The following is a 288,358-nucleotide window of genomic DNA, read 5'->3' on the forward strand; positions in this document are numbered from 1 at the left end:
CATAGAGTGCGGACGCGCTCTCATGGGTTTGAAGGCAGTGTGTGCGCGCAGACAAGAAACGGTGGTGCAACCCCACGATCTGTCCTTCCAAACCAACAGGAAGGCCATTGCTCCTGAAAGAAACGGTCAGCTCTGCAGAGATGAGAGCTAAATGCTATATGTTTGCAACAGATTCTTCTCTATTCGCACGTACAAGGTGCTGAGACTTCAACGTATCTTCTTGGAGGGACACAAATGAACCCATAACATGCCCCCTCCTTGGGGACAGCCTACTTCCTGTGACAGCCAAAATGGGGGTGTAAAGGCCTGGCCCCTTGCTCTGACTTGGGACGACTTTGAAGGGCTGTTCTGGCTGCAGAGCTTCCCCAGGATGAGCTGAACCCACTGTTCCAGCATCATCCCCCAACTTCTCCCCGCACCCAGCCAGGCAGCCTTCTGTCCTCCCACAGTCCCTGGAGCACTGCCCCCACTGAATGTCCCAAACTCTATTCTCTGGCTTGGGGGAGCTTTCTGGGGAACGCACCCTGTGTGGGAGATGGGTCCCCAACACAACACACATGGCAGCCAAGGGAGGGTCTCTCCTCACAGATGTTTAATAAAAGGCCAAGCTTGTTCTAATGCTCTTGCCCAGAACATTCCAGAAACTGCCCCTGGGGTAGCCATTTATGAGCACACGCGGGCCCCCCTCCTGCTGACATGGCCCACCCTGGTTGGGTGACCTGGTGTATAAGTCTCAGTCTTCTGACTTCTAGCAACGTTCAGCTGCTTAGTCATGTCTTCATCTAGAGCCATCTGTGCGGCCTCTGCTATAAGCCAGGCTCCTGCCGTGGGACCAGGACACCTGGAATTCTGGGTGACAGCTCCCTGCCCTCAGGCAGCCCCAGTTCAGGAGGGAGAGACACAAGCAAATGCCTGCAGTACAGAGTGACAACGTGACAGAGGAATTCCCAGCATGCAGTGGGGGAGGGGGTCCAGAGAGGAGGGGACCAACGACTCCTTGGTGACAGTGACAGGATGTGTCCTGAAGCATAGTGCTCGTGCTGGGGGGACAGCTCTGCAGGCACATCCTGGCCTGTCCTGGGAGGGACGAGGGATTTGGTGTGGCTGGAGCGAAGGCAGGGCAGGGGCCCAGCCAAGAAGGGGTGCGAGGGGCGAGGCAGGGAGCAGGCGGCCAGCGCCCGGGGCCAGCGCTACTGCTCCAGTTGGCATCAGGAAGGCTCGCGGGGTCCTGTGTGCGGGTGGGCAAATGCTAGGCAGTGATGAAGACACAGGACAGAAGTCGTGCCGCCCGGCCCGGCCCAGGCTCTGCGGATGGGCCCACGACGCGGCCTCTGGTGTCCGTCGCGGGGAAGGCGCCGTCAGAAACGGCCGGGAGGTGAGCTCCTGCGAGGCCCACGCTGCTCTCTGGGACCCTCTGACGCGCAACGCGGTTCGGTCACGGCCATGCACCCGGGGCCTCAGCAACTCTCGTCCGGGAGCCCACGGGGAGAGTCCCCGTCAGAGGGAGGTCTCTGGGTGCTCCGCCTTCTTTCTGGAATTCGGCCTCAGAGCCTCCAGCAGCTGTCAGCACCCCCGCTGAACACTCAAAGAAGTGGTTTTTGTGTGACAGAACTGCTTGTTGTACTTCTGCCGCCGTGCCCTGGGCTCCCTGGAAGGCGAGGGAAGATGCCCAGAGGAGAGCCTCGCAGGGCCCGCAGAGCACGGCCGACTCCTCAGCCCGACGGCGCTGCACGTCTGCGGCTGCCTCTCGCCTTCACCCCCGTCCCCATCAGATCGCCTTTCCGGCTGAGAGGAAAAAGCGCGCGTGAGCCCGACACGGGGCGAACGGCGCCTGCCTGTCCCCGCCGAGAACCCCCGCCCGCCGCGAGGACAGGTGTCGGACCTCTCGCTGGCTGGGCCCCCTTCGGTCTGGGTCTGGTTCGCCCACATCGCTATCGCCGGACGTGTGACTCGGGCTACCACGGAGTTCAACCCCTCACCTCCTTTCCAGACTAGAAAACTCAACCGAAAGGGGCAGGGACTTTGTGTACAGCAAGCTATAAAAGCACGTCAGATAAGATATTTCTAGAAGATGGAGGAGTGCACGCACAAGTGTCAGTGATACACACCCCCATCCCGCAGGTGGTAAAGCCAGCTGGGGACAGCTCTCCCAGGCCTGCTCAGGCCCCGCCGCAGCATCTGATGCTTCCGGGGGCTGTGGGATTGGTCAATGTGTCTGGCATGTGGCCTGGGGAAGGGAAGGCGTTAAGCAACTATGGGTCCCCTGCCCTTCCCTTTCCTGGTCTGGGGGTGTCCCCTGATCCAATTCATTCCGCATGGGTTGGTTGGTTTGTTTGTTTGTTTTTCAATTAACCCTGTCCTTCACCTTCACCTTCACCAGATACCCTGAGCAATGTACTGGCTGAACCTCAGCTCCAATCCACACATCCAATGCCAGACTTCTCACCTGACAGGAAGCGCCATTTCCAGCCAAGAGAGAGGGGAAGAAGGCTTCCGGTCATGTTAACTAAGTTTACGTTTTTGGAGCCAGGCAGCTTGTGGCCCAGGGAAGTGAGAACCTGTAAGGCCTCAACCCAGCTCAAATGCAAGACGGTGCAAGAAGCCGGGAGGGGAAGAAAGAAGCCAGGGGGCTGCACGGACAAGAAAGTGCCATCTAGTATTCCAGAACGGGGAGAAGGTGAGTTCTAGGAACAGAGTGGCAAGACTGGCCACTTTTGAGGCAAATTCCAGTGTGTAGGAATGTTGAAATAACCGGCAAGAAGGAAGGGGCTCATCACCGGGGACAGGTGGACAGTCTGTAGCACCAAACTCATCGCACTTTGATAAGGTCCAAAAAAGCCTCCTGGGACAAGCATGAGGCCAAATTGTCTTTGTTTTGGCAAGAAAATTGTCCACATCTGTCCATAATTCTTTGTAAAACGAAGAAAGAAAGAAAGAAAGAAAGAAAGAAAGAAAGAAAGAAAGAAAGAAAGAAAGAAAGAAAGAAGCGAAGCAACAGCAGTATCTCAAGGTGAAAGTTGAGAGAGAGGAAATTGTGCCTCAGAGTGACCAGAAGGGAGGCAGAGTGAGGCGCAATAGGAAAGAAAAGTCCAGACACAAGGAATAAGACGAAAAGAGTCAGTATCCATACATCTGGTAGGTTCTGGAAGAGAAAACCCAGAGGAAATGAAGGAGAGCCAGCAGACAAAGGGACTAGCAACCACGGACATGTGGCCTCAAGCAGGATCTCACATCTGGATAACATGACGAAAGACCACAGACAAAGAGAAGGTCTGGAAAGCAACAAGAAGGAAGGGGCAGCTCTCTGCAGGGCACTGGGTGCTCGTGGGCAGTGTCCGTGGGCAGCCAGCACAAACCAGAATACGATGGGAGCTTATTCTCAAAGTGCTAAGAAAACATTTCATGGTCAAAACAAGACTGCATACCTAGTGAAACCGTCATGTAAGAGTGATGGAAAGAATTCGATTTTTATAGACAACTAGAAATGAATGAATTTACCAATAGATCTTCAGTAAGGGAAACAACAAAGGAACTATTTCAAAAAGAAGAAAATTGAACCCAGAAGGAGGACAGAAATGAACAAAGAAGGTAGTAAATATGCCAGAAAAGCAGAACCGGTACTGACTAAATAAAACGTCATAATTAATTTGAGGGGTAATAAAAACAAGGTAGAACTCAAGTACCACACAAAAACGACACGGAAAATTTGGTAAATGATGATAGCGAAAACATTCTAAAATTTGTGTATTTTATACCAAATGCTTGGGTGGAGGATAGAAAAATGGTAAACCTTTATAAACTGCATTAAATAAACATATTAAGGATAACTACTAAAAAAAATAAGCAGTTTTCCAAGAGGTAAAGAAGAGTAGAGTTTATCTCAAAATATTAGAAGTAACAGAAATTTTAAAGAGCAGGGTGAACAGAAAGTAGGAAATAAGATTGTAGGAAAGAATTAAAATATCAATAATTAAAATAAAAATGACTAAACTTGGTTGTTAAAAGGCAGAATCTGTCAGACTGGATTTTTTTCTTTAGAACAGCCTTATGCTGTTTATAGGACACACCTAAAACGTAAGTACTCCCATTTAAAATAAACGGATAGAGAAAGAAATTGCAAGCAAATATTTATCAAAAGAAAATGAGTATAGTTATATTAAAAAGAAGGGAACAGAAAAGAGACCATGTGCTTCCTAAGACAGCAAACGTACATCTAATGATGAAAAGCACACCAGAAAGTTCTAACAGTCTTGAGCGTGACACAGCTAACAACACAGCCTCAAAATAGATAAAAGCCTACCCTTTGGGGGCCCTCTTTCCTCACTCACAGAAACAGAACCAGACATGCTGGAGAAACAGTGTGGTGAGGACTCCGGGAAGTGGCAAAAGGGAGTCATTAGAACGGAAAGGGCTGCCTAGAGTGGGTGGCCATTAGCAAGCAGAAACACACCCACCTTGCGTGCACTGTAGCAGGACAGGGTGGATACAGCAGAGCTTCTGGAAGCTTCTGGACCACTCTGAGGTCGAGGGTCCTTTGAGAAGTTGTTGGAACCTACAGATCACCCTCTGTTCCCCAAAACTGTGCACCTACAGAAAGCATCACTCATAATATCAGGGATACTGAAGGACGCCCCTGAAATTTTCCAGGTCTTTGATATAAAGAGAGGAAAGTGGGGCACCTAGAAACCATGAAAGATGACGGAGAGCTGACAGAGACTGACAGAGCTCATTCTGAGGAGGTCATGAAAGGGATGATTTCTGAGCCAAGGCCGAAGGACAAGAGCAAGTCACGCTCTGATGAGAGTCGTTCCCTGGGTAGAGCATCATGCAGACATCAGGTGGGGCTGGCTTGGTGGCGCGAGGGCACAGGTGGGACACAGGTGCCCTCATGAGGTGGTGGGAGAGTCTTGTCTTGGTGTTGACTGGGGAAGAGCAATCACGTGTTGGCTTGAATGAAACCCAAGTCTTTGTGGGCTGGATCCTCGTGATCTCCAGAGCAGGTGAAAATGAGCCCTGCTGGCAGGCAGCCTGAGATAAACAAGTTTTCCAAGGGGACACAGAGGAGGCCACCAGAACAAAGGAAACAAAGAAAGCCATGCAAGGCCACTTTGCAGCTGCAAAAATGACTAACCCTCCTCCTAGAATCGCCCCGCAGGAGAGGGCCTTGAGCTCCTGGGTGGGCATGTTCCCTTGCTACAGCAAGCCTCAGAAACCCAGTGCAGAGACTGTGGGAATGTTCCGGAATGTTCACAGTGGGTAGCTCTCTCTAGTGGACTGCAACACAATCATAACCATATTGGCCTGCATTATTCTTTCCAGCACCCAAGCAGTTTGCTAAGAACTTTACACGGAGTTTGTGACATTTCACGTTGCCATAACCCTCTGGGATGACTGCTGTCATTACCACCTTCTTCCCAGGGAGTGGGATGAGGCTTGGCTGGGAGAGTATAAAGCAGCCAGAGGGGATTTAGACCCAGCCGGCCCTATGAAGGAGTTGCGTTCCCATAGCTCCACATCAACACAGCTACTCTCGGCATTTGAGTGCTGGTGAGGGCAAGAGCCAGGGCTCCGATCCACATCTGACGCCCAAGTGTTTGCTCATAACCACCATATTTGCCACCTTTCTGCACAGAAAGCCAGAAAGTGAATTTCAGCCTAATGCCAAATGCAAGCAGCATCCCGGTCTAGGGCACTTGAACCCAGGGAATGTACAAGATGCAAATGCAAATACATTCTCATTCCCAGGAGGCACTAACCGCTCTAACAGAGAGGGGCCGGGCATTCAGACATGCCCTTAGTGTTGGGAACGCAGAGCAAACATCTTTCTTCTACTACACAGCTGTGACCCTTTTAGGGGTGTCCCCAGGTCCCGGCTGAGTTTGTGGTCTCCCAAGGACCCGCCCCCACCGATTTAGAGATTCTGCACCAGTTTGTAGAACCAACATGTCTGAGACAGCTGTCGGCCTTTACAAGAATCAAAACAAGGCTAATATGGGCAAAACCATAAGCAAGAAATTGCGAAAGTCCCCATGAGTAGATAAAATAGTCTTCTGCCCACGTTGGTTTTGCAGCTCTAACGCTAACTCTTGGATCCCCCACCAAACATCGCTTCCCCTCCAAAACCACTGTCCAGTGTTCTCCTTCAACAAGGCTTCCGTGCCTCCCGTGTTAGAAGAGAACAGAAGATTTCCTTGGGCGCGGAGTAAAGGACGGCAGGAAGAAGGCGGGCCCTAGGGGGGTTCGATGTGGGAGGGGTTCCGAGATGCTCAGCTCTCCCATCCTGAGACCGTGGGCAAGCCCTCTGAGCCTCGGCCTCTTGATACGCAACGTGCGGTGAGCATGATTGAGGGAACAGCTTGAAGTCACCCGGCTGGGGGTTAACACCAAGGCCCAGAGGGCCACGTCCTTTCACCTGCGGGGCCAGGCCGCATCTGTCCCCGTGCCCCACCCCCACAAGACCTGAGATACGGACATCTGTGCCCCTATCTACTTCCTCCTGCTTTGAAAATGCAGAATGGGGATACCTGGGAGTCCTGTCCCCTTCGCCAGGCCCCAGCCCTGGTCCTGGGAGGTGACGGCTCACCGTGGCCCCTGGGCACCTCCTGCTCGTGCTTTCAAGTCGTAGGATTCAGGCATCTCACTGGGAGGCCACAGAGGCAGACCCAGAACCCGGCCAACAGCCGGAGGACAGTGGCCAACCCCTGGGTCTAGAACCGAGCCGAAAGAGAGCCCATTCGCCCGATGTGCAGCAAACCCACAGACCGGAGCCGGGCTCCTGTGGTGAGGACAGAGGGGCTGCGGATGGTACGGCCCCACCCAGGAGAACGGGAGCTAGTGCTCCCAAGCCAGGAGTCCCCGGATGGCTCGCAAGTGAGGGTTTTTAAGGGCGAAGCTTGGGGCAGGGGCCTCCTGAGAAAGTGGGTGCCACTGACTGCAGGCCCGAGAGGTCATGTGAGAGAACTTGCTGCTGCTCACCTGGGTCCCCAGAGGCGAGCGCATCTCAAGGGGCTTGCAACGTGACAAATGTCTCTGTTCCTTTTTTTAATGCTTTATTTAAATTCAATTTAGTTAACATATACTATATTACTAGTTTCAGGGGTAGAATTTAGTGATTCATTACTTGCATAAAGAGTGCTCTTTCCGTCTCGTGCTTTCCCTAATGCCCATCCCCCAGTGGCCCCAACCCCCAACTCCCCTCCAGCAGCCCTCAGTCTGTTCCTTGTAATTAAGAGTTTCTCGTGGTTTGCCTCCCTCTCTGTTTACATCTTATTTTTCTTTCCCTTCCCCTACTATGTTCATTGGTTTTGCTTCTTCAATTCCACATATGAGTGAGATCATATGATAATTGTCTTTCTCTGACTTATTTCACTTAGCATGATACCCTCTGGTTCCATCCGTGTTGTTGCAAATGGCAAGATTTCATTCCTTTTGATGGCTGAGTAATATTCCAGTGTGTATGTGTGTGTGTGTGTGTGTGTGTGTGTGTGTGTATCACAGTTTCCTTATCCCCTCATCTGTCAATGGACAACCGGGCTCTCTCCGTGGTTTGGCTATTGTGGACATGGCTGCTATAAACATTGGGGCACGTGTCTTTATTCTTCATGTTAGGGATTTCATTAGGTACTTCTGGTGTCGATGTCTTTAGGGTAGAGCTGATTAATTACTTGTCCTACGGGTCCCTGTGAAGAAGAAGCAGATGTCCCTGTCTCTTAAGCCTGGGCCTGCATGTTCCCTGCTGGTCCGGCTGCACCCAGGGAGAATACAATCTGACGAGACAGGTGCCAGCTTCGGAGGGCCAGGCCTGTGCTCATCTGACTCTGAGTTCCCACCCCCTCTAAACTCTCTGGACTTAGTTTCCTCATCTGTAAAACAGAAAACAAGACCCATCTGTATGACTCAGGTTCCCTAAAGAAAAAGAATGTACTGATACAGATACGCAGAGTTGGACAGGCAGGCAGATGGACAGACAGAGACAGACCAGTTACGAGGAGCTGGCCCATGGATCACAGAGGCTGAAAAGTCCCCAGAAGCACAGATGGCAAGACAGAGACCCACCACAGCCGACGGCGTAAGCTCTAGTCTGGCAGGCTCAGACCCAAGAAATGCTGGTCTCCCAGCTTAAGACCAAAGGCAAGAAGAGACCAGTGCACCAGCATGGCAGTCAGGCCGGAAGAACTCTTTCTGCTTGGACTTCGTGTTCTATGCAGGTCTTCCAGTAACCGGACGAGGCGCACGGGAAGGGTGATCTGCTCTACTCAGTCTAGGGATTCCCGTGAACTTGCTCTTGGGAGACAAGTTGCTGGGGGTCACTGGATTTTGCTGGACTTGAATCCTTGGGCACACGCACATTCTAGACCCGACTCTCCCTGGAAGAACCTACCAGAGCGCAAACACGCCCAGCACAGACGTGCACGGAGCTGGAGGGCGCTCGTGACCGCCTTCCCAGCCAGCTCTCACCAGCAGGGCCAGGTCCGGCGCGGGGGATACTGGGGAGGTGGCTCCCCCACGGTCACCCAGGGGTGGGGCTGGAGCTGGGACAGAGGTCTGCCTGACACAAATCTAAGCCCTTTACCTCGCTGGGTGCTCTCCTCCACTCCCCCAGCCGGCCCAGCTGCCCCCCACTCCAGCCCGGCCCCCAGCCTCTCACCTGGGCGACCACCGCCACACAGACGGCTGGAGGAGCTCGGGGGACCCCGGAGCAGGGGTGAGGTCTGCCAGACCAGGCTCCTGGGGTGGGGGCAGACCTGCGGGGGTCAGCAGAGGTGGGCAAACCATGGGGGCTGAGGAAGCCAAGGGCAAGGCAGCCTGATCTGCTATGAGAGGGGACTCTATCGTCTTGGTTTGCGAACAGCTCCTGTTCTCATAATTACCAACCCTATGAACCACTGAAACCCCAGTGCTTGGGCTGGTGGGATCGCCACTGCTTCAGGTCACCACAGACGGCATCCAAGCTAAAAACCACCCTTTAAGTACTGGTTCGGTTTTTAAAGACCCAGATCCTTTCATCGCACCTGGTAAACAGCTGCTCCCCAACCTGCCCCCCACACTTCCCGCCTCTCACTCCTGCACTCCTGAGTGGCAACAGGTGGCCTCCAGTCCCTCTTGGATGGCTGGTGCCTGGGCCCTACCTGTCACTAACCATTTTGGGCGTATCACCCCCACCCAGAGCCACTGCTAACTGAGGGCTCTTTGTCCAACCCCGGTTTCCCCTGGCCCATGGCTGAATTCCTTCATGGACACCTCTGGACGTCACACTCATTTCCAGAAGGCCTCAAACCTTCCGGACGCCCGCCTTCTCTAAGCACCCCTGCCCCATGACATAACAGGAGGGAATCCCAGAGTTTGGAGCTGAGGGAAGATGTATGGCTACAGGCTGCCCCCTGCTGCCCCAGATGTGCATCGCAATCATCGCCCGTTCAACTACTTTCACCTAAAAGGCATTCAGCTGCCCAGTAATAGGAAGTTCCAGAATATAGAAAATAAAGAGGATGGCTCCAGATTATTTTTTCCAGTGCTTAAAATGCCCCCAATTCCCAGGATCCCTGCGTCTTCAGAATATAAACCACTGAGTTTATGTGGGATGCTTTTCCACTGTAAATACTAATTTAGGCAGAGACCAGAAATGGCGGTCAGCAGGGGTTCTGGCCCTGACACCCCATTTCCTACCCACAGAACCAGTGGGAGACATGGTTTTCTGAGCGCCCGGGCTCTGCACCAAACCCAGAGAGGATCAACCGTCCCTCACGAGGCCATCACACTTCAGGGAGAAACGCAAGCCCTGAAGTGCTCTACAATTATTATTTTTAACATAATTATCTATCAGGGAATATTTAAATGATCTCCCAGAGCCTAGATGGGTATCGAAAATGTGGAGCGCCTAGTCGCCGGAAATCTTCAAGGATGCTCGTGGGGGAAACGAGGACTAGGTAAGTGTTAGCAGCGTGATCACACAAGAGCAAAGCAGCCCCTGAGACCACTACCCTCGGCGCAGCCCGCTGGCAGGACCGCCCTTCACGGGGCTCTGGGAACCTATATGTCCGGAGGGTTCCCTCCCTTCCCTGGTAAGAGTGATTCCCTCTGCCTAAACTGTGCTACAATATGGTTCATGTGGAAGATGGGCTTTCCTTCTGGGACTCTGGGATCTGGGGATGTGCTACACAGAGGTGCCTACATGACCGCCCCGCCACCCTGTGAAAGCCCTGGGCACTGAGTCTCTGAAGGGCCTACTTGGTCAAGGCACCTGGGTGGCTCAGGTGGTTGAGCATCGGATGCTCAGTCAGCTCAGGTCATGAGCTCAGGATCCAGGGATCAAGCCCCTCGTGGGGCTCCAGGCTCCTCAAGGAGTCTGCTTGACATTCTCTCTCTCTCTCTCCCCCTGCCCCTCTCTCTGCCCAAGTGCTTGCTTTTGCTCTCTGTCTCTCAAATAAATGAATAAATCTTAATAATAATAATAATAATAATAAAGAACCTACCTAGTCGACAACCTTTTATAGGTGTTGTCAAAACTCAGTGCCAGAGGAGCCCGCGTGCCCTGTGTGAGCCCACGGAAGACAGTTTAGAAGCTTGTGCCTTGGGGCGCCTGGGTGGCTCAGTGGGTTAAGCCTCTGCCTTCAGCTCAGGTCATGATCTCAGAGTCCGGGGATTGAGCCCCGCATCGGGCTCTCTGCTCAGCGGGGAGCCTGCTTCCTCCTCTCTCTCTCTACCCGCCTCTCTGCCTACTTGTGATCTCTGTCTGTCAAATAAGTAAATTTAAAAAAAATCTTAAAGAAAAAAAAAGCTTGTGCCTGGTTTCCTCCGGGCTTCATCTCATATGCCTTTTCTCTTTCCTGATTTTGCGTCGTTTCCTTTGGCCACAATAATCAGGGCGGTGAGCACTACTGTAGGCTGAGTCCTGGGAGTCCTCCTAGCCCATGTCCAAGCTGGGGGTGGTCTCAGCGACCCCGACACACAGCTTCTGGTTCTGGTGGGGACCAGCCCAACTGGCAAACTCGAGTCTGGCCGGAGAGGTGCTCTGTACGCTGCACGTCATGAAAATGTCTGCACCCTCCGATTCGGTCATCCCGTTCTAGGAACACGTCCCGTCCGCAACAGCGCAGCAGACGGAGGCACAGATATCCATTGGAACGAATGCCAAATCCGGGAACAGAGTAAATGCCCAAGAACAGGGAAATGGCTAAGTATATTGTGACACACCAGTTGTAAGAACCCGATTAAAGGGAGGAGTATAAAGATGATGAAGAAAGACATGAAAAGATGTTTCCGATGTTAAATTTTTTAAGGCTGGGTAAATTGACAGCAAAGAACAAAAGGAACTGTTAAAGTGAAAATGGCTGGGATGACAAGGGGGTGTGGATTTCTCCACACCTAAATTACCTTGAATGCTGCTGTTGTCATCATCTCCGAACTTTCTGGGGACTCGGCAGGAGCAGCTGGAAAGGTGTGAGCGGTGGCCCTGAATCCGTCTGCTTTCACCACCTTTCTTGAAGCCTTCAGGGTGTGCACATGGGGGAAACAGAGTTAAGCCAGTTTTCATTTGGGAAAGAGAGATCTAGGGGACAGGAAGGAAGCCTAAACTAAGCAGGCAAAGACTTTCCCCACTGCAGTCCCTGCCCTCCCGGAGCCCCGCCTCTCCCTGCACCTCATCTGGTGACCCCCATTTCTGCTTGCTCCCGTCTCTGCTCAGGGACGTCACTCCCTCCACCGGCTCCCGACGGGAACCTCTTCCCCTTGCCCGAAGTGGGAGCTCCCGCCCAGGCCTAGCCCTCCGCCAGCAACTCGGGAAGGGGCAGGGTCTACAGGTAGTGGGCGTGGCTTCTCGAGCAAGCCCCACCCCACCTGCCCCACAGGGCGGAGCCTCACTCCGCGGTCGAAATCTCTCAGGTTGCTGCCACCTGGCCCAGGGGAGCCAGGCCTGCACAGCAGAGCCCCGGCTGTAGAGTTCTACCAGAACCTACCTTAAGGTCCTTCTGGGATTGAGAGAAATCCATTGAAATACAGCTCCAGCAACCCCCAAATCCAAGGATTTTTGTCCTGTCCTGGAAGGTTGTATAGAAAGTTACATCACAAGGTGTGGGGTGTGGAAGGGGCAATGACTTGCTCAAGGACATCCAGCAGATGTCCTGGCAAAGCTGGCAGAGTTGGGACTGGAACCCAGTGTCCTGATTCCCTTTGGGGGGGTCCCCCAGGCTGGGCTTATGGAGACCCACCCAGAGTGGATCTGGACACTTTTTGGCTCAGTGACTGAAGAAAGAGAATGTGTTCAAGCTGGACTGGCAGGTGAAGTCTTTCTCCCCACAACATTTTATTTTGAAAAATTACAAACATATAGAAACGTTGAAAAAATGGTACAGTGCACAACCATATACCCAGGACCTAGATTGTACAATTAACATTTTGTTGTATTTGCTTTGTCACATTTCTGTTTGTCCCTCTACCATCTGACAGTCTGAAATAGTTTCTGAATTAAAGACCAACCTGAACAGAAATATTCAGCCTCTACATACATCAAGCCCTTAGTCATCCTGGATGTCCCTGCTGGCCTTTTTCGTCCTGTTCCTTGTCTTTGGAGCATGTGGCCAGGTATCTGAGCAAACCGCGTGGCTGTTCCAGGCTGTTCCAGGCTGCTCCAGGCTGCTCCACACCTCAGCCTGCCGCTGAGCTTACAAGAAGCGTCCCATGCAGCAGGCACTGACCGTCTGTACCCACACACTCATGGGACCTCTCCCAGAGTTTCAAGGAGGTCAGAGCTGCCACTCCTCGGCAAGGTGGGGACTGGTCCTGGCTGTGCTGGGGGCCCAGCTGCCGAAGAGTTATTCAACCACCGGGGCAACCTCCTTCTCGGCCCCTGGGCATTCACCCCATCCACCTTTACTGGGAAAACATCAGGATCGTAGAATGCCAGCCTGCCTGTCCCAGCTCCGGAGGAAGAACACCGGAGAGAGGAGAGACAGCCCCGCTGGCCCCACAGCCTCTGCTTTCGGACTGATGTCACTTGGCCCCCCTCAGGTGAATGCTGGCGGCTGTCACCCCGTCTCTGCTCCAGCCCTCTGCCTGAAGCCAACGTGTGCTTCCCCACTGCTCACCTGGGCCGTGGCAGTGGTACTCCCAGGCCTCTTGTCTTTCCTGAGGGTTCTCGTTCTTTCCCTTGTGCACCAGCTGGGAGGAGTGCCTGAGGGCACCAGCTGAGGCCAGCAGGAGGGGCCTGGAGCCACAGAGCAGAGCGACTTGGGCCCCACTGAGTCAGAGCAGAGTCACAGCCAAAGGCTCAGAGCATGAATCCCCACCCTCCGGTTCTCCCTGTTTCCTTCAGAGGATCTAAAGTCAAGGCCAAGCCTCAGGGTAACCTAAGGACCTTGGACAGGCACTTAATTTTACTGGCGAGGGCCTCCGTTCCCTCCTGGGTTGAATGGGGTTGGAAATCTATGTCTCAGAGGACCCGGCGGGTTGAGCCAGATGAACGATGGTGCTTTGTAAACCTTCCAGGTTGATGCGGCTAGAACAGGTATTAATGACAGAGTCACTGATTTCTCCTCGCCCGCCCCTGCTCGGAACCCCTCCAGCAGGGAAGCCGAGCATCGCTCCCCGCATCCCAGCATCCGGCATCTGCTCTAGAGCTCACATAGCGCCTCCCTCGGCCCCTCTCCTGGGAGCCCCGCATCCGCAGGGAGCTGAAAGGATGACTATTGTCAGTTCACCGACCCCAGGAGGGGCAGGGGCTGCTCGAGGTCATGTGGCAGTTGGAGGCCTGGCCCCAAACCCCGCATCCTGTCTGCTGAGGAGCCGGGGCTTTTCTTACGGCCCCAGAAGCCAGGGCTTTGGTATCCCTCACCCCAGTGCTGTTTTGAGGTCTCCAGCCGGGGGCCTGGGGTCAGAGCTGAAGAGCAGCTGAGCCGGGTCTGGCACAGACGCAGAAACTCTCTCCAACTGCCCCCCCACCAGGGTTCAGATGTCACACACACACTGGGAGCTGCTGGTCTCCTCGTCCCCTCGGCAACAGTCAACACAGGCAGACGCTGGAAACACAGCTCGGCTTGAGTGCCCTCCCCAGCCCGCATCAGCCACTCTGGGCTTGGGGTCTAGACAGCTAGTGAGGGGGACCCCTGCACACACTTCCCGGGGGTTGGGGGGCTCCCAGAGAGGTCCAAGCTCAGACCGGAGCTGCCTCTCTCTCTCTCTCCCTCTAACTCTCCAGTCTCTATTTATCTCTGTCTCTGTGTTACACACACACACACACACACACACACCCATGGGGAGCCGCCCCGCCCCAGGGTTCCCGAGAACCACATCAGCTGGGTACCGGCTGCCCTTGACCAGACTGTCAGCCTTGGACTCCTCCACGGCCCGGGGTGGCCCTGCGGTGGACAGGGGTCTCGCCAGCAGTCGCCAAGCCCCCCAGGCCCCAGAAGCAGAGCGGTTGGGCCTGGGGACTAACGGTGTGAGGCAGGATCAGCTGTGGAGGGAGCTCGTGGAGGCCGAGAGGAGGGGCCAACAGCGCTGGTGAGTGCCCTGCCTGACCCCCAGCCTAACTCAGGGTCTAGGAAGCTTCTGGAAGAAGAGAGATCCATGAGAAGGAGTAACCCAGCAAATGGGTGTTGATCGAAAAGTGCCCTGGGCCCAACTGGGGCCTCGAGGGTGGGAGGGAAGGTGGGCAAGGGCCGGATGACCCACCTCCTTCACTCCAGGGTCCCACTGCCCTTTGGAAGAATCCCTCACGGGCGGGCCAGGAAGTCATGGCAGCACTGGCTGGGGGGCAGGGGCGCGAGGGGAGCACCCTGGCCCTCTGACCCGGGTGAGAGACATCCTTCACGCGTTTGTTCAATCCAGACGTTTCTAGGATAGAGCCACCCATCAGGCTGCAGTGAGGGACAAGGCAGGCCCAGACCCGGTTCCTTGGCGCCTCCCTCAGGACAGGGCAGCAGAGAAGCAAGCAGAGAGAGGACGAGTGTCAGGGAGTGAGGGGAGGGTGGGCGCCTTCTTCTTACAGAGGCCCCTCTGAGGAGACAGCATTGAGGCTGAGACCTGAAACCTGAGAAGAGGCCAAGAAGAGTTCCGTGTGTTGAAAAACAAAGCAAAGCAAAGCAAAGACCGTCCATGTGGCGGACGGGAGCCTCAAGATGAGAAGTAGGAGGAGCACCTCATACACTGTAGATGGCCGTATGTGTAAGCGTAGTGAGACCCCAGCAAGGGCTTTGAGGAGCGGCACGATGTGATCTGCCAAAATCTGTGGAAAAATTCAAGCAATGTTTTTGTGGTAGGATTCTGACGACTGCTGATGGGCTGGAGTGAGAATGTGTGCGGTGTGTGCGGTGTGGGGGACATGTGGGGTGTAGGGGGATGGGGTGTGTGTATATGTGTGGTTCGTGTGTGGTGTGTGGGGGTGTGTGCTGGGTGGGGGGTGTGTGTATGTTTGGGGGGCAACCTGAGCAGACTTGGGACTCTGTGAGTGCGCAGGAGAACTGGGCGCAGAGTGGCTGTGGGCGCGGGGACAGGGGTTCGGGGACTGTGCCTCCAGCCTGGGTCATTGGCGGGCAGAGCAGCTCCGGGGTGAAGACGCGAGAGCTGGGTGGGGTGTGAAATGTCGAACCACATCCGGGTGGCCTCCCCGGAGGTGGCGGAGAGGCACCAGTCAGGAGCTGGGCGCTGGCCCCACAGGACAGAACGCGGGGAGGAGGCCAGGCGTTGAGGGGAGCAAGAAAGGAAGTGACTGCTAAGGGACAGGGGGTGTCTCTTTGGGGTGACAAAGAGAGCGGGGACGGTGCATGACTCTGAGTGTACTGGGAACCACTGGACCAGACCCTCTGCGGGGGTGACCCTTACAACATGTGGATCTGCTCTCGATGGAGAAAGCATATGCAGAACGCTGGCGCGGCAGGCGTGACAAGCGCCCCCGGAAGGATGACATGTGTCCCGAGCGATGAGGTCACAGCACTCGGCCGGCAACAGTAACTTGCTGGACATCAAGTAACCAGGAGACCGAGAGAAACTGCCAGAAAAGAAGGGGTCATAGACCCTAAGAAGTGAGAGTTTAGGGAAATCCAGAGCTGTGCTCCCAACAGAAATAAGGCACGAGCCACCTGAGGAATTTTCCATATTCTAGTTGCAGCCTTAAAAAAGGTAACAAGAAACTAGTGAAATCCATATTAAGGATGTATCTTGTCCAAAATATTATCTTTTTGGCATGGAGTCAATATTTTTAAAAGGAGATAATTTGACATTCTTCTTGGCACCAAGTCTTTGAAATCAGGTCTGTATCTTAAGTCTCAGGGCCCAGGAGATGTGCCCCATAAACCCACCTCCTGGGGTTTTTCTAAACAGAGAAACTGAGGGCCCAAGACCACGGTGACCTTGCTCAGGGCCACACAGCCAGCAAAGCAGGCAGCAAGCAGAGCAAGGACAGGGACCCGGCGTTCCTGCCTCCTACCTCACTGGCTCTCGCTAAATCTTCACGTGGCTCTGAGGTTAAGGTCCCTGCTTTCTGTTAGTTCAAAACCAAAGCTCTTGGAACATGGCTATTGCGTGACAAGACAGGAGTGATGGAGAGAGGAAGGGTCAGGACACTTGGGGAGGATGGGGAGAGAGGAAGCCGGGGGAAACGAGGGTCAACTGCAGGGGGGAAGCTGATGAGGGAACAGGAACCCCAGGAAGGGTCAGGTTGGGAGGTTCCCAATGACTCAGGAGGGTAGCTTGAAGACAGGGAACTCAGTTCCAAGTCTGAGTATGGAACAATGAGGCAACTTGGAAAAGAACAAAAAACAACCTCTAGGAAAAAAAAAAAAATCTATAACATTGAAATACAAAACACAACTGAAGTGAGCCTTCATAAACCCAGATTCATCACAATTACTCAGAAAGACAAGAAAGGGGAACACATGGAACCCTGGAACACAGAGCAAGGAGATCCCACATACCTTCCAACAGAGCTCTCCAAGGGGAAGCTGGGAGAGATGGAATATTGGAGGGGAAAGCGTCTGAGAATTTTCTAGAACTGTAGAAATGCACGTATGCATGGATACTGGAGGGTGTCCTCCACAACAGGAAAGTAAACAAGGAAGGAAGGCCCGGGACCCCAAAAGCGGGGAGCCCCGAGGAGAGGTCAGGACGGCAGGAGGGGGTCTTGGGCAGCAGCCCTCGTGGCAGCAGGGCGACCGGGGTTCCCTTACAGCAGCTTCTAGACAACAAACTTGAACAAGACGGTAGATTACCTGTCGCGTTTGCCTGTGTGGGAGATCATAGTGGGAGGGGCTTTACAATATTGTTGGAGAGTTTGAATCAGTGATCTGTACACAGAAAGCTAAGAAAACCAGGGAAAAATGTGATCATAAACTCTAGGAAAAAACTCCAGGTTGTCCAAGGAAGGATTGGAGATCCCATGGTCCCAGATAACCGCTCCGCGAACAGTATCTAGAGAACCCCGAGGGTATGAACAACACACACCAGTCCCGCCAAAATCTATGACACAATCGTTTTGGAAGAAATGAGGGAAGGGAAAAGGGGCAAGGAAGCTAACTCACCATCTCCCATAATCAAAAGTCCACAGATACGCTTACATCTTCAAAAACTCAAGAAATGGCAATCTAGATTTATTATTCCAGAATATGACCATGGCAGACCCAAAGAGATAGCAAATGGGCTGGAAGCATGACCAGAGGCTGTGGGGTTCGGAGGCTGAAAGGATTGGGACAGAGAAGCCTGTTTTTATTATAAGTCTTACACAATTGTTCAGCTCCTTAAAAACAGATTAAAATAAAGATTAAATTAGCAGCCCTGTCCTGGTCTCCAGCCCAGTGCCCACCTTCCTCTGTGGCACACACTGCAAGGCTACCAAAAAAGTGAGGTTTTTTGGGGCACCTGGGTGGCTCAGTGGGTTAAGCCTCTGCCTTCAGCTCAGGTCATGATCTCAGGGTCCTGGGATCGAGTCCCGCAACAGGCTCTCTGCTCAGCACGGAGCCTTGCTCCCTCCTCTCTCTCTGCCTGCCTCTCTGCCTACTTCTGATCTCTGTCTGTCAAATAAATTAAAAATTAGAAAAAAAATTATTTAAAAAAAAGTGAGGCTTTTCTTCACAAAGTACTTAAGGGGTCCCACTGGGCTCTGAAAACGCAGAGGGCTTGAACCCTTGCCTTCCCCATCACGGGCCACCACCACTGCCACCACACCTGCCACTCCGGGAAACGTCACTAGTTACTGAAACATTGGCTCGGTGTAGAGTCAACGTGGTTGGCTTAGGGTGTTTGTTTCACTTGATCCTTTTAGCTCCCGCATGACGTAATAAATGCATCCACGGCACTGACTCATTCACCTGACACAGTGAAAGCCATTTGCAAAAAGTCACAGAAAGATGTGACACTGCCCCCCCACTCTGTGTTTTCCTTTCCAGGGCTCAGCACTGGAGTTTCCTGAAAGACTATGACCCCTTGGTAAGGCCAACGGTGTTCCTGTCACGCAGACGTGCACCGGGGATGTGAGCACATTCATCTAACGTTTATGGGGGACCTACTGTGTGCTGGGTGCTGGAATGGACGGAGACAAAAATGTGTATACTGTCTTGTTTCAAGAAACTCAGGGTCTGGGGGAAAGAAAATGCTTAGTGCGCGTTTAGGTATTAGTTTTCCGCAGTGTTTCTAGATCTTATGACGATGAACCAGCTGGCAATGTTGGGTGTCCGCTTCGGAAATGCTTGTCCCCATGAGGATGTCAGCGAGGCAGTGAGTGGAGTGTGTGTGGTGTGCCGTTTGGGGATCAGCTTGGGTGAACATACGTTGTAAATGAATTCCCCTGCTTCTAAAGTCACCACTTCCAATCCGTCCTCCACGTTGCTACCAAGGTAATTTTCCTAAACCACAAAACTGACCCTCTCTCTCCCCCGCTTAAAATCCTTCAATATATCTGCATTTTTCCGGGCGGCTCACAACGCTTCCCATGATCTAACTGGCCTGCCTCCCCAGGCTGACCTACACATTATTTTACCTGTGCCTTTGTGTGTGCTGTTCCCCTGCCTGAAATGCCCTTCCCGCCTTGTCAGTCAATCTTACTCCTCACTCAAGGGCCTCCCTCCCTCTGGAAATCTGTCCTTCCTGAGCAGCCTCCCTCAGATCCTTCTGTTGGTTACTCGACAGCATATCCAATCCGCTCCTTTGAAAGAGCCTGTCACGTTTTAACGATCGATCGACTTCATCAGGCTGTGGGCTTCCTAAGAGAAAGGAGAAAGCCAGCTTCATCGCTGTCCCCCACCCACCAGCTGTGCCCTACCCCCCAGGACCTAATAGATACTCAGCACTCAGTTGATGCTGGATAAATGACCAAATGTTGGACGAATGTGGCCCTAAGGATGGTCAATGAACCAACCTGGAAAATGAGCAGGGGGCCAAGTGATCCAAGCAGTGGCCACGCCGGCCAGCCTTAGGGGAGGTTTAACTAACTTCTGCCTTTCCAGCCTGCGGGCTCGCTGTCTGCCCTGGGATAGAAGGTGTCGTTCATGAGACCTGAAATCCCACACGGAGCTCCTGGGCTGGGCTTCCAGCCTGCAGTCTCCCTCCCAAGGGCTGGGATTAGCAACCCGATCACTGACAACTGCATCACGCCCACAGGTGTGGGGCCACCGTGGCCCAGAATTTCCCAGGGGAACACCAGGATCCTGTTACTGTACTGGTCCTGTAACCGCTAGGGGACCCAGGGTAGCCCCGAGTGACCCTGACCCGAGGGCTCCCCAGATTATTCTCACTTCAGGCACTGACTCACTCAGGGTCCTTCCGGTCACATGCGTGAACGTTCAGACCCCCAGCCTGGGAACAAACCCAAGTGTCATCCGTGGCGGGATGGGTAAATAACATGGAACGTTCGCGCAAGCCACACGAGGGCGTGCAGTGGAGCAAGGACAACAAGGGAGCTGCGGCCACGCGCAGAAACGTGCACGACCCTCGAACACACGTTCCTGAGAGACAGGAGCCACCGTCTCACAAGATAAATTTCAAAACCGGGAGTCTGAGATGGAGCCCGGGCTGCCTCGGGGGTGGGGACGGCGACTGAGGGGTCTGAGCAGGCAGGTCCAGGTCGCGTGGCACGTCCCGATCTGGGCGGCTGCACAGACTTGCTCACGGCGTGGGGGCTCGTGGAGCCGGACGGTTATGATCTGCGGCCATTTCTGGGTGTGTGTGACTTCAAGGAATTCTGGGTTCCCCGGGGGCCCAACAGGGATGGAGACAGCTGGAGGAAGCCACCGGCTCCCTGCTCCCGGCTCGCTTCCCTTCCCTGCTAAGGGCTGGCCCCGTGCACACCTCTCCCCTGTGACACCCTCTGTCCCCTCTCCTCAGGGCAACAGGAAGGAGCCTGTGCAGCTGCCGGAGCATGTGTCTCTCTTTTCCGACACAGTCCCCAACTCCGCCAACCAGGTGGTGGGCAGCAGGGTGAACACGCCCCTGGGGCAAACCCTCATAGGGATGGACTTCTTCTGTGTGGGCGGAGTCCGGAAGAAGAAGCTGGAAGCCGAGCTGCAGCCCGTGTAGGGGGGAGGAGGTGGGTGCCGGGGTGGGACGGGGTGGGGGTTGTGGGCTGAGCTGCCCCGTGGCCCCGGTCAATGGCCCATGCTTGTCAGCCAGCCTTTCCTCCTCTCCGCGCCCCGAACAACCTCTCCGAGGGCTCTACTGGCCCATTTTCAGTCCTGAGATTAGAAGGACTCCAGGAGCGTGCCCGTGGTCCAGGAGCCGGCAGGGCTGGGGTCTCCCTTGCAGGGCCCCTGAGAGGCAGCCCTGCGTTTGCGGTCACGAGCTGACTACCTGGGTTCAAATCCTGCCCCGGACTCCGAGCAGCTGTGTGATGTTGGGCGGGTTGTTGGAACCCTCTGTGCCTCTATTCCCCACCCAGCAGCCCCCCATAACATGGTGTATTTGCTTCCCATTGCTGCCATCGCAAATGGCCACACACCGAGGGGTTAAAAGAGCACATGCGTTCTATCTTACAGCACCGGAGCTCAGAAATCCAGACTGGGTCTCTCAGGATGGAAATCAAGGTGTGCGAGGCCTGTGTTTCTTTCCGGAGGCTAGAGGCATCTGGTTCCCCACCGTTTCCAGCTTCTAGAGGGAGGCTGCCCACATTCCTTGGCCCACGGTTTCCTCATCTCCAAAAGCAGAATGATAGCATCTCCAGTCTCCAAACCTCTCTCTCTCTCTCTCTGCCTCCCTCTCTCCATCTTTTAGGATATCTAAGATAATCTCTCCATCTCACAGTTCTTAATCTAATCATGTTGGCAAAAATCCCTTTCGCATGTAAAGAAACATATTCATAAGCCCTGGGATTGGGGCGTGGATGACTTTGGCGGCCGCTTTCTGTCTACCACATACGGGACTAATAAAAGTACTGATTCTAGAAGGTTGTCGTGGAGATGAAGTGGGTTAGCGTGTGTGACTGCTCAGAGCAGGGCCTGGGTCATGGTAACGATGGTGTGTTTGCAGAGGACGCCCCTCTCTCGGGAGTGAGACTAGCCTCCTGGTGAGTGACGCAGGGGAGATGTGGGTCCTCACACAGGGGCTGCTGGGAGGTCAGCCCTTGGGTCAGCTTCATGGTCTGGGTGTGATGGTCTGGATGGTCAGGGGTGGGCTGGAGCCAAGCCGGGGGGAGTCCCCCTAATGGAGCCCGAGCTGAGGCCCTGCCGGCCGCCCTGGGAACCCGTGACCCAGGCCCACTCTATGCACTCTGTGCTCTGCGGAGGACATGGAGGTGCCCGGGCCTGGGATCAGCCATAGCAGGAAAGGGGAGCAGGGCTCCTGGGATCCAAATGGGCTCTTATTTCCATTGGAGAGAGAGGGTGGAAGCAAGAGATATTCTGGGAGCTCCCAGGGGGGAGGATAAGTCAAGGTTAAATGCAGATGCGGGGGTCGGAGCCCATGTAGACTGGAGAGAATCATCCAGAGCTTCTCTGCCCGTGCCCAGAGGGAGGGCAGGAGGCCGGGGACAGGTGTGGGTTCTGCCACCTCCAGACAACGCGGTTATCGAGCACAGACCCTGTACTCGGCACACTCGCTGAATGGTCTTTTGGAAGGGTTATTGCCATGATTTGAGAGACTTGGAAACTAAGCCGAAGACGTCGTTCAGTCTGGCCGGGATTCTACAGCCACAGAAGAGCCGGACTCACGCCTGACTTTACCAAACCCAATTCTCCTCTCCGGGCCTCAGTCTTTACCGCTGTAAAATGGGGGCGGAGAGACTGGGTCCCAGGATGGCACCTGCTCAGCGCGCTGTCTTTGGGTGTGCAAGCAGGCCCTGAGGCTCAGCGGGCTGCCGTCACACTGTGTGACACACCACGCCACTTCTTGCTCAAGGGTCTGCATGGACTTGGCTCCAGGCTTCGGGTTGAGGCCAAGTCTGTCCATAGGTCTCCCATTACCTTGGACCAATAGCTTCCTAGGGCACGTTCTCGTGGCACTCACCAGAGCCCAGGAGCCAACGCAAGCCGTGCAGAGCTTCGCAAGCCCTCATCCGCTAGCCTGTTAGCGGCTGAACAGGTCACATGGCCACCCCCAGGCTCACGAAGGCAAGAAAGCACACCTCGCCCCTGCAGGAGCGTTAGGAGGCAAACACCGGCTGTGTCATAACCCCAAGTAAGACACAGAGGCTCTGCCTGATTGCACAAGGAGATTTGGGCAACAGTTTTCTGCAGGTGGCTTAAAGCAACACCCAGCCCGGGGCCCTGGGTCACAGAGCTGCGCGCGTATGGAGCCCTGGATTCTGCAGGTCCCAGACTGGTCCTCTCCACACTTGGCTGAGCCCTGCTAGAGGCAGGCACCTGTCCCTGCTCCAGCTTGTGCCTGACCCCGCCGTGGGGCTGCGGGTCAGGGGCTCTCAGCCGGAGAGACAGAGGGCTCGTCTGTGGGAGCCCCAGCTTGGGGGCTCAGGGAGGAAGTCCTCCTGCAGGAGTCGTCACCGAGCTGGTCCTTGAGGAACAGCCAGGCAGGTTGGGAGGGGAGGGGTTTCTGCTCAAAGGGACAGACACTGCCAGGAAGGGCTCCAAGGCAGGGGAGCACCCAGGAGGCGATTCCTGAGCAGAGAGCCCCCGGGAAGAGCCGCCTTCCGCACTCCGCAGCTCTCCTGCACGTGGTGTCATCACGGGAGACCCCTCCCCACTACCAGCCGGCCATCCCTGCCCTTCCCTGCCGTGTCTGCGGTCCTCTCCAGAGGACGCCTGCTTCTACCGCCCCACATCCTGGCCACGTCACCTGCCGGAGCCAAGGACACCCGGGCTAAGGGGTATCTGTGTCATGCCTCATTAGGACCCAAACAAAGGAGGCCGACTGGGCCAGGAGAAGTGGGTGCCAAGCCTTTGTGTCAGCACCAGCAAAGGCCAGGGGGCCATTAGAAACAAGGAGACAAGACATCTTACTGCCCAAGGCTGGGAAGAGCTGGAAGTAGGGGTTAACCGAGGCATAGAGAGGCTGAAGGATTCTTTCTTTGCCTTTTACAACTGCTTCTCTGACCTCCCCTGCCTCATTCTCCTGTGGCAAAACCAGCATCGCTGCTTTCTCTCTCTCTCTCTCTCTCATACACACACCCACACACACCACTGTCCAGAGAACGTACGAGGTGAGCTCAGAGTTTCTTCCTATGCCCATAAGTGAGAAAGTGTTCCAAACGGGATGAGGGTCCTCAAAGTGATGGAGTCAGAACCAGCTTGAAGGGGTTCCCACTGGCGAAATCTAGGACAAGGAGAGCAGTAAAATGATGCCCATTCCTGACTTCACCTGTGGCAACGCACCCCTGACAGCTTCTGAGCAAAGCCAGTGCCCCTAAATCCCACCAAATAATAATAATAAATAATAATAATGATAATGATAATAATAATGCCATGAGTCCATATCAATAAGTTTTAAAATGTTTAAGTAGAGGAAGAAAAGCTCTTCTCTACTGAAAAATGGAGCATAAATGAAAAAAAAAAACAGAAAATCACCATTTTATCACTATCACTGATTTGGGTAAGAATCAGTAAAAGATACTAAAAGCACTATGGGAAAGATTCTTAGGGAGTGATAAATGATGAAGTCTGAGAGACTCCCCTTAACCACACTATTAAACTTAACCTCGCCAGCCAGAGGACAGCGGACAGCAGGTGTGTCCTGAAGGGACCCGCTGGGGAGGGGCGCCCACCCCGGGAGCGCTCCCGCCCGCCCCACATAACCCGAGCCAGCCGTCGGGCACGCCCCAATGGAGGGGCTGTCTGCCTAACCGCTGGCCTTGACTCTTTGCCACGTCAATATCCTGAGAGACATGGGACACTGCGGTTGGGATCAACATTAAAGGCAGTACAGAAAATATTCAGGACCAGCTCCCACGACAAAGCAAAAGCAGCCCTAAAGGACACTGTGCAGACTAGAGGTCAGACGATAGGCACTAAATAGTAGACAATAGCTCTGTACCAACGTTCAATCTGCACAGTGCGACCATTCTAGCAAGATGATGTAGGAGAATGCCCTTGTTCTTAGGAGAGAGCAGTGGTTGGGGCAAAGTGTCATCACGTCTAAGACTCACTTGCACTGTAGAACCCCCATCCTGGCCAAGTCTCCCCTTCCCATCAAGGTTACAGAGGACCCAAAAGTCAGCTCCCCGGTCAGATGAGCCAACATGCTATGGGATGTCCCAGCTGGGACGTGGGAGCTGGGATTCCCGCATCTTCCTCCGGAGCCCATACCGGACTCCTCCTAGGGTAACCCACTCTCCACAGCTTTAGGAGCAAAGCCAGTACCCACAAACCCCAAAAACAGTTCGCTAGTTTGCACTCAGTAAGGAACCACCATTTATTACGCACCTACTGGGTACCTCTCAGAACATTTATGAGATGGGTATGATTATCCCCATTTTAAAACGAAGAAATTGAGGCCTAGGGAAGTTCAGAGCTTGCCCATCTCATTCAGTCTTTAAGGGCCGTGCTGGGAAGACAGCAGAGGTTTGCAAGACCCTGGAATCCCACACCCACATCAGCCACATCCAGGGCCTCATGCAAAGCAGCCAGTGCAGGGAGAGAGGCTCAGAGTCAGGTAGAAATCCTCCTCCTCCAATCCCACCTCCCCTGGCTGAGGCCCAGAGCAGGCAGCTTCTGTCTCTGGCCTGGTGGTTGTTTGTCCCCAGCCATAGAAGGACAGCTCTGTCTTACAGAGGTCCGGCAGGCAGGGAGCACTCCCAGAAGAGTAGGGACAGGCGGGGCCCGGGGCTGGAGCCTCTCCCTCCTGTCGCTGTTCCTGTGGACCCAGGATGAAGAGAGGGAGAGTAGGGGGGAGGGGGAGGAGGGAATCCCAGCCACTTGGCAGGGCCAGGAACTGCTTCCACCACGGAACCACCGCGAAATGGAAACGGTCTTGCTTCAGCAGGTGAGGGGAACACCGTGATGGGAGCAAAGCACCTGGCACGCGGCAGGCGCTCCCCTTCTAGATGCTTCTACAGTTGTCCCTGCTGCTGTTGACAAGTCTGTGATGTTTATAAGAAACCTCTTTACTTCCCTATTTCACTTCCTACAGGCAGTACCCGCCGGCTGCTGAACAACCCTACCAGCGGCCCGGGGGATTCCCACCGCACGGGCGGAGGCAGGAGCAGCTGGCACGCAAATCGTGTTATCTGACAATTAGCAGACTTTACCGAAACCACGGGGCACATTTAGCCCACCGTGGAGACCCCCTCTGCACATAACACCTAAAATGATGCCTGGACACGCCTGAGACTCACCCCAAACCCAGGAGAGCCGGAGTGCTCCCCCTCAGTGCTCCCGAGGGCCGCCTCCTCTTCTGGGCGCGTCCTGTTCCCTGACCGATGCCCGCCACACTCGGGCCCTCTTCCCTCTCCAGCCTCAGCCGCTCACAGGACAGAACCCAGAACCCAAAACTGCAGGTCCACGGCCAAGTCCAGTGGAGTCCTCGTGTTCAGAGCAGCAGAGGACTTTGGAAGAGTCAGGGAGACAGGACGTGGAGGTCGGAGAGTGCTCCTTGCCCTGAGGCGGTCACAGACACAGCCACGGCCCTACAATCTGTCTGACACAGAACCCTCAGAGCCCTAAGCGTCCTGAGACGGGAAACCCACAGGCTGAGCCGCACAGGCTTCAAACAAAATCTCCCCACTCGCCCTGCGGGGGCCGTCAGCCTCCAGCTCGGGCACCCAGCCACATCAGAGAGCAATAGCTCAGACGAGATTTGCCCTGCAGAATTCCCGCCACCCAGTAAGGCATAATAAACAGAAATCGCGTCTTCTGTCCAGAGCGCCCCAGAGTGTGGGAACATTGTCACGATGCCACATGCTGAGGGTGTGATCACGTGAGGCCCCTTGAGGTGACAGCGGCCCAACAATGAACAATGAAGCTGGGGGTACCAGACGCAGCGACAGTCTGCCTTCTCACGTGACCGGTTCCTGCCAAGCAGGAGCACCCCCAGGAGGCTCAGAGGGCAGAAGGCACCACCCCAGGACGCTTCTAGAAGTACAGAGATGTAGGAAGGCGGGTCCTACTGGGACAGCTGGGTCTTAAAGCCTAGTGGCAGACCCCAGCCTCAAGAGCACTGGGCAGCCACGGGGGCAGCTTCCTGTGGTCGTGGACATGCCCCCTCCCAGGGCGATTCTTCAGTGAGCCTTCTGTTCCTTCCAGACTCTTCCTCGTATCTGCTTCCTCGTCCTTACACTGCTCAACACTGGGCAGTCATAACTAAGCTAACTACAGAAGGCGATTGTGTGGTCTGTCGCTAGACCTTCACTGACACATTCGTCTTGGCGGAGAACTTCCAGACCCCTCAAAGTTCCAGAACATTCTGTTGTCTCCTGGGACCCTGTCTGGGAGGCTCGCCCGGCCTCATTTTGAATTTACCACAGCGAGCAACCTCACAAGCATGCAGATCTGTGACACAAAGGAAAATAATGTCGACCTTTCTGTTCCCAAAGGCTGTGGCAGTAGTGAGTGTGGCCTGCTACCGAGACCCCTTGAATGTGGAAGACGAATCAACAGGATCTTCAGGGCAGGTAACCAAAGAAGACGCTCCCACACTTCCCACTTCGAAGATTAGCTGCATTTTTTTTTTAAGAAAAAGCCCCGAAATCAATACAGCTTCTGTTGCATCTTTAAAATACCACAAATAAGTCTGAAAAAATCACCCGGCATCTTGCTGTTTCTACCGCTGGACAATTTAGTTCTTATTCATCAGGCTGCTGATTCATTCCTTTCTCAGAAACATAGATCCCACCCCCCAAATTTTCTGATATCCTTGTTTTTAACGGTTGTGGCTTGCTGAATCAAAGCAGCTGAGTTTGATACAAGTTCAATGTCATTTCTCTCAAACATTAACTCATCATTCTGGGCTTGAGATACAGAACAAGACACACCTGGCCTCATCCAAACCCTGGTGGTGTATTTTCCCCCAAGAAATTTCGTATTTCGACAAGAGAACCATTCTCCTGGGTAGCGATGTTGATGGGGAAGGGAGCATACACGACCTCACCTTGTAACCGGAAGCCCAGTATAACGCCCTTGACCATGTTTTGTGCACTACACACAGTGAAGACAATAGCCATTCTTTTCTATTTTCCACCATTTGTCAACTCAGAGCCACTTTTTTTCCTTTCCAAGGAGACTGAGTTCTGCACCGATGTGGTTGAAGTCTTTCCAGAAGGTTCCACCCGGGCCCTTCAGAGCCACGTCAACATTTTCCGGAATGTCGACAGTCTGATTGCTGAGAATGGTCTTCGTTCTCTTGGTACATGTAGCAAAGAGCAGATGAGCTGCATTTTAAATTGATGTCAGGGAATGGCACTTTAACCTTGCTGCGGTCCATTATGCACGAAGCGAACGTTTGGCCAAGAGAATTAGTTTTATGAAGGTGTCCCACAGGGAGTGCCCATCCTCTTCAGCTTCTGCAGCCAGTGCCTCTCAAGCTGGTGCGCCTTCAAGTCTGGGGGTTTTGTTAAAAGGAAGATTTTGGGTCAGCATGGTATGTGTGATATATATTACATATGCAATGCATTCGGATAGATACAGAGAAGTATGAATATATATATTATGGACTAAATTATGTCCCCCGGCCCCAAACTGACATGTGGAATTACCAACCCCAATGGGACTGTATTTGGAGATAATTGAGGTCATAAGGGTGGCGCCCTAGTCCGATGGGACCGGTGTCCTTCTAAGGAGAGAGAGAGAGAGAGAGATGCCAAGGGTGTGTACACACAGAGAAAAGACCACGTGAGGACACAGGGAGAAGACAGCTGGGTCTCACCAGGAGCCAAACTCACTAGCACCTTCCTTTGCCGGCTTCCAGAAGTATGGGAAAATAAATTTCTGTTGTTTATGCCCCCCCCCAGTCTGTGGTGTTTTGTTAAAGCAGCCCAAGCAGATTAATACAACACACACGCACGCACACAGGCATGCACCCCAGCTCTGTCTCCTAAGAGGGCAGATGAAACTGACACCGCAAAAGTACTAAGCACATCTCATCCCAGGTCTTTGTTTCTAAACCCCACACTCTGTTTATTAACAGGGCGTCAGGCTCCTTCGAAAAGTGGCTGGTTCGCAGGGGAGCCCAGGAGCCCTAGTAACAGGGCAGGCAGAGAATTGCCTGAGAATTGCCAGAGAATTGCCATCGCTGGTGGTGCCAATCCAGGAGAGCCGACATTCCCATGAGTACCGGGAAGCCTTTGCTCTACCCATTCTGCAGAGGAGAAAACTGAGGCACCAGGAGGTTGGACGAATGACCTAGAGTCATGCAGAGCTACAGCCAAGCCACCCCAGCACCGGGCTCCCAGGGAGCGTGATTGCCCCACATAGCAAGGGCACGGTGCCTGGGGAACAGAGACAGACTCCAGCTGGGCTGGCTGGGGGACAGGAGGCAAGCTGCCTGACCCTTCTGGAGCACAGAATCCTTCCCTTAAAACTAGAGGAACAAGCACCCCGTACCTATCTTCTCTTTGATTTTAAAACTTCATTGTAGAACAGTAATCCCACCACATACCCATCATCAACGCCAAGAACGATCAACTCACAGCTCATCTTGTTCCTTCTACATCCCCACCCTTCCACCCAGGCCCCCAATATTTGGAAACAAATTCCAGACATAATATATCTCATTTCTAAGTATTTCAGAATCTCTAGAAGATGAGGATTAAACATGCACACTCTTCCTTTTCCTCTTGAAAGTTTCCTTCTGGACATCCAGTTCCCCTTTAGGCTTGGGAAGGAGGACCCGATACTTCTGGTTTTTTCCAGAGGAAGGTTTTGATGGCCGGGTCGGGTGGCTGGAGGCGCGGGGAGGCACAGGGGACCAGACGGGAGGAAAGCCTGAAGCCTGGCTGAGGGTCACGGCACAGAACCAGCCACCGCGAATTCTAGCATTGCATTTGTGTGATTTGTTGTGTTGTTTTTTTTTCCTGCTTCAGAACCTGACTGCTCCGTGGATTCTGAGAGCTTGGAGAACACACTCCGCCCGTTTTGTGCCGCGTCTACCTTACCTTCTTGTATCATAGACTCTACTTTACCTCCTCAAGAACAACGTTCCCTCTGAAGTGGTGAGGGGCCCGACTTCCAGGGGATGGGGAGGAGCGCCCCACACCCAGCGGCAGGAAAGGGCAGAAATGAGACGACCCGGGGAGGTTCTGGCCCCGCCCCCGACCGCAAAGCCCGTGTCCCCAAGTACGACGAGGAGGACGCACGTCTACGGAGTTGGATCGTTAACGTCGTCACAAGGTTTCATTTCTGAAATGCTTCCTGAGAAAACAAAGCACAGCGCTTGGGGAGTGAAAAAATCCCACAAAACGGTCCATCCTCCCGCGAGGGGGCGCCCGTTTGCCCTCCCGGGATTCAGCCCGTCCCCACGCAGCCCGTGGGAAAGCGGAACCGTCTGGGGGTCCCCCGGCAGCTCGGCACCGCGCGCCCCCAACACAGAAAAGTGCATCAGCAGCGGGCACCGCCCGAGAACCGCGGGCGGAGGGGCCGCCCCGGGGTAGGGCGGACGCGGGGCGGACGCGGGGCGGACGTGGGGCGGGGCCGGGGGCGGGGCGGACGGATGGGGAGGAGCGCACCGGGACCTGGTGGACCCGGGTGGACCGGACCGGGTGGGCCGGGGCGGGGTCGGGCGCACGGCGGACGGCGGGGGCGCGGTGGTGAGGGGCGTCCCCGGGCGGGACCGGGAGCCGAAAAGCGGGCGGAGGCGCGCTCCCTAGACTGGGTGGCCTCGGGGCGTATCTGGGGAGGGGTCGGGGCCAGACGCGGGGCGGGGCGGACGGTCGCGGGGAGGGGTGAGGACCGGACCCGGGCGGGGCGCGGAGATCGGGGCGGGGGCGCGGTCGCCAACAGGGCGGACCTGGGCGGGGCGGCCCCTGGGCGAGGACGCGGGCGCCCAGGGAAGGCGGAAGGACTCGGCGCGCCCCGCGGCCCAGCGCAGAGCAGTTTCCTTACTACGCGCAGCTGCGCCCCAGCCGAGTCCCCAAGTCCCTCAAGTCCGGGCCGGGAGCCCCCAGCCCCGAGGGCGCCATGCGGGAGCAGCTGCTGTTGATCTGCAACTGGAGCACTCTGGGCGTGTGCGCCGCGCTCAAGCTGCCGCAGATCTCCGCGGTGCTGGCGGCGCGCAGCGCTCGGGGCATCAGCCTCCCGAGTTTACTTCTGGAGCTGGCGGGGTAAGGACGGGGCGGCTGCCCTTCCCCCTCGTCTCTGCGGCCTGGAGGGGCCGGGACCCCGGGAGCGCAGCGGGTCTAACAGAGTAGGGCCAGGAAGCGGATCCGAAAGCGCCCGGGCACTGGGCAGATACTTCCCGGGGCCGCTCACCATCCCTGATCAGTTGCGGCTCACCGCGCCCACGGCGCACGCCCATCTTACAGATGCGGACACCATCTGGCGAAATCACCCGTCCGGCAGCCACAGACCGACCGAGCGGCTTTGAGCGAGCCATTTGCACCTGGAGGCTCTGTCATACACATCCTACCCGCCATCACCCCTTTTCTCGGGTCCCGGCTTCTTTGCGTGTAAATGAGGGGCTGAACTATAAATTCTAAGGATCCCCTGGCTTTTAAAAGGTACACGTGACGGGGGAGGAGGCTTCAGAGAATGGAGAGCTCTTTGGAGGGAGAGGAGAAGGACCTGAATCCGGCCACAGCCAGCCGGAGAGGAGCCCGGGCGCTCCGAGGGCGCTCGTGCGTCAGAAGTTCCGAGCGGCCGCCCTGACTCCGTATTTAAAGATGTAAACGCGAAAAGCAGAGTTGTAAACCTCGGTTGGGAAAATTCGAATTGGTGGGAAAGCAGGTACACGAAGCCCGGCACCCCTGGCAAGGCCAGGCCCACCTCATCTCGCTCCTCGCCCGCTGGGGCCCCCCAGTTACCGCCCCGCGACCGTGCGGGCCGGTCCTCGGCGGAAGCACGCCCTGGAGAGGCAGCAGGCGGGTTGACCCCGGGATTGGGGGCTGGATAGAAGCCGGGGGCAAGGGAGGGAGAAAGAGACCTGGGGTGGGGGTGGGAGAAGTGGGGGGTCCTGCCCCGGGCGCGCTCATGTGGGGAGAGGCTTAGTCCAGAAAGAATCGGGCGCTGGCGCGTGTGTGAACGACCCCACAACACTGGGGCCCCCGGCTGCGTAGCCGGGATCGGAGAGGCCCGCACCGCTGCGTCCGTCCTGGGGCTGGGACGTCGGTTGGGACGTCCTGGGGACGTCCTGGGGCTGGGACGACCCCGGAGAGAGGGCGTCGGTTTCTCTAGGTCCCCGACCGGGGAAGGTGAGGCCGGCGCGGTGCGGGTGAGCCGAAGACCGCCGACGCCTCTCGAATGGGTCGGGAGCGTGCGCGCACCTGCAGCTCGGCAGGCGGCCCACAGCGGGGGGCAGTCGCGCTGTCCCACCGCGCGCGGGGGCAGAACTGTCCCTGGGCTGTGCGGTGCGGCCCGCGTGCGGGGCCTGCGGGGATTGCGGCGCAGGGGGCGGCGCGGGCGGTGGGCTTCGTGGAGGCCGACCCCGCGCACGGACCAATGTAAATGGCCGCGGCTGTGACCAGGCCCCTCTCCTCCAAGCCCAGCTGGAAGTGATCCGGGGCTCCCGCCGCTGGATTCCTGGGTTTTATCGCCGGCTCAGGCCACGCTTCCTCCAGAGCCGGGTCTGCGTGCGGACCCTGTGCTTTAAAGACTTTACGGTATTCAGTCCTTAGGACGGCCAAGGGATTAAGCATTGTTTTCTTCCCCAGCCAGCAGGAACCCGAGGCGGAGACGGTGAAGCCCCGGGCCCAAGTTTCCGGGCAGCGGCAGGACCCTAGGGCTCAGCCGGTCCCTGGCTCTCTCCATGCTGATGCCTACCTTCCCCCGCTCTCCACACTCACTGGGTTTTGCTGCTTTCTGGACTCATCCGCCATGTCGTGGGTGGGGGGAAGGGGTGGCAGCACCTTGCCGACTTCCCCCTTTCCTTCCCCAGCCTTCGCTGGTTGGGGCCGCCTGGGCCTGGGCGCTCGGGGCAGTGCCTGCCTGAGGCCTACTAGGGGGAGGGGAGCCGCCAGAATTCCAGCAGAAAGAACCCCGTAGGCATCAGCATCAGCAGGACCCTTTATCTCCTGGGAAGTAGAAGATATAACAGCCTCTTGGAGGACAGGTACCCTCCTTGGATCCTGATCTCAGCAAATTAACTCTGAAAACCCGTGTCTGAAAGAATGGGGACATAAGCCATATCTTAATGATTCCAGAAAATGACATGAAATGTGGGTTGCTGTGAAGCCTGCTCATCACCCTACTGGTCATCCATCCCGCAGGGTCTGCTCCGAGTCTGCTGTGCCTGCGGCTGGCTGGCTGCCCTTGTGCTCTGCAGAGGTGGGTGGGGTAGAGCCGACCCCAGGTCCCCCTCAGAAAGGTGCTGTTCTAGAGGCCCAACAGGAGGCGAGGCCAGGCAGCCCGGAGGGCCAGGAAGAGCCCCTGCTTTTCCCCTGACGCCCAGACGTGACCAATTGCAAAGCCGGACTGCAGGCAGCCCAGCTGTGGGGTCCGTGGGGCGGGCTGCAGGCTGTGAAGGGGACAACGAGGGAGGCCCAGGCCCAGGGAGACGCACGAACTCACGGTGACGCTGGCGGCCCACCTCCCATCCTGTGACCTTACCCCCAGCTCAGCCAAGAACAGTTCGGTTTGCTAAGTTAGAAACAGGATTGGGGCGGGAGGCACAGGCTCGCCAGTCCCCTTCCTCGCTGAGGTCATGAGAGGTTACATTTGGATGAGGGAAGGAGGGAGGCTCTGGCTCACCCGGACAGACGGCCTGGGTGATGGGGCAGGAGGGTCTGAGGGGACAGCATGGGGATTTAGGTTCTGAGAGAACTGACCGGCGCGGGTGTGTGAGCTGGAAGGGCAGGAAGCCCAGGCCTTTCCTCCTGAGAGGGGTCATCTCCTGGGGTCTCTACCTGGGTCCCACCAAGTCCTGGGCCACTTCGAGCTAGAATATTCTTAAGGAACTGGTGGCTGTTCGTCCTGCCTTTCCCCCCGCTGCTCCTCCTATCCAGGGCAGCAGTCTGGAAGGCCACAGGGATCGTCCAAGGAGTTGGTCCTCCTCAGGACTCCTCTCTCCGCTCAGGGCTGCACCCACACGCGCCCAGCCCCTCACGAGCTCTACCTCCTGCCCCCTGGGATGTCCGTCTGAGCCTTCTGGGGAGGCTGCCTGTGCCCTGGAGCTTTGGAGACAGGCCAGCCCGGGAGCCCCATGCTGGCGCACGGCTTGGCCTCCGTGGAAGGGACTTGGCAGAGACCATGCATGTCATGCCCAGAGCCCCGTCGGCCCTGGGCACGTGCTCAAAGCCGTGGCCATTCCATCCTTTGTGTCCCAAATCACCTCCACTTGATATTTGCAGGCTCCAACCTCCAGTTCCAGGGTTTTGTGAGCAAATCTGGGCTCCCCCCAGGGGGAGGGGGTGGCTGGCCAGGCCTCCCCGCCGGGCACTGGGTCAGTGGAGCTCAGGCATGCCCTCTCTCTCCCCAGTTTCCTGGTGTTTCTCCGGTACCAGTGTTACTATGAGTACCCGCTGTTCACCTACCTGGAGTACCCCATTCTCATCGCACAAGGTAACAGGTCCCTGGGACCCCTCCATCCCCTGGTGTCCCCCTCAATGTCCATTCCCCCCCCCCAACATTCCCCCCCCACCTTCTCCTGCCTCACTGGGGACCTTTGTCTTTCAGATGTCCTCCTCCTGCTGTGTGTCTTCCATTTCAATGGGAACGTGAGAGGGGCAGTGCCCTACCTCGGGGCGTATCCTTCCTTCTGCCTTCAGGAATGGGGGTGGGGGGGAAGGGGGTGTTACCTGCTTCCCGTGTATGTCGTTAAGCCAAGTCCTTTCCCAGATACATGTCCTTTTGGTTAAACTAAAAAAGATCCCAAACGCAAGACCCCCTACGAGTGACGATACCTCCCCAGCCCAGAGATAGTCCCAGTGGTCCCGGCCCTCCGGCTGCTCTTCTGAGGCCGGGGTGCCCACGGCACAGTGAGCCCATATGCTTGTGGACTCCCTCCCTGCTGGAAGCGTCTGCCTGGGGCTGCCTGGTCCACCTTTGTTCTTAGGGGAAGGGAGACGTTCCCTCTTCCCTGGAACCGTCCCGAGTCTCTGAAGTCCGAGTAACGGGAATGGCTGTCATTCACATGATACTAACGCACCGGTTGGCGGGCTGGATCCTGCCTGTCCCTGTGCGAGCGGGGTTCTGGAACGTTTGTTCCAAGTGAAAATGATGCCCCAGACATGAGAAGGGATGTGGTGGGGATCTCTCACGTGGCATCGTCTGTGACCCGGGGCCCGGCTTTCATTTCAACGCTCTGTAGAAATTGCGCGTCCCGTCTGTGAGATGAGTCGTGCCCCCGTTTTGTCGCAAGAGTCACAGTCGTGGGAGCACGGAACAAGCTCCGGTTTACGACCTCCTCCGGCCAGCCGCGATGAGCGGGAGGGAGGGTTGCCGTATTAACAGTGAACTCTTCCTTAGCAAAAGCGTCTCCCCAGTATTGTGTGGGACGTGCTTATACGCAAAGACTATTTTTGTCCATCTGAAATTCACATTGAACAGGGTGCCATGTACATTTATTTTTGAAGTCAGGCCACCTGACCCGAAGGTCATTTTGCGGGAAGTCAGGAGTTGCTGTTCCTGCCGCTACTGGTCAGGTTTTGTAAAATGTTACGTAAGATGGATATTTGGAATGAATAGTATAAAGCTGGGCAAAATTCGTATAAGAAATTGAATTAGAGCGTGTTTTTTACAAAGATTTTTATTTTATTTATTTGACAGAGAGAGATCACAAGTAGGCAGAGGCGGGGGCAGGGGTGGGGGGGAAGCAGGCTCTCCGCTGAGCAGAGAGCCCGGTGCTTTAACCCACTGAGCCACCCAGGCGCCCCTAGAGGGTGTTTTAAAAACAAGATTTCATCTGCCTGGATTCCGGAGGCCCTGCTGGTGTGACCAGGTTGGCAGGAATTACTACTCACCTGGGCACTGTGGAACCCTTCGTTTAAATAATGTTGTTAGTAGTAATCATAGCAACCTGGTGGGGTCCCTCTGATGTGCCACCAGGCATTGAGGACACAGATGGGACAAGGAGTGTTAAGACCATGTTGCAGATAAGCAAACTGAGGTTAAAAGAAGGACAGTGACTTGCCCAAGGTCACACCTGAGGCTCCCGGCCATTACCTCTTGTGTTTGCTTCAGCTCGGTCTGACTTGGCTTGTAGCCTCACCGAGCTTGACCGAAATGTGCGGTCATGTCTCCCGTCTCGCAGCATGGCTAATGGGGACTGACACTGGAGTTAGCCAGGAAGGGGGGAAGTCAATGAAGAGAATTTCATGGGACACCTGCAGAACGCGGCTGCCTTACCGTGTCGATCTTCTTTAAATGCTTAACTTTGACATTGCATTGGAGAGGTCTGATGCTCAGGGATTAAGTGGGCACTTAGAATCGTTTGGACCCTAGCAACTGTCCACCAACGCAGGGGGCTCTGGGCCATTCTCTTCCATAATCTGCTTCTGTTCTTTTGAGCCGTTCTTGTCTTTTCCAAATCAGAGAAGTTCTAGCAGTGCGGTTCCCAGGCCCACTTATGGGCCCACCCTCCGTGGTCTTGGCATGAAGGCTCCGGCGCGGGGTCGGGGGGCGTGGCGGGGCACCAGCTAAACCACTGCTGTCTCCCTTAGCACTGGGTAGGTTTGTGGCCTCGTGGTTCATCCTTCCCCTGCAGAAGTGGACCATAGATCTGGCCATGGTAAGTGTTATCGTGCCATTTGAAGACAGAGCGGGTGAAGTTGTCTGTCCCTCCAAGCCACTGGCCCCGCAAAGAACCATGTAGATCAAATGTTTAACCTGCTTATTTTTCAGCTGTACCAAAGGATAACGAACAAAAGCACAGTCCCATCCAAACGTTAAAAGACCTGATTCTCAGATGTTTGGCCACATTTTTTACTTCCTTTTTTGGGTGGTCCATAGGGAACCGGGCTGGGAGGTAGTTAACAGTGGTAGATGAAGGACCAGACATAAGTTAAAGAGCTTCTGATCAGGTCTATAATTGCATATTGGCCACAAACACATTATTTTTCTAACCTTGCCCTCCCCTGTCCCCTGCAACATTTTTGTCCTCCTTAGAAAAGGGTTAGCTCTGTACTTTTTTCCTTCTCTGGTTAAGGGCCCAAAATTCTCATTGTGTGAGAATAGAGTTCTGAGGGTGGGTCAGGACCCATCTGCCCCCAGATCTTCTCTCCAGAGTGACTGGAGTGTACTTCTCCACCCAAGGGGAAAGGGAGCAGAGTTGGTGGTCACCAGCGTCTGCCTGCCACTCCCAGATCCGTGAACTTCACCCCTACCCCCACGTCTTGTCTGTGACCTTTGCTCAGAAAGCACACTTGACTCCCTATTACATTTCAACCTCTTGACACATGGGAGCAAATAGGTGGGGTTGCTGTATTAATAATGAAGAATTTTTTATATAAATATATCCCAAATATTGCACAAGACATACTCACGCTAAAAATGATTTGCTGTTGATTTGAAATTCAAATTTACCTGGGTGTCCTGTATTTTTATTTGCTAAATCTGTGCGGGCCTTGGCGAAGCTCCCCAAGAGAACTACTTCACGATTCTGGAGATGGTTTTTCTCCTGGAAGACGGAGGAGCGGTGGCATATCCAGCCGACACTGTCAGACTGTCTGTGCAGCGCTGGCCTTGCCCCTGGCATGAGTGAACGGGGCCCTACCTTCCTTCCCGCCAGTGGGCCCTCCATGCTCTCGTCCTGATCCCCACCCCCTCCCCCGCAGCCCCCCGCCGGCCTGCACTGCCCTGTGCCCTGGCCGGCTCTCTCCGACGCAGTCTTCCCACCTGGGGTCCGTCCTCGGAGCCGTCTGTGCCCAGCTCCCTGCAAGACCTCTCTTTGGCTCTGGGCGCAGGCCCTGGCTCTTCTCCGCTAGAGCACTCCATGCCCATCACTTCCCCACAGTCCTCCCGTGTCCTAGGGACCCCCTCGCTCCTCTGCCCTCCCCATCACCTGTGCAGAACCGCGTTGCTGTTGAGGATTTGGTCATTCAGCAAGAGCTCATGGAGTGCCAGCACCATGTTGGGTGCGGGGGGCCGATCAGAAGCCACACGTGTGCTCTGGTCAAGGACACCAGCCACTGTCATTCGTTCCTCCTCTTGGCATCTCTGGGGCGTTTGCTGCCCCCGTCAGCGTTCACTTTGAATCACTTTGCTCACTTGGCTTCAGGGCGACCCTCTGCCTGCTCCTTCTGCCCGCTTCTGCCTGTCCTTCCTCTTCCCTCTGTCTGCATCCCACAGCCCATCAGCAAAGCCCACCAGCCCCACGGTCATGGATCCAGTCAGACCGCTCCTGTCCCTGCTTCTGCCCCCAGTTCCTGCCTCCCTGGTGCAGACAAGGCTGTGGTCATGGCCTGTGGGCCCCGTCCCAGCCTCCGCCTCGCTCCCTCTGGTCTGCACTCCGCCTGGCAGCTGCAGCGGGTCTCTGGGCCAAGGTGAAGGCGGGCAAACCCCAGGGTTGGGCCCTGCTCGCCGTGGAGGGTGCTCTCTGACCTCGCGGGCCAGCAGAGGGTCCCCTGGACTACGTGGACATGAGAGTGGATGTGCTCGGCCTGCTGTTTTGAGTTCATGAGTCCGTTCAAAGCAGCCGGCCTCTAAGACCCCGTGTCTGTGTGTCTGTCTGGCCTCTAATTGCATTGGCAGGTGGCTGGAGAAGCCGCTGTGCCTACGGCCCGTCCGTTGCCCACCGAGCGGTGGAACTGGGCGTGTTATAAACAAGCCTCTGGCTGGGTCTCTTGTTCCCTTCCCCCGGGCTTTGTCCTTGTGCCAACTGGCTGTCGCCTGCCCTGATGATGTGGCTTCAGAAGCCCTTGTGGTATCTGGTGCTCTTGCTTTTTTAACCGAGGACTCTGCCTTTCTCATGTTTGACTTGCAAACAGAATCTGAGTACCCTCATCAGCTCGGCCAGCAAGTTTGCCCAGCTGCAGTACCTGTGGAAGACCGGGGACGCGGGAGCTGTGAGCGCCCTCACCTGGAGCCTCGCTTCCTACACCTGCGCCAGTAAGAGCGGGACGCGGGGGGAGGGGCGGCATCCGGCGGCTGAAGTTTATGACCTTGATGTCCACCTGGCACCGTCCCACAAGCTTTAATCCTTTGCACATAGCTGTTCACACAGAACCTCCAAGTAGACATTGAATGACCCTGATGTCACGCAGACCATCTTCCGTTCTCTGCAAGATCCATATTCCAGCTGCTAAAAAATAAGTAAAAGCCCACCTTTCTCCAAAAATCTGGCCTAGTATCTGCCATCCTCTCTTATTCTTTGAAAAGCATCAAGAGGTTGATTAGGTTGAATCCACTAACTCGTTTTATAAACACGAATCTTTATGACGTAACCGATTACAGAGCTGAAAGCCACACGCTGACTTGAGAAGGAATATAATTTGCCGCGGTGTTTTTCTGGAGCCGTGTCGCTGGGTCTCAGGTTCGGAATTTCCACTGTTCCTGCAGGTTCTTGCAGGAACTACCTAAAACACATATACACTATTTTAGGTAGAAACATATTTTAAATTCAAAGCTATCACATTAACTAGGCTTACTACTTTCAGATCTTTGAATTCTACTTTGTACTCCTGTGTCCTGAAGGACCGATGTCTCCATTAAGGGTTGATGGAAAGGGTCTTCATTTTTAAAATGAAGGCTTCTTGAGTTTTATTTTCCCCTTTAAAATGTTGAAGTGCTTTGACGTGTTGAAGTATATGTATGGTTTCTGGAATTGCTAATTAGGTATATTACTTATTAGCTCCCTAATTTTACCTGGAGGAATTATCTCGAAGTGCAAATTGATACTGCTGAATGTTTTCTTTTACAGCAAGAATAATAACAACTTTAATGACCACCGGTGACCTTACAAGTGAGTATCCACTTTTTTGAACTGTGTGCCCTTTGTGCCTGCTTCATTTGTAAACTGTCTAGGGTTTCACGGATCAGCTTGCTCCCCTGTACGGGGAGAGGCCAGCAAGTTTCCTCCTGGGCGTCAGCCCCCACTTCCGGGACTGAGCGTCTGCGTCCTGTAGGGCCTGGGATAGAACGTGCAGCACAAGGTCGTAGAGTCCTACCCTTGTGGAACCTCCGCCCCAGCAGCGGATGGAGAGGGACAGTGATGCCAACACGACTAATGACCGAAGGATGCTGGGAAATGTGTTGTAGAAGAGTAGGACGGGATGAGCACCTAAAGGGGGAATCTGACCGAGCTGGAGGGGCCTGGAGCGGCAAATTTGGAAGAGTGAGATCGGGAGAAGGGGAGGAGACCGTGACGGAGTGGCCTGCGCGAGGGTGGTGAGCAGGGGACACATGGCTTAGCCACGGAGAGCGAATGGGAGCTCTGGGGTGAGTGTGAAGACAGGGTCTACCGAGCTGACAATCATTTGATCCCTACATCCTTGTTGTTTTTTTAAAGGGGGAAATACTTGGATTGACATTAAAAGAATTTAATGATTCCTTGGTCTGTTTTCCACTCCCAAGTTGAGCATACGTATTTTTGGGAAATGATCAAAACAAACGGTGTCGCCTGTTGTAGGACTAGAAACAGGTCCCTGGCACACAGACCGTTTAAACAAGCATCATCAGTGTTATTTGAGAAATATTGCTGCGGAGCGGTGGGGCATAGGTGTGTCCCTTCGCGGAGGCTGTATCTGCGGCTCAGACACCGTCTGCCAGTTCTGAGAGACACGTTGAAGTATTCTGGCCAAATGATGAACTTGGGTCTGATGGGAGAAGGGAAAGACGGGTCTCCGTCCTCTCCGAGGACCCGAAGCGGTCTCCGTATGCGTAGAAGAGTCAGACTGTAATTAACGAGCAGAACAGACCCACATATTAAGAGTCTGGAAGATGGAGAACGTTCTAGTTGCAGTTTGCTTCATATTTAAAGTGGCGGCTGTTCCTGAATGTGATCAGTGTATCTGGGGATAATCACTGAAAGCCGGTCTAGCTGACATCCCACGGATGTTTACAACCACAAAGACATTAAATCTGATAAATCTTATGCATCAGGAGAGTTTTCATCAAGTCACTTATGGCAAAGGTTTCTGCCCCCCAGAAGTATTTAGAACCGAAGTTGTTCAGTACCTCTCGTGATGTAGTTTCAGATTTCTTTGGACGGGCTGAGCAGCGGCTAAGTTCCCACTTGGAGCAGGAAGTGCTTTTGTTTTAGGACGTGAGAACAGTACTTGTTAATACATACCTTTCTTCCTGGTGGATTTCAGTTCTCGTGCGGTTTGTGATCATGCTTGCTTTGAACCTGTGGGTGACAGCCACGGTGCTCCGCTACAGGACGGCGGCCGTGAAGGCTGAATGATGGATGCGTAGCTCCTACCAAAGTGGATTCCTGACAACTGACCCAAGGGCAGAACCAGCGCACGCCTGATTCAAGGTCTTCTGTAAGTTTAGTCAGTTGTTTCTGAAACTCTGAAGCCAGAGGTGTTTTAGACATGAGCCCTTTAGACACTTGTTTAGAAATGTGGATTCCCGCCTTCTCCTCGGCATCAGGAGCTGGAGGGAGGCAGGGCTCCGACACCTGCAGGCTGAGCAGCGCCACGGTTCAGTTCTCTCCAAAGAGCTAACGACATCGGGTTTTCAGCTTTTGGAATCTTGTAAGGAATAAATCCTCTCCATGGCACACATGATTATGAATGGAGTAGGATTTTTCTCAGTCAGTCATGGAAGTGTTGTACATTACTAAGGTTCACTTTCTGGGACTGTTTAATTATCATATAGATTTAACAGGCTGGCCTTACTGTATCAGAATACATATGTACCTCCTTAGGCTATGGTAAGGGTATCGAGGGAAGCAAAAATTGGCTTGAGTTCCAATACCAAAGTTAGTCCTTTAATTTTCATTTGGTGCCTTTAAGTAATTCCTTAAGGAAAGGTACTGTTAGCTGCAATCTTTGCTTAGGATGAGGCAGTCCCAGTGAACTTTTCTGATTCAAGCGTAATGCTGCCACTTTTAAAAGGGTCACGCCTTTAGAAAAAAAACACATCTTGTCCATTAATACCTACAGTAAAAGGGTATTGCTGGGTTCTGGCAAGTACTTATGGACTTCATTCTGTCATAATCTAAACATGATGTCAAGATTACTGGACATTGCATTTTACTATAAAAGTTTATAAACGTTAAGATTTAAAAACTCTTTCCTTTTATAATGAATGGCATAGTAAGTCGGTGATGCTTAATTAGAAAATGTTTTAGTTTCCTATGTAAAACAAACTTTTATTTTCTGAACTTTGCTGAGGCTTAAAACTGTCAGGTTTTTAATGTGATTAGTTTTAAGTTACATAAAATGCTGTTTTAAAAATATAAACTGTGATGTTTTAGAACTATTGCTTGGAAACAGTAGGAAGAGAAACGTGGTATACAAAGATAAATAATAAATCATTCATTCTGTACCTTTTACAATCATAGTTGTCCTCTTTTTTTTCAGAAGATTTCTTTGAGGGAGAGCAAGCGCGCACATAGGTGGAGGGGCAGAGGGAGAGGGAGAGGAATCCCAGCAGATTCCCTGCTTAGCATGGAGCCTGACTCAGGGCTTGACCTCACGACTCTGAGGTCATGACCTGAGCCAAAATCAGGAGTCAGAGGCTCAACCCACTGAGCCACCCAGTCTCCCCATGTTAAAGTAAGCTGTATTCCAACATGGGGCTCAAACTCATGATTCTGAGATTGAGTCACACGCTCTACTATCTGAGCCAGCCAGGTGCCCCTCACAGTTGTCATTTAAAAAAAAATCCAAGTGAATCTTTTTCTCATATGCAATTACAATCTAACCATAGTATAATACAAATTATATGATTTTTGAGTCCAACAAATACTTAATTTAAATATACTTTTTAGGGGCACCTGGGTGGCTAGTGGGTTAAAGCCTCTGCCTTCGGCTCAGGTCATGATCTTAGGGTCCTGGGATTGAGCCCCGCATCAGGCTCTCTGCTCAGCAGGGAGCCTGCTTCCTCCTCTCTCTCTGCCTGCCTCTCTGCCTACTTGGGATCTCTGTCTGTCAAATAAATAAATCAAATCTTTAAATATATATATATATATATATATTTATATAATATATAAATTTATATTTATATATATTATATAAATGTATATATATTTATTTTTTACACACACACACACACACACACACATATATACTTTTTAATTAGAACTTTCTCATCTCTTAAACCTTCTCCCTTAAGAACATACTATCTTAGGTGAAGAGTTCCCATTTTTCCTTTGCAGAAGAAAAGGGAACAAATATTTGAACTATTCCAGATATCCTACATCATCATACTTAACTCTACAACAATCCTATAATAAAACAGTCTCAATTTTACAAAAGATGAGAACACTGAAGCCCAGGGGGTATAACCTGTCCCAGATCTGGTAGCCAGTAAGTGTTCTAAATAAGAACCCACTGATTACCAAAGAAATGCCTCCTCGAAAAACACCTCTTAGCACACTGGTTCTGACCAAACAGGCACCCTATGTCTTTTCCTTATCCTGGACACTGAAGTAGATGGTTAGATTTGCATGTCCCTTAAAATACCTAAATCAAGTCAGCAACAGACTCCTTGTTGAAATCCTATTTCGTATTTCTCCGTGGGCTAAATGACAGGGTGGAACATTCACAAGTCTGTAACCTTGGTTATGATTTGTTTTGCTATACCCATCAAGTGAGGAAGACAAAATTTTAGGGGATAAATTTTAGGAGGGTGCAGCATTCCGGGACTATTCACAGGAAGAGTATGAAAATGCTTATGTCTTAATTTCTTTTATTTAATTTTTTAATAAAAAAAGCAGGCATAAAATACAATTACATTACTACAAAGATGCAACAAATTTTTTTTTAAAAATCGGGTACGATTTTTGTTCAACGGGGACAGCTGATCAAATAGCTATGATTATCTAAACCATGCAGTTCATAACTTATTACAATTCCAAACAGAACTCATTATTATGGGGAAGGGAATCGAGGACAGGCCCCCAAGCATAAGATCCGGCACTGTCACACAGTGCCTGTTTTCAAAGTGCTTTATGAATCAACTATGGTTATCTTCACGCCAGAGGGAAACTGCAGCCTTCTTCCAGGGGAGAAGTCATGAGTCAGTAGCAGTGTCGACACAGACTGAGAAACTCAGAAGTGACTTGCTCTCATAGAATATTAAACATGTTATTTAAAGCATGTTTCAATAAGGTAATAGAGTGTCTAAGTTTCTCTATTCTACCATGAAAATCCTGTAAGAATAGATTAACAACAGCAGCAAAACTTCTTAAATTGTGGTTTGGCAACCTAGAGTATCTTTTTGAGGATCTACAGTTAAACTGATCCACAAGATATCCTTCTTCAGAGCCAGATTTGTGACTCTAGCCTAGGTTAGTTTTAAAAACACTAACCTTATTTTAGATTTCTTGGTATCCTTTAGTTAGCTAAAGGCATTTAAAAATTTCAGATAGATTTTTTTTTAAATCTTGCTTCTAGATAGCATATTTTAATACTTTTCAAAAATTCACTATACATTAATTTTTAACAGTAATACCGGCACCAGTTTTCCTTCTACTTCTGTTTCGCTATCCCCACTAAACAAAAGTAAAAAAATCCAACTAAAAAAATCCCAGTATTCACTACTTCTTAGTTATCAATCGGAGGTATTTATGGCTCTAGGAGAAATCAGGTGTGAAGAAGCAAGCAAGTGTTGGTCTTTATCTGGGAACCTTTGGAACCTCAAGAAAAAGAGAAGGTGGCACAAAATCAGGTTGTTAAACCAAGTTAATATTATATTTAATGAGTGTTGGGAAGAAAACATTTGGATGGATGTATGCATTCATGTATGTACATGAAACCAGCAACAGGGTAAAAAGCAAATTCTTACCCAAGGTCAGAATTTTTATTAGGCGCATTTCCATTAGCTGGAGAAACAACCTTATAAACCCTTGTGTTAAACCATATAATGTGAAGAATCTCCATGGGAGAGATTTTTTTCACCTCCTAGAATACCTTTTTTTCCCCCAAAAAACTTCACATTAGTTTTCCTTGTAGAGTTGCATCACACCATGATTCTCCATATTCTCTAATATATACAGCATTCAAAATTTAACTTTTGCCATTTTTACTCAAATATTTCAATTACTCATGTGTAAACTTCAAATTATTTCACCTTAATAAAGTTTATTAAAAATATATATATATATATACTCTCCAATTCAGAATAATATGATAGAACCTCCCATAGTGTAACAAAATCTTTATATAAAATATTAATTCAGTCTCCTTTTAACAAGTCTAATGAATGGAAATATTTATTCTATATAAATTTTATATATTTTTCATTTTAAAATCTTACTTAAAAAAAAAAAAAAAGCTGTGCCCCCAAACCAGAACTGCAGAACATCCCTGTGAGGGAAATGGCATGCGTCTCTGGTCTTAGCACAGACAGCATGGAAGAGTGCAGGCAGGATAATGACAGAATAACAAGTTTCAGTTTTAGTACATCAGTAGGCCAAAGGCCACTCTTCAGTTTCCACAACAGTATCTATATTTTGGGGGTCTAACTCTTTAAACATTTCTACACTGATCCCAGAGGGAATCAATGAAAAGTGTCTACTTCCTTCATTGGTTTATTAGATGACATATTTCAGTATCACACCAAACCCTGTGTATGTGTGTGTATATAAAGAGACCGATAAAAGACTACATAATTTTTTTCAGCTTGATGTTTAACATTAATGCATACTGTAGCAGTATAAAACACATTTTTCTGGGATAATGAGAAATCTAGCAGAAATGGTCCTGCATAACCTATCAACTTTAACATCCTTTAAAAAAATAAAAATCAGGAGCCTCTGAGGCTACTTCTTCCCATCACCAGTTTTCTTAACCCAATCCTGAAATATTGCCATTACACAGTTATGTGTTTGAGGGATCACATTTAAATATTTAAAATATATCTACAGTATGTCTTAGTTTTCTTTATATTTGAGATAATCTTAGAATCTTGAGTGTGAAAATGTAAAAACAGTCACAAATGTCTCTACTGGAAATAAAAACACATCTAGGGTAGCCAGCAAATTCAAAGCAAAGAAAACAATTCATAGCCACACACTAATACTGAGGTCTGTATGAAGACTGGGATGAATTAATAGATATACATAAAAGATATATTAGTTCCAAGAGTATCCATTATTGTTTCTACCACCAATACTTTAAAAAAAAATCTGTTATACAATCAAAATAGGCTGACATTGATAACTATTACATGTAAAAATAGTGCACTCTTTTTTCTTTTGCAACACGAATTTGCATCCTAAGAGCTGGTAAACACTTTTTTCAAAATACAGAAAAGGGTGAGACTTAAAAAAAAATTAAATTAAGGCATTCAAAATGGGAAAAGTTGCCTATCATGAAGCATTAGGAAATTGATACAATTAACGTCAAACTGCCTGTTACAGTAACTGCTTAAACATGAACATGCAGCTTCTAAGGGGTATACACAGATAAGTGATACAAACTCCAACATTATGGCTTTATACAAGTGCATAGTTGCAACTGTAGGAAGTTATGATATCTGATTTATGTGTATAAAAAATAAAATGGGGCATTTGAAGAACACTCTTGCAGTATTACAGTACTATGTATATCTGTGTGTGTGTGTACATATACACGTACAGAGACACACACATATATATGCACACACACAGTCTAATGGTCACTTCTTAAAAGATGCAGTCTCTATCACTGTAGCGGAATCCATTCCCAGACTCTTCTGGTAAATGTGCTGGTGAAATCTCTCTGCTGATGCTGAAAAGATGATTTCTTTCAACTTTAACTCTTCTCAATCCTTTTGTGCAATGTAGTGTGAGTGACTGCCAAGAGAGCGTTATGGAACAAGTTTGGAAGAGTTGTATATAATATTCTTATTCTATTAACCAATCATTGTTGGTTCAACTTGCTGCTCCAAAGGAGCCCAGAAAATCTCCAAGATTTATAACTTATATTGTAGGAATAAAGGGAAATATATATGTATATGTATGTATGTATGTGTATATGTGAGTATCAGTCTCTCAGGAAAATATAGCTTTTTAAGAAATTTTGGGCCATCATATGTCAGTCTTGTTTTAACTGGAAGAATATGATCTCCTTGAATAATGACTGCATTCATAGAAGGCAGCTAGCTAGAAAAAAGAAAGGAAAAACAAAGTTAGTTGACACAGTAAAATAATTTAAGAGATTGTTAAATTCTTTGAAAAAGCATTCCATTTATATAATTAAACTATGTAGTCTTCCAACTCCTACATTTTTAACACCTAAATCATGCATAAACCTATTTACTATATTACTTTTCTAATTTTCAGGTACATGCAATTATATTCTTATATTTTCCTATATTTTCTACAAACATGACCACACAAGTTTTAATAAGGTTAACTGGCTCTTAGGGTTAGATAATACATTCCTGAGTAACTCAAGTGCATGTAAGTCTGACTTGGAAATTAACTAGCTGCCTCATGGAGCTCAAAGAACAGTGGACTTATGGACCAGGTTCTACTTGACTATTAGACTCTTAGCCACATTTAAAAAAATCTATAAGATGGAAACAAACACACTGTTGTAGTAAAAATGGTCTATAAATCTTGGTTATAAATACCTCCCAATAATACATGATTTAAGTTTATTTTTGCAATATGCTTACTTAGGTTAAGATAGACATTACTTCTTTTAAATCCATTTTGTATAAAAGGTTTGACCATGAGGTTCGATTTTCCTTCAGATCTCCTTTAGTCACGGTTAACCAGAGTATTTATGTATTTTACAAGCACAAGAACTTTCACAGCACATCAGCAGCATTCTTCAGCAAGAGTAACATCAACTTGTCGGAAAGCAAACATCTCACGGCATCACAAAGAAAAGCCAAATCAAAAACAGTATTTCACAGCACTTATTAGACTTACAAAGTGTTTTTATGGTTTCAATTCTTGCACGTTAGAGAGAAGGAAGGAGGAGGGAAGGAGAGAGGGATAGAGGGAGGAAGGAATCCCATGCTATGTTCACAAACTAATACAGTTGTAGGAACTTGAAAACATTGTAAATTTTACTTCTCTGAATATGCTTCTTTGGAATGAACAAAAAGTACCAGAATTAGCTTCTTTTGTTATTTGTACATGTTTCATTCCTAAGATTAAAAATTGTAATTCCAATTGTATTGAAAATATATAGCCAATAAAGATTCTGAACATAGCATTTCACTTTTACAACTTAAAATGAAAATTTCAGTTAGAAACTTTTCTGAAAACTACTTTTCAAATACATACTATTAAAAACAACTTAACAAAATTTCAAGACTAATCAAAAACAGTGAAAACCCAAGTGTAAATCACATGCACTACTTGGAACTACTAACTCATTTTTCATTTTTTGATTTACCCCATTTATTTCTTCAGAAATCAAAAACATCGTCATCATCATCACCACCACCATCATCAAATGACCAATCCCAGTCTTTAAATGCCAAATCAAGCAATCTGCAATAGGAGGTTTGCAAATTCACATTCTAGCACTCTTTAGAAATGGCAGCTTAATATGATATCTAGAAATCACACTTTGTGCTGTGAAGATTTTAACTCCCCCTTCATCAAAAACAACATAGCCAAAATTAAGATGGTAGCACACAGGAGATCTTCTTTCTCTTTTTATGTGAGTGTATATAACATTAGCCAGGTCTGATTTCCAGTATACCAGAGACCTGAAGACAGGTAATATTTGAGGTAAGATATGAGCTTTTCCCCACTGGGCCCAAATGAAGATGTAACCATCCTGATGCCCACTTTGATTTGTACCAAAGCTCAACATTTGTCAACACTCCCTTTGCAAAAGGACCCAGATGGCCAGCTCACATTTTTCTAGAACAGTACCACAAGTCCCAGTTTAAAGAGGGACTAATACTAAGAATGCAGGTTTCTCAATTCTAACTGGACACCATATGCTCAATGGGTCACCAACAGTGATGCTCTCCATGAAAAACCACAACTGAAGAGAAAAACCACAGGTATATAAGCATTATTAGCAGCTTATCTTGGCTGAATAAAGTGGACTTAGAGCAGGGGTGTATGTGTTTTTTTCTTTCCAATCCAAACATCTAATATTGCTATCATCTTTATTTTAAAAAATAGGTTAACTTTTTAATTGTTTTAACTGCGAGGTTCATGAATCAACTCATGCCAAGGAACTCATTTGGTCCCCCAAATCTCATTTGTGACCTCAACCTTAAAGTCAGTTCTTAGGGCGCCTGGGTAGCTCAGTCAGTTAAACGTCTGCCTTTGTTTGGATTCTTGATCCTGGAGTTCTGGGATTGAGTCCTGCATTGAGCTCCTTGGTCAGCGGGAAGTCTGCTTCTCCTTCTCCCACTGCCCTTCCTCTTTCTCCTTCTCTCTCTCTCTCCCAAATAAAATCTTTAAAAAAATAAGTTGCTTCTTAAACTTTATGTTGTTTACTCAATGCTACTTATAATGTATATCCCAGGCATTATCCCAAGAGATTCTGATATAACTGGACTGAAGAGGCAATGGGAGGCAAGTACCTGCATTTTTTTTTTTAAAGATTTTTATTTATTTATTTGAGAGAGAGAGAGCATAAGCAGGGGAAGAGGCAGAGGGAGAGGGAGAGGGAGAAGCAGGCTCCCAGAAGCCGATGTGGGGCTCGATCCCAGGACCCTGGGATCATGACCTGAGCCAAAGGAAGGCGTTTAACTGACTGAGTCACCCAGGAGCCCCAAGTATCTATATTTTTTAATAAAAAATTGGAAGTGAATTCTAATGCATCTGGTTGACTTTGGTAATCACTGACAGAGTATGTTGATAGTATGTTTTCACCCTAAGTGAAAATAAATAAACCAAATCAAATTACTCTATTTCAAAATGTGCTGAATGTAGAATATTTGAGAAAATGCACAAAGATGTAAATTACTCACTTAAACACACTTCACATTTTTCTAGGCTTACACAGACAGTAAGTTGTAGCGAAGGTACTACCTGGGACATGGAGATCAGTGGGCCATCCTGGGGGTTTAAGCCCCACTTTTGAAAAATCTGCATTTCCTACCCTTCTGAAACCTTTGAAGTGTTTGTGAAGTGCACACCCATGTCACAGTCTTTAAATTCTAGAAGTCTGGTCACTAGGCTGTTAGCACAATGCCTGAGAGTCTTCCTTAAAGCTCCCTCAGCCCTTGCCAGTCAGCCATCTAATTCTCATTCCAACATGAGAAAGCTTTCTCGGACTTGGTTTCAGTACATTAGTGAAGGAGCTCATTGAGGCAACACACACCAATCTCTTGCTGAAAGACTTCTATCCGAAGAAGAAAATAAAAACTCCCACAGCACGGTGTATTGGGTCCTTTTCAATCTGGTTCAATGCTTTCCAGGGACATCTTCTTCCATTCCCTGTCATTACCCTCTCCGCACTCTAACCCAATACAATGTTACAAACACATAACACGGAAGTAATTCTGACAACTCAGTACCTCTGCACATAACATTTTGCCTACCATTGTCTTTTCCCATATTTCTTTGCCTGGAAAATTACTGAACCTCCCTTTTGGGTGAGCTAGCTTGATGCTTTGGAACAGACTAAGGATCTCTCCAAACTATCTTTATCACAAATCAACATTATATTCACAAATTTTCTGCCTTTCCAGCACTGTTTTTTTTTTTTTTAAATTCAAAATACCAAGAAAACATACCTTTGGAATAGGATTTCTACACATATGTTTTATAAGCTGTCAATTAACTCATTTCTACTCCTATCACCCAAAAGGCAGAATTCTCCATGTTTTCCTTTGTTCCCCTGTAACACTCACTCATGCTTCTATTATAAATAACATTTTAAAAAGTACCATAACACTATCTGTTTGATTTTCTATCTCCTCCATTTAATTGATCAGTGGGTACACACTGCAGGCCTGTGAAACTTACTGCCAAAGACTGCTTTGGAAAGGAGCATTAGAACTTTGAGTTCTGCTAAAAGTACATGACACTGCCTGTTTCTTTACATGCTGCCAATACCAGCATTAATCTTACCAGTTTGGCAGGTTTTACATTTTACTTTTATTTTAACATCTTTGCTTAATAATCAAGTTGACCGGGGCGCCTGGGTGGCTCAGTTGTTAAATATCTGCTTTGCGGGAAGCCTGCTTCTCCCTCTCCGACTCCCCCCATTTGTGTTCCCTCTCTCGCTGTATCTCTCTCTGTCAAATAAATCAATAAAATCTTAAAAAAATTATTTAAAAAATTTAAAAAAATAATCAAGTTGACCACTTTTCCCTATTTATAGTAATGCTGGCATGTTCCTCACTGATTTTTATGTTGGGAAGAGGCAATCATATAAATGATTTATATAAGAACTCTATAGAGAGATATAACATACACATTGCAAATATATATATATATATATATATATATATATATATGGTGTTTTTAAAATTTACAAGGTTTTAATTTTAATTTCAAGTAAATTTAATTTAATTTACTCCATCACTGGTTTTCTTTCTTTCCTTTTACTCTTAGGAAGCTTCCCAATCCAAGATCAGATCCATATTCACCTATTTTCTTCTACGACACTTAACGGATTTATTTTTGACACTTCCAGTTGTATACAGCTTTTTCATTTTTATCCAAATAATTAGTCTGTTAGCTTCCTATATTTATAAATGGAAAAGAACAAAACTAAAATAATGATAACATGAGGCACCTGGGTGGCTAGTTGGTTGAGCATCCCACTCTAGATTTCAGCTTAGGTCATGATCTCAGGGTCATGAGATCGAGCCTTGTGTTGGGTGTGAGGCCTGCTTAAGATTCTCTCTCCCTCTCCCCAACCCCCCACCAATAAATAAAATAATGATAACATAAGAGCTCCTCTCACCCTTAAATTTTAACTGTGTTGGCAATGCTTTATTTCTTAAAACTGGCAAATGAGCATTTGTTGCATTTTTGCTTTATACTTTTCTGTGTGGCTTAAATACTGCATTTTAAAGAAGACCTTTAAAAGAAAAATAATTAAAGAGAAATGCCCTCAGCAAAGACAAGCATGCTGTGTCCCACTTTGGAACAGACTAAGGATCTCTCCAAACTATCTTTATCACAAATCAACATTATATTCACAAATTTTCTGCCTTTCCAGCACTGTTTTTTTTTTTTTAAATTCAAAATACCAAGAAAACATACCTTTGGAATAGGATTTCTACACATATGTTTTATAAGCTGTCAATTAACTCATTTCTACTCCTATCACCGTGAGGCAGTGCAGGATTACAGCTGGGGTTGCAGAGACTGGAACTAGAGTATCTAGATCTGAACTCACGGCTTTGCTGCTTATTTGGTGTGTGATCTCAGACACACAGTGCTTCTATGCCTTAGTCTCCACATCTGTTAAATGGAGACATGAATAGCTAAATCACAGGGTGGTTATGAGGATAAATAATTTAGTACACTTAGAGCTCACAGACGAGTGCCTGGCATACATAGTAGCTAACGTTTATTTAACTATCACTTCCCTACAGAAAAAGGGGATTGCTGCAAAGAGTTAAAAAGAGAATCAGAACCAGGAATGTAACAAAAGCGAAAAGAAAAAAAAATGTAATGGTGTAGTCATTAACAAAGACAAACACTGAGGAAAAGTTAAAATAAATCAGATGATTATTTATAGGTATTATGTTTTAGTGCATATACAAACACATTTGATGATTTTGATAATGTCTAACAAAGCCAAACTTAAGAAAGACAGCATATGAGTTAGTTCACTGAAAGCTAGATTATACAAAGAGCTAGAAATTAAATTACGGCTGATATCGACCAGAAATGCTGTTTCCTAGGTGTTCCTGAACAATCCTTTCACAGCTCTACCTGTCTACTGGAATGTTATAAATTAGTGGAACATCAAAGGCCATCAAGTCCAATGCTTGCCTCCCATCCAGAGCTGTGCTGCTCACTGTCAGATGACCTACACATGACAGATTGAGGAGGGGGCTCTTTCCCAGTATCCCCAAGCAGTCACCTGAATCAGGTACTAACACTGTTGGTGACAGGGCATTTACTATTCTAGAGCAAACCAAGTCTTCCAATTTTGGAAATCTCTGACTGCCCGATACTTTTCCCTTGCTGAGTTACAAATGTCTTCTCTGCTTGGTTCTTGTTCTAATACATCATCTACAGAAAAGTCCCCTAAATCTTTATTCCTGTTTACCATCTCCCATCCTTCCCAACAATTTCTTCAGAAGCTAAATATCCTTAATTCCTTCACTTACTCCACATTTAACACTTTGAAATGATCCACTACTCCCTCTGTTATTCTCATCTGTATATCTTCCAATTTGTGCATACTACTCTTAAAATGTGACACCCAAAATGAAATGCAAACTTTAGGGTGATTCATGTAAGACAGAGACAGATACAATTTTGTGAGTTAATGAAGCAATGGAGTCATAGATATTAAAGACAATGGATATAACGCTGCAGACACATAATAAGATACAAAATTGCATCTTAAATGTGTTCATCTTTATGCTTAAAATTTCAGAGTATATTAGACAAAAAATGTTCACAAAAATATCCTATACATTTTATAGTCAGTTTTGGTATTAGTTTTATCTACATGCAAAGTTGTGAGAGAAAGAAATCCCTATTACTTACTGTTGCTATGCAAAATGTATTAAAAAATCAATGAAGAATGATTCGAAGGGCAGGGCCAGAACTAAAAACAAAAAGCAACAAAAATAAAAAGTAAACGTGCCTCTAAATAGACCAAAATGCCAAAGTGGAGAAGAAGGGAATAACCAAGTATTTATAAGTCAGTGAACATGAAAACTGTTATGTAACTGAAAACATGCCTCACTTAGTCTGAAATCTGCTTCATTAATGAATTCTATGTGTTATCACAGGTAGTGAAATCATTAATTTATCAAATAGTAACAAAGAGTAAAAATATATGAAAGGAGTGGAGTTCTTATAGTCCTGAATCTGAAATTATTTGCCCTTCTAGAGTCTCAATCAAAAAGAAAGATAATAATACCTATCTATTCTGCTCTACAGGAATATTTTAAAGACTAAATGACAGAATATGCAGAAGTTGAATGAGAGAACAGATTACAGAAGCACTCTGGAAGCTGTACAGCACCAGACAGTGTAAGCTATTTTAATAGCATAACACCTATGCATTAATAGTTCTACATTATTAAAAACAAAAACTTAATTTTTAGATGTTTTGTGCATGGCACATGGAATGACCTTCAGTGTCTCTGTGTTGAGTTTCTTCAGCTTAATTACTATCATATAATCACTAATTTTATAGTATTTAGTTTTCTCATACCTCACAGAAAAATTCAACATTCTCACTGCTGAAACAGCAATTCTACCTTTGTCATTCTAAATTATTTCCTTGAGATAATAGTTTCAAGAAAAGTTTCATATTAGATGTTTGTGGTTAGAATGAAAAGATTTCTGATAATACAGCCAATGCACATCATTATTCATATACTGAAGGTCCTGTGTTAGGGAACAAAAAGGATATCTGAAATTAGATACCTGATCGTATAGACTTTACCCTTTAGCTAACTAACCAAATCTTCATGGTCATTCAGTGAATAGCAATATTTACAAATGCCGCAGTAGCTAGTAAGCCAAGAAATGTTTATTCTGCATCAAGAATGAAAGGACTGTAATGTAGCCATATGAAAATAGTCCCACCAAAACATTTTGTGCATTCACCATTATCTTGGAATTTACTCCCTCATCCCAACTCTGCCTCAAAGACAAGGAATGTCCACAAGGAATGCAGTTAATATCTGCATTTTTAAGACTGATCTCTGTTGCTCTAAGTCAGAAGCAAGTATTATTCTAAACTTGTAGATGTGAATTAAGACTTAAGATTTCGGTCCTGCGTACCAAGTCATCTAACATAAGAGGTTAACAGGTTTGCAATACTAAGCACAACATGTGCACCTGATGCTTACAGGTCTGTGTGCACACTGTCTACTAAACCATTACATTAGTCAGTGTGCTTCTAAAATCTTAAAATATTATGTTTATATATGTAAAGATGACAAAAATGAACCTTTATATATTTTTGGTTGAATTTAATATATATGTGTGATTTAGTAAACAAATCTATACTACATTCAACTAAATCAATGAATGAGACATACACACTGAAACAGTTTCAAACATTTGGTATTCCATGGATCACTGACATACCGAGCAAAGGAACACTATAATTAGGAAAGTCTGCAGCTGAGCACAAATAGCAAAATACTAAAAAAGACACAAATTTTTAATCACATTTTGATTTATTACCTTGGTTTGTTAGGGGCAAGCTGTCGACTTGGCCGTCTAATAGACTGGTTTTGTTGTATCTTCATCGAAGTTCGAGGAGATGACCGTGCAAAAGGGTCTGGAGCTGGAGGCTTTTTAGGGATCTTTTTCACCAACCGACTAACCCATTTCTGCTGCTCTTCTGTAGAATTTGCTAACAACAACAGGTTCTTTGCCGTTGAGATATCATAATAAACTATAAAGAAATATTTGAAAAAAAATTAGTATGTCTAAATTCATCTGAACAATAATGATGAAGCAAGTAATTTATTATTTACCTTTGCAAGGCGCTATGATCTCCTCCTTTTTGTCCATGTGATCTTTATGACATTTAATATGGCAGCGCCGGCACTCTAAAGCAGGAGGAGGTTTAAACATATGCCACAATGGCTTCATACAAGCCTCACAGTTGGTTGGGAAATGATAGAGAGTAGGAATAAATTCATGTCCTTTATGGCAAATATAGTTTGATTTTTCTCCCACTGGCTCCACTGGAAATTCCTGTTCCTTCTTACTTTCTCCTTCATTGGCATACAGAATCTATAGAAAGCAAAAAAAATAATGAATGATTGACAACAGAAATTATTTTTTAAGTAGTAACAATTCTTACAGTGTCAATAAAATAATATTAGCCTAAAACATTCAATGAGACGAAAATGCATTTGATGTTCAAACATTAGTAGGTTCTGTCTAATCAAGAGTTTCTATGAGAAAAGTCACTGGGACAGTCACTTGGCTCACATATGAGAAAAAAACATGCCTACTTATTTTCTCCACAATAGCTATGGTTTAGCAATTTTTTTAAAAGATTTTATTTATTTATTTGACAGAGAGAGAGAGAGAATGAGAGAGAGAGCATGAGAGGAGAGAGGTCAGCTGGAGAAGCAGACTTCCCACTGAGCAGGGAGCCCGACGAGAGACTCGATCCCAGGACTCCAGGATCGTGACCTGAGTTGAAGGCAGTTGCTTAACCAACTGAGCGACCTAGGCACCCCAAATGACCTTTAAATGGGACTAAAATTGAAAGGTAATCTAATGAAGGCCCAAGAATAAAGAAATTTGATATGTCTTATCACACCAAGAACCTCGGTCTAAAGGTGAAAAAAAAAAAAAACCAAAATAAATTCAACTAACCAAAAACAAAATAAAGTTATTTACCTGAAATATCCTGGGAATTTCTTTAGCGTCTGCTCTATATACATCTGTCTGTGTAACTGGTCGGACATGAAATAATTTGCTATAAAAGATTTTTAATAAAGGAATAAAATATTACCAAAGGATCAAATTACATTGGTTACCCTATACTTAGGTCAGAAGTTAAAAGCAATGACTTTGACCCATGTTAGAAGGTCAGAGGATACACTGGTTCTTTTAATTCAATCACTCCTTGAGATTTTGAGTATTTCCAGGAAATCAGAAATTTTCTAGTTAGTTTCAGAGAACATATTAAAGACCCATAAAATATAGATGTTTTAGCTAACTCTATATCCCAGACTTTCATCTCTATGAAGCAAATACAAGAAAATGTAACAATAGTACAGTACAAGCTATATGAGTGTACCTATCTACATATTACAGTGAGTAATAAATAGCACTAATTTGACAAAAAAAGGTCACATAATTCTCTTATACTTTAAAAGAGAAAGGTTCTAAATATTTTAATAAAAACACTTACTCTATATCTAAAACCATGTAAGGGTTAGATTGTTCTTTATCTTGTTCACTGTCATAGAAAAGAATCTTCTTACTGCTTACAATCACATACTGTTAAAGAGAGGGAGGGAAGGAATTAATGACTAAAGTTAATATATATCTTATTTATTTATTTTCTTTGAAAACAAATTCTACAGCAATAAAAATTATATAAAATACTTAAGTTAAATAACTTAGAAGTTCTCAATATATTTTTAGGAAGTCTTCCTTAAAATAACAAATTTAGTTTGCATACACATTAAATAAGCAAATTGGACAGGAAATGAATTCAAATATATTTTGGACTGACTTATCTTCAATCCAATAACACAGGTAACCTTATTGCTATGGTTTGAAATGTCTGTGTCCCCCAAATTTTAATGTAAAACCCTAATACCTAATGAGATGGTGTTAGCGGGAAGGGCCTTTGGAAGGTGAATGAATAGGCCATGAGAGAAGAGACCTCCTGAATGGGATTAGTGCCCTTATAAAGGGGTTCCAGAGAGATCCCTAGCTCTGTCCCCCATGTGAGAACACGGCAAGAAGTCTGCAATGTGAAAGAGGGCCTTCACCAGAATCCAACCATTTGGCACCCTGATCTTAACTTCCAGGCCCCGAACTGTGAGAAATAAATTTCTATTGTTCATACACTAACCAGTCTGTTTTGTTATAGCAGCCTGAACAGACTAAGACATTTACCAAAAACGAACATCACAATATCAATAAATCATAGTAACAGAGGAAAAGAAATTATTAGGGCTTCCTGTCATACCCAGAGTTGTTTTCCCACTGAAACAGCAGAACACCAAGGCCAACCGACTTTTGTTTTCCTACCACCAAAACCTGTTTTATTATTATGATGATGAAAGGGTGTTTGTTTGTTTGTTTCTTCATAAAGATACAAAATCACATCATTCCAAATCAGGAATACAAAGTTTTATGTGTCTAAAAGTTCTAGTTATATGTATATCTTACAACTACAAATGTGAAATGGCTATGGACAAACCAAAAGCAAAATAAAAGAACCATATTCAAAAGTACCAATTACCTTTTTAACCCATCCAAATTTCTTAGTGTTGTTTCGTACAGGTAATGAAAGCCATCCTTCTAGTCTTGATTCTATAAATAAGCAGAAGATATGAGGATAAATTTAGCAATTCTCCTAAGAAAATGCGCAATTCAATAAAATTTTAATATAAAAGTCACAGAACAAATCAAATATGCCTTTCAGAATTTATCACTATACGTTATCAAGGCTGTAATAATACTGCAGGGTGAGTATAAGCAAGTTATGAAATGCCAAACAAAATCCAGGTTACAGCACATTGAAAATATATGTTCTATAGCTTATAAAGTCAAATGCTCCCTGTGACTAAATCCATGCATCTGCGAAGTTGAGCAGAAAAGGTACAAGAAAGAGAAGCAGTTCTCTATTCTCACTAGTGCACCTGTATTAGAATTCTTTATTTTTTCTTTGGAAGAGGCCTATTTATTGATATAGTGCATATGTATCTTCTTCAAAGAGAAATCATTTTAAGTGAGTAATTACATGATCAGAGAAAGTGGATGTTTTAAATGGCTAAAATAAAATGAAATAAAATTGTGTAAATTACTGATCAAATCTGGTTAGTGAATAGCAATATAACTAAAAACATTTCTAAATTCCAAAATAGCAAAATCAGTAAAATTCTAGTTCAACAAAGGAAACTGCCTGAATCCTCAGAATTTGTTCCAGTGGCATGTGGCCAGTACCATTTAATGGAATAATTAGGGGCAACAAGTATTTCTGGAGGTTATTCTGATAGTCACGTATTGAACTGTGCTGGATGCTTAACATCCATTTTCTTGAATTCTTACAACCCCACAGGAAGGCCACACAGGAATGCACCAGACTCCAGAACCTATACTCTCTCACATCAACAACCTTCCAGACTCTGTGAACAGAAATGCTGTCATTAAAAAGTCTATATAGTGTACCTGTCTGGACATGGTCCTATACCAGCTTAAGGGACCAAATCAGATGATCTGTAACAATGAGTACATATGCCTGGGCAATGTGACAACAAGGTAAATACAGCTATTTCACTTTGCATTCAGTTAGTAAGAGACTACATTTTACCTTCTATTCAACTGCTCATACACTAATTTCCTGTGGCATTTACATTAAACGTGGTTTGTACTTACATGAACTTCGTGTTAAATAGAGATTTTATATGCTTTCCATCTAGTTTCTTCATTTAAAACTCTAAGTCCTTTTAGGGCAGAGACTGGGTCAAAGTGTCTTGAACTCTCTTTTAAGGCCTAACACAATGTAGCTAAAACAATGAAAACCTACATACACCTCTCGGTCTACGTGGTGTTTTTTGTGCTGTCACTCTTAACATGAAACTTCAGAAAGAATTTCTCGTTGGCTAAAAATGGATGACGCAGGCAATAAAACCAAATGCTCTTAAATGATATAAAGTCGACAAAATAAGTCTATCAAACGTAACAGCAACGCCATATGACAATACCTTTAAAACTTCTTTGTTCATGCAGCATTTTCTTTTTAACTGAGACCAGAACAATTTGTTAGAGTTAGTGAACACTAGTTAATGTTACAAAGAAAAAAAGGGACTGAAATTAAGGGTAGCGGGGAAAACCTCAAAGGTAAAAATTTTTCAGGATATCACCTGTACCGTTAGGTTCCGATGAAATAGGTAAATAAGGCAAAGATTCTTCTTCTGAGTCAGAATCAGAGTCAAGAAGCATATGAGAACTGGAAGGCTTAGTGGCAATATTGAGAGAAGTAGAGGAACGTTGGTAGGTGAATGACATGGATTCCATAGTGCGTGATTGAGTGATATGAACTAAACACCCAACATAAAAGGAAAGGAAGTAAGAATGCAGAAAGAAGAAAAAATAAAATGAAAATTTGAAAAAAGAGCTACCTATAATACATAAGGAGCTAATTTAAGTAACTAAATATGTGGAATTTTCTTTTCCATTTTTTTCACAAGAATTTTTGTCAAAAATCAATATATAATGTAAGTTTAAATGGTTGTTTGAAGGCCACCCCAAGGAGTATGCTTTTTTCTTAAAGAAGTGATAAACATTTTTCTCAGGAGCAGTCACTCTCAGGACTTAACACAATCAACTGCTTTATATTTAAGACAAAGTTTTTCAATTAAAAAATAACGTAAGAGGTGAAAATAAACCTGTACCTGGAAATCCATCATCTGCCTCAGCATCCCCTGGTCCACTGCCTATACTGGAACTATCCAGACCAATATGCAATGCTTGGAGCTGTGACCGCAGCTGCTCAATGTCACTATCTTTACTGTCCAGTGTCATCTGCAGTTCAATTCGAATCTGGCTCTCTTCAGCTATTTGCTACAAGAGATTAAATTATGTTAAATCAATTGGATACCATATACCTCCTAATTTTAATTCAGTAACAATTATGAAGTAATAGAAATGTTCTATAACCAATACAATAAAATACTTAAAATACTTCTGCTTCTTAAAAATACTTCTGCTTCTTAAAAAAAGTCTTCAACGTAGAGTTCAAAAAGTATTCTTACAGCCTGCATTTCGTTCAGTTCTTTCTGATACTTGATCATCTGCTGAGTCAGTTTTTCACGTTCAGATTTAAGCTCCATATGTAGCTTTCTGTTCTCTTTCTCTTTTCTCCGCACATCAGTGTCACTACCACGCTTGACGGGTTCTTTTCGATTCATGATCTCAGCCAACTTATTCACAGCCTTAAAAACATAAAAATAAATAGGTAATCAAATAAAATAAATCATACTGATGGTTCTTGGTAATTCACCAACAGCAAGTTATATGACCACTAATAATCTCCTTCCCTATACACACGGAGCAACGGAGAAATACTGTCTTTATTAAATAATATATTGCCTTCGTTATTCTTTATCTTCTTCCAAGTTATGTTAGTTTTTCACTCTCATGTTTTCTGAGAAATGTAATTTAAAATGTTTACAGGTTGGATCTGATGTCACTTTCTACAATTTTAAGTTTTTAGTTTCAAGAGAGACTTCTGCTAGGCAGGTCCACTTCTATTCTGGAGGAAGAAAATTTTGCCTTGGCATCATATTAGTAATATAGAGTATGTCCAACCAGAGAACTGAGCATCTGGGACCCACAAAGATTCATGCTGTATATACACAGCCATAGAACTGGCAGAAGGATGGTTCAAGAGCCGAAGGTGCCTTTTCGGACTAACCCTTTCTTAGGCTGTCAGCAAATGTTCACTCAGTCATTTCTTAAAAGCAAAAAATTTACCAGATGACAATAAAAAATTAGGAGGGAGTGTGATTTCACATGGAAAAATTACGAAACTTGAAGTAAACAATGAACTGAACAATGTTAGCCAAATTTAGCTGCGTGCAACCAGGTGAAAATACCGATACACTCAATGACCACTACAGCTAATCTGTAGAGGGAGATGAACTAGATTTCAAAATCCTCTTTACAGTTTGTCACACCTACTTGAGTTTTGAGTGTTCGCTCTGTGAGCAGCTGCTTCTCAAACTGTGCTTTAATAGCGGCTGCGCTGATCTCCTCATCTTTCAGCCGTGACAGCTCTGAAACACGGGGAAATGTCAAGATTATATTAATAACTACAGCAATGAGAAAACATTAGGCAAATTTAAAATCAACTTTATTCTTTGTTAATACGTACGTTCTTGGGCATCTTTTAATTTGTTATTTAATTCTTCTTTCTCATTTGCAAGATTGGCAACATCACTAGTTAGTGTCCTGTTTGTTTCTTCAAGCTAAAAAATGAAAGTGGAAAAAAAATTATATCCCAATTTTAAAAATCTAAGTTATAAAGCAATCATTCAAAATAAAAGTAGACTAGAATGACGCTAAAACTCTTATTTTTCTAAGTACATCTATCTCTACACTTTGTGGCTTTGTGGAACATTATGGAACTTCACTGATGAGAATTTTGCTAACCATCGGAGTTCGTGAGTACCCCAGGAAGCCAAAACCTGCTCCTTCTCTCAAAAAGCCTTAGCAGCATTTTTAATGAGAAAAACACTTAATAAACTAAAAACAAACATTATAACAAAGCACTGTATTTCATCATCCAGAATAAACATATTTTAGGGTTTTTTTTTTTTATTTTATGTATAGTTATCGGACAGAGAGAGAGAGAGAGAGAGAGCGCGCACAAGCAGGCAGAGCAGCAGGTAGAGGGAGAGGGAGAAGCAGGCTCCCTGCTGAGTAAGGAGCCTGACATGGGGCTCAATCCCAGGACCCTGGGATCATGACCTGAGCCAAAGGCAGAGGCTTAACACACTGAGCCACCCAGGCGCCCCAAACAAATTTTAAAATGGTAGTATTTCTTTCAGAATATTTTATTTTTTTCAGTGTTCCCAGTCAGAATATTTTAAAACAAAATAAAATTTTACTAAAGAAGCTGACATCCTTGTTTATTATTATCACAAATCCTACTCCTACTCTTCTTTCCCACCCAAAAGAAACTGTATTATGAATTATGTATTCATACTTCCCACCCATGACTATACAGTTTTCTTACAAACACATAAAACAATAAAGAGTGTGGTTTTGTGTGATTATAAATTGTCCATAATCACACTGTATCTTTTTCTAACTGCTTTCACTGGACATTATATTAATTAAACTGTTGACTATAAGGATCTTAATTTATTTTAATTGAGCCAGAACTTCCACCTTCTACCTCATTTCATTTATCTATGTATTCGTCTATTGATAAGACATTTGAATTTTGGAGGCACCTGGTTGGCACAGCCACGTAAGCATCTACCTTCAGCTCAGGTTAAGATCTCAGGGTCCTGGGATTGACCCCCAAGTCTGGCTTTGCTTGGCAAGGAGCCTGCTTCTCCCTCTCCCTCTGCCACTCCCGCAGTTTGTGCTCTCTCGCTCTCTTCTCTCTCTCACATAAATACATAAAATCTTTTTTTTTTTTAAGATTTTATTTATTTACTTTTTTGGCAGAGAGAGACACAGTGAGAGAAGGAACACAAGCAGGGGAATTGGTAGAGGGAAAACAGGCTTCCTGCGGAGCAGGGAGCCCGATGCGGGGCTCAATTCCAGGACCCTGGGATCATGACCTGGGTGAAGGCAGATGCTTAATGACTAAGTCACCCAGGCACCCAATGAATAAAATCTTTTAAAAGAAATGAAATAAGAAAATAAACTTCCACATATCCTTAAGAGCAACCCTCTCAGGTCCCCTCCCTGTTTGGGAGCTTTGTACTACTAATGATAAACTAAAGTTTACCATTCAATAAACTTCACTTTGAGGCACCTGGGTGGCTCAAATGGTTATTAAGCGTGTGCCTTTGGCTCAGGTCATGATCCCAGGGTCCTGGAATGGAGCCCTGCACTGGGCTCCCTGCTCAGTGGGGAGCTTGCTTCTCCTCTCTCTCCCTTTGGTGCTCCCCCTGATCTGTCAAATAAATAAATAAAACTTAAAAAAAAAAAAAAGACATTTGAATTTTTGCTATTACAAACATTTATGCTGCTATGAAAACTGTGCCTAAATTTCTCCAGCATATTTATCATAACACAGACTTTCTTTAGATTATGCGAACATTGAAACTTTCATATTTTGAATATTTAAAATACTTTAAATAATAAATATTTAAAATTGCCATACCACTTACTATACTATGCCACCTCCATTTACACTCTCCATAGTTGTAAATAAGAATGTCAGTTCCCACATGTCTTTCAAACACTTGAAATTAGTGAGATACTTAATTTTGCCATTATAATGAGTATGAAGTGGTATTTCAAAGCTATTTTATCCAGCCTTTCCTAAATACTAGTTAGATTAAGCATCTGCTTATGTTTTTAGGGTTTCCTCTTTTGGCCCATTTTTCTTCTGTATTGTTTAACTTTTTCTTCGTGAGCTTGAAGGAGTGCCACATGTGTTCTTGATACTAGCCCTTGTTTAATGAATACATTACAAATATCTTCTCCCTCTAAGTTGTTTGTTGTCTTCTGCTATATAGTAAGTTTTAGATTTCATTCTAATTGTTTAAAATTTTTCTTTTTCACATTTAGATCTTTATGATAGCTAGAATTTGTGCTTACTTCGGCAGCACATATACTATGATAGCTAGAATTTATTTTTGTTATGTTGTAAAAGGTAAGGATCTAACTGTATTCCTTTCCCTTTAAAAAGAAAGTCATCCCAAACCATTTATTACAACTAAATCCTTTCCCAGCAATGTGTCTATTACCACCACAACCATATATCACATTCCTGTATGTGCAAGAATCTGGTTCTGGCCTCCCTACTCATTTCCACTGAACGGGATTAAATATCATTGTTCTAATACCACATTTTTTATCCACTATAGCAATTTAATAACAGATTCAACTACGTGATACTTTACTTCTCTTTGAAATTTTCATTACAATTTTTTTCAACCTGCAAAGGAGTACCTTCATGGTAGTTTCAAGATTCTTTTCAAATAAACTTTGTTTAACAAGAAGAAAAAGGCTTATACTGTTTCTGTGTCTGGTATTTCCCTTTCACTTTAGTTCTTTCACTCTGAATTTACCAACAGGTAGACCCACTGGAAGTAGTTCTTTTTTGAGCCTCTGTCTGCCAAACACTGAGAAGCTAATGTTCACTGGATCCAAAATCCTATAGCTGGCATGTTAAGATTTTTCATTTCCATCTGTAGTATCTTCCCTGTTGCTTTTAAGGAAGACTGATGATAAAGTAATTTAATTAAAATAAAAAAATAACTAGATATTTTACTTACAGATGCAATTGTAGCATCTTTTTCAGTGAGCTCCTGTTTGTGTCTAGCCATCATCTCTTTGATCTCAAGCTCCTTCATGATTTTCTCTTTTTCCAAATCAGAATACTGCTCTTCAGCAATTGAACGAGCCAGCTGCTCAGAATCTGCTTTGGTCAAGGTGATCTCCAGTTGAGCAGCCAAGGAGTCCCTACGTTTTAATGATACATTATTTTAATGTCCAATTTTCATTAGGAAGTCAAAGTTTTTGTCTAATGTATTTCATCAACAAATTCTTACTTGCACTATTGTAGGTAGGCATTGTTCTAGAAGAGAACATGACTATGAACAAAAGATACAAGGATCGTAGCTTTACCTTTCCTCCTGTAAGTCCTGTTTCTTCTGTTGTAATTCTTTACAAAGTTTGGTCTTTTCTTCACATTCTTCTTTAAGTTCCCTCACCTGTGTTTTATAGAGGGTCTAAATAGCAAAACAGAACAGAAACATATCATTGCCACCACCACCACCATCATCTTCATCATCAATTTTATTTCTAAATTCAAAGTCTATCCAGACAAAGTCAAGTTGGACACATACAAATATGTTCCTGAACACTGTGCAATGTTGGGCCCTTGAGCAAATTAATAGTGAATGAGCCTTTCTGGTAAATCAACCAATTAAGTTCCACTAACAATTTAGAAGATAGATTTTCAACTGGATATCAGACTGAGGTTTCTCATTAAATGACACAGACAGGCACAATCAATAAAGAGGCAAAAAAGATATTACTAATCTAGACAAAAAAAAATTTTGTTAGCCTAAATGAAACACAGGGGACATTACTACTTATTTTAAAACCAATCGAAAAAAGTACAAACATTAAAATGATAATTTTTCTTTCACTATGAAAATTCTACCTTAAAAAGCAATCATTTTAAAAAAAAGCAATCGGGACGCCTGGGTGGCTCAGTTGGTTAAGCAGCTGCCTTCGGCTCAGGTCATGATCCCAGCGTCCTGGGATCAAGTCCCGCATAGGGCTCCTTGCTCTGCAGGGAGCCTGCTTCTCCCTCTGCCTCTGCCTGCCATTCTGTCTGCCTGTGCTCGCTCTCTCTCCCTCTCTCTCTGACAAATAAATAAAATCTTTAAAAAAAAAAAAATCAATCATTTTTCCTATTATATGTTAATAAAAAAAGTGACTCAAAAAATCAGCTTGAATAGAAAGAATTATTAGGGGGAAAAAGCAATCATTTTTTAATCAACTATTCATAAAGTATGTACTTTTAGAACTATTTTTCTAGCAATGATAATAGGCTTCTGTTAAGCTATCAATAGTCATTTGCCCACTTGTTCTTTTTATATGAATTGTGTAGAACAAAACAACCTATCCAAATCCCTGTCTGGTGTTTGCTCTAAAAATCTATTCTAAAGACAAGAGTCTTTCTAGTTCTGCAGCAAAAAACTTTTTTAAATTCTACAAAGATGATAATTTTCAAATTAATGTATCTGGAACTTACTGAGAAATACTGCTCTGCTTCAAGCTGATCCTGAAGTTCTTTCATTTGCCCGTCTGCATCTTGACGTTCTCTGTGGGGACATCGAAGAAAAGGTTCAAATAAGCTACACACAAAATAAATAAGCAACTCTTGAAATGTGGCCGAGGGAACAACTGGGCATCCCTGGATCCTTAAAAAAAATCCAAGGAGTCACATTATTTACATAATACTAATCATCATTGCATTGTTGTTTTAATTCTCATTCTCTCAGGAGTGTGTATGGACTTTTGAAGTTATAGAACATATAATGATTCATCACTCCAACAGCTAATGAATGAAATGTGTTTTGTATGCTCTTGTGTTTTGAAATTTTAATTTCTAACACAAAAAATATCATTAGATATAACTGACATAAATAAAAATTTGTATAAAGGCATCCTAAACCAAATAGTGATTAAAGCAGTAATACTAATTTACATAGCCTCAACCATTCACTGTGATCAGACATTTCTGCCAACCAAGTACGAGAATTAAAAGAACACCTGAAAATCGGTTATCTTAGGATGAGTGAAAAAAATGACAGGGAGGGAAGGAGTGCTCATTTTTATGTTTAAATGTGGACGTTAACTACACAGATCTATATGTTTTGTAAAAATTCATTGATCTCTACATATCATTTATGTACTTTTTTCTATATATATATATTAATCTTCAATAAAGCAATAAAGTTAAATAAAAAATAAGTAAAATAAAAAGCAAGCCTAACAACGCATTTAAGAGGTTGGGTTGGAGTAAGTTAAACTCTAGGGTTACTAAAAAAAATAAAAATCACAATTATTCCAAATCAAAGCTAAGAGGGAAAAAAAGCAAGCTGGAGAACAACACAACATATACAACACAATTAAAAAACAACCCCCCCCAAAAAAAACTAAAAAAAACTCATCCCTATATACACTTAAAAGGATGTATATAGTAGAGACAAAGAAGGAGGTATGGAAGGATAACAAACAAACTGTTATAGTATGTTCTCTCTGGAAAGATGAACTGTACTTGCATTCGTAAGGGGGAACATGGGGCACCTGGGTGGCTCAGTTAGTTAGGCATCCAGCTCTTGATTTCTCCTCAGGTCACGATCTCAGGGTTGTGGGACTGAGCCCAGTGTCAGGCTCCATGCTCAGCGGGGAGATTCTGCAGATTCTCTCTCTCTCTCTCCCTTTGCACTCCCCACCCCAACATGTGCTCACTTTCTCTCTCTCTAAAATAAATAAGGGGCGCCTGAGTGGCTCAGTCAAGTGTCTGTCTGCCTTTGATTCAGGTCATGATCTCAGGGTCCTGGGATAGAGCCCTGAATCGTCAAGCTCTCTGCTCAGCAGGGAAGCAGGCTCTCCTTCTGCCACTCCCCCTGCTTGTGTTCTCTAGCCTTCTTTCTCTCTCAAATAAATAAAATCTTTGAATAATTAAACCAATCTTTTAAAAAATTAAAGGGGAGCATATACTGTTTTCTCTTTCTTTTTAAATACAGTTCTGAGTATTTTACAGGGAGAAAACATTTGAATGCCACTTGGATATTCAAAAATATATACAGCAAGAAAGACTCAGATTTAATAATTTAATCATACTCTTTTCAATCCATGTATTACTTAAAGCTTTTATTCTTATTCTCACTTAAGGTAATTTGGTCACTTTCTTTACTTCTTGGTTCTTAAAACATTGATAAAAAGGAAGTAATTACTCAATATCACTTGTCTGTGTTATATCTGTGTTTTATTATTAAGGCATGTACTATTAAACATGATGATTCTTATTTTTCTGAGTCAAAAATGTGAAAGAAGTGTACATATAAAATATAAAAGGTCATTACCAGTTAAGCCCAATTGCAGCAAACCTCAGTAGACTTTTAAATCATGAACTTGACAAGCTGCTATCATTCCTTTATATATAACTTTAAAAAACTAACATTGACCAGGCATTTAAGAAAGTATTTTTTAAAAATATAACCACACAGTATGCACATGGTTACAATTAAGCAGTACAGAATAGCACAGAAAAAATTACAATGAAAAAGCAGCAGTCTCCTTACCCTAATCATCCTCCTTAGCCTACTCCTACCACCCCAAGAGGAATTTCCTTTATTTCATTTCTGTGTTTTGTTCTTTTGACAGTTACCTCCACATCTCAGCTTATTTCTGGACACAAATTTAAAATATTACTTACCAATTCTCTGCTGTCAGGGTACCAAGTGAGCTCTTACCATCCCTAACCTCTCCCCACCCCTATAATATAGTTGTATCATTGGCCTCAGCCACATAACCACGCTTTACTTCATACTGAATCAACCGTAAACCACAACAACCCCCCACCCCCGTGCCAGTTTTTGATGAGAACTGCAACACTCCCATCCTTTCTTTTGTTTTTGAAATTTCATGAGAAAATGTCTAAATGTGGGTCTTTTCTCACTTATTTTCTGAGTCCTTTCAATCCAAAGACTTCTCTTTCAGCCAGGGAAACTGTTTTCTATTTCTTCTTTTTAAAAGATTTTATTTACTTATTAGAGAGAGAGAGTGTGTGTGAGCGCACATGAGCAGGAAGAGGAGAAGGAGAAGCAGACCCCCCCTGCTGAGCAGGAAGCAGGACTTGGAGCTCAATCCCAGGACCCCGAAATCATGACCTGAGCTGAAGGCAGACACTTAACCGACTAAGGCATGCAGGCACCTCTATTATTTAATAACTTCCTTCACTTGGTTTCTCTAGACTTCTTCGTCTGGTGCTAGAACTCCTGGGACCGGTCTCTGTGTCTTATCTATTTCTCTCATAACTTCCATGTCATTCCCTTTTGTTCCATGTTTGATGAAATTTCTTTGAATTTTTCTTTGAACCATCCTAATAAATGCATATGAGTCATTTTTAACATTTGACAGCTCTTCCTATTCTGGCTGCCCTTTTTGCATTATGTCAGGTTCTTGTTTAATGGAAGTAGTATCTCCTAGAAGTTTTGATCAATACTACTTATTACCAATAGGCTTTTTTTTTTTTGGTTTGTGCTTCTTTTGTTAATTTCTCTTCCTCCCTTGATATAATTTTCATCTGGGGATATGTTTCCTATTTCTTTATCATAGTCTTTATCCTTAGTACTGCATACTATCCTCAAATGCTAGTGATACTTGGTTACTCACTTACAAAGGAGGTGGTACTTTAATTTTAATTTTAAATTTTACTCTCCATGCATGTGGAAGCGGTTTTCTAACTGACAAACTTCAGTTTAAGATGAGAGGTTTAAAAAGCCACATAAGCAGGAGGACTCCTAAAAGGCAAAATGAGCACTTAGTCCACATAGCAGTTCTCATTCTCTGCAGAGGATACGCCCAATCTCTGTAGAGGGACTGCTCTGTAGGAACCCAGTAGTGGCAGTGCCTGGCTACAGACATTTCTGCAAGGGTTGGTGGGAAGAGTATGATCAGCAGATTGTTCCACTTATAGCATCAGATCTTACTCTAGCCCTTCAAGGGACTTGATTTGAATAATGAAACATTTTCTTCTTCACTAATATCCCACTTCATCCATACTCCTTGCTGTTGCTTCCCTTGCCCTATACATCATTAGTGAGGTTTCCACTTGCCATAACCTCTTTACTAAAGAAACTTCTAATCTTCCAATCCATTGTAATTCTTGACATGCGTTTATGCATTTTAAAAAATTCCCTTACTAAAGGTTTTACTGGCATCCTGGAAGGAAGAAAAGATACACATGTTAACCATTTTCAAATGCAAGCCTACATAACAATTGATATGTAAATTCCCACTGCATGTATGTATCATTTTATCCTGGTACTGCAATTGCTTATGTACCCATTTTACCTCTCCTGAAGGAGTAACTTCTGACAAAATGCTACTAAGATTCTTAAAGGTAGGAAATGTAGCTGATTCATCTTTGAATCTCCCATAATGACTATAAGTGCCTTACATATTCATACAATGTTGGAGAATGTACTATGTGCAAGACATTAATCAGGGGTTGGAGAGAACAAAACATAAAAAAGAGATAGTTGCCATTCAGGGAACTTATAATGTACTACATGGTTAAGACAACAAATATGAGTTCTTTGGAGATAAGGAGTTAGGAACTGAGGAATTAAGAAACAACAGATCCATGTGTACTTACAAAGAAACAAGGGGCATATATACTAAGTACTATAAATTTGGAATAAACAAAATGTAATTAGAACAACAGAGGAAACACAATCTAGATGTTTAATCAGCTCTTACATTCATGGAATGTAATGGAATGTACTATGGCTGGAATAGATACTATGGATACTACAGACACAATGGAGAATATCTATTTAGTCAAGTTGTTTTAAGGGTCCACAGCTTGCACTCTTGACCAAAACTGGGCCAATGAATCCCATCCTAGAACTTCGGGTACTTTCTGAAATTGGGGTCCAGAAAAGTAGTATCAGAGTCTCTCCAAATAAATGAAGCTATAAGGCATATCTCTAGAGCCTGTCTTTCTTGAAAGACCAAGTTTTCTGTTAAATGGAAAAAGCTAGGTCTAAATGGAAGAAGAATATAGCTAATATATAGGGCAAACAAACAAAGATGAAGATCCCTAAATATTGTTCAAGTTTCTAGTTCTAATTTTCAGAAGTTGAAATCTCATCAAGTTTAAGAGTCCAGGTTTACCCAGGCAACAGATCAGCAAAAAAAAAAAACCTCAAAATCCTTTTAATCATCCTTTCCTAGATCATGTCAATATTGGAATGCTTGACCATCCTTTAATAAGTAGTGTCAATCTTATTGACCGGTCACAGGTATGTAAAAAGCAAGCAATTAGCAATGATGATAAGAAGAGAGGAACAGTAGTAGTAGTATACCAGGTTATATATACATATTTTTAAAGATTTTAATTATTTGTCAGAGAGGGAGAGAAAGAGAGTGCATGCACAAGCAGGGGGAGTGGCAGGCAGAGGGAGAAGCAGGCTCCCCGCTGAGCAGGGAGGCCAATGTGGGACTCCAGCCCAGGACCCTGGGATCATGACAAGAGCCAAAGGCAGATGCTTAACTAGCATCTGCCTCCAAGACATCTCTGCAGTACAGCAGCATTAACAGTAACAGTTGTACTAGTAATGGCCCCTACCGTTTATTGTGTGCTAGATACTGTAAATGTATCCTTGTCATCCTTACAGAATGCCTAACAAGGAAGCTCTTACTGCCACTTTTTGTAGGTTTTACAAAAAAAAGGCTCAAAGAGGGGGCACTTGGATGGTTCAGTCAGTTAAGTGTTCCAACTCATGATTTCAGCTCAGGTTATGATCTCAGGGTCCTGGGATTGAGCTCTGCATTGGGCTCTGCACTTAGCAGGGAATCTGCTTGAGGATTCTCTCCCTCTGTCCCCACCCGCTCACACTTTCTCACTTTCTCTCTAAAATAAATAAATAAATCTTTTAAAAAAAGCCTCAGAGAGGTTAAATATTTTGCCTGATGTTGGTCAGCTAGTAAGTAATGGGACTGGAATGCCTATCTCTCAATCTGTATCCAAAACCTATGTTCTCTCCAAATAACGGAACCAATAGGAACTTTGAGCATGATTCAGAAGTAATTATACTACTAATGACCGAATGGGACAAACTTTAATGGTATATGTTCACCTTGGAAGGATTTTAAGACTGTTTTCTATTTTCTAAGCAAATTAAGTAAAATACTAAAATATATCATAAATGATTTAAAAATTTGTATGTTTGTTTAGTAATCAAACATGTCCAAGTCCCAGAAACTGAAAGAACAAACAGAAAGCACATGGACAATAAGCGTGAAGAGCGGTTCTGAGAAGGAATCTTAAGAGCATGAAGTGAAAATCCCAGACAGTTTCTTCTACTCCAACAGCAACATTCTATCATTATATCATAATAAGGTAGAAGAAGTAAAAAAATCATTGGGGAAGCAAATATAATCTTCTCGAAGGACAACACTGGCACTCAACACATTACTTATAGAGAAAAAAGGAGCAAATGTGATCAAGACTATGACATGATCAAAAGAAAATCCCCAGGTAAATCAAAATTAAAATAATTTACATGTGGATAGTTGTACACATTAATAAAACTCTGTCTCAAACAATTTACTTACTTTCGAAGTTCAGCATTCTGCTTTTCCAAGCTCATTTTCATTTCCATGAGATGATTATTTTCTTGTTTTAACTGCTTTTCTGACATTTTTAGTGTGTTAACTTGCTGTGTTTGCATCTTCAAGTCATTTTGTGTAAGGCAGCGCTTCTGAGTTTCCTGCTCTATTTTTAATGTCAAATTTCTAACCTAAAAAACAAATTGTCTACTTGATAAAAGTAATGATTTGCTTTTTCTCACCAATGAAGCTTGCAGCAAATATGATCATGCAAAACAGACTTTGCCCTTAGGCACTTAATTCATTTCACGGTAAAATAGTTTTTGTTATTTCTCATGTCCTATTTTTTTAAATAAAATATGAACTTTAAGGTAAAAATAACTTAAAAATTTTAAAATTATGATTCACCATTTAGCATACTGGTCAAATTCAGTAAAATTAAAGGTTGCAGAATATTTTATAAGAAAAAATTTTAAATTATGAAACCATCATTATACATCATTACAGATAAACCTAAGTTGACTATGAATTTATTACATAGTTTATTACACTTCTTAGTAAACTTAGTACTCACATCCTCATTTAGCACATCTTTCTGTTTAAGGAGTTCATTTATTTTCTGCTGTGACTGTTTGAGGTCACAGTCAAATATGGAGCATCTCTTCTCAGCTTCCAGCAACAGGTTCTCCACTTTCTGCTTTAACGTCCTTTCCTCCGAGAGCTTTTTCTCCATTTCTATTGCCACAAAAATGGACACAATCATGAATTCACAAACAAAAGAAGCCTATCAAATACATGACACAGTGCTATAGAAATGATAGCAAATGATGATAGCTTAAAAACATTTTTTTAAATTTCCAATTTAATATTTTCATTACTCTTCTTAATGAGTTTCAAATGTCAAGTTTTATGCTTGGAAATCAGGCATTTATTTCGTTTACAGTGTGGAAAAATCTACTACACTGCAATATTATATCCATCCCACTGGAAGTAAAATAATTCTGCCTTCACTGATGGTTCTAAAAGAGCCTTACATCTTTTTAGTGAAGATTTATTTATTTTTCTGTTACTCTATGCCTCTCGGTGTTACTCTTCTTACCCTAAAACATTCCAGGTAGACTTTTTATGTCTATGGCTCTTTCCATATTAGCATATTAATATGCAGAGGATGACAATTATATTTTGGGGAAATGGTAAAGGACAAGACTCTGGGACCAAACTTCCTGAGGTTAAACTCTAACATGTCCTAATTATTTGCCTAGGCAAGTTAATTAACCTCTCTGAGGCTCAATTTCCTCATCTCTAGAATGATGATAACAGCACCTATCCTTCCTCACACGGGTGTTATGAAGAGTCTTGGTTAATATTTGTGTGGCACTTAAATGCTGCCTGGCCCATGACAAGCATTTGGTAAGCGCTTACTATTCAAGGAGAATGTTTAATGACTGGAGGAGAATGTTCACAGTATTATTTTAGAAGAAAAAAAGCAGAACAGTATAAAAAATTCAGAAATGTACAAAATATCCTCTTGATTAGTAAGACTGTGGTTAATCTTTACTTCTTCATACTTTCCTGTATTTTCTAAATGATTTGCAATAAACTTTTAATTGTTTTATTAATCAGAAATGGCTTTTAAAAACCTTTTTTTTCCCCCAAGATTTTATTTATTTGAGAAAAAGAGAGAGAGTATGAGCAGGGGGCAGGGCAGAGGGAGAAATAGATTCCTTGCTGAGCAGGGAGCCAGAGACAGGGCTCCTTCCCAGGACCCTGCGATCATGACCCGAGCTGAAGGCAGACACTTAACCAACTGAGCCGCCCAGACAGTCCTTTTTAAATCTTGAAATGAAAAGCAGGCAAGGTCTATGTCTAAGCAAGTGATTTTGTATTAAATACCAGTAATTACCATTAAAGAAATTACCTTTTGATGTACTGATTAGAAAATCTATTCAAATTCAATTGGGCTCCTCTGCTCTTTCATATCTAATGCTTGATATCTGATTATCATTTATTATAGTAATATAAACCTATGATTTTCAGTTTTGAATGAACTGTCTTCAAAAGTGTGGAAAAGGGAAACCTGGGTGGCTCAGTTGGTTAAGCGGCTGCCTTCGGCTCGGGTCATGATCCCAGCGTCCTGGGATCAAGTCCCACATCGGGCTCCTTGCTCGGCCAGGAGCCTGCTTCTCCCTCTGCCTCTGCCTACCACTCTGTCTGCCTGTGCTTGCGCTCTCTCTCTAACAAGTAAATAAATAAAATCTTAAAAAAAAAAAAAAGTGTGGAAAAAATGAAACTTCTTCACATTCTACTAGTAACAGCTAATATTTCTAAGTACTTTTCCTCTATCATTTACTCGATTTTCACAACAACCTAATACTGTCTCTTTAGAGGAAACAATGCACCAAAAGAAAAAAAAAAGATAAGTAACTATGGACAAGGTCACATAACTAGTAACTCATTAGTAAGCCATATTCTTAATCAAAGGAAGCCAGGACATGCAGTAGAAAGAACAAAGGCTTTTAGACCCGGACATGGACAGATGTACTCATTATTTCTGCAACTCAGAAGCCAACCTTGTCAACAATGAAAAAAAAAAAAAAAAAAGAAACACCCCCGCCCCCCCAACAATTCACCCTAATGTGGGCACAGAGAATAGAAAGGGGCACCAGTGAACTTACTGAGGTGATGAAAACATAGATTCTACAAGTTGTTTTGAATGGTGGTTACATGTGTATATTACAATGTGAAAATAGTGTCTGCATTTTATTGCACCTAAATTATACCTCAAAAGAAAATGAACTCTATCTTCTAAGCCACTGATAGGGAAACATGGCCCACTAACTTCCTCTCTTGTAATTAGATTTTTCTAACTAAAGCACTCAATCAATCTCAACATCCTTAATTAGTACCTTATACTAAACTGATTTTAACCAAAAAAATCTCCAATTTCAATTACATTCAATAATTGAAAACCTATTTTTTTGCTAAGCTATTCATAAATGTTATGCTTCAGTATGAAATAAAATTCCTGCTTAAGAGTTCTATGAATCTGTCACAAGAGTATTTTATTAATTTCCCATGGAACTTCAAATCGATCATAATTATAAGCAGTCAGGAAAACAAGAAATTATCCTAAGACAATTCCAAGATACATACTGGTTTGTGGAAAAGTCAGCTCTGCTATCTTATCCTATATTCCTTAGTAGTGGATAACACTTTGACCAAATCTAGCTGTATCTTCATCATGCCAGAGTTCAAAATATTCAATGAGCTTATATTCTCATTAGGCCAGGTACTATTTTTTGAAACATTAATTTTGCATAAACTGCCAACAGTTTTACTATACAAACTGGTGAAATGTCAAACTAAATATTACAGAAAGAGGAAATCCCCCCAAATCCGGATAGATCTAGAACCTTATGCTCTGTGTGCCTGTTACTATTGGTTCCAGTGAAATATTAATTTCTCTCTGATCCTTAAATTTGGTTGAGTAATTTTGTGTTTGGGCCTTACTATCTTAGAAATGATTGTTGCCATAAAGGAAAAAAGTGATGTAAAGCTTCCCTAATCGTTTTTTCTCTCCAGTTCCCAATATTTGACAATAAAATATAAAAAAATATTTTTCCAAAATCGAAGAGTTGACTACAGAATCAATTCTTAGTACAATGCTGCAGCAAAACCCTTAGAAAAAAGCATACCTTTCATGGCTTCTGATTTTGCTTCTTCAATGGATTCATAAATCTTATTTTTATCTGCCAGCCGTGCTTTTGTAGCCTTATGCTCAGCTTCTTCTTGTTCCAAGCTCTGCTGTATAACTTTTAGTTGGTACGTCATATCTATTTCCATGTTGTTCTTTTCCTATTAAAGATTTAGAATAGCAACTATCAACAAAAAAGACTGGCTCACAATTTCAAAGACTTATAAAGTTGTTTTTTACAGACTAAGAATGTTCAAAACCTTTCCTCCCCTCTTCACTCGAACACTGTATAAAATGATCCATGGAATCCACCTCCCATGGCACCCATATCCCATCTCTCCACTCTACACTGGAGATCTACACTGAGAGCCTTTTATCTCAACAGAGTAACCAACGATATTCTCAACATCAGATTCAACAAACACTTTTCAGTTTTTATCTCATTTAGACTCACTGTTGCCCCTGAAACTATTTCCTTGACATACCTGACACTGAACTCACTCGCTGTTCTCATCTTTTATGTCACTTACGAAGTTCTCCCCCAGCTGCTCCTTGAATGCTGGTGTTCTCTGGAGGTAGTGTTCTTCAGACACAAAGCTTCCCCCTTCCTATATCGTTATTTCTCACTTTTAAAACATATCCATTATATATCTAAAGATAAATTTTCAGGATTCTCTACCATTTACCCTCTTATATTCCACATAAAGAGACTTGCCTTAAGTTGGGAATCTTTAATAACAGATGTCAATTTCTATATATCCTCAGAAAGATTTTCTAATTCTTTGTTCTCTATAGTTTGTATCATAAGTGTAGATATTTCTTTTATTTTTCAAATAAATCTCCAATCCTGAAAATGATTCTTTTAATCCACCAACAGAGTAATCTACTCTGCCCTGAAAAACCACTGCTCAAACCAATCTCTTCCCAGACAGGTTCTTTAATTCACAGGCTTTAGCACTTCTGTACCAAAGACTCTCAAGTATTTCTAGCTTCAACAACCAGTTTACTGATGTTGTAAACATCCCAATTCGGCTGACTCACACACATCTCAAACTTAGGATGAAAATGGATTTGTCATTGTCTCTTCTAAGAGCTGTTTACCTTTATTCATTGTAGTTAGCGGTACCATTATATATCTTGTCACAAAGGAGGAACCTAGAACTCATCCGTACTAAGTACCACACATGCCTCATCTAATCAATCACTAAGTGCTCCCAAATATTCTTCCTCCAAACATTTCTCACCTTATTTCCAATCCTTTTAACTACTGTACTAGTTAATTCTCCATTATCTGAGTTACTGAAAAAGCCTCTGACTAATCTCCCTACTACCTCTTATCATGTCCTCCCCTCAAATTTATCCTCTACATGGTACACAATGATCTATCTTAAATGCACCTCTAGTAAGAACACCCAATTTAAAGTCCTTCAGCGGTTAGTCCGCTACCTAGAGAAACTAAGTTTAAGAGAGTATTCAAAATCTTACATGATCTAGATTATTCTGGTCACTGAATTCCTCACACTAAGCATTAGGACCATACCGCTGTCTTCAGGCCAATTTTGGTCTGATGTCTATTTTTGTAGAATTTCACTGGAATATAGCCACACCCATTCCTTTATGTGCTACAGTAGAGCTGAGTTGCAACAGAGACCATTTGGCCTTCAAGTCCTGAAATATTTATTGTGTCTTCCTTAAAAGATTAAAATTTGTTGACTCCTGCTCTGTACTCCAGAAATATTGGGCAGTTTGCATTAAACAAACCAACTATGCCTTTTCTATTTTCCATCCTCTGTAACTTTTGCTCATGCTGTCTTCCCCAACTCAGAATGTGCCTTTACCCAGCCAACCAATCCTGCTCTGTCAGATGGGGCCTTTTCTTCTGTGCATCCAATATACCCTGTTCATTCTTCTAGCATTCTATGTACCATGCTGCATTAGAATTATCTGTGTACCTTATTACTTTAGAAGATACTCATCAGATTGTGAGACTTTTTAAAATTAATTATTTTCTTTTTTTTAAGTAGGCCCCATGCCCAACATGGGACTTGAACTCATGATCCTGGGATCAAGAGTCACGTGCTCTACCATCTGAGCCAGTCAGGTACCCAACTGTGACACTGTTAAAGGCAAGCAAGGACTATATCCTGTATTTCTACCACAGATGACACATTTAAATACTTAAACAAATGAATAAATAAGTGAACAAAAACACCACATTAACTGCACAGAGTCTGGAAATTATCCCTGGCTTATAGTATTTTTAAGAATAACTTGTAAATGTCAAAGCCATGATAACTTTCTATCATTTTTAAGACATATTCTAAGTCAAAATTTGAGTTTTCCTTGGATCCCTAGGGAGAAACATCCACTGAAAGCATGCTGATTTCTCTTATTTTTCTTTTTTTAAGATTTATTTATTTATTTGAGAGCGAGAAAGCACACAAGCAGGGGCAGAGAGAAAGGGAGAGGGAAAGGGAAAAGCAGACTCCCCTGTTGAGTAGAGAGCCCGATGTGGGGCTCAATCCCAGGACCCCAGGATCATGAACCAAAATGAAGGCAGACACTTAACCAACTGAGCTACCCAGGTGCCCCTGATTTCCCTTATTTTAGAGTAAGTTTTCCAATCTGATACTTTATAGTCATTTCCTTAAAAATATATAAAGCCGAACATGTTTTACCTTTTCCAAATCAGTAAGTTTCTCCTGTAGTTGTCTCTTCTCCATCTCTGCTTTTGCTAATAAGGTTTTGCCATTCTTTAAATCTTCTTCTAGGCCAGATATTCTGCCTAAAATTGCAACATTTTAAAAACAATAAGCCTACAGAGTATGTACATATTAAATTAAGAGTAAAAAATTTTAAAAGTCACCTCATAGTTTGGAGGTATTATTTATGAGTTTTTTTAATTGTTGGTAGAGTGCCTTATAATGAAGTCAACTGAAAATCAAGGGGCTAGTTTGACAACTTAAAATATTTCACACTATTTTAAAGTAAACCTTCTATTCGTAAAAGTTTGTATCGATGCATTTCCAACATCCTAACTTCACATAACAGAGCAGTATATTCAGAAACGTGCTACTCCAAGACATTATCCATCATCAAAAGTTATTGCCAAAATGCAAATCATCAAGATGAATTCAAGTGTAATCTCTACTTTAATACCTTGTAAGTCATTAATTATCTCGGATCCATGGGTTCGGTCCCTCCTTTCAGATTCTAGAACTGACTGAAGATTGATAAATTCCTTTTCGAGTTTTAACTTGGCAGTCTCCAGCAGGCAATTTTTATCTTGAAGATCTCTATTGTTAGATTCCAGCTGCTGAATCTGTTTTGAACTTTCTGCCTGGGTTTTTCTTAATCGGGCTGCAGTATCAGATTCTGTTCTTAGCAAAGCATTGGTTTCATCCAGCTGATATTCCATTCAAAATCAAACAAACAACAACAAACACAGGCATATATAATGAAAATATTTCCATTTAGTACCTCATTACAAACTATTTAAAATAAGAAAAAAAAGTAAAAATATTTTCCTTATGATTTCCCTTTAAAATGAGAGGCAAAGAAGGCCTTTTTGTAACATTGCCAACTAAAAGTCTTATTCAATTATCTTTACTAACAACTGAGATCAACCTACTTGTCTCTGGAGCTGATTCACTTTCTCAGTAGATATTTGAGAGTTCTGATTTCTTTTTTTCAAATCTTCAAGTTGATCCTTTAAACTGTTCACTATGATAAAAAGAATTTCAGTGGCAAGCTTCAATACAACATACACATACACACACAATTTCTTTCTTGGTAAGTATTTAATATTCTACACTACAAACCATCATTTTCCAAATTTCGTTTCTTGTCTGCTTCGTGATCAGCTTTCCGCTGATATTCTGCATTTTTGTGCTGAAGAAGTGCCTTTTCTCTTTCTAATTGTCTTAATGCTGATTCCACACTTTTCCTTAAAGTAATCTGAAATAATGCTTAAAGTTATTACCAAAGGAAAGTATGCATAAAAATAAAACAGTATTTCAAGCAGATAAAAGACACCTTTAAAAATAAGCTGCAACTGCTGTTTTGTTAAAATTCACAATGTTTTCCGTTATTTTCAAAACAGCACACCTCTCTTAACTTATCAAGACCAGTGCTCATTGTTCACTACTGAAAGTCAAACTTTCTGAAACATTCCATTACCACTGAATCATCTTCACTTGATATAAACGTTATGAATAGAAATTTAAAAGAAACAATAGCTACTTTCTGTTGTTAAGGCAAGTAATTAATATAAATGCAATTTTTTTCTTGCATTACCTACACATGCTAAAATTAACTCAAGTTTGCAAAAACATAACAAAATGAAGTCTATCATCATGCTTATCCTGTAATTTTAGTCCTGTTCACCAATGCTAGAGGTAGGTCTTACTATATACCAAGATATGTATTAATACGGTTCTAAGAGAACTCTGCAGCTAAGCCAGGCATCAAAACTCTTAGTGAACAAAAGTGTTAATAAAAGCATAGAGGAACTTTACCTCTTCCTCTAGTTCCTTTGCTACTTTCTCAAGGCGAGTATTAACAGATCTGAAGAATTTCAAAAGAAATAGTAAGTAAACCTCTAATTCATAATAAAAACACCTTACTATAAATTTTAAAATAATCAAATAATTACTTTGTAGCTCTTCCTTTTAGGTAACATGTTTACACTTCAATTTTAACATGCCACACTGAACTAGCCACAAAACATACTTGCACTTTTGCTCTAGCTCCTCTTTGGCTTGCATCTCAGTGCTAAGGTGTTCTTCTAATGTGTATAATTTTTTCTGAATCTGTCAGAAAATAAGATACTATAATTAGGAAGTTTGGTTACACTTAAAATATAAAAGCCTCGAGAAAACAATGACAAGCTGTTTTGTGAGCTGAATATAACCTCATCTATAATGGTACATAAAGTTTCTGTACCTTCTTAAAGATGTGATTTTTACTGACAGAGGAAAAAACCCTCCAACTCCTGCTCTCTATCACACTACACACGTATGGAAACATGTACATGTCCACACCACATAAACATATGAGTGAGAAGCTCTAAACTTGGCAGAATTCTTCTATGACACCAAGTCTCTCGTTCATTATGAATAGAGGATATCCTCCACTGTTCTTCCGCAGATTACTTATATAAAATACTGTCACAATGTGTACTTATAAGATGAAAAGGTCTATATCTGAAACAAAAACTTGGAATATTTGAACTTGCTCAAAAATATATTATTGCTCTTAAAAAGAAGAATTTAAGCTCTTCTTTATATCTTTCTACACCATGCCAGGAACAGTACTATAAAGAGTTATAATCAATAACTCTTGATGAATAATATCTAATTGATTAAAACATTTCCTTGCCGTTCTTTGTGTCTTCTTCTAGGCCAGATATGTTGGTCTTTAAATAAACTAAAATCACAGAAAGTATTAAACAGCCCATTTTTGGAGATTATCTTCTTCATAAAGGATTTAAATTTTTTAGTTCCTTTGTGCCTTAGGTATAGCAGCAGACACTTTACAAATGTTGTCTCATTAATCCTAACAACAACCCTAAGAATACAGTAGTGTTGTATCTACTCAATAAAGAAACTGAAATTTTAAAAAGGTGAATAACTGGGCCAAGATAGCTTAGCTAATAAGTGTCTGTGCCAAAAATCAATCCAAGTCTGTTAGACCCCCAAGGCTAATGTTCTTTCCGTTATCCTTTCTATAGTGATTGGGTTCCCCATGTTTCTTAAATATTTTATAAATCTTATACAAAACTATTATTTTTCCTAGTAAGAATATATAGGCCAATGAACAAGTCAAATTAACTGCTTTTGGCTGCTATTGTATTAGTATAATTTGATCACACTAGTTTTCACATGTTAAACAGTTATATATCCTTGATTAAGAAAGTAACATAATACATATTTAAACAATAGATCCATAAGGGCAATAAGGAAAGGAATACTTGGTAGAAAAAAGTTGGGAACTTCTCTCTCAGGCAGATGTAGTACTCCAAATGTTAGGTGGAAAATGGCTACATCAAAATACTGCTAGAATGAAGCACTTTTTCAGTTTTTCAACATACGTGACATCAACATACCTCTTGGCTTTCCTATTTAAAACAAAACAGAAAACACAAAAATTTACAATACTTGTATGCTTTATAAAATTCCCAAGAGAAATCATACCAGAATTATCTACCCAACTTTCTAATTTTCTATAAATTTTAAGGAGAAAAATGTTTAGCATACTCATAAATGTGTATGTGTGGATATGATTTACTTTTGTTGTTAGAAATTAGAAGCCACAAAATATGTAATAGTTTGATAAAATCACCTTTCATCTGAATTCATTCTTAAACACTCAAAATATTACTTCCTTCACTATTTTTGTACCGTTATACCTTCTTATCTATATATACTCTTTTATAGTACTAAGATTATAAAATTTTCTGATATTATATTTGCTTATAAACCTATTCTACCACTTTTGCTACTAAAACTAAGCCTAAAGCCATATATAATTCATCTTTTTACTAGCCACTGTATCTTATACAATAATACCTGCCAAATAAATTAATCATTTCAATGTTCTTTGAACTATATTACAACAGAGAATGCCATCTACTCATTCAAAAAGTAGCATCAAATGAACTTTTTAAACATATGGATATCACTAAATTAATTGAACATATGATTAAAATAAAGTAGTAAAAACCTATACATACTTCATTTTTCCTTGATTGTACTGAATCATTTTCTCTACAAGGTGAAGAGTCACTTAATAACCTAGAAGGAAAGGCAGGAAATAAATCTTTTGCATGTCATTTTAATCCATTTCCTAATACTGCCAAATTATTATCAGAATTAAATTCCAGCCACAAAGATTTTCTTTCTGACCACTTCAACATAATTTAAATGAAGCAATGTTTTCCCCTCTAGATATTTATCAATCTCAGTAATTTAAAATGTTGCACATTTTTTTTGCCCCCCCACTGGATGTTCTAGTCTTTAATACTATTAAGACTGCAGTCACTAGATGGGCTATGCATTGCCCCTCTTCGTCTCATTTTGAGTTCCTGTAACTATTTTATCAAGAAATCTAGAAAGACATCTCTCCTCCTTCTCAAAGATAACATCTCTTGATTCCCAGGTCTTAATACATAAATCATCACTTCTATTTAATTGTCAATCTCTCTAACTGGGTCCTCCCTCATTGCCTATAAATATGCTTGGGCTTATCAAGGCACTCATATCCTCATTTTAGTGAGCATTACAATAGTTTTTAGAGTACTATCGTTAGCAGGGTGGCCAACTCATCCTGGTTTGCTGGGGATTTTCTGAGTTTCAGCATCAAAGTCCCTTGCCATATCCTAGGAAGCCCCTCAGTTCTGGGCAAACCAAAATGGTTGGTCACCCCTACCATTACATACATGGAAGTACCAAAAGTTTCTCAAATATGTTTCTCAAATGTCTCTAATGCCTCACTCCTCACTGCCTGTCAAAGTTGAAAGTCCCTCAGTATAGCACACAACAATCATCTGCTGCTTTATTCTTCCTCTGACCTTCAACTCCAATATAGTTTTTAATCTTTATACCCAATACTCACCACAGCCAACCAGTATTTATTGGCCTTGTGCCAGACTCTGTGCTACATGGAGGGATTACAGCCAAGAAACCTGAAGTCTCATTAGGTCCTCCAAATGATCGTAATACAGTAATATGCACCTTGTGTTTGGGCCCTACTAGACCACACTACTCTGCCCCCAACGTGTGCCAACATGCCACACTTTTGCTCCCATTGTTCATCTCCCCACGACTCTCACCTAACTTCCCCCACTTGGGCCATCTTGGCCATTCAAAACTTTTTCTTAGCTTTACAAACACACCCCTCCTTCCCTGAGGTCTTACCTGACTCCATACCCCACCCCCACAGATGTGACTTTTATTTTTCTCCCGAACCATCTTAGATATTTTGGTACCTTTCTTAAGGCAAATATCATATTTCTAACCTTTATTATGACTCTATTATTCTCTTATATCCCTTATTACCAACCTTATTAGATGGTAAGCTCCTTCAAACATATTTAGTCTTACTCTCTATTACCCCAAAGAATATAGAAGAGTGCTTTTCATACATTTGTAAATGAATAACATTCAGGAATAATGGAACTAAATGAAAAATAACTTTCAATAGTCCTTTTTTAAAACACTCAAAAGTTTAAAACAAATGAACACTTTATCTTCTGTAATCCAGAGTCTTATTTTAAGGTAACTCTTTACAGCTAAATCCTGAAAGCAATAAAAATCTAACAAATCACATACAAATTTTCTCTATAGTAGGTAAATCCTATAAAAGGCAGCTGGTTTCCCACAAAAGCTTTAGGAATTGGGAAGGTTTCTACATCTCCTTTATCATCTTCAATGTCATCAAAATTGCTGCTGTCTATGTCACTGCTGAGTTCAGGTACTACAGGAGCCGCCGCTGTTAAAAGAAAAGAAATGGATTATTTTCTGCATAATCAAAATATATATTAACCACCCAGATTTAATATATATTAATACCAACACATTATACATCAATAATATATAATTAATCAGTAACATCATGATTTACTATAGAAAATTTGGTAACATGTTTTACATTCTATCATTTCAAAAATAAAATTTTATTAAGTATTTTATTACTACATTGGAGCAGGTTTGAGTATAAATAAATCAAACAAGGAGAGTATTATGATATTATTCTAGGTATTAAAACTGTAAGCAGCAATAATTTGCACAAACATTCTTTAGCCTTTGGCCTTTTACTTCTTTAAGTAAAATATTTTTACTCTTAAAATGAATTAATGTCAAATATACATAAAGTTAAAATGAATTACTATGCTTATTCTAGTATTCATCAAAGTATGGTCTACATAATTACTGATTAATTCAAAGAAGTTAAATTCAAATTAAGGGATATTCCCCCATTCTGAAAATTATCGAGATCCATAAAAAACTTACAAATTAAGATATCTGTTTATTATAAAAGTATTAAGAAATATTGCTAATGAATACATATTAGTTTAAGATACTGAGGAACATTTAGTTATAAATACTACAAGAGAACAAGTTTGAAATAAAACCTCTGAATTAAAAATTAGCATTAAGTGTATCAAACATGATTACTAATTCAAAAGAGGGATCAATTACTGAGATTTAAAATGTGATGGAATAGAAATATTTAAATTTATTGACTTACTCTCTCTTATGTTATCCCAATTCCACTGGTCATTCTTAAAGAAAGGATGCTGTTTGATTTCTTCTACCCCATTTCTCCCAAGTCGTACTTCCCTAAACAATGCAGTTAAAGATTATATTACAAAAAGATTACAAAAAAAAAAATTAATTCTTATCCTGCCTAGGACCAAAATAAGGATCACAAATGACTTTGAGATATCTTTATTAAAAGTTTCAGCTTAAATGTTTTTCCAAAACAAGTATTGCCCATTTTACAATATATGATCTCTCTAGATTAAAAGGACGATAAAGTATAGTAAATGCCATGGAAAGGGAAATGTATTTCCATCTGTAGTTTGTATCAAAGAAAAGTACACATGAGACTTTCAAATAAAAATATTCATCTATGTATGCCAAAACTGCATGACCAACTCCAGGATGTAAAATGGACAGAAGTTTAATTTCAAACAAAGAAAAGTTATTCAAAGCCTCTCCAATAAAAATGTAGCACAGGGGCGCCTGGGTGGCTCAGTGGGTTAAGCCTCTGCCTTCAGCTCAGGTCATGATCCCAAGGTCCTGGGATCGAGCCCCACATCAGGCTCTCTGCTCCTCAGGGAGCCTGCTTCCCCCTCTCTCTCTGCCTCCCCTCTGCCTACTTGTGATCTCCATCTGTCAAATAAATAAATAAAATCTTTAAAAAAAAAAAAAATGTAGCACAGAGTCTGCTCTCTCCCTCTGCCTCTGCCCTTCCTCATGTCCACTCATGTGTTCTAATAAATAAATTTTTTAAAATCTTTTAAAAAGTAAAAATTAAATCAAAATTTTAAAAAATGAAAATCTCTTCTTATAAAGAACTCACATATTATTAGAAACTATCAATCTTCAGTCTGATAAATTATATATTAAAATAATTATACACTTACATTAAAATAATCATTCTGAATACAAGAATAACAATATTAACAATTTAATTCTTTGAACCTCTGAGTTTTCAATGCAGATTTTATGGACATAAAAAACATCAGTTTTTTTATATGCCCCTGGAGTCATGTTTAATATAAACAGAAAAACGTGTAAACTCTAGAGGGAAGTACTGGTAGCCACAATGATGGCATTAAATTCTTTTCCAAATATCTTTTCTCTACCTATAATCATTCCTTGGACTGCACCCCCCCCCAATAAACTGCGAAGGCAAATCTTTCATTAACATGTGCTATGTCTTGTTTCATATTCTACCTTTCAGCACAAATTATGGTCATCCTCAACAACCCATCTAGTCCCAAATCAAACATACAGGATTTGTTCTAAGTTTATCAGCATGGATTGTCTATTAACCAGATAATTAACAAATCTTATAAATGATAAACATATTAAAATGATTAACCTCTCTAATAAGAAAAAATAGCAATAATTTTTCTTGCTTCAGATGAAAAATAAATTCATGATATACAGTTTGATGAGAATGAGCAAAGTAACTATCATCAATGGAAATATACCCTGCTGTGACTACTCCAGGGGTCAATTTTGTAAAACCAACTCAATTTTAAAGTGTGTATCCAAGAATTCTACCTTTAAAACTTTATCCTACAGAATGTACACAAAATATAAATGCTTGAGGATAGTCACTGTGGTACTGCTTGTAACAGCTACTGGCTAACAAACAATATGGTTTTTGCTGAGAAATCAGAACACTTTCGAGCTAGAAATGCCCTGAGTTATCAATCTGATCTGATCCCACTGTTCATGGAGAAGTAAAAATTTCCCCCCAAAGTAAAATTATTTCCCTCAGATCATAATGCTGGTGAATAAGTTTGGACTGTGGGGCATACACACCCAATATAAACTGGTCCTTGGACAGGCTGACTCTCATCACAAATCTAAAAGAACTGAATAGAAAGGCTAAGGAAGAAACTCCGAAGAGTTTTCTATCTTCCCTTCTTGAAGCAGGTTTCATAGCATTGTTCACCTATTTTGTTTTAAGAAATATAGAATTTCCAGAGTATATTCAAATGCATATAAAAAGGCCGGGAAGGAGGTACTCCCAAGTCGAATACAAATAGTTTTTGAGATTATAACCTGTCAAGTACGCATCTGCACAAAACACTCTTCTCTCAAGAGTCATACAGTAAGAGTCAGATGGGCTTATCACTTCAAAGGATAAAATGTGAATAATACAAGCTTTACTCCTCTCAAATGCATTACCTTACTAAGTTCTGTTTTTTTCTTTTTAGACATGAAGGTAAGGTTAGAGTTTGATTACAGTGGGGTTGCACACACATAATGACAAGAGCAACTCAACACCAGGCGTAGCAGTAGGAAAAGGCTAACCCAAGCAATTTGGATAAAGAGAACGAAAGACTTCATATGTAAATAAATGTTATGCTTTCATTTTTACAAATTTAAAAGTTAAGGGCTCTCAGGGTGCCCTGGTGGCTCAGTTAAGCATCTGCCTTCTGCTCAGGTCATGATCCCAAGGTCCTGGGATCAAGCCCCATGTCGCTGTTTCTCCTTCTCCCTTTGTTCCCCACCCCCTGCCCCCAACTTGGGTTCTCTCTCTTGCACACTGTGCTCTCTCATATAAATAAAAAAATCTTTAAAAAGGGGGAAAAAAAAAGCTAAGGGCTCTCTACAAAGAAATTCAATGTACATTACCTATCTGTTAAGAAGGCACAAATGAGATTCTTCGCATGTTTAGAAATTTCTGCGTCTTCAGGGAAACATAGTGAGTTTTTATGATCCATAATTTTGCTGTATGTTCCTACAAGTGAATCTGCATAAAACGGAGTATCCCCTAAAATTCCAAGAAAGAAGACACTGAGTGTAACTAACAGAGAACGAAAATTAAACACTTTCCATCTATTATTTAAACACGTTAAGTTTAAATTTGTCACATGCGTGACAGAACAAGTGACCTATGGGTGAGGAGACTCAGTCGAAACACACCAGCACATACCAAGGATGTATTTAAATTTTAACCACACCAATGTACCATCAACTCTTAAAAGCAAAATAAAATCAATGCTAACTATAGAATTTTTTACCGTTTTTACAATGGAGAAGATTACTTAGTAGGGCCAGATAGATGAGAATCTTCTAATGTTTGAGCTGGATCAGTCCTTCTTGAGATTACTCTCTAGAGCTATGCTGTACAATAGAGTAGCCACTGCCAACATTTAAGTTAAATTTAAAGTTGAATTAAAATTTAAAGTTTAATTAGTTAAAATGAAATAAGATAAAAATTTCAGTTCCCTAGTCACACTAACCACATTTTAAGAGCTCAGTGTGGCCCGGGCTTACCACACTGGAATGCAAACATAAACCATTTTCAACATGACAAACTGGACAGAGTCAGACCAACCCTATTATTTCATATGAGATTTGCCTAAGATGACACATAGCTAGAATTCATAATGGCAGAAATGGTCTCCCAATGCAGTGCTCCTCCAGACTACTGGCTACGCTAAAGAGGCACGGGAGTGTAAAGACAGAAAAGCTGAAGGCACCATTTTGGCCAGTACTCATCTAACACCACAAGAATTAAGGGCCCTGCCAGTACGACTCAACTGTAAGTCACCTTAGCAGAAACCAGACTTCCCCAAATCAGACAATCCAAAATTTCAAAAGGGGTATTCAGGCAATTTTTGTTTTTCAAAGAGGGCAAAAGGGTGCTTTGAATTCAAGATTTTTCTAGCACCATTTTTAATTACAGTAGAGTTCCTTGAATGAAGTCCCATGCTAACCAACCGAGGCAAGCACCAGAGTAAGCTCAGAATATTGTAAATCAGTGTCATTCAAAGTCATTAAATTCAATTCAAGAGTTGGAAACAGTAGCAGGTATTTAAATGGTCCCTTCAAAGGAGCTATGTGACTTTCTCCAAATTATTTTCTAAATCCCTAGGAGAGTCTAGGTAAATGGTAGAATAATTCTACTTTAAAAAGATTACAAGAACACCTAATGCATCATCAGATTGGGCCAAAGGTGGGGAGAATGAACAGCTACCTGGGAACATATCCTGCATGTAAAGAGATGCATTACCAAAAAAAAAAAAAAAAAAGGCCCCAAAAAACATAGGTCATACTATGACATGAGTTTAAAGCACAGCAAGATCAATACCATATACACAAAATAGTCATCAAGAGAAGAAGGCAATTTACGCAACAAAAACATTCCATGATGAAATATTATTTAAATTTGAGATTTGCCAAAATGTTCTGATTTTTTTAAGCAATAATCAAAATAATCATACAAATTTTCTACTACCACTTTTTTTTAGGGTTATCCTCTAGAAAATAAATTATCCAATTTCTAAAGATATACTTTCAACTTTAAAGTTGTTTCATATAATGTTATTAGCCTTAAAATAGATTAGCCCCAGAAAATAGAATAGCCCCAGAAAATAGATTCGCTGTATCCTCAAGCCAGATGATTCAGTTATTGGCTTCCTTAGCCGGAAGATATTTTTGTGACCCCAGTACTTAGGAATAGGGAATCTTAAGAATGAAATCTATGATATAAAGAAAAGTTTTGAAATCCCTGGGACTTCCAAATTTTGATTTGGTCAAAGTGAAAGAAATTATTAAATTTGCCTGAGATTTCTGAGAATGAAATATTATTATAAAATATTTTTATCTATAATCAGTCAATAACTATTTATAATTTATTTTACTAGAATTAAAACCATATGTAAATACAAGTAACAAACACAGTTGACAAATCAATTACATAACTATGTAAACAAAATTGGAACAAATATTAACAGCCTTATACTTAAAATATTTACAACAGATACTTTAATCAAGAAAATCTTAGACTAGAAGCCCACTAGAGCTGTAAACTTGCTTCTTGTTCTAACATTTTTTTCATACAAAAAGGCCACTGAAGAATTATTTCCTAGCAATATACTTCTGAATCCTTTTACATTTCACTAAATCGTTGTGCCAGTACAATTTGGTTTTAATTTTCCAATTAATAATCTGTCATATCTGATACAACTAATTCAAAGTTTTTAAAAATCCTATTTCTTCCACAGGACACAATTTCCTTATATTCCCAAATTCTTGACTTAAAACTAGTGGTAGGAGATGGGTTTTGAAAAAAAGACAAAATATCTACTCACCCACCAGCATCTCAAAAAGGAAAACACCCACAGACCACCAATCACATTCTCGCCCATAGTAACCATCACCCCCTTGTGATTTGAGAACCTCAGGTGAAATATAATCAGGTGTTCCAACTGCTGTATCACAATGCACCATGCCTGTCTGGTAAAGAGAGAGAAAAACAGCTGCATGTAAAAACATACACACATAAATACAACTATTCCATTTATTACTATATATATGTAGTGACTACAAATTGCTACCAACAGAACTTCATTGCTGATACAGCTTTGGAAGGAGAGGAGATAAATGTATTATGAAATGCCTAAAAGCGTCCAGATTACAGGAAATCAAGAATGACTTTTCCACTCTAAAATACAGGAGGCTTCATCAATGGAAGAAGGAAAAAGTGGTAAACTCTAAGGGAATCCCAAGCAAATCAACATCTTTTGTTTCTCTTTCTTACACTACTAAGTAGTTACAAGGGAAGTACAAAACGTGATCTTAAGGCAGTGACCTGGGGAAAAGAATTAGAGAGAAAGGAAACTTTGGTGTTTTCAAAAGAAACTGCAGTAATTAAGATTACAAAGAGCCTAGTTTGGAGCTGGATAAAGAAACAGTTCTTATCATATTAAGAAAAAAATGGAGGAAATAGATAAAATGTTTAAGTTAAAAGATCTTAACAGCTTGAAAGCTATATACCACCAAACTGTGTATTTAGAAATATGGAATTGTGGCATCAAGATATTTGGCAAAATGATAAAAAACACTTTTATCTGTATTTAGTTTTAATGGGTAATATGACAATCCCTAATGTCTTTTTGACAAGAACCATTGTAAATATATGCATCCATGTGCATCTTATAGCGTGTGTGTGTGTGTGCTGTAAAATGAAATCACTCTAGTACTATAATGCTAAATACTATTCGTTCACCTCCAGCTCTGTGCAAACTTGCTAAGTTTATAGACTAATTTAAATGCCCTCCATTTCCCTTACCTCCCCAGTAAAGAGTATGTCATTCACATTCCTCATAAGGAAGCTAATATAAATTCCCAAAATACAAGTGTTATGAACACCTTGGGAAAAGGAAGTTCCATGTATTTTGTAAATATGACTTATGTAAATGTATTTAAGTGCAATAAAAATATATGTTAATCATGGGAAATTAATTCTGAAAACAATCTTTTCATTCTTCAAATTAGCAAAAATAATGCAATGATTTTACTTTCCTATGTATATAGCAAATAGAGAATAGAAGTCATTTTAGTTTGAATGTAAATTAATAAAAGTCCTGAAAATAATTGAGCAAATTAGGAGGGCAATAATTTGTATGGATTGTACTCAGAATAAAAGATGAAAAACAACAGTGCCTAACTTTAAGAGGCAGGGTTGGACTGTCCTATACTTCTGTTAGAGGAAACATTAAGATACTTGTTTGGGTAAATAAAACTCCTTTCAAATATATCTACCGAAACTAGACTTTAAAAAATGAATCCTGTGAGACTCAAGAACTAAAACCTAACTGGACACACACACCAAAAAATGCCATTGGAGGAAAAATTATTTAGCATTCAAAGGTTTAGAGAAAGGAGAGGAAAGGGTAAGATAAAAAAAATAACTGGCATAAAGTTAGGCGGTAAAGGGTGGGACATGTTAGGCTTTACGAGAGAGAGGTAATGACAGCTTAGAAAGAAACAAGAGAAAAATAAAGGAACTAGAATGACTTTTTATAAAGCATATTCAGGAAATGCAGTGAAGAGGTGCCTGGGTGGCTCAGCTGGTTAAGCCAATTACTCTTGATTTTGGCTCAGGTCATGGTCTCCGGTTCATGAGATCAAGCCCTGTGTGGGTTCCACACTCAGTACGGAGTCTGCTTGGGATTCTCTCTCTCTGCCCCTCCCCCTGCTCATGTTGTTTCCCTCCAAATAAATAAATAAAATCTTAAAGAAAAGAAAAGAAGTAAAGTCCAAATCAGCTAAAAGTGAAGTTTCACAATGAAGAAGGTGGGAAAGGTAAGATGGAGATCAGTTTGAACAACCACTTGCAAAATAAATACTTTGGCAGGACTAAAGAATTTTTAGTAGGGAAACTACGTAAAGAGCACTCTGCTTTTGGGAAAATAAATATTCCAACCACAATTTTTGACTAGCGTACTGGAGGATAAGTTTTTTTAAATAAACATTTGTAAAAGACATTTTAAAACTGTCTCATGGATGGGCACCTGGGTGGCTCAGTAGGTGAGGCCTCCACCTTCAGCTCGGGTCAAGATCCCAGGATGTGGGATCGAGCCCCGCATCAGGCTCTCTGCTCAGCAGGGAGCCTGTTTCCTCCTCTCTCTGCCTTCCTCTCTGTCTACTTGTGATCTCTGTCTGTGATCTCTATCGCTATCTCTATCTATCAAATAAATAAAGTCTTTTTAAAAAAAAAAAAACTGTCTCATGGAGAAGTTCTCAAATTATATGAAACAGAATCCACATTTATGACAAGTCTCTTCTACTATCCTAAAGAAATACAGTTGAGTGATGGACAATGGGGAGGGCAGGTGCTATGGTGAGTGCTGTGAAATGTGTAAGCCTGACGATTCACAGACCTGTACCCCTGGGGCAAATAATATATTATATGTTAATAAAAATAATTAATTTAAAAAAAAAAGAAATACAGAAAGGATAAACCAGAAAATAAAACCTGGTTTACCAATGGTGGGTGTGGGTGGGAAAAGGGTGGAGAGAAGTGGGAGTATGGGAATGGGGCAGTAGGAATAAGGAGGATAAGATCCTTCTCTAAGCATATAATTTGTAGTTTTAACTCCTAAAGCCAGAGGAATGTTTCATACATCATAAAGACTATGAATAAGCAATTAAAATCAACTAGGATGTGTGTGTGTGTGGGGGGGGAATACTCAAATGGAATACAAACAGTAAAAACTGAAGCTGTTTTATAAATTAATAACATAACCACACCAAATGGGGTAGGGATGAAAAAACCTAACCTAAGTAACTTTGTATATGTGCTGCCGAAGTGAGCACAAACCTAAGTAACTTCGGAAAACAGTATCTGTAACAGATACTATAAGGCTAAACACAAAAGGAACTGCACAAAAATAACATATTCTAATTAGTAAATCTGTCATAGGGTAGGAATTAGTAATTAATTCTGAAATAATTTTATGTGTCTTCTAGAGTTGAACAAGTAAATAAACTGTAGACAATGACAGCCAGGTTTATTTTTTTTAAGATTTTATTTATTTATCTGACAGAGAGAGAGCACACAAGCAGGGGCAGGGGCAGGGGGAAAGGGAGAGGGAGAAGCAGACTCCCTGCTGAGCCGGGAACCCGATACAGACCTCCATCCCAGGACCCTGGGATCAAGACCTGAGCTGAACGCAGACCCTTAACCAACTGAGCCACCCAGGTGCTCCAAAAGAGCCAGGTTTCTCAGTGACTAAAATAGAAATTACCAAAAAAAAAGGTGGAAGATTACAATAAGCCCTGTGGTGTAGGACAAGAATCAGTATCAGTATGAACTCAGGATTTTAGTAGCCTAGATATAGAGAGATAAATATAGAATTAAATATGAACATGTGTGCGCATATAGATTAGCACATATAGTATATTCAGTATACATGTGTCTGGTGACAAGGCCTAGAAATAACGGCACTCGAGGAGCAATAAGCATATCTAGTGCCCAAATACTGATCTCTAAATACCATTCTTGAATAAAAGAAACCTGAGCTTCCTGGAAAAGTGTCTCATTCCATAGCTACGACGGAGAATATACAAGTCCTTCAACAACTTACAGTGCCAAAAAATAAGAGAAATGCTCCATAAGGGGGGCATGGCCAAGGACATAGGAGCCAACCCAAGGAGCCAAGATAAGCAAACTGTGGACTGAGCTTCAAGGTATGAGTAGGAATCTGCCAAGTAAACTGTATCCAACATCGTATTTGAAGGCCAGGAATCATGAAATCATTGATTTTATGGCACTGAAACAACTACATGTAATTTAAGACCAGTGAACTATAAGGCACAAAAGGTCAAATGATAGAGAATGAGGGTAAAACGTGGAAGGGATCACACCATCAAGAAGCTTCATACAGACAAGCTAAGAAGTTTGAACTTGACTCAGTAGATGACAGGAATCTACAGAAGGGTTTTAAGCAGGACAGCAACATAAACAGGTATGCATTTTCAAAAGCTTCCTCATGAGTAATTTAAATGGGTAAGATTAAATGCTTATTTGCTAAAATATATCTGGTATTTATATTAGATATTATAATATCATAAGTGGAAAAGTTTACGGAAAACACAAAATTGGTCAGTCATAAATCCTGAGGTTGGCCAAGGAAACTATTCTAAGCGGTTCCTGTGAAAGTGGAAAAAATTGCAAATGGAATTCTTAATTATCAGAAAAGCATTAAGAGCCTCGGCTTGACTACTACACAGGCAGGAGCCAACTCAGTCCATTTTAATGATTAAAAATGGTGCATAAACAATGAATTTTTGGAACACTGAAAAGAAATAAAATGGAAAAAAAAATACTGGCTGGCATATAGTAGGTGCTCAATAAATACTTGTTAAATAAATGAACTGTTAAATAACTTTAAAAAAATGAGTACTTGCAGCAGGGACTCCTTTTTCAAACAGGCATATCCCTCACCTTATAAAATTCTCGGCTAGTGCAAAGTCCTGCTTCTTCTTTGTTCTATTTAAAAAATAGCCCAACTGGTTTAGAAGCCCACGTCCATTTGCATTATACAGTGCCCAACGCACAAAAGGCTGCCTGTTATTCTAGTTATCTCCTAGGGATACCAATTATTACTTTTATTAGGGCTCTGGTTACAAAGCTGCATAGCTTTTGAACAGTCTGTCCCTACTGTCCCCATAAACCTATTCTTTTCTATATATAATTTTGCAGAAAATAGGGTTTTTTCAGAAATACGAGTAGAAACACCTTCATTTTAAAAACTGATGTCACTTGTAGAAGGGTTAATAACATTAACAATTTACCAATTAGCTTTTAGAGAAGTACAGCCTCCGTGGCACCTGGGTCACTCAGTGGGTTAAGCCTCTGCCTTCAGCTCAGGTCATGATCTCAGGGTCATGGAATCGAGCCCCACATTGGGCTCTCTGCTCAGCAGGGAGGCCTGCCTTCCCCTCTCTCTCTGCCTGCCTCTCTGCCTACTTGTGATCTCTCTGTCAAATAAATTAAAAAAAAATCTTTAAAGAAGTATAGCCTCAATATAATCAAATAGTACACACTAGAATATTAAGGGATATAATTTCATATTATTTTCAGGTAACTTAAAACACTGATATAAAATGTGCCTTAAAAGGTGGTAAAGGTAGCTATAAAATGCCCAATGACAAGCAAAGAGGGAACTCCATTTACCTAACTAAGCAAGCAATTTTAAATAGCAGCACTACGGGACACCTGGGTGGCTCAGCCCGTTAAGCATCTGCCTTCAGCTCAGGTCATGATCCCGGGGTCCTGAGATGGAGCCCCGCATGGGGCTCCCTGCTCAGAGAGAAGCCCCCTTCTCCCTCTCCCACTCCCACCTGCTTGTGTTCCCTCTCTCGCTGTGTGTCTCCCTGTCAAATAAATAAAATAAAATCTTTTAAAAATAAATAAATAGCAGTACTTCTTGGCTATCAACTGAGACACATCTAGATGTAAATATACTACACTGTGACATTCACTCACATCTATATGTTTTGTTTTGTTTTTTTTTCCAGAGAGATAAAGAGTCATAGTATCCAGGAAACTGTGTAAGCCCACAATTTATTGACAGAACTTTCTGACATATGCCAGTACTCTTAATTGCAATAGTAACAAATTATTTTAGTCTTTCTGGTTATAATATTTAGTCGTGTTTTATTTTCGCATTTATCCATAGCCAGGAGAGCTAAAAAATAATTTGAGGATTTCTGTCTATATTATAGATAAAGGGTTGACAAAAGTTTTCTATAAAAGGCCAATAAATATTTTAGTAATACTTAGTAAATATTTTAGGATTCGTGGGCACATAGGATCTCTACCTCACATCTTTTTTTTTTTTAACATCTTTTAAAAATGTGCAAACCATTTTTAGTACAGGAGCTGTACAAAACCAAGCCACAGGTCAAATCTGGCCTTGAACTCCAGTTTGCCAATCCCTTCCATAGACGTGCAGATGAATGAGAACAAAACTAGGAACATTTCTAATAGCTTTGAGACTATAATGATAATCAAACAGAGGCCAATAAAGTGATGAACCTAAAACGTGCAGCAGCACCATTTACATTAACAGCTAACATAACAAAATTATAAATTCTATGTACTATAGATTTTCATAAAAAAAATCCCTTGTTCTTCAACCTATACGGCTGTTCTCATCATTAGTATTAGTTGAGGAATGGAGTTCTGGGGTAAAACAAACATTTTTAAACTTCAGTATTTAAAGAATATATATTTCACTACATCAAAATTAAGAACTCCTATTCAAACAGAAACAAATGCGTAGCTGACTGGAAGATGATATGAGCAATATCTGTGGAATCACTATTGAGATTATATAAGGAAATCCGGAACATCAACAAGAAGTTGATTTTAAAAAGGTTAAAAGATACACAAGTAATTTATGACATAAATGACTCACAATTACATGAAGAAAAGTTTGGCATCATTAATTATAAAATAAATACCATTTTTAAAAAATACCACCTTACACCAACAGAACTGATAAGATTTAGACAAGTAATAGGAAGGTGGAGTAATAACATAGAGAGACACAAACTCAAATGCACTACTAGCAAGAGGTTATAACATTTACAGCCATTCTGGCGGTCAGGTAATACTTTATTTATGTATCCTCTGAGTCAGCAGCCCCACTTCTTCTAAGTGTATATTTAGAGGAAACCCTTGTCAGAATACACATGGGACATGTCTGAAGATGTTCAACATCAATGTTTAGGTTCAACATAGTACCGCTGGTAGCAGGGAGCTGATGTGGCCTAGGAATCTAACACAAGGGGGAATAAGTACAATCAAATAGATAGATAACATGGAAAATTAAGAAGGACTGAGCTAATTTACATATATCAGATATAGATATAAAATATCAGATAGATATAAAACAAGATTGAGTGAAAAAAGTAAAAAAAAAAAGACATCCATATCATATTATTTATACACATGTACACTATATTAATAGTCTGCAAGAGCTTATAGTAAACACATGACAGTGGCTGTTTATTAGGGACAAAGAGAATAAGACTGAAACGGAAAGGGGGAAGACATCATAAAATAAAAACCAGATGAAGCTTTTCTGTTGACTCCTAATGACAATAAGTGATGAACCAAGGAGTATAATTAGCTCAGCTAAATGTACCTGAATTAAGAAATAGTAAATAAAATTACATAAGCCACATTTTATTTTGTCTTTTAAAGAGACAATGTAAGATATTTAAGTCACTTAATTTAGTATTTACTTACATGCTTGCAAAATTATTCTATAAAAACCATATTCTGTCCTGTTCCTCACACTCTATACCCCTTCTTCCTTAACCATCATTACCTACCCTAAAAACATATGGTATGACTTATTTCTCTAAATCCTCCCAAAAGTTTTTGGTTTAATTAAAATCAGAATACAACCATGGAAGCACAGTACAAAAACATCACTCATTGTGTAAAACAGACATACAAAAATTTAGCATTCTATTAGAAAATTATATTATACTTTATTTTCACTAAAGATAATTTTTAATATTAACCATTTTATACTGTATTATGATAAACACCACAAGAGGGAGCTTTGGGGACAAATGCTCCATCTACTAAAAATTAATGTATACGAAACATGGACACAGTGACTACATAACCAATGAAGAAGACCAAAGAAGAAAGGAATGTTACGTTTTAGTTGAGTAGCCAAGGCATACAAACCTATATATATGAAAAGGTCCTATGAAATACAGCACAAATTCTAAATAAGAACATTAGAAAAGTGATCAGTCAGATTAGGATTATCAGGAAGAACTCTGTAAATGAGGTAAAATCTGAGGTGAACTTAGAAGAATACAGAATGCTGATGAAGACATATAAAAAGATGAAGACTAAAAAAGTGAATGTCACATAGATGGCATAAGAGGTTAAGAGAAAAGAAAATCAGCTTAATTAAAAATAAACATCTTGATAAGATATTTTTGTTAAGAAATATGATTAGCTATATAAGCATACTGGAAGGTTATAAAAACCATACAAAAGATAATATCTAGTTTGCTGTCAACATGCACTAACATTTAAGAAGTCTGATATATGTAGCTCACCCCTTAGATCCAACAGAGAAATACAAATACAAAGCAAACAAACAAACAAACAAACAAAAAAAAACAAACCATGATTCCTCCCCATTAGGAACTACTGCAAGGAATTATATATATAGTATACTTTCAGAGAAAAAGAGAAGAGATATAAATTTTGCAACATAATAAATCAACATCATAATTAGCTATGAGGTTAAAACTACTGAACCTATTAATTATAATGTGAATTGTTCTACAGGTAAAGTACACAACATATGATGTCCCTAAATGTATTCCATATGGTTGATGCAGACAGGGTTGGTAGGAGACAGTAACGTAAACTTCTTAGGTTTGTTTTTTTTTTTTTTTAAAGGAAAAATACAGAAATAATAATGGTGATGGAAATACCCATGTACCTTAATTTGTATTTGTGTTCTATTCTTCGCCTGGATCATTTCGCACATGAACTAGTTTTAAATGATAGCAATTGCTTGTCACCATTCTATGGGGTGATACCCAGGTTTTCTGTATTCTTATTTCTCTTGTATTTACCAAATCTTGTACTATATAAATAAATAATAAAGCGCTCTGTAGCTAGGTGATCAGTTAAAAAAAAGTTTTATTTTGTTTAAGTCATTACATAGTAAAACTAAATTTGTATTTGTTTAAAACTACAAAGATCTGAAGCTTCTTTCATTTTTGTTTTTAAAAAACTAGCACTTTTTTTACTTGCTTATTACTTACTTCATCCATCTTCATACATGTGCCAAAATCCGCCAACTTTAGATGTCCATGTTTATCCAAGAGCATGTTGTCAGGCTTTACATCTCTGTGAATTAAGCCCATGGAGTGTATGGCATCAAGAGCAAGAACAACTTCAGCAGTATAAAATTTGGCCCATTTTTCAGGTACATCATAGTTACTCATAAGGTTTACAAGATCTCCACCAGGCATGTATTCCATTACCATGTACAGATACTTATCATCTTGAAAAGCACAAAAGAGCTGTAAAACAAAATGAGAAAGGAAAAAAAAAATTTTTAAGAAAAAACAAAAACAAAAACAAAAAACAAAAAGCATAAATGAAACAAAACCCAAAAATTTATTACTACTGAAAAAGACAAATTATTTTCCAACCAAAAGAGTTGAATTTTATGAAACCTTTGATTTTTAGATGCGGATATTCCTAATGGAAAAACAGGTATCAGACAAAACTTTTTATATAGTTAACTTCTTTATGCTGAAAAACATATCTAAATGAATAATTTTCCCTCCTAGAGAATACAAGAATTTATTTAAACAAAGATATTTTAAAAGAGAAACTGAATGAGGGACATAAAAGATGAAAAGAATGACAAAAGAATTCATAATTTTTAAAAAACAGCTTTCTGAAAACAAAACAAGCTACTGTACATAATTCACAAAAATGAAAGCTGAGGAGGTAGGCGCAGCTCAGAAAAACCTAAAAGATCCCACATTCAATAGATGTAAGAAGAGGGAGTAAGCACCACACCACCGGAAAGGTGGAAAGGAGTGAGCTCCGGGTAGCCACACTTAGTATAGGGCTTTCTCTCTCCTATTCCCTATCATCTTGCTCATTAGCAGCAAGTGGCTGCCAGACTAGAACAGTGGCACTGGGACCAGAGAAATCACACCAAGCGAGGGCTGCTACTGACTCCCCAGAGGCATGGGAACCACAAATTCAGAAGAAAAGTTATTTGTACATTCCACCCAACATGTCCCAACGCACACCCAGAAGCAAGCAATGCAAACAGAAAAGGTTTCCACAAACAGGGAAAACATAGAACAAAACCAAGAACTCATACTCAAAATAAATAAAAAGAATTCCTACAAATCAATTCCTTTAAAAGAAGAGACAACCTAATAGGAAAATGAAAAAGAAGTAAGCAGGCATTTCACAAAAGAAGATACTCAAAGATGAAAAGGTATGAAATCTTATTAGAGAAAGATGAATTTAAACCACTGTGAGACACCACCTTGCATGCACAAAAATGACCAAAAATGATAAAAAATTTTAAAACTAATAATACCATGTGCTAGCAAGGACAAAGGAAACTTATAAACTAGACTTCTGTAACCACACTGAAAAACAAGCTGTTCCCACCCACTGGGATCGCTTGTAAGGACTCAAAAATGCTACTCCTAGGAATAAACCCAACAGAACAAAAAACATTCACACCACTTGTAACAAATAAAATTTTGAAATAACACCAACAAATAGTGGTATATACATACAGTGGAATAAGACAGCAATAAAACTAATGAACTGTAGCAATGTAGGTAACTCATGTCAACATAACACTGAACAAAAAAGCTAGATACAAAAGAAAAGCTATTCAGTGGTATCACTTATATAAAGTTCAATAAATAGGGAAACTATAGTTCCTGAGTGCTTGTTTAGGTGGCACACTAGAAAGAAAAGCAAGAAACTGATGACTAATAAAGTCAGAGGAGTGGTTATTTTGGGAGGAACACAGGGAGGTAGTGATTGGGAAAGAGCACAAGAGAACTTCTGGAGTCTAGCAATGTTTATTTTTTGAGCTGGGTTGTGAATAGATGGGTGTATGCTTTGGGATACATCTTTTTGCTGCTTGTTTTATGTATTTCTTTGTGTATGTCACGAATAAAATCATTTTTTATAAAAAAGCATGATAAAATTAATGCAGATAACTTCAAATGCATTTGTAGGTATCCCTCCTTCTTTCACTATCCAATATTCAAGCAGATATGTGCATTGGAAAATAAAGACTGACAATAAAAATTAGGCAGATAAAGAAACTAGAAAAGAACAATATAAACCCAAAGAAAACAGGAGCTAGGGAATTTTTTTAAAAGCAGAAAATAACTAAAAAGAAAAGGGGTGCCTGGGTGGCTCAGTGGGTTGAAGCCTCTGCCTTCAGCTCAGGTCATGATCCCAGGGTCCTGGGATCGAGCCCCGCATCAGGCTCTCTGCTCAGCAGGGAGCCTGGTTCCCTTCCTCTCTCTGCCTGCCTCTCTGCCTACTCGTGATCTCTGTCTGTCAAATAAATAAATAAAATCTTAAAAAAAAAAAAAGAAAAAAAAAAGTTATTTTTAAACAAAAAAAAAAAAGTTAACTAAAAAATGTACATATACGCCAGTCAATAGAAAACTAAAAGAAAAGACAGATACAGTCGCAGAAAATATAAACTGACTCAAGAGAGAAATAAAAACCTGAATTAGTAAAAAATCGCCTGAGGAAAAAAAAAGGTTGACAGAAGATCTAATTGGGAAGGAGGAATGGAAGGCTTGAGTACAGAAAAAAACATATATGTAAGTTTTAGGACAGCAGATATCTCTCAGAAGGAGAAAAAGGAGAAAAAAGACTGGGTAGGAGAACAAAAAGTATTTCAAGAATTCTTGCAATGTTTTCAAAATTAAAAGCTAAAAAATTAACGATGGAAAAATGTTAAAATTTGCTAAATGTTTGTAAGACTGAAACCAAAGAGCGTTTCCAGATGGCTTATTTATTAGGCACACAAGAAGAGCCATTCACCAATGGTGAATTAATTAAGTTGTGTTTGATTGCATCAGCCGAAGAAATGCGTCTAGATAAAATCAACGCAAGACTCAGTCTTTCAACGACAGCTGCTCAAAGAGTCGAGGACACTGGTGGCAGTATCAGTAGTCAATTTAAAAACAAGGCAAATGATTTCGGGTGGTTTTCCTCGGCTCTTAATGAGTCCACAGATGTTACTGATATTATGCAGTCATTAGCAGTTATTAGAAGAGTAAGTGCCAAGTTTGAGTGAAAAAACAAGCCTCTATAAACAGTCTGTATAGATGAACTACAGAAAAAAATATTTCCAAAGAAGTTGAGAAAACACTAGGTCAGTACAACCTGAAGTAGAATCCGGTAAGGTGTGTTAACAAAAGATAGTGGTAAAAATATATGTGGAGCAGAAAAAGGCTTTATTGGACAAATTTACAAAGCTTGTAAAAATGTGTGATACTGAAAATCTGTAGTTATTCTCTGTAATACTTATCAGTAAGTACTCTGGAAAACATGTGAATCCTTCGTATAATAAATAAATTAGTATAAACGGATGTTATTTGCTCTTTTGGACTTAACCATCATCACCTGTTCTGTGAATTTTTGTCAGAAAAAAATGCTGAATATTCTCATGCAACCATACAGCAGTTCAATGGCTTAGCACTGGTAAAATTTTATTGCAATTATCTGAGCTTAGAGCCGAGACTAAAATTTGTCTGGTCAAGACCATCCTCAACTACTATCATGGAATACTGACTAGCTTTCTAAATTAGCTCTAGCTACAGACTTTATAATGTTCTTAATTAATACAACCTAAAATGATAAGGTAAAATAGTGCTTATGTGCAAGACTTTAACTTTGCTGAAAGATTTTATTTATTTTAGAGAGAGCTCACACAAGAGAGCATGCACAGGGGAAGGGGCAGAGGGAGAGGGAAAGAGAAGCCCAAGCAGACTCCCTACTGAGCCTGGAGCCAGAGGTGGGGCTCGATCTCACCATCCTGAGATCATGACTCCAGCCAAAATCTACAGTCAGATGCTTAACTGATTGAGCCACCGAGGTGCCCCACAAAACTTAAGCTTTTAATGACAACTAACATCAAGCTACTTTTTATGCTTCCCTTGCTATTAAAATCAAAACAAGAAGTGGGATCTCCCTCCTACACAAATTGGCAATGGATGTATTTTCTGAGCTCAAATGACAGTTCCCACAGTTCCAACAGCATTTTTGGACCTGAATATAAGTGTAAAGCAAATATCCATATTTCAAAATCCAATTAAACTCTGCAGCTGAGGGGGGACCTGGGTGGATCAGTCAGTTAAGTGCCTGCCTTCAGCTCAGGACATGATCCCAGGGTCCTGAGATCGAGTCCCACATCAGGCTCCCTGCTCAGCAGAGAGCCTGCTTCTCTTTCTCCCTCCGCTGCTCCCCCTGCTTTGCTCTCTGGTTCTCAAACAAATGAATAAGATCTTTTAAATAAATAAACAAACTCTGCAATTGAGAAGCTTCTGCCTAACCTTCAGTTGGAAGTGACAAACCTGCAATGGAATGACTTTGCTAAAAGGTAAATATCCAGACAAGAATTTAACGTCAGCATTTGTCTTCCAAATGCTAAATAGGCTCAATCAGAATCATATGCTCAAGGTCAACATCAATAGTTCTAAATAAAGTACTGGTATACACCCTTGATACATGATGAAAATGGCACCTTCCCTCTATAGTCTTTCTCTAAAAACTCATAACCCTAGTCTAAACAATGAGAAAAACATCAAATTCTAATATAAGACTATACACATCATACAATATAACTGACAAGTAATACTTAAAGCTTTAACGGTCATCAAAAACAAGGAAAAAAGTCTGAGAAACTGCCACAGCCAAGAAGAGGCTAAGAAGATATAATTAAATATAACATACTATCCTAGATGGAATCCTACAACAGAAAAAAAGCATTAGGTTAAAAACCAAGAAAATCTGAATAAATTATGGACTTTAGTTAATATAATATATCAATACTGGATCATTCATTATAACAAATGTCCCTTACTAAAGTATGATGTTAATAGAGGAAATTGTCCCGGGTTGAGGGGAGGATATAGGAGGTCTCTACTATCTGCTCAATTTTTCTATAAATGTAAAACTGTTTAATAATAAAGTCTATTAATAAAAAATAAATCATATGCCAGTGGATAATAGTATTTGGCAGTACCTAACCTATTTGAAAAGATATTTTCTAATAAGATGAATATGTCAGAAAATCTTATTACACATTAATATTAACAGAACATCTACAATTTTGATAGGAAACATTGATTGTGAACCTCAATTAAACAAAACGTTACTACCCCAGAAAACAAGTTCATTCTTCTCCTTAACAGAGTGGTATTTTTAAAAATTGTACTTTTTATCACATTTTGAATTGCCTCAATAAGAAATCTGTAGAAATTTGTTTTCTCATTATATAAGTTATCAACATTCTATCTATCTCTTGGGCCACAAAACCTAAAGTAGGTACTATCTGCTCCTTTACAAAAGAAGTTTGCCAATTTCTGGTGGGACTGAAGTAAGATTGGCCATGGCTGGTAATTGTTGAAGCTGACTGAACAGTACATGGGGATTCAAAGCACCTTCTTTCTACTTTGGGATGTTTAGAATCTATCATAATAAATATTAGTGGTAAAAAAATTATCATTAAATATATTGAAAACTTTTCCCTGAAAGGTATGCAAGCAAGTTCAATCCATTCTCAAGGAATGAATAGCTTCTATTTTATATAAACTGTACCAAAGCTCAGAAAAAAGTGTTGTGCTTCCCAACTATGTTTATTAGGGTAGTCTCATCAGAATATGAAAACCAACCCAAAAAAGCCCATGTTAAAAAAAAACTGAATTAAAGCAAAGGTCAAATGTCACACAAACAGATGGACAATTACTTAAAATATTGGTAAATCAAATTCAATACTCTATAAAGAATATAAAATTATAGCAAATAGCATTTACTTTTTATTTTATACTACCTTGAAATTTATTTTTTTAGTGTGCTATAATAACAGATTAAACAAGAAAACCATCATAAAAGCAGCTCAAGAACACATTTCAAATACTTCAACATTATTCCTGATTAAAAAATACTTGGGAAGCTAAACACGAATAGATAGGCCTTCACTGTCTTAATCAGAAAACTGCAGCAAATATCAGATTTAATCATTAAATACTAGAGGACTACCCAATTAAGTTTAACATAATAAAAAAGATAAGGATAAAAAACTTCTACTAACTCAACACTGTACTGAAAAGACTGAACCAATGCTGGTTCTTTTGGGTTTTGTAACATCTACATATTCAAACACTAGTTTTCTTATGCACAAGTTTCTTCCGAACATATCTGATGAGAAAAAGTAACATGACTTTACTGAAAATCAAGCTCTATACACGGATATATACTATATTGTTATGAAAGGACTTCATATTTCAAAATAATCAAAACAACCCCAAAAATCTACGAATTAAAGCAATGCAAGAAAAGATTTTAAACGTATTTTTTAACAGAATGAAAGGCTAATTCTAACTTCACAGAAAAAATGTTAAGAATTTCCACAAAAATACTATAAAAGGAGAACAATGAGAAGATTTGCCCTTCAAAATACATGAAAAACTACAGAAATTAAAACAACATGATTTTTTAGTGCTTAACAAATCAAAGTAATAGAACAGAGTCAAAAGAAATTCACATATATAGGGTAATTTAGTCTATGATATAAAGGGACATTTCATTTACTTCATGGGAAAAAGATGGGCTTTTCTACGAATGGCCCTGGGAAAAGTGGCTGCTCATTTGGGAAAAACAAATCTTACTTCATATAAAAAAATAAATTCCTGGTGACTCTGAAAGAGACTCCTGCCCCTCCCAAAATTAAAATATAAAAAAGCTAAAGTATAAGAGAATATTTTCATTATATTGGGCTGGGGAAACCAGGAAGAATCAAAATATAGAATACATAGATTTGATTACATCTATTTTTAAAAACTCAATAAGCAACAGACAAGTAACAGTTCAAGAGAATATATTTCCAACAGATATAACACAGAATATATTTCCAACATATGTATATTCATGTACAGGATCTATCAGCATGCAAATAAATCAATTTTTAAAAAGTAAAACAACACACAGAAAAGTGGGATACAAATTACTAATAAACATATGAAATATCCTGAACCTCATCATTAACCAAAGAAATGTACTTTAGCACAATAACATCTTTTCTTCTTGAAGATGCAACTAATAAAAATTTTAAATAACTACAATATCCAGTATTGGCTAAAATGTAGTGATACAAAAATATTAAATAATTAGAGTAATATAAACTTGTAAAAACATTTTTTTTTATAAAGCGATCTGGCACTATCTATTGAAATGTCAAATGTGCACACCATATGACCTAGCAAACCCAATGCTAGGAATCTATTACAAGGAAGTATTCACATGTGTAAAAAGGATGGACCTATAAGCACAGTTAATGTACAAGATTGGTCGGGAACATCCTATTGTGTCAGACAGCAAGCTATCAAAGGCTGTCACAGCTATGTCCAAAGGACTCAGGAATTAACCCAAACAGGATGTCACTTGCCAAAGGTGTCACAATGTGGTCATCAATAAGATATTCAAAGGACTAAAACACATCAAATAGGTTTTAAATCCGTGAGTTCAAACTGGTAACTCCCTCAAAACTGTTCACCTTTAGAGGATAAAAGGAAACTAATCCCTTACTTTGCAAACTGGTAAATATAAGGAAAGAATAAAGTTTTATCCTGTCACTTCCTCTGTGAATTATACTACTGGGTAACCAAATAGTAAATGGAATTATAGAATTATTCTAGTCACTATAATGAAAAAGAATGACTGGGGAGTAGATGGTGGAGGAATGACTTAACTAGAATATCACCATTTTGAAAACCTCAATAAATTAACAGAAATATAATATTACTTTTTCAATTTACAATGTTTCACTGTTGACTGGTTTCCACAGACCCATTAACTCTTTATCTCAATGAACACTTTAAAAACATCCACTTTGGGGACGCCTGGGTGGCTCAGTGGGTTAAAGCCTCTGCCTTCAGCTCAGGTCATGATCCCAGGGTCCTGGGATCGAGCCCCGCATGGGGCTCTCTGCTCAGCGGGGAGCCTGCTTCCCGCTCCCGCCCCTCTCTGCCTGCCTCTCTGCCTACTTGTGATCTCTGTCTGTCAAATAAATAAATAAAATCTTTAAAAAAAAAAAAAATCCACTTTGCCGAAATAAAGATCAAAGACACCCGTTTATGAACTGATAAACTAGAAATGGCAATGATTCTGTTGCTATGAAAGAAATTTAAAGCTAAAAGTGGAATAATTTATTACCATCATTCCTTAATTACATTATCACAATATATAATTTGCTATAAAAATTTTAGTTTTAGCTACACATATCAGAATTTCTATTCACTAGATACAATAAAAAAGGTAAATAGAGAGAAAGAGAATTGGGGCTCCACATTATTAAAAAAGTAGTAATAATGAGCTTTTAAATTACATAGCCATCCATGCAGCGTATTTTGTACCTGCAAATTGCCCTCTACAAGCAAAGTATAAAACTTATATAAATCATTAAGTAAGCATTCTGAACATGCATTGGTACATACCTAATCTCACTCATGATACTTGTTCAAAAATGTCTGCAGAATCAGGTAAAAGTATAAAAATATCTTTAGAGAAGCAAAGTTAATGAGGTATATAATTGAAAAGAAGGCAAAATACAACCACAAATTCCTTAGTTTACAGTCAAGTAAGAGGCTCAATTAGGAAGCACAATACTGTCTTATATTGTAGGTAATATATAAAGGACGAGAGGAGAAGTTTTGGTTTTTTGGAGACAGGCTGGCTGATTATTGTTCCTATTATGTAAATCATGAGAGTGTAGGCAGGGCATAATGGCATTCTGGTAACCAATCTAATTGTTCATAAAGGAATTTTTTTAAAAGTTGCAAATAATAATTGCTTTCATACACCAATTTAAGTATTACAAGTCATGTCTGTATGACATACTATTTAGGAACATTAAAGAAGCATACTGAATCTGACCTTATTAAAAAGGACTGTATCGTTACTATGTGAGTAAGATACAGGATTTTTAGCATACAAAATCATATCCTACAAATAATAAGCACTTACAATAAAAGGAAAATAAACTTATGAATGTCTGTATGCTTACCTGAACCACCCACGGACTGTTGGCAAACGCCATAATATCTCTCTCTTCCCAGAAAAAAGCAGAATCAGATCTTTTTATCATTTCAAACTTACTAAGAAGCTTCATAGCATAAACTTTCTGTGATGCCTTATGACGAACCTGTAGATTTTTTAAAACACAAAAATAATTTTGTGAAAGGTGAACAACAGATATTATAATTCTATTATTAAAGACTTCAGTTATAAAACAAAATGATCTTTAGCTAACTAATAAGAAGTTTTAAAAGCATTACATTTTTAATGGGAAAAAAGAAGAAAAAATTCCCAACAGCCTAAAAATTTCATGAAATACACAATACCTTTAAATGCTAGATTCCATGAATTCACAAAGCTTCATTCCTTAATGTTATTTAAGCTAACCAATTTTAAGAACAAGATATTGTTACATGAGAAACTTTCAAGGTATGTACATGTATCGCTATCTGAACACAACCTAATAAATTTAGATGTGAAGAGATATTTGTGATTTTGTAAGTCATCTTTATTTCTTTCAAAGTATCCTACTTAAAAGGTTTTTTTATGTTAAAAAAAAAAACTACCAACAATATGATTATTTGATCAATTCTTTTTTAAGATTTCATTTATTTATTTGTTGGAGAGAAAGAGCACGCACACGCACAAGCCACCTCCAGGCTGAACAAGGAGCCCACAGAGGACTCAACCTGAGCCAACACAGACGCCGCTGAACCAACTGAGCCACCCCGGCGTCTATGTGGTCAACTCTTATCTTTCTTATTAGACTGTAACTTCCACAAGGGCAAAAACAGTATCTTTTTTTGGCCATCGTTTTAATCCTAAATGTATGATAGCAAACGCTACCACAGAGCCAACAAATACCCAACGATTATAACTGTTAACGTTTGCTTAATAATTAATAATACTGACTGCTAGCATTTATACTTGGGTATCTAACAGGAGTTCGAAAAAAATGAACTCCAAATCTTCACCCTGAATTTATTCCTCCTACAGTCTTCCCCATTTTAGTAAATGGCTCCTTCCGGTTAGTTGCTCTGGCTAAAAATCTTTGGCTCCTCTCTTTCTCTCACACAGCTCATCAAACTCACCAGCAAATCGTTTCAGTTCTACCTCAAAAGAGTTTCAGAATCTAATCATCTCTAACTATCTCCACTGCGAACAGCCTGGTCTAAATCTTTTATGTCCATTACTTACGATAACCGAACCTGGCTTCCGTCACTCTCACCCACCCACAGTCGGGTCATCCTTCAAAAACAAACCATTTCCTGTCACTCCTGTTTTAAAACCCCAGTGGTTTCTCATTTCATCTCTGCATGTGTTACTCTCTGTGCCTGGAATCAGCCAAGCCCTCACTTCCTTCAGATCCCTACTCAGATGTTACTTTCTAGTGAGGCCTACTCTGATCAAGCTACTTCGATTTTCCAATTTACAGCCACGCTCTGCTGCCCATGCCTATTCCATTCTTTCTTTCCTGCTTTTGATCCATTGCACTTACTACCACCTTACACCTTCTTTTTTACTTTTATTTTATTAGGTCTTGCACTAGAAATTAAGCCCAATGAAGGCCAGAATTTCACTGCTTAATCCACAGTGCTTAGTAAAATGCCTGGCACATAATAAAATATATTTATATAATATATATATATCATATATTATATTAAAAAGTATTTATTTTAGCAAATAAATATTTGATAAAAGAATGAATTTACTGGAGTGCCTGGGTGGCTCAGTGGGTTAAGCCTCTGCCTTTGGCTCACGTTGTGATCTTGGGGTCCTGGGATTGAGCCCTGCATTGGGCTCTCTGCTTAGCAGGCAGCCTGTTTCCCCCCACACACAACCGCCTGCCTCTCTGCCTCCTTGTGATCTCTGTCTGTCAAATAAATAAATAAAATCTGAAAAAAAAAAAAAAAAAAAAGAATGAATTTACTGAGTGGGTGCTTACTATATACCAGGCACAGCGTATTTTCATAAATGTATTATTTGATCTTCATAACAATTCTAATGAGGTATTACTTCCTCGTGTTACAAATGAGAAATTTGAGGCACAGAGAAATTAACTTGCTGAGGGTTATACAATGAGTAGAAATCAAGATTTAAAGGTACAGTAGTCTGAGGTACCTGGGTGGCACAGCTGGTTATGTCAGACTCTTGGTTTCAGCTCAGGTCATGATCTCAGGGTCGTGAGATCGAGCCCCATGTCAGGCTCTGTGCTCGCTCAGTGCGGAGTCTATGTGAGATTCTCTCTCCCTCTCCCTTTCCCTCTGCCCTTCCCTGTGCACTTGCACACACTCTCTCTCTCACACAAACAGATAAATAAAATCCTTCTTAAAAAATTAAAATGAAGGTATGGTAGTCTGCAACCAGAACCCATGCTAGTAACCACTTATCTATGCCATTTCTACATGAGTATAGCCACAATTAGGATGATTTCCCCAGAACAGTGCCAGACTACATTGGTCAGCACAGTCTCCCAAGCAGTGACTGCTCCTTCTCACTCAGAAGTGTGTCATTATTTGTACAACAAATTACATGGTCATCCTACCGAGGGCTGGATGAAAGAAGAGGACACGAAGCTCCTGACAGAAATCCACAGGGCGCTAAATGATCTAGCCTACAGCCGCCCTCCCAATCTAAATCTCATTTTCTTTCCCTTGTTCATACTTCAACCATATTGAACACCTTCTTTTAGTCCCTCTAATAAACCTTTCCTCAAGATCTTTACAGGTATTGGGAAGGTAACCGAAAAGCCATCACAGTCTCTGACGTCACCTCCTCCCCAGCGACTAGTTCCTTCATTCAGCTGAAATAGAAACTTCTCAAAGGAGTGAGGAACTCATTGTTCTCTACCTCAGAACTCCATCTGTTTTGTTCCTAGTAGATACCATAACTTGTGATTTATGTTGTTTCCTTGTATGTGTCTATCTCCCCCATTAGAATGTAAATTCAACAAAGTTAGGGATTACCCACGCCTATTTCATTCTCCATTATATCCTCAGTGTCAAATACAATGCCAGCACTGGCAATGAAAATAGATACTAAATATGTGATGAATGAATTAGTATCTGTGAAAAAGAATTTTTTATTTGATCACTGACCAAGCTATTAACTTGCAGTTTTAAGAAAAATACAACAGTAAATTTCTAGTTATCTCTCATCAAGTATAGTCCACATTTAGAATCAGTACTTATATTGATGAAAATAAGATAAACCAAAGGAATGCTCATGTCCTCCCCAGAGAAGATATGTAAGAACCATCATATTTTATAGATTAGAAACTGTATAAAATGCTACCAAATCCTAGAAAAATCATACAATGCTGTACCTTTTTAATGGAGAGATTTTCTTCCTAACAAATCTTAAGTAAGAATTTTATTTGAATGCACTTGAACAAATCACTCAGAAAGACAGAAAAAGGTCTAGCATGAAACAATAAAGATGTATACTCCAAATCATGCATCTTTGGCTATGATACAGTAAGTGATACCATCTAGACCTCACATTGTAAACTACAATCAAAACATGTGAAGCAACAGTTTTCAGGCTTGGTAAATTAGGCAGCACAAAACTATAATCCCTGAGAGGAGAAAAACTCACCAAGTCAACCCCCATAATTACCCAGACACTCTGCTTGAAGGCAATATCTGAACCAGCACACAAGTGGATCATATAAGCTAAGTACAGTGGTCCTGCTGAACTGAGAAGGCAGAGATCAGTGTTCAAGGCAAATGAGGCCACTGGATTATGCTGGGCAGGAAACAGGAATATAAGGAGCTCTGCAAAAGGTCTCTAGAAGTACCATGTGAGTCCTTTGCCAAGGGCTGAACTATCCAAAGAGAAGTACCCAAAGTTTATCAGGGAGCAGGGGTTGATAACAAAACAGAGACACTGGAGGTTAAATAAAATTAGAAGAACAATCAATTTCCAGCCAAAGAATGGGGAAAACTTGCTCTTTCCTAGGCATTCAGGTGAGACAGCTTAGGAGAAAGAACCATGTACTAAAGCAAGAGGTACTCCAACACTACCTAACAATGCCTAGTAATGCCAATCCCTAAAAGATCAAAAGGGGAGCACAGTTGGGAGGTTCAGTCCTACCAGTTAAAAGGACTTGGGAAACAACTTGGTCTTTTCGCACAAAGTATAAAATGCAGTGTGCACAAGTTAAGGGTGATCATCAGGTAATTGGATAGATTATTAGAATGAAAATCAACACATCAACAAAAAGTAACAAACTAACAAAAAATCTCTATTCTATATCTGTAAGGGCCAGTACATATTTTAAAAATTACTTATTGGGCCACGTGGGTGCCTCAGTTGATTAAGTGTCTGCCTTCGGCTCAGGTCATGATCCTAGAGTCCTGGGATGGAGCACCACATTGGGCTGTCTGATCGGCAGGGAGCTTGCTTCTCCCTTTCCCCCTGCCACTGCCCCTGCTTGTGCTCTCTCTGTCAAATAAATAAATGCTGGGAAAAAAAAATAGGCATTTAAAAAATGAGTAAATAAAAGTAAAAATTACTTAATAGGCACAAAAGGGAAGTGTGAATCATCATCAAGTAAAAAGGAGTCAATAGAAAACCCCCAAAACACTGAACTTAACTAACAAATACTTTAAATATCTCTTACAAATATGTTCGAACAACTGAAGGAAAATAAGTTAAAGAATAAAAGGAAAATGTAGTCACAATGAGTGAATAGAGGAAAATATCAACAGAGAAATACAAACTGTAAAAAAGAAACCAGAATTTCTTTAACTGAAAAACAACAAAAATGAAAAATTCATTAGAAGGACTTAATAAAGAATGGAGACAGAAGAGAAGTCTGTGAACCTGAAGACAAATCAATCTAAAGAAAAAGGAGAAAAATGAAAAAATGAAAATGAAAGAGAGACTCCAGGGCTTGAAAAGCAATTAAACAGTATAAAAATACCATATATAAATAGACTAAATATAAATATAATAAACTAAACACTCCAACTCATAGGCAGAAATTATCAGAATTGATTAAAAAAGCAAAACTTAATCTCATATATTTTAAATATTAAGAACAAATAGACTGAAAATAAAAGGACAGAAAAAGATGTACCACACAAACAGCAAGGATAAGAAAACTGACAGAGCAATATTAGTAACAGATAAAGAAGACTTCAAAGCAAAGAAAAAGGGGGTTAAATTCAGATAAAAGGAGTATAATTCAAAATCCTAAATATGTATGCATCTAATAAACGAGCTTTTGTTCATGAAACAAAAAATGACAGAACTAAAAATAGAAAGACAAATCCATAATTTTAGTTGGAAATTTTAACATCCCCTCTCAGTGTTTAATCTCAGGGTTTAATATAGTAAGTAATCAAAATATCACTATGGATATAAAAAAAATACAGCCCTGAAGAAAAACTGGCTAATCAAGTCACAATTACAAATGTTAATATATTAGTAAGTTACATAACTTCTCGTTTTAAGATATTTTACATTTAAAACTTCAAGTATTTTGATATGCCTTAATTTTACATAAAAAGAATTCTATATGCAAAGGGTCAAAGTTATGATGAGGGTCACAGATTATATCTATCTTCTATATTAAATTACTAAACTGGAATAACAATTCCTTTTATTTATAGACATTATAGAACACAAAAATAAACACATGTGAAAGCAGTATGAAAATATGGATGGTAGGCAGGGGATTAGGAGTTAAAGGATCCTCATCAGAAATGAGAAATCCCTTCCAGAACAGATAGACTGGATTTTTAATTGATTTGTATCGAATTAGCAACTTAGCTCAAAACAAATGCTCATTCCAGCTATTAAATGTTATAAAAAATGTTTAAAATGTTATTAGAAAGAGGTTGCTAAGGTACTACTGCTGTATTTTTGCCACTCTTCAAATCTTCATTTATTCTAAGAACAAATCAGATTTTTTTTAAAGATTTTATTTATTTATTTGACAGACAGAGATCACAAGTAGGCAGAGAAGCAGGCAGAGAGGAGGAAACAAGCTCCCCGCTGAGCAGAGAGCCCTATGCGGGGCTTGATCCCAGGACCCTGGGATCACAACCTGAGCCGAAGGCAGAGGCTTTAACCCACTGAGCCACCCAGGCACCCCTAAGAACAAATCAGATTTTGAATGTTTTCTAGTTTCATCAGAAAAGCAATCCATAAAACACTAAGAGACAGTCAATTACTTTACACTATAATATTATTTATCCTTGACTCATATCATGGCAAGTTCTAAAAATTCTGTAAAGCACAACTATGAACAGAAGCTAAAAGATGTCTGTCAGCTGATAGAAAATAGTAAAATACTTACCTTTTTTTTTTTTTTTTTTGAGAGAGAGAGAGAGAGAGAGAGAGAGAAAGAGAATGACTAGAGGAGGGGAGAGGGAGGGAGAAAATCTCAAAGCAGGCTCCACACCCAGCACAGAGCCTGACATGGGCCTTGAACTCATGACCCTGAGCCAAAATCAAAAGTCAGATGCTTAACAAACTGAGCTACCCAGGCACCCCTAGTTTTAATCTTTTATATCTGAATTAACTAAAATAAAAACAAACCTAGAACAAAAAGACCATTTAAATACACAAAAAGTCATACAGCTTAAGTATAAATCTTTGAACATGAGAAACATGCTTGTTCACTTTACTTCTGATTCTTGATGCAACATTACTCTCTCTCTCTCTATGCTTCCATAGCACTTGCAAAAATCTAATATTATAATTAGTTATATATATATCTGCTTCATAAGCTCCTTTAGGCAGAGTATAAATTTTCATTTGTGGGACTGCCTTGTGGTTGGCAAAATGCTGAATATCCAATTCAACAAAATTATAGCTATGTCTATATGAGGGAATGAAATTTTTAATAAATAAAGACTATTTTGCCTAGATGCTCTAATGAAGCCCAAATTTCACGTAAACTACTGGGATAGGACACTTAACTGGATCCTAATACAAGAGTCAGGAACCACCAGCTTGTAGTCTTTGACCTGATCTATAGAACAAACATTAAGAGGCAATAGCTGTACTCATGCCAAACATCTACCTCATACTTCTAAAATTCATTAGCACTAGTATTACAAAGTACTACAATAAAGCGCTGTGACTTTAGAAAAGCTGGTTTCCACTGATCTTCCTTCTGAGGATGTCTCTTTCTGAATGATTCTATTATAATCTCCCTCAGCATCTCTGTACACTCTCCTTTGTTCCTCCTCCTCTATTCAATATGGATGGATAAACAGTCAAATACAGGAGCTATTCATTACTACACTGTACAGAGTACTGCTTAAAAGCACAGATTTAGATGTCAACAAATCTTTGCAAATATCCTATTTATGAACTACGGGGCCAACTTACTTAACCCCTCTAAGTTTCAGGATCTCATCTATGTCAGAATTTCACAGAACTGTTGCAAGGATAAAATGAGACTATGAATATAAATACTTAGCACACAGAATGTACGCAATGAAAGTGTTAGCTAACACCACCACAGACAAATAGAACTTAATTCATTCTATCACGGACCTTTATATGTGTTTCCCCTATGTCACTAGGCTGAGTACGTGACAGACAAAAAAAAAAAGTTGCTCCTATTCTCTAAATGATATTCCCTCCCCCATATATATAAAACACAAAAAAAGAATCAAAGAGCTAAGAGTGGTTTTATCTCAAATGACAGAATTCTGGGTGATTTCTCTGTTCTGACATTTGCTTATTTGTATTTTCTATAGCAAATATGTATCTCTTAAAAAAAACTTTCTTAAATAGGTCAAACAACCCTAATGTAGTTAGAGATAAGACTTGCTTGGAAAATCCTAAAATAGACCTAGATTTCATAGAAAATTTGTGGACAAAAAAACTTTCAAAAAATTATTCTAACCAAAATGTTCTATTTGAGATTTTCAAAATTGGCTTTTAATTTCAAAAATTACAATTGATTATTTTTATAAGATCCAGTTTGACGGACTAAAGCAGTTAGTGTGTGCTGCTAAGGTTTTCACTAAAAATGTCTGGTTGTGGCAGCCAAGACTCAATGAGGGAATACAGGAATTACAAAAGCATGGAGGGAAGGAGATAATTCCTGCAACTCAGAAATAACTTTGTAACCAGTGAAGAGCCTGTTTTACTCCAAAAAAGGAATTAAAAATTTGAGTTGACATGACAAGTGTTAGAAAATCATTTCCCCTATACTCTTTCTTTCTGGTTGACTCTACTTTAAAAGCTTAATTTAAACCAATTAAATTAAAAGCAAGCGGGGGGGGGGGATCCTTATCTCACATCTGCCTCAAGTCCTGTCACAGAGCCTGTATCTCTTTAGCATACTGGATCCCAGAAAGCATCTAAGCCCAGGGATCACAAGGAATCACAATCAATTCACTTGAATGGAAAGTTTCTGTTTCAGCTTCTGTGTTGTACAAGATATAAAAAGACAAGAAAAATCCAATCACGGATATGATCTGACCACACACATACATCATTTACCAATGTCTACAGTTGGAACTGACAAATCACTAGAGTGAGGGCTCTCCCTTTCTCTTTGCAGCTCTACAGATACTCCTCCTAAACTTTTCACTTAGCTGAGGATAATCTCCTCAGATCTGGCCAACTATTTTCAGATAAGCAGCTACGAACTCCTGATGGAAAAGCCAAAAGCTTTCTAAAGACATGGCTCCTACTCTCAAAAAATTTACAATATAAAAGGATTCAAAGAAATATACATAAAACTACAGTACAAGGCATAATATGGTAAATTACATAAAATTATTAAATTAAAACATGCAGAGCAAAGATCACACTCAGATAACGGGTACAAAGGAGAGTAACAGGAGAAGTTTTCTTTTAAAATGAACAGAGAGAACAATGAATTCTGGTACACTGAAAAGAAATTAAAAAAAAAAAGAATAAAAAAAATGAACAGAGAGAAAGAAAGTGAAACATGATTGAAGAAACAGACAAGAAAACAAAGAGCATGCTCTGAAATAAGTAGCCTGCCCAGAATGAATAGCATAAAAGATAAAATTGGTGACATCTTTAAAAAGGGCCTAGGAGCACCTGGGTGGTTCAGTGGGTTAAAGCCTCTGCCTTCGGCTCAGGTCATGATCCCAGGGTCCTGGGATTGAGCCCCACATCGGGCTCTCTGCTCAGCGGGGAGCCTGCTTCCTCCTCTCTCTGCCTGCCTCCCTGCCTACTTGTGATCTCTGTCTGTCAAAGAAATAAATAGTATCTTTAAAAAAAAAGGGAGGGGGGGTCTAGAAGGCCAGGATGAAGACTTCGTGCTTCACTTGGTAGTTAAGGGAGCCATGAATTGCAAACGAGAGATACAATGAATATATTTTGAAAAGTTCACATGGGCAGCAGGTTCTATTGGGCAGATAGACCTGTGCTTCCTGTCCTTTGCATATACTAAGATATAGACAGGTGGGGAAATAAGGAAAACAGAAAACATGTTAGAAAAGCCCTTAGTTAATTCTACTATATACCCATACCCAAAATGGGACAGTATCGATACATGAAAATACAAGAATATGAAGTATGGGGAGAACAGTCAGTGAAACAGTAAATGTGGGTCCACCTGAGCCTAGATGGCATGAATTACAGATTAAACAAGCATGGTTTTGATAGTTTCTCCATCAGCACCTGCCAATCCAAAATCAATAGTCCAATGGTGAGACATTGTTAGCAGAAGTGGAAAACAAAGTAAAATACAAGGGAGACGCTCAGTACCCAACTGAGAAGAAAAGGGTATCTTGGATGACAGTGGTGACAGTGAACACCAAAAAACAGATTGGAGAACTGTTATGAACAGGACTTACTGAAAAATTAAATTTAAGAAATGAATAAAAGAGAAATCAATGATTTCTAATTTTTTGGCATGAGCAACAGGGGTGATAGTGGAGCCATTTATTTATTAAGATGTGTTACAAATTTGTGGGTAAGTTAGAGAAGGAATCAAACATTCTAATTTCACATATTTTAGACATGACACATCTTAATGGAGATGCCAAATAAGCCATCATGAATATAAGTTTAGAGAGCAAACTAGAAAATTCTGAGCAGCAACTATGAATCTGAGCCTTGACATCATGTAGATTATATTTAAAGTCACAGGAATGGTAGAGTGCACCTTGGGAGAGAATGCAGATTAAAGAAACAAGAGCCTACCCTTTGGAACTATACTTAGTAGAAGTCAGATGGAGGATGAACCACTAAGGAAATTAAGAAAGAAGAACCAGAAACATAGGAAAGAGTGGTGTTTCAAGAAAAGAAAAAGAACTGAATACTAATAAGAGGCAGAGTAAGAGGAGAATGAAACCCCAGGAAGACAATAAGGTAACATACAAAGTCTGTATTCGTTGGCACAGAAAAATGATTATGACCATACAACGAAGAAAATCGACTGTGGAGTCCTCTATCTGGATTCAAGTCTCTGTTCAACCACTTAGTTCTGTGAACTTTGGCATGTTGTTCATCCTATCTACCTGCACTTGCCCATCTGTCAAATGAGCCTGACAGTAATAACGTCTATCTAAAGGAGCGCTGTGAAGACTGGTTACTACATAGAAGTTGCTTAGAAGCCTGCGTATAAAATTCTAACTGCTCTAAAGTGTGTGTTATTCCTTAATGTTACATAAAAAACCCACAAATTACAAAACCACTATATAACATGATCCTTTAATACACAGAAGACACTCATACATTACACATACCTTTAGAAGTCAGAAAACTATACATCAAAGTAATAAAAGTAGTGGGATAATCAGGGATTTTAAAAAGTATAATGATGGCTTACTTTCTTATTCTACTATGAACATATCTGTTGTATAAATAAAATAATTTTTATTTTTAAGGGAGAATAATCAGCATTGATACAATTTTTGTAACTCCTAGAAAGAAAATAATTACAATAAAATATAAATGTCCACTTAAAATAATTTGACCTTAGTTTTGTTAACAGCTCCCAAATGTTTCCAATTATCAAAGTACTAAAAGGATACCAAAAGGCTAGTTACCTTTATGCTTGACAATGAAATAAAGACATGAGAAAAGGAGATTTCCAAACTTTATTCTACCCAATTCTAAGCAACTTAGACCTCTAAGAGTGAGAATGCATTCATATATTAAGTTCTTTAATTTTACATAAAACAATCACCAGGAAATGTAATGAACACTTTTTTCTTTTCTTTCTTTCCTTCCTTTTTTTTTTTTTTTTAAGTAGTTTCCACACCCAGCATGAAGCCCAACACAGGACTTGAACTCATGACCCTGACAAGACCTGAGATGAGATTAAGAGTTAGACACCTAACTGAGCCACTGAGGTGCCCCTAATGAATGCTCTTGTTAAGAAAAAAAGAGTAGGCAACATCACAAAACCAACTAAAGATAAGGTCCCCAAACTCCAAAATAAGAAGATATAACTTCAAAAACAAAAATGCTAAAAATATTTCCACTATTAACTATGAAATCCTTTTTTTTAATACATCTCCCCCAAACTAAGAATCATAATTAGGTAATTTCTATAACATTCTGTACTACGTTTTAGTTAACTTAGAACTCTATTTTTAGAACCTAAACCACAATTTCTTTTTGAAACTTTAATAGCAGGCAGCTCAAAATAAAAGCTCCATGAATGCAGGTATCTTGTCTGAGTAGTTTACCTATACAATACACTGTTAATGCTTATAATGGTACCAGACATTAAACAAACATTTGCTAATCAATTAACCAAAGGAATACTGAAGAACAATGTAAATTCTATTAATAGAGATCAAGACTAAATATCTACCTTAAGAAGACATTTGCAAGGCTAGAATTTGTAACTTTGTTTTTCAAAGAAAAGATTATGTGCAAGGTAAGTAAATAAACAAACATAAAAAAATGAACAACGTATGCATGCATATCTGTTCAAAAAAGTAATCTCACTGAAAAGTTCATCCCAACATATATACGCACTATTACGGGATGACTACGTGCTACATGCTGCACACGACCCCTGGCCCGTTACATTATAAAACCCTAACCTCCAGTACCTCAGAATGTGACTTTATTTGGAGACAGGGACATGAAGGGGGTGATTAAGTTAACACGAGGCTATTAGGTAACTGGTGTGCTTCTAAGAACAGACAATTAGGACACACAGAGTGACACACCAGGCACATACAAGCACAGAGGAGAGACTGTGTCAGGACACAACAGAAGGTGGCCATCCACAGGCCAAGGAGAGAGGCCTTAGGAGAAATGAAACCTGCAAACACCTTGATGTTGAAACTGTAGCCTCCAGAACTGTGAGAAAATAAATTTCTGTTGGTTAAGCCACAGCTGGTGGTATTTTGTTATGGTGGCTCTAGCAAACCAATACATATATATAAAAGTCAGAGCGAGACTTATGGTTATTTATTTAAAACATTTAAATTCAAAAATGCACAGAAACTGACAAGAGTGACAACAGATAATATTTACTTAGCATCTATAATGTGCCAGATCCCAGTAAGTACCACACAAGCATAGTGCAATTTAATCCTCACAAAAAATCTTAAATTCTATTATTAATGCTACTCCAAGATAAGGAAATTAAAGTTTTGATGACAAGAAACCTATAGACAGTAGAATGGAAACAGAAGTAGTTGATTTTGCCTATTCTTCCAAAGTACCGCTCTTAATCAATATACTATACTAAATAATATTATTTTCCATAAAAATGAGATGTGATAAATAATCCAGAAAGTAGAATCCAAAAACAAAAGTGATATCAGATAAAATCATCCATGTCACAGACTTTTCATGATATAAAAACATAAATGTACATCACCTCTGTAGAGAGGAAAAAAGGAAATAAGCCAAACAATTTTGCCCTCCTTGAATTATAAAACTTTTCAATCTGTAAGAAAATGCCTTTTTCAGGTGAGGAAATCTACACCCAAATAAACTGAACGACTTGGCACTTTCCTAACTTCTGACATTTTCCCATGCTATTTCTTCTTGAACAAACATTTGCTAATCAACGAACCAAAGGAATACTGTGACTAACGTGACTAACTCCTCCTGTACATCATAACTCCAGTGTCATTTTCTTACAGTGAGGCTTTCCTAACACCCACACCTGAATTAAGCACAACCCTCCATCTTTCTCTCACAGCATCCAGATCTTTTCCTTCACAGTATTTATCATGATTTGAAAAATACTTTACTTGTTTAAAGTAAAACGCCTCCACAAAACTATCACTTGCAGAAAAATCGAAGCTATGCTATTTTATCTTTAAGAGGCTAGCATAGCCGCTGAAATGTAACAGATCCTAATTAAATATTCATTGATGGATGGATAAATGAACCATTTTATGTGTGAAAATGAACTGCTAACATTTACTAAGCACTTACTGTATTCCAGGAACTGTTCCAAATTTAATTACATTTAATTCTCCCAGTAATTCTATGGGGTATAATTGTTATTGTTATCTTCATTTAACAGATAAGAAACTGAGGCACAGAGTGATTAAGTAACTTGTTTGCACTGACAGCTCCTCAGAGAGTTAGAATCCAACTGCAGGTAGTCTGACTCTAGCTCTTAAACACTGTGGTATAGCTGCTGTGACATAGTAAAGTTACTTTCACAACAAGAATTTTTTTTTAGAAACTGACTACTGAGGGCACCTGGGTGGCTCAGTTGTTAAACGTCTGCCTTTGGCTCAGGTCATGATCCCAGGGTCCTGGGACTGAGCCCTGTATCAATCTCCCTGCTCAGCAGGAAGCCTGCTTCTCCCTCTCCCACTCTCCCTGCTTGTGTTAACTCTGTCTCTCTTGGTCAAATAAATACAATCTTTAAAAAGAAAAAAGAAACTGACTGGTGGGGCCCTCTGTGGTAATGTATTTTTAACCTGACCAAAAAAGTATTTCACAAGGAAAGACAAATCTGCACCTATGTAAAAACTTTCTTCAGATGACTAGAAAAACATAATCATAAGGATGTGCCAAATGTGGAACACTGCCTACAGATCTGTCAAACCAATTTATCTACAACATACAAAGCAACTCTAAAAGACTATGAAAGAACTCGGGACTTTTCCTTTTTAATCTCATCCTTCTTTTAAAAAGTCCCACCAAGAGTGCTATGATATGTGTAAGCCTGATGATTCACAGACCTGTACCCCTGGGGCAAATAATATCTTATATGTTAATAAAAAATTTTTTAAAAATTAAAAAATATATATACAGTGTTTTATTCCCTAAAAAAAAAAGTTCCCACCAATAGAACGAAGAGGTAAAGCCAAAACACACATGTTCCAAGTTCTTGTGTCAGGTCATCAGACTAAAGCAATGTTAAAATATTTTTCATTTCTAAAAACATGTGACTTTGTTTCTACATGTTTTATGGACAAAATAAAATTCAGAGTGGAAAATTAACAATAACAGAAGCCTTTTCTTTTCCTTTCTTGAATGTACTGAAGTTGAATGATCAAATTCACCTAAAACAGAGCAATTGACCACATTGCCATAAAAATATGACAAGTCAGGATCTGCCATATTTCCTTCCAAAAACAAAACTCCAAATTCTAGTCTTTCCTCTTTATCTACACTGAATCCTCAGTATGAAGAAACAATGTATTTATTCTACATACTTATAGTATGAATCTTTGTATCAAATAGCCTATAGTAACAGTGGTGAACACTTAGGGAACACTATAACTAGGCTTATTTATTTTTTAATAAATAACTCTTTGAGTTAGACCAGGGCAGAAGTAGGATTCGATTACTTTATATTTTCCCTATCTTACAAGACCTCCCATAACTCAAAATCTAATCTCTGACCCTTGCCCCATGGGAATTCTAACAGCCAAAACTTCACCACTTTCACTGACTAAAAACAAAACAAACAAAAACCCTATTACTTTCAAAGGCAGCCCACTCCTCAAATCTCCGAGTTAACTTCTCAATTCCCTCCGCCACACCTCAAATGGCATTGTTGCAAGTCCCTGAGCATTTCATCCCTTGAGTACTCTCTATCTATGTGCCCTTTAAAACAGGGTAACAGAGCATCTAGAATGAATAAATGACGCGGCATGGCCCAATCATCTCAAAATAGAAAAAACCTGTATCAAAACAATCCAATCTTTCTTTAGTATTTTGGGCAGCCACATCACCAATGATTCTTGCTTGGTTTACATTCAAGGAAAATTGTTCTTTGATTCATAATTACTGTTAAGGAATCTACTCCTTGAGTTCTTCACATCCTAAGTACAGGTTAAATTTCACTTCTTCTATCTAGCCAATGACCTTCCCAACTTCCAGATTTTGGCTTCTCATCTGAAAGCATTCTCATACTTCAGCTTTAACTCATTAGTAAAATTATTCAACATGTCACCATTGCCTCCATACAATAAGTGCCTCATTAATAAAACCCTGAAGAGAAGAAGAGAGAACAAACAGATCCCTGGGGATCTCTGTCCAAGGCACCACTTATGCCTTCCTCAGCCTCCTTAGAAACAGCTATTAGTTATAATGCTGCCTAACTCATCTCCTTATTCATTGGCATTTTTCCATATCCTCTTAAGTATATCAGACTTTTTCTTTTTTTTTTTTTTTAAGATTTTGTTTATTTATTTGACAGACAGAGATCACAAGTAGGCAGTGAGGCAGGCAGAGAGAGAGGGAGGGAAGCAGGCTCCCTGCGGGGCTGGATCCCAGGACCCTGGGATCATGACCTAGTAACCCAAAGGCAGAGGCTTTAACCCACTGAGCCACCCAGACGCCCCTAACAGACTTTTACAAATATCTAACAGATGTATATCACACCTATTACACTACCCTGATCTACAAGTTCAATATAACCTATTAAAGAAAGAAGAAATGAAAGAGATGACAAAGATAAAGTTAGTCTGTCATGACTTGTTCCCAGAGAAGCCGTACTAACACACAGTGAGCAGTCCTTTTCTCAAGCTCCATCAAATAGAGTAGAACACTGTTGGAGTGAAAAACAGAATCTGACCCCATAATTTGGCCAAAGACAATAATTTGTAAGCATAAAAAAGCGGAGTTTCATACTCAAGTGATGAAAACAGGAATATCATTACAGTTCCTAATTAATATGTAAGTGCAATATTGATTACAAACATGTAGAATATTTCCGGTTGGTACCACTTTTGCCTGCAAAGATAAATTTCATATTAAAATGTCTTTGTTGGGGGCACCTCTGTTGGGTGGCTCAGTCATTAAGTGTTTGCCTTTGACTCAGATTAGGGTCCTGGGATCAAGCACCGCATGGGCTCCCTGCTCTGCAGGGAGACTGCTTCTCCCTCTCCCACTCCCCCTGCTTGTGTCCCCTCTCTCACTGTCACTCTCTCTCTCTGTCAAATAAATAAATAAAATCTTTTTAAAAAATGTCTTTGTTGGGTTTCTAATATATCTCAATAAATCTCAGCTAATAAAGAAAAATGTTATTAGTCTTAACATAGTAAATAAAAACACAACAGTTCTTGGGGAATATTGGCTGCTAGTAGGTAATGTGTGAAATCAAGCCGGCCTAGCACATTCTAAATCTCAGGGTTTCAGAGCTGGAAGAGACCCGGGGTTTACCGATTACCAGTGCCTCCTTTTACAGATGAAGACACTCAGGTTCTCGGAGACGGAATAACTTGACCGAGCTCACAAAACGAATTCTGGCGTGGCCGGGCATAAAAATAAGATCTACTCTGGGGCGCCTGGGTGGTTCAGTGGGTTAAGGCCTCTGCCTTCGGCTCAGGTCATGATTCCAGGGTCCTGGGATCGAGTCCCACATCGGGCTCTCTGCTCAGCAGGGAGCCTGCTTCCTCCTCTCTCTCCCTCTCTCTCTGCCTGCCTCTCTGCCTACTTGTGATCTCTGTCAAATAAATAAATAAAACCTTTAAAAAAAAAATAAGATCTACTCAGAGGCTACTGATACCACACAAAACCCCGCTTTAAAAATAAAATAACAGCACAGAACGACACATTCTTACCAGCTGCACTTCACCAAAAGCCCCCCTTCCAATAACTTTCACAACATCATAGTCTTCAGCCTTCATCTGTAGCCCTCTGATTTTCTTCACAATTTTCTCATCTGTAATTAAAAGATCAAATTTATAAGCAATACTTTTCAATAATTACTATATTTGTAAGCAGATTTTTAGTTCAAGAAACTGTATTCAGTTTTTTGCTAAATCTGTCAGTTTTCGAAGGTTACTATTTTAAAATGTAAGATACATACTAACTTTACATCAAAGAACCAAAACTCTACAGTTTATTAACACATATAAAACAAACATTACTAACTACCAAAAAGCAGCAGTGAAGCTACTTCATTTCTGACTCTGTTGCTTGACAAGAGGACAGCTAAACAGTGATGACCCACACAGTCCTAGAGCGCATTGTGAATCATGGCAAAGAGCTGCTATGACATTACCTACAAGGCTAATCTTAGTAATAAATTTCAGAAGCTACTTCTTTGAAAGGTAGTAATCACATATGATAGATATGGTAACTAGTCAAGATTATTTAATTATGAAAACAGCCCAGTCTCTGACAATTCCAACTTAAAAAGCTCACTGTGTTGCTTACTAAATACTGAATTATTTTTGAGAATCTATCCTTAGAATTCGACTTCATTTACACCTTCACGGCAACATCAATACTGGCAAATATTAAGTTACTGCATATACAACAATAATTGTTATCACATTATCTTTCATTAGCTAGACTGAAATGTCTACATTTATACAAACATAAAGCTCATTAAGTCTCCTGGGTAATGTAAACCTAAGTCTTAATATTGTTAATATTAATTTAGAAGTGCTCTTTGAACTGCCATAACCTATCCTGAAATCATTAGTCTCAATAATTTATACAAAATCTTGAACTTTACCTACTTTACAAACTGCAACTAGTTCTGCAGTTTTGCTTTGAAAATAAAAAATCCTTGTAATTTAAAAACAAACCAAATAGCAAACTAAAAAATATTTAAGGTTAACAAATTATAAACTGTAATATAAATCTCATCAAAAGTATAGTGATAGGATCAAATATAAAGTTTACTCACATCTATTTAAAAAATTATCTATATTCTTGTTTTTCCTCAAGGCAGGAAAATCCAAATCAAGGACCAAGGAATTTAAGCCATCCTGTTTAACAGAAAATAGAAAAGGAAAAAGAAAGTTGTTACAATTTCCAAATATTCAAAAAAGTCTTAAAATTTTGTTATAAGCTTTTCTTGCTATCAATCCATTTTGATATGAAATTGCTCAGTAGCTCTGTATCTAACAGCCCTAACTTGTTTGCTAACTTCTGCTAGAAAATATTATGAATGATCCTATCATGTTTTCATTTGTTATTTTAGCCAATAGAAAAATGTCATTTGTGTATGTAGGTCTTTGTTTGTCTATTTATTTGGAGAGGTGGGGAGGGGCACTAGAAGAGGGACAGAGAATCTTAAGCAGGCTTCACATCCAGCATGGAGTCAGAGGCCAAGCTCAATCTCACAACCTGAGATCATGACCTGAGCCAAAATCAGAAGTCAAGAATGCTTAACCAAAGACTGAGTTACCCACGTGTCCCTAGAAAAATGTCATTTTAAAATATGCATCCCCTGGGGTGCCTGGCTGGCTCAGTTGGTAGAATATATGACTCTTGATCTCAGGGTTATGGGTTTGAGCCCCACAGAGGGTGTAAAGATTACTTAAATATAAAATCTTAAAAAGAAAATATGTATCCTCTATTATTTTTGCTAGTCAGATGTCTTCCTCTCTCTCTTCAAATGTCCAGGAAAATTTCGCCAAGCTTCTGACTTTAACGAATACAGACTAAAGAAAATAATTGCATTTACAATGCATCAAAAAGAAAAAAACACCTTGGAATAAATTTAACCAAGATGAAAGACCTGCACACTGGAAACTCTAAGACAGTCATGAAAGAAACGGAAGAAACAAATAAATGGAAAGATATTCTCTACCTAAGGATTAAAAGAGTTAACATTGTTAAAATGTTCATACCAGCCAACCAATCTGCAGATTCAAAGGAATACCTATCAAAACTCCAATGGCATATTTCAGAGAACTATAACAAATAACTGTAAAATTTGTATGGAACCACAAAAGGTACCAAAGAGGCAAAGCAATCTTGAGAAAGAAGAACAAAGCTGGAGACATCATGCACCCAGATTTCAAACTATACTACAAAGCTATAGTAATCAAAACAGTATGGTATTGGTACAAAAACAGACAGACACAGCAACAGAACAGATTGAAAGCCCAGAAATAAACTAACACATATATGGATACTTAATCTCTGACAAAGGAGGAAGAACCTATAATGGAGAAAGGACAGTCTCTTCAATAAGCAGTGTTGGGAAAACAGGGTAGCTACATGCAAAGTAATGAAACTAGACCACTATCTTACACCATACACAAAAATTACCTCAAAATGGATTAAAGACTTGAATGTAAGACCTGAAAACCATAAAATTCCTAGAAGAAAACACAGGTGGTAAGCTTCTTAACATAGGTCTTAGTAACATCTTTGTGTATCTAACTCCATAGGCAAGGAATGAAAAACAAAAATAAACAAAATGGGACTACACAAAAAGCTTCTACACAGCAAAGAAAACCTACTGAATAGGAGAAGGTCAGCCAACCACATATCTAATAAGGGGTTATTATCCTAAAATAATTAAAGAAATCATATAACTCAACAACAAAAAAACCAAAACCTGATTTAAAAAATGGGTAGGGGATCTGAAGAAACATTTCTCCAAAGAAGATATACAGATGACCTGTATAGATGAACATCACTAATAATTAGGGAAATGCAAATCATAACCATAATGAGACATCACCTAATACCTATTAGAATAGCTATTATCAAAGACAAGAAATAACATGTCGGAGAGGATGTGGTGAAAAAGGAACCCTCTCACACTTCTGATGGGATTGTAAATTGGCAGAGCCACAGTGGAAAACAATATGGAGATTCCTCAAAAAATTAACAACTACAATGTGAAACAGATATTCCACTTCTGGGTACTGATGTGAAGAATATGAAAACACCTATCTGAAAAGATACATGCACCCTAAGCTAACTGCACCATTATCTGCAATAGACAAGATACAGAAACAACCAAGTGGCCACCAACAGGTGTATGGATAAAAAAGATAGTATATATACAATAGAATACCACTCAGCCATAAAAATGAATAAAATTTTGCCATTTGCAATAACGTGGATGGACTTTGAGGATATTATACTAAGTGAAATAAGTCAGATGGAGAAAGACAAATACCCTATGATTCCACTTACATATGGAATCTTAAAAAAAATGAACAAATGAACAAAATAGAACAAAAACAAATTTGCAGATACAGAGAGCAGACTAGTGGTTACCAGAAGGGAAGAGGCTTGGGGGGTGAACAAAAGTGGTAAAGGGAGCCAAGTCTATGGTGATGAATGGTACCTAGACTTGTGGTGGTGATCACTTTGTAGTGTATACACATGTCAAATTATAAAGCTATACACCTAAAATTTACATCATAAAAAAAATTCACCCACATAAGAAAATTCACTCAACAAGCATTATTTTTTTGCCTAATGCACACAAAGAACAGAAAAATCCAACAATGGGGCATCGCGGTGGCTCAGTTGGTTAAGCCTCTGCCTTTGGCTCAGGTCATGATCTCAGGGCCCTGGGATCGAACCCCACATCGGGCTCTCTGCTCGGCAGGGAGCCTGCTTCCCCCCTCTCTCTCTGCCTGCCTCTCTGCCTACGTTGTGATCTCTCTCTGTGTCAAATAAATAAATAAAATCTCTTTAAAAAATCCAACAATAAATATGACACTAAGTATTCTTCCCCTCAGGGAACTCAGCCTCAAAACTAAATTTCCCTTAAAAACATAAAAATGGGATGATGCATTATTCAGATTTCTATTTTTTAAAGTTTCCTATATTTTTCATACTTTCTACAATAAGCCCACATTAAATTTATAATCAAAATAAGAAAAAGTAGCTACATATAATTTGCTGGAGGTGAAAAAAATAGTAAGAAAAAAAGTCTTTATTCAAAGGACACGCTTGTGAAGGTAACAGTATTTCTAAAACATTATTGCATATAATGTTTTATCTCCAAGTAACTCTGAAGAGGGCATGAAGAAATATTCTTCATTCTAAAAATAAATTAAGACTTAAGTTAAGAGACTTTGACTTTTCCAAGGTCATGCTACTAGGAAATGACATATCAAATACTACCCAACACTAAAGGTCCAATATATATAACTCATCCCCCCTAGTCTCAACAACCAGACTAACACTGACCAGAGCCTGGAAGAGAAAATAGGGAGCTTAAAAAGCTGAAGGATTACAAAAAATAAAACAACAATAAAGATGCCTTTTAGGGATCTGAGAAGGGGGAAAATCAGAAATGCAATCTTGATTCTCAAACAAAGAAAAAAAAACACTAAAAAAAATAGTAATAAATATCCAATTTCTAGTGAAGTTAAGAATGTAACTTTCATACTTTGAGATCTCACACATACCCAAAATTCCCCTCTCTAGGGCAGTCAAACTGCTTTCTAAGGATTCCAGCATTTAGCATAGTAGGCTATTAAGTACCAAATTATTGCTGTATCTCTTTGGTATAATTTTGCTATTTTAGTAAGTTTAAAATGTAAAATCTGAATGACTTATATTTTTAGATTATATATATAATTAATGACTATAAATCAAAGAAAGGTACATTTATTTGGAAAGCCTTTTTCTATACCTCCATTAACCTCCACAAGAAGAAAAATTTTAATTGACAAGGCAAAAGCTTCTACTACAAGAATAAGTATCTTCCTCTCGTTCAGAGACTTTTCAAATGGAATATCAACACTTCATACAGATATGTTAAAAGTAACTACATTAAAATCTCCATCTACACATTATGAAGAAAAAAATCCTTTGGAAAAAAGAACTAGCTTCACGTTAGTAAATGCTACTAGCTTCACATTAGTAAAATGATTAAATCCTCGCTTACCCCACATCCTCTCCACAAGTTATCATAAAAAGATGGGATTATGTAAAGATTAAACAGTCGAGAAGAAAATCCTGAAATAGTTTATAAATTTTTCCTATAACATCCCCCACCCGTGTAGAGTCAGAGAGCTTTCTCAGCAGTTCTAACATTACAGCAAGTATTCAACTCATCAATAATTTCATTTTGTTTTTTAAGCCATTTTTTAAAGATCAAATACTACCTCATTTGTACATTGTTTTATTTTTATATAGTATTTCTGAATGATACTATACTTTAATCTGCTAAAAATTTATATTCGAAGAAAATGTAGGGGGTAATATATACTTAAAAACTTAAATTTACACATGAGGTTTTATATTTATAAATTTTCACATTTGAAATGTATCCTACTTAGTATCACTTATTAAGAAACAAATTATTTTTTTAAGATACCAGTATTTTCAGTACAGAAATTAATACTGAGATCCAGTGCCTGGGTTAGCTCAGGAAATAAATGAAAGCCTATCTATGTCTATGACCTTCCTTGTTATGTAGTTTTACATAAACCTTAGGTAGTAAGATTTTTTTTTCAGCGTCTGTGATTTCAACTCTGATTCTCTTCTTAAAAAGTGCTACTAGCTGAGATAAAGAAATTTTTAAAAGAATTCCAAACTAACCAAAACTTCAAATCTTAAAATCTTAAATCTTAAAAAAAGAAAATTAACACTATTAAGTGTTAATTTAAGAAAATTAACACTATTTGTCCCTTTCATCACTTCCAAAAGCATAGAAATCATAGGATAACATTTAAGAGTTTTGCTTTGGTTTGTTTTGGTGGGGGCATCAACTGGGGTCAAGGGACAGAGGGAGAGGGAGAGAGAGAGAATCCTAAGCAGGCTCCATGCGGGGGGGGGGCATCAACTGGGGGAAGGGACAGAGGGAGAGGGAGAGAGAGAGAATCCTAAGCAGGCTCCATGCCCAGCATAGAGCCCAACACCGGGCTAGGATCTCACAACCCTGAGATCATGACCTGAGTTGAAATCAAGAGTCAGATGCTTTGCTTAGCGAAATAAGTCAATCGGAGAAAGACAACTATCATATGATCTCCCTGATATGAGGGAGAGGAGATGCAACATGGGGGGTTAAGGGGGTAGGAGAAGAGTAAATGAAGCAAGATGGGATTGGGAGGGAGATAAACCATAAGTGACTCTTAATCTCACAAAACAAACTGAGGGTTGCTGGGGGGAGGGGGGTTGGGAGAGGGAGGGTGGGGTTATGGACATTGGGGAGGGTATGTGCTATGGTGAGTGCTGTGAAGTGTGTAAACCTGGTGATTCACAGACCTGTACCCCTGGGGAAAAAATATATATATGTTTATAAAAAATAAAATTAATAAAAAAAAAACAATTTGGAAAAAAAAAAAAAAAAGAGTCAGATGCTTAACAGACTGAGCCACCCGGGTGCCCATAAAAGTTTTTTTAAAGAGAACATACATACATACATACATACATACATTCATTTATTTATTTATTTTAAAGAATTTATCCATTTGACAGAGAGAGATCATAAGTAGGCAGAGAGAGGGAAGCAGGCTCCCCGCTGAGTAGAGAGCCCGATGCGGGGCTCGATCCCAGAACCCCGAGATCACGACCTGAGCTGAAGGCAGAGGCTTAAACCACTGAGCCACCCAGGTGCCCGTAAAAGTTTTTTTAAAGAGAACATTTAAAAGTGCTATTACAAAACAAAACACCAGCGCCACAAAATATTCAAGGACCAGAGAGAAAAATGCTGAATAATAAATAGGAGCCAAAGGCACAAACATCTAGAGGATTTCAGGGCAGGGAATAGTAAAACTAATGACAGAGAATTAAAAGGGTCAAAATGTGGTAAAAGGGCCAAAACCAGACTGATCACTGGGAAAACACAAGCTGAGATAAAAATCCCAGCCCCTAAAAGAGACTGAAAAAGCCCAAGTTTTATACAAAACTGCCTAACTAGGTATGTCAGATATAGATGTCAATCAAGTCTTCAAGCTAAGCTCCCAGAGCTTGCCCAGTTACATCTCTAATACTACTGGCTGATAAACGTGAATCAGCTCCGATACTGGACTGTGGTTGTCTGTATGTGAACAGTTAGCATCAGAGGAAGGCAAACAGTGCATTACAGTACTGTCTGCCAGAATAAATGGGTACAAGCCAACACCCAACTTCTCCCATTATAACTATCATGGTGGAAAATACATATGTAATTTCCTATTTTCCTAACTTTTCCTGAATGAAGAGCCTTTTAAATTTTAATTGTCAAGAAAGAATGAAGTACTGGGCTTGTTTTCACTTTCACTATATATTGCTTCTAAATATCTGTTTTTAAAATGTCCAAAAAAAAGGTATTCCTCTCCTTCACCTCCCAAAAAAGGAAAAAGTCTGGAAAGACTTCACCAACCCGGATCGCCTGAAGTGGTAAAGGAAAAACGATGGAGACACGATTCTAGGAATTCCAATTGTTAAATGCAGCACACAACATAACTCATAGCTGAAAATTGTATAAAATTATGAGTTGTCAGCAAATGGTAATACGTGAAGCTATAAAACTGAGGAAGATCACTAAAGGAGTGAGTACAGACAAGTGAAAAAGGATCAAGGAACTGAGTCCTGGGATATACCAATATTAAGAGATTGAGAAGAACAGAGTACTAAGAAGGAATCAGTAAAGAAAGAAAAAAAATCAAGATTTGTGTTATCTTGGAAGCCAGGTAGAGCTCTTGGCACAGCATTCTCCCAGTTCCTACCTTTATTTAATATTTTGATTTTTATATTTTGTTCATGATGGTTTTCTGCATTTACTAAGTATTGTGATAAAATATTGTTTATCTTGATTATGCTGGGGTTTTGGCACCCCCTTAAGTTTTGTGCCTATGGTGATTGCCTCACAGGCCTCAGCCTGGCCCCAGTCCTGGTGCTAAAAGACTGAAATCTCTATGAGACACTCACGAACTACAACATACTTTAATTTTTAAAAGAATGTGCAAAGAATCACATAATTGATTTCATTAAAGTTTTAAAAAACAATCAGTAAAAAAAATTAAGTATAGAGTTAATAACAGTACCAATGGTGAGAGTGCCCTATGTTGATAATAATACAGACAGGCATAACAGACACTGTGTCAAACACCTTCTATATATCACCTCATGTAATTCACTGAATTTGCCACATTGACTGTAGAAGTAGGTGTTATTAACATCATTTTTTTAACTGAAGAAATTAAGCTTGGAGAACTTAGTTTCTCAGAGTTGCAGTTAGAAAATAGCAGGGTTGGGACTGGGTTTAATGCTGCTTCAAGTAATTATTAGTATTTTTAAATTTTACCTGGATTCTAAATTTTTCCTGCTAAAAATATTAAGTCAATGGGAAGATATGAATCAAAGTACTATTCATTATATGTAGTATATTGTTCAGAAACACGTGAATAAAATTAACATCAAATTTTATAACTATATTTTGGTTTATAAATCAGTAATTGTTATCTTTTCTTTTAAAAACAAGGTTCTCCTCCTCAAGGCATATACAGTATTTTACTGCTCCCTGTAGAATAAAAGAGAAAATCAGTAACTTACCTCCCCATTATAAAATTATCAGAATAGTTAATATGTCATCTGGCTGAATCCTATTCCTACTTAATACTGGGATTAGGCTGAAAAACTACTAGCAGATAAAATCAGAGTTGCTATTCTAATACTGACTGTAAACAAACCAGACTTAAAAATATTTTGCATATCTATAACTTATAAAATTAAGTATCATATATAGACTTTGGGACTCTCCTTCCCCCATCCCCAAAAAACTCCTGCTCATTCAAGGTAACAATTACACAAAGAAAATATTAATACTACTACCAATAGTAATAATAGTAATAATAGTAAATAGGGACGTTGGAGATGATAGTGGCCAACAACACAAAGCAACATTTATTATATCTTTGTGGATTTATGTCTAGACAGAGAGGAAGAGAGACAAGCCACTCTAACAATAGAGCTATTCCAGCATTCTTCAAATTTTGAAAGTAAAACAAAGTTTTGTTAACTACTACTTTGCTTAATAAAAGGTAAAACAACTTGGTCACATTTACAGTCAGAGAAAAAGAACAGTCCTCCAAACCTGTTTCCGGCCAGTTGTTTAGGTAATTAAACCAACAGAATCATCTCTTTCATTTCATAACTAGAAGTTTACCCATATGATTTCCACCCACCAAGAACCTAAATACAGAAGATCATTTCCACAAGTTGGGAAGTTAAAATTTCAGTTTCATCCCCAAGCAGACCCTATCCATATGATCGAGCAACCACTCAATGAAGGTTAGTTGTTGTTATTATTTCCACTATTTTCAATACCACATAAATGCATACTTTGCATATAGGGATTACATAATTCAAAAGATGCAGACTTAAAAGTGTTTTATATTTGACTCTAACATCTAAACCTAGCAGCACATCTTTTTTTCTTTTTAAGATTTTATTTATTTATTTGAGAGAAAGAGAGAGTAAGAGAGAGCATGAGAGGGGAGAAGCTCAGAGGGAGAAGCAGACTCTCCTCGGAGCTAGTATACCGAACTTGATCCTGGGAATTGCAGGATCATGACCTGAGCTGAAGGCAGTACGCTTAACCACCTGAGCCACGCAGGCGCCCCCTATCAGCACATCTTTGATTCTAACAGGTGGAACCAAGAACAGTTTCATTACTAACTTAATGCCATAACTCTTTTAATTCTTAAAGGTTCATTTTCAACATCTGTATAAGACAATATCTAAATCACAGGGCTAGTCTGACAACCAACCAAGTATTGTTTATGAAGCCAAATGAAACAAGGGTTAAGTCTGAAAAGTACTTGTCACTGTATCTATTTTTGTTATGAATGCACATATATGGTAATCAACTTAACAAAGTCTTTTTATTCCCAAGTAGTTTTCAATCTTATTTCAACTTTATACAGCTTGAAATTTTATTTCAGCCACTTAAAATCTGGGAAAGATTACCTACAACACGTAAGTGTTAAGAACAATATTATTTCTAATAGCGAGAAATTCAAAGCAACGTAAAAATCTGGAAAAGAAAAACTATAATTTTACTAAGGCTTGCTACAGCTATAATAGGCAATCATTAAAAATGATGGCTATAAAGACTATATAAAAAGTAATACAAAATATTAATGTAAAGGGACGCCTGGGTGGCTTAGCTGGTTAAGTGTCTGGCCTTTGGCTCAGGTCATGATCCCGGTGTCCTGGGACAGAGTCCCACATTGGGCTCCTTGCTCAGCAGGGATCCTGCTTCTCCTTCTGCCTGCTGCGCCCCCTGCCTTGTGCACGCTCTCACTCACTCTCTCTCTCTCTCTGACAGATGAATAAATTTGTTTTAAATATTAATGTTAAAAGAAAATTACAAAATATAAAATTGAATGTATGATAATTCTACTTATAGGACTATGCATATGAACATTTTTGAATGAAATACAGCAAAGTGAATATAGAGAATATGGTACCAAGACGGAGTTGTACGGTTATTTTTTTCTTCCCCTAAATTCTAATGTTTTCTGTAGTACATTTTGTAAGTCATAGTAAAATCTAAATGTTCAAGATATAAGGTACTACAGAACACACTTTAATAAATTCAGACTTCAGAAAACTTATTATCTATAGCTCTCCATATCACTACTGAAAACATATCCTATTTTAAATTCCAAAACTTTTTACTGTTCTCCACCTCCTACAAATCATATGGTCTTATTCTCCTTGAAAGCTCTCTGGAATTCAAATAAATGTTGCTTCTGCCCAAAACTTGAATTGGAATTTTTTTTTTAATTTTATTTTTTTATAAACATATAATGTATTTTTATCCCCAAGGGTACAGGTCTGTGAATCGCCAGGTTTACACACTTCACAGCACTCACCATAGCACATACCCTCCCCAATGTCCATAACCCCACCCCCCTCTCCCAACCCTCCTCCCCCCAACCCCCCCGCAACTCTCAGTTTGTTTTGTGAGATTAAGAGTCACTTATGGTTTGTCTCCCTCCCGATCCCATCTTGTTTCATTTTTGAATTGGAATTTTTACAGGGATTAACAGATTAATTTGGGAAGAACGGACTTCCCATCCAAGAAGCAAGATAGGCCTCTCCATCAACTTAAATTCTCTATTTACTCTAGTAAAGTGTTATTTATATATATTCTATTTATATTTCTTGCTAAATCTATTGCTAAGTATTTTACATTTTTGTGTCTATTATTACATTTAACTAAATTGGCCATATGAAGGATACGGAGTTCCTTTGAGAACAAAACTATAATTAAAGTTCCCAACAGAAACACATTTAACATATCCCATTTCTTACTAATTAATGATGTTCAAATATAAATTAGGTAACTAAAAAGCAAATGTGATTTCCTTAAAACTCTGTTTAAAATTTTATACAGAAAAGTAGTAGAAACATCATGAAAAACATGATAAAGGGTGTGGGGCTGATGAATTTTACCAATACTCTAGAACCCCCCTCATCCTGACTTAGGTGTTGATTACACCATGAGATAAAAATGAGTAAGAAACTCATCCTCAAGTTTGCAAAATTTCAATCAAGGCTTTCTATTATAGCAACTTATCCTTCACTTTTAAATACTTATTTGTGTTTGAAGTGCTGGGACAGGAGGGGTAACGTGGAATCATAAAACGTTATACTCTATATCACATCTTCCAGGTGAAAAAAAAAATGTTTCTTATACATATTCTTATAACCCTTAAAACCACCTCAGCAATTACAGATAAGAAGTAGACAACTGAACTGACAGGTGAATGAGATGGAATTAAAGGAATTTCAAACACAAAATTATTCTTGCCTCTTAGTAGATTTTGTTATGTCACTATAGTTCCTATTAGTATTTTTTAAAACTATAGACATCTAAATCTTTTATTTTATGTCCCACAAAAAAGCAATGGCTGGAAATATTCCAGTATCATATCATTATAGAGAGAGACATACTATCCTCAGTTCTCTGGTCAATTATTAATCAAATATAAACAATGAACTTTTCTGAAGGCACAACCAAGTACCAAGCTCTCCTGAAAAATCAGATGGCAAAAATATATACCCATAAATCACATCAAGAAATCAGCATACATTGAGCACCTAATTTGTGCCAAGGAAAGTCACTTTCTCATTTAATCTCATAAAAATCAAACTGAAAAAGGAATGCAGATAATGGAAACGTGTTTTTAGACAGAGCCATTTAGGTACATAAGACACAGAAGTTCTAACCAGAAGCAGCTATTTCTGCTACCCATACAACTACTACTAGAAAACAGTGAAAGAAAACGTCAGCAAAAAAATAGTTGGTGGTTGTTTTTAAAGTACACACTCTTTTTCCCTTCTAAATATATATGTAACTTTGCAGACTCAGTGCCCACCTACTTTTACTGAAAAACTAAAATAAGTTTCTCCATAGAAACCACAGAGGCAAGGTATATTTCATCCTCACCTAGGAAGCAATATTTCTTCTACACATCTGGGGGGATTTTTTAGTAATTAGAAAAAAAAATTTAATAATTGCAAACTTAATATTAGAAAAAATGTTTAAACCTTTTATATTAAGTATATATCTCATATCTCTTTTGTCCACCTATCTACACCTCCGTATAAATAAAAGAAGATAAACAAGTCTTCACAAGGAAATCTAATACACTATTTTTTGCTCTGCTTTACCTTTTGGTAGTCCATATATTATTTGGCAGAGAGAAGGTCTCATTGCTAAAACAAACTGAAAACAACATAGGCAAATCTAGAGTTTCCGAAGGCTCATTATCAACTATCATTTCATACATCACTCATCTGCACAGTGCTCAATTTCTGACAATACCACCACCTCAGGTAGGAATAAGAATTTCTTGTCATCAATTTAGATACATATTAATAACTCTGGTTTAAAAAAAAATTACCTGAAACACTGAACCTAAATCATCCTTAACTAGAATTCACAAATCACCATAATTTCTCCTATGCTCAAAGGAAAAGGTAATGAAACACACATTTCTGAACTTCCTTCTGAGAAGCAATTTCTACGGCTGATAATTCTATCTACCTCTACACTGCGATCTGGTACCATATTTCCAAGTATCTACCAGATAGCCAACAGACCTCAGAAATCTCCCAAGTTGGGTGTATATACTCAATGGGAGTATATAAGATGATCCACTAAGAAAGAAAAATTACAATTTTGCTCACTTAACTTTAAAAAATTTTTAAGTTTAATATAGGAGTTTTCAGTAACATTCCACTCTTACTAGCTTTCACTGAAGTGTGACATTCTACAGTTTGCATGTACCTTACCTTATCATGGGTAGATATTACCTATTAAATTTTTTTAAAAATTCTCTAGTAGAAAGATTACCAAGGAGATTTAAGACATTCCATTTTGGGTGTAGATGTCTACACCACTTTACCAAATGTCTAGTCCAGTTTACCGAACTGTAAAATTTAAATGTGTATGATTATCTATTATACTTCAATAAAACTATGTGAAAAATGAATGCAATATATATATTCACAGATTTAAGATAATACTAAAATGCAAATAGTACAAACAAAAAAGAAAATGGCAGTGTTCACCCTTCACCCACTCCTTATATAGGCTCTTATGGCCCAAATTATTAAAGGCTAAAACTAATGGAAAGTTAATCATATCACCCCCCGATTATAATTAAAAATTATATGAAGTCCACTACGAATTTCATTCATAAGCATTAATAATTTATAATATTTCTTCTATAATCTAACTTTCTATAATTATCTCATATGCAACTGGGACAAAAGGAATGATTAGAATACTAATTAAAATACATTATTTTTTCCAGCTTATTATTTTTTTCAAGATTTATTTTTCAGAGAGCTACAGAGAGCACAAGTGAGTGGTGGGGACCAGCAATGGGAAAGAGAGAATCCTGAACCAGACTCCTCTCTGAGTGTGGAGCCTGACCCAGGGCTGGCTTGCAGGGCCCTGAGATTATTACCTGAGCCAAAATCAAGAGCAGGATGCTTAAACCACTGAGCCACCCAGGCACCCCACTTGTTAATATTTTTAAATGATGGGCAAGCTTTCTCAAATTTAAAGAAAGACTTTGAAATAAAAGAAGACATTAAGAAAAAAGCCAAAAATCATGCTAAATGACTTCCTACAATATAAATAGTAGCTTCAAAGATCCCTACAGTGTTTATGACATTAAGCTATCTAGGGAGTTTACAAGTGCAGATGAAAAAGCTGAGAAGACATTTTTCCTTTGTGTAAAAAAAAAACTGATAAAGAAGGCTGTGGAAGTAAAGGCCTTCGTGGGCCTAAATCTCAAAGAAAACAGCACATGCCTCAAAATTTAAAGCAGCAGAAATTCAAAGGTCTGTGATGCTGAGTACAAATGCCAATATTTACCTGTGTTGATATTTTTATTTGAGCTGTTCCTGCTTTTGTTAGTGTTCTGACTGCAAGCTGTATAGGTTCTGCACAGTCTGATCCTACCCTATTTCTTCTCCTAAGCCTTGTTAGTTATGGTACATGATTCTTCCAGAACACAAAGCTTTTCAGGAATTCATATTTCATGTCTGTGACTGAACAAAGCCAAAGCCACCACAATTAGAAAGATACTTAAAACATAAACAACAGGAATATGAAAACAAATCTCTATAATTTTTTACATAATGTTTAACGCCTGAGTTCGATCCAGCACTTAACCAATTTTCATTAAACTTAAAGATAAATGTCTGGAAGCCTCTTCTGTGTTTCAGTGTTTTTGTTTTGTTAGTTTCTTTAATATAAAAAAAGATAGATAGATAGATAGATAGATATATTTTCTTAACATTCAGAAGCCATTGGAAACACTGGTTCTTCTTAAGGTTTTTTTTTAATGGCTATTATATGAAAAACAATATGGCTAAAAACTAAAGTGTCTTTGTGGCCGATATCTTCAGAAGGCACACAGAAAAAAAAAATAATTGAAAAGCTGAAGAAAAAAAGAAGAAATGAGTAACAAATTATACATTAAGAGAGGTTTACTACACAGCTGGAAGAAAGTACATACTTTTCTAAACTGATGAGTTTAAAAACGGTTAGATACTATTACAATAACTGAAGAAAATAAAATATTCTCACAATTACTTCTTTAATGAAAACAGTATTTCTTTTAAAAAGCCTTTTAATAGTAACCACTGATACTGTAACTGAAATATAAAACTGCCTCTGGAACAACACATGTCATACTGCAAATGAAAGTCATTCACTGCATCATTCACAGAGCAAGTTCTTACAACTGAGAAATTAAACCCTTATGAGGACAAAGTAGTACAACATGTCATCAACACTGTAAAATTTATAAAAGTAGGACTGCTAAAGTATAATAGAATTTTTTCAATTCTTTGTAGTGAGATGAAGAATGACCATACAAAATTTCCTAACAAGTTTCAAAAAGTTTTCTGGCTATCCTGTCACAATGAACTTTTAAAAGTTACTTGAATTTATAGATGAATTACTGTTTTTCATCTACAAAAAACCAACTTCTCCAAATATATGGCCTTGCCTGTGATAACAAGTACCCATTAACAGTATGCCAGCAGCTATTTCTGGAAAACAATTAATAGATTTTGTCTAAGTAAATGTTTTAACAGTAAGAAAAGATGTTTTAACAGTGAGAAAAGAAAACTTTTCTTTTTGGAAGATATTTTTGCCATGGAGAAAGTATTCTGACTAGGGAGGTGTCGAGAAGTGTTTCCATTCATATGTGAATTTTACAGATAACATGCTTTGCCTATTAAAACTGTTTTTTAACTTTCAGATCGTGTTTTAAAAACTTGCAAACATAATTTTTCTGATGCAGTTAAAAATAAAGATATTCAGCAGATTTTAACCACATTTGTTATAATATATTTTCAAGTACTGGCCTCACCAGGGAAAACAAATTTACTAACTCCAACTATATAAAAAAAGTTGTATGACTGGTAGGTAGAACTGGAAAATGAGTATTATGATTTAGTAACTGCAGCCATTGATGTGTCCACTTGTATCCATACATCTTTGTGAAATTTAAAAAAACTAAACAACAAAAACCCCCAAATTATGATAGTCCTTAAAATCCAGTAGCAAAATAAACTGAACTTCCAACCTGATCTTTAAATCACTGTGACACAATGTGAAGCCAAAACTTTAAAAAGCAACTAAGCATTTTTGTGTAAGAAAAGTTTTTATAGGGGCATCTGGGTGGCTCAGTTGGTTAAGCAACTGCCTTCAACTCAGGTCATGATCCTGGAGTCCCCGGATCAAGTCCCACATCGGGCTCCCAGCTCTATGGGGAGTCTGCTTCTCCCCCTGACCTTCTCCCCCTCTCATTCTCTCTCTCTCTCAAATAAATAAAATTTAAAAAAAAAAGTTTTTATACCATTATAAAATGAATATCTCAAAAAATACTATTTGTACTTTTATGTGTATTTTATAATGCATATAATATTTTAATAAAATGATACAAATGATATACAAATTATAAAAGCACATCTATGTGAGAATGTATCTTTTACTGATGGGATACAAAATTAAAAGTCTGGAGATCACAAACTCCTTAAATGTAAGAATTTTTTATTACCTTCCTTAAAGGTAAATATTTTGTTTTTTACATTCCAAGCACATAATATATTACCCAAAACTGCTGTGTAAATAAATATTTAGCTAGCATCTTGGTATCAACATGTCCAAAACTTATTCATTTTCTCATTCACACCTTATCTACTCTGTATCTGGTAAGCAGTGCCATCCTAGGAGAGTAAGGTTCAGAAATCCTTTCCTTTGTCCCTTATACAATGTCGCCTTCTGTACGGCAACTGTTCTTGTCTCACCGTTGTTCCCTTCTCTACTCCTTTTCACTATGTTTGCTCAGATTCTCATTTCTTACGTACCAACTAGCTTCCCTGACTTTAATCACCCTCTACTCTAGCCCATCATCTTTACTCAAGTAATCTAAGTGAACACTACCTAATAGGATAAACTGTATGCCACCAAACAGGATTCATTAAGAACACATCACTTCCATGAAATTGCAGCCAAAAATACATACCTTGGGTCCAATCATCAGAAAACATTAGACACACCCAAATTGAGGGATATTCTACAAAATGGGTGTCTTATAACCTTCAAAACTGTAAAGAGCATGAAAATCAAGAAAGACTGAGAAAACTGTTCTAAATTGAAGATTAAAGAAACACGAGAGCTAGATGCGATGCATGATCCTGGATTAGACCCTCTTGGTTTAAAGAACAATATTTGGGCAATTAACAAAACTTGAATGAGGGCTTTCAGCAAAATATATACAGAAGTTTTGAAAACGTTTTCTTAAGTTGGATATTATTCCCAAATAGTGAGTTTTTTAGAAAAAGTTACACCAAGCCATGTTTCTGACCCTTTGGATTTGCTATTTCTGTCTAAAATGATCACATCCAGGTATCTGCATGGCTAGCTCTCCTACTTCCACCAGGTCTTAAGTTTTCAGAGAAACCTTAGTATCTAAATTGTCAACACCTATATATTCATACCTTCCCCCTTCCTTTACTTTTTTTCTCCTTGCCATAAATCACTATCTTATATACAATTAATTATGTATTATTATCTGGCTCCCCATTAAAATATAAGCTGATAGCAGAGAATTTTTGTTTTGTTCACTGCAACATTCCCAGGGCCAAATCCAGGACCCGGCAGGTGGTAGTTGTTAAATACATATTAGACTGAACGTACACAAAGTCCTTGGAACACAAAGAATTTAAGACACGATACAAAATAAATTCACTTTCTCAATCACAGCAAGGGAATACTGAAGCAGGTAAAAAGACCCCTAGTGTTCATTTGATAGCTCTGGGTTATGATTTCAACAAATATGTCTGCAGCATAAGTGAATGAGCTAATGTTCCTGCTCTAAGGACCTCAGTGAGCAAACCTAATTCCATCAGAAAGCAAAGCTGTACTACTGCAGCCAGCTAAGACAACAGTATTTACCAACAGTGTGTGGGAAATACTGTACAAACACTCAAAATGCTGACAGAGAAGAATTTAACTATCAAACTTTATTGAAACTGTAGATAAATACACAAAGAAAGCAAGTTTTCTTGGGGAGAGGAGGGGGACAATAAACTCATACTCAAAGAAAGTCAGCGGTGCAAACCAAGGGACATAATATCACTGAGGTCTCTGATTTTATTACCACATTTCCTTGAATAACTACCAAGACTATAATTAAACTAACCACAATGATCTCAATTAGTTTACAGTATTATGAAACATACCAAACTGTTTGTATTTAGAAAAAAAAATTATAATCCAAAAATCTGCAAAATAATCAAGGTTTCTACACATGAAGTGATCAAATCACTAACCTCTCATTTTATAAATGTTTTTTCTCCTATGTCACCAAGTAATACAGATGACCTTCCTTTCTTGCATACCAATCACCAAAGACAGACATTATCTTAAAGAAATTCCTAAATAACAAACATACCTGAATTTAACCCAATACTCTGAAAAATGAAACAAAAAAAAAAAGATGTATATGCATGTATGTATGCACACATATCTATGTAATAACAGGCATGGTTTGATAATCATTGAGTTACACACATGACCACCATCTATCTCATAACCACACTGGTTCTTTGATGGTCAATGAAAACCAGATTTATAAAACAAATTCTAACTGCCAACAGAAATAGTATTACAAATTACAGTTCTATCTCTGGAAACCTATTTCAATTATCCACCCCCCAACACACCAAAAAATAAAATCGCAAAAATAAAAGAATATAAAACACAAAAATGTAGTTTAACATTCCTAAATATAAAGCCAATCATTTAATAGAAAAGCTATGTCAAAACTTCTTGAGATATTTTATGAATGGGCTGAACTAATGCAAAATAAGTCAGACTAAGATGACCTATAGATACTTTCTTTTCCTAGCAAATCTCTCTGTAAAAAGTATTGGTATCTTTTATTTCTCCTTCTCACTTAGTCCATGTCATAGTAATCTGATCCCAAAATTTGGTGAATTTGTTTTTTAAGGGCAGTAGCTTGACTACATTAGTGTTATTAACATTAGTGGTATTAACTGCAACCCTCAAGAAATCCTAAATATGAATTTAGCTGTTACTATAAAGTTTTGACTTACAATTTTTCAAAAAGGTTAAAATTATAAAGTTGGGGATTAAAAGTCAAGCAGTTGTGAGATTCCTGTACTTACTGTGCTTGCTTAGTCATATGGTTCAGACTTCACAAAAGATACTGCCAACATCACTGTGGTATATGCAATACTAAGAGAATTCTGAAGGCAACAAGTCACCAAATTTAAAAGACAACCAGAGCATATAAAGGTCATCATGCTGAAATGAAAGTATGATCACCACAAAATATTCCATTTTGTAATTATTCTTGAGACTACAAAACAGTATTTTCTATCCTGGCATACACAACATTACAACTTAACCACAAATCCATGCTCTATGGCCATAATTTATAAAAATATAAGATCTACTGAAGGAAGAATCATAGGTTGTACATAACAGAAATTCAGTGATCACAACTCCTATTTATAATTATTTTAAGTTACACTAAATTAATTGTCTACAGTCCTGAGCCCTACAAATTATACACACTAATTCTCATCTACTCTCATTCTTTTGATAAACACAGTCAGGTTTATTCAATCCTTGTCCTCTGTTCAGGACAATGAGCCGATTCTGTCCCATTTATCTCAGCCTGTATCCTTCAGATCTCTGTCTAACATATTCCTCCAATTCTCAACTGGCTCTGAATTCAGAATGAGAATAATTGCTATCTATCAGACCCCTAAAATGCTTTAAAAAGAAACAATAATGTGTGGACAATATAACAGGGAAATTTCTACCTCCACCAATGATAGACTAATTTATTGTAAGCCAATCCTACCACTGAGACCAAAAGGGGATGGGGAGTGGGGTCAAGGATGTGAGCCTAAAGTTGACTACAATGCTGCAGCTCAGAAGTTGAGAAACTGAAGAAAGCTTCCAGAACTCTCATGAGATTGGGCAGACAGAAATTAGTTTTGGACTCACAAAGTCCAGGCTTTTAACTAAGTGCAGTAAAGTGTTCCACCCCAGAAATTAAAAACAAACAAACAAAAAGACAGAAACAGACCAACCCTCAAAAGACTGAAAATCTGCCTCAAATCTCTTCAATCATTAAATAGATTAAAGTGGTCTATCTCAGCCTTAACAGAAAATATAAATCCTCTCTGAAGATAACATTACCTAATATCTAAGGATTTTTTCATATATAATGTCCAGCAGTCAATCAAACATTAGCAGTCATATAAAACTAAAATACCATAAAACCAAGAGAAATTTTTTTAAAGATTTTATTTATTTGAGAGAAACAATAATATGTGTGAGAGAGAGAGAGAGTTGAGGGGAGGAGCAGAGGGAAAGGGATAAGCAGACTCTATGCTGAACATGGAGCCTGTCTCAGGGCAGAATCCCACAACCCTGATATCATGACCTGAGCTGAAATCAACACTCAAAAGCTCAACCCACTGAACCACCTAGGTGCCCCACCAGGAGAAATTTTTTTATTAAAAATCAGACCCGGGATGCCTGGGTGGCTCAGTGGGTTAAGCCTCTGCCTTTGGCTCAGATCATGATCTCAGGGTCCTGGGACCAAGGCCCGCATCGGGCTCTCTGCTTGGCAGGGAGCCTGCTTCCCCCTCTCTCTGACTGCCTCTCTGCCTACCTGTGATCTCTCTCTCTGTTAAATAAATAAATAAAATCTTAAAAAAAAATCAGCTATATGTAGAAGAATGAAACTCAACCATTCTCTTACATGGTACACAAAGATAAACTCGAAATGGATAAAAGACCTCAACGTGAGACAGGAATCCATCAGAATCCTAGAGGAGAACATAGGCAGTAACCTCTTCGATATCTGCCACAGCAACTTTTTTCAAGATATGTCTCCAAAGGCAAAGGAAACAAAAGCGAAAATGAACTTTTGGGACTTCATCAAGATCAAAAGCTTCTGCACAGCAAAGGAAACAGTCAACAAAACAAAGAGGCAACCCACGGAATCAGAGAAGACATTTGCAAATGACAGGACAGACAAAAGGCTGATATCCAGGATCTATAAAGAACTTTTCAAACTCAACACACACAAAACAGATAATCATGTCAAAAAATGGGCAGAAGATATGAACAGACACTTCTCCAATGAAGACATACAAATGGCTATCAGACACATGAAAAAATGTTCATCATCACTAGCCATCAGGGAGATTCAAATTAAAACCACATTGAGATACCACCTTACACCAGTTAGAATGGCCAAAATTAGCAAGACAGGAAACAACGTGTGTTGGAGAGGATGTGGAGAAAGGGGAACCCTCTTACACTGTTGGTGGGAATTCAAGTTGGTGCAGCCACTTTGGAGAACAGTGTGGAGATTCCTTAAGAAAATAAAAATAGAGCTTCCCTCTGACCCTGCAATTGCACTACTGGGTATTTACCCCAAAGATATAGATGTAGTGAAAAGAAGGGCCGTCTGTACCCCAATGTTCATAGCAGCAATGGCCACGGTCGCTAAACTGTGGAAAGAACCAAGATGCCCTTCAGTGGATGAACAGATAAGGAAGATGTGGTCCATATACACTATGGAGTATTATGGCTCCATCAGAAAGGATGAATACCCAACTTTTGTAGCAACATGGACGGGACTGGAAGAGATTATGCTGAGTGAAATAAGTCAAGCAGAGAGAGTCAATTATCATATGGTTTCACTTATTTGTGGAGCATAACAAATAGCATGGAGGACATGGGGAGTTAGGAGAAGGGAGTTGGGGGAAATTGGAAGGGGAGATGAACCATGAGAGACTATGGACTCTGAAAAACAATCTGAGGGTTTTGAAGGGGTGGGGGGTGGGAGGTTGGGGGAGCCAGGTGGTGGGTATTATGGAGGGCACATATTGCATGGAGCACTGGATGTGGTGCAAAAACAATGAATTCTGTTACACTGAAAAGAAATTTAAAAAAATAATAAATTTAAAAAAATCAGACCCATAGGAAATCCAGAAATTTAACGCAAACTTCAAAATCACTGCTATTAATATGTTCAAGATAAGATGGGAGCATTTCAGCAGAGAACCTGAAATTTTATCAAATAATCAAATGAAAATTCTAAAACTTTAAAACAAAATAAATAAAAATTAAGAATTCAACAGGAAGAGGTGAAGGGGAATGGGAAGTGTACACTTCAGGTTATGGAATAAGTAATTCACACGGATGAAAGGTACAGCATGGAGAATATAGCTAACGGTACTGTAAGAGTCTTATGTCATCACAGATGGTAGGTACACTTAGAGTGAGCATAGTATACTGTGTAAAGTTGTCAAATCACTATGCTGTACACCTGAAACTAATACAGCACTGTATGTCTACTACAATTTTTAAAAATTCAATTGACAGTTTAGATACAACTATGCCCTTTAGTAACTAAGTCCTTAAAACATTTTTAAGTTTAATCCTTAAAACATTTTGATATTTAAGGTAAGTTCTTTAATTAAGAATATTAGTGCATCTTCTACCTTTTGGGCATTTGGTTTTTCTCAGTTATCTTTTAACATTCTCTTTTAGTTTTGTTCACTTTCAGCAAACAAAAACTGTGATTGTTTTCTTTATAGATGCTTTTGTGCTGCTTATGTTTAGATCAAATGGGCATGTGTGCAGCTTCATTTTGTTTATCATATTTTTTCTTTTTAAGGTAACAACTCTTATTTATTTTTATTTCTTATTTGTAAAGTGAGCTTTACACCTAACATGGGGTTTGAATGACCCTGAGATGAGGAGTTGCATATTTTCAACTGAACCAGCCAAGTGTCCCATTGTTTATGGGTTTTCATTTTGCATTTGTCCCCTTTGACTATTTGGAGTTCATTTTAGTGCATGAGAAAATAACATCTTTTTTTTCCCTTAAGTTACTTAACCAACTTTTTAAAGGAAGTTTTTCATATAATCATAAAATTTGTATTTTGTTCTCATTGTAAATATATGTAACGCTAATTGAAATGAAGGTAATAACAAAAATAAATTCTAACTTTTTCCTACTACCTACACAAATACATAAATACGTATTTGTATGAATATCGTTTGAAACCCAGATGTAAGTAATTAAAATGACTCAAAAGTCCTTAATTACAGTTATTGGATAATTTTAAATACATCCAATGGAATAAATACTGTAGAGCTATTAAGAAGAATGAAGTAGAATGTATTAAAATAGAATTATGAAAAGGGTATGTTGTTGAAAGACTAAGACAAATTACGACATTAAAAATGGACTGAAAAAACTATTCAGTCAATAATTTGCACTTCAGAATAACAATGATGCTCTCCTCAATAATTGTCCAGTGTAGCAATTAAAAACATTACCACAAATGCCTTTGGATTTGCTGCTCCCTTTATACCAATTTTGACTATGTGTTTTGGATACAGGTACTATAAAGGAATTGATTCAGACTTTGCATATACTGGCTTTTTAGTTTCTATTATTCACTGAAACAGCACTGTTAAGCATATTTAAAATATCACATGAATGGTTAAGGACTACATCTGCTGGCACCAAAATAATGTTCAACATATAGCATGCTATCATTCATGCACAAAATAGGTCTCATATCCTTGAAATTTTATATATCATCAAATCCAGTAGGTTTAGATAATAAAATATTAACTATACTATACATACCATTAGTTTTGCTTTTCATGATTTCTTTTATTATAACATTGTTGAAATCAACTTATAAAGTTAGGAAGCTAGATCGTAATTAAATTTGGCCAGTATCCCAGCACCCATGATTCAGTGTTTTGTGTTTGCCACTAAAGATGTTCTTCAAATAGCTAAACCATATCGTGGCATGTGATAAAGCTAGGCAAATATGCTTAAATATGAATTCTTTGAAAAATTATTCATCTCCTTAAACAGCATAGCCAAAAACTTTCTTCCAAGAAAAGAGCTGCTGAAAAAGGGGGGAAAATGTAATTACAAATGAGACTATTGTCCCTAAAGCAAGGAATGTGTCCAAAAAACTGAATTATTCTTTCATTAAAATTTCATGCATATTCTCATCTACAGGCAAAATCTATGAAAAGGAACAAGCCACTTATCTAAATTCCATTTGTTAGGGGGACCCGGCTGGCTCAGTCAGAAGACCATGTGACTCTTCATCTCAGGGGCAGGAGTTCAAGCCCCACACTGGGTGTAGAGATGACTTAAATAAACAAATATTTTAAAAAATAGTAATAAATAATTTGTTAAACATAAATGTAACTATATGCCAAAGCACAGTGCTATAAAATGGGAATATAAATAGAACTAAAATAACTTTATTTATATCCTGTCTCATTGCAAAAATAAAATCTAAGATAATCAAGACATAGTCCTTAAACTCAGAAGCTTATACTCTAGTAGAAGACATAAACTTAAAAATACATACTATAAAGGGTAAAAAAAATTTAAGAATTATATTCAAGTTACAGAAGTTACAGAACATACCCTTTAATCAGTGCTACAAAACAGAGAACACTATTACACAGAACACAATGCCCAACAACAGGGGCATGGTTAAGCAAATCATGATGGAAACCATTTCATTCAATATTGTGGTACATTTGTTTAAAAATTTAAGGGAAAAGTTAACAATATCATAGGAAAATGTTATGCTGTCATGTTAAAGACAAAATTGAGTATGAGGTACACTACCAATGACTTGAAAAATTTAAATTAGGAAAAATTATGAAAATAGCAAAAAAAACCAGTAGGAGTAATTATCTTTGGGTGGTTATGAGTTTTCATTTTTTACTCTTTACATTTTCCAATTTCCTATAGTAACCATATATTACTATTATAACCAGGAATGTAATAAACAAAGATATCCATAACATTTTCTGGCAAGCCATTTAAACAAGGGACAAATCCTATTATCTATTAACTAAATAACACTGTACAATGACCTCTGAAAATTTCCTGAAAATAGAGTAAAGTAAGTTTCATCAGAATGTATATTGGTAGGGTGCTGGGGGGCTCAGTTGGTTAAGCATCTGCCTTCAGCTCTGGTCATGATCCTGGAGTTCTGCAATACAGCCTGGCATCGGGCTCCCTGCTCAGCAGGGAGTCTGCTTCTCCCTCTCCCTCTGCCCGTCCCATGTTCCTTCTCTCTCTCTCTAATGAATAAAAAAATCTTAAAAAAAAAAAATGTAGACTGGTAAGAAAACACTGAGAGAAATGAAAGACTTTACCTTTCTAAACAACCTCTGCTAGAAATTAAGACCAGTGATTACATTATTAAATGACATAACCGGGGCACCTGGGTGGCTCAACTGGTTAGGTGTTTGACTCCTGGTTTCCCGGTTCAGGTCACGATCTCATGGGTTGTAGAATGGAGCCCTGCATCAGGCTCAGCGGGGAATCTGCTTGAAGATTCCCCCTTCCATCCCTCCCTCCACTAATGCTTTCTCTCGAGCACACTGTGGAAATAAATAAATAATCTTTTAAAAATTTTTTTATGAGTTAAATGACATAACTAAAGTAATAAAAAACCACACTGGGTATTTTCCACAGGTGGAAACAATCTGATTAGTTGCATTTCATATACTCAATACATGTTCTCTATCTGTGCTATCCCACATTACTACCCAACACTTGAAATAAGGTTAGTGCAACTGAGGAACTGAACTTTTTTTATTTTAATCAGTTTAATTAATTTAGCTACATAAGAGGTATTTTTAGATACATTCTAAGACAGCTCTCTTAAAAGGGATTAAGAGGTACAAACTTCCAGTTATAAACTAAGTCACAGGAATAAAAAGTATAGCATAGGAAAAATATAGTCACTAATCCTGTAATAACTATGCTCGGTGAGAGTAACTACACTCATGGTGAGCACTGCATAATGTATAGAATGGATTGTTGAACAGTTTCAGATGTCATATTAATGAAACTAATACAACACTGTAAGTCAACTATACTTTAACAACAACAAAACGAACTACTCAATAAAACCACCCTCTACTGGTAGCACTTAAACTTGAGGAATTGGAAAAGTAGGTAAATACTATGAAAACAAAAGAAGAAAACAAAATTCCTACATGTATGCAATTAACAGAGGTTAGTGAAAGGGGACAAAATGGGTAGTAAATCTTAACAGATGAGGAAAATTCAGAATTTCTACATTTGTATATAAAGAATTAACAGTTTTAATTATTTACTTTGTTAAACTTAAATCTATACTTAGTCAATTACTAAAGAGAAAAATCATGCTGGATTTATAAAATAAATACAGCATTAAGAAATCCTATAGCAGGGCACCTGGGTGGCTCAGTCAATTAAGCATCCAACTCTTGGTTTTGGCTCAGGTCATGATCTCAGCGTGCTGAGATCGAGCCCCACATGAATTCTGTCCTCAATGAGGAGTTTGCTTAAGATTCGCTCTCTCCCTTTACCTCTGCTCCTCACACACACACACATCTCTTTCTCTCTCAAAAAGTAAAAAAATAAATCTAAAAGAAGAAAGAAATAGAAAGGGAGGAAGGGAGGGAAGGCGGGAAGAAGAGAAGAGAAAAGAGAAGAGAAGAGAAGAGAAGAGAAGAGAAGAGAAGAGAAGAGAAGAGAAGAGAAGAGAAGGAAGTGAAATTCTATAGCACAGTGAGCATGTGACCAGCTGGGAATGGCAAAGTTTTCCATAGCTTTTAATTTCCTGTACTCCAAAAAAGGAAAGACTCAACAAACTAAAAGGTTACACAAACAAGGACTTATTCTCAACAGTTCTGGCATCTGTCTCTTCCATCAGTGAATTTCTTTTTCAGGTATGCAGTCAGTCTTGGTCTCACTTAAGAGATAACAGGTTAAACAGGTTCTGGAACACCCAGGCTTTAAAAATACTTTGCCATAACAGATTATAAAAATTAAATATAAGAAGTAAATGTTTCATATGATCATAAATTTCAAGTAATTCTTGGCACTCCTATGTTCCTAAGATGTAATGTGTTTGTCCTGTGAATGTCATTACAGGCCAAGAAGAGTAGGCTAAAACAAAACGATAAGCATGAAAATCAAAAATGCCTCAAAATTTCTCAATGAATTAAGAAACTCAGAATATACTGTTTTATAATATACTCAGAATATACTGTTTTCCTCAGATCGTAAGTAAAATAATTTAAAGCTAACCATACCTAAAACTAAACCTTAGACTGATAAAGGACACTAGCATAAATGAAAGACTTAAAGGCAAAGTTGAGGCTTTCAAAATAACCATCATCTACGATACAAACCTTAAGACTGAGTACTACTAGTCTAAGGTTTATGGTGGTTTTCAACTTTGCAGATTCAGAAAAGTTAATTTTAAATTCTCATTCTTCACTAATAAGCAAAAGAAACCAGCTACCTGAAACAGTTAATTCAGGCTCTGGTGCAGAGTACCTCCTAGGAGAGTAATTTACCAACAAGAGCTGTCTCAGAAATAAAATATAAAAGACAGGCATTTGAAAAGGCATGGCTTAGTGAAAAAAGTGTGTGATCTGGAGTCAGACAGACTTGAAACAGAGTATGAATTCCATCACTACTACCAAGTTAACATAACTTCCTTCTCTAAACCTCAGTAATATCAGTAAACAGAAACAATAATACAACATTGCAGGAATGTTGTGAAGAAAATAAAATGTCCATACACAGTACATACATAAAAGGAATTCTAATGAAGGATAAGTTATGAGTTTTTAAGAGCTATTAAAAAAAATAAGCTGCCCTTTGCTACATATTTCTAAAAACCGTATTTCTGGGGCACCTGGGTGGTTCAATCAGTTTGGCTCAGGTCATGATCTCAGGGTTCTGGGACTGAGCCCTACACTGGGCTCCCTGCTTAGCAGGGAGCCTGCTTCTCCTTCTGCAGCTCCCCTGATTGTACTCTCTCTCTCTTCTCAAATAAATAAAGAAAATCTTAAAATAAATAAACAAACAAAAACCTTATTTCTTTGATAATATTAAAGATGGTAATTTTTAAGTATCAAATTGACTTGGGTTCAGCTGCAAGTGACAGAAAATGCCCATTCGTGCCTTTATGTCTGCCTTAAAACAGTTAAGGGTACTTTTGAAGGACAATGGTATAATCTGTTGCTGTACAAGGAGTTGGAGCTGTCATATCCCCTCCTTTCACTTTCCATTCAAAGAATAAAGGCCATTTGTACTATTTAAAAAAAGAAAAAAGAGTTAAGTGTAGCTACAACAGCTCCCACAATCATCAGAGATCCAGGTTCCTCAGCTTTGTTGCCATCAACCCAAATATACTGCTTCCACCTCATGATGTGGGACAGCAAGCACAAATACCTACCAGTCATTAAAAAGAAATGGCCAAAAAAAGGAATACATGAACTTCCCATAAGGACTCTTCCTCAACACTACTCATAATCCCCTTTTGTTCACATTCCATAAGCCAAAACTACTCATGTGGTCAATCACATACAGCAACAAAAATGCTATTTAAAAAAAAGATCGTGATGATGGTTACACAGTACTGTGAATGTACTTAGTGTCACTGAAGCGGTTAGAATGGTAAACTTCATGTTATTTATATTTTACTACATTAAATAAGAGATTCGGAAAACACTAAAAATGCTAAGTAGAGAGGTAATACATAAAAAAGGACAAGAACCGGGGCACCTGGGTTCAGCGGGTTAAGCCTCTGCCTTCAGCTCACGTCATGATCCCAGAGTCCTGGGATGGAGCTTCACATCAGGCTCTCTGCTCAGCAGGGCGCCTGCTTCCCCCTTCTCCTCTGCCTACTTGTGATCTCTCTCTATCTCTCTGTCAAATAAATAAAAATAATCTTAAAAAAAAAAGGACAAGAACCAAAAATGCGGAGATAAAAAAATATCATGTGTGAGATGAAAAATACACTGAATGGGACCAACAAAAGACTAGAAACCATAGAAGAAAAGATAACAGAACTTGAAGACATAGCAACAGAAATTATCTATAATGAAACACAGAGGGGGAAAGAAAACCAAAAGATGTAGATAGACTCTCAGTAAGTTGCAGACCAACATAATGTACATAACTGAGAAGTCACCAGAGACGGAAAAAGAAAACATGTGAAGAAATAAGGGCTAGAAATTCTGTACACCTGATAAAAAATAAAAATATACAGATCAAGAGGCTCAACCAAAGCTAAAAACAAGAAGCATGAAGGAAACAACAGGCATATCAAACTGATTAAAGACAGTTAGAAAAACAAACTCTCTCGGGGTGGGGGGGGAGGGGAGGCGGAGATAGTCAAAGTCAAAGATAGTGAAGTCAAAATAGTGAAAGTCAAAGATAGTGAAGCAATGTATTTAAAGCCCCAAAAGTAAAAACAACTATCAACCTAGAATACTACATACAGGAAAAACACCTTTCAAAACTTAAGTGTCACTAAATAAAAATGAAATTACAACTTATCAAAATTTGTGGGTGGCAGCAAAAGCAGTAAAGAGAAATTTATACCAAAAAATGCAAACTTACGAAAAGATCTAAATTCAGTAATTTAAACTTCCTGAGGAAAAATATGAGAAAGAACAATAACTTAAGCCTATAACCAGAAGAAAAATAAAAATGAGAAGAACCTCATACTTATTAGGATGGCCACTATGGAAAAAAAAACCAAACCCTTACGGGCGCCTGGGTGGTTCAGTGTTTTGAGCCGCTGCCTTCGGCTCAGGTCATGATCTCAGGCTCCTGGGATTGAGTCCCACATCAGGCTCTCTGCTCTGCAGGGAGCCTGCTTCCCTCTCTCTCTCTGCCTGCCTCCTCTCTCTCTGCCTGCCTCTCTGCCTAGTTGATTTCTCTCTGTCAAATAAATAAAATATTTTTTAAAAATAAATAAATAAACTATGACTTCTTACAAGTACCTAGACTATGTCTCAAATGTTATCTTACATGCGGTAGAAAGTTAAAAAAAAAAAAAAAGGTAAGTTTTCTAATGGGATACCACCAATTGTGGAGTTCTTTTCCCCTTTCCTGGGTTATACATTCCATTTCCCCCCTAACTGCTAACTAATGATCAGCAGACATTATCTATACTAATGGGCTTTAAAGATACTGTATTTTGCTGGCTCAGTTGGTTAAGGGTATACCTTCAGCTCAGGTCATGATCTCTGGGTCCTGGGATCGAACCACACTGGGCTCCCTGCTCAGCAGGGTCTCTTCTCCCTCTCCCTCTGTACACCACCCCCCACCCCCGCCGCAACCTGGCTCATGCTCTCTCTCTCTCTCAAATAAAGAAAATCTTAAAAAATAAAAAATAAAAAGATACTATATTTTCTTGGGGCACCTGCATGGGTCAGTCAGTTAAGTGTCCAACTCTTGATTTTGGCTGAGGTCATGATTTCAGCCCCGTGTTGGGCTCTGAGCTCCATGAGGAGTCTGTTTAAGGATTCTTTTTCCCTAGGTGCCTCCCCACTGTGTATGCCCACATAACGCTCTTTCTCTCTCAAATAAATAAAATCGTTTAAAAAATTGGTTTAAAAATAAAGATACTATAGGGACACCTGAGTGGCTCAATCAGTTAAGCATCTGCCTCTGGCTCAGGTCATGATCCCAGGGTCCTGGAATCGAGTCCCACACTGGGCTCCTTGCTCAGCAAGAGCTTCTCCCTCTGACTGCTGCTCCCCCTGCTTGTGCTCTTTCTCTCTCTCTGAAAAATAAAATCTTTAAAAAATAAAAAAATAAAGATACTGTAATTTCTTAATCATCATCACCAACCTTGCCCTAATTCCACTATCCAAATGTAAATAAAAGGTAGAAGCCTCCATCATCTCCTTTAAGACATGACTACTAACTTCCTTTTTATTCACCCAGACATATGAGAGAAGAATTGAAGATATCACAATTTTTAAGATTTTATTTATTTATCTGACAGAGAGAGAGCACAAGCAAGGGGAGCACAAGAGGGAGAAGCAGGCTCCCCTGCTCAGCGGGGAGCCCAAAGCGGGGCTCAATCCCAAGACCCTCAGATCATGACCTGAGCTGAAGGCAGACGCTTAACCAACTGAGCCACCCAGACGCCCCGAAGACACCACAATTTAAATGCACCACTGAGCTGCCCTGCAGTCTGACAGCAAACAAGTCTGAGAGGAAGAATAACAGCAGCTCTCCTTATAGTAATCCTTTTCAATAATTTGGGAGAAAATGCTGCCCCATCACCAGCAGTGGGGGGGGGGGGAGGTCATGCCAAGAAGGGAAATAGACACATGGATTGAGACTGCAGATTCATCATCATAAGCTTATTAATTTGCAGAATTTCACACATATTCATATTCAAATGTTCCACACAAGCCCTTGAAAGACTTACAAATAAAAAGTGATCATTAGATAATGTACTGCTCTTGAATTATCTATCACACTGCAGACCTCCAGTAGGGGTAGATCATATAGTTAATTAATCTCTCCACTTGGAGACAAAAAAATAATTAAGAAAGATTAAGGGGTGCCTGGGTGGCTCAGTCGGTTAAGCGGCTGCCTTCAGCTCAGGTCATGATCCCAGAGTCCTGGGATCGAGTCCTGCATCGGACTCCCTGCTCAGCGGAGAGCCTGCTTCTCCCTCTCCCTCTGCCTGCCACTCTGTCTACTTGTGCTCTCTGTCAAATAAATAAATAAAATCTTTAAAAAAAAAAAAAGAGAGAGAGAGAGAAAAGAAAAAGAAAGAGTAAAACCCTACATTTTTAGAGAAGCTCATTTTTAGAGAAGCTAAACCTGAACCTAAGAAGATTCTGGGGAGAATAAGTTGAAAAATCAGATTTAAAAGATACTCTAAAATCTGAAATCCTTTCAATGTTTAGAACGTTTTGTATTAATCACTTTTCTAAAATATCTATTCAGCTTGTCCAAAAATAATGGTTACCAATTTCTTACACAGAGCTTCAAGTTTTTGCTTTAAGAAATAATCATAATAATGAGAAAAGGGGGTACCTGGGTAGCTCAGTGGGTCAAGCATCTCACTCTTGACCCAGCTCAGGTCTTGATCTCAAGATCTTGAGTTCAAGCCCACATTGGGCTTCATGCTGGGTAATCTATCATATGAGACAACACAGAAAAATGCTGATACTAAATCTTTTCACTACAGAATAAATAAAACCTTTACTGAAAGAATTTGTTGGATTATACTGATAAATACAGGCTACTTGGACATTTTTACTTTAATATGATCTCAACACAAGTAACACATTTTTTCATTATGTCTGCAAAAAATGGGCAACTAACTCAGAAGGGGATCATAATATTTTTTAAATGTCTGAAACTAAGTATTTCTAAAGAGAGTATTTTTAAAGAACATGTCATTTTGATGTGACCAGAAAAATTAAACAGAAATCTAACAAATTAATAAAGCACTTCGGAACAGTGCATGGCACACAGTGAGAACTACTACATGTCTTTTTTTTTTTTTTAAGATTTTATTTATTTATTTGACAGACAGAGATCACAAGTAGGCAGAGAGGCAGGCAGAGAGAGAGGAGGAAGCAGGCTCCCTGCAGAGCAGAGAGCCCGATGTGGGACTTGATCCCAGAACCCTGAGATCATGACCTGAGCCGAAGGCAGAGGCTTAACCCACTGAGCCACCCAGGCGCCCCTTTTTTTTTTTTTTAATTCCAGTACAATTAAGATACAGTGTTCTATTAGTTTCAGGTGTATAATATACATAAACAAATATGGAGTGCTTCACGAATTTGCATGTAATCCTTGAGCAGGGGCCATGCTAAATCATCTTTGTACCGTCCCAATTTTAGTATATGTGCTGCGGAAGCAAGCACAAGAACTATGTCTTGCTAATGATATTACTATTATTGCTGTTGATAATAACTTTAATGAGATATCATAAAAAGATACTATTCAATATACTAAGCTTCAAGTGCCTATCATTAAGAATTTAAAGGAGTTTAAAATATCTTCTACAGTTTAAAGGAAGTTTTTATACAGCATTTATATCACCATTTTCCATTAACCATATTTTATACACACTTCTCACCACAGAAATCTCACAGGAAGCATGAGTTCACAGTGGCAACCCCTCCTTGGAACACTCCTCTAAGGAAATCCTCTTTTGAGTTCTATAAACCATCCATCCATCATAATTAAATATGTAACTAGGTCAGTTTCTAAAAAATGTCATTGTAAATACATATTTGTCTTCTCCATCAAAAGTCCTGAGTTCAAACCAAACTGAGTACAATGAGGCAAAAGTATTTCCATATACTGCATATTAGTAATATTTGGGGAGTTAGTATTTTCATCCAGGCAGAGAAACCTACATGTCAAAAAAAAAAAAAAAAAAAAGCCTGGAAATGAAAAGAAAGCAGCTTCAAATGAAGTTATTTAATATGGGTAGAATTTGGGAGGAAGAAGCGAAGTTACAAGAGATAGGGTTGGAAAAGTCAGAAGTCAGGTCATTAACAATCTTGTAAGAAATTATTATTATTTTGAAATTTTCCCTGAATGAATGGGAAATCAGTTATTTAAGTACTTTAAGTTGGGGAATAATAGGATTAGATCTGCATCTTATAATAAGTAGTTTGGTTGGAGAGTAGAAAACAGATAGGAGGCTAGGAAAGAACGGGGAAGAGCATACTGCAACAACCACAGAAAAATGTGATGGTCACCCAAAGTGGGAAAGCAGCAGTCAGGTGGGAGAGAAATGAATCGCATTTTGGAGGTTAACACTGACAGAATCTAGTGATACTGAATGTGAAGTCAAAAATGACAGATACCCAAAGAGCCAGATTTCTGGCTCGATTCAAGCCAGATGGATCGCGAGATCACTAATCATAGGAAATGAAGGAGCTGTGAAAGCAAAGGGAGGAAAAATAATTTTGCTGGAGATACACTGATTCTGAAGTATCCGTGGTATATCTCCGTGGAGATGACTCCTAGGCAGCTAGCTGATGTATGAGCCTAAAGCTCAGAGGGAAGCTTTCAGGTAGAAAAATTAAAATTATCAACATACAGATGATGAAGTCCTAGAAATAGACACAAGCTTAAGAAGGTGGCAAAGAATGAATAAAAAAAATAGGAAGTAAGCAAGAATCCCATTTAGCAGAGGAAGAGAAAACAAAGGAACCTGAGATAAACAGCTGGAGATGCTCTGAGTACTGTCAGAGAAGCCAAGAGAGCAATTTGAGAAGTGTCAAGTACTTCTGAACATTCAATAAAATGATAGTTTTAGCAGCAAGGAAATCAACTGAGCAGTGTCGGCGATGGGAAAGGATGGCAGGGAGATTACAGTGCACTGAGGAATGAACAGCGGTTTGTTTTGCTGGGGAGGGGAGGGGCAAAAGGTAGAAAGAACTGACATTTCTTGGGCGCCTGAGTGACTCAGTGGGTTAAAGTCTCTGCCTTTGGCTCAGGTCATGATCTCAGGGTCCTGGGATGAGCCCCACATGGGGCTCTCTGCTCAGCGGGGAGCCTGCTTCCCCCTCACTCTCTGCCTGCCTCCCTGCTTACTTGTGATCTTTTTGTCAAATAAATGAAATCTTAAAAAAAAAAAAAAAGAATTGAGATTTCTTTCTAGGAGTCATTTAGTTTTTTGTTTTAGTTGAGACATTTGAAGAAGTTTAGCCAAATGAAAAAGAATCGAAATTAAGAAAAAGATGAAAGACAAACAGAATTAACCAACAGAAGGAGAAAATGAGATCCAAAGCACAGTTGGAGAATCAGCCTGAGCGAGAACAACGGACACCTCATCCACTGAAAACAGAAGGAAAAGTAAGAACAAATGGTACAGAAGAGATAAACTGGTGAGTCAAATAACAGGAAATTAAGGGATCTCCTTTTGATGGCTTCTATTTTCTCATGAAGTGAGAAGAACATCTGTGGAGCATACTTTGCTCATAGAAAGAAAAGAATGTTTAAAATGGACCCTATGGAGAATGACAGAATTGCTCTGCCATGCTGAAAGCTCTTAAGGAAAGAGAGACCATGAATTCACTGTACCAGTAATAATTAGTAATTTTTTTCTCTATCAGTGCTCAAGGTACACCTTTTGTATAGGCCAGAGACACACTGATCCAAAATCTAGGTGCAAATGCATAGGACAGAAATTCAACAAGGCAAGGAAATTGAGAATTCTGGCAAGAGGTCTAAAGTGATGGACGAGGACTCTTGCCTGCTTATAAAGGAAGCATTTGGTGGAGAGAAGTGTCAAGGAACTGCTGATCTCAAAAGCATCAATGAATAGGTTTAATAAAAAGATAAGAGCTCACGAACAAGATATTTGAATAAATGGTCTCAAAGGTAAAGCTGATTTCAGGTAATGGTAAGGTCCAAAGTAGTTTCTTGGGAGTAAGTAATTGAGTTAAGGGAATCTACACTAGAGACGAGGAAACTGTGAAGCCAGGGTCCTGGCTACTCTGTTCATATAAACACTGAATTCACCTAGAACGATCGCACAACCCTGCATGGAAAGGAAGTCTGTGGGTCAGAAGGCTATGTCTTCAATGAGCAAGCAGAGATGTGAGAGACTCAGCAACAGCAATTTTAACAGGAAGGTTTTATAGGCACTGTAGTGCAAAGTAAGAAGGAAACCACCTCTTCTATTTTCTTACAACTGGGACCTGTAGAGAATAAAGGAAGGTACAAGTTCCACTAGAGAGGGCTTTCCCAAGGAGGAAGATAGGTGGTGTTACTTAAAGATAAAAGTAACGTTCAGTAAAGAATTTGAAGATGCAAGTGATCGTGTTTAACCCTAGAACAAGGGTAAGAAATGTCTGAAAAAGAGGAAGAACAGGTGAGGGAACGAGCGTGAGAAGAGATATGTATAATGACTTGTATCTTGGGCAGGAAAAGGCAATAGCATGTGACTAGATCTGGTGGGATCACTGCATGGAAAGACGGCTGAGAGGACAGGTTTCAAGAGTTCTCTAAAAGAAAAGACACCATGTCTCTCAGAGGTTAGCCAGTGCCTGCAATTAGAAAAGTCTATCTCTAGTGTGTCATAAGAGTCCTAATGCTTTGGAAAGAGCCAAATGAAGTTTGGATAATTTATATGGGTTTCAGGCTACATGCTAAGACTATCAGGCAAAAGCCCCATTTGCTAGGCTTAGTCTGTAAGAACTGAGAAAAGCTCGCCATCTATCTTAGATAGTAGAAATCAGTATTCATCTTTGACTATAAATAACCCTATTTGGAGCTGCACTGTTTCACAACACCTAGTAGGGTATGATAAAGAATAAAAATATCTCATTAACCAAATAAGACATTCCTCTTTTAGACTTAACTCTTCATTTGTAAAATAAAGGGGTATATTAGAACCATTATCCTTAAGAACCAACCCTCCCCTACTCCAAAAAAGAAAGCAGCAAACCTTACATATAGACTCCCAGTTGGGAATCAGACTAGCCATTTGATAAAACTTCACAAACACACACTAAATGCTATAGACTCTGTGCGAGTCACTGGGCAGAGACATGAAGATGACTACTATGTAACTATATGAGGTGATGAATGTTAACTAAACTTATTGTGGTAATTATTTTGCAATATACTTAAGTCCAGCCATTATGTTGTATATCTTAAACTTATATAGTGCTGTACATCAATTATATCTCAATAAAACTAATGAAAAAAAAAGAAATCATCTTTAATGCATTTATGCCCCGTTACCCTAAAAACTAGGTTTAATTCCAAAATTTCCAATAAGCCATGATATAAAAGTTAGAAAAATAATGACTACTACATGGTCACAACTGTAGGGGAGTTCATGGTCTGATATATAATAAGTAAATAATCATAATACGCAATGATTCTAATCACTTACAACAGAAGTACTGTAAGAGCAGAGAAGGCAGAGAAGAGTCACTGCCCGGAGTTAGGGAAAGGGATAAGGAAGAATTACAGAAGACTTCACAGAGCAAATAAATTTGATGTGGATCTTTAAAAAGAATTAAAACTATGACTAACAATAAGTGTTCAATCTTATTAGTAATCAAATACTGAAATGCACATAAAAAAACAAAAGGAGATACTGGCTTTTTTTCACCTATGAGATTGGCAACTAAGGTAAAAGGCTGATGATAATATCTACCCAGCAAAGGTAAGGGAGTATGTGTATTCTCATCACAGTTGGGATTATTTTGGAATTTTAAATGTGTACATGCTTTAACAATCCCATTTCCAGAAATCTACAGAAATATTCACATATATGCATAAAATTAGTGATGTTCATAATAGAAGAAATGTTTATAATAGAAGAAAGCAACAGAAAATGTCTATCAATACTGAAACAGTGAAATAATTATGGCAAATCCAGAAAATGCAATACTCCCTAAAAGAACTAGATGAGTTATAAATTCCGACTGGATGGCCTCCAAATAAATTAAAAAAGCAAATACAAAACAATAGATATGATATAGATGCATTTTGGTTATTAAAAAAAAGCCCAATAAGTATTCCTACTTTTTATATGCAAGGAAAAAAGGAAAATGATACACCACCGTTATATGTATACACTGTTAATGCATACAAGGAAAGTGATACACTGATGTGTCGTAAAGTGGCTGTTTCAGAAGACTGAGATCAAGGAGAAAGGGCTAAGAGAGAACTTATATTTTATATTCACTTCTGTAATTTTTAATTTTTTAAATAGGCATGTATTACTTTTTTAATTTTCAAAATGAAGTTTGTTGGAGCGCTCAGTCATTAAGCATCTGCTTTCAGCCCAGGTCATGATCCCACAGTCCTGGGATCCAGCCCCGCATGGGGCTCTTTGACCAGAGGGAAGCCTGCTTCTCTCTCTCCCACTCCTTCCCCTTATGTTCCCTCTCACGCTATGTCTCTCTCTGTCAAATAAATTTAAAAAATCTTTAAAAGAAAAAAATGAAATTTGTTTTGTTTGGTTTTTCAAGTTGACAAAGCGGAGAACAAGAGCTAGCATTCCCATTAGAGACAGAGACAGAATATAAATAAAAGAGGATGGTTTATTTATTCTGTTATTGGTGGAAGGATGATTGCCTCTATCCCTGGTCCTGCTCACTCTCTTCCTTTTCACATCTCGGAATTTAAATCTACTTCCCCGATGCCCATTATCTGCGCCATATATCCCATCAAGGCTTTTTCCTGCTAGTGATCTTGGCTGGCTCAATCAAGGAAGCGTCTGACTCTTGATCTCAGGGTTGTGAGACTGAGCCCCATGCTGGGTGTAGAAATGACTTAAAAAAAATTAAAAGAAGACTTTCCCCTGCTATTGTCACCTGATCCTGAGGCCCTTCAAAAACCCCTTCCCTTTACTTCTAGTGGAGGAGAGAGGGATAGGCACCTGAGCACAAGAGACCAGCCACAAGACAGAAAACAGTCTATGCTGAAGTCTCTCTCTATTCTAAGAAAAACCACTGAGATTAAAACAAAAGAGAGAGAGAGAGAGAGAGAGAAAAGAGAAGTAGATAAAATTCATTTCTTAATTCATAAATGCGACAACAGGGAAAGTATATAATGTATCAACCCTAACAGTGGCTATTCCCATACAAACTTCTCCCCATATTCATTTTAATTATGCCTGGATACTAATTCAGATGTTTCTGGTCTATAAAATACAAATTCTTACTCCATGAGGTTGTTAAAGAGTTGACAATAGACTTAAGTTAGCCTATTCTGTTAGCCAGATCCTAAAGCCCTAAATTGGGAAATTTGGAAATTATATGATCCAAGGAAATTAACTAGTTACTGATCACAGTAGCCATCAACACAGAATGATCACAACATATACTATTATGCTACTTTTAAATTTTTCTACATGATTAAATTATAATTGTCCTGGTATCCCTAAAGACCAGAATCTGTACCAGAGGTCATACAGCATAATACCTGCTGTTTATCTTCTAAACCATTCTTTTGAAATTGTGCCTCCGCTCACTTTTGTTACTAAAAAGTAAGCCAAAATTTGCTAAATTTAAGCCACAGATAAAAACTGCTGGTAAAACCCAAACGCTCCTTTAAAGTTTACATAAAGCGTGATTAAAATTTTTGCAAGTGAATAACGCAAAGGCTTAAAAATTATGTCATGACTTTTCCTAATATTTGTATCAGGATTTCTGAAATTTAACATCACATAAGAACATCAGACTCTTGTTTTCACAGTTCAGCATCCTACCAACCCTAAAAGAATATACCTTAAAAATATAAATAAAACAAAATAATATACCTTAGCTGGGAAAAATCGATACCTGGACTATAAACTCAAAAATGAATAAAAACAAATATTCATTGAATGAAACTATCCTCAGTGAATTGAAAAAAATAAATATGCTAACTAATTTTTTATTCAATTGTTTAGTACTTTAGAAAACCTATTATTTGCCAAATCATGTGCTACCATTTTTAGGAAAAACAGGTTAACACCAGGAGACGGATTCTGTATGCACAAATCCTTTTGAAGACACTTACAGACATACATAATTTAGGCAATTTTACAGATAGTTCTTCAATTCTCTGTAAACAAGCTTAAGTTCTGTACAGTTTACAGAACACTAATACACAGGGTTAGCATCCACTGGATTTAATCTTCGCATCTCCTTGAGGTAGACAGATATAGGTCTTATAAATTATCAAAGTCAAGAAGATAATTAATTAAAGATAATTAATAAAAATCTAACTAATCAATAACAGTCTTAGTTCTTCTGACACCAAATCCCGTGTTCTTGCCATTACACCGGTTCTCTTAAAAATACACTTAAAAATTATCAAGTCATGGGGTGCCTGGGTGGCTCCGTCGGTTAAGCATGCAATTCTTGGTTTCAGCTCAGGTCCTGACCTCCATCCAGGTCAAGAGAGTGATCTCCAGCTCAGGAAACTGAGCCCCATGGTACAGCTCTGCACTCAGAGAAAGGTATGCTTGGGAATCTCTCTCTCCCTCTGCCCCTCTTCCCAACACAAGTGCGCGCGCGTGCGTGTGTGTGTCTCTGTTTAAAAAAATTCTTAAGGAAATTCACTTGTTTGTTCATATATTAGTAAAGGTTCAACAGAATCCATTTTATGAACTTATTTTAATGGAATTTTACTTATGGAAAATGATCTGAAATAAGCATGCTACTTTCCAGATTCTTACACTTCCATTTCACAGATTTGTTGTAACTTGAAACAAACTGAACAATTCTGTTTACAAGAGGATAAAAAGCTGCACAATAAAATATTATGCTAGAGACTTACATTCTCCATATTTTAAGAGATGAACTTCCATACATAAAAATCCCCTCTTACTAGCTCTCCCCCCAAAACTGAGAAATTAACTCGTATTCAGTGTTTTACTTTATGACTTCCCTCTGAAGTAAACTGCATAAGCCAATTTTTACTAGAGTTTCATTTTATTAGTTCTAAATTTAGTTTTATTTGTATCATCCGTTGATCTCTTGTCCTGGGAATGTCTTAAAATATGGGAAACAAATCTGTCTTCAGCAATGCCTCCAAAATTTTTAATTTTATAGCTTCCCCCTTTTCACAAAAATATATGATTTTACAATTTTTTTTTTTTTAGGAAAATTATCTCTCAGAACAACCAGCAAAATCCTTTAGGTGAATTTTTGCATTCTCTTACATTGTAACATCTTGCTTTTATGACTAAATTCTTGCTTAGCCAGAATATAACAACATTAACAAAACAAAACATATTCCTACTCTCATGTTAAATTGCAATCATGAATTATATAATCCATAGCTATAGTCAGAAATAATGCCTCAGAGCTGCGTTAGCACGGACGTTACATAACAAATCAAGAAGTCTCAAGTTAACCTGCATTTTGTTAAGTATTTAGAAATGGTGGAAAATCCTGTGCAATGCTGAGGTATTATGGAATACACTTTCTAATGACCAGATTGTAAAATATTTCTAAACTGAAAAAACACTTCCAATGAAATGTTAATAAATCAGATGTAACAACCTTCTAAAGATAACTGCAGAAATATATTAGTCAGTCTAAGAAGAACCACTCAGTTTTGGATGTTTCACATTTTACTTATCTATTCAGCAATAACTTGGGAAGAATGGATACACTTTAAGTGATAAACTGTGGCCAATCTTTAGGGCTTTAAAAATACTGTGTGTCACTCTATAGTCTCATTAATATTGCCTTGGCCACAGTGTGTCCAATTTTATTAACTACAAGATAAAATCTACAAAAAGTGAGTTGCTAAATACTAAAAAAAAAAAGAAAACTCACAACTGCTTTTCCTCTAATAGCGTAACTATTATCATAAGAATCAATAAATAAAAATGTTTTCAAATTTCTAAAATACTTACATACCCCCTTAACCACCAAAATTAAAATGGCCACACAAGAGGAAGTCTAATATATAAATATTTGAAAAAACAAAAAATAGGGACAATTTATGCACTATGTAAAAACTGTCTGGTCTTCCCTTTTTTTTTTTTTTAAGATTTTATTTATTCATTTAACAGAGAGAGACACAGTGAGAGAGAGAACACAAGCAGGGCAAGTGGGAGAGGGAGAAGCAGGCTTCCTGCCGAGCAGGGAGCCTGACGCAGGGCTCGATCCCAGGACCCTGGGATCATGACCTGAGCCAAAGACAGACGCTTAACGACTGAGCCACCCAGGCACCCCTGTCTGGTCTTCTCTAATTTCCAATGATGTGAAGAGACATAACTGCAAAGAATGTGCATTTGAAAAAATCTAAACAGTAACATATTAATAAGATGACTATTACATAACCAATAACTTGAAGGCTGCTCTGAAAATAAAATTTCAAGACAGTTTAACATAAAGATTTTGAATATTCTACATTGTATTTTTTTGCTTGTTTTTAAAGAGAGCAAAAAATAATTTTATGTGATTTTGTTATTTTTTAAACATAGGCACATTCATAGATATACATACACTGTGCTGCTTTAGCTGCTATGTTCTGAAGGACCATACATTTCTAGTGAAATTTTTCTTTCTGAATTAAATCAACTGTCAGTGATTAAACAGGCTGTCACTATTTCTCTGTCACCATTTATTAAATGTGAAACATCAAAATTATATATTTTCCAGGTCAATAAGTGTCTATAGATAATATTTCTCATGAAAGGATAAGAAGCAGTATTTCTATATCATAATTTTAAACTGTGTATATTTTATCACAATAAAAATTGTTTTTCACTTCTATTTGGACTATCTTGTCTGATTCTTCCTTCAGAAAAGCTCAACAAAGCAAATTAAATTTCCTTCTAAAATAAGAAAAAGAAAAACCTTGGTCTAATTCCTATGGAGCTCTAAAAAAAGACAGAAAATGCGATGACCTTTGGTATTTCAGATTTCAGAAAATCTGGCACTTCTCCATTCTCCAGCCTTTCCCACATATACAATTTTGTGTGCCAAGGGGATCGAGACTATTTGGTTTTGGTTTTGTCAGTCAGCACAAGAAGCAGCACCTACAAATTTCTCAACCTCGGAACTGTAGATTAACCTGCGTCAGAATCACCTGAGATGCTTGATCAAAAGCAAATTACTACCCCCCCCCCACCACAGACATCTAAATCAGAGGATCTGACATCATTTCTACCAAATACCCTGGGTGTGATTCTGGCTTCCAACAGATAATTCTGACTTTCTGACTTCATCCAAGCCTTGGTGAGTCACAAAAAATAAAGAAAGAAAAATAAATACATAAATATTCTCCTTTCCTCAGGTACATTTCAATCCAATGCCCTCTCTGCCAATCTTTAAACTACAATATTGCACCTCTCAGCTCAGTAGCTCCCACAATTTCCTGCACTTGAGAACCATCTGTGGAACTTTTAAAACTCCTATTTCCAGGCCACATCACATACCTATTCATTGGTAGGAAACTAGGCATCAGTATTTCTAAAGATCTCTAGTTGAGTGCTATATATATATATAAGATTTTTAAACCACTGTCTTAGCTGGATTTAGCAGATACAGATTAGAAAATTTGTAACTTAAAATTACCTGTAAGGGAAACCTGGGTGGCTCAGTCAGTTAAGTCGCAAATCTTGATTTTGGCTCAGATCATGATCTCAAGAGTACTGGGATTAAGACCCGAGTCAGGATCACTGCTCAGCATAGAGTCTGCCTGAGTTTCTCTCCCTCTGCCCCAACTCTCATTCTCTCTCAAATAAATCAGTCTTATAAATAAATAACTAAACAAATAAAATAACATAATATAATAAAATTACCTGTAAGGGCCAGGACATAAACTATATTGCTATTAAGTTTTTAAATTTCCCGATTTATCTAGACATTTCCTTTTTATTTTAATCCAGTAGGAAAATTTTTGTCAATTCATTTATTAAAGCTTTCTTAAGATGGCCTTTTTTGAAAGAATATAAGACAAAAAAACTTCCATGCTGAACACAACTAAGATCATGCCATGCATCTAAAGTTCAAAGAGAAGCTCATCATTGTTTCATTTGCACATTAATTTCAGTGATATTTTGAGAAATACAATCATTGAGAAGCCAATACAAAAATTCAAAGGTCATGCTTTAGATATATAAAGGCAACTCCAAATATTCTGTTTATTCCAGAGAAATTTTGCTGAATTTGGAATAGCTACTATATGGTTAAATTTTACAATATGATTTAAATTTTGCATTAACTCTTTCCCCAATTCTGACTCGGTATCTAACCTCTCTGAAAGAAAATATTAATTTGGATATATTTGCCTCTAGTCTTTACTAATTCCAAAAGATGCTGTTTGTATGACCTGTTAGCGGCCCTTAGAGAAATCCAGTGATTCATAAAGAAAAAAATGTTTAATCTTGATTCTTTCAACACAGGCACACTGGTCAAACACAACACATCATTTTTAACCATCCAACTTCAACTTGAACTTTATTCACTATGTAATACAATAAAATATGGCCATATGTATTTAAATATATAAAAATCCCAAGTACCACAAACTATAACTCTGTAAGTTACCCCAAAAAGGTGAAACATTTTTCAAAATCATACTGATGTTTACACAGTTAATACTTGAAATATTTTTGCAAGGGTTTCAATATACAAAAACACGTTTCACTAGATCAGACAGACCTCAAACTTCATGGCAGTTGGGCTATTACACTTTCCTTTTATTTTTTTGTTAAAAGGAGAGTGGGGAGGGGCAGAATGTGAGGGAGAGAGAGAATTGTAAGCAGCATGGAACCCCACACAGAGCTCAATCTCACAACACTGAGATCATGACCTGAGCCAAAATCAAGAGTCAGATGCATAACCAAATGAGCCACTGAGGCACCTCCAGCGCACTTTCCTTTTAGAAGAATAAATATCAATACAAGCAAAATTTTTAAATTCATCCTTTATAAATTAAAGCATCTTAAGTACTGAAAGAATTATTTTCTCAAATTTTCCTTTCTGCTCAAATATGTCCCATTTGTGGTTATCTCATAAAAACTCAAAAAATGCAACATAAACTAAAACTAAACAGAAAACTTCAATTTCAGGGGCGCCTGGGTGGCTCAGTGGGTTAAAGCCTCTGCCTTTAGCTCAGGTCATGATCCAGGGTCCTGGGATCAAGGCCGCATCAGGCTCTCTGCTCAGCAGGAAGCCTGCAACCCTTCCTCTCTCTCTGCCTGCCTCTCTGCCTACTTGTGAGCTCTGTCTGTCAAATAGATAGAGAGATAAATAAATAAATAAATAAATAAATCTAAAAACAAAACAGAAAACTTCAATTTCAATAAGCATACTTTTTAGTATGACTTCTAAAGGACTCATACTGAAACACAAGGTAAAACAATCAGGTAATATCCTGATACAGAATGGACATGTATGGCAGCTACTTTTACAACTGAAAGAACATGGTCTTAAATTTCAAAATTCTGCTCATAATTTAATCCCACAAATCAATATCCATGCCACCTATGAACAAAAAGTATCCGTATATTACATTCAGATGGGTACTCAAGGCATGAGCTAAAAGCTAAGTGTAACAATACTGTTTAAAACACCAGTAGTTACCAATCACAGGAACAAAGTCATAAAATTAATAGTAAGAATGTCTTTTTCATTCTTATGTAGAACAGAAAAGTTTTATAAAGATAAATGTTGGCTCAAGATGGGAGAAATCAGTTTATAAGCTTACTCAAGATACTCAAAACAATAATAATAAAGAAAAAGGAAAGAGCAGCACAAAACAGAATGGAGAAACAATTAAAGACCATAATTTAAGTCAGAAGTACTTCAATTTGATCTGTAGCTTAGAAATAACTAGTAGAGACTGCACTGCCATTATCAGGGCCTACAGGCTCAGCAAGGTGCATTCATTACTTGAAAGCAAAAGGTACCACAAAAGGTTTAAAAAAAATAATAATGCTTAGTAGTAATTAGGCCTTTCAAGTGGAGACACTAGTCAGTAGGATAATTTCACCTATAAAGGGCTGTGATGTATATGTATCTGTATTCTATTTTTAAACATTGGAATTGGCTTGTGGTATACAAAATCAAACTCCTTTTATTAGACCATACTCATGGTACCTTAGCAAAAATTTTAAAAACAAAATTAATAAGCACATGAAGCAGTACTCAGTATCATTTATCATGAGTAAAAGGTACTACCATGGCTATCATCACAAAGATCACAATGTCAAATGTTCTTTGAACATGTGGAAAAACTGGAACCCTCATACATTGCTGGTGGGAATGGAAAATGATACAGACATTTTGAAAAACACTCTATCAGTTTCTTAGAAGTTAAGCATAATGGGGGCGGGGGAGGGGAGAGTTAAGCAGAAGCATACAATATGACCCAGGAATCCTACTCCTTAAAATCTATCTAAGAGAAGTAAAAACACTTATCTGTACATATGGTGAATTCACAAACAAAATATGCTATATCTGTACAATGGATTATTCGTCAGCAATAAAAAAAAAAAAAAGGACAAAATACCGACATATGCTTCAACACAAGTGAACCTCAAAAATGTTATGGTAAGTGGAGGAAGGCAGAACAAATGACTGAATATTGTATGATTCCATGTGAATGAAATTTCCAAAGAAGAAAAACTTACAGACACAGAAAACATATCAGTGGTTGGCTTCCCTGGGAGTAAGGACTGAAGGCAAACATGCTCAAGGAAATTTTGGAGGGTTAATGAAAATGGGTTGTGATAATGTTGGTGGCACAACTGTATAAATTTACTAAAAATCAGTATATTGTATACTTACAAATAGGTAAATCCTATGGAATGGAAATTATAGAATAAAATAAAAAGAATAAAGAGAACTAATAAATCTAGTAAACAATGATACCAATGTTCAGCACCTGCTGACGACTCTGAACTGCCAGACTTCTTTTTTGGAGCTTATTCTAAGAACAAGTAAGAGACAGTGACACTGTCTTCTCAACTGCTCTACATCTGCAGCCTGTATTTATCATTCAACCAACAATTGTCAAGGGCTTACTACAAGCAAGATACTATGTATTGCTCTCCTTTGCTAACTGATAGTCACCATTACATACAGAAGAAAAACCATACTCTGAATTCTCTTCTTGGTGTAGCTGTCTTAAATACAATGCAAAGGGAACAAGAAAAATTAAGTACTTGGGTTTATTAGAGAAAGAATAGATTATTATAAACAATAAACATTTTAAAGCTAAGTGAAAATCCTAGTAATCAGAATGCTTGATAATATCTGAAAATTTTTCAAAAGTCATTCGCAGTGACTTATAATAACACTTTTATCCCTGATCAAAATTTCTCATGCCCTTTGGCTTTCTTTTAATTTTGCTTATCAATACTATTAATAACAGCCAATACACCATTTTAAAGAATTTTACCCTGTAAACAGACCCACCAGAATTTCATCTGCCCTTATGAAGCACTGTTTCAACACAGGCATCACCTAGGTGTATAAGAAGGAACTATTTAACCAGAAGAAAAGTTAGGGGGCAGGAGAACAGATGAAACTCAATAAATCATCAAGGCTGTGCAGCCCACACAAAATATCTTTACTTCACCTAAAGCACTGAATAAAATTAGCTTAAATTCTTCCCAAAACAAATTTGTTTCATCACAATCCAGAAATTGTCCAAATCATTATTCACTTTTCCTACTTGACCTTCAGTTAATTCTATCACTCAAACCTATCCTCTTTGCATATAGAGATGTTTGCTTAACTTCCTTTCTATAAATAAGTGACAGGAACATGTATCAAAATGTTTATTTGGGGAATACATTAGTATCTCTTTAAGCATTATATATTTCTACAGGTTATCACTCCTGTTACTCAAAAAAGATTTGTTAGTTCATTCAACAAATATTTACAGGACACAACAAAAGAAGACAAAAAAAAAGATGCATGTCCTAAAAGAGCTTATATTCTGTTCATTAAATAAACTCAAAAACCAAGAAGTACATAAGAAGACAATACTTAGTGTATTAAGCATTCCTCATCATACTCATACTGGTCATTAAGATACTACCAACACTGTTCCACTCTTGTTTTCATCTAAAAAGTATCACTGGAGGAGGTTCTGCTATTCATTTCCACGGCATATAAATCCCTAATAACAAAGTGTTAGAAATTAGTTCCAAGTCCATAACCTCTTAAAAATAAAGAAAAGTTTGGGGCGGCTGGGTGTTTTAGTTGGTTGACTCTTCATTTCAGCTCAGGTCACAATCTAAAGGTCGTGAGCATGTTGGGCTTTGGGCTTAGCAGAGTCTGGTTCTCTCCCTCTCCCTCTGCCCCTCCCCACATGCTATCTCCATCTCTCTCTCGCAAATAAAAAAATAAACCTTTGAAAAAGAGAAAAAAAAGAAAATTTCTATCAGTTGTTTTATAACTAAAAAGTCTAAACTCTTAGATAAGGGAAATCAGATGTTGAATAATGAGTAATCAATTAACTATAACAAAAAAATTTATAAAGCACTTTAGATAGCTGAACGAACAATTCATACCTTATCAAAATGAAGCAACAAGCCATAAAATCATTCTTGGAATTATAGAAGCATTCCCCCAAAGTATTATCAAAGATGAACCAAAAATGAATCTCAAAATTTCCTTTTTGTCATACATACAAACATACACAGGGGGGGGGGGGAGAGTAAGAGAATGAAAGAGAGGGAGAGTAAGAAAGAGAATGAGAGCGAGAGCGTAAGCATGCAAGAGAGCTAGCAAGATATGCTAACTATTGTGATCCAGATGCTTTCCAAAAAGATGAGTGAAGGTCATCTGGGACTGCCAGTTGCAGAATTTACATACATATCTCCATAATTCAATCGTATTTTAAAGAAAAAAAAAGTACAGATGAGAGGAAAGAATAACTACAATCAAGGAAAAGGAAGAGACAGTTTTAGTAGAGATCCCAACCACCATGATTTCATATTAATTTAAATATTAAGCTCTATGTAATAGAGTAACCTGCCAATAGAAAATGTTATTGCTTTTTTTCCCCTCAAAAGCCATAAGTTGCCCTGAGTCATCAACATTCTCTTCACAGTAACCCTGATCACTAACAGTTATATACATATTTGAATGTTAGCACAGAATAGGATTTTATTTTTAAGTAGGCTACACACCCAGCATGGGGCCCCCCACTCAGGGCTCCAACTCACGACCCTGAGATCAAGACCTGAGCTGAGATCTACAGTCAGACACTTAACTGGACTGAGCCACCCAGGCACCCTCAGAAGGGTTGTATAGTTGTAGAATAGTATTTCCATAAAAAGACTCAAGATGCCCAAATGAAGACCAATCTATAATCATCACCCTCTTTCCTCCCACAAACACCATTCTCCAAAGAGGAAGTTGTAAGACAATACAGAGATACAAACAAAGGCTTCCAATTATTATTCTGGTTACTCTAATATTTATGACAAACTTCCTGACAAAATCTTCAATACCCCTACTTCAGAGTTTCCATTAAAATTCCAAATAGAATAAAAGTAACATTAAAGATAACACTAAAAATAAAATCATTAGAGTACTAAAAGAAAATTCAGGTATATGATATTATAATTTTGGTGATGGAGAATGTCCTAAGGGGGTGCCAGGGTGGCTCAGTGGGTTAAAGCCTCTGCCTTCGGCTCAGGTCATGATCCCAGAGACCTGGGATGGAGCCCCACATCAGGCTCTCTGCTCAGCAGGGAGCCTGCTTCCTCCTCTCTCTGCCTGCCTCTCTGCCTACTTGTGATCTCTGTCTGTCAAATAAATAAATAAAATCTTAAAAAAAAAGAGAATGTCCTAAGCATGACATCTAAGCTAGAAATCACTCTACAGTGAGAAGCCTGATAAATGTCACTACAGAAAAGCTTCTGTTAAAGAAAATGACAAAGCACATATACGATGTCGTTCTACTTTTTTTCTATTTTAATTTTTCAGACAGATATTTATACCAAAATGTTAATTTAACTCTATGTGGGGAAATTATATATGTAACTTGCATTTATACCTTTAATTTATAAGTTTTCTATAATAAGAACATATTGTTTTTGTAATTACAATAATTTACAGCTTTCTTCCCTTCAAAAAAACAAAATCTAGGGTTTTCAACCACAGTTGCCTGCCCATTTCCTTCAAGTAAAAAGATAAAAGTACAAAATAAATCAATACATTTTGAACAAAGCTTGGTTAAACAGAACCATAACTAACAATTAAATGTAGTTACTAGGTGGTAGATAGACAAATAAAATATCCACCTATTAGAAAATTCATTTTTAACAAAGGCACCAAAGCAATTCAATGAGAAAAGAAAAATGTTTTTAAAAAACTGGTGCTGGTGACTATCGTGAACAATACTGTATTGTATACTTGAAAGTTGCTAAAAGAGTAAATCTTAAATATTCTCACGCTAAAAACAATAACAACAAACCACATGGTAATTATGTGAGGTGAAGGATGTGTTAACTAATGGTTACTGTGGTAAGCAACTGGCAATATATACATGTATCAACTGTACACCTTAAAGCTTATATAACGTTATGTGTCAGTTATGCATAAAGCTGGGAAAAAATGGCAGATAGTGTGGACAAACGGATATGGGAAATATGGGGAAGAGGGGTGGATCTTGACCTCTAACTCACAGCATACACTAAAACTGGCTTCACATCTATCCTAGACCCAAACATAAAAGTTAAACTATAAAACATCTAGAAGAAAGCAAATGAGACTCTTTCTAACATGGGGAAAGGTAAGTAAGTGTCTTGGGCAGAAAAAGCAGCAACCATAAAAAGTTTTTGATTAAAAAAAGACACACCACAGGTTGGAAGAAAACATTTGCAAAACATATATTTTGACAAAGAACTGTATATCGGATAAAGAACTTGCGTGAGACAATAATAAAAATAAAGGGAAAAAAGAACCCAAATTTTTTTAAATGGGCAAAAATGTGAACAAATGTTTCACAAAGGAAGATACACAAATGGCCAGTAAGTACCAGAAAAAGTTATTACCATTATTTAACAAAGAAATGCAAATTAAATTTACAATGAGCTACCCACTACCCACGCGCAGAGTGGCTAAAATTTAAAAGACTCAGTGTTGGGGAGGAAATGGAACGCTCATTCACTGCTGTAGGAGTGTAAAATTACATGACCACTTTGGAAAAAGATCTGGCAGCCTCTCTCTCTCTCTCTCCCTCTCTTAAGATTTTATTTTTAAGTTATCTTTACACCCAACATGGGGCCTGAACTCACAACCCCAAGATCAAGAGTCCTATGCTCCACCAACTGAGCCAGCCAGGTGCACCAATCTGGCAGTTTCTTAAAAATTAAACATACTTCTACATTACGACCTAGCAATTCCACTACTGGGTATTCACCCAAAAAAAATGATAACATGTCCTCATGAAGACTTAATACAAGGCTGTTCTTAGCAAGCTTTATTAAAAGCCAAAGTATATAATATATAATAACCAAAAACTCAAAATAGCCCAGGTATCCATTAATAAGAGATGGCTAACAGACTACAGTTCCACATATATTGGAATACTGCTCAGTCAAAAGAAAGCAACAAGCTGTTGATACACACAAAAACATGGATGAATCTCAAAAACTATGATGAGCTAAATAAGCCAGATGCAAACGAGTACACAGTATACAGAATTCTATTAATAAGACGTTCTAGAAGAGGCTAAAGTAGTCTTTAGTACAAAAAAAAATCAGAAGAGTGACACAATATAAGAGAATGGGGTGTGGAATTAACTGAGAAGACATGTAAGGAAGACTTCTGGGTTGGTAATAATGTTCTGTATATTGATAAGGATTTATATTACACAGTGTATAATTTGTCAAAACTCATCAATAGTACACTTAAGATTTGTGCATTTCATTATATGAAAATTTAATTTTTAAAAAGCCTAAACAAAAAAATAAAATAAAAAGCCTAAACAAATACTGAACTCTACTTAAAAAAATGCATGCTGAGGTGTTTAAAGGAGAAGCACAGGGCGCCTGGGTGGCTCAGTTGGTTAAGCAACTGCCTTCAGCTCAGGTCATGATCCAGGAGTCAAGGGATGGAGTCCGACATCAGGCTCCCTGCTCAGCAGGGTGTCTGCTTTTCCCTCTGACCTCTCTCCTCTCATGCGTGCTCTCTCCCTCTCTCAAATAAAATAAAATAAATCTTTAAAAAAAAATTAATGAGAAGCATACCCACAGCTACAACTTACTTTAAATGAATCAAAAACAAAAGATATAGTAATAGATGGATAAAGGGAGGGATAGATGTAATAAAGCAAATATAGCAAACTGTTAATTAGATGGTAAGTATACAGATGTTCAGCTCAATTCTTTCAACCTTACTATGTACTTTCATATTTTCCATAATAAAATGTTGGGGAAAGGGGCACCTGGGTGGCTCAGTGGGTTAAGCATCCAATTCTTGGTTTCAGCTCAGGTCATGATGTCAAGAACCGCGGGGGGGGGGGGGGGGGGGGCTATGCTCAGTGGGGAGTCTGCTTGAAATTCTTTCTCTCTCTCCCTCTGCCCACCCCCCCTGCACTTGTTCACTCGCTCGCTGGGTCTCCCACTCTCACTCTCTCTCTCAAATAAATAAATCTTAAAAAAAATAAATAAATAATGTGGAGGAAAATTTGAACTCTACCCATTACCTTGTTAAGTTGAACACAGCGTATCTTAAAACACAACAATTCCACTCCTAAATATATACCTTAGCCTATAGATACTTCACACGGGCTCCTGTAATGTTCACAGCAATTCTGTCCAAAACAGCAGAAAAGAAAAACTATCTAAATATCCATTAAGTAGATTGGAACAATATACTGCAGTTTATGATAGCAGTGAAAATGAAACCACAATGTGGGTGTATCTTAGAACTTTAACTGAAAAAAGCAAGTCACAAAAGAATGTAGTATGCAATACAAATTTTAACCTTTTTTCAAAGTTAAAAAAGTAAGTTGAACTAAACAGTACTGTTTAGAAATACATACAAATGTGGTACTCTATTTATAAAATAAAGCAAGGGAATAATAAAAAAAATTTCGGGGGGCGGGCCTGGGAGGCTCAGTTCAGTGTCTGAATCTTGATTTCAGCTTAGATCATGATCTCAGGATCATGAGATCAAGGCCCACACTGGGCTCTGTGCTCAGCAAGGAGTCTGCTTGAGATTCTCTCCCTCTCCCTTGCTCATGCACACTCACTCTCTCTCAAATAAACAAATCTTTTAAAAAAATTTCAGGGTAACATGAGAGAATGCATGAAGACTGATCAAGCAGCAGCAACACACGGTAACTTTAACAGGCTAGTGTTCTTCTGTTCATTAAACTGGGCAGTGATTTCATGAATTTTTTTTATGTTTCATAATTCATATTTGCATGCTATATTCTCTTAATATTTAGAATATTTCAGAATTCAAAATGGGAAAAGAGGACTACTGGATCATGACTCAAAACAACAATTTTGGTTTCAAGATTATTCACTATTTCTTTATAACAACAGTGTCTGAGATGTATATAAGTCTACACTGGCCTTACGTTGGGGCAAGATGTTTCTGAATTCAGAATTTTCTGGATTTTGGGGCGCCTGGGTGGCTCAATCGGTTGAGCGAATGCCTTCAGCTCAGGTCATGATCCCGGAGTCCCAGGATGGAGTCCCACATCAGGCTCCCTACTCAGCAGGGGGTCTGCTTCTCCTTCTGACCTTCCCCCTCTCATGCTCTCTCTCTCATTCTAATAAATAAAATCTTAAAAAAAAAAAAAAGAATTTCCTGGATTTTAGAATGGTAATAAAGTACATATACCATATTCAGTACATTCCTAAAAGTCCTCCTGCAAATCTGCTGTCACCCTGAAATCAAACACATTAATATTTCTCCAAGGAAAGCTATTCCAATTATACCAAGAGGGACACAGTGATTATAATTATTCTAACATCAGATCAGGTCAGATGTTACGATCAGGTAAGTTTTACCAAAACTTGGTTTTCAGGATTCTTTATATAGCAAAATTGTGGGTGAGGTACTGTGGACCTGTACTTTCAAAGAGGTTCAAAGAGGTTTCAAAGAGGTTCAAAGCAAATTCCATACATCACTTTTTTAAACCTCTCTAGCTAATTCATTGTCTTTAATGATCATCAAAACACAAGGTTTTTGTGTTTTTTTTTTTTAAAGATTTTTATTTATTTATTTGACAGATGGAGATCACAAGTGGGTAGAGAGGCAAGAAGAGAGCGAGAGATGGGGAAGCAGGCTCCCTGGCAGGCAGAGAGCCCGATGTAGGGCTCGATCCCAGGACCCTGGGATCACGACCTGAGCCGAAGGCAGAGGTTTTAACCCACTGAGCCACCCAGGTGCCCCAAAACACCAGTTTTAAAGTAAAGTAATCCCATTTATACTATAAACACGCAACTTTCATTTTGCAAAAGAAAAACATGTATAAAACAACTTCTCAATTTTTATTCTATCTTTATAATATTCATCCTTATTAAACAGTAGAAAAAATATACATAAAATTTTAATTAGGCAGATAACCAGTACCAAGCTGAAATCTAAGCACTGTGATAAGAAGCATTTTCATACAGTTTACTGGCATAATGAAATCAATCAAATAAAGCATTTTGTATTCCAAGTCACTGAAATTCATAAATAAAATTTTAATCACCCTTCCCCATCAACACTAGTCTTTTTCTTTAAGTTTTTATTTATTTATTTGACAGAGACAGACACAGTGAGGGAGGGAACACAAGCAGGGGGAGTAGGAGAGGGAGAAGCAGGGGCTCAATCCCAGGACCCTAGGATCATGATCCGAGCCGAAGGCAGACGCTTAACGACGGAGCCATCCAGGAGCCCAACACCAGTCTTAAGTAACAGTTTACTCAAGCCTGAATCCCAGGTTATTATAACCATTTACTCTTTCAGGAAAACACATCAAAACCCAAAGGCACAGATCTTTAGAAAGATCTTCAGGGGCACCTGGCTGATTCAGTCAGTAAAGCATACAACTCTTGATCTCAAGGTTGTAGGTTCAAGCCCCATGTTGAGTGTAGAGATTAATTAAAAAATAAAATCTTAAAAAAGATAGAAAGAAAGACATCTCTCTGGCATAATATTAAAGCACAATTCTTTTTACCATATTATTTGGGAAAGCAGTATGAGAAGTTGAGTCTTGAGAACAAAACATGGGTGTTTACCAAAAAGTTTCAAATCCTGCAAAAGCATACCACTGAAGTCCCTCCCCTCAGAAAAAGTATTACAGAAACAAACCTCTCCCAAAACTCTATTTTTGGGGAGCCTGGGTGGCAGAGTCAGTTAAGCGTCCCACCCTTGGTTTTGGCTCAGGTTGAAATCTCAGGGTCATGAGATCGAGCCTGGTCAGACGCTGTGCTCCATGGAGTCTGCCTGGGATTCTCTCCTCTCCCTCTGCCCCTGTCCCGGACTCCCCCTGCGCCCCTACCCCACCCCACCGGCCCTGCCCAAACTCCCTCTCTCTCTCCAATAATAAATCTTTAAAAAACAAAACAAAACCTATTTTTAAATAATACCAAGCAGCCCATAATCTGTAACCACAAAAGGGATATACTCTCTTCAGATTAATTTAAGGACCTATGTAAAGCAAGGAGCATCTGCAGAGAAAAAAAAAACAATTTAGGGCTTTAACACTGACACAGTCTTAGAATCCAGCTTTACCCATGCCTGATGACTGCTAGCACTTTTCTGATGGCAAGTACAAATTATAATGCTACACACTCAAAATTATATAGCAAGAAATGGTTGCCAAGAAAACCATTTTCCTTTTCAAAGGAAACTTAGAGCAATTAACTATGCTAACTGCACACAGAAATGAGCTAAACGAAATAGTACTACTATGACCAAGCACTGAGCTAAGCACTTTGCATGTAATCTCACTTTGCATGTAATCTCACCTAACATTTTTTTCCTACAAAGAGAGTTTTACCTTCTAAGAATAATTCTACAGTAATTTCTGGTATATTTCATCTTCATACTTTTGTCATCTTGGTATAGAATTTTAAGTGGTACTTTCTGAGCTGCTAAATGAAGTAACTAATACTCATGGCTGTGTTTTTATTTGACTATATTACTTAAGTTTTCTCGGTTAAGAAAAAATATTTATTTTCTAGAGTAAAACCAGAAGAAATGCTATATACAGTAAAACGATGATCAACTGTGATGCACAGGCTAAATCTCAAGGTATCAAATCTTTAAAGTGATCTCAGCCATTATTTCATTAGTATTTCAGGTAATATGTTTTTATAACAGTCTTGTAAAGATTAATTCATGGAAGTGTGTAAACCTGGCGATTCACAGACCTGTACCCCCGGGGATAAAAATACATTATATGTTTATTTTATAAAAATTAATTAATTAATTAATTTTTAAAAAGATTAATTCATGGAGTTTGTTTGGAAAGACAAAAATTTCTGGAAATGGATAGTGGAGATGGTTGCACAATGACACGAATGTAATGAATGCCACTGAATTGAACACTTAAAAATGGTTCAAATGGTAAATTTTAGGTAAATGTTAGCACAAAAAAGCCAAACTCATTCTACTATTTTGTCCAATACACATAATTTAAAGCTAACTTACTGTAACACAGCTTTAAAAAATTTTTCAGCTCATCAATTTGCAATAGAAGCACTGCAACCTTGTTCCAAAGAAAAGAGTAAGGGACAATTTTTGGTCTGGTAAGATCTACTTCAACTCGGAACCACAATATTTAATCAACTAAAAACAGCAACAGCAGAGTCTGTCCAGTCAGCAACATCTAATGTCAATTCTCACACCAACAATACATCACCTTAACTAAAGTGTAAAGTGTCTTGGCTGTTTTGAGCACTCAATCAATGGAGGGACCAAACTGTTTACTAAACGTGTAATGTTTCACTTTTAAAAACAGCCTTCATTTTAATAATTTAGAAAATACTTTAACAAAACAGAATGGATGAACATATTACAGGAATAATTAGCTTAGGATATTCCGATATCGTGCACAGAATAACCCGAATAATTGTAATTAACATCAGTAAAGACCCACGAGAGGAAAGTGCAGTAAAAAAAGTGCCGAAAAAAAATTCTATCTGGGATTGAATCTGAACCTGATGAATACTTGCGGTACTATTTTTAACTGAACTTTCTGGCCTTGGGTCAAAGTATTGCTAGCAAAATACCAAAGTGAAAATGTTGGGAGTGAAGCCCGGAGTCTCTGTTTTTGGCCTAGAAGTTATGCCCTCCATGCAACCAGTCCTACACCCAGATGAAGACTGCTCAAGAGGGAGCAGGGTGTCAGCACGCCGTGAGAACACACAAACACCACACGGATGCGAAAAGCGGTGAGAGACATCGTCAAAGACCTCCGGCAGAACACAGTACATCACTACGTTCTGCTCATTGTACAGAGACACACACTCTTGGGTCAGTTCCTGCACTTTGGCCAAACACCACTGAGTCACTCTGCAAATGATTCCAGAAACCTCAAAGGAAAACCAATGACTTCTGAAGAAAAGTCAGTTAATCACTGGCAAGGGAGGAGACCCAGTTTTTCTCCGCATACAGTCACTAGCTTCCTCCCAGCCGCGAGGACTGCACAGGAGTTCTGGTAGAGAATGCCTAAAGGGTCCAAGAACCACCCACACAAATTCTAGCCCTCCCGAGTTAATTTAATATCCAGAGCATCTTTTCCACTTCCTTCTCCTCCCCGGGGTAACCATCCGCACCCCCTTTTCCCATAAATGCATCCCTACTGCACACTAAACTGAAATACAATCATCCATCCTAACAAAAATAAGAAATAAGAAGGCATCCTCCGGTGCACTTCTCTAATTCGTGAAACACTCCTTTCTTAAGCAAGAGCCAACTCGCAGCCTCCACGAAGGGATTAGTTTGTATCCCACAGCCTGCCTTAAGAAAGAGACGCAATGAAAAGAAGAGATTTGTTCTCCTCGACAATTCAGAGCGATTCTTGGGCTCTGGCCCTTTGTCATCTACCCCCGGTGGGTACTCCCAACAGGGAGAGCATCAGGTTTCCCTGCTTCGACCCACGTCCCCACGCAGCATGCCAGTCTTCCAAACTGCCTAGTCCGGTGAATCGAAGACCGCAAATCCTGCTCCCGACCTCCCCAAGGCGAGGGAGGAGGCGGGAAGGAGAGGAGGGGTGTTTCCTCCCAGGGCTCCGAGACGGAGGCAGCCGGGGATGACACCCGCTCCAGGAGGGAGAAGGGGAAGGACCAAACGCGGGTCTCTACCGCTGGAACTTGGTCGCAGAAGTCTCCGGCCTCCCCGCCGGGCCCCGCTGCCGGAAGCGGGACGGGGTGGGGCGAGACCTCCCTCCCACGGGTGGGTGGGCACAGAGGGGGATCTGAGGCAGGCGCTACGAGAGCGGGGAGGGCGCCCGGGCCCCGGCCACCTACCAGCAAGCTCTCCACGTTGATGGGCGAGCGAGGGTCTCGGATCAGCGCCTCCAGCTTCCTCTGGCGGCTCGCACCCGCCCCGTCCCCCGGCACGGCCTCGGGGGCGCCGGGCATTTTCCCCGTCGCCGGGGGCCGGCTCATGCCGCCGCCGCCCGGCCCCGCACTCCCGCTCCCCGCGCTCCGGCCCGGGCGCCTCGGGGCCTAGCGCCGCCCCCGAACCGCCGGCTCCGGGCGGGGCTCCGCCACGGCCCACCGCCCGCCTCGAGCTCCGGCTTCGGCTCTCAGCGCCGGTCCGGGGCCTGGGGTGGTCCCAGGGGGCCGCCCGGCCCGGCCGGGAGCCGCGAAGAGCAGACGGCGTCCCCGCCCCTCAGTCAGATTCGCGCCGCCGGGTCCGCTCGTCCGCCGCGAGCTCCCTCAGGACTTGGAGGGCGGGAGCGGGGAAGCGGCGCGGCCACCGCCGGGGTGGGCCGCCCCGCCCTCTGGCGCTCCGAGAGGCTGAGGCCCGGGCTCGGACAACTACGGCCACCGCCAGCCCGCCCCCATGCTCGCCGGGGCAGCCTCGGTCCCACAAGCCCGCTCCCCTCACACACGCCCGCACGGCTCCCGTCCCCGGCCGCGCGCAGCCGCTACCCACAAGCCCCTCGGGCCGCGGCCGCCGGCGCGCGCCCCCGCTCGCCCCGCCCCGCCGCGCGCGCCGCCACCGCCCCCGCCCGCCGGCCTCCGCCTCCTGTCGCCCCTTGTCCATTTTTTTCCTTTTCCTCCCGCGGGTCCCGCTTCGCGTTTCTCCTTTTGGATCCTCCTTCCTTCCCCGCTTCCTCCTCCCCCTCTTTGAGTTCTCCGAGGGCAAACGGCCGGGCGCGCGGTGACCGCCTCGCTTGATCCGCCTCGCTCCAGCGGGGGGGAGGGGAGAGCGCGCCCGGGGCTGGGGTCTTTCGCGACCCTGCCCCCGCCTGACCCTGCCCGGGAGGGGGACTCCGTGGACTCGAGGGCCGGCCCCCCCACCCCCACTGCCCGGTCCCGCCGCCGCCGCCGCCGGGCCCGGGGGGTCGCGGAGGTTGGGGGGGGATGGGTCGGCCCGCCCCCGCTGACTCAGCGCGCAGCTATGCGGGCCTTGCATCACCCGCGCCAAAATAATAGCGACCGCCAGTCGCTGCCCTCGCCTGCTGGGCTCTGCGCTGGCGAGGGGCCTGCCTGGGCCGGGAAGGTTTTAGTGGAAAGGCTGGGGGAGTGTGCCGTGGGAGTCGGAAACTGGACCCCTTGTCCGGGTGAGGAGGGCCGGGAAGAGTTGCTTCAGCCCCAGGGCAGAAGTCCTGGAAGCCGAAAACCTTCGTGCTGGTCCGCAGCTGTCTTCTCCCAGCCGGGGCATAAACACTGATCAGGAAGAGGATAAGAGGGCGATGGAAAAAGGCTTCCATCCGCAGGCCTTCTCCGGGTCCTTGCCTTTTGGGGGACGGAAGAAGAGCGGTTATAGGGGCTGCTCCTCCGCATTCCTACCCTCTCGCGGCCCGTGCCATTGGTCAGATCCACCCAGGGCGCAATCTGAAAAATATGTGCCAAGAGCTATGAAGTTGTTCACTGAGCCCCTTTGACCCAGTAAATCCATTTAAGGAAGTCTATGTCTAAGGAAATAATCCAGGGTGGAAAGGGGGGCAGAGAACTTTCATAAAGATGTTTATAGCGGGGCTGTTCAGAATGTTCATAATGACCAAAACCTGGGAAGGGGCCCAGCTGTCCAACGGTTGGGGGATAATCCAAGCAAACTCTGTCACATTAACAGAATCCTGGCAGGTATGTTGGATTTATGTCAAATGCCTGAAATTTTGGCAAGTACCTGAAAAGATGTGTTGGAAGTAGGGTTACATGAACAACAGATAGAAAATAGTTTGTATCCACTAAAAACTATGTAAAATGAGCAGCAGCAAGAACAAGAGAATACGGTTGTTTTTAAGTGAAGAATTTTTTTTTCTATAAAGGTGCTTAAGAGAACATTAAAATTTCAAAAATTGAGAAACTACTTAGCTGGACCGCTGTAAAAAAGCTCTAATCTACTCTTCATTAAGTAATACGAATCTCAAGAGCGCTTCCCACTAGCATGTCAGAGATAAGCTCACAGAGATCTGCAGCTGAGTTCCAAAGCTGTAACCTTGTAAAAGTAGCAAGTTAATCAGTAAATGTTCCACCAGCAGCATCTTTTGCTTTGGGTTAAAGCCACCCACCCTTGGACTTAGGCAGGAAGAGGGCCTGAACCATCCAATACAGCCTTTTCCTCTCAGATAATAACACTGACTGCTGGTCCTAAGGGAAGCCCTTTAAATCTGTATGTTGAGTGACTCATTCAAACTTCTACAATCACACTAGGAAAACAAAGTGAGCCAGAGACTTCTGCTGTTGCACTGGGGCAAAATAAGAGATAATCCATGATTATAGATCCTTTTCCCTGAAGATAATAAAATACGCAAAGCAAAAGGATGACCAGGTGATTCTCAGGTTCCAAATTAATTTTTCAATAACTGGCTGTATATTTTTATGGAGCGTGGTGGGCTAACAGGGAGCCATATCCCTAAATACTGGACATAAACACCTTATTTCAAAAGAACAGGTAGTGATCAGCAAGATACAGAGAAAAGGCATCTTCTACATATACTAGGAAAGGCCATACTGTAGAAGATTGTTAACCAAGATGTGCACTATTGTCTACATAGGAAAAAAACTGATCTCTTGATAGGAGTTAAACCATTTTTGTTTTATTATTTATTTTTTTGTTCTACCCAACAATTCTTTTTTTTACCAAAGTAACGCACAAATGTATTCTTGTAAAAGTTAAAAGAAACCACAGGTAAAAACATGCCTCAAAAAATTAATCTCTCAAGTCTCCCTACACACCACCACAGGAGTTTTCTTGCCAGTCAAGGCCTTTATCTTATTCTCATACGTATGTATTTTTATATACACACAAATGTATCTTTTTTCCCATACATCTGACCTTATAGTCTTTTGCAAGTTGAATTTTTTCCCTTAATAAAATGTCTTTGGTCTCCATGTCTGTAAACCTCATTCTTTTGAACTGCTATACTGTATTTCATGGTACGGATATACCAGACCTTTATTTTCTATCTCTTAGCATTGTAGTTAATAGCAGACTCTGGAGACAAACTGGGCTAGAATCCCGCTGTTTCTACACCCTAGCTGTAGTCTCGGCTTCCTTATATCATCTGTTACAAAGTGCTTAGAAGAGTGCTGGCCCTAATAAATATTAGATGTTAGTAGTATTTTGTTCAGTGTCTCAAACATTGTTACAGTTGATATCCTTGTATTCTTGCCCTTGTGTAGACATACTTTGATAGCATAGGTTCCTAGACTTGAAATTGTTGTATTGATAGGTAGGCATACCTTAAGTAGTGAGAGATACTGTCACACTCTCCTTTCAAAAGACTACACCAGTTTACATTCTCACTATCAGAAGAAACTCTGAATATCCCTTTACATGTGCCAGAATTCACTACTATAAGCTTTTTTTAACTTTTGCCAATCTGATGGGCAAACAAAATGACAGCTGCTTTTCGTTTGTAGTCCTGTCATTACTACTGAAGATGACTATTTTGTGTTTCTATTTCTTCTGAATTTACCTGTTTATACCTTTTGTCCATTGGATCACAAGGAGGTAGAGAGGCAGGCAGAGAGATGGGGGGAAGCAGGCTCCCTGCTGAGCAGAGAGCCGGACCTGAGCTAAAGGCAGAGGCTTACCCCACTGAGCCACCCAAGCGCCCCTTCCTTACTGATTTAGAGGAGATCTTTGTACATTATGGAAATTCCTTATTATAATGTAATGTTAAAACGTGTTATAGTTGGCAAATATTTTCTTCCAATCTGTTACCCGTCATCCAGTTTTGGTTTTGGTTTTGGTGTTTTTTTGTCACATGAATTTTTTACCTTTTATGAAATGAAATCTATCAACATTTTTCTTAACAGTTTCTGCATTTGGTGTCTGAATTGGGAGAGATTTTAAACCCGGTTTTTAGGGCACACAAAAGACTGAAACTGCCAGGAGCTCTCTGAAATGAGTTTCCTGATAACATCAAACTCATCTCATCCCCAGGGAGCCACAGAAAGAGGCTCTCCCTGTATCTGCGCTTCTCAGAGGTGTTCTTACTGCTCTGTGGCTCCATCCAGGTTTGGCTGCTTCTTTCTAAACACTGTCCCCGGCATATCCTGAGCACTGATGGGACGGGTAGGAACTTGGACAAAACTTGTGTTCGATATGAAAGAAGAGTAACAGGGAAATAAACAGAATGTAGGGAATTTAAACGGGCCGGCCTATCAGTGTATAAGGCTTTGATTCTACCATAACTAGGTAGATGTGTAGGACTTAGGAACTCCACCCCATTTTATCTGAATTTTGTCTATGTTTCTTTTCTCTGTCTCTTCATCCCCAGCCCATTTCTAAGTGGTTCGCGTCAATTTAACATCCACTACCCAGCAGTACCTTCCTAGCTCTCCTGATATTTCATAGTCCAAACTCAGAGAACCCCTCTCTGGTCTACCTGAGACCCATCTGCTCTGTTCCAGTTTTTAATCTGAGTGATCTGCCTCTTCCCCAAGAATTAATCTACCCTTCAGAAGCAACCTTGCCCTCTCCACCCATAAATAGGGCTATAAAAGAACCATTTTTTTGTCTTCCCATGGGGTACTTGGAATTACTTGTTTGAAAAAAATAATTATTGTGAGCAAGGGCTTACTATGTGCTAGACAATGTGCATTCTAGAAATTATCTTACTTCTCAAAACAGCCTTTTGCTAATGGTAATATTACTCTGCCCATTTTCTAGATGATGTAATAGGGACTCAGACATATGATAATGAAATGAATAAATTAATAAATGGAGGGATGGATGAAAACCATAAGCTCTGAATGGTCTGGGCATCACCAAAACACACAACAACATTTCCCATCTTGCTTTGCATTGCAGAATAACTCAAGCTGTCATTGTAGTGAGGTGCTTCTGCCCCACAGAAGTCAAGATTTAATCACAGAATAAAGGAATGAACTCTCAACACAAAGGTGTCATTATTAGAGTAAACTCCACTCCTATAAAGGATACAGGCTTTAATGGTTTATGAAATAAGGTTTCATCCTAAATTTCATTCATGGTTCTGGTAATAACTCACAGCATGAATGAGAAAATTGCTGTATCCTCTGTGAGTCAGTTTCCTCATACACAAAACAGAAATAATGAAGCTTGGTTGTCATTAAGTCTCCTTAAGATCTCCAGATGAAAGATGCTGGATGCGTCCAAGACAAATTATTCACCAGTATACTATGGAAGATAGTCAGAGGAGAATAAAGCTGGTCACGGCTCAAAAGCATACTTGGAGGTAAGTTGGTAAGTCACTCCAAAATATCTACGTGTGTATGTTTGAGAAGAGTCGTCCCAAGAAATGGAAAGCTCACCTGCTCCCTGGAAAGCTCAGCTTCAATCCTGCTCCTGCCAGTTTGGCAAGAGACCTTGATGTCATATGTGGCAATCTTCTTTTCCCCATGAGTGAGCTAGAAATGGCCTCAGGTATGCTTTACAGATTCCCTGCTCAAAAATCTCATGGGATTTTTCTGTGCTTATGCAGGAAATCCTCAGCCTGGAAGCTGGGGCTTTCTACAAGGTGTCCACAACCTCCATTTCGAAGCTTTTCTTCCACTGATCCTCCTTCCTTTTGCCCAAACTGAACATACTTGGCTCTTCTCTTCTTCACTCCTTGGTTAAGCAAATTTCCCTCCACGTGGAATATCATCCCTTCTTTTCCATCCACCAAGCTTCTAACCATCTGTTTTTGAATGAAGGGCTTGACTCTTCCTGAGCTCTGGATCCCTTGTAGCTTTAATAAAATACTTAGCAAGGTGTTTGCCTCACCTACTCGAAGGAAACGATGCCTTTATTTTTCTCTTGGTGGTCTTAACATCCCCCAAAATGGGTCTGTTGTGTGTCTAGAGTAAATCAGTGACTTCCCATCATTTGCCATCCACCATGTAAAGTGTCCTTTCCTACCATTCCATTCTTCAAAACGCTTTGGTCCAGCAAATATGAATCCATACAGGGCACACTGTTCCCAGAAGAAACCATAGCATCCCCACCTCTGAGCTTTGCTGGTGCCATTCCACCTCCCTGTCCTTTCCCTTCCAGTCCGCCCAGCACCAACCACCTCGGAAGTCACACATCTTCCAATCCAGTCCCCTATGTTGTGCTTTCCTTCTAAATTAAACTTGAGCATTATGCTGATTCTTCAGCAGGTACACAGAGGGGCTGGGTATGGATTCTTCCTACTTAGAGTTTGCAATGAAGAAATGGTAATTGAATAGGTACCCCGTGTTTGTTTAATGACCAGATGGTTGGATCAATGTATATATACCCAAAAACCCCACAAATAATTGTAATTCCAGAAAGGTAAATGTCCTGAAGACATTCACAAGTAATACACCAAGAGAACAAGGGATCCTGGAGCAAGGGGTATCTTCTAGCAGGGGATTGGGAAAAGGGGGGTGCATGTGACCTGGGGCCTTAAAATTCAGTGTGGTTCGGAAACAGAGAGAGAGAGCAGTCTTCCAAGCAAAACAAGGACAGGTGGGGGAAACTAGGAAATAACTAAAAGGGAAAATAAGTAATGACTAGAGCATAGGCACCTGCCTGGTTAGAAGGACAGCAGAGAAGATATGTTGACACCAGGGCAGGAAAGGCCTAGAGTCTGTCCTCACGTGCTGGGTAATGTCACTAAGCCAGAGCTGTCCTCCAGGACTCGCTGTAACTGAAGGTCCTGGCAGAGGCCACCATCCATTTCGCCCATTCTGTCACCCCTGTGGTGGGCACCGGGGAACTCATCACTAATTACGGACACAATGGGGCTGGCACCTGGGACTCTGCTGCCTTACGATGAAGCAAAGTGGAAGGAGGCCAGTTGGGGAGACATTTTCGCAATCCACAGGCCACCGTTTGTAATTAGGTGGTTTACGATCGTGAGTAATTAAAAGCCTACAAAGCATACAAAGAAGAAAACTGTGAAGTGATCAGTCATTAGAATACAGGGCTGACACTCAGTTTCCGCAAAAGCCCGGCTTATTGTGAAATGAGAAACCACTTTCAACTTCCTGGCCCTTAGAGTGGCCCTTTGATTGCTAAGGCTGCTCTTGTAATAGCCCAGTTGCTTCTTGGGTCCCTGAAGGAGGTCGGGCCTTGGTGAAGTGAAGGCCGAGGAGGTGGGCCGCTGGGAGTCAGGGTGGTGGGGGCCGGACTGCAAGGCTGCTCCGCATCTTTGGACAGGCCGTGAGGCCGAGGGCAGCAGACTCCATGAGAGCGCGCTGAGCAGAGCCGCAGAAACCTCACTGCACCCAGCTCCATCCTTTCCTCCCTGTGTGCTCCTCTCTTAGGGTTTTCATGAGAACAGGTTAAGAGAAAGCTCATTCAGCATCCGACCTGTGGAAGAGGCGGTCCGCAGAAGCTGGTTCCTTTGCACTCCTCAGAAGCCGAAAGGATCCCAGGCATTGTTTCTGTCATTGATTCATTTACTCATCTGATGTATCTATTTGGAGTTTCAACAAAGGTGTTTATGTACTGGTCACACAGCAGTGAACAGCAGAGAAACAATCTCTGTGGACACTTTTTAGGCTTCTGAGATGACGGAGGGGACAACTATGACATAAATCATCATAAAATAAGTCATTAAAGATGTGACAAGAGCTACAGAGGAAAATTATAAGATTCCAAGAGAATTAGAACAGGAGGCCTCATCCAGACAGGGATCAGGGAAGGTTCATGAGAAAGGAATAATCCCAAAGAGGTCTAAAAGGATGCATAAAACCTGGGAAAACCTAGGGGTCGGGGAGAAGCAGGCAGGCCTGGCTGAGCTCAAGGGAAAACTTTTTTTTTTTTTTTTTTTACCAAATCAGGGCATTGCATAATAGACAGGCTTATAGTTAGGCCACTTGTGTATATGGAAACAATGGGGCCACAACTAGCAGACAGAAAACACTTGTTCTTCCAAAACACCACAGTTCAGCCTGGTCAGGTTTTAGCCTACCTGCCCCCAACCCCTCATGACTGCGGGAGTCTTTGTGGCCATCTCTCTAGGTACTTTCTATAGTCATTCTTGGAAGCAGGAGAATCTGGAAGCACTGTCAGATCCTTGTTCTGATCACCACCGGAGAGAGGGCCCATTTTTCTCCTGTATCTGACAGAAATAAAAAAAGAAAAAAGAAAACAAAAAAAAAAGAAAGAAAAAAGCTGCAAAACCCAGTGGGGGACATAAAAGTTGGACACATGAGACGGGGGCTTCAGTGCCACTGCTTAGGGGCTGTGTGACCTCGGGCGAGTCACTTAACCTAGCTGAACTCCACTACTCCATCTGTAAAACCCCTGCAGAATTGATTTCAGTGTTAAAACAAGGACATGCATGTGAGGGGACACAAATAGGACTCCTGGGGCACAGTCAGAGTCTTTTCTCTCAAGTCCTGCCACAGTTCCCAGCTCCTGTCCTGGGCATTGAAGAGGAGAGGAAGGAGATGTCAAGCATGACCTCCAGGTTTCGCTAGGACTCATCAGTGAAATAACAAAGATAGACCATTGCATCTAAATGCTGTAAGTTTACTTTAACGTAGATCAAAATGGATGAGTTAAAAAAAAGAAAAGAAAAAGAGAAGCAAGCAATAGGATAGTCCTTTGTGATCCTTGTGCACTTTTCTAGGTGCGGTATGGGGGACAGAAGAACGGAAGAGAAAGAAGTATCTCGTGGCAACCCCCAGAGGCTGAATGCCAATGAGCACAGTCTTCAAATCTTTCCATTTCTTGTTGACATTCTTACTGACAGTGTTTGAACAGGGCTGGGCTGTTGACACGCAATCATTGTTTGCTGTCGCCCAGCAGAACCTGTAAGATAAAGCCGACCAAACCTCAACAGCTCTCACTCTGTCACCACGACACAGGGAAGGTGTGAGCCACCAGTCTCGGAAGCGGGCTGAGACTTCGCGGCCAGAGCGGAGAGCAGAGTGTCAGGAAGGGCTCAGCGGAGCGGAGATGTTCTGGAAGCCAGACGCGGGCATCACCGCTCTGCTGTCGGAAGTGGTGCAGATACCCTGTGAGGCCCCAGCCCTCAGCTATGATGCACACTCGCTTCCCCAACAACATGACCGTGACTGGGGCACCGGCACTCCTCCCCGTGCCTCGAAAGGTGTGACCGGGCTCTCGGGACCTGCTCTCGAGGCTTTTTCCACCGCAGCTCCTCGCGCTCCTCATGAACCCTGCGTCGTGACATCAGAATGACTTGCAAATGAAGGATTTGCAGTCTGAAGGCAGAGCTGACGTCCCAGCTCCCCCCTCGGCATCGGGGCATTAAGGTACTTCTGCTGGTTCCAAATCCATTGTCTACCCTGCTCTGTGCCCCAGGGGCTGACCTCTGTGAGCCACCCTCCCCTGGGCTCCCTTTCCGTGTGTTTTCTGGCTGGGTTCAGACCAAGGGGGTGGGTCCCTGGAAAGAGATTGGGACCTCCACCCTGGCCCGTCCTCTCACAGCAGCTCAGTACCCAACACCCACAGTCCCCCGCCCCTTGCTGTACCCCGTTCTCACTGGGCTCCGGGAACACTGGGTCCTCCCCTCACCCTTGTGGCCCTCACTTCTCACTGCCACTGAAGTCTGGTCCTTCAATATCCCTTGTCTTCCTTCAATCCTGTCTACAATTCCAGAAAGAGCTCCTTCGTGGAAATCACGTGAATCAATTCTGTTCCCTACTGAGACCCAATTTATTCAGTAAATTAGAGCAAGTCGTGGAACTTCTCGGAGTATCAAGTTCTTCCATTATGAAATGGAAATAATAATACTTAGTATCTAGCACCATGCTTGACCATGGGTCCTCAAAAACACTGCTAGTTGAATAAATGAATGAATGGACGGGTGGCTGGCTGGTTGGGTAGACGGATGGAAGAAATACTTACAGGGTTAGTGACAAGATGTTAATGCATTAGGTATGAAAATACAGGTTATTATAATTCTTTTTTTTTTAAAGATTTTATTTATTTATTTGACAGAGAGAGAGATCACAAGGAGGCAGAGAGGAAGGCAGAGAGAGAGAGGAGGAAGCAGGCTCCCTGCTGAGCAGAGATCCCGATGCAGGGCTTGATCCCAGGACCCTGAGATCATGACCTGAGCCGAAGGCAGAGGCTTTAACCCACTGAGCCACCCAGGCGCCCCTATTATAATTCTTATTAAGCGGTAAGTGAATGTAATACATAGCATAAACTATCTTGATATAAAAAAATGGTCATGGGTCAAGAATCTGGAAAACTGAGTCCTGGTTTTTCCTTCTGTTAATTGTGTGATCTCAGGTGAATTATTTTCCCATTCTGTGCCTCTATTTCCATTCCTCTAAAACAAAAATATTAGCATTAATAACCCCCAAGGAGCCATCTCACTTGGAGAGCCTATCAAGTGCTAAGTATTCCAGAGAAACAGGTTGAATTGGAGAAGTTGGGGACGCGCTCAGGGAAGAGACAGAGACTTGAAGAGCACAGTAAGGACCAAAACAGCGGACACTCCAGTAAGCAGAGAATTGAGGGTTATAAGCGGGGAAAGGCTGGTCAGTGCGGATGACCAGGAAGAAACATCTAGCCAGAACAGAAGTTGCCTGTGGGAACTCAGAGGGGCCTTGAGCATCAGGCTGAGGAACTAACACTCCAAAAAGGAAGGAATCTGACTTCCACGAGGCCCTGGAAGCCAAAGGAGAACTCAGATTCGAGTTTCCTCTGCTCAACACTCTCAAATGCCACCAGAGTCCCCATCTTCCTCTCCTGATGGCAGCTGCCTTCTCTCTTTTGTGAGTCCTTTCTCTGAAGGTCACTTGTCAAACTAAGGATGAAGGAAATTTATTCGGTGAGGAAACCATTTGGTAAGGGTTCTTTTGGGCACTGGTCAAATCTTGGCAAGGGACCCCTTCCTGTCATGAGCCTCCTTGCAATTTATTTTTTTTTTTAAGATTTTATTTATTTATTTGACAGAGAGAGAGACACAGCAAGAGAGGGAACACAAGCAGAGGGAGTGGGAGAGGGAGAAGCAGGCTTCCTGCTGAGCAGGGAGCCTAATGCGGGACTTGATCCCAGGACCTCAGGATCATGACGAGAGCCGAAGGCAGATGCTTAACCAACTAAGCCACTCAGGCACCCTCTCCTTGCATTTTAAAATGTTTGTTCGAAGGAAGTCAAAAGCAAGATAATCAAAGGAAAGTGATTTTTTTAAAAACTGTTGCACACACGCCTGGGTGGCAAGGTCGGTTAAGTGCTTGCCTTTGGCTTAGGTCATGATCCTACAGTGGTGGGATCAAGTCCCACATCCGGCCCATAGGTTACATAGAGGAGGCAGACTCGACGGTGGGCTCTAGAAGCCTCTCCTGCCCAGGTGGGGCCTACAGCTCCCATGCCACTGCTCTCTCTTTCAACTCTGTTGAAAACAGCATTCCTTGGAGGGCACAAGACAACTTAAATGACCTTGGTTTCAGCCTGCCTGAGTTCTGTCTGGGGTGGCCTCTCTGAGTGCAGGGGCTGGAGACCTGGGGCAGCTGATCAGTTCTGGCCTGCTATGTGGCTTTGGCCAGACATGAAAAGGAGTGTCAGCACCAGCCTGCAGTCAAGCTGGGCCTCTGAGAGGGGGTCATCTAGACATGAGCCAGCCTCACTGCCCTGCCAGGGACAAGACTCCTGGCCCCTAGTGGGTGCTTCCTGGGGTGACCCCCTGACCACTTGTCCACACCCCACAGGACTCACAAAGTGGTCATTCCAAAGTGTGACTGGTGTTCTCCAGCTCAAAAATGTGCATGACACCTCCTTGTTGAGCTATGGGATCATGTCCCCAAGCAACTCCCATACTGCGAGACGTGTCACTTGAGTAAGATTCCAGAGAAAAGAGACCTGTGCAGGCTTATCAAGCCCAGCATATTTCTAAGATATATTTGACCAAAGGACTTTTCTTTAGTAACTCCAAGCGATGGCCCTCAGCCCTGCGACTCCAGTCTGCTTTGGGAAACGCTGCCTCGTGGGTGCAAATCCAGAATTTCTCATGTTCAGGTAAGGCTCACCTCGGTCTGGCCCATGCTAACTCACAGCCCCCTCCCCGCTTCTCCTCTGTATGCCCTTAAGACCAAAGCCGTGGAATTATTAGTTGACAGTTGATGATTTTTGTGCATGTCAATGTGACAAAAATGTAAACTTGGAGAAAGAAAAGAAAAAAGGCAAAGTCCTAGGCAAGAATATTACCCAAAGGGTCCTAGATTTCAGGTCAAAAATGCTGGAAAACTAAAGTTCTACTGCTTATACTCTCACTTTTTTGTCAATTAACTATGCATTTCTCCCCCATCCCCAGGCCTTTGTTCACCTTGTTCCCTCTGTCTGCCAAAGCTTCCCCTTTATTTACCTATAAAGAGCCTATTCATGTCGCAAAACTTTACTCAAACACCACCCCTCCTGCAGACCCTCCCCAAATTCCTTACTAAGAATTCATTTATTAACATGTTCCCCAGCACTTTTCATGAGCTTCTGCTAAACTACCTTCCATTCTGGGCACCTGGGTGACTCAGTGTGTTAAGCATCTGAGTTGTTGTTTTTTTTTTTTTGTTTAAGGTTTTATTTATTTATTTGACAGAGAGAGACACAGCGAGAGAGGGAACACAAGCAGGGGGAGTGGGAGAGGGCTCGATCCCAGGACCCCAGGATCACAACCCTAGCCAAAGGCAGATGGCCAGCGACTGAGCCACCCAGGCACCCCAAGCATCTGATTCTTGATTTCAACTCAGGTCATGATCTCAAGATCCTGGGATGGAGCCCTGTGACAGGCTCTTTGATTAGTGGGGAGTGTACTTGAGATTCTCTGCCTCTCCCTCTGCCCCTCCCCCTCCTCACATGCTCTCTCTCTCTCTCTCTCTCAAGTAAATAAATAAATAAATAAATAAATAAGTCTTTAAAAAGAAAGGAAGTACTTTTCATCTACTTCCCCCGACAGTTACATGTAATGGCTATCCTAGTCCCTCTTGCCAGTACTGGGTTGTGTGCAAGAGGTGTACTGGTTAGAAGAATAAAGGCAGTCCCTGTGCTCTGTTTCTGGGTTCCCCTCTCCTCAACTTGGAGCTCTCGGAGCACGTTCTGGAAATCTTCTCCCCATAGCTATTCCGTCCGAGTCTGTCTCGGCCGCCGTGGTGGGACTTACACGTGAACTTGCCTCTGTTGAGATGATCTGTTGAAATCAGAGAATGAGTCTGAAACCTGAAAGCCAAGAAAATGAGGCATTCATTCACAATAGTTCCCAAATTCAGGGGTTCGGTTATTTGGCATTCAGACGGTCATGAAGGAATCTGGAGCGAGCACACAGGCAAGACGGGTCTTCTCTGGGGGGGCAGAGCAGGTGCCCCAGCGTGTGGGGCAGTGAAGTTCAGGCTTTTGCTTGACTTGTTTTCTCCTGGACCCAAACCTCACAAACCAGGGATGCATGAGACACAGCAGATGAAAAGTGCGGCTGGTGACAGGGACACTGCCTGAGTCAGCAGCCTGCGGTAGCTGACCGGGTGGCAGATTCAGTAGGAAAGGAGGACCGATCTGGGGCCATCAGGAGGAGGGGCAAAGAGCTCCCTGAACTTCCAGGGTCTCAGCCTCCGCAGACATCACTGCACTGTTGGCAGCCGAGCGTGACAGTCACAGAGGCGCCTGGATGTCCAAGAAACCATCGCCGCGCCTGCCACGCCCTCCTCGCAAGGCAGCAAAGTGTAGTGAAGCTACTGGGGAAAAGTTTCTTTTTATTTTTATTTTTGGGGGAGAGGGGATGAATTTATTTCTTAAATTCTGCGTATGCATTCCAAAGGCTGAGCTTTCCCCCAAGGTAGCATCACAGTTCCTGCCTCTTACTCCCAGGGGCTTGTGCAATGTCACCTTCCTGAACACCTTTGATTTAAACTGCCCCCCCCCGCCACCCCTGGCATCCCTTTGCTCCTTTTCTTTCCATATTTTTCTTCATGCCAGTTATCATCTAATATACTAAAGAACTTAGTGATCCTTCTCTCCTCTCCCGAAGGAATATAAACTCTGTGAGTTGAGGGGTTTGTCTGACTACTCTGTTCATGGCTCTATCGTGGGGGAACCACGCATCTGGCACCAAGAGGCATTCATTCTTTATTGAAAAGTATGAATCCGTACACTTAGTTATTTGGAAAACACATTTAAAAAAAATTTTTTAAGTGAATCTATGGAAATACTGGCTGGCTACAGAAAACCCATATAAGAATGTTTTAAACATAAGACACAGCAATTCATGGGTAAATACCCATAAAGATCATACTCCGCACAGATACTATGCATTGGCGGTTTGCTTCTTTTGTTCATACACATGATTTTGAGTGTCCTAAAGTATTCCAAATACAGAGTCATTGAACGTGCTTCACACACACACACACACACACACACACACACCCTTCTGGTTCTTCCTGTCCCTTCCCTTAGATCTTATCAGCTAAGGTATGACAAGTCTAGTCTATGTCTCCTTCAGGAAATTCTTAGAAGTAGGAGATGATGATATTGATTAGAAATGCTAGCGATTCCCAAGAGGGAGCCTAGGATCAATATTTAACCACCATTTATTGCGGTGCTGGAGGCAGATACTGTATCCTGGAAAGTGCACTAGGCATAGAGCTTGAAAGCTTGAGTGCTAGTCCTGGATCCATTGCGGAAGGGCTCACTGATCCCGGCAGGTCACGTAACCACAAATCCCGAGCTCAGAAGTTTGCAGCTGCTGTTGTTTTGTGCGGGACTTTGTGAACAATGAGATGCTACACAATTATCAGGAATCATTATTATCTAGTTAAGAAATGACAAGTGCTTTACATGTCACCTGAAACAGAGGGGACATCAGACCCTGATGACTTATGGCCCTTGCAACGCATGGGTATCCATCTTGATATCTTGAGCGATTTCATTAATATGTAATTTGCTTCCCATTTAGGAGGTCAGTTTCATCACTACAAAGAAGGATTCTGCCTCGTTGCAGCGTGCTGGGATGATTTCTCTGATTCTGATCACAACTGACAGGGTCCAGAGGTCCGCCACAGTTCACTGGGATGGGTTCCAATTGATTTTGCAGACTTCCAGATAGTTCTCTATGAGCAAAACTGTAAACTTCCTTCCTCCATTTATTTTCTCATACATCTCTTCATTCATTTCTTCCAACAAATTCGTGCTGAACATCAATTGTGTGGCAGAGGCCGTACTAGATGCTGGAGACAACAAATGGAAGAAGGCACTGTGCCAGTGCCCTCGATGATCCAAGCTGAGTCAGAGAACCAGCTCTGTAAACACATCATAGATGTACACAGGAGGAGCCATGAGGAGACAGGAGCAAGGTGCGGGACACCACAGCAGTGAGGCCAGACTCACTCTGCCTGGGGTAGATGGAAACCTCTTCGTAAAGAGACATGACCTTGGAGGGTTGGTAGGAGTTAGCCAGGCAGGGGTGGGGGAGAAAGGCACACCATCATGCAGGGAAAGACAGACCTTGGGGCATATCACTTGGGAACTTAATAGACACTTATGGTATACCTGTTGTGAGTTAGGCACCATCAATGAAAAGGAAAACATAATCAGGGGATAGAAAGCAGATAGGATAGAGCTGAGAAGGGTTAGATTGTGAGGTGATTAAATGCTGTGCTCACTGCTTACAGCATCACTGAATGCAAATAAGAGTACGGACACGATCCCTTTGTGTAAATTATGTATCTTCACTATGTAGACATTCGACATATATCCATGTGCCAAGGACCTACAAAACACTGAGGATGCACTAGTAACTTTCTCCGAATCCCTGTCCGAGAAGAGCACATCGGTAGAGGGCAGTGAACCATGTGACTGTCCAAGCCCGGGCAGGAGGGCTTCATCTCATCCAGGAGGACAGATGGGCAAAGGAAGACTTCTCAGGGGAGGTGATATTTCAAGCTGAACCCAGAAGGGTGAACAAGACTTATTGAGAAGACAGGAACAGGAAGTGCTCCAAACAGAAGCAGAAGCCAAGTGCTAAGGCCTGGAGACCCGCAGATGTCAGTGTGGCTGCAGCTGGGTCCCCCAGAGGGATGTGGCTGAGGGCTCCAGATCCACGGTCTATGTAAAGACTTCGGGCTTCACCCCATAGGAATCATCGGTGGATTTTAAGCAGGGGAGTGACATGATAAGATTCGCAGTTTGAACGCGTGCATCACTGTCCGTGAAACTGACATCTCCCCCTTCGCCAGCTTGGTGACAAAATAAAGTCACCCTTCCTTCGTATTTGGATCTTAATGCCAGGAGCCCCTACAGGGGGATCACGTGGCCCGGACTACCTGGAGGCAGCCAGCCCACCAGAAGTAGATGGTGAATGAGAGGTGTTTCAGTGACCTCTGTCCTCCTGAAGATCTCTTCCAAAGGGCATCCGTCAGCGCATTTGCCAAGGTATGCTAAGCAGGTGTGTGTGCACAGAGATGTTTGCAGGGATGTTTTCCTGCATTTTAAAATGCAGCAGTGTCTCTGGGTCTCAGTGATTTTTACACTCTTTACTCTACTTTAGCATTTGAGTTTTTTTTCACAATCACAATACATCATCATTTTGGGAACTGAATTCCAGAATGGAATGGAATGCCCTTTGGAAGATCAGATCACCTGTTCCCTTGTCTCTAAAATGGGAAAAACAATGTTTTATAAGGTTGAGAAAAATTCAATGCTATTTTTATGTTTCTAATATTTTTATTACTTTTAACTGGCAATTGATTTTACATAAATACATAAACACGATTTCCTCAAGGATTGGATTTCCTCAAGGTGAAATCCTTTTTTCCCCTTTCCTTGGTTTAACTCCTTCCCCTGCCCCAGACTGCTCTCTTCATATCACAGCTTCTTGCTAAGCCCAAGCCCAACTGCAGATCCTACACAGCCCTAGGACATCCTAGAACATATACCATCGGTATTTTCCTCCATGATGCTATAGTACCAAAAGCCTGTCAATGTACACACTTCAGTGAATATATGTGAGCATTCTTTGTGAAGAAGAGATCCTCTTACACATAGTTTTATGCATTTTACTTTCCTTACTCAACAACACGTTCTGGAAATCTATTCTGGTCATCCAGGAAAACTCTGAGTTTAATGGTGGCATCATATTTCATGATTTGGAAATAACACTCTTTATTCATTTGTTCCCTTATTTCGATATTCACCCCATTTCTGGTTTTGCAACAGTGAACAATGCTGCAACACACACACAGACACACACACACGCCTTTGCTGCACAGATGTTTTTGTTTCTTTGCAATAGATTTTCAGGAATGGAATTTCTGGGTGAAGTGGGTACAGCCAGTCGTTATTTCTAATGCATGCTAATTGTTACGAAAGTGCCTGATATGCGGTCATTGCTCAATAAATTGGTATCTCCCGCTATTTTCCTTATTAGCTGAGGAGTTACATTTTGGAAACGTTTAGTCATTTGTTAGACCTCCATTTAGATCAGCTACATTTTACTTTAAAGACAGGCATTATGTGAAATAACCATACCAACAACCATCCTTTCTTTGTTTATACAAAATCAAAAGGAAATAGGACCTCGCTGGAAATCGAAAATAGACATGACCGTTTACCTCCCCGTTTCCGCCTTCCATTTCAGTCCACTTCCTCAGTGAGCCAGGAACGCCGAAACTCAAGGCTGTGCTCCCGTAAGGAGTGTGTCCTGCTTTATAGATTTTTAAAATTGGAATCAGCTTGTCTATCTCATTTGAAAAGCAGAAAGAAGGCCCATTAAGCAGTGTTCCCTGCTGTGAATAAAGAACCGATTTCTCGCCTTTGAACAAGGTGGACGAACAAGGGCCAGTGTCTGCAGCCTCACCCCTGCCCTCCCGGGGCAGAAGCTCTCTGGCAGAACTCAGGCCATTTCTGGCTTGAAGATCCCCAGGGGGGTTAGCCTCCCTCCACGAAAATAGAGGCTGCACCTTCAGAAGGAGGGCGCGGTTGCATGAAATGCAGACTCGATGGCTTCTGGACGATGGCGCTCCGAGGCCATTGGGCCAAAATGTCAATGTCTGGCAGATTTCAACCTCCAAACTGAAATGGACTCTTGCAAGCTGGCCGAGGGCCAAGGGCTGGGCCCTGGACACAGCCTGAGGGATTGACGGGGATTCTGGGAGTGAAAAGGACTCTCACGGTTTTAATGAAATGGGAAACAGGAACCTCTGTTCATCCGCTGCTTTGTTCCCTTTTCGTCTGGATGGTGGTGAGCCAACAGGAGCCGGGGAGGCCTGTGTGGGTGTCCTCGGTTCAGAGCCGTCCACCTTGGGCTGAGCTCCAAGCCCCGGGGCCCCACCGGGAATGAGGTGCTGGAGGCTCACTAGTGTCCCCGGCCGCTGTCTCTGTTCCTGTGGGCCCCTCCTGGTCTACACCTCCATGAGTCCCTGACCTCGGGCTTTCTGGCTTGTTCTTGTGTTTTGACTTCAAGTTGGGCTGAATTCTGCTCCCCTGGTGGGGTCTTCGTCACCTCCTCATTCATCTTTTGCTTGTCGCTTATAGATCGTTGCCCTGCGATCCAAGCCCGGTGCGGACACCCTATGCTCCTCCAAGCACAGGTGGCCCCTTGGAAGGGGGACTGGGCATTAGAGCAAAAGAGTCACAGAACCCCATTCACAACCAGAAGAAGGAAAAGCTGACCCACGCTTCGCCAATCCGCTTTCCCAGCCTGTGTTACATCCATTATGCCTAGGTCTTTAAAAGCTCTGAAGCCTGGTCCTTATTTACGGAGTATCCACGGTGGAAGGCCAGGCCCGAACACAGTGCTGCTGAGGGACAAAAAAGACGCGTTAGGCGGCGTCCCTTCAGGGAGTTCACAGACTAGCTTTGGAGACGAACTGGCTCAGGGGAGAAATATCCCAGTTCCAAACTGGCTCAGTTACTGGCCGGTTGCTGGGAGAAGGAGTGAGTTGTGTGGGATTCAGAGGCCGGGACATACCTGGGGGCTGGGGTGGAGAGGACATGGGCCAAGGAAGGGAGGTCGGAATTAGGAAGCACCTACGACGTGCTTTGGCTGGTGTTCTCTGGTGATAAGGACTGGGCTGGGAAGAGAGGACTGGGAAGGTGTTTCCAGCAGGGAAATGGTGCGGTGATCACTAATGCACAATAATGACATTAATAACTGCGTGCTCTGCGCTCCGGGTGACCCTGTCCAGGTTGGAGGTTTGTGTAGACCCAACAGGCGCCTCCGGAGGGCAGGACAGCCGCCATCGGCGTGTGTTAGCCCGCTGTGCCGCAAGTGCAGCCGGCTCACTCCGCAGCCAGGACCGTTCTCAGGGCACCTGCGCCGCTGCGGGGACGGTGGAAGTCACGTGGTGGGAAGAGGCGATCATGGATCCCGGGATTCACTGAGGCCTTTGCTCACTTCGCGGCCAGGTGCTCGGTGGTTTCGAGATGGGAACGATTCTGGGACCTTTGGGGTCTGACTGAAAATTCCCAGTCGCAGCGTCATAGGTGACCATGACCAAGATGAAAACAAGGAAGTCAGACGGTGTGTGTTTAAGTCCCTAATCCCTGTACTGACTCCCACGCTGTGTTCAACAGCTTTTTCCTGAATGCCCCTGATGTACTCGCAAGACGGTGGCGACAAGAGAGACCGGGTCCTTGTGCTCACGGTCCAGCGGGAGCCGTGGACGTAGAAAAGGCGACACAAAGAAGTCTGCAATCGCCAGCTTATTCTGTGGAAGATCCAGGTGCTGTGAGAAGGATCATGGAAGGTCTCCCTGAGGAGGTGACACTGCAGGTGACACCTAAGTGGTGGGAGGTTCTGAGTGGACAGAGTGGGGTCAAAGCCACGGGCGCCGGGGCAGGCGACGCGGCCCATCTGACCTTGTGACAAGGCGATAATACGGATGCCTCTGCCCCGCTTGTCACACAGCTTGTTTCATGCACAGAAGACAGTGCCCAGTGCCTGGTGCATCCCGGAGGCATGGAACAAAGGTTTGCTGAATCTGGTGCAAAGTCCTCCCCAGCCCTGCACTCTGGGGCTCTGACTTTGACCCCAGGGGGCCCCACCCTTGCAGCAGGGGCCTGCTGTGGCCTCTTTGGCTATCTGAGCAAGCAGAGAAGAGCCAGAGTCAGGAGCCGGGAGCTTCCTGGATCCCCAACCATGATGTCCTCGTGATAATGCTCGCTGGGACCCAGAGTCGGCGCCCCCACCCCCCGGGGCCAGCAGAGGGGGGCGCGCTATGCTTCTCTCTGGGAAGAAAACTGTCAGCTCTTTCCACTTGGTCAAGCTAAGTGGCAATAACCATCGTACTGAACCAGGGAGAGATACTTGGAAATCATCCCTTTACTGAGGTCCAGCCACAAAGTACATACACACCCATCATTTTTCCACTGACCACAGTGTGTAGGTCTGCGAGCCAGACAGGCAGAGCCCTAACCATGCTACTCACAGACGAAAAAGACTCTGGGAGGGGAAATGACATGCCCAGGGTCACGCAGAGGAGCAGTGGCCTAGACCTGGGTCCCCCGATGCCACTCCAGCCCTCCTTCCATGATGGCATAGCTGTGCTGCTGGCTAGGAGTGGGCCCTGGGGAGAGGACAAGGGTGGAGAGGTGTGTGCTTGGACTCTGTTCCTCTTTCATGTTCAAGGGCAAACACCTGCTGCAGTGTTGTCTTCTGTCCGACACTGAGCTAGGCCATGGAGGCATCAGCCTCTTTGATGGCTGTGTTTTAAGGCCTGGAACGGCAGAGAGATGGCACAGGAATGAGGGTGTTTCCAACCACTGCTGGAATCTAAGTGTCCTCTGATCTGGACGGAGGGCCAGCCCTGTCCTAACGTGGTTAACCTTTGGAATGTAACCTGATCTGCCACTGCCTGGGGTGTCTTGGTCCAGGTCTACAAGGGGGCAGCCAATGAAAAGGCTCAACTTCCTCCTTCATTAGCCCAAAGTGCCAGGATAAGAGGAGAAACCCAGCTGTCACCAAACCTGTCGTGGGTGAAGTTGTGTCCCCGTCCTGGCTGACGGCTAAGTGTCTATAACCTCCAGGAAAGATGCTCCCAGGAAATGTCACTTCGGGCATCCAATCTCAGGAGCACCTGTTTGCTTCTCCTCCCAGTCCTAACCATGTTGAGTTCTCCTCTCTTGGACCCTCAACAGGAGAGCCAGCAGGACGGGCCTTCAGCAACATCGCTCAGCTGTCGAGTGACATTGCTCAGGGCTGCGGAGAACACCTGTGTCCAATTCAGGTCGTTGATTCAGACGTCCCATTCCAGAAATAGGCAACAGCAGGCTACACCGGCTGTGGTCCTGTTCTTTGACCCCATCACATTAACCCCAAACTTCTGACCTTGCTTTCTGTGATTGAAAAGAAGCAAAGCAGTGGCCCTGGGAAGAGCTGTGCCCAACCTAAACTCTGTACCCAAATCATGCCAACAGATGCAAATCCACATGCCCACTCAGTGAGAAACAAGCTGAAAAAGTCTGACTCGTTAAGACTCAGTGAGTGTCAGGACTGTGTAGTGTGTGTGTGTGTGTGTGTGTGTGTGTGTGTGCATTTCATTTGTCCATATTGGGGAAAAAAATTCTCTGCAGAAGCTTCATGTTTACTTTCTCAAACCAGAAGAGATCACACAGAGATGCCAGTCACGGGGGAGGACCTGACAGCCACCCACTCGAGGGTGAGACCCACTCGAGGGAGGAAGGAGGGACTTCTCTTTTCTTTAGTACAACTTGGTGTCCCTAGAGGACACCGGGGCTGGAGGGCTGAGAAAGTGCTGCGTTTTCTACAGTGTAAATAAGTGTACAGTTAGAGCACAACTTTAGGGCGCCTGAGTAGCTCAGTTGGTTAAGCGACTGCCTATGGCTCAGGTCATGATCCTGGGGTCCCGGGATCGAGTCCCACATTGGGCTCCCAGCTCCACGGGGAGTCTGCTTCTCCCTCTGACCTTCTCCTCTCTCATGCTCTCTCTCACTGTCTTTCTCTCAAATAAAGAAATAAAATCTTTAGAAAAGAAAAAAAGAAGCATTACTTTATTCTTGCTCTAATCAAATAGCCACTCTCATCGTTTGAGAATGGTTCTGTGTAAAAATGAATACAGGCCATCCCCCCTTCCCCACCAAGGATCTTGGGACAATCAGATATCTTGGGAATCCTCTCAGAATGACACACAAGGGCCAAATTCCGCCATTGTAGATGTGAGAGAACATGACACAGGGGACAGCGAGCTGGCCTGGGATGGGGCTGCAGCCCCCTGCCCTTGCTCCCAGGGCCCTCCATGGGGTGGGGGGAGGTATCGCTATCCTCATCGAGCCCACGGGCACTTCCTGTCTCTCCTTTCTCATGAAGCGCTTCCTTCAGCAGACACAGCATAGGGCTCTTTTGAGGTCTCTCTGTGGCATTTCTGGAATGTCCTTCTTCCCCAGTTCTGCTGTTCTTTCTCCTTAGCGTGAAGGCAGAGCAATAAAGAGGCCTATTTATACTGGTCTGGGTTTCTGTGGAGCACATCTCATTGCTGAGTATTTGAGACGTAAGTGTTTCAGAGACAACCTGTGAACTACCTGGCCCCTCTCCAAGGGAGTGGGGATGGGGTTGGCAGAACCTTGAATTTGACTTGGGGCTGGGGGCTGCCTCCTCCAGCCAGGGGTGCCTCCCCCTGCTACAAGACCACCTCCTTCTCCTCCCTTCACCTTAGGGCTTTAGGATCCCACAGTCCACTTTGCAAGGTCAGCAGCAGGCTGGTGAGGGCCACTTCCCCAGTAAGAATGGTCACCAGCCTCCCGACAGCCGCTCAGAGTGGACACGGCGCTCCTTCACACAACTCGCTTTCCCAGAGGGGTCCGTGTTACCATCTATATTTTAAAACAGAGCACCAGCTCTGGTACATCCGTTCCGTATCAGCTCTCAGACTATTCTAGATAAGCTTTGGGGTGCCTGCCTCCCATCACCCTCCCTGTAATTTGAGAAAAGACCCCACCCCCTGCCAGGCTCAAGCAGTGTGACCTTGTGTCACAGGAACTTTAGTTAATTCCGCTAGAGATGGGCAAATGCCCCAAGCAAGGCCAGTCGGATAATCTAGATTCAGAAATGCTTCTTAGCCCCTGTTGGGCCCCTGAATGGGAAGGGCCAGCAATGCCGGGCTCAGGGCAGCCTGCCACGTGCAAACAAGAGCTGTGGGACCTCGGCCACAGAGCGGACGACGAGACTGTCACACGATGACCCCCAGGGCCCCAGCAGGACAGCTTCCCTGTTTGTAGTTCCAACCATTCTCAGGCCTTTGGTTTTCTGACATATCCCTCTATCTTTTCGTAACAGAATGTTCTATCACGGCTTACACTTATGCAACACGATGATCTATTAGAATTAAAAAAAAAATTTTTTTTAATGGAAAAATCTACCAGCTGTTATCTGGAGAGACAGAAACAAAAGGTCACTACGGGGCAGGTCCTCACTTCTGCAGGCGGGCTCGGATGCAGCAAGGCCAGCCCCTCCAGGTTTGCAGAGCTCCGGGAGGGGTGGGGGCGGGTTGTAGGGTGACCTGGGAAATTTCCGCAAAGGGAAAGCTCCTTCTTCCTGATATTTGGAGATGGGATCTCTATGAGGTGATCGACGATGTTGCAGGGAAAGTGAGTGTCAGAGAAGGCCAGCGAGTCTGACACCACCTGGCTGGGCGGCTTCCCTCCGGACTGCTCAGAGCATCCGGGTACCTCCGGGCAGCCAGCTTCTCAGTCCAGGTTAAGGTCACGAGCCTGGGCTCTCCGGTCCCTCCAGCCTCCCTCTTCCCGCACTGCTGGCACATAGGGTCATCCGGGCATAAAAGAGGAAACCGCTGGCCTCATCGAGTCAGCATGGCTGTCTGAGAACTGGCTTTAGACTCTGAAGTAGACCCTGTTACACTTCCCATAATGTCACCTTTCTTGCTCAAACTAGTCTGGGTGGCATTTTGTCCCCGTGATCAGAAGAACCTTGCCCAAGTCACAACCAGTGGGGTGCCAGACCTAGGTCCAGGTCTGACCAACTCAGATCCAAGGACTTCCCACTCCACCCCTCTCCTCTCTGGTGGCCTTCCACAGAAAGCCCGTCAGTGTTGCTCAGCGGTTGGCACCCGCCCTCGCCCCCCCACCTTCTCAAAGGGGGAACCATAACGGTATCTGCTGGGAGCTTGGTAGAAATAGAGAATCACCCCCTGTCCTAGACCTACAGAATCACAGTCTCATTTTAGCCAGTTTCCGTAGATCCTTCAGAAAGCTCCTCAGGATCCCCGCCTTCCTGTCCCTGCAGAGCTGGCCCATCTGCCACTAGCTTCTCAAAGGACCCCAGCCAAGTGCCTGTCCCCTTAGGGCTCTGTACATCTTTATAAAACAGAGGGCTCTCCTGATTCTGATCTGTGGAGGAATCAACTGTTTCCTTTGACAAGATGGCCCAGGGGACAGGCAATGAGTAGGCACTACTAACAGATAACGAAATTTCTTGCCCGCATCGTGGAAATACTCTGGGATTTGTCCGCGGTAGCAGTTTCACGAGTCTGACTGCACGAAAGACGGCTGAGCTATACACTTTAGAAGGGTACATTTTATGGTATGTGAATTATATCCCAATGAAATAATGATTTTTGGGGGGCGCCTGGGTGGCTCTGTGGGTTGGGGCCTCTGCCTTCAGCTCAGGTCGTGATCCCAGGGTCCTGGGAGAGAGCCCTGCATCAGGGCCTCCGCTCAGCGGGGAACTGCTTCCCTTCCTCTCCCTCTCTCTCTGCCTGCCTCTCTGCCTACTTGTGATCGTCAAATAAATAAATGAATCTTTTAAAAAAAATAATGATCTTTTTAATGGTGCAGAAGTTGAGAAAGTGAAATAGTAAACCTCAATCAAATGAGGTCCAATTTTCTCCAAAGACCCGTGGCTTCCATGCAGAAGGCCTTCATCCCTCTTTGGGGTCTCATGGTTTCTCTTCAGATCGGTTATGAAGTGCGCATGGTGTGGGGGTTGAGGGGGTGGGAAGGGACTTGCAAAGGAACAAGTGAGAGCCTGAAGCAGGGAATGGGCATGAACAGCAGCCCTGACAGCCGCCTTCAGAAATGCCTCCCTGTCTCTCAGACTCCCCCATCTCTAGCCCCTTGTCTTGCCTCTAATCTCCACATAGCTTCCTTAGACAACCAGGTCATCTGAGGAGAAGTACATAAATCTTGCATTTCTTTGCAAGGCCAGTGACAGCTAGCTAAATGTTGCAGAATATTTACTTTAAAAGAATATTAAAAAAAAAAAACAAAAAACCTTTGGAAGAATGAAGGTCTAGTCATTGAGAACCTAGACACCAAGGGCTGGCGCACATCGTGGGGAATTCCTGGTCTTCAGATTCCAGTTCGGGGGCCACCTTGTCTAAGACCTCCTCTGACCACCCCCACCCTCCTGCCAGGTTGACTTCTGTCCCCGAACTCCCCTTGCAAGAGGCTCAGTAATATTCATTAAATGCACGATTGTTGCCCAAGTTTAGTGTTCTTAGAGAAAGAACATTCAGGAAAACGAGAACATTTGGGAAGGCTTGAACCCTTGGTCTGTTGGAAGCCAAGCTCACATTCTGATTTGGGGGGGTGGAGTTTGGCCACCAACTTCCCCAGAGGACTCTATGTTCCCCTCCTCTGCTGCTGGGTTCCAAACGCTGATGACCCACTTTACTGGGCTCGGCGTTCAAAGCCACCCTGAGAGGGTTGGCGCAGGCTCGGGCACCATCTCAGAGGCCGCTTCTGATGCGTCATGTGCTGAGATGCTCCCTGCCCCCCTCGTTTTCATTACTAGTTTGCCTATTAAGCAGACAGAATCCACCAAAGATTAGCACTCTCCGGAGTTTCTGGGTCGAGTGATAAAGCACAAATATTTCCCTTTCCGAAACTTTCTGAACTCTCTGTAATATCTTTATTGCCTTCACTGTCCTAGTCACAAAAATAAATACAGGCTAAACTAAGCCACTCTTCCTCCCTTCGGTTTCACAAGCTGTGTGGCGTCTGAAGTAGCTGTTCATAGCAGCGTCTGGTGACACTGTCGGCTGCGGTGAAGTGACGTTTCCGTGGATTGGTCACCGCACCTTAGATGAGAAGATGAGATGATACACAGAAGGTGCTCGACTCCGATCAGACCTTTCATCGGTGATCATCGTCACTGGCCTCCTTGCGCAGGCAGGGAAAGATGTGGCCCTGGGCCGTTCTCAGAGCCGGTCCCCTGTCACCCACAAGTGCCACCTTCCACTGCTCTGAGGGGCCAGTGAGGGGCAGAAGGTTCAGGGAGGTAGGCTGCTGGTCCCACATATTGCCCTGTGCCTGCTTCTGGAGCTGGGCCACTGAGTCGTTCACTCATGCCTCACTCATTCCTTTGTTCCATACCATGAAATGGGGATAGACTGTGAGGCCCCAGGAAATACCAACACCAGTAAGAGCTGGTTCCTGCCCTCAAGCACGCAGAGCTTTAAGGACACGTGTGACTCTACCACATCCGTGTACAATGTGAATACAAGATGCCATGGGCTGGAAGAGGAGAGCATCCACCAGAAGCTTCTGGAAAGGCTCCCTGTGAGGAAAACCTAGAGGTTAAGCTCCCCAGACGTGGTGGGGTGCCCGAACACGAGTTTGCAAACATTTATCTCTCATTTCATCTTGCCAAGGGGGCAGGCTGGGCCTCAGAGACAGAAGGAAGAACGAGACTGTGGGCAAGAAGAACCCGTCTCAAAGGTTGTTTAAGTGTTTGAGGAATGGCCAGTAATCCCATGTAGCGAGAGTTCTAGGGGGTGTTCAGTGGGGACAGTGTGAGGTAAAGTAGCAATGAGCCAAGTCGCATGCGAAGGGCCTTGGGGCCACGCTCCAGCCGTGATTCACCTGCTCCTTCGGATACAAAGGCATCCGGGGGCACCTGGCTTCCCTCTCCAGGCACATGCTGGCAGTGGAAACGGTCAGGGGCCAGGAGAACTCGGGTACACAGGCTTGTGGGGGTTTTGTTGTTGTTGTTTTAGAGAGAGGGAGGGCTAGAGCAGGGCAGAGGGAGAGGAAGAGAGAATCTTAAGCAGGCTCCAAGCGCAGTGCAGAGCCTGACGTGGGGCTCAGTCTCACGACTCTGAGATCATGACCTGAGCTGAGATCAAGAGTCAGACTGGGGCACCCAGGTGCCCCACTTGTGGGTTTCACATATCATCGAAAATAATTTTTAAGAAAGAAATTGGAGGGTCTGACCTGAGGTTGACAACATTTTATTTTGCCCTGAAAGAGCAGTGAAACAGTTCCCAGCACCATCATTTCAGAGGACAAGTGTAGAGCCGGATGCTTAACCGACCGAGGGCCCCCAGGACCCCCAAATAAAGGGTATTTTTAAAACCAAAAAAGTGAATGAGTTTAGTTTCTTTAAAAACTCCCTTCATCTGGGGCGCCTGGGTGGCTCAGTGGGTTAAAGCCTCTGCCTTCAGCTCAGGTCATGATCCCAGGGTCCTGGGTTCCAGCTCCGCATCGGGCTCTCTGCTCACAGCAGGGAGCCTGCTTCCCCCTCTCTCTCTCTGCCTGCCTCTCTGCCTACTTGTGATCTCTGTCAAATAAATAAAATCTTAAAAAAAAAAAAACCCCAAAACTCCCTTCATCATCCTTATTCTTCCTACTGTGCTTCGGACAAACCAACAACCAACCCAACAGAAAACCATGTTTCCATGCTCTGATCCTAGCTCCTGCACCAGCATTTGGGGACCAAGTGTTGGAAGACTAGACAATGGCTTACAAGATCCAGGGTTGACACAAAATGAAAACCCTAGCAACTAAACTAGTTGAAATATACCTTACTCTCTGTCACACCATCTCCCCAAGCCAAACAATGTGCTGGATTCCAAGGATGAAGAGGCAAGGCCAGATCCTCCCCGCTGATGCCCAAGTCCGTACTTAAATCAGAGCTCATCTCCCTAAATGTGTCCAGTCCGCCCCCTGGACTCTATCTCCTTAGTTAGTGGAAGTTCCCTTAGTTCCCTTCCTGCCAAGGCTCAGCTACTGCCTGGGGCACTGGAAGCCACTTTTGTGCTTCTGCTCTATTGAGCTCTGACCCATGTTAAACTTACACTTCTCAGCTGGATTCAAAGCTGCTTTCCAATATTAATGATGCAGAAGGACACAGTTGGAAATAAGCTATAACAAGGAAGCAGGGTAACTGGTCATAGGAGAAAAGCCCAGGGTAGACTAGAAGCCTCAGTTTCCCCCTATGTGTGCATGAGACCATGTGTTCTTGGGGGGTGGTGTCTTCTGGTTCTGACATTTTGGAGCCCAGCAATCTGAAAACCTTATTACCCTAAAGGGGTCCTGAGTTTGAGTCTAAAAATCTCCTGGCAGCCAAAATGAAGGAAGGAACATTTTGGGTTGCACAGTTTAGTTTTTCTGACAGAAGAATGCATACAAATTGATTTGCAAGAGCCAGACACTTTCCTGGAATACAACTCTTGCCAAAACTTCTTCTGAGTGTCCCTGTAAAGAGACCCCGGGTTTCAGCTTCCAGCACAGTATTACACAAGACCCACAGACGTTGTTCAAACAGATGATGCTCGGGGCGCCGGGCTGGCTCAGCTGGCAGAGCGCGCCACTCTCGATCTCACGGTTGCGAGTTTGAGCCCCACACTGGGTGCAGAAGTTACCTAAAAGGACATAAAATCTTAAAAATAATTAAAAAATAAAAAAGAAACAGATGATGCTTGTAGGTCATTTCCATAAAGGCAGAGGTCACCGGGAACATCGTCACTCAAGGAAGCCTTGTCTTCCTTTGATGTTCCTGAGCTTGAAGGACAAGGACAGGAAGAACCTCATGACATTACTTCACCCCTACCTTAGAAGTATAACAGAGCCCGCGTGGCTCTCCTGCAAGGACTCGGTGTCTCCACTTCAGGCCCATGGATGGCTGGAATTTATTTTTTTTTAAGGAAACAAACATGTATATGGACACGAATGCATACACCTAAATACGTTTATTTAATGAACTAGTGTTCATTGTAGACAAATTTAAAATGCAAGAAAGCATGAAACAAAGAAAACGCCAATAACAGCAATTCAGAAAGAGATCTGTGCCTCTAGTCATTCATGTACCTGTGGTGTATCTATACGCAGACATCCGAATGTGACCTGAGGGTCATTCTCTAGGTCTTTTTTTTTTTTTCTCTCTCAAGATTTTTTATTTAACAATATTTTTGTTAAGCGCATTATGTGCAATAGTAGTTTTGCAGGAACGTAATAAGTATGGCATGAAGAGAGAGAAGTATAGTCCAATCTGGACAATGTTGGGCTAAATAGTTATCTTTTTCTTCTTCTAGAGCTTGTTGGAGCCTTTAATGTTTTAATATTATCATACATGGGTGTGATATTTAACTCTGGGATATTTTCTTGCAGACATTATATAGAACTGCTGTTCTACATACTTAGGTAAATGGCACCTAATATATATCTTGTAATAAGTTTTAGCCATTAAATATCTTTCAAAGGTATGATTTTAAATGGCTGTATATTTCGCCAGTGGGTGACTATTCTAACATCCTAGAAGTGGAATCAGGGGCTAAAAAGGAATGAACCTTTATAAGATCTTTCTAACATCTGCAAGGAGATTGTACTAATTTACTGAAGAGTAGTGTAAGAGTCCAACAATTCATAGTTTTCACCAGCAGTGGGTACCATTACTATTTTTTAAACAAGTCAACCTGAAAGGTAAAAAATGACATTTTGATTTTTTAAAATCTTATTGTTTGTTTGCTTTGTTTAGCAGATGGGGTAGACAGACTAATGACCCCCAAAGATGCTACTCTGGAGAACAGTTTGGCTTCACCCAACCAAAACTAAAGACAGACATTCCCAACATCCTACAATTTTACCCCATAAGCATCTGTCCACCAGAAATGTGTGCCCATTAAGAGACTTATGCAGGACATTGATGGCAGCATTATCCATAAGTACTTCCAAACTGGAAGCAAGCCCAAATTCCAACAGCCATAGAATGCTGCAATGTCCTCCATAGGTCTCTTGATGGGCACACATTTCTGGTGGACAGATGCTTATGGGGTAAAATTGTAAGATGTTGGGAATGCCTGTCTTCAATTTTGGTTGGTAAAGGCAAACTGTTCTCCAGAGCAGCATCTTTGGGGGTCATTAGTCTGTCTACCCCATCTGCTAAAAAAGAGTGATGGAATGCCGGTTAGTGAAATACTACGCAGCTAGGAAAAGAGAAGGGCCACAGCTAATCAACAGCAAATGGATTCTTACAAACACAATGTGTGGCAGAAGACAGCAGACATAAAACCCCACATACTTTGTATTCTATTGATGAAAAGGTTTACAAACATAGGCACAATTAAGAGGGAATGAATGACAGAATAAGTGTTTATCTTTGGGGAGGAGGAAGGACGTCATGACTGGGAAAGAGGCCATGAAGGCCATCTTGGGTTCTGGCAATGTGCCATTTCTTGACTCGGGCAATGGGTAGTAACCAAGCTAGACATTTACCCTTTCTTCCTTCCTTCCTTCCTTCCTTCCTTCCTTCCTTCCTTCCTTCCTTCCTTCCTTCCTTCCTTCTTTCTTCCCTCCCTCCCTCCCTCCCTCCCTCTCTTTCTTTCTTTTTAAGATTTTATTTATTTATTTGAGGGCGACAGATAGAGGGAGAGGAGAGAGAGAACACAAACCTAAGCCTCTAAACTTTAAACCTGTGTTTATTTACACAAAGCTCCCCATGCAAAAAGCTACTGATGCTTCTTTTTTTTTTTTTTTTTTTAAGATTTTATTTATTTATTTGACAGAGACCACAAGTAGGCAGAGAGGTAGAGAGAGAGAGGAGGAAGCAGGCTCCCCACAGAGCAGAAAGCCCGATGCAGGGCTCGATCCCAGAACCCTGGGATCATGACCTGAGCCGAAGACAGAGGCTTTTACCCACTGAGCCACCCAGGCGCCCCGCTACTGATGCTTCTTTAGAATCATCAGGGACATGAGCTTTTATCTGAGTGAACAGGGAAAGGAGTTAATAGCTCTTCTTTGAAAAGAGTGCTCTGTTGTGCCCATGCCGTAACCTAGTGCTGACTTTTCATGGTGAAAAAGCCTTTGAAATTTCTGTAGTGAAAACATGTGATTATATCTTTGGTAATCCAGCAGATCTAAAAATTATGTGACCAGGTAACCCTTTCTGGATGTAGAGTAGTATATATTCAAAGTCTCACCAAATTCGTGTCCTGGGGAACACATATTGGAAAGTACTGAATTAGTTTGTTCTTCTGTCTTTACAGTTAGAGAAACTGAAGCCAATGACGAGAAATGACTAGTCTAGGGTCACACGGTGAGTTATGGCTGAAGGCACTGTGTGGTAGGCTGCCCTGGAATGTGGGAATACTCAGCCAGTGCTTAGGCTCACCTATTTTGGGTTTAAATAAAAAATAGAGGGTATAATGTAAAAAACATCCAGGTACCAATCACACACAGCTTTGAAGTAAAACACTGCTTGGATCTCTTGGGTGGCTCAGTCAGTTAAGCATCTCAGTCAGTCTTGATCTCACGGTCATGAGATCAAGCCCCGAGTCGGGGGCCATAGTGGGCATGGAACCTGCTTAATAGTCTCTCTCTCTCCCTTTGCCCCTCCCTCCCCCTGTTCACACTCTCACATGTGTCCTCTTTCTCTCTCTCTCTCTAAATAATAATAGTAATAATAATAATAATAAAGTAATATACTGCAGTATTTTAATAACATAGACCAAGCCTTCTGAGTATCCCTCCTTGGTCCCAGCCCACTTCCTTCCTCACAGAGGTACTCCCTGTCCTGAATTTGGTACTTATTACTCCTATACGTGTAGGAGTTTTTCAATTAATTTGGTAATTTTTCAATTAATTTATTTAAAGGGATCTCTATGCCCAACACAGGGCTGGAACTCATGACCCGGAGATGAAGAACCACATGCTATACCGACTGAGCCCCCCAGGCACCCCACTTCTATACATGTTTGTTTGTTTGTTTGTTTGTTTTTTAAGTAGGACTGATGCCCAGCAGGGAGCCCTACTCGGGGATTGAACTCACCACCCTAAGACCAAGACCGGAGCAGAGAGCCAGAGCTGGACACTTAACTGACTGTGCTACCCAGGCGCCCCTCCGTGTCTTTAAACTTAGGCTGTTGCATTCGTTTGCTAAAGCTGCGGTAGCAAAGCACCACAGCCCTGGCAGCTTGAACAACGCAAACGTGGTCTCTCACAGGTCTGGAGGCCAAACTTTTGAGATCAGATGTCAGCAGGGTTGGTGTCCATCGAAGGCTCTCTCCTTGGTGTGTAGGCAATTGTCTTTCTCCCCAAGTCCTCTTTTCCCTGCGCATGCCCATCCCTGGTGTCTCTCTGTCCCAATCTCCCCTTCTTAGAAGGACATCAGTCAATGGTCTTCTTCCTGTGTTTGTCTTTGTCCACATCTCTCCTTCTACAGATACCAGGACCCACCCCATGACCTCATCCTACTTTCACCACCTCCTCAGAGACTATCTCCGTTCTGAGGTCACGTTCTGAGGTCCTGGGTGTTAGGACGTCGGCATATGAATTGGGGGGACACAGTTCAGACCTCAACACCGTCTACATACTCCCTCTCCTGTGGACGACCTCCTGGTATTGTAAGCCAGGCTGCAGGGACGATCCTCACCCAAAGCTTGTGGCATCTACTGACTGGAGCTCGGTGCGCAGGCCTTGGAGTGGAATTGCCGAGCTATTTGCGCTGCTTATTGACTAGACTGCCCTCTTCTTGTTGACTCATGAGGTCACGTGTCACGTTGCCAAATATACACGAGATGGCCCGAGTTCACAAGCTTGTGCGTGGGTCCCTCTGTCTCTCTGGACCAATGAATAAGGGAGAGGGGGCCTCTGCTCTAAGCTCAATGGTTCGCCTCCCCCACCGCCAAATTCATCTGCTGAAATCCTACCCCTCACTACCGCGGAATGTGTCTGTAGTTGGAAATACAGTCATTGCAGATGAAATTCATGAAGATGAGGTCAGCCTGGGGGTAAGGGGGGTAAAGGTCAGCTGCTTATCAATACACCCGGGGTTCTTGTAAAAGGAGAATATTTGGACACACACACTCAGACACAGACACAGGGAGGACACTATGTGAACACAAGGATGGCCATCTATGAGCCCAGGAGAAAGGCCTGGAACAGAACCTCCCCCACTGCAGTTCTAGGAAGGAGGCAGCCCTGCCAACATCTTGATTTTGGACTTCCAGCCTCCAGAACCATGAGAGAACCTGTTTCTGTGGTGTAAGACCCCCCGCCTGTGGTCCAAGACCCCCCGCCTGTGGTCCTTGGTCGTGGCAGCTCTAGGAAACTAAGATCGTGTCCGTTCTGCTTGTCGCTTCTGGTTCCTCATCCCTATCACTCTTCACTGCTTGCAAACCCAGAAGGAACGTAGGATGGTGAGTTGCTGCCTGTGGGTCCAACCACACCCCGCACTTCTGGCCCCACAATAAGAGAAAGGTCAGAACGATGCAATGGACCAGGACCCCCAGGACCTTGCTTGGGTCCTCAACCAGCCACAGATGGTCTGTTTGTCTGTGACAAGGGGCTGGCCCTCCCTGAGCTGTTTCCTCAGCTAATAAGGGTGTTAGACAGCAGTTGCCAGGGGTTGGGGGAAGAGGAGAACAGAAAGTTTATTGTCTAATGGGTGGAGAGCTTTGGTTTTACAAGACGAAAGTTCAGGAGATGGAGGTTGGTGACAGCTGTACAACCTTATGACAGTGTTAAACACCACAGAGCTGTATCCCCACAAATGGTTATTTTATGGTAAATTTCATGGTATATGGATTTTACCACAATAAAAAATTTGAGGTTAAAGAAGGATGCTAGGCCTGGGACCCTCCAACTGTGCTGTTTATAAAAATATTCCTCTGTCTCCTACTCTCTGCAAACTGGAGTGGCAAATATGATTTCAGTTCTCCTAATTATCTGAGACACGGATGGTTCTGCTCTCATCCTCATAATGAGTTTTGGGGTTTTGGGTTTTGTTTTGTTTTTATCTGAGCCTCTGCTGGTTTTACAGATGGTTATCTGTGAAAATCTGTCTATTCTAAGACTCTGTGCGTGTGTGCACGTGTGTCTGTGTGTGTGTGAGTTGGGACCACTGATAATAACTGCCTACCCAACTTCACAAGGGTGTTGCCTGGCCAGTCTCCCCCAGGATGACCAAGTCCCACCGATTTTGTCCAGATGTGAATGAGAGCCCCCAATAACATAGGTAAGTCTTCCCTCTTCCCAGCCCAACGGTAATGGAGGTAATGGAGGTTTCAGAACGTTTCAGGAGGTTTCAGAGGTTTCAGGAATGAATGTCAGTTTCGTGGTCCCCTGCCTGGCATCTGGCTTCAGAAGGCTGTAAAAAAACAGAGCTTATGGCCCTTCCTGTTGGAACAATAATTTTTACACTATCCATGGTGGTTATCAGAGAAAAGCCAGCCAAGTAACTTTCTCCGCATCCCGGCTGCTGGTCGTGGGTGGTGCTAGCGATGTGTGCTAGCATTTTCCTCTCAAATCAGCCCTGTGAAATAGGTGTGATGGTTGCCATTTTCAGATTCAGCTCTGATAGCCTTAGAGACTTTACCAAGCTCAAAGAGCCCGCAGACCCTAGTTCAGATCCAGGTTTTCTGATTCCTAGACCAGCGTGCTTTTTTCTTTTCTTTTTTCTAAGTTAGCTAGCCAATTTGGGTGACAGTTCTCCTTGTTAAAATGCTAGGTCTCTCTGGGCGCCTGGGTGGCTCAGTGGGTTAAAGCCTCTGCCTTCAGCTCAGGTCGTGATCTCAGGGTCCTGGGATCGAGCCCCGCATCAGGCTCTCTGCTCATCGGAGAGCCTGCTTCCTCCTCCGTCTTTCTCTGCCTGCCTCTCCGCCTACTTGTGATCCCTGTCTGTCAAATAAATAAATAAAATCTTAAAAAAAAAAAGTTAGGTCTCGGTGAAACCCTGAGCTCCTACTCCTCTGTGGGCTGATGCCCGTCACGCAGGAAGATAATGCAGCTGTGTTCCAGCTGCTGGCTTACAGGCTCAGGTTTCTAATCCCTCTTCTGCTGGGGATGTACCTTTGGTGGACACTGGGATGGGATACCAGACCCCCCTTTCACCGGAGGACTTGCTTCTCCAGCTGCTGGGAATGCTGTCATCAGACAAGCTCAGCTGTCAGGTTCTTCAGGGTTGGTCTCAGCCGCAGAGAGCTGGGTGGCCCAAGGTCATACCCATCCTGTGGTTGCTGCATCCGCTGGGAAAGGTAGAGAGGCTGGGTCAGCTCAGGCCAAAGGGAGACAACTGTGAAGGTCATTGTGGTTCCTGTGTTTCCTGTGGGGTCTATCGTTGGGCCTCCCTTCTCCCTCTGCCCTATCCTGTTTCCTTCCTCTCCCCTCCTCTGGGGATGGTTCCAGTGACACTCTGTGGCAAACATTCTGTCCCTAAACTCTTCTCAGAGTCTGCTTCCTGGGAGGCCCACCCTGTACCAGCACCCACCTCCCCCGTCTTCTAGAGACTGGCAGAGCAGCCTGTACCCAAAGGGCTCTTCTCTGAACGACACAACCACACAACCTTTGGCCTGTCTGGCGTCTGGGTTCGCCGCCATATTGATCCGCCTCTTGGGAGCTTCCGAATTCACAGTCCCAGGGGCCAGGGGATGGCTGGTTCTGGGGTCAAACCCGAGTTTCTGGGACCTTCTCATTAACTGTGGTGGCTGTCACCAGCTGGCTCCCAGCACAGAGGGAAGCATTTAGTTCCACAGGAACTAATTTAGTCAGAAAACTGAACCACACAGACAGCACCTGGTCACGAACTTTCCAAGTCCTTCCTGTCCCCAGAAGGAAGGGAGCTTATCGGGCATCTGTGAAAGTCACAGAGTAAATGCAGTCGCTGAGACTCCTAAAAAGGGGTGAGTGCCTGTCTCTGCGGGGTCTTTAGTTACTATTGGATGAGGCGGGTACTGAGGAGGATCGGAGATGCAAAAAGGCCACGACCTTTTTGCTCTGCCGGTGGGAGTTACTTCATTATCCATAAAAGGCTGAGGCATAGAACCTTTGTGAACTGAATTCCTTCAAGGGCATCAGAGCATTCTCCCTGCACTCCACACTGTGCTCCCTGCTGTAAGGGAGCAAATTCGTCAGAATTCTTGGGTTGTAAGTAACAGAAATAAACTTGACCTATAACAATGACAACAGAGCCATAAGGGGATTTTATTTTAAGGTGTTCCACCAAACTGGAGGTCAGAAATGCTCCCAGGACCCAGAAAGTGATCCGGTCTGTGATCTGGGACCTCCATGCCCAAATTCCGCACCCGCCCAGTGGTGTGTGTGCGAGCATGTGTGTGTGCACGTGCCCGTGTGCACACATATGTGCATGTGCACGCGTGCTTCCTCATGCATGTGCACATGCGTGTACGCCTTTTCCCAGGTCAAGCGCCTCATGGTGGCAAATGGCTAATCGTCCATTCCAGGCTTTCTATAAAAGCATTTTTTAAAAGATTTTATTTATTTATTAAAGACAGAGAGCGAGTGAGAGCAAGTGGGGCAGAGGGAGAGAGAGAGAAGCAGACCCCCACGGAGCAGGGAGCCTGATGCGACACAGAACGTGCTCCCAGGACTCTGAGATCATGACCTGAGCCTAAGGCAGACACTTAACCAACTGAGCCGCCCTGGTGCCCTATGAAAGCATATTAACAATATCAAGAAACTAACTGAACTCTTTCTTGGACCCAATCCAAAATTCCTGGGAAATATGATTTTATTGGTGGGCTTTGAAGCGATATTAACTTGTGATGCAATTAGGCATGGACGCCTGCCAGGGGGGACCATGCGGTCCAAACCTGCTGCTGGGACCTAGCCCTAGCCATGTGACCAACAGCCGCCAGCCAGCCTTGGAGAGCACACTGTGAAAGATTTTGACTACGCAGCTCCCCATGCCATCTGACTTGGATGGAGAAGGCTGGCTGCGGGCTAGATAGAACTTTCCAGGCCCCCTACTCCCCAGCACTGCATGCAAAGCAACCAAAAGCCTCTGCTGACCTCAGCAAACCTTTCCGGAGCTCTCCTACGCTGGAGCAGGTGCAGAACCGTGTAAGGCACTGCCTTTCCTTCCTGGTGCACCCCCAAAGGAGGACTGACATGAGGGGCAGAGATAGAACACGATGTGAAATGTGACAAGACCGCCTGTGTTCAATGAGAAAGGCAATCAGTTCTTAAGTGACTTGTATGTGCCAGGTGTTTCCTATAAATTATCTCTAACCTTCACAACAAGTTTGCCAGGAGGCATTATTAGTATATGCCTGTTGTACAGATCAGAAAACTGACGCTCAGGGAGGTGAATGAACTCATCCGAAGTCACATTGCTAGTATATAGTGGGATTCAGGATTTGATTTCAAGTCTGGTTAGTTCTGAAGCCAGTAGTCTTCCCAGCATGATGCACTGCTTTCTAAGTAACTAATAGATCACACAAGTAAAACCTTAATAATTCACAAGTTGTATGATTCAGGAATGCCATTAGAGGCTACGCGATGCCAAAACCGTTCAATGAAACAGTGAGGCATTCCATCAGACTTGCGTCTGGAATGATTTCAGTAATTTGTTGGACGGGAAGACTTGGCTAAATTAATTCACTATTCCCATCTTGTGCTTATTAATTGTTCTGACAACCATCCGGATGCTCTTGTTGACTCGGTCCAGGCTTACCGTGCAAACCGTGGGAGACATGGGGGAGGGGAGGGACTAGACGCTTTGCTTCCGGCATCACTGATTGAGGCGGGAGACAAGGGCAGGCCCAGCCAGTGGTCGGCGTTGTCTACTGTGCAAGAGGGGAGGGGGTTGTGGAAACAGCACTGGATTTCAGGTTCAGATTTCTGGCTTCCCACTCTAGCAGAGCTTCAGTCTGCTGGAACTCAGGCAGTCGCTCACCGGCCCTGGGCTCCAGCTTCCTTCTCTAAAATGGTCTTATTAAATCCCACGTACCCCCTCTCCGCATTTTAGAAACAGTGGTTATTAGTGTGTGATAATAGTTACTATGTAATAGAGGTGCCTGGGTGGCTCAGTCGGTTGGGCATCCCACTCTTGATTTCGGCCCAGTTCATGAACTCAGTGTCGTGGGATCGAGCCCCTCATGGGGCTCTGCACTCAGCATGGAGTCTCCTTGGCATTCTCTCCTTCTCCCTCAGCCCCTCTCCCTGCCCTCGTGCTCGCGCTCTCTCTCTCTCCAGAATAAATAAATAAATCCTTAAAAAAAATAGTTGCCGTGTAATAATAATGGGTAAAATTTACTGGCATGTATGTTTACTTTCCTTGTGGCAAGTAAGTTTACTTTTCCTTATGGCTATGGGAGGTTGATCCTATTAGCCCCATTTTATAGATGAGGCAGCTGAGAACCCATAGGTGAACTAATGTGCCCGAACCAAGTGTGTCTGCACCCAGAGAGGACTCCGGTCCGGTGGCCTGGATAGAGACCATCACCTATAAGACCATCATCATTGCCCGGCGAGTTGCTAAACTGGGAAGCCCAGGGCAGGACCTGCGCAGGGTGGGAGCTGGGGTGGGGGGTCAGATTCTCTGAGAATCTCTGCCTCATGTGCCTCACCATCACCAAGGCAACAAGCTCTCCCTTGCTGTTGCCAGGGAAACCATCTGAACTCTCTCTTTCTCTCACCTTCACCATGGAGACAGCCAACGGGAAAGGCTCTCCCGGAGTGGGAAGAGGTACCGCAGGGGGAGAGGTGAGAATGTGCCTCCAGACTTCTCCTTTGTGGCTGGAGAGGCAGCATCTCATAGGAGCCCAAGGCCTGGAAATTCCCGCTCCGTTGAGGAATGTGGACACATTCCTGGAGCTACCCCGAAATACAATGGCAAAGTCAGGATGTCCCTGGGGAGACATAGGTTAGAAGAATTGTTTTCTGAATTTATTTCCAGAAGCTGCCTTTCCTTTAGTCAGCCATTGTCTAGATCAAAGGAAATCCCCCAATGCTCATGTCTTACAAATGCTGAAAATCCGCCAGGCCAATTCTCCCCTTGATCTGTGTTCCCAACCTGCCCAGTGATGCTGCTTCACCCAATCAGTCCTCCCCGGTCGGTTTCTGTCGAATGGCCGGGATGGGCTATCTCACAGCTTCTGGGGTTCCAGGTTTCTAGACCAGTGCAGGTTCTTTAAGATGGCATGAGGCTCCAGCAAGTTTGCCTGACTCTCATCTTCACCTAACCACCGAACTCCACCTGTGATCTCCAGAGGCAAGAGGGCGGGGGTGCTGAGTGCACACAAGCAAGTCAGCTGCCCGAGCTCAGGTCCTGAGTCGGCGCGTCCAGACGGGACTTCTGCCTCCTGGATCTCAATGACCTTGTTTCCTTGGAGGTAAACTTGGATTCATAAGAGCATTTGCCTTGTCGGGTTCTTGTGTCAATGAAAGGAGACAAAGTGCAGTGCCTTCAGCCCAACGCCCAGCACACGGCTGTGCGTAACACACACTAGCAAATATTAGCACCAACAGCATTATTTCCTAAGGGATATTGTAACACCAAATGCAAGGGTTTTTTGGTTTGTTTGTTTTTTAAATGATAAGCCCCCATCTAAGCCATCGAATTTAAATTGCATACATTCAGGGTTTGAATTCAGCTTTTGGGGCAAGTCACTACATCATCCTTACTGGTTCTCTCCTGCTCCAGGGTGGACCTGAGGGTCGCTGGATTCAGGGATACGTAGGTTCTTTCTGCTCTAAGAGGCAATGCTTTTGTAATTCTTCACAGCCTGATTAGCCAAAGGACTGTCCAAGGAAGAGTGAACACTCAGGCGCCTTCAGTGGCTGTCCTGATCCTGGGTTCGAGTGTGGCTCAGTACAGCAACCCTCTCTGTGCCGGGCTGGGTGGTTTCAGGAAATGGAGCTGCACACATGTGCAATCCTTTGCCGGCCCCTCCCTGTGTCTGTTTGTGACATCAGGCTTAAGCCACACCAGCAATTCACCGCGCTGCAGGGTCCTGGCCCGGGACCCAGAGGCTGGCAGTGCCCTGCCCTCCCGCCCCCTCCCCGTGTCCCCGCCCAGGGCCACCGCCAGCCGCAGGACAGCCCGGGGCCCTCCAGCAGAGGCTTATCTAGGAGGCCCCTTCTTCCCACTCAGTCCCCCTCTGCCTCTCCCTACTAGGACTTGGGTGGGAGAAGCAGTAGGAGGATCCACAGACTGAGAGCCAAGAAGCAAGAAGCAGCAGAAAGATACCAGATCCTAGAGGAAAAAGCATTCAGGGCCAGAATGAGTGAGCAAGTTCATCTCTGGGCCTTCATTTTTCTTTTCTGTAAGAACAGGGGAATCTTGTCCACTTTGCCACAATGATGAAATAACGCACGGGCTCCCGATAATCACATCCGTCAGGTGGGGATTCAGGTTTTGTGGGGGCTGAGGCTTATTCAGTTTGAAGAAGCGTTTTTAAGAGGAATGGAAACTTACAAGCACGAAATTAAATATGAAAGGGAACAGTTACTTAGGAGAAAGAAGTCACATTAAAGAACAATTGAAAAAATTGAGCAAATACTATAAACACCACAAAAAACCAGAAAAGTAATGTATTTTACTGATTACCTTATATGATTTTATGATACTTTTCTCTTCATTGTTTTGCGGGGGGGGCTGTGTATACTTTGACAGCCTCTCCGTATGACAACGATTTTGTAACCGCATTTTCAGCAGAGGAATATCAAGCGGTTCAGTGTGTTCCCCAGCGTGGTGGAGCAACGCCTGTTTCTTATGACTGACAGCTTGAGTAGACGTCAAAAGGAAGCAAATTCTCTCTTTGCAATTTTACGTTGCAAGATGGTGAGGAATTTTCACGACTGGGAGAATTTTCCGTGGACTTATTCTGACTCGCTTCTCCTCCACAGACCCATACTTTTGCAGCCAAAGCACATTCATTTCCCCATGTGGATTTTAGTTCTAGAATGTTCTGCCAGGATGCCTGGGTTGCCATAACCAAAGACACCTTTAGTGCTCTCATCACTTGGGAAATTCCAAGAAGCTCTATGCCAGAAATGGGGACAAGAACCAAATTTTATTTATATATATATATCCTTTTTATATATTTATTTTAGGGGGGGTGGGGCAGAGGGAAAGGGAGAGAGAGAATCTTAAGTGGACTTGCGCTGAGTGCAGAGCCCTACATGGGGCTCGATCTTATGACCCAGAAATCATGACCTGAGATGAAACCAAGAGTCAACCACTCAGCTGACTGAGCCACCCAGGTGCCCACCAAATGATATGTTTTTAATTCTAGATCCCAATATCACAATAAAAGAAGTGATTGAGAGGGCTCAGAGGAGTCTCAGGAACGAAGACTAAGGGTCATGAGCCCCCATGACCCCATCGCCTGCGTCAGGGCGGTAACAACCCCGCTGCAGCTGAGGCTTCCCCCATCAATTCCGCTCAGCAACTCCATCTTTTGTTCTGAGTTTCATTTTTAGAATCTCCTCCTTGCCCATTGCAGGTGATGTGGCCTTTTTGGAGCTACCGAAGTGTCCTCCTGACCTTCGTCTTTAGATCTCCGTTGTTTGTTAATTGCACTTGGTTTTTCATCCTCTCTCTGTAGAAGGTCAATGCAGCCTAAGGCAACCTCTGGGTCCCACGGTGTTTATATACACAGGTTCTGGACCCCTCTACCTGCACACCCTGCTGCTGTTTCAAAGCCTGAAGCATGGCAGCTTGGGTTTTCCCATCATCAGAACATTCTCCCAAGTCAACGTTGGAGAAAATTATAGCTATTGGCTTGCCCCCCTTGCTGTAGGGACCCTCTGTGCTCTGTGTACATAACCCCTCGGACGGAAACTGCCACCCCCCACCCCCCGCATGGATCACTGATCGCGTCCCCAGACCACATCTTCTTGCTTACTTTCCTAGGCCATTCCCAGTATCAACATGTCAGGTTGGTCCTCAGGTAAGTTGGGGCAGAATTGGGAGTACTGGCGGTTTATTGGGGTTAATGCTTGTTGAAACTACAAGGGGAGGAAGCAGGAATGGGCAGGGAAAGACTCCACCCCACAGTGCAAATCTGAAACCTGCAGGAGGACACAGGGAAGGGGAATAGGCAGGTAGAGATGCGGACTTAAACGCCTACCTGAAGTCTTCTCCCACCTGATCAGAAGCTGTGAGGTGAGGATGGCCCATGAGAAGAGGCCCCCACTGGGCGGCAATGTCCAGCCGCTAGGGTCATGGCACACTTCTTCATTAGCTGAAGACTGCCTGGGAGGAGCATGGCTTTGGCTCAAACACAGGCAGATTCTGAAGTCTCAATGGTGGGGGGATCTCAGTAACTAGCCTCCCCACGGTGGACCGGCATGCTCTTCCTGAAGGGACTTCCGGAAGGCGACCGCCATGGTTGCCACACCTGGAGTGGGGTGTAGAAGAGGCTAAAGCTCCAGATGCACTTGTCTCTTGGGCCTTGTAGATTCCTTACCCTTAGGGTAGGAATGAAGCCAGTGGAACCCCCGAAAGTGCCGGGTTACACGGCTCTTGCCCTGGACTAAGGATATCACTGTGCAGATGTGGCTTGACTTCTCCTTGACTGAAGTACCCGGACACCCACGGCCACTAGAGAACCACCCAAGGTAGACAGAATGTGGTGGAAAGGAACTCTGAGCAGAAGAAGCCAGTGGTCTTAACTGACGGAAGTTCTAAAAATCTTAAAATTCACATATTTTATAAAAATACATGAATCCATGCAACCATTGCTTGAGTCCCTACCAAAGTCTTGGAAGGGGCCCTTGAAAGTAGGGGACTCTGAAGAACAAACCTCATTAGCTTCATGGTAAATCCATCCCTGCCTTAACTACAATCATTTCTATTCTGGGAAGTTCAGGCAACTTGAAGTTCTTCTTTTTAAAGATGGCCACCAAGGCTTCCTGCCCCAGAGAAGCGGTGCCATAGGTGATGTCAGACAACCAAGACGACAGTTCTTGGTTTTGAGTTTTTAATTAAGGCCATGCTAGAGATTTAAAAATATATATATATATATATTTTTTTTAAAGAGAAAAGTCTTTGGGGTGGCAGAAATCTAGGCTTTTGAGCTTCAAAATCCTAATCCTTGGACAATTTAAAGGATAAAGTTTATGCTTGTATATTTAGAAACAGAAACCTACCTGGATGCACAGTGCCTTTTCCCAACACCTCAAAGTATTTGTTGCTTAAGCATTCCACAGCCTGGAGCCCGTGGCAGAGAAGGAGGGGTCAGCCGAAGGGAGGAGAGGAGAAGCAAGAGTGTTGGGTAGATATTGCCATGGGATTCCAAGTAAAGGATCCTAGACCAGACCCCAGGGGAAAAGGGCACAACCGAAACTCCAGATCCATTTGGGGATTTGGTTCCAAAGAGGACCTTAGCCTTGCTTCCAGAGATGAGCCCTGAGCGGGCAAGTCTCAGAGGATTTCCCCACAGGTCCATGCAAGAGAGGTAGAGAATAGAGAAAGCGGGACGGAGATAGCCCCGAGGGAGCCCCCCCACCAGCAGAACCATAGGACAACAGCCAAATGTTTCAGAGCTTTCCAGAAGGGGTGAACGAGAATAGGACCTAGAGAGATCTTAGAGTTAGGACAGGCACTTGTGCCTCTGATCTAATGACAAGAGACCAGATGGGAACAAGGGTGCCTTGAGACATGTCCTTGGGGAAGCAGGGAGGGCAGCAACCCTTGACCGGGCGCTCTGGGAGTCACATGGATGGACACAAAACCCCTGGGGGAGGTGTTTTGGGGGTCCATCTGTGTTGGGCTCCAGAAATGGTTGGAGACACCACAAATGGCCTGAGATCAGGTTTCTGCCACCCATCAGAAGAACGGAAGCTCCACACAGACACTGAATTAGAGAGAGAGAGTTTTGACTTTCATGCACATGAGTTGGCAACCTGGGGTTTCATACCCCACACAGGATCAGAGCAAGGATGACCTGAGACCGTCATAGACGTCCCCTGGTAGTTTCTGCCTTATAATCTGTGCACAGCAGATCATGGCAGGACGTTTCCTGTCCCTCCCGCCCTGCCCCGCCCATCCCCCAGATTCTCCACGGGCTCGCGGCTGTGGGAAGCTGACCTCACGGGCTGGAAACCAACATGGGGCGTATTTGCCCTCTGGCTTCCAGTTGGGTTTGGCCCACGGGAGGCACCGACCAACAGGAAATGGGAGGGGTGGGAGGAAAGAACGCGGGGGTATTCGTTCCCGGGCTTTGGCAAGCGCTCCCACCGGGTGGCCCTTTTCCCCGGGGGGCACGGCTCTCACCAAGTTTCCAGTCAGTGCTCCCTCTCTTCGCCCCTGCAGGCCTGTGTGTGGCAAGGGCTTCCCTGCCCTGGCTGGCCCTGGGATGCTTCACTCTCCACCCTGCTTTCCCTCGACCCTGCGCACACCTTGGTAAATAGTGCCTTCCTCGTGCTCCTGTGAACCACCTCTGTGAAGAGTGCCACCTGTTTCCCGCCGGCCCCCGGATGCCGCAGCTCCTGCCAGAAGCACTGTCGGTTGAGAATCAGGTGTGGGGCTCCCGTGCGATCCGAGGGCGTCCGCAGTCCTCCCCGAGCCTCGGTCCCTTCCTCCGGGAAATGAGAGTGGGAAATCCCAGCCTATCCTCCTTCCAAAGGATATTGTGAGAAATCAGAGTATAGGTGAAAATACTCAGTGAAAAAGTAAGACAGTAACTATTAACAGAATGATTAAAAGGGATAATAAGGGGTCACCTGGGCTGCTCAGTCGGTTGAGCATCTGAGTCTTGGTTTTGGCTCAGGTTGATCTCAGGGTCATGGGATCGAGCCCCGAGTCAGGCTCCACACTCAGCGGGGAGTCTGCTTGAGAGTCTCTCCCTCTGCCCCTCCCACCTCTCTCTTTCTCTCAAATAAATAAAAATAAATCTACAAAAAAACTAAAAAAAATAAATCTACAAAAAAACTAATAAAAGAAAGTGACGGTAGTGGTAAGGTTCCTGCCCGTCGCTCTCCCTGCTCTCCCGTCTCTTCCCTGCAGCACCAAAGCAGTGACTCCGTCTTGGGAGCTTGCAAAGCTGCTGTCCTTTGTTGTGAAGTCCTGTGCTGCAGAAAGGTGACACTGTGTGACCAGACGCAGAGCACTTCTCTCAGAGCCGCTGGAACCGGGTGTAGACAAATGGCCTCAGTGGGCCCCGGGCTGTGCCGTCCCACTCTGAACTCCCTCTCCCACCCTCCCATCCTCCGGCTGGGTTTGCTGGGAACTAGTCCAGGCCCCGTTCCCCAGGACACCAGGGGCCCTCCCGTGGGAGCCGCGGTGGGCCTGGCCCGACGCAGTGAGGGCTGGTGCAACTGAGACTGCTCCGCGCTCCCTCCGACGGAAGGAGAGCTGCCGACGGCGTCTTCACGGCCGGCTGGGCTGTGAGTGCCCCAGAGCTGGGGGCGAGGACCGCTGGGGGGACGCTTTCTGTGTCCTGCATCCATTTCAAGACAAGGGTATGTTCCTTGGCGTCTCCCGCCCTTCCCTCCAGGCTCTTTCGCGGTCCTTTCTACGAAGCCCGACCCCTCCAACCAGCAGGGACACCAGGATCAATCAGCAAGGCCGAGAGTGGCCGCCGTGTGATCGAGAGATCTCAGACCCACGTTGCTTAAAATCCGAAGTCACTACCTCTGGAGCTATAGAGACAAGTATCATGAGGCAGTTCAGGACCGTGTTCTGCGGCATTAAGCAGAAACCCGCCGAGAGTGGATTATTCGGGTTTATTTTTTTTCTTTTTCCCTTTTCTACCTGTAAAGAGATCTAGGGACGGGTAGCCCTGGATGGCGGCAGCCACTCGAGAAGGTGTTCCTGGGCCGGCTGGGCGGCCCAGCCGGGGAACGGTCTGCCTTCGGAGTCGGGGGTAGAGCTGGGCCTCAGGCTTCCTGCTCAGCGGGGAGTCTGCGCCTTCCTCGCCCTCTGCCTCTCGCCCTCTGCTTGTTTCAAGAAATATATATATATGGTGTGCTGATGGCCGCTCACCTCCAGGCGGCACCCCATTTGCATCTCAGACGCAAGACGGCAGGGCCAAGGACAAAGTGCTAAATGAAGATCCCATCAGGTCTGCTTCCACCCCAAACTGTCCCCTAAGACATCACTAGCACATGTGGGTTGCACAGGCTTCTAGGGTCTAGCCTGGGAATCCAAACCTCATTAATTACATGGCGCCCATGGGAACGTCTGCTCTGATCTCAACGCTGTGATCCTGTTGGACGTGGACCAAAGTTACCCTGGGAAATGCCTGGGTCAACTGTAATCAGATGTGTCAAATCCGGCAGTGAGGCTGGGCTTGGAAAGCAGGAGGGGGTGGCGTGGAAGAGGGACAGGAAGGGAGAGAAACGGAGGTGGCACAGCCGTAGGACAGCACTGGGAAGAGGCGGGGTTTGGGGGGCTGCTCAGCGCACGTGGCTACATGCTGTCGCCGTCACCGGACAGCTCAGAAGCCAAGGCTTCCCGGAGCTCGTGTCTGTCAAGAGACTCCTCACTGAGCGTCCCTTTCTCTGGCTCTATTTAGTGGAAAACAATGTCTGTGAGGAGTGGGCCTTCTCCTCAGAAGCAGCTGTGGGGGCAGGAGTGTGAGACTCAGACCTTCCGGAGGCTTCCAAATTTAAACCAATCCCACAGACCTGCGACAGAATCGCCTATAGAGAGCTGTACCACCGCCAAGTGCCGGGTATATAGTTATCAGTGCCGGAGGTTCTCATCTCTTTTTAAAGAAAAAGCCACACATTTGGCTAAAAGACAAAGTGGAAAAAATGTCCTCTTAAACAAATATTCAGGATGGCTGCTCAGAATGTTTGAAATGATGAACTGTGTGGAAGAAGAAAAAAAAAGAGCCCGTGGCAAATTGTTAGCGGGCTATATTTGGGGGTCCAAGCCCAGGGCCCCCACCAACCGAGTTCACCCAGCCCGAGTGTTTTTCCATGTCTATTTATAACTCTCCACGCATTCACACACAAAAAATGCCGTGGACATTCAACTTCTTCGTTTCTAGATGACTAAAATGTTCTAAATGTATCAGATTACAGCACGTGAGGAACTTTGGCACGGCCTGCGATTAGCCTTACTTACTGGAGAAGGGATTAATCAATGTGCAGACAACAACGAAACGGGATCCTTTGGGAATTCGAAAGTATGAAAACAACTTTTGCTTTATTTCCCTTTTGAAAACATAATTGGCCTCCAGAAAACTTGACTGTGTTCCAACCATGTGAGCGGCACGCTTCAGACCTGCACAGGAGGACGGCACAGTCTCTGGTCCCAAGGAATGTTCTGGGGACGTACAGGTAGTGGAATCAAGTACATTCAAAGGATGCTCGGTGGCTCGCGGAGCCGTGGACAGATGGATGCTGGGCACACGGAAGAGGGAGTGAAGGCAATCAGGGGTTGGCGTCTCCAGCATCCACTCCTTGGGCTCCCTTTGTGGAGACGTAGGGTTTGGGGCAAGCACGGCTGATGGGGAACACGTGACCTGGTGCGGCCAATCAGAGCCGTCCATACCCCCGGGCACGGTGACTGGCTGGGAGCGGCCTAGCTCTCTAAGCTAGACCAGACTGACGATCAAGCCTCTGGCTGGGGAAGCGACAGCAAAGACCCTCGTCTTTGTGTTGGAGTTGAAGGAAGACGCCCCAGGTGCTGCGGGAAGCTGTTCTGTACCTGGAGGCGAGTCAGCCTTCAGATGGGGTTGACTGCAGGAGGCGAATGGACAGACAAAAATAAACTAGTCCCTGAATCACCAGAATATTGTTTACCCAACACCGTTTCATTTATTCTTGATTTTCCAGTCACAGGAGGCAATAAATTCCTCTCACTGTTAACGTCAGTGTGAGTTGGGTGGTTTTGAACTTCAAGTCAAAAGATCCTTAACTCAGATAGGATAAATCTGGAAATGCTTCATGGAGGAGGAGGCATATAACCTAAAACTTGGAAGATGAATAGGACTGGGACCAGTGAGGTGGGAGAGGACAGGGATGGAGGGTCCCAGCGGCTGAAAGGCTGCGCGTGGCTGGATGAAGGATGAGCCCTGTTCCAGCTAAGCTGACCCTGGAAAACTGGGCTGGCTCAGGTCACGAGGAGCCGTGAAGGACACACTAAGGAATTTCCTCTTAATATTGTAGGCAATGCTTGCGTGAGTGCGACGGGAGGTCGTCCCCTGCTTTCTCAAACCGCTTCCCAGGTACCAGCCTGGGTCAAACTTACAGCAAATGTGAGACGAAACAAGAGAATGTTCCAGTGAAAAATCAAAGAGCATATTTGTGTCCTAGGGCTGTTGTAACAAATTACCACAAACTGGGAAGCTTAAAACAACTGTTCAAGTCTCTCACAGTCTAGAAGCTGGAAGTCCAAAATCAAGATGTCAACAGCGTCATACCCCCTCAGAAGGCTCTAGGGGAGGATCCTTCTTGCCTCCTCCAGCTTCCGGTGGCCCTGATGTCACCTGTTGTGGCAGTTTTACTCCAGTCTCTGCTTCTGTCTTCACACGGCCTTCTGCCCGCCATCTCTCTGTCCTCTCCTCTTCTTCCAAGGGCACCAGTCACTGGATTTAGAGCCCACCCGAAATCCAGGATCATTTCATCTTGAGATACTTAACTCATTCCATCTATAAAGACCCTATTTCCAAATAAGGTCTCATTCTGAGGGTCCAGCTGGCACAAACGGGGGTGAGGGGGGACATCACTCAACCCAACACACTGACCAAAACCCGAAGCCAACTTATGTTCCATGATTTATGCCACTTAAACTACGGGTCCCCGTCCTGATGGCTATGCTGGGGCCAATGGTACACATTGCTGGACCTTCAGGCCACCGGTGAGCCCGCCCAGGTGTGCCCCCTTAATAATTAGAAGAATTTATTGAGAACTCACGATGTAAGATTACGGCACTGAAAGCTTCCTCTTCGAGCGTAGGTACTCGTGTTGGCTTCAGACAGGGCAAGGTTGTACAGGACAAGTACGGGTGAGGAAAACAACAACAAAGGAGGGGCTTGGCAGGAAGGCCCTATAACTTCCCCGCTGCACAGCTGCGGCTCGAGTAAGCAAAGCAACTTGCTCCGAGGGGCAGGGACAGTGCCGAGCGGCAAGGACACTCTTCCTAATTCCAAACTCGTGTTTGTAACCTCTCTTACTACTTTCTTGGCTCAGCACAAAAGTAAAAGACAGCAGGAAAGTTGAGTGAATTACCTTGTTGAGTGAATTATCCTGATGGTCAAGTCAAGGGAGAGAAAGGGAAAGCCGCCGAGCAGTATATGTGAAACCCTGAGCTCCCTTTCTGAACTTGCGGTTTTTACGGTCAAGCACTTTTAGGGGCATCATTCTGGGAGGAGCAAGCCCCCGGGAGATGATCTGATGCTGTCAGGACATTTTGCTTCTGGGCAAAGTGTCCAGCCCGACAGTAGTGGGGGGCAGTGAACAGGAGAGACTTTTGAGGGGGTGTCACTCAGTTTCTAAATGCAGAAAAATCAGCAATCCAGCTTCTGACAGGGACCCAGGAGAGGGACTTCGGGGACAGTCGTTACAGATTGTTCTCTGCATCCAACAGGCTAATGGGGTTTTATGGCTCAAGAGGTTGAGCCAGCTGGGACATGATTTCTTCGGGCTTCAGAAACGAACCAGAATACGTTGTCCTCCTCCTGTGCGTTCGCGACTGCCGTTCTGTGTGCATTTCTGATGGTTTGATGTCAGGAAATCGACTGTAATTCCTCATTTGTTGAACTGACAGGGGCTAAGATCTCCATATGAGTGGATTTCCCAGGTCACTGAAGATGAAGCTGTTGAGAATGAAAACACTTGAGTTTTCACCGTTTGGAGAGGACCCTTTCCAAGTGGTACAGCACAGCTCTGCACCTTCTCAGACAAGGCATTGAGAGGATGACTCGGGGTCCCTGGTAGGAGCGTCATGTCTCTTTCTGCCCTGTACAGCGAGGCTATCAGCAGCAGGAAAGCATAGTGGACTGTCTGGGGCCTCCATCGGGCTGCCCCAGCTTTGAATCCCAGCTGTGCCACCGCCAGCTCTGCGATCTCACAGAAGTGACCTAACCTCTCAGCTATTTTCCTCATACATAAGGAAATACATAAGGAAATAATGATTCTCACCTCCTGGGGGTTAAATGGGGTCGTGCACGGACTGACACATAAAAGCTTTTCGGAGGACACTTGACAAATACAACGCGCGCATATCCTTAGTATTATCGATGACGCGCAAAGAAGTCAGCTATTCTAACAGCCCCTACACTGACTAGGCCAAGACTGTTGATTTCGTTGAGTTTTATGTCTGCTTTGTATTTTTTTCTGTTTTCCTGCAGCATCGAGGTGATCTGATCACTTCCTTACTGCCGGACCTCTCTATGCTGAGGGTGCTTGTCCCCAGTCGCCTTCCTCATACTTCCTCATTCCATTCATTCATTAATGTCCCCTGGTGACAAAATACGATGTAGGAAGTAAATGCCGAGGAAAAGTTCCAGATCCAGTGTTCTGAGAACTGACGGAGAAGGGATGAAGAAAAAAAGAACAGACGAGTGTGAAGGAATTGGTAAGAGCCAGAGGAGAATGACAGGGGACATTCCATAAGCCTGAGAGACCCCTCCCCAAGCACACCCCTAATTTTCCACTGTCAGCAGACAGCAGCATAGAGCCTCATGCGCTTTGCTTTTGACATGGGCGAAACAATCTCAGAGGTCCTCCAGGGTCATGTCCTTCAGGATGCAGTTATGTAAACTTGGGTGCCTCAAACTCGGCAGATCCAAAATGCTAAATGTATCACATTCACAGCCCTAACAGCCCGTCCTCCTTGCATGCCCATTTTGTCTGCTGGCACTACATGCAGCGACACTGTTGGAAATCTGGGGGATGTTGGGAATCTCCCCCGACTCTTGCCTCCCACCGCCTGTTATCCCAGACATTCTTCTCTCCGATCACTCCTCCGCCCCTGTCCATTTCTGTTCCCCACCTCCGGTTAGGGGTCCTTTGATCCTTCACTTAAAACTTGGCTCGTTCCTGGGCGCCTGGGTGCCCAGTCAGTCCGTCGGTGAAGGGTCTGACTGCTGATTTTGGTTCAGGTCATGATCTCAGGGTCGTAGGATGGAGCTGGGCTCTGTGTTGGGCTCCACGCTTAGCACAGAGTCTGCTTGTCCCTCTCCCTCCGCTTCTCCCCTCACCCCAAATAAATAAGTAAAATCTTCAACAACAACAAAACAACCTGGCCCATTCCTTCTAGTGAATGCACTGTCCTAGATCCTTTAGGGAGGAGGGATCCAGAAGCTGGAGCCACCGCATCAAAGCTGCAGAGAAGAATGAGGTCTGGGAAAGGTCGATACACTTGGCAATAAAGAGGTCACTTTTTTGGGTTGTGATCTACTTTGGTAGTCGTAGTCTGGAGTGCAGTCGAGTCAGCATGACACGGAAATGTCCACGCACGCAGCCGCAGAGACTTGCCCTTAGCATAAGTGTCAGATCTGAAAGGATGAGTCTCCAGCTCATACCCTTTATTTTGCAGAAAGGGAAATTGGACCCAAAGAACTAAGTGTCTTGCCCAGGAAAGTGACACAGCAGAGTCGGGAATCTCAGGGTCCCTGAGTCCCACCGAATGTTTTTTTCCACTAAATCAGTGGTTCTCAGCATGGATTCATATTAGAATCACCTGGAGGGCTTTTAAAAAAAAAACTACCTATGTCTGGCTTTCCTCCAGAGATTCTGATGTAAAAGGCCTCAGACAGAGCTCGAACTTTTTTTTATTTTTAAGCTCAGTGAAGAATTGGATAAGAGCTAGGCTCACTCTTTTCTTGGTTGAGTCTTTTTCCCTCTGATTCAGGTCCTTGAAGGCAAGTAAAGGAAATAATGACATTTCAATTCGAATGCAAAGCAGCATGGAGTTGGCGAATCAGAAAACCTTTGAACCAAAATGACATTAGAGATAACATGGTCCAGTGGCTTTTAAAAGGAACTTTGCTGTGGATCCCTTTCTCCAAGTGAATTCTTCAGATCTGGCCCACTGTTTCAGCACTTAAGGTTGGAATTCATTGGCTTGCTGTGGACATGGGGGCACCAGGATGGACACTGGGGACCGTCAGGAGAGGCTGGGAAGGCCCCCAGCGGCAGGGATGAATCGGGGCTGGTCGGCAGTGATCTTCAGGGTCAGGACCCAAGTGTCCCTGTAAGGAAGGGCTTGGGAAGTATGGTTCTTCCATTCTCGTGGGTTGGATGTTGTAAAACGTGCTGTGGATTTTTTTTTTTTAATTATTTATGAGAGAGAGAAAGTATGTACAAGCAAGCACAAGGCGGGGAGGGGCAGAAGGAGAGGGAGAGAGAAAGCGAGAATCACACGCAGACTCCCCGCTGAGCACGGAGCCCCACAACGAGGGGCTCAATCTCATGACCCCGAGATCGTGACCTGAGCTGAAATCAGGAGTTGGACGCTCAACTGACTGAGCCAGCCAGGCCCCGTGCATTGCCAAGTTCATCATAGCTTTGGGGGCCCAAACCAATCTACGCTCATGTCCACAAGAAAACTTAATGGCAAACATTTCTCCGTACAGTTCATTACATCTGACTTTTTAATTATAGAGTTAACATTTTATTTAAGCATATCTCAACTTCTTCTGTGTCCAGTAAAAGTTTTTTTACTTAAGCACATCCCAACCCTGGAGATGTTTATGAATAGCTGTGGGCAGGGACTCACCACACCCAGCATGACACGTGACCTTCAGAACTGACCAGTGTATCGAGATGATATACCTGCATTTCCTCTTTGGTTAAACTCCTAGTTCGATTTTTTCCCTCTCCATTGAATGACCTATTACTGGAGTCAAAACAATTTTCTTGGAAATCAGTCTTAGGATATGAAATCTATCAGCTTACGATAGATGGTTGTTCGAGAGCCTGAGAAAAAATTACCTTCCTAAGCTAAGCAAGGTTACCTTAGAAAAATCTCAGCTACATTCAGAGCGATTTAGGGATTCCGGTTGCGCATTATTGCCTTGGTATCTGACAGATAATCTTTGGCCTATAAATAGCTTTGTCTCCACACAGCAGTCAGTGTAACATTCCAAAGACATTTTCTTTTTTTTTTTTAAATTTAAATTCAATCAATTAACATATAGTGTATTATTAGTTTCAGAGGTAGAGGTTGGTGATTCATGGGTCTTATGTAACACCCAGTGCTCCTTCCCCCAGTTCCCGTATCCCCCCAACCACCCCCCCAACAACCCTCAGTTTGTTTCCTATGATTAAGGGTCTCTTATGGGTTATCGCCCCAAAGACGTTTTTGATGACAGTTCGGAATCCACGTTGAAGACTCTGCAATGCGGGATGGGCCCAGCACAGAGAACCCAGCTGAGGATTCCGGGCTATGGGAATAGGGCCCTGGAGGGACTGAGCGTGTTCACAGGCAGGTGGAGACCATCAGGCCACCAGGAACCACCACCTGGGCCTGGCTATTCTAAGGACTGTGCTTTCGTTTTTGGCATTACTGGCAAGATGCATCGTCTCAGAGTTGTAAATTATGTAAGAAAATATTAGGGAAATAGGAAACTTGAAGGAGGAGTCAAGGGAAGGAGCTTGGAGTTTCTGCAATTTGGGCAGGTGGGCGTGCTGAGTCATTACCTTTGAGGTATGTCCTTAGTCTGTGGCTACAGCTTGCTTGGAACTGAAGACATGTCAGAGACAGTGATATATGTGTCGTGGGGCTGAGGGATGAAAAATTTTTCAATGCATTTTTCTACCGAGTGTGTTTTTGGTTTTTATAAGATCCTGAGTGGAAAGTCTAAGAAATCACAAAATTGCAAAGGAAATGATGAAGCCCCAGTGTACAGACTAGCCTTTGGAGGACTGCACAATCTCATCACTCTTGAGCAAAAACCTCCTCCTGCCCTTTGACGCAGGGGAGAGAGAACACCCTTTCCAAGTCCCAACACAGCAGAGAGCAAGATAAGCCACTGCCCCTTTCTTCCGGAGTAGAATAGGTTGGATGGGGAATGTGACTTATTTTCACTTTCAGGGATTGGACCAAGGGGACTGGAGTCTGAGAGGAGGCAGAGTCTTTTCAGTCTGCAAGAGTGACCAGCTTAATGAAAGCCGGGTTGCCATTGTGAAATTAGATGCAAGATTTGAGAATTACTTCTGACCTAGTGATACAGTCATAAATAAACTATTAATAGCATGACTTCCATTTTGTTCAGTAACTTTATATCTCTGAACAGAAAGGTCACATTGTTTTGCTCTCCAGTTGCATGAAGCAAAGTTCTGGGGTTTTCTCCATAAACCCACAGGGGTTTCTGTGTGATGACGAGAACTGGTTTTTTGGGCTTTTTCCAGGCAGAATTTTCGATAGTGTTTTTCTCTTTTTTTTCTTTTTTTGGGGGGCAATTTTTAACCATCATTTAGAGCCATCATCTTGGCCATTTTGTGGGGACATCTTAATCTATATATGAAGAGGAAGTCGTGCCAGGGTTGAGATAAAATCCTGTGTTCTACAGGGCTGCATGAACCAAATCTGACCACTTGACATTTTGAGTCTAAAGAATCTTTCAATTTCTCCGACTCTGGCAGGAACAGGAGAACATCTTGAATGTTTCTAAAATTCAGTGACTTCTTTAATTCATTCCACTTGAAGGAATGGTTAAATTTCTGGACCCCAGTTTTTCAAGGCTTTCCAGAATGGACACGTGCCATCAGCGCCCCCTACAGGTCTGAGTCTTTCCTGCCAGGAAACTCCTGGAGGTCCACCATGAAAATGGCTTCTGGAGAGAACCTAAATCTCAGGTCTCAGGTCTCAGGGACAGCATGCTCCAGCTGCTGATGACCGACTCACCTTTCTGCTGGGAGATTCACGTTCTGGAAAAGCACCTAGGTCTGGTCTTACATGTACATAACATGCCGCAGGAAAACACAGAGCCAAACAGGAATTCCGGGGCCCTGGCAGTGGGTTCCTTGCACAACATGAATTTCTTAATACTTTATTCTCTCTCTCCTTTGTAGGCACTGTGGCCTTTTGGTAGATTTATTCCAGATAAGATTCCCTCTGTGAGAACACACCCTTGCAGTGTGTGACGTCCACACATTGTTTCCCAAAAACTTTTGGACTGTCCCAAATTTTACATGCTAGTTTTTTAATTCATTCATTCTTCCAGTCATTCACTCAAGGAATATTGTGGTAGGCCTTGTGATATGTGACTGATATGTGAAAGATCTTGTTTTGAGCACCTTGGATAAAGGAAGGACTAAGAGAGATTAAGTTCCTATGTTCAGGGGGCTTAAGTACCCGGGGGGAAGACACATAATACACAGGTACATGAACAAATGTATAATATGATTTCACGGGGAGGTGGTGCTATAAAGGGAAATGAAGCAGGCTAAAGGTCTAGAATGACTGATACTCGTTCTGAGACGGTCAAGGTCGGTTCAATCAGAAAGTTGGAGAGTGGGACAAAAGTCCACACCAACATGTGGGAGAAGAGCGTGTCAGGAGAACAAAAGCAAGTGCAAGAGCCCTGGGGCAGAAATGAGCTTGTGTGGTCCAGGAACAGCAGGAAGGCCCGTGTGCCTAGAACAGAGAGACTTTAAGGAGACAGTGACAGGAGATGAGATCCAAGAAGTAATCAGGGTCCACTATGGATGACCTTCTAGAATATGGCGGGGAGTTTGGCTTTTATGATGAGATAAGCAGCCACTGGAGCTCTGTGGGGAGGGGAATGATGTGATCAGCTTTGTGGCCTTAAAGCTTCATTGTGTGGACAAAAGACTCAAGGAGCACACATGTGGAGAAGGAATCTAGTCGGGTGCCTGTTGCAGAACCCCAAGCGAGAGGTGATGGTGGCTTGGTGGGAGTCATCAAAAGGGTCAGAAGTAGACAAATTCTGTATATGTTCTGAGAGTTGAGCTACGGGACTTGCTGGTGAACTGAATGGAGGAAGTGGGAAAAAGACATCAGTAGGACTTCTGGGCATTTGGCCCCTGGGGAACTGGGCAATTAACCCAGGCTGGGCAGACTTGGGGAGGAAGGAGTCTGAGTGGGTGGGTAGAATCGGGAGTTCTGCTTGGACAAGTGATGTTGCAGAAACTTATTAGTCACCATCTGGAGACGGGGAGCAAGCAGCTGGATCTGGGAGTCTGGAGTGTGTGTGACGCAGGAATAACCCAGGGGCAGTATTTATGGAAAGAGGAGCTCCGCAACGTGAGATGTCGTGATATTGCCTTGTTGATCTGCTCCTTTCCCGGGTCTCGGTTTCCTCATTTGTCAAACGATGGGCTGGCTGGCCTCTCAGGGTCTTTTCCGCTTGGCAAGTACAAAATAGAACATTAGCATTTAAACTCACAGGGCAGCAGGAGTGGGTTGAGCCTGCTGTCATTGGGACTTAAGACCAAAGCGAGGTGTAAGACCCAAAGAAGACTGGCAGTTATCTTAAGAATTGGAACCGGATGGCACACCTGGGTGGCTCAGTGGGTTAAGCCTCTGCTTTCGGCTCAGGCCAAGGTCTCAGGGTCCTGGGATCGAGCCCTATGTCGGGCTCTCTGCTCAGCGGGGAGCCTGCTTCCCCCTCTCCCTCTTCTGGCCTCTCTGCCTACTTGTGATCTCTGTCTGTCAAATAAATAAATAAATAAATCTTAAAAAAAAAAAAAGAATTGGAACTGGAAATGCGTCTTTGCAAAGCAACCATACTGCTGCCTGTTTCGAAAGTAGGGGTGTTGGGGAAGGAAACACTTCAGCAGCAGATGAACTTGCTCAAGGCAATACAGCATACGCGGGGTTGGGGGTAAACCGGATCTGGGGGGAAGGTCAGAGGTGAGTACCATCCCCCGCATCGCCGTGACCTGCAGACACTGCAAATCAGGAAAGAACTTGTCCACAGAGGACTTGTTTTGCTTTCCTCTTTTTGATACTGGCCTAATTTGCCTGGGGCATTTTTCAGTTTATTTTGTCGCTCATTTTTTCGGAAGTAGCCCTTAGCCGCAAAGTATCTTGCCTCCGGGATTTATCAAGCACTCCCACCCTTCACACCACCTCCCCGAACAGCCCTCGGGGCTGGGAAAGTCATTATCTAATCCTGTTTCAGAGATGGAGGAAGCTAGGGGCCAGAGGGGCTGAGAAGTGAAGCCACCTGTTTGGACCACACAGACAAGAGGGGGGATGAACCCATCTCAAATCCAGGTTCTACGAATCCCCAACTCTTTCCTCTTCCCATCACTCCGTCCAACGTTCCAAACCAAGAGGCCCGGACAGATTACTTGGCCAAGTTCTCGGACACGGCTGTGACACAATGGATTCTTTAGGTGCTTTCGTTTTTGGATTGGAATGTGATTTTAAATGACCTTGGTTTAGTTTTTCATGTTACTTTATTTAAAGCTTCGCTTATATTGCTAAAGAGTGAGGCCCGTGACACATCAGCCAGCATGTTTTCGAAGCCCTTCAGATAGAACCATGAGGCGGTGAGCCCCGCTTAGAAGGACTGCTTTCTTATGGTGATCCTTGGCAAGACGGTCACAGCAGTCTCACGAGTAGAGGGATAAGTCAAGTCCAAATTCACGCATTTCCCCAAGAGGATGTGTGGGATGAGGCGGGGGATTCGGGTCCTGAAGAGCCTTGCAATTGGCTGCAGTTAGTACTGCCACCGAACAAATCATCTACCCTTTCGCCCCCTCTCGAATAAAGATGAAAAGGACAGTCCCACTACTCTCACGGATTCTGGGGTCCAATGCTTAGACGAGCCAGAGGGACGGTGGCCCGGTGAAGTCTGGGCAGATTTCATGGCTGGAGGGGACTCGGCAGCTGGGGCTGGAAGCCCTAGAGACATTTCATGGCCGGGTTTGGTGGTTGATTGGCCATTGGGGGAAACTCAGCTGGAGCAATTGATTCCAAGAGCGCCGTGTGGTCTTTCCACACGCTTGGGCTTCCTCCCAGTGTGGTGCCTTCTTACGCGGAGACTCGTGGCTCCAACACCGAGTGTCCCAGAAAGCAAGGAAGACACCGCAGTGCCTTTTTAAATTAACCTCAGAAGCCATACATCGTCACTTTTGCACATTCTGTTGGTTACAGGCAAGTCACAAGCCTTCTTGGAGTCGAGGGTAGGGGGCATAGACCCTGCCTCTTGATGGAAGGGTGGCAAGGCCATGTTGTAGGGACACAGGTACAATGGAAGGCACTGTTGCTGCCGCCTTTGGAAAATGACATCTGCCATCCTAGGGGGGATACGTTACCTTTGGGTTTTCCCAACAGTAGAAAAGGGACATGCCCATCAACCGAACACCACGAAAGTACGGCTGGGGATGCGGCTTACGGCCAGGTGCAGCTGGCTGGGTGTGAATCTTCTCTCCCAACCAACAAGCCAAGCCAGGAGCCAAGCCAGGAACAACGTGGCTGAAGTGACACGAGCAAGTGGCAGATACGGAGCTAAGAGACAAGGACACAACAGTGAAGCAAACGGGCCTCTATCCTCAAAGAGCTCCTGGACCGCAAGCTAGTGCACATAAAGCTGGCTGGGGTATAAGTTTAAAGACTTTATTTATTTATTTGGTGGAGAGAGCACAAGCATAAGTAGGGGGAGCAGCAGGCAGAAGGAGAAGCAGCCTCCCCACCAAGCAGGGAGCCCGAGGCGGGGCTCGATCCCAGGACCCAAGCTGAAGGCAGACACTTAACTGACTGTGCCACTCAGGTGCCCCTGGGGTAGAAGTATGTATGTATGTATGTACGTGTGTAATTATTTATAATTAACATATACTGTATTACATGTCTCAGGGGCACAGGTCTGTGATTCATCAGTCTTACACAATTCACAGCACTCACCATAGCACATACCGTCCCCGGTGTCCATCACCCAGCCACCACCAGCCCTCCCAGCCCCCTCCACTCCAGCAGTTTGTTCCCTGAGATTAAGAGTCTCTTATGGTTTGTGTCCCGCTCTGGTTTCATCCCATTTCATTTTTTCCTCTCTCCCCCGCCATGATCCTCTGCCTTATTTTTCAAATTCCACATATCAGTGAGAACATACGATAATAGTCTTTCTCTCATTGACTTATTTCGCTTTGCATAATACCCCCTAGTTCCATCCACATTGTTGCAAATGGCAAGATTTCATTTCTTTTGATGGCTGCATAGTATCCCATTGTATATATATACCACATCTTCTTTATCCATTCATTTGTGGATGGACATCTAGGCTCTTTCCATAGTTTGGTTATTGTGGACATTGCTGCTGTAAACACTGGGGTACATGAGCCTGGGGTAGAAGTTAAAGCTATAGATCCCTTCCTTCCCCCATTCTAATTCAGTTAGTTCCCATTGGCACCTAGGACTCTGCATTGTAACGAGCCCGTGAGTGGTTCTGGTACAACAGGTCTGAGGAGGGTGCTTTGAGACACAGGCCCCGGTGGCTTCTGAGCAATCCAGCTAGCCACCACTGGCCCAGCCTTTCCAGAAGAATCTGAACCTTGGCCCTGGGGGCAGTTGGGACCTTTACCTTGAGCTCTCTATGCCGGTCCTAGATGGAATGGCTGGTCCTTACAACTGCTCTTCCCATGTTTTTAGAGTTTTCTTTACTTCTTTTCAGCCAGTCCTTTATAACTTCAACCTCCTGGTATAGTGAATAACTGTCTTATTAAACCTCACTTGTTCAAATTACTATGTGATTCCTTTACAACTGTCCAATGAATATTCACACCCTTTTCCTTGATCTTTATGGGAAAAATATACTTGCCTTCACCACTGATGTTGGGTTTGGCCAAGTGACTTGCTTTGGCCAACAGGGTTTGAGCAGAAAGGACCAGCCTAGGCCTTACGAGTCATCATCTCTTTCGACTTGCCCCAAGGATCAATCACCGGTCCTCCAGCCTGGTCCTCCACCCTGGTCCTCCACCCAATACTGTCCAACCAATCCACAGACCTGTGAGCTTGAGGACAAGTTATAACGTTTTATTTTTTTTTAAGATTTTATTCATTTATTTGCCATAGAGAGAGAGAGAGAGATCACAAGCAGGCAGAGCAGCAGCAGAGAGAAGGGGGGAAGCAGGCTCCCACTGAGCAGAGAGCCCGATGCGGGGCTCGATCCCAGGACCTAGAGGTCATGACCTGGGCCAAAGGCAGAGGCTTAACCTACTGAGCCACTCAGGTGCCCTGTTATTAACATTTTAAACCACCAAACTTGAGGAGGGGGCAGGGAGGGAATTGTCACACGGCATTACTGTGGCAGTATTTGGTCAGTACACTGTCTCGGGGTAGCTGCTGCAAACACGAGACTGGAGATGTGAGGAGGGGGAAGAGCCAGGTAGGCCTTCAGGAGACTGGCCGCTGTCCTAGGAGTTGCCAACGATACTGCCACATTCCAGTACTAGAATCATTTTTTTTTTTTTCTTCCTGACATCATAAAATGTTCGGCCAACTTTTCAACAAATAGAACCAGAACAGCTGGACTTCCACATGTAAAAAAAGAATATAGACACAGACCTTACATCTTTCACAAAAATTAACTCAAAATAGGTCATAAACTTGTGGTGCCCTGTGTGGCTCAGTGGGTTAAGCCTCTGCCTACTGTTCGGGTCATGATCTCAGGGTCCTGGGATCGAGCCTCATATCGGGCTCTCTGCTCAGCGGGGAGCCTGCTTCCCTCTCTCACTGCCTGCCTCTCTGCCTACTTGTGATCTCTCTGTCAAATAAATAAATAAAGTCTTAAAAAAAGAAAATGTAATCATAGTAAGCTATATGGCTCACACTAAATATTGGGCCAGTAAAAATATATAATTATATTGGGAAGATAGAAAAAAAGAAATGGGCGTGCCTGGGTGGCTTAGTGGATTAAGCCTCTGCCTTCAGCTCAGGTCATGATCTCAGGGTTCTGGGATCGAGGCCCGCATCGGGCTCTCTGCTCAGTGGGGAACCTGCTTCCCTCTCTCTCTCTGCCTGCCTCTCTATTTGTGATCTCTCTCTGTCAAATAAATAATAAAATCTAAAAAAAAAAAAGATCATAGACTCGAATATAAAATGCAAGACTATAAACCTTCTAGAAAATAACCTAAGAGAAAAATGTAGATAACCTTGGGTATGTGAAGACTCTGTAGATACACCAAAAGCGTGACCCATGAAAGAGAAAAGTGATAAACTGACTTCACTGAAATGTAAAGTTTCTGGTCTGCGAAAGACACCATGGAGGAGCAGAAAAGACGGGGGTGCCCGGCTGGCTCAGGTGGAAGAGCAGGTAACTCTTGTCTTAGGGACGTGAGTTCAAGCCCCACGTTGGGAGACAGTTTGGCAGTTTCTCACAAGGCTAAGTACCGGCTTACTGTGAGATCTAGCAATCGTGCTCCTTGGTGTTTACCTAAAGGAGTCAAAACTTAGGTCCACATGAAAACCTCTATGTGAATATTTGTAGCAGCTTTATTCATAATTAGCAAAACTTGGGAGCCACCAAGATGTCCTTCAGTAGTTGAATGGGTTAACGAACGTACACATCCATATGGTGGGATATTTTTCAGCAATAAAAGAAGCCACAGAAAGATACAGAAGAACCTTAACCACAACAGAAGCTTAATGCTCCCACGGCTGCATTAAGGAGGCCAGTCTGAAAAGGTTACATTTGAGGCGATTCTAACTGTAGTGGTTCTGGACAAGACAAAACTAGAGACACACTAAACGGATCGGTGCTCGCTGGAGGAGAGGATGGAGAAGGACGGATGAAGAGGAGGAGCACAGGGGGTTTTTAGGGTGACGACACTGTAATACATGGGGCATTTGGGGGCGCCTGGGTGGCTCAGCGGGTTAAAGCCTCTGCCTTCGGCTCAGGTCATGATTCCAGGGTCCTGGGATCGAGCCCCGCACTGGGCTCTCTGCTCAGCGGGGAGCCTGCTTCCTTCTCTCTCTCTGCCTGCTTGTGATCTCTATCAAATAAATAAATAAAATCTTTAAAAAAAATGCGTTTGTCCAGCTCACGGAACACTGCAACAGAGAGTGAGTCCTGGTGTAGACTTAGAGCTTCAGTTCATAACAATGTATCACTGTGGTTCTTCAGCTGTAACACCTCCCAGGCTGACCTAAGATGCTGCTAAAGGGGCAACTGTGCAGAAGGAGAGGCAGGGTAGGGCAATTTGTACTTTGGGTGTCATTTTTGCTATAAATCTCAAACTGCTCTAAATTAGGAAGTCGGGGGAAGAGACGCCTGGGTGGCTCAGTGGGTTAAGCGTCTGCCTTCAGTGCAGGTCATGATCCCAGGGTCCTGGGATCGAGCCCCACATCGGGCTCCCTGCTCAGCGGAGTCTGCTTCTCCCTCTCCCTCTGCCCCTCCCCCTCCCCCTGCCTGTGCTCACGCACGCTCTCTCTGCCAAATAAATAAATAAAATCTTTTGAACAAATTTAAAATATGGTCCTTTTTTTAAAAAAGTCTTTGAAAGGAAAAATAAAAACTCAGTTTCATCAATTTTAGAATTTTAGGTCCCTCTCCCCCCCGTCATTCTGCCCAGTGTATTGGATGACTTCATTTTTCCAGTGGCCCAAAATGAAAACAATGCACACTTCGTGTTTTAGTTATTATTATTTTTAAAGATGTGTTTACTTATTTTTAGAGGGAGCAAGCACAAGTGGAGGGGGTGTGGGCAGATGGAGCGGGTGACGCCAACTCCCCACTGAGCAGGGCTCCATCCCAGGACCCTGAGATCATGATCTACATAATCTTCGTGGCAAAGGACGAGATGGTGGGAAAATGAAATTTCCCCTTTTTGATCTGTCTCCCATGTGCGGCGGTAACAGCAATTTCCAGAAGAAAGGTCCTGGTATCACTGCCAAATTGTAGCTTCCCAAACCTATGCCAAGTGAGCTGTTTTCCACGGGGACGACTCATCCAGCTGGCGTCACCCTACACATCGAGCTCCTAAAGATACCGCGGCTCTCAGCGCTGACGTCAAGCGGGATGAGAACGCTCAGGGCTGAGTGCTTGCTCTGAGTCCCAAATTGGAAACATGAGCTTGCCCGCATCAGAAGTCCCAGCGACTCTGACAGATGAGTCCTCAAGTGCGCCTCGTGATCACTTGTTTAAAAAAGCGCCAGTGATTTTTCATTGTCCCCGGCCGCTAGGGACAGCTGCCGATTAGGAAGAAAAAAAAAAGCATGGACAAAAATCAAGTGGTGTTATTTCCCCAGGCACGGTACAAAGAACCAAGTATGAAAAAGGATACAAGTTCCACCGCTGAAAAGAATAGATGGAGATTCCCAATCCAGAAGCCACATTTTTAGGAAAGTAGGCTGTGCAGTTTTATTTTTAAATCGAGATGCCATAAATGACACACACCTCACGGCATATGCACTCTGTGTCCTAACCTCTTCCCCTGGCTTCATTTTATTCTTTTCTACCCTCATTTGCCCTTTGCCCCAATTTCCTTAACTCTTTAAAAAAAAATACTGTATTGTATATTTTCATAAAATATGGGAAGTGCTGTTTGATAAGCAAAAATGCCGTATTTCAAAGGCATTAGTTTCTGAATTTGCTGTGACCGGTTGTTTTAGGCGAGTTTGCTTAAAATATCTCAAATCAAGTTCCACAGGGAGCCCAGGTGGCTCAGTTAGTGAAGCGACCTCTTGGTTTCTGTTGGGGTCGTGATCTGGGGTGGTGGGATCGAGGCAGATGCGGGGCTCCGTGCTCAGTGGGGTGCCTGCTTCAGATTCTCTCCCTCTGCCCTCACCCCAAATAAACAGGTCTTTAAAAAAAGAGTTCCTTAATCGAATATAAAGAGACATATTCCAGACTTCTGAAATCAGGATTGAAACAGTTATATCTGTATTATATATCTCCCAGTGTGTGTAGATATATACACTCTATATATATATATATATATATATATATATATATATATATAAAACATCTATCTAGTAGACATATAATACTAACTTTCAACTAGTTTCAGGGCTCACTGCTCAGCTCAAACAGCCTTATTTGTGTGGTGCCTGGGTGGCTCAGTCAGTTAGGTGTCTGCCTTAGGCTCATTTCATGATCCTAGGGTCCTGGGATCGAGCCCCACATACGGCTCTCTGCTCAGTGGGGAGTCTGCTTCTCACTCTCCCTCTCCCTCTGTGCTTTCCCTCTTTCTCTCTCTCAAATAAAATCTTAAAAAAAAAAAAATAGCCTTATTTGTGAATTAGAAAGCCAAACCCAGAAACCAGCCCTAGTGGTTTAGCCCAGTCGCGTCTCTTCACCTGGAGTCCTGACACTGCGTGCCTCCATACCCGTGCGGATTGGTCGCGGGAAGAATGGTCAGTGGTAGAAGAAAGGAACGTGACAGTATGGCTGTCCCAACTTGCTAGCTAGTATTTGCCGCAACTTCTGAAGAGTCGTCCGAAAGTTAACACATGTTCTGGTAGCTACGGTATGAGCCCAAAGAATTCTAGAACCTCAAATCATGCAGCCTGAGAAGGGGTTCACCTTTGTTTCTAAAGGGAGTCTGGGACTGAATCCTACTGTCTTGGGTCCAAACCCTGACCAGGGTGCTAACTAGCTGTGGAGCCTGGGGTGGACAGGCCTGCTGGAACCTTGGCTCTCTCACTTCCAAAATGAGGAAATCATCCCCACCTGATAAGATAATACGGGGACTGAGCTATTTATATCTTGTACTCTAGGGACTGGCACATGATAAGGGATCAATAAAAGTAATTACTAGGAGTAGATAATGGTTATAAAAATCATGAAATGTAATATGATTCCTAAACGCAAGCCAGATCTGGGTGTGGCCTGAAATTGCTACAATCCGTTGTCCAAACAGAATATTTACCTACAGTCCAATTTTCCTTTGGTGCCGAATTAAATCCAGTGGTGCCAGCGAGCAGGATGATTCTTTGGAAGGACTGTAAATTCATTTTTGAAGTTAAATATAACCCGAGAGCCTGCCTACACACAGCCAAGTTGGCTTGGTTGACATCTTCTACTGAACTTATCATTAGAGGATCCCAGACAATTGTGCAAAGTACTGGACATGATGTTCAGCTTCTCCGGAAAGCTGACAAGTACTCACCAATATAGATAGCAAGTCAGCGCCCTGACCTCATCTCGCATTCCCCAGCCTATATGATTTGAATAAGTAACCATGTGTTAAATGAAACGTTTTTTCAAAGGCTATTAACTAAGCAACATTTCGATGTTTCTTTCAGATCTGATTTTTTCCAACCACATTTTGTCAACCACAGGCTAAGAAATCAACAACGTGAAAATATTTTCCCAAATGGGAAATCAGTTCAAAGTATGGATTCTTTATATGGGCTACGGCACAATCCTAGGGAAAAAAAAAAAGAAGATACTACAGAGACACAGAGTTATTAACCATGTTTGTTTTACTCACAGGAAGAGGCAAAGACCAGTTACTTAAAAGTTCTAATTTATACTCTCTCATCTCATAACATATAAGAATTATATAATTTATTTTTCCTCCCCCCCCCTTTATTTTTAAAGGATTTCATTTATTTATTTGACAGACAGAGACCACAAGTAGGCAGAGAGGCAGGCAGAGAGAGAGAGAGGAGGAAGCAGGCTCCCTGCAGAGCAGAGAGCCCGACGCGGGACCCGATCCCAGGACCCTGAGACCATGACCCGAGCCGAAGGCAGAGGCTCTAACCCACTAAGCCACCCAGGCGCCCTCCTCCCTCTTTTTTTGAGGAAAAATGAGATTAGAAAAAAAAACAAAAACCAATACCAGTTTAGTGAAAAGATCATCACACCTGTTCTCTGAGAGACTTGTCCAATCTTGGGCACCCGAGACTGGCTCGATGCTGCTAATCAGACACCCTTCGGTTAAGCAGCCAACTGGTTTCTGAGTTTATATTTCATTTTTATGTTCTGTATTTGCCATTAGTACAAAATTCATGGCTAAAATGCTTTATTGATAAGCATGTTGCTAGATAAACCAGTTTAACTACTTTAATAACTTTTTTTTTTAAAGATTTTTTTTAGCAATCTCTACACCCAGCATGGGGCTCGAACTCACAACCGCAAGACAGAGTCACATGCTCCACCAACTGAGCCACGCACCCCTAATAGCTTAACTTCCGATTGGAATCCCTGTGATTAATCTTTGACAATGGGACATCTCTTTATTAAATATTTTACATAATGAAATGTAATTGGTGAAGTTATAATGTATTAATTATATTATACTATATATTAATACATAAATATTAAGGCATTAATTAATATTATTAATATTAATAATCTATATTAATACATTAATACATAAATATACTAATACATTATGATGTATTAATATAATGTATTATATTACATATTAGATATAATATAATGTGCTAACATTATATTATATGTTGGGGGTTGCTATAATATGCGTTTATAGAATTTTGTTTCATAAATCTTTCCTTGAGACAAAAATGTTCTCTGCGCTGTCCAGGGTCAGAGCTAATTCCCAAATCTGGCCACTGAGCTCTTCAAATTTTCCAAGTGAGACTCAGAAACTGAATTCTGCATTTTATTTAATTTTAAATTAATTACAATTTAGGGGCACCTGAGTGGCTCACCCTGTTAAGTATCTGACTCTTGATCTCAGCTCAGGTCTTGATCTCAGAACTGTGAGTTTAAGCCCCATGTTGGGCTCCATGCTGGGCACAGAGCCTACTTAAAAATTAACTAATTAGCTAATTAATTAATTACTACTTAGATTTAACTAGCCACATACAGCTAGTGGCTCCTATATTGGATAGTAAAGGTTACACAGTAAGGTTTAAAACCTAAATAAAAGTCCTATTTAATAAAAAGCATTCTGTCCTCTATGAATTGGAAATTCAGTCTCTCTCACTGAAGTTTGTAACTTTGTAAGAAATACGAGGCCTGCTAAGACCAAAATACTAAAATGATGCGAACCTTACTTTTATCCTAAAATGATATCTGAACATATTAGGCTAACGAAGAATGTCTTCCTTTTCTGCTCCAAAAGGAAGAGATCACCTAAGTGTAGCTCACATTGCTTTAATTTCCATGTAATTAGTGAATTTATTAATCTTAAACAGCCTGAACATGATAACCAGGATGAGTATGTGCTCTGTGTTTGTCAGACACTTCTTTCTTTGCAATATTTTATTTCATTTATTAATTTTTATTTAAGTGAGCTCCACACTGGATGTGGAGCCCAACGCAGGGCTTGAACTCATGACCCTGAGAGATCAAGACCTGAGAGGAGATCAAGAGTAATGCTTAACTGACTTAGCTACCCAGGCGCCCCTGTAATTATTTTAAAAATGTGAAGTGTGACTTCTTACATTACTGAGAGAGGGACATTTTCTGAGGATCGCAACAAGCCATGAGCTGCACCATCCATTCTTCATGGAAAGTCCACTTTCATCCTTTTCTTCATGAAACTAGACCCCTCTTTTGCACATTTTCTGTCTTACTCTCCATTCCAGGTCCAGAAACAGCCTTTTGGGAAGGCCTGCTTTGGGTATTACCAAGACAATGACGTTATAAGCCCCAGGCAGAAGTCTGGCAGTTGGGAATGACCACTCAGTCTCCACTCCTGCCCTTGTGGCTTTGTGGCCAGGTCACTGGACCTTCCCACACCTTTGGAGACCACTGTCATGCCTGCCCCACACCTCTGCCATTTCTCAACACAGTCACTCAAGGTCAGCTGTAAGACGAGCATGACAGCCTCAAATCCTCATCTGGCATTCCACATCCGGGCTCTCCACTCAGACGTAAGAATCGGTGTTCAGCTTGCCTTCTTGACGGACGGCGGGTCTAGGTTTGCTTTGCCTGGTTCTCCTTCCCTAGAAGATGCGCTTTTTTCCCCTGGAGATTTCTGTAGGCCATCGACAGGAGCCTTAGCATCCAACAAGGTCCTCCTGGGTCTTGCAGATCGTGATAACGGAAGCGGTGCACCTCCCCAACATGTTTGCCCTGCTCCTGAGTCGGCCGGCTGGGAAGGCCGTGAGCCCACACTCTGAAACGGGATGGAGAAAGGTTTAGGCACGTTCAGAAGCCTCAACGCAGAGTAGCTGGTGCCCCTCCCTGGCAGGACTGTGGGTACAGCCACAGGAGACTCAGTGCACAGAGAAAGATATGCCCTTGGGGACAGAACGGTCACAGCAATGTGTACTAATGATCCACAAAACCGGAACCAACCTAGGGACCTCTTGCGTATAACGTTAGTTATAAGATGGGCTTAACAGGACTGACTCACAGATAAGGACGGCTCTTTAGGCTCTTCTGACACGCAGTCGCAAAGACAGAGGCACCTGCTACAGGCTGCAGTGGGAAATTAACAGCAGCTGTACTGCAGTTTTTTCCTTAGGCGGTACATAAAGCCCATGAATCACCATCCACTTCTCTGGGAGCTGAAACTCATTTGGCTTTTGGCCAGAGCTCTCACCGCAGCAACAGTGTGCAGGGAAGGCTGTGGACACTCCACTCGTCACCTGCCTGAGCACACAGGTCAGCTCAGCACCTTGAAAGAAGCTGCAGGCTCCTACCAGGGAAGGAGACCCTCTAATGGACCGATCAAGATCCAAGCATAAATATCCATTCAATTACAGCCTCAGCTAAAAAAGAATTCAGGTCAGCCTCATTTCCATTAGACTTTTTTTTTTTTTTTTTTTTTAACAAATCAAGTACCTCTATAGCAAGGTGCTATGTGCCAGGCCTTGTACATCAAAAATACTATAAATACTTAAAAATATTAAGAGGCTCCATGCAAGTCTGGTTCAATCTGAAAATAATTTTTCACCATCACTTTTACTTTCCTTATTTTTCCATACAGCAGCTGCCTCTGCGAACACCTAGAATAAATTCTAGAAGAAATGTGCAGAAAAACTCGGTTGCCAACCCGATGTAGAGCAAATGGTTTTTCTTTTCTTTCCGCCTACATAGCGCCTCTGCTTCGTGACCAAAATGCTTCAGAATCCCGGCCCCAACCACACACCCACTCCTTTCGCGAGCCTGGGGGATCTGTGCTGGACCCGTGGGCAGCTTATGGACCAGCTGCACCGTCCGCCCCAAATTCCAGGTCCCGGTGAACGGCGGGAGCGGCCACCTTTGCAGACACCGCTCCCAGGTTGTAAATGGGCTGCGAGGGCTTCCTCCCCTCCGCACAGTGCCAGGCCATCTGGAGACAGAGCTAGGGAGGAGCCCTCCCTCCGCAGCCTGGACCCAGACAAGAGGCACAAACAGCAGGTAAAGGAGCCAGACATCACTGCAGCAAACTGTGGTCCTGATCACAGGAAAGGATGGTGAAGGTGAGGGAGATGAGCCCACTGTGGGGTCGGCTCGGACTCACACGGGTCAAAGCACACTACAAAACACACCCACCGAGTGCACATCTCGGAAACATCTCCTGCACGAGCGTCCGCTTGGACATAGGATCGTCTGGGAATCAGACGCAGACCCAGCAGCACAGCCTCTGTGAGCTACAGAGATGCTGACAACGAAGCTACAGAGAAGCAAACGGGACCTAACGCTGGAGTTGGCAGAGGGCACAGCCGGGGCCGCTCTGGGTTCCGCTGGGTGTTTACTCTCCCGGATCCAGGCCCGCCCTCCCATTCTATTCTGATGTGCTGGGGCTGGGCTCTGCACACTCCATTTCCTGTATCCCCTGATGGCTGGCTGGCTGGGCTCGGAGAAGAAGCAATGGTAAGCGAATGGAGAGCCAGGGCTGGGGGTGGGGGGGTGGGGCACGACTTTCTTCCTTGTTCTGGCTGCCGTCAGATATTTCCTACCTCAATGTCCCCTTTTTCTTACTTCAGCCTTCTTGTACTAACTCATCCCTGTTGTAGCTGACAACAAAACCCATCCTGGTTTTCTTACAGGATACTGTAAGTATGCTGACGGTACTTGGTATCAAGAGCTGGTCTGTCTACTACCTTTGGCACACATGTGTCTTACACGTGAGCTATGTGCTGCTTCCTTGATCAGCAGGTCCAATGTCATGGACCAATGTGATTTTTCTTTTTTTTTTAAGATTTTATTTATTTGACAGACAGAGATCACAAGTAGGCAAAGAGACAGGCAGAGAGAGAGAGGAGGAAACAGGTTCCCTGTTGAGCAGAGAGCCGGATGTGGGGCTCGATCCCAGGAGCCTGGGATCATGACCTGAGCCAAAGGCAGAGGCTTTAACCCACTGAGCCACCCAGGCGCCCCCAATGTGATGTTCTATGGAGCAGAAGGACAAGCAAGATCTCTGCAGACCCGATTCTAACAAGGACAGAAAAATGGATGTAGCTCAGATACCACGCCAATCTCTTAAGTTAGCAGCTGTAAATTTCTTCCTTCCAAGCTATTCTATTTAAATGTTAATGCACACAAATCAGTATCGTGTTCACTTTCTCAACCAGAATGGGACCTGAAAAATTCTTTGTGAAGTCAAAGCCATTCTCTAATGGCATCTGCTTAATTGAAAGCAAGTGAAGAAATCTGAGCGATGGCTGATTCTCCACTAGATGGCAGTCATTCGGTAACCCCGAGTGGGACTCCATGACACCAGCAGCCAGCAATGGTGAGTTAGTTGTTTTGACTAGAAGCAACTGTCTTCTGTTCACAGTGCTTGATGGCAGTGGTTACGTGTATTCACATTTGGCTCACTTCTAAAAGATACACATTGGTGGGGCGCCTGGGCAGCTCAGTGGGTTAAAGTCTCTGCCTTCGGCTGGGGTCATGATCCCGGGGTCCTGGGATCGAGCCCCGCGTCAGGCTCTCTGCTTGGCGGGGAGCCTGCTTCCGCCTCTCTCTCTGCCTGTCTCTCTGCCTACTTGTGATCTCTGTCAAATAAATAAAATCTTTTTTAAAAATTATTTATTTATTTATAATAAATAATAATAAAACTATTAATAAAATCTTTAAAATTATTTATAATAAATAATAAAATTATTAATAAAATCTTTTTATTTATTTATGATAAATAATAAAATTATTAATAAAAACTTAAAAATTATTTATTTATTTGACAGACCGAGATCACAAGTATGCAGAGAGGCAGGCAGAGAGAGAGGAGGAAGCAGGCTCCCCGCCAAGCAGAGAGCCTGACGCGGGGCTCGATCCCAGGACCCTGGGATCACGACCCAAGCCAAAGGCAGAGACTTTAACCCACTGAGCCGCTCAGGCACCCCAATAAATAAAATCTTAAAAAAAAAAAAAAAAAAGATACACACTGGTCTTTTCAGGACCATGGTATCCTTTTACAGCTCAGGTATCTCATGACTCGTCGTTCTGGGTAGTTTTTCATCACCACCAATCACTCTCAAACCAATATAGAACTTCAAAAAACTAACCACCAGGTTAAATAATGGGAATAAACTAGCACTTTATCTAATTTCCTATGTTCAGTGCACACTAGCTTTGGAACTTTTCAAAAAGATGAACTTTGTTTTTTTAATTTTTAAAATTATTTAAGATTTATCTTAGAGAGAGAAAGAGAGAGCATGCGCATGAGTAGGGGGTGGGACAGAAGCAGAGGGAGAGAATCCCAAGCAGACTCTCCATGGACCCTGGAGCCGGACATGGGGCTTGATCCCACAACCGTGAAATCATGACCTGAGACAAAATCAAGAGTCAGACTCTTGAATGACTGAACCACCCAGGTGCCCCCAAGATAAACTTTATAGACCAAAAAAGGTATTCCCAGACACTGCCAAATGTCTCCTGGGGAATGTCCCCCCTCCCCGTGTAGAACCACTGCTATAGCCACCGCAGGGCTCCACTGGGGGGAGACAAGGTGCCCACTTCTACAGACAGGAAGATAGGAAACCCGGGAGGGACTGAGCCTTTCATGCCCAGTTGCATTTTCCAGACTCGCTGTCAGAGAAGCCACCGCTTTTCCTCTAAAGAGGTGAGTGACGGGAGAGCAGAAGCCAAGAGTTCTACTTCAATTTAAAGTTCCTGATGCCAGTGCCATTCTCCTGAAAAGCCTTCCTTCTCTCCTTCATTTTTCACTCCGTTCTCTACCTTCTCTCTGCATAACCCCCTTTCTCTGAGCATCCCTGTCCTCTGAAGGCCACCCAAACAGCCCCGTCCACCCGTGAGGACAAGAGGGCAAGAATGAGCTGCCAGCTCTGTCCCAGTGGTCAGAGCAAGTGACAGAGCCAGAGGGCACCACCTCACCCTTGGCCGCAGGGTCTACAGGAGCGGGTGAGCCAACGGGGGGTGGCATTCAATAGTCGATGCACATTGTAACATGGGACTCGCTTTTAATGACCTAACTGCCTTTATTCTGGTTTCCATTTTTAACTTTGGGAGATAATCAAATAGCAGATTTCTGAGGTTTTGAGACATGACTTACCATTCCCACTCCCAGGAGAAGTGCTGGTCCTGTGTTCAGGTCCTCAAGCCTTCAGCAGTGCGACCGTTTACTTGTGCGACCTCCAGCATCGAACGCGACAGCAGCCCACGCGTGTCCCTGGGACCAAAGCCCAGGTCCAAAAGGGCTCATGACGGCCTCACATTTCAAGTCCTGATCTCAAAAACAGTGCACTCACACCACAAGGACGTTCGTCTCCTGGGGCAAGGGAGAGTTGGGCAGATGTGCCGTAATTTGAACAAAATGCAAAATTGGTAAAATTGTAACTTGTTTTTTCTTCCAGTGAAAATGGAGTTTGTTGGTCTGTGTTTTTGCTAAATCAGGGTTTGTTTTTAAATTCTTGGGTGTTGGGTGGAATGAAATCAGGTCACTTTTCTTAGCAACCAGCAAAAGCGTAGTAGAGAACTGCAGAGAAGCGCGAGCAGCACAGACGCGTCGGAGTCCCTCCACCCGAGAGCACGCAGGCCCGGCGGAAAAACCTAACGGCAGCCGAGGGCGGCGACCACCCAACGCTGGCGACTGCCTGTGGGCACGATGGCAGGAAAGAGGAAGGAGGGCTTTCAGCCAGGTCCGGAATGAAGACGGAATTCTGAAAACAGACAAGAGGACGACAATTCCAGGCGGAAGGGTGGGAGCAGAGGCACAGGGACGACAACGTGCGCTGTGCGTCTCGGGCGCGGCAAGCGGGCTCACTGGGCAAGTGAACGAGCTTGGAAGCTAGGCCAGGGCCGGCCCAGGGTCGGAGAGCTGGGATGTTGGCCTGAAGGACAGAGGGGACACTCAGGCTTCTGACCAGGGCTGGGTGGCACGAAGTTGAGCGGAGCTGGGCACAGGGAGACGGGCCGCCGTGCTGAGCGTGGGGCTCGGAGGAAGGGCCGCCGAGCCAGATGGGAGCACGCTTGCTTTAGTGGTTGTAACAGTGAGAGACCAAACACCCGAAGAGAGTTCATTTATAGGATGTGTCTCCAGGTGACAAAGGACCTTCGCTTCCGTGATCTCCTTTCACCTTCAGAACAATCTGTAGAACAGCTGTCACATGCCACAGGTAAGGAACCAGCTGTTGCCCAGAAGCGACGCAGGCACTTTTGGTAATGCTGCCTGTGCTGGTTTGGGGCTCTGCCTTCTTTTCTCCGGGCCCATTATTCCTGTTCGGGGAAGCCTTCTTCATCTGTATTTTCCCGGAAGCCTAACGGTCACGGGCCTCTCGTCTTCTCCGGCTCACCTGCCCGTTAGCTGGGCTCACCTCCTCCTACGGGTTCGGCCATCACGTGCGAGCGGACATCTGAAACCTCCCCCCGCAGAGCGCGGAGTAAACAAATCCTAGACACTTAGCAGTATTTTTTAGGATTGCGATTTTTGATTCCTTTTAAAAATCTTTTTTAACATGGCCTTAGTTTGAAGTTGCTTCAAATCTCTCTCGGCAAACAAGAGAAGCTCAAAATCGGAATCAGAATGATGCTGACGAGAATCCCAGACGCAGGCAAGCCGAGTGTCGTGAGTCCGGTTTTACAATTCACTCACTCACTCACTCGAGGATTTGTTCAAATATTTATTGAGCACTTCTGATGTGCCAGGCCTGGGGCAAGGCGCTAGGTATAACAATGATTAAGACAAAGTCCCTCAAGGAGCTCACAGCCTAACGGCAAACTACTGAGTAAACTGAGGCACAGAGTGGTACGTGACTTACCCATGAGGTAGCGCGCTAGGTACTTGGGAATGTGGGATCAGAGCTGGAGAGAGGACAGGGTACAACGAACTCATAAAAAGCAAACCCCTTTGATTGAAAAGCAAGGCTGTATACAGAAACGTATTACAAAATCTGCTTGCAAAAAGGTTAAAATAGTTTCCAATTTTCATCATGATTAAATTCATGTCTTGCAATGAATTAAGCCATCCCCTGACAGTATTTCCATACTTGTCCCTAAAGCTTTAGGGCATGGTGCTAGTCCGCTCAGACACAATAACCCTGTAGGGAACTTGAAATCAAGAAGTATCAGATTTCAATGTCAGCACTGGGAACCATATCGAAATACTTTAATTAAATCCATGAACTTTAAATGTATAGCGTATTTATGATACTTCTACATGTAGAAGTTTGGAGAAAACTTTCCTCTAACCCCCATTCAGAGGATTCTAATAAGTTAGAGATACCACAGAAATTAGAGAATTTGTCTGTTACTTTCCATATATACATTATTTTGGCTGTACAAGGGTGAAAAGTTTGACTTAGACATATTACATAAGTAATCTAAACATTATACAGATATATACAAAGGCAGCACATTCAGAGGCCTGGACACACCGGCCCAATGTTTAACAGCTAACTGCAGACGGGAACCCGTGTAAGGCGATTTCTTTTGTGACAATGACACGTGATCCTCGAAGGAAAGGGCAGAGTCCGCGAAGCACTGTCCGCTCCAGTCCTGACCGCCTGTCTCTTGTGATTCTCTCCATGGTGAGGTGATTTCAGTAGGCAAGATGTCCATTTCACGGACAAAACACAGTGAGTAATTATAAAAAGAGTTTTCTTCAAATGCAGAAACCATAATTATCCAGTAATCGAAGTAGTGGGCTTCTCAAAGCCACTACTGGCCTTGATGCTGCTGTCAGGACCAGAGAATTTCATGGACGGTTTATTGCTGAGGATCAAATCTGACGCAGAATTCACGCCCACAGGAAGTTCCCCAAGGACTCAGCCCGCGAATTCCAGAACACTCTCAGGTGCTCACTTCCAGCAATTCCTCACTTTGCTGTGGAGGATTTTCTTCTGCAAAACAACAAACATGAAGGAGATTCTCCTGAGTGAGGGTTTGAGAGGTCGACAGGTACAGAATGTGGGATTCGAGCACTTCAAAGAAAGGCTGAAGACCCTGGTCAAGAGCCGAACCAAGATGCTGAGGGCAGAGGCTGCTGGAAGTCTCGAGAGGAGACACGGACTCGGGCGCGCCCTGACGGCACCTGCTGGAGGACGCAGACGGCCTTCTCCACCCGGACACCACACCAGGGGCGCCACCTCGGCACCCACTGTAATTCTTCGTTTCTGAGATCAAAATTACGTGGAATTTAACTATTAAGTTCTTAGAAAAAGTCTACACTGTAGTTAAGAATGACCTAGTCATTCTTTAACTCAATTTTGTGGCTAGAAAGTATAAAAATATCTGTAAGGCCACAGAGCCTGTATCTATCTGTATCTCAAAAAAACCAGTACACCCTTGAACGTCCCTGATGACCAGATGGGTACAATTACCTTTGTTGGGGCGCTCCGGAGGCCTGTCTGTAGAGGAAGAGGCACCCGCCCCTTCGGATGCTTTACCGCCCGAGTGGCCTTGCTCCACTTCACACAAATACACGTCGATGGGGCCTCTGGTGCTCCTTATGTGGACTGTGATCGAGTCCTGGCAGAAGACACATAAAATAGCTTAAAAAAAGACACACAGGATGAATGCGAGAATTCATTAATGACATTGTCTTACTAGATTGACAATGACTTCCTAGAACTTCCAAAGTTTCAATTCAAGGGCTATGTCTGAAAATTTAAGTTCAGGCGGTTTTCTTTCTGTCGTGTACTTGAGAGAATCATGTACTTGGCTTTCATCACTCCGGCTTCGGCCACTGAGCTGCTGGCCAACTCACGGCACGGCCCTGGCTCCTGGGTTACCCAGCCAGGACCTCGGGGCGCTGATGTGAACACCTCTACACTAGAGGGCCCGCCTTTCTCCACTCAATGACTTGACGCCTTCTAGGAGGCTGTACTTGAGAGTCCAAAATCGGTGTTTGCATGACCGAGAAGTCTAAAAGCCCCTGTAGTCTCTCAAATGGTTAAGGGTGTGTTTAGCTCTTCGAAACACTGAAGAGGTAGCACAGTAACGGACGGGAAGGTCTCTGTCCGTACGAAAAAGCCAGATGATAGGATCCAGACAAAACACACCTCAGCAACATACAAAATACTCAGGAGAACCGCATATAAACTATTAATTATTATTCACATCTTTTGGCTTTGAAGCTTTAAATTTACTCGGAATTAAAATACTTATTTTCTGTAAGCTATCAGGAAGTAGGGCGCTTCTACTGAGAATTATGCTGAATTCTGTGTGTGTGCGCGCGTGAGCTGAAACCTGGGAATGGACCAATGTATGCTAAACTCTCAAGGAACAGTTCTAGTTATAAATGATTCCTTTGTTTCTCTGACTAGAAGAGGGTTCAAGTATCACAGTCTGTTCCCTGCACTTCCACGCGGCGAGGCCGGGCGAGGTACAGACGCCGGGCGAGGTACAGACGCCGTGCCCCGCCTCCTGCTCGCCACATCTCACTGGGATCTCACAACAGGGCTCCAGAGACGCAGCTTATCAGGTCTCAAAACCTCACGTCACCTTCTCTGTGGCTTCCCAGGACCAGACATGCAGGCCGGAGAAGGAGCATCCGTGCTCAGGTTCTGGACTGCCAGGCCAGGTCTGGCTCGAATGGCACAGCTTACAAAATCCAACACTTCTCTCCACACAAAACAAACTCTTACAGTGCTCAGAACTGGCAGCCAACTGAGGACTTCCTATTCCACCAAATCAGAGCTGACCAGCCTTTCCCATAAAGGGGGAGACAGTAGACATTTTTGGCTTTGTGGGCCATACATCCCTGTCACCACCACCTAAGTCTGCCATTACAGAGAGAAAAGCAGCCAGACACAATGTCTAAGCAGAAGGACATGTGGCTGTGTGCCGGTGAGACTATACCTAAAGATCTAGCCAGCCAGATTTGACCTGAGGCCAGTCCAGCCACCCTGGCTCAAGCTTCCCAGATCTCACCCTGGACCTCTGTGGGGGCAGGATGCCCCGAACACCGTGCGCCTGTCTACCACTCCCACTTACTTCCGGCTGAGAGTGGCTGCCCCCAGGGCCCACGTTCATTGGCCTCTGAACTGGGCTGTCTTGGGCATGACCCACAAACTCAGCAGAATTTAGCGACAACAGCCTGAAGCAGCTCACAGCTCAGGGGGACCCAGAACCTCATCAGTCACCGCAGCATGGGCCGCCATTGGCGTCCCAAAGTAAGGATGTGTTGGAAGATTAGTGGTTAATTATAAAAAAAAGATTTAAACATCTCTCAAACGACTTCTATCAAGTATAACAGTTACTCAGGAAACTTGGAATATATCCAAGTCCACATAAAATAACGAGGAAACGTCACCCAGACGTCAGAACTTGAGTGTGACTGAATTAAAAGCTGTCCCTTAACTGAACTATAAGGCACTGTGCATTACCAACACGGGAGCTCACTTGGGACAGTGGTGCGCTGGGGATAAGAGAGAGAAAGGAGAGATGAGTGGAGAGTACTCCCCACTCTGGGGGAGGGGGTCCCTACGGCAATGCAGAGGACACCGATGGGTCTATCAGGCCGTCACCACTTCATGATCTGTCCCAAGAAAGGCCACATTCCTTGGTTCTGATTCCATCCTTACCAAGCAACCTTCTGATGACAATTATCTTTCAATACAAACTTTCCTGAAAGGGAAAGAGTGTGCTAGCAGCTGGTAGGAGTATTTTCATTCGCACAGTAATTTTACTTTTTATTTTGAATGTACCGGTTAATGTTCTAGTTTACTCTTTAGTCTTTGATGGGCGTGGGTGGGGTCAATTCCCCAGAACCATCACTGCCAGCACACTGTACTTCTGGAACTTCAACAATGAGGCCAATTCTTGGGGAGTCCTCTAAGAGGCACTACAGTGTGCCATCGTCTACTACAGGTTGACACAGGCACTGGGGTGCCTTCAAGTGTGGCACGTGTACGGTAGGACAGTTAAACACAAACTCTGAAGCCACGCTCTCTGGGTTTGAATTCTGGTGCTTCACTTACTGTGTGATCCCGGGAAAGCTATCTCTCTGCGCTTCCGACTCCTCCCCTTTAAGAAGATAAGGACTAGTCCATTTGCTCTGTATTTGAAACAAGTTAAAATGTGTCAAGTGCCTGCAGCGGTATCAGGCAGGCAACTAACATGCACATGGTGGTTACTGAGTGATGGAGTTTCGACGACCGTGACAGAGCACAGCCTAAGCCGCGGACCTGCCTCCCACTTTTAAAAAAATCCTCTTAGAAACACAGGGATACCTACTTCCCTGGGAGCTGGAACATCCAATCTGGTTTCTGCCGGAGCTTTCACGGCAATAACAATCTGTTCGTGGAAGGCCTGGATGCTGTGGATATCCTGATACGTCACATACGCTAGCGTAAACATCAGTCAAGGGTCTAAGCAGAATGCTACTTACTGAGGAGATAATTTCTCTCTTATAATACATGCATACAAGTGTAACGTTAGAATCCCTGTAGTTTTTATGGGATACAAGCTCACAATTAAGGAAAGCAATTGGTAAAAAATTAATTCATATGTAATTATTGCTATTTCATCAACAATTCCTAAGATTTCATAAAGTGTTTTACAATACTTGTAACTTGAAGCAGCCCTTTAAACTCTAGTGTCATGACTGTAACAGTACCTGGGGAAAAATAGTAATAACGCACATGAAACCATTCCAGTGTCGGTGTTTACTCCCTGCCCCCATTCCCCACTCACTGCTAGATCATGTTATGAGAAGCTCTGGGGACAAAATATTCAGTGTTGATGACAACCTCCTAAAATACGAGGAGGAAAAAAAATTCTGTAAAAGAGTGAAGACAACTTGGAGAACCAGTGTTTCACAGCCATCATGTACTCGTTGGGTTTCTCACATACCAAATGCTTTTCCATATCAGTACGTGAATTTTTTCATTTTGTTTTACGGTATTGCCTGAAATTTTACCAATTATGTCATTTACTGGATTTTCCCGACACTTCTTGCTTACAAATTTTTGGGTAGAGGAATAGTATTTACTTTCCTTTCAGTAACCGGACTATGGAAAGAGAGGAGTTTAAGTCTGAAGCATGAACCGCTGAGGATCGGTGCTGGCTCACAGAGGCAGCGAAAACGGAGCAGCAGATGGGCCCGGGAGACCCAGAAGATCACCACCAAAGACTGGTCTCCGCTGCGGGGCCCAGAGGCGCAGCCAGCTCTACCAGGCTCCGTGGGCCAGAGCGGCAGCGCAAGTGCCGTTTCAATGACAATTTTATTCCATTTCGGAAATAAACTCTAGGGACACCTGAGTGGCTCAATTGGTTAAGCGGCTGCCTTCGGCTCAGGTCATGATCCCGGCGTCCTGGGATCGAGTCCCACATCGGGCTCCTTGCTCAGCGGGAAGCCTGCTTCTCCCTCTGCCTCTGCCTGCCTCTCTGTCTGCCTGTGCTCGCTCACTCTGACAAAAAAAAAAGAAAAAAAGAAATAAACTCTAGGTCACAAATTAGGGAAAACCTGCATTTCACAAACACCAAGAGAGATTTTACTATCTTTACAGCATTCTAAGAAAACAAACAAGAACGGGCCACTATTTTTATTTTAAATGCAAACACGGATGTTGGTACATGGTCACGAGGCAGCATTTAACCTGAACCAACAGCAAATAAAGAAGCAAAAGACAATTACCTGTGCACGTCTGAGACTACACGATTAAACCTTTACTGGCTTTTAAAACTTCTAACAGTCTGATTTTGTATTTTGAATATTTGAATATATTACTTAAATCCCCTAGTTGACCCTACTATTTAAAATAACCTGCTTTGGAAGGAGAAATTTTTTTTTAAAAAACGACAGTTAACAAACAGGGTTGGTGGAGGCGGGGTTGGGGGGGATGGGGAAGCTGGGGGATGGGCATTAAGGAGACACTTGATATAATGAGCGCTGGGTATTGTATGTAACTAAGGAATCACTGAATTCTACCTCTGAAACTAATGACACAGCCTATGTTAATTAAATTGAATTTAAATAAAACGTTAAAAGAAAGACAGAGTTAAAGGATATCGTTCATTTTCTTTGTCGTCTGTTAGCTCAAACAGCTGCTGAGCGCAATCCTTAATTAACTCATCCAAAGCATCTTCCATTGCTGACAAGTCAGAAAGTTCCTCCTGCAGCTTCTTCTGTTGGGGCACAGCTCCAAAGTTGCTAAGATCAGATCCTCTTTAAAAGAAAGGTATTAAAAAACAAAAAAAAACAACTCACCGTCAGTAACATCTAGGAGATTACAGAGAATACAAGTCAGATTACTGGAACTTCTCCAAATGGTGACACCAGGTATTTTATGAACTGACAGACAAAGCGAGGTACTTAATGTCACCCGTAACCTCCTTCTACTCTAGACAACCATTATTCTTCCTATACATAAACTGGTTTTTGTCCCCATTTCTAGTCTCTCTCTTTTTTTTAAAGATTTTATTTATTTGACAGACAGCACAAGCAGGCGGAGAGGCAGGCAGAGAGGAGGAAGCAGGCTCCCTGCTGAGCAGAGAGCTCTATGCAGGGCTCGATCCCAGGACCCTGGGGTCATGACCTGAGCTGAAGGCAGAGGCTTTAACCTGCTGAGCCACTCAGGAGCCCCCATTTCTAGTCTCTTACACACGGATTGAAAAAACCCAAGAAACCATTATAACTCTATGGAAATTAGGGGTAGTAAGCAAAGCTGATGGACTTCACTGAGCACAGACCAAGAGTCAATAACACTGTTAAGCCTCAGCTCTACAATCTAAGCAGGACTTTTAGTAAGTTATAATCTTTTAGTCCCCTATGAAAAATAAGGAATACAGACTGAAATGATAGTTTTGCTAAAATTCTGAGTATTTTTCCCTCATGTGCATATTCTACTTGGTTCTATGTGAATGTAATGATTATATTCATTACTCTTAAAAGACACCTTTTTTTTTTTAGTTATTACTACCTACCATGTCATATTGGTATGATATGAACCAAGCCACTGATATTTTTTTTTCTTCTTTATGGAAAATAAAGAGGAAAAATGCTGTGACCACTTTACCTTTGGTTTACTAGTATTCAAATCTTTTCCAATTACTGATTCAGAATGCAATTTGATGTTAACCCTGAAAGTGTTGTTATTTAGCAAACATGTTCAAATTAGAACTCAATCTGCATTTCTGTACTATTGAAAAAAATAACTTCCTTTAGGAACCACTTTCCTCTACCAGCAAAGTTCATTATTTAGAACCATTTCCTGATCTTTGTTGGTAGATTTTTCATTTGCCTATAACGAAATGCATTTATATGTACATATACGCTGCAACTGTTTCTTACTGATCCACAAGATTTGCCTATTGTAAACACGAACAGCTGTCTTCTTAGGCACACATGCACACACACCTGTAGAGTAACTGCATCTGTATCAGAAGATCTTTTTTCCACGACCCTCCCTAATCAAACATGAAGTCTTTGGCAACTTTTTTGTTTTTTAAGAGAGAGTGAGTGAGCGAGAGCACATGCACGAGTGGGGAGGGGGAGAGAGAATCTTAAGGAGGCTTCCACGCTCCGTGCCGAGCTCGATCTCACCACCCTGAGATCATGACCTGAGCCGAAATCAAGAGGTGGACACTTAAGTGACTGAGCCACCGAGACGCCCCTAGCAGTGGCCGTTTAGACACTGTCTACTGATTGTTCTTTGCATTCAGGGTAGTGTGTGATCCATAGCCTTTCTGACTCATAATCATCTTGGGTAATTAAGAATGTAGATTAGATTCCTGCCTTTGCCCCAGAAAAATGAATTACAACCCCTGGGGGGGGAGGCCTCTAAGTGTTTGTTACACTGTTTTACAGCCTTAACTAATTTCCTCCTGATATCAATCATCACTGGGAAAAAAAAATCTCCTAACAATCAGACGTCCCCTTCTTATGATCTTGAAAAGCAAAACTCCTAAAATTAATCATTATTCCATTCAACTTTTCCATAATATCTGAATGCTATTCTAGGTCTATGGCTTTCATTTAGTCCTAAATAGGGAAAAAAATATGTACCTTGTGGGATAACATGATAACATAAAATTTTTATAGAATCCTTTCCTAACAAGAAGCCATCTTTTACTTTGTTTTGTCCTGTCAAAACACTGCTGATACCTAATCTGTTTTAAGCATAGTGTTGTCACTTAAGGAGAGCAGGGAAAGCCAGGAGAAGTTCAAAACCAACTCACATCCATCGAATATGGTTCTTAGACTTTTTTTCAACCAGAGCGATTCCATCTAAAACATTGGTGATGTCATACACTCTTCGTTTCCGCACTCCCAGTTTTGTGGCAACCTTGTTTAAGTCCAGAATACCCCCAGGAGCAGATCTGACAAGATCCATAAATTTTCGAGTTAAATAAACCAGAGATACATCAAAACGAGGTCTCTTCACTTTTAGAGCTTCTGGGAAACAAAACAAACAAATTTATAAAATTCTCAATAGCACTTCTTTCTCAGCTCATTAAGAAAAGTAATCTATTTCCTCAGTAGGCACAGACTCCTACAGAAATCCCACACACTGAACACATCACGGCTAATTTTTATGAAACAGATTGCTCCCACTGGATAAAAATGGAGCAGCCTATCTCAGGCAAAGGCTTTAGTGCTACAGGATCTGACATATGCAGCCAACTCCCCTGCGCGTGGGAATCTGTAGGAGTCCGTGGCACCTTATCTAACCCAGGGTCAAGAGTTTGCATTTCTACCCATATGACTCTCAGGAACAGGGTTAGAAATGGTTCTTAAGATTAAATTTCTTATTGGGCCTTCCAGTTAAAGAAATTCTTTATAAAGCAAAGGCAAAGACTTGTCTTTTTCTTCTTAACACTTAAATTGTTCCTACGCATGTCACAGTGTAACCCCGCTGGAAGTTTCTGAAAGAGCTCAAATTAGTCTTCTATTAAAATATTAGACCACATCTTGAGGAAAGTGGCATCTCTATTTTTTTTAAATATGCACTAGCCTATATTAACAGGTAAGCAAACGAAGGGGGGAAAATCTCTTTAATTCCCTTCCTCCTTCATCCACTATGATGATTTTGGTTTTTCATACATACCCTGTCCCCTCAGGACACAGACACATGTGTCAATATATACATGTAACTTTCTTTTTAATAACTTTTAATTTTTTTATTAACATATAATGTATTATTATCCCCAGGGGCACAGGTCTGTGAATCACCAGGCTTACATACTTCACAGCACTCACCATAGCACATACCTTCCCCCATGTCCATAACCCAACCACACTCTCCCTGCCCCCCTCCCCCCCAGCAACCCTCAGTTTGTTTTGTGAGATTAAGAGTCTCTTATGGTTTGTCTCCCCCCCATCACATCTTGTTTCATTTATTCCTTTTCTACCCCCCAAGCCCTCCACATTGCCTCTCAACTTCCTCATATCAGGGAGATCATATGATAATTGTTTTTCTCTGACAGACTTATTTTGCTAAACATAATACCCTCTAGTTCCATCCACGTTGTGGCAAATGGCAAGATTTCATTTCTTTTGATGGCTGCATACTATTCCATTATAGATATATACCACATCTTCTTTATCCATTCATCTGTGGATGGACATCTAGGTTCTTTCCACAGTTTGGCTACTGTGGACATTGCTACTATAAACATTCGGGTGCACGTGGCCCTTCGGATCACTACATTTGTACCTTTAGAGTAAATACCCAGTATGTACACGTAACTTTTTAAAAACAAAAATAACAGGCTGCTTTAATTCAATACTGTGAACAGCCTCACTTGGCAACAAATTTCAACATTATTCTTTAGGGCTGCATAATATTTAACTGCATGGATACTGGCTAAACTTACCCCAATACTGGAATTTTGACTGTCTCCAACTTTGCTGTTTTGCCCGATAGTTCAGGAAATCTCCCTCAGCTAAATTTTGTGTGCATCTCTGTTTCCTTTAGTTAAGTTCCCCAATTCTGAATTGACAGGTAAAAGGGTATTTTAAGGAATGGCTGTCCTGCTCAACCTACTATCCAGGTGGGGTTTCTATCAATTTTACACAGTGTATGAGAAAGGGGCTCAGTTCACGTGTTTGCCTGAATGGAGTATTAGTATTCCTTTCACCTTTCCCAACTTGATATTAAAGAACAAGTTCTTATGGTTTGGTGTGCGGAGTAAATAATTTTACAAATAACCCAGCTGTCCTTTTGGTGTGAGCTATATGATCTCTCCTTTTTTCTACTTTCACAGCATACAACAATGAGTATGTGTCAAAAGAAATATTCATCTTGTCTTCAATCGGGAAATTCCTGTATCCAGAAACTCTACAACGTCACATTCAGTTTAAAGCCCACTGGTGGCTACTCCAAGAACACAAGTACGTATTTTATAATGCACATGTCTTCTCTGTGGGGCCCACTCCTACACTTAATGATCAAACAGGAATAAACAGGAATTAAAATGATGTTTAATTAGAAGAAAGTCACCATCCTACAAAAAAACTTGGCAGACTACAACAGAGAAATTCTAACTTGAAAAAGCACACATCTAATCACCCTAACTGCTAACATGACGGGGTCTTATAAGCTCAGGGTTAAGTATATTCCCACCATGTTAGTCACTTTAGAAAGTGACTTGAGAAAGGTATTAACTGAAAACATGTAACCTGACAGTTGCTGACAGAATACAAACATGATTCAAACGGTTTTCAAACAAAGCTGTTCCCCAATCTAGTAAGGAACGCCATCACAATGTCCTGAGGTCAGTGCCAAGTGCGGCATCCAAGCTCCCTGAGAAGAGCTGGAACCTGACTGTAGTGGGAGTAAGGAAATCTTCCTGAAGGGGGTGAGTGGGCGAGGACAGAAAGGTGGAGAGAAAGCACTTCTCCCCTGACAGAGGGCAGGGGCTTAATGAGACAAAGCCGTGGTTGAGAACAGGTGGGTTCAGGGAGCCCGAAGCTGGCAGAGATGGTGAGGGCAGCAGCTGGAAGGCCAGGACGCCTGGTGGAGCTGGAATGACCTGTAAGCGCCCTTTCTGTCCAGCCATTCTCTACTGCCTTGTTTCATTTAAGGATTATGAGGTGGCTTATAAATTTAATGCAAATAAATAAAACCAAATAAATGAGGAGTCAGGGTTTTCTCTATTTGCAATAGAACATTGTAGGAGAATTCTAGGTTGAGTGAGATCCCAATCCCTGGACTGTGTGTGCCCACGGGCAGCAGGGTGCTAGAGCCTGAAAGCGGACAAGCTACTGTGGAGGCTGTGCGCCGCGTCAGCCGGAGAGGGCGTGAGGGCCCACACTGGACGCAGCAGACCCAGCTAGAGGTTGAGACGAGGGGCTTGAGTCTGAGAGGTGTGGGGTGAATCCTGACTGAGGCCTCAGTTTATTCATCTATAAAAAAATGAGTAATAATCCACATTTGTATTTTAAAGGTTGTTGAGATAATTCATGCAAAGAGCTTAACACAGCTCGCACTGTACAAGCTCAGTGTGTGTTAGACAATACCACGGGGTGGTGGTGATGGTCAGAGGACACACATCCAATGTAAAACTGACCAAACCTGGGGACCAGCTATGCGTGAGACTGCGGCAGGGACTGAGAAGAAATTCAGGGCTGATATTAAGATCTACATATGGATCTAGGCATGATCTATTCCTTGTGGTTAGGACCAAATTAAGGGGAAGTCAGGGGTGGGTCTACCTATGGTAACCATTTCCAGAAGGATGGGAACCACAACAGTTGGTACTCCATCTCCTTTCCATGACTCTTAACACTGGTCCATGGCAGGAAGGGGAGAGAGCAAAGGGAATCAAAGGAAGTCTGGAGGACCAAAGGCAGTTTGTCCTATTATCAACCGCCTTCAATTCTGCTGATGGCAGCAAGTAACTGATATCACAGAATTTTGAGAAAAATATCCTTAAACATAGACCACTCCAATTTAAAAATGATTTCTAAAAGCAACAAAGAATCAGCCAGTGTTCATGTACATTAGAGCCCACAACCTCAACTTTTACTTAAGTTTCTTAAGTTTACTTAAGTTTCCCATCAATTTATGTACATTTAAAATACATCATTTAAGTCATACGAAGCTCAAACTAAAAAACTTAAAACCTATTCAGGATCAACTTACTTCTCATGGAGACATACTGTACATTATCTTCTAAATTAATCCTTATTTTTGATGGCTGGAAAAAAGAAAATACAGAAATTTAAATTAGTAATTTAAAGACAATAATGCAAAATGAGCAAAAGCAAATGAAAAGCATTTCCTGGATAACATGAGGGGTTTTGTTCTTTTTTCACCCTGGGGTAGTAATTCAGTTGGGGGAAAGGCAGTCCTTCCTGCATACTGTATGTACTCCGAGCTCACAACTGACAGCACTCAGAGTGACGTTCCTAACGCTGCGCAGGCCGTGAGTACAGAGGGGTAGTTATAGACAGGGGTAGGTGAGAGATATAAATGAGAAGTTACTACTGGACAGACGCTAATTTACCATCCGTCTCAGCTACTGAGGATAAAAAAGGAATAGAACGAAAATTAGGACACTGTCTCTGGCTCTGGAAAGCACAGAAGACAGGGCAGATCCCTCTAAACTAGCAAATGTTCACCCCTTGCTATTTTAGTGTAAGTGGCTCCTAAAAAATTTGCTCATAAGTTTTCACAGGAGGCATGCATTCCCCTTATAATTAACGGAAAAACAGCAGCACTTCTGATAATGGAAAATGACACATACTACCTAACTAGAAATGTTGGTATTAGAGTAATTAAAAAAAAAAAACCAAAAGCTTCTTTTAAATTCTTCAAACAACCAGGGAAGGAGAAGCAGCTCTACTCCCAATGCTCACCATCTTATCAGGTATTTTGAAGCTATGAAACTTTACATTAACTGGTAGTAAAACATTTGTAATACATTTAAAAATCATTTTTGCAGAAAATAAATAAAACCTTTTAAAAAAACCAGGTTAACAAAAACCTGTATCAGCCTCATGCTTACAACAAAGCACGATGACAGGTGCCTCCAGCCAGGCTGTGATCAGGTTCAGCTCTTGCCTAAGTGAAAAATCTGGCCCGGAAACTGGCAGTAGCCCTGGGATAGGTGAACTCCACGAGGAGCTCTAAGAGAAGAATCGACAGGAGTACTACAGGTGCACCCAGGGAGGGACATCACAGGATGCACAGGGAAGGGGATTCCCAGTTGAGCCTTGAAGGAGAAGCCTGATACTGCCCAAACTGTGAGAACTTCAAGAAAGAGGAAGAAGATACGATTCCTAGTGCAGGAAATGAAACGAACAAAGGCATGAAAATACAAATGGCGTGGCACCTTTGGAAGACCCCCCTGTGTGGTGAGGGCAAGACTAACTTGACACTGAGGTTGGAAAGACATGCTGAACCAGACTCAACAGAGAGATCACGGAAGTCGCGCTACGCAGTTTGGACTCCCTGTCAAAACCCGTGGAGGATCACCGCAGATTCCTGAACGAGAATATGACACACCCAAACTCATGGTTTACGAATGTGAGTACGGAAGCAATACAGTAAGAGGACTGGGGGATGGGGACGCCTAAAGGCAAGGGGAGCAGCTCAGAAGCTCTTTATCTCAGTGTCAGCAAATCCTTGGCACAATGATTTCTCTATCATCTACGACAAAATTATAGCATCTACTAACAAGTTAACTTGATATGGAGTAATTCTACTGAAATAGAATTCCGCTGTAGAATTAGCTTAGTTGTTAGAATGTAAAGGAAAAGCAGACCTGCTGGGGTGTACGAAACCAGAGTTGGGAAGGCCTGTCTTGGGGCCAGAGACTATGCCTGACGAGCTCTCCCGAACAACAGCGACTTGCCAACACAGAACCACCAGTGAACCGGTGAAGGGCAGTCCTATTAAAGTCAGACACAGATGAACGTGACCCGTGGTCATTGTTATTTTTACATTTAACCTTTCTACTAATATTGCAGGAGACAGAATTTACTAGCAGGATTCTTAAATGCGAAAGAATCCATCCTCATATATTGATTCGAAACACATAAATAAATATCCTAAACTGTTATATATTCCTTAAAAAAAGTACACAGAAAGGGTTAACTATAGCAGGGTTCCTAGGTGCTTTGCCGCAAATAGACTTCTGTTCTTAATTTAGAGCAGCAGGGCCAAAGCCTACATACAAGCACTTAAGGGTACCCTAAGTGGCCGCCTCGCCATCTGCTCACTGCATATTCCAGAAGGGCATCTCCTCGGCTCTGTACTCCCCGCTCTCTCATCCCCTTATCGAGACCGCTGCCATTCACAGGCTGGCATGGGGATGGTACCACAACAGCTGTAACAACAGGAGCAAGGACAGCTTGCTTTCCCACACACTTTGCCATAAATGCAGCCGCACTGCATGCTGTCTACACCAAGAGCTGTGGGAAAGCAGAGTCCAATGGGCAACCCCCCCCCATTTTTTTTTTTACCTTTTGAATATGAAAACATGATCTCTTTATCTTGGAAGAGTCCCAGCAGTATCCTGGCCCCTCCGGGGCAGATCCCAGTATGTGTAAATCCTATGGGTGAACAATACCGGAGATTTCCAAAGTGTACATAGTAATGACACATTCATCTCCTTTGCATTCAAAATAGTACTTGGCTTAAGACGGGGGTTTGGGACTACCAGCCACCCGACTTCCTAGATGCTGAGAGATCCTGGCCTTTATCTGTAACACAGTGTGTTGATATCATTTTATTGCCCATTTTCCAAGCTACTGTGAAGATTAAAAAAGAAATTGTGTCGATTGTAAAATCCTATGCAAACCTAAGAGACTATTATCATTTTGCATTTTGAACCAGAAGAGCACCTGGTACATTCAAGCACTTGGTAAATACTTGCTCACATGGGAAGTTGAAATAGGATCTTGTCACAGATAACTTGAACTGTGAAGTAACTCAGAACTCTGAAACGGTGAGTATTTAAGACACAAGGACACAGGGTGAAGACTCCCTCCTGTGTACACCATGAATACAGATCCCCGAGAGATTATCAAGTGTCATTTTCTGTGCTCTAATACCACATGCATCCTCTTGCTAGATCAGCCTGACACCTGGCAAGCCTTTCCTGCTACTCTAACTTTGGTAAACGGCTTTCAACAAGTAGGCCAGGAGCTTTTCTGGGAGTAGAAAGAACTAGACAAGACTCCTTTTGAAGTGACTTTAAAATCAGAATAAATGGGATGCCTGGGTACTTCAGTCAGTTAGGCATCTGCCTTCGCTCAGGTCATGGTGTCAGAGTCCTGGGATCTAGTACTACATCGGGCTCCCTGCTCAGCGGGGCAGTCTGCTTCTCCCTCTCCTTCTGCTGCTCCACCCCCCACCTGCACTCACTCTCTCTCTCTAAAATGAATACGGGGCGCCTGGGTGGCTCAGTGGGTTAAAGCCTCTGCCTTCGGCTCAGGTCATGGTCCCGAGGTCCTCGGATCGAGCCCCGCATCGGGCTCTCTGCTCAGCGGGAGGCCTGCTTCTTTTCCTCTCTCTCTCTCTGCCTGCCTCTCTGCCTGCTTGTGATCTCTGTCAAATAAATAAATAAAATCTTTAAAATAAATAATAAATAAAATGAATACATAAAATCTGGGGGAAAAAAATCAGAATAAAGTTTTCCTCACAGAAACGTTAGTGAGCTATTAGGGAGAAGAAAAAAAAAAAAGTAACTGAAATGCTATCCGTGCACTTGGCCCATGTCACTTAGGTCCACTGGATCAGAGCAGCGCACCTTGCCCCTGGAGGGAAGCCGACAAGGCTCTCCACTCTGGTAAGGATCCCGGTACGAACCCGCAAGTGCAAACAGGAGATGGAACAGAGGCAGCTCCACTCAAGGTGAGGAGCCATCAAGGCCCCTCTCAAAAGGAGACTGACTGCGTACGCTCCTCTCGAGGATACCCACTTTCTTTTTATTTTGAAATAATCTCAGCCTTCACGAAAGGGACACAAGCAGCACTAAGAATTGCTACATACCCTTCATCCAAATCCCCCACGTACTAATGCTTTACGACATTTGCTCTATCATTTCTCTATACACATGTAATTCTTTCCCTTGAAAGCACCGGAGGGTAAACGGCAGACCCCTACGGAACTCAGCGTGTGCCTCAAGGATGTTCCCTTATACGACCACCAAATAATTACCAACAAGTCTGTGCCAACTCAGCAGTCTCTAAAGAAACGCTCAGTAAAACTTGGACTTTGAGGGCACTCCAGGGAAGGTTCAAAAGGAAGAGAGGATCATGCTACTAGAAAGCAGAAGAAAGCAGATGTCTGCTAGGCTCGGAGAGAACCCTTAGCGACACCGTCGACTGCAGTTAATGTGGGAACTTGACAGTCATGGCTCAGGTAACCTGAGATTTCCATACCAAGTTGACTGCGGCACCTGGTTTCTCTTTGCAGCCTACAGTAAAATGTGGGAGGGAGAACTCAAGAAAGGGATTTTTAAACAAAAAGGAGCCAGGATTTAAAGACTTTAAAATTCCCAGCCTTGAGGCGCCTGGGTGGCTCATTTGGATAGGCGTCTGCCTTCAGCTCAGGTCGTGAACCCAGAGTCCCAGGAGCGAGCGCTGCATTGGGCTCCCCACTCAGTGCGGATTCTGCTTCTCCCTCTGTTGCTCCCCCTGCTCGCTCGCTCTCAAATAAAATCTTAAAAAAATTCCCAGCTTCTCCAGAAGCTCAAATTAAAAAATGACACCTGAGAAAGACCAAATCAAAGGTGTACTCTAAAGATGATGATGAAGGGCGCCCGGGTGACTCAGTCGGTTAAGTGTCCGGCTCTTGATTTCGGCTCAGGTCATGATCTCAGGGTCGTGAGACTGAGCCCCAAGTCAGGCTCTTTGCTGGGTGTGGAGCCTGCTTGAGATTCTCTCTCACCCTCTACCCATCCCCCTCTCCCTCACCCTCTCTTTCAAAAAAAAAAATAATAATAATAAAAACTGAAAAAAAAAATGAAGCGGACAGTGAGGGTGTGACTGCACAGCCTCTGGAGAAGACCTCAGGTGAATCAAAGATGCGGCCTCAGAGTGCTGTGCAGTCACACAAGAGGCCTTGACGGAGATGAAGGATGAACCCCACAGATCCTCTAAGTCTCAGCCAGGGCCTCAATGAAGCCCCAGGGCCCTGTCCACCAGCCACTCCAACAGGAGCCCAAGGCGGAGAAGGGTTCAGCCAGAAGAGAGGTGGGACGCTTGTCTGCTGAGTGAGCCGCAGCAGGATTCACAGAAGGTCCACACGGTTTTCGAGAGAATTGTATCAGCAAAAGCACTGTCAGCTTGGATGAAAGGGGACACTGTTTAAATTGAAAAAGGTTACTCAATACCCAAAGTTCTACTGCCAGGAAGCAGGCTGATAAAATTACTCAGCTACAAATAGGGATTTCCTTTCATGAGGAAGAAAGGAAGACAGTGGAACCAACAGCCCAGAGGGTAGAGCTGGCAGCACAGAGAATTGTTCCCTGAAACCTAACCAAGAAATTTCTAGCACTTAGCAAGCTGATTTTCAGAACTACTCTGGACCATTACTTCCCTGTGACTCCCATTTCCTCCTTTAGGAACAGGAATGTCTAGAGCAGGTATCAGGTCTGTCGCACTAGTGTGTGCTGGCTGTGCTGTGGGGAAGGGGGGAGGAGGGGGTCAGATAATGGTCTTTTTAGTGTCACGTGTCTAAAGATCTGGAGGAGCTGGATGGGCTGTACTTGAAGACCTCCATCCGCGGAGCCTGGATGCTTATTTTATTCTCCGAGTATGAAATCTGTTATTGTGAGGCTCAGATTGTCGCAGGTTAGGCCAATAGAGGCCTTTTCAAAGTGGTGCCTGTGCAGGACACTTATTTTTGACCTTTTCAGCATTGTGAGGATAGTAGTCCTCCAATATCTATGGGACTAACCTGCCCGGGTGCCAGCACAGATGCTGCTTCGAGTGCTGACAACCCACCGCTGGGGAAGCTGTCACGGTCTTCAGTCCTTTCGAGGAGTCTCACGAGGAGGTTACTCTCTGGTAAATCCCTTGAGGGATGCCAAGGGAGAGCTCAGTAGTAGAGAAACCTCAAGAATGGACTACCTAAGAACTTTCCCTTTCAATCGTCCAAATGGTTCTGGGCCCCTACTGGTTCAGGCTTGATACCTAGCCTGTCTGCATCTCCGCTGGGGAGTGCATGGAGAAGACAGAGGCCGCCAGACTGAAAATCAGTACAATCTCAACGCACACAGCTCTCCAGGAACCAGCAGCTCCTGACAAGCAAGTCTGCACAATGGAAGCAATTTTACGACTGTTCTGAGGGCCGCATCTGAAAACTGCAGAATAGATTATAATTTGAGATCTTAAAGGACAAAGGACAGAACACTAGGTCAACGTTAGGGACTAAAACCTTAAGCACTGCCTCTAAGTTGGTGAAACATTTCTCTATACAGATGTCTCTCTGTTCCACCTGCCTATTTTAGGGAGTCATATTCCTTTAAGAGCCCTTTGGAAACAGACCTCTGTCCAAGGTGTCTGCATTCTCCTCATTCAAATGTTCCTCATTATTCAATGTGCAGACTAAGTTCCACCTCCAACCAATACTACTTCCTCCCTTCTCTAAAATCCAGTTTTCAAGCCATTTACCTGGGGGAACATCAATCACTCAGGCAAACACATGACTAGATAGTGGACTGATCTTTGCATAGCAACACACTTCATTAAATATCCAGTCACTGGCCAATTAAAAAACACTGACAGGGCAGTTTAAAGATTTTATTTATTTATTTGACAGAGAGAGAGAGCTCACAAGTAGGCAGAGAGGCAGGCAGAGAGAGAGAGAGGGAAGCAGGCTCCCCGCTGAGCAGAGAGCCCGATGTGGGGCTCGATCCCAGAACCCTGGGATCATAACCTGAGCCGAAAGCAGAGGCTTTAACCCACTGAGCCACCCAGGCGCCCCGAGAGGGCAGTTTAAATCACCATTTTACAAGTAGGAAAATAAACACACATCCGAACATGTACGAGTACCCACTTCAGTCATTCAGTAACTACGTGCCAAATGTTTTTGTGAGAGGCACCAAACCAGTGCGGATGTAACAGCGAAATGGACAGAGTCACTGCGCTCAGGGACCTAAGAGCCGCAGGCTGCAGACAGGGTAAGTAAGCACAGGGTGCTCTCGGAGCACAAAAGGAGTGCCTAACCTAGTCCTGACAGGTCAGGGAAGGCAGACAAGGAACCTACAGACCCAGACCTGAAAACCAGGGGAGGTAACAAGGAAAAGGGCTTTTGGGGAAGGTGGGGTATGAATATGAAGGGATCCAAACGAACACGGAAATTCGGAAATCTAGCAACTATAAGCAGTTCAAAAAAAGATAAGTCCAGGAACCTGATTATATTAAGAAGTTTCTACTGTGTTCTGAAAGCACTAGGAAACTGCGATGGATTCTTTAAGCCAAATGACATGGTCAGAAACATGCTTTAAAAAGACCACACGATAGTTACTATATGAAGAGTATCTAGAAGTCTGGGGGCAAGACCAGAAGCAGGAAAACACTGCAACAATCTGAAAAACGGTTAGAAGCGCCAAGCATTGGTGATCAATTTTCATTAGATCGGGAGGACAGAGGGGGGTCAGTTTGGAGAAGGGAAAAAGCAAGGGTAATGCCCAAGCAACTAGCTTAGGCAATACGGCAATACGGTGGGTGTGGCGCCATTTATAAAGATAAGAGATAGCAAAGCTGTTGCCAGCTTTGGCAAGAAGATAATGAATTCAATTACTGATAGGAGTTTGAAATCTAAGAAACGTAAGCAGACAGTTGGAAAGCTCCGAGCTGGATTTATAGATCTAGGAGTTATGACACAGTAACTGAAACTGCCCAAGAAGATAAGAATATCTAAGACTTCAAGGGATGTGTGTATCTTCTGATGTTAAGTGCAAAATTAACTGGTTTTTCCACAGTTGAGAGTTCAGGGCTTTTATCAAAGCCTCAAAGATTAAGACTACCAACACAGACAGTACCGATAAAGGCAGTATCAGAAGTCCTAAGAGTGGCCAATGACATCCCACGTGAAGCTCATGTAGAGAGAGTAGAAGAAAACCTGAAATAACACCAACACGTAAGAAATGGGGAGAGAAAGAGCAGTGTGCACAAGGTGAGACCAGATGAGTACATGGAGCACCACGAGTATATATGGCCAAAACAGCCATTCAAAGATGAGTTTCCAACAAAATCAAGTGGTCAGTCGTGTGGAAACTAGAGATAAGGGGTGAAACATCCGATGGAACTGACAAGGCTGTTGGCAAACTTGGTTAGAAGAGCTGTGCGGAGAGCAGAGGTCCCCCGCCCGGCAATGTAATGACAATGGACACAGTGAAAGCAAACAATTTTCTGGAAAAGTCTGGAGGGAAGAGATAGAGATGACAGGGTATCTAGAATTAAGGGAAGGCTCTTTTAAGGTGAGGAAATATTTAGGATGCAGTTGAAGCGGTCCAGAATTTAACATCAGGGGTCAGACATGGTGAGATTAAATCCAGGCTTTTCCAGGTACTATCTAACCACTGGCAAGCCACTTAACATTTCCAAATCTATTCTGACAAATGGAGAACAAGAATAATAATCTCGCAGGACTGCTACCAGGAATTAAATGAGGTTATGCTCGTAACTTATTTTTGAGCAGTGAGCCACTATGGTGACGGGGCAGTATTAACTTCATGTCTCGTTATTATGGAAGAAACCAGTAGAAAAGAAAATACAGGGAGAAATGGAAAATCATCGATTCATCGATGCCTCTGAGAACCAAGAAGAATACACTGCATCTAATCTAAAACAAGATAGAGGAAACTAACCTTACGCAGGGAGGGAGCGCGACCTTCCTCGATTCGCTGAATGCGCAGCCTGCAGGGTGGGTAATGTAGTGTTGGGTTTTAAATGGCTACAGCCAAGTAAGAGAATGGGAGAGGAGGACGAAGACAAACACAAATAAGTTGCAGAGACACACCGAGGGTCCAGGAGAGGTAGGAAAATGCGAAATTGGGCAATTTTCTCCAACAGCGCTCCCTAACCCCAGGTAAAAGCCAGTAAAACTGACGTATTTGGGAGCAAGTGCTGAAAAAGGAAGACAGGAGAGTTTTAACTGAAAGACCGATCAGCCTGGTTCAGAGCACAGGACGGGCAGCTGGAGAGCCCTCCCGCTCGGAACCAGGCCCAGGGAAAACTCACGACCCGGAGGGCGGTGGGTCCGGCTTCCCAGCGAACGAGAAGAGGCTGCCGTACCTGAGGGCCGCCCCCGCCCCACCACGCGCCGCGCCAGGGCTCCGGTGCTCCCAGCACAGGCCATCCCCGGGGCTTACCAGCAGGCCCTCCACATTGATGGGGTCGCGGCACCGACGGCGCACCGTCTCCTCCGCCGGGTCCACCAGCAGACTGGGCAGTTTCCGCGCCGGCCGCTGCTGACTCATGCTGCCCAGCCAGCCGTCCCTCGCCTCGCACCCCGCGAGCTCTCCCGCCTTCTCCCGCTCCGGCCGGGCACCGCCCCCAACGCGCCGGGTCCCGGGGGCCGAGCACGAACCGGGCCCGCAGCCTGCTCGGAGGCGCCACTGCCTAGGTCGGCCCGCGAACGAACGCGGCACTGCTCCACGATCTCGGGACCTACAACGCAGACGGGAAGAGTGCAGGGTGACCCAGGGCTCTCAGGACGCCAGGCCCGCCATCTTCCCGCATGCGCAGTGCGCCGCCCCCAGTGCGCATGCGTGCCGCTGCCCGAGCGCTCCCACGCACTAACCTTCTCCCGGCGGCCGGAGCCCGGGAAAGCCCGGACGCGAAATCCACGGAGAGGATGGCGGAGGAGAGGAAGAGGTGGAGCAGGAATTTCAGAAGAAGGGAACAGAGCCAGAGAAAAGAGGCTGCTGGTGGCGGGGGAACGCAATTGTCAACACTGATTATTGAAACTTCTGAGCGTGCGACTGTTAATTAACCTTGAGCTCCCTCCGCACACCGCAGGCATTTGCCCGGTGTCGATGCTTAGTAAATTGGTAATCAAACTGATGTGCAATTGTTTATTTATAGGCTTCTTTCTTTCATCTGATGAATAAATTATTGATTATCTGTTGTATTAGGTATCGTGGTGGGTACAGGAGATATTCATTGATATTTGGCACAGACTCAATCTCAAATCCCAATAGAGGAAACAGAAAAATAAATGGAACATTTAAAGCTGGAGTCAGAAAGTGTGTTTTCAGATCCCGGCTTCTCTCTCTCCTTATTAAGTTTACAAGACCTTAAGCAAGTTACTTAATCACGGTGTGCCTCAGTTTCCTCATTTGTTAAATGGGAATAACGACAGTACTTATTTCATAAGGTTGTTGTGAGAATTAAATTATTAAATTACTTAGAACAGGGACAAGCGCATGTTTGAAATAAAAACCCAATGCAATGCGGTACGTTCAGGTTAAAGGGCAGCAACTGAGCGCTGTGGTAGCCTAGACCAGGGGTTTCTACCCAGCTTGAGGTGTGGCAGGGGAGGCTTCTGCTGGAAGTTGGCTTCCCGCTATACTATAAATTTTCCAGTGAGAGGCATTCTCTAATCTTTGTAGCTCCAGCATCTAGCACAGTACCTGGCAAATATTAAGAGCTCAGTAAAAGTTTGCTAAATTAATGACTTGAGATAGAGAATAATAATATCGTTAATAATAATATTAATAATAATATGGGCTAAGTCTCTAGAAGACTGAATTTTGTTGCAGAATGGAGAATTGTCCAGAGTTGTTAAAATATGCCTTCACCAACCAGAGTCCCTGGGAAGGCAAGCTCCAGAGACCAGAAATGAATGTTTTTTATAAAAAAATATAATCCACTGTTTGCTACATGTTTGGCATTCTACTAAAGGTTCTGCGTGGATTTTTTTTTTGCATGTAAATCTTATATCAAAACAGAAAGGTGTTTTCCTGTCCATTATATAGATTAGGAAAATGAAGATTAACAAGATTGCAAAAATTACCCAGGGTCCTGGGTAGGGTGTGGTAGAGACAGGATTTGACTCCATAGCTGATTAGCTATTCTGGTATGCCACTCCTTAAGAAGATTACTGGAGGGACGCCTGGGTGGCTCAGTTGGTTAAGCGGCTGCCTTCGGCTCAGGTCATGATCCCAGCATCCTGGGATCGAGTCCCACATCGGGCTCCTTGCTCGGCAGGGAGCCTGCTTCTCCCTCTGCCTCTGTCTGCCTGTGCTCGCTCACTCTCTCTCCCTCTGTCTCTGACAAATAAATAAATAAAATCTTTAAAAAAAAAATTAAAAAAAAAAGAAGATTACTGGAGAGTGACTAGATTTTCTCCAGCCAGGGATGGGGTTGGGTGAGCAAAGGAGGGGTGTGGGTGAGTTTGAGTGTGGCAGGCACTCCAGGCTGAAGACAGCGTGAACACAGCTGTGGAGAGCTGGAAAAATGGCACGGCCTTCCAGACACGATTCCTGTAATTTGGCTTCAGCCTGAGACTTCATCGTTCACACATTTGAGTGTGAACCTGACATAGAGGAGGTGCTGAAGGGGAAGCCAGTTCGCCAGGGCCTTACCTTGTGCTCCAACAGCCTCCAGCCTGGGGAGACACATAACTAGAACACAGAAGCCCTACTAAAACGTGTATCACATGCTATGGGAACACAGAGGAGGAAGAAAAGAAAGAACTGAATTTGGTTTATGTTACAGATGCTTTTTTTACATATCTCCCAGTGAGGTAGATATTTCTAGAATATTTTGTGGATTGAATACAGAAGCTGGAAGAGGATAAGCACCTTGCCTAAGGCCATGTGGGAATCAACAGGGCTTCAGACTCCATATCCTTTGCTTTATCCACTATGCCCCACGGTGGAGCCCAGACAGTTCCCCGCACAGAAATTCTGTATTTCCCATCTCCAGTCCTGTTGCTGTGTGTGCATCCTGAGGCAAAATGGTGGACCTTCAGATTTTATTTTATTTATTTATTTTTAAAGATTTTATTTATTCAATTGTCAGAGACGGGGATAGAGAGATAGAGAGCACAAGCAGGGAGAGCTGTAGGCAGAGGGAGAAGCAGGCTCCCGGCTGAGCGAGGAGCCCCATACGGGTCTCAGTCCCAGGACTGTGGGATCGTGACCTGAGCTGAAGGCAGATGCTTAACAACTGAACAACCCAGGCACCCCGGGCCTTTGGATTTTAAAATCAGGGCTGAAATATAGGCCAAGTGCAAATGTGTGCATTAGGAATGTCGCAAGACCTTACCTGTCAAAGGATGCTTTACTTTCCTTCTGCGGTAAAATTTCTTCCCCATAAGTCTGAGGAAATGGCCATGTCCAAGGGGACTTTCTGTGACAATGGAAATGTTCTGTGCTGTCCAGTATGGCAGCCACTAGCCACATGTGACCCTTGAGCTTTTCAAATACAGCTAGTGTGTCTGAGGAATTGAATTCCAAATGAATGTTTAATTTAATTCAAACAGTAAATTAAATAGCCACATAACAGTGGCTACCCTATTGGATAGCACAGATGAAGAAACTAAAATGTATGGATATCCTCTAGTGCTGTGCTATTTTGGTTTTGTGTGTGTGTGTATTTTTCTGTTTTTTTGTGGGGCAGGGAGGGAGAGAGAGGAAGAGAATGCATACAGGGGAGGGGCCCAGGGAGAGGGAGAGGGAGAAGCTTAAGCTGGTCCATGCTCAGCATGGAGCTGACCTGGGCTCGATTTGGGGTTGGATCTCAGGGCCCTGAGACCATGACCTGAGCCGGAATCAAGAGTTGGCCAGTTAACCGACTGAGCCACCCACACAGCCAAGTGCCAGAGTGGGAGAGACTTAAATTTCTCAAGATATTTTGTGGCTGTGGACCTCAGCATCGCCATCACATGGGGTTATTAAGAATGCACAGTTTTTGGCCCTAGCCCAGACCGACAGAATCAGAGACTCTGAGGATTTGGGCATACTGTGCAAGGCACCGGTCTAGCCCTGTCCTTTATTTTGCAGATGAAGAAACTGATCTCCAGCCCGTTTTCAAGTGCTTGATGCCCCAGGCACTGGAAGCCAATTTAACTTTTCTAATCCTGTGCTTTAGGATTGAGGATTTAGAACAAATCCAAACATCACCATTGTAACCGAATTATTTGTTAGATGTTACAACTATGCTCCAGCATAGACATAAACAGCAGGAGTCCTGTTACGACGGGAGGCCATCGTAATCACCAACAGGGCAGCTGATGATAGCCTAAACTCTGCCAGTGGTAGTAAAGACGGAGGAAAGGACAGATTCCAGAGGTGGTCGGACAGAAAGCCTGGGGGTGATTGAGTTTAAGGGAAGGATTGGATTGAAGGTGGCAGTCTGGGTCCTTGAAGTCCAGGAATAGAGGAGATTGGTTCAGGGAGCACCACAGGAAGAGCATGGCGGGGAGGGGACAGGGCGCGGGGTTGGAGGGGGGAGGAGCCAAAGAACATTGAGGGGGAAGCTGGCAAATACTGTCACAACTGTTTACTTTAAGCTTGTGTTGGTTTTGTTTTTAAACTAAACAACAACAACACTAAGAGAGTAGCCAGGGAGGGGCGCCTGAGCGGCTCAGTTAAGCGACTGCCTTAGGCTCAGTTCAGGACCCCGGGGTCCTGGGATCCTGGATAGAGCCCCATGTTGGGCTTCCTGCTCAGCAAGTAGTCTCCTCCTTCTCCCTCTGCAGCCGCCCTCTTTCTCATTCTCTCTCTCTCTCTCAAATAAATAAAGAAAATCTTAAAAAAAAAAAAAGAGAGAGAGAGAGAGAGAGAGAGAGAGTAGCCAGGGAGATTGAAGGTGAATCTGGACTATGAATGTTTTAGAGATTAAAAGAGTGGCTTTTTTTCCCCCTTCCTTCCTTTGTTTCTTCTTTGTTTTTTTCTTTCTTCTATTTTTTATTTTTTCCCGTTGTTTCCTTCCTTCCTTTTCTCTTTTTTTAAAGTGGGAGAGACTTAAATTTCTCAATGTCGATGAGGAGAAGCTGGGAGGAAGGGAAGGGTTGAAGGCTCCATCAGTGATGGGGACTGGCCTGAGGGCACTGAGGGGGGGGTTACAGCACAGAGCACAAAGGGAGGGGGGAGGGGGACAGGAAGAGGGAGCCCATGCCCGCAGACAGGACGACTGTGTAAGGGCAGAGGCAGACAAGCTTGGAAGGTATTTTTGGCAGGAAGCAGAGGGAGTCCAGGATAGGTGAAGTCAAGGTCCTGCGTTGGGAGTGAGGGGAGAGGGCAGAATTTCAGATCTGGGAGAGAGGTGGGTCCCAACCACACTATAGAAGGATGGAGGGGCGGGTAAGACGCGATGGAGGAGAGGGATTTAGGAAACACAACGAGGCTGCGGGTCACACTGGAGACCTCCGCAGCTGTCCACGGTCATCTCGCAGTTTCTCTCTGAACAGACCCTCCTACGAGAGGTGGAGGACGAAGGGGACTGTGCGCAAGAGGGCAGAGGAGAAATGGTGCAAGGGAGGACTATTCCCCATGAGTTCTCTGTGTGTGACCGTCAGAGACCCTTAGAGCAGGAAGCGGTCCCGGGGATCCTTTAGGAAAACCCTCTCATCTCACCAGCGGGTGGGGCAGAGGCAAACTGAGAACAGAGAGGTTAAGTGACTTGCCTCAGATCAAACAGCTGCAGGGCCACAACTGGCCTTTTCCTTTCCAGATCGGAACACTCTTGGGAAGGTGACATGCCCTGCCAGGAGACACACTTGGCAGGTGAGGAGTGTAGATGAGATGGCTAGATGCTGAAAGACAAGGTGGTCTGGAAGAAGGGGCCGACAGACCTCCGGCCTTGTGGATCCTGCAATCACCTCGACTAGCCCTCGTCGGTGTGTGACTTGACTTTCAGGACCCTTGGGCTCTATCTTCGGAAGCCAGGGGCGAGCATGCCTGGAGCTCTGTTGTATTGGGGTGCTGGACAGCAAGGCTCATCTTGGACCCTGACACGGACTTCACAATTCCACAGGGACTCTTCCAATCCAGTCTCAAAGCTCCCTGTCCAAGGGCTAAAAATGGTTCTAAAAGGACATCAGATGGAACACAGAGAGGAGCAGTTAACTCTTTTGTCCCGAGGTTTTGTTCAGAATTTGACAAGCTCTGCAGAGAGCTCCCCAAGAGGACGCTAGCCCCGTGAAAGTCCTCATCTGCCCAGCCCCGGGGACTCGATCCCTCCACTTAGCAACAGTATTTGCCTCCTGCCTCAAAAGGAAACAAAACAGTAAGACTGCAGTCCAATCCACCCACAAGGGCAAATCCCCATGAAGGCTTGTCAAAAAGGAGCTGTGAGAAAGATGATCTATCGCCTTTCGCCTCAGTGAGCGCCAATGGAAAGCAACAAAGGGGCAGGAATTTCAGCTTTTCCCTCCTCCTGATTCCCCCCGCCAGCTGCCCCCCTCATCGCCATTGTTCCCTGGCCATTATAACTGCTTCCTAATTCATTTCCCCATCTTTCATCCCCCCACCTACAACGGACTCTACACCATCACTGTCAAATTAAACAACCGCCTTTTTGGGGGTGGGGGTGACTGTTGACCTCACACTGCTGACAAAATCTTTCTAAGGCACAGATGTGATCTCATCCCACCTCTGCTTGAATCTGTCAGTGTATTGCTTATACGACGCTCAGGGTTAGTATTTCCCCCTGTACACTGGTCACTTGCCTGCCTGGCTGTGTCCTCCCCATCACACATGTGGAGGGCAGGACCTGCACCCCCACCCCCACTGGGGCCATCCGTGGCGCCGCCTTCTCTGGCTACAGCCACAGGGATCTTTGCTCTGTTCCAGGACTCACTGGGAAGTCCTCTCATGCGTTGTTTTCTTTGCCTAGAACCTTATCCCTTTGGGGCTTCCTCTAGCAAACTCCCCAACACCACTGTAAACATTATTCCCTCGAAAGCCTTCCCGGAGCCCCCAGATGAGGCTAGCACCCCAGCCTCTTCCCCTGATGTTGTCTGTTGAGCCCTGAAACCTGGTCTGGTGTCCTATAACTTTCCATCATCAATAGGTACCTTGCATTATAACATTATAAACATCCAAATAGTACTTGGAAAAAATAACATCTTTATGAGGGATCACTTCGGTGGCTTAGTAGGTTAAGCATCTGCCTTCAGCACCGGTCATGATCCCAGGGTCCTTGGACCAAGTCCCACATTGGCTCCCTGATCAACGGGGAGCCTGCTTCTCCCTCTGCCTGCTGTTTCCCTGCTTGAGCTCTCTCTCTCTCTCTCTCTCTCAGACAAATAAATAAAATCTTTTAAAAAAAGATCTTATGATAGCAAAGTTTCACTGGTAATAATTCAGATGAATTTTTTGAATTTTCCTCTTTTGAAAAAAATTTCAAATTTTTTGAAATTTCCTTTTGAAAATTCCTTGAATTTTCCATACATTTTCTGTATGTAGAGATATGTATTATAAATATCCATTTGAATTAATTATATGGAAAAAAGAAATACAATTAACTAGTTTAGAATCTTTTGTTAGGTAGTTACATACCATTTACATAATGAAAAACATAAGTTCTACCTTCCCTAAAACAGAAAGAAGTTGTCTAATGTTAGAGACTAATCATATTGGTTTCAGACTTATGATACCAACAATTAAAAAATATTTTTAAATTTTTGAGAAATTTTGGCTGAGGAAAATTAAATTCTTTTTAAAGACATGAATTTTTTGTTTAAGATTTTATTTATTTATTTGGAAGACAGAGATCAAAGTAGGCAGAGAGGCAGGTAGAGAGAGAGGAACGGAAGCAGGCTCCCCGCTGAGCAGAGAGCCTGATGCGATGATACGATGTGGGGCTCCATCCCAGGACCCTGGGATCATGACCTGAGCTGAAGGCAGAGGCTTTAACCCATGGAGCCACCCAGGCGCCCCAAAGGAAAATTAAATTTTTAAAAAATTAATTTTGGGGGGCATTGGGTCCCCCAGTCCAACTCTTGGTTTCGACTCATGTCGTGATCTCAGGGTCATGAGAATTGAGGCCCAGGTCAGGCTCTGCACTCAGAGGAGTCTGCTTGAGATTTTCTCTCCCTCTGCCCCTCCTGCTCGTGCTCTCTCCCTCTCAAAAATAAATAAATCTTTAAAAAAACCAGTTTTTTGAAGAGTTACCCTGATATGGCTCAAAACTCAAAGGTACAAAAGAGTAAACAGTGAAAAATCTCCCTCCCACCCTGTCCTTTAGCAGCAAAGTCCTATCTCTGGAGGCCACCATTATATCGGTTTTTTAATATATTCTTGCAAGCAAGTTTTAGGCACACAGATTCATCTATGCTATTTCCCCTGCATCTTGTTTGCAAAATAATAATCATACTATTGATTTTTTTCAACACGGGAAAACATCTTACAGACTGTTCCCTTAGCAAGAGCTAAGGGTGTGAAAAATATGATAAAGCCAGTGCATTTTCCCTTGGCCTTTAAGAAATAGCTTTGTTCATTCTGGATTAATACATTTCTCAACAAAGGCATCCTTGTTCTTCTGAACAGAAAGAAGCTATCCATCAAGAAGCTACCAGCTGTCAGATTTTTCTTTGCTGATGCTAGCAAAGGTTTGCCAAACCTCTGACCTGTCAGTGAGATATACATATGAATTTGGGGATACATTACAACAATCTAGGTTTGTTATACATATTTGTAATGTACATACTGTACATTATCCCATTACATTCCTGCAGGAATCAACTCCCAAGAGGTATTCTTTGGAGAAAAAGAGAATGAAGAAGTTAAGTGTGATGGGTACCAATATTTACAGTGATGATGTTTACATCCATTGCATTGCTTTCCTTTCTATGTAGTTGCGTTCTGTAAATGCCATTAGAGATTTCGAAGGTGGCTTTTTTTCTTTGTTAAAGATTGTACTTATTTATTTGACAGATAGAGATCACAAGTAGGCAGAGAGGCAGGCAGAGAGAGAGAGAGAGAGGGAAGCAGGCTCCCTGCTGAGCAGAGAGCCCAGACTCGATCCCAGGGCCCTGAGATCATGACCTGAGCTGAAGACAGAGGCTTAACCCACTGAGCCACCCAGGCGCCCCTGAAGGTGGCTTTTAAATCTGGCTGCACACCTGGCAGATGCATTTCTATACAAGCACAATTTACCGTGTTTCCTCATGTCTTACTGTTAAATGTTTTCTACTTAAATGTTCACCTTCCATGCACTACACTCATGAAATATATCGGTTGCCCCAACTTTGTTTTGCTCCTGGGACTCTCTTCTTTGTTTATCTATCACTTACTTGACACCAACCAAGAAGCAGTGGCGTTTCAAGCCGGTTTTTCAGTTGCTGACGTGTATCGCCTCGACTCTCCACCAGGTGGAGCAGTTTCACCTTGCGGAGTCCATTGAACACAAGGGCTTCTGAATTTTGAGAGGTCAATATCCCCGTTATAGTGAAGGTGGAGAGGAGTAGAGGCCGTGCAGTCGGATCCGAGTTTAAGGTTTCAAGTGAGCAACTGCCACATCCAGGTTTCAGATGTCCTACTGATCAAGGAAGAATTTGGTATCATTGGTCTGAACCACCCGTAGAAAGTTGTCAAATCATGCTGTTACAGGCTGAATTGTGTTCCTTATCCGTGTCCCCCTCCCGATTCCCAAATTGAGGGGCACCTGGGTGGCTCAGTGGATTAGGCGTCTGACCTCGGCTCAGGTCATGATCTCAGGGTCCTGGGATCAAGCGTGCAGGGGGCCCCTTGCTCAGTGGGGAGTCTGTTTTTCCCTCTCTCTCTGCCCTTCCCCCTGCTTGTGTTTTCTGTCTCTCTCTCTCAAATAAATAAACAACATAGTTAAAAAAAAAAAAAAAGCCAACAAATTCAAAAGCTGAAGTCCTAACCCCCAGTACCTCAGAATGTGACCTTATTTGGAGATAGGATCTCTACAGAGGTAGTTAAACTAAAATAAGTTCCTTAAAGTGGGTCCTAGTTCAATGACTGGTGTCCTTAGGAGAAAGGAGATTTGGACACAGATGCGTAGAGAGGGAAGACAGCCATCTACAGATCAAAGTCAGTGCACTGGAAGAGAGTCCCTCACAGCCTTCAGAAGGAACCAGCTCTCCTGATACCTTGACTGTGGACTTCCAGCCTCTAGAACTGTCAGCTGATGGGTTTCCGTGGTTTAAGCCAGCCCATCTGTAGTACTATTTGTTACCGCAACCTGAACAAACCGCACCTACCCATTCACATTTTGGGAGAATTGAAGCAAGCTGGGGTTAAGCATTTACTATGCTAGAAAAACATTTTCTATGCAGAAAGTGATAGTCAACACAAACCCCCTTATAGAACTATTACTGGAAGAGGATAGACTTTAAGTACCCTTAAGCCATTTAGAAGCCCCCATTGTAAGTGGCATGCTGAAATCAAGTGATTCTAAACTGCTTGACGTACACAGATGGGGGTTTCTCGAAGGTTCATCGAGTTCCACTCTGCGGCATTTTCCTTGGGCAGTCGTGATGACTGTGATTACAAATGGAAGCGCTTTGTACCAAGGCAGGAAAG

At 42.6% G+C, this 288,358-nt stretch overlaps 4 protein-coding genes and 1 non-coding gene across 13 annotated transcripts; 2 read left to right on the forward strand and 3 right to left on the reverse strand.

Moving 5' to 3' along the window:
- The first annotated feature begins 14,223 nt into the window (after window positions 1-14,223).
- On the forward strand, window positions 14,224-21,071 carry CUNH2orf50 (chromosome unknown C2orf50 homolog). The gene is made up of 4 exons (XM_032867024.1): window positions 14,224-14,496; window positions 18,375-18,414; window positions 20,308-20,509; window positions 20,955-21,071. Exons 1-3 carry the CDS (start codon window positions 14,246-14,248, stop codon window positions 20,497-20,499), a joined length of 483 nt encoding a protein of 160 aa, XP_032722915.1. The 5' UTR covers window positions 14,224-14,245; the 3' UTR covers window positions 20,500-20,509; window positions 20,955-21,071.
- A 9,249-nt stretch (window positions 21,072-30,320) lies between these two features.
- On the forward strand, window positions 30,321-41,795 carry SLC66A3 (solute carrier family 66 member 3). Of its 4 annotated transcripts, XM_032866858.1 has the most exons (7): window positions 30,333-30,616; window positions 33,925-34,007; window positions 34,122-34,191; window positions 36,117-36,174; window positions 38,372-38,492; window positions 39,304-39,345; window positions 40,697-41,795. In XM_032866858.1, the coding sequence occupies exons 1-7, from the start codon at window positions 30,474-30,476 to the stop codon at window positions 40,786-40,788; spliced, it is 609 nt and encodes a 202-aa protein (XP_032722749.1). In that variant the 5' UTR covers window positions 30,333-30,473; the 3' UTR covers window positions 40,789-41,795. The 4 variants fall into 4 exon arrangements, with proteins under 4 accessions (XP_032722752.1, XP_032722751.1, XP_032722750.1 ...); XM_032866861.1 differs by lacking the exons at window positions 39,304-39,345; window positions 40,697-41,795 and adding an exon at window positions 36,288-36,331 and having other exon boundaries at window positions 30,321-30,616; window positions 38,372-38,439; XM_032866860.1 differs by lacking the exons at window positions 39,304-39,345; window positions 40,697-41,795 and adding an exon at window positions 38,831-39,108 and having other exon boundaries at window positions 30,326-30,616.
- Window positions 41,796-43,227: 1,432 nt separating this feature from the next.
- On the reverse strand, window positions 43,228-183,474 carry ROCK2 (Rho associated coiled-coil containing protein kinase 2). 6 transcript variants are annotated; one of them, XM_032866852.1, is made up of 35 exons: window positions 182,858-183,474; window positions 125,997-126,078; window positions 124,921-125,021; window positions 107,955-108,092; window positions 98,920-99,180; window positions 89,910-90,054; window positions 87,445-87,583; window positions 84,815-84,906; window positions 83,896-84,055; window positions 82,299-82,359; window positions 81,672-81,683; window positions 80,297-80,376; window positions 80,083-80,131; window positions 79,387-79,522; window positions 79,197-79,288; window positions 78,725-78,971; window positions 78,244-78,350; window positions 75,567-75,726; window positions 72,446-72,606; window positions 71,878-72,062; window positions 65,777-65,846; window positions 64,639-64,742; window positions 64,287-64,473; window positions 61,199-61,292; window positions 61,006-61,100; window positions 60,078-60,257; window positions 59,718-59,886; window positions 59,193-59,363; window positions 57,563-57,633; window positions 56,498-56,586; window positions 55,981-56,059; window positions 55,101-55,362; window positions 54,805-55,018; window positions 47,891-47,988; window positions 43,228-46,641 (listed from the first exon to the last, which is right to left on the reverse strand). In XM_032866852.1, the coding sequence occupies exons 1-34, from the start codon at window positions 182,996-182,998 to the stop codon at window positions 47,904-47,906; spliced, it is 4,419 nt and encodes a 1,472-aa protein (XP_032722743.1). In that variant the 5' UTR covers window positions 182,999-183,474; the 3' UTR covers window positions 43,228-46,641; window positions 47,891-47,903. The 6 variants fall into 6 exon arrangements, with proteins under 6 accessions (XP_032722743.1, XP_032722742.1, XP_032722744.1 ...); XM_032866851.1 differs by having other exon boundaries at window positions 59,187-59,363; XM_032866853.1 differs by lacking the exon at window positions 47,891-47,988 and adding an exon at window positions 53,146-53,206 and having other exon boundaries at window positions 59,187-59,363; window positions 182,858-182,998.
- LOC116873299 lies at window positions 157,740-157,847 on the reverse strand. Its single transcript, XR_004383774.1, has one exon. It is a non-coding gene; the product is annotated as a U6 spliceosomal RNA (small nuclear RNA).
- Window positions 183,475-256,618: 73,144 nt separating the features above from the next.
- Window positions 256,619-278,625, reverse strand: E2F6 (E2F transcription factor 6). Its single transcript, XM_032866862.1, has 7 exons — window positions 278,228-278,625; window positions 269,041-269,095; window positions 265,133-265,349; window positions 262,965-263,120; window positions 261,188-261,302; window positions 258,331-258,478; window positions 256,619-257,850 (listed from the first exon to the last, which is right to left on the reverse strand). Exons 1-7 carry the CDS (start codon window positions 278,333-278,335, stop codon window positions 257,801-257,803), a joined length of 849 nt encoding a protein of 282 aa, XP_032722753.1. The 5' UTR covers window positions 278,336-278,625; the 3' UTR covers window positions 256,619-257,800.
- Window positions 278,626-288,358: the final 9,733 nt, after the last annotated feature.

Source organism: Lontra canadensis, unplaced genomic scaffold (assembly GCF_010015895.1).
Source record: "Lontra canadensis isolate GAN:19392208 unplaced genomic scaffold, GSC_riverotter_1.0 scaffold32, whole genome shotgun sequence".
Classification (NCBI taxonomy): domain Eukaryota; kingdom Metazoa; phylum Chordata; class Mammalia; order Carnivora; family Mustelidae; genus Lontra; species Lontra canadensis.

What these genes read in the sequence shown, in the direction of transcription:
- CUNH2orf50 (XM_032867024.1), top strand. Translation starts at nt 14,246, where the DNA reads ATGGGGAGCCGCCCCGCCCCAGGGTTCCCGAGAACCACATCAGCTGGG. An exon ending in AGGAGGGGCCAACAGCGCTG is followed by an intron (nt 14,497 to 18,374) that starts GTGAGTGCCCTG and finishes TTTCCTTTCCAG; the next exon opens with GGCTCAGCACTGGAGTTTCC. An exon ending in TGAAAGACTATGACCCCTTG is followed by an intron (nt 18,415 to 20,307) that starts GTAAGGCCAACG and finishes CCCTCTCCTCAG; the next exon opens with GGCAACAGGAAGGAGCCTGT.
- SLC66A3 (XM_032866858.1), top strand. Translation starts at nt 30,474, where the DNA reads ATGCGGGAGCAGCTGCTGTTGATCTGCAACTGGAGCACTCTGGGCGTG. An exon ending in TTACTTCTGGAGCTGGCGGG is followed by an intron (nt 30,617 to 33,924) that starts GTAAGGACGGGG and finishes CTCTCTCCCCAG; the next exon opens with TTTCCTGGTGTTTCTCCGGT. An exon ending in GACCACCGGTGACCTTACAA is followed by an intron (nt 39,346 to 40,696) that starts GTGAGTATCCAC and finishes GGTGGATTTCAG; the next exon opens with TTCTCGTGCGGTTTGTGATC.
- ROCK2 (XM_032866851.1), bottom strand. Translation starts at nt 182,998, where the DNA reads ATGAGCCGGCCCCCGGCGACGGGGAAAATGCCCGGCGCCCCCGAGGCC. An exon ending in CAAAGGAACTAGAGGAAGAG is followed by an intron (nt 79,523 to 80,082) that starts GTAAAGTTCCTC and finishes GCATTATTTCAG; the next exon opens with ATTACTTTAAGGAAAAGTGT. An exon ending in CAGGACTTACAGGAGGAAAG is followed by an intron (nt 64,474 to 64,638) that starts GTAAAGCTACGA and finishes ATTAAAACGTAG; the next exon opens with GGACTCCTTGGCTGCTCAAC.
- E2F6 (XM_032866862.1), bottom strand. Translation starts at nt 278,335, where the DNA reads ATGAGTCAGCAGCGGCCGGCGCGGAAACTGCCCAGTCTGCTGGTGGAC. An exon ending in TCAATGTGGAGGGCCTGCTG is followed by an intron (nt 269,096 to 278,227) that starts GTAAGCCCCGGG and finishes TCTTTTTTCCAG; the next exon opens with CCATCAAAAATAAGGATTAA. An exon ending in TCCGGAGCGCCCCAACAAAG is followed by an intron (nt 257,851 to 258,330) that starts GTAATTGTACCC and finishes GTTGTTTTGCAG; the next exon opens with AAGAAAATCCTCCACAGCAA.